Below are 276,643 nucleotides of genomic sequence, written 5' to 3' on the forward strand. Positions count from 1 at the left end.
GATGAAAACAAATGCCAAGGCACACAGGATGGAAAAGGAGAGGGAGGGGGGCAGGGGAGGGCAGGAGAGGGGGGAAACCTCACGACGGACTCACCAAAACACAGAGCAGTTGCTCACAGCCGCCATGACGCTACACCCAACACACCGACGGCCGATAGGTGGCGCCAGAGAGAGAGAGAGAGAGAGAGAGACTTGGACATGTAAGAGATGTGGGAAAGAATGATGGGAAAGGGAGGATGCATGAGGTGGACAAGATGGATACAAAAGCGAACTGTCAGGAAGAAAAACTGGAAATTTGGTAAGAGGTGGGCCTGGGGTGAGGAGGAGTTGGTTAATTGGGGTAGAAAAGATCATGTTTTTGGGTAGAGGATGATCTGAGATGGTGGTGAACAGCTGTCTGGAAGATATGGAGGGAAGAATGAGATTGAAGAGAATGCAGACATTGATTTCACAGATAGGGGAAAAGAGGAACGAATGAATGTAGGTGAGAAGGGATTTTCGGAGTTTCACCATATAGTCAGGTTCACTATGTCAATAAATTATATTTCGTTCAAAATCATGGTAGATTAGCAAACCTATACATTTTTGGATAGGTTATAGCATAAGGAAACTAAAAATCAATGTTTACATTTGGAGAGATACCTGTATGGCGGCCATTTTGGATTTTCAAAATGGCCACTGTAAAATACATATTTTGTTCTATTTCTGCCTCTAATTACCCTAAAAACTTTTTAAATATATACTAAACCTATATTTTCAGGGACAAGGAATCCAATGAAAGTATCAAATTAGTGCTATGGGGAATGGTAAGACACGAATCAAAGGTTTTGAATTGCAAAATACTGTCTTTATATTCGCGATAAGTTGCATAATCAAATACATGTTATCATTTTGTACAGGCAGTTAATAACATCAAAATGTGTCACAATAATTCATATCACCAAACATACACAGGCAGTCAGCAAAATCATATATACACATGCAGTCAGTATAACTTCACATCTACACAGGCAGTCAATGACAAAATATACACAGGCAGTCAATGGCATCAAACGTACACGATTACAGAATATGCCATTTAGAGTTCGTCATCACTGTCCTGTGTGTCGTATCCGACAATATAGTCCGCATCGTTTTCACAGTCCGTTCCACACAAGCAAAGGTCGGTCAAATTGATTGGCAAATCGAATTGGTCGAATGGTCGATCGAATCGAATTCGATGAATCGAATCGAATCGAATCGATCGAATTGGTCGAATGGTCGATCGAAGCGATTGGTCGAATGGTCGAATGGTCGAATTGGTCGAATGGAATTGGTCGAATTGGTCGAATCGAATTGGTCGGAATTGGCAAGTGTAAACATTGATTTTCAGATTTTCCATGTAATAACGTTTCCAAAAATGTATAGGTTTGCTAATCTACCATGATTTTGAACGAAAAAACATAGTGAACCTGACTAATAATGAGGTTGCTTGTTTCTGCACCTAACAGAAAATTGGAGGTAACAAAATACAGAAAGAGCAGAGGGAGCAAGACCAGAAAGGAGGTAGTAGGAGACAAAGACCTCTGTCTGCGATGGGAGAGTGATAGGCCCATACACTCAGCTTCATTGTGGGAGATTCGAATACTCTTAAAGTCCTTGGTTTCCCCGAGCAAGGCGTGTGGCAGTGATGCCAGCCCAGAGGGGGAGAGCAGGACTCGATTAAGCTTCGGATGAAGGCCTTGTAGGCTGCAGATGAAGGCCTTGTAAGCTGCAGATGAAGGCCTTGTAAGCTGCCGATGAAGGCCTTGTAGCCTGCAGATGAAGGCCTTGTAGGCTGCAGATGAAGACCTTGTTAAGCTGCAGATGAAGGCCTTGTAGGCTGCAGATGAAGGCCTTTTAGGCTGCAGATGAAGGCCTTGTAAGCTGCAGATGAAGGCCTTGTAAGCTGCAGATGAAGGCCTTGTAAGCTAAAGATGAAGGCCTTGTAGGCTGCAGATGAAGGCCTTGTAGGCTGCAGATGAAGGCCTTGTAGGTTGCAGATGAAGGCCTTGTAGGCTGCAGATGAAGGCCTTGTAAGCTGCAGATGAAGGCCTTGTAAGCTGCAGATGAAGGCCTTGTAAGCTGCAGATGAAGGCCTTGTAAGCTGCAGATGAAGGCCTTGTAAGCTAAAGATGAAGGCCTTGTAAGCTGCAGATGAAGGCCTTGTAAGCTGTAGATGAAGGCCTTGTAGGCTGCAGATGAAGGCCTTGTAGGTTGCAGATGAAGGCCTTGTAGGCTGCAGATGAAGGCCTTGTAGGCTGCAGATGAAGGCCTTGTAGGCTGCAGATGAAAGCCTCGTAGGCTGCAGATGAAAGCCTTGTAGGCTGCAGATGAAGGCCTTGTAGGCTGCAGATGAAGGCCTTGTAAGCTGCAGATGAAAGCCTTGTAAGCTGCAGATGAAGGCCTTGTAAGCTGCAGATGAAAGCCTTGTAGGCTGCAGATGAAGGCCTTGTAAGCTGCAGATGCAAGCCTTGTAAGCTGCAGATGAAGGCCTTGTAAGCTGCAGATGAAAGCCTTGTAGGCTGCAGATGAAGGCCTTGTAGGTTGCAGATGAAGGCCTTGTAGGCTGCAGATGAAGGCCTTGTAGATTGCAGATGAAAGCCTTGTAAGCTGCAGATGAAGGCCTTGTAGGCTGCAGATGAAGGCCTTGTAGGCTGCAGATGAAGACCTTGTAAGCTGCAGATGAAGGCCTTGTAAGCTGCAGATGAAAGCCTTGTAGGCTGCAGATGAAGGCCTTGTAAGCTGCAGATGAAAGCCTTGTAGGCTGCAGATGAAGGCCTTGTAAGCTGCAGATGAAAGCCTTGTAGGCTGCAGATGAAGGCCTTGTAGGTTGCATATGAAGGCCTTGTAGGCTGCAGATGAAGGCCTTGTAGGCTGCAGATGAAGGCCTTGTAGGCTGCAGATGAAAGCCTTGTAAGCTGCAGATGAAGGCCTTGTAGGCTGCAGATGAAGGCCTTGCAGGCTGCAGATGAAGGCCTTGTAGGCTGCAGATGAAGGCCTTGTAAGCTGCAGATGAAGGCCTTGTAGGCTGTAGATGAAGGCCTTGTAGGCTGCAGATGAAGGCCTTGTGGGCTGCAGATGAAAGCCTTGTAAGCTGCAGATGAAGGCCTTGTAGGCTGCAGATGAAGGCCTTGTAGGCTGCAGATGAAGGCCTTGTAGGCTGCAGATGAAGGCCTTGTAAGCTGCAGATGAAGGCCTTGTAAGCTGCAGATGAAGGCCTTGCAGATGGTACCATGCCTTGTCAATGCTCCAAATGAAAAGGCGTTTTTGATGTTTGATCCTTTTTATTTCTCGATAAACATAAATGTCCAGTATACTTTACAAAAGCAAGCTGATCTGTGGCCATTCTCATGATTAAAGCTCTTTTTAAAGAAAGAATTCTGGTTCATAAAATAGTTAGAATACAACAAAAGTTCCATTAAACAAAAGAGCGATACAACTGAACTTGAATTGACAATAAATTAAATTATTCCAACATGTCTCCAGCTCCCAACTAGTTTTTCCAAGTCTGAAGTGAGACTGGTTCATAGTTTTCAAGCATCACTACTTGAACTTTTTTCCAGACCAAAAATATGTAAGATGGCTACCAATCTCCAGGTACTTATCCTAATTCCAATAAGCGATTGAAAATACCAACGAGGACATCACTCTGCTAGTTTTGCTGCATCTTTTGCATGTCCGAAGTTTTCTTTTTTCCCTTTGTTATGAAAATTACGAGATTTTCGATCTTCGATCACCACAAACCTTTACAGCCAAACACGCTTACTCGCATTGAGGGACAGCGGTTTGTGCAATTCAATTTGCGGTTATTGAAAGATATGGGAAGCTGCATTACTTTCTGTGCAAGGAGTTTGTCTGCATGTCGGATGTTGTGAACAATCACTACAAATCGGCACATTAAAGTCAGAAATGGAAGCGCAATTTTCATCTGTACAAATTTCCTCCTGGATCTGAATTGTGGAAATCAAATAGCTTCTTGATAGAAGGAAAGCTTCTTTACAACAGACATTTCAGGGCTGAAGGAATATCTGACAGTTTCTCAAATTGAGACTTTGTCCAGTTCCAAAATCTGCTAGCTTTTGGCTCATGAAAAATAATCATTCTCTGAAAGAGATTTCATAAAGCGTTGCCTTGTTGCTGGAATGGACACTCGGACACTCTGCTCCAGAATAACCCCAAAAAAATTAAGAAAGCTTCAACTTGTTGTCAAAGAATTACAGCTGAACCCAGCACCTGCCAGATGCATAATTAAGGTGCTGTCACCAGATGTTGCAAGAAATCTCAAGACAGAACTACATGACTGCTTGGCTGTTTATTTTGCGGTCAATTTGATTACCGGTTTTTTTTGTTTTTGTTTTTTTGTATACAAGATCGAGGCTCGTGTGAGAGCTAACATTAATGACAGGAAAAAAAACGAAAAAAAACAAACGGACACATAAGACGAACTAAAGGGATCAGGAGACAATATGGGGAGAGAGGGGGAAACACACAAGTACAACTATGAGAGCAGGGACATCGGGAGATCTGTGGGAGGGAAAGGGCTTGGAGGGAGGAGGCGTGGGAAGGGGGGGGGGGGCGGGAGGGGTTGAAGAAGTTAAAAAAAAACACATGGACACTGCTAGGACTTCCAGGAAAGAAGTCGGTATCTCAGAAAAGTGGATCTGGGGTAAAAATCTGGGTGGTTATTCATTTAAAAAACATATTTCTTCATTAAATATTGCTACGGTTTTGAGATTGGCACATATTGATCATTAAAGGTTAAAGGGTTGCCCCCCATAGTTAGTCCACGAGCAACACGTAGGCCACCTTGTAGTATTAGTTATGTCATAGTATGTGTAAGTATAGGCCATTTCCCCTAGTAATATCTGCGTTGTGTAAAGACATGAGTTTAGGTCCCTTTCATTTTTGCGTCTACCCTCCAAGTTCCACCTCCATGGGCATAATTGATCCCGCGCCCCATTTGGCTGATCCCTCAGTTTGTTACGCTTTGGCTACCCGCAGCATTTATTACGCTTTGGCTGCCAGCAGCGTTTGCTGCCATTTGCTCGCTCACTAGTCGAGTAACATGAGGTAGGCCTAAGAGGGAGGAGCGCGGGGTCGGGGTGGGGCGGCATCAAGGCAGCATGTCAGAGGCGATGACGGTAAGGGCCACCAGCCAACCAGGGCTCTAACTGCATGGCGTGACAGGGCGTGGTAAGGCGCGTTTGGTAAGTGCTAGAAGGTTCGCGGGGCATGCCTATAAAAGTCACTGCACGAAGGACTCGGTCAGGACTCGCAAAGAGAGGACTTGTTACAAGGAGCATGAGAGAGAGCTCGAGTGAGTGGTGAACAGGACTCGACTGAAGCAGCGCTCGCTTTGGGGGCATTGCGCTATATCTCAGTATTACGTATGCGCCGAAGGAAAGGCAGCCAGATGCGCCGGTGGCGAATATCACCTATTCAGCCATGCGAGTGAACGCGGCAAAAGCCGCCAGTGTTAACCACCAACCACCAGAGCCCAGACCCTACTGTTCGGCCCGTATTATCCCGTGTGCGCCAAACGACATGCGGAGAGCTCCTGCCCCTCTACTTACCATCTGCCCGGGACGAACCGGAGGCTGGAGGGAGCTGCATGAGAGCCATCCCTGGACGTGGTGAACATCATCCCGCAGCTGCAAGCCCCGTGTGAGTGTGTCTCTGTGTGAGACGGGCCCGTTTGTCCTGGGGATTAAGTTGACTGTTTTTAAGGCTGCACGGTGTCCTCTTTTCTGGAATCATTGTAAATAGTGTAAATAAATCCTGTTATTACTTTCTTCCCAATTCGATCGCCTGTGTGATTTCTCCATTGGCTAGGTGTGGTACGAGTAAGATCGCTAGAACCAGGTTCACCAACTAAACGGCAGAGATCGCGTGTACGCACCGCTCGGCGTCTCAACATGCGTGATACGTGCGGGGCTTATTTCCTCGTTTCTGGGCAGCGCGAGTAATTCGGTAATAGTGATTCTAGTCCTACGACCCTATTTCACGCTGTCCGGGAAGGACGTCATAGGTCCCGGGTCCCGTCGGCCAGTCAAAGACAAGGGGACTAATCCCCCCTTGGTAAGGGGAGAAGGCCGGCGGCGAGATCCACAACAATATGTATTCAATAATGTGGGCTTTAATTTGCAAGAAAATCAGATATTTGCTGGCAGATTTACCGAGTTGTAAACTTGAAGGGGGCTTTTGGTTTCCACTTTGACCTTTCAACTATGCTGGATTTGTCAAAAGTTTTGGTTATTGATCGTGACACTATTTAGATGCAACTTATCTAAGTGAAAGCTGCTCAAGAAAGCCATTCTTACTTTGATAGGAGTGTTAACCTCGCAGAAAGGTGGCAGAAAATCTCATTTGGTGATTGAAAGACATGCTCAGATTTCCCAATGGATTTATTTCCCATCTTTTGTGTTTTTTTCTCAAAATCTCCACCTTAGTTGTATTATTGTTCGAAGATTGGAAGGAAATTACAAGTTTGATGAATGTAGATGTTGCATGTGTAATAATTTCCCTTTAACTTAAAGAAAGTAAAACCGTTGCTTCTTTTTATTGCTTTAGTTACCCTTTCCTGGCGTAAAGATCATCAGCATATTGGTGGCATAGTTCTACACTGGTGTAAATTTTTCATTTTGATCTGAAATTATTAATAGTCGTGCCATTATTTGATTCTCAAATGGCACAACTGCAGCAAATCGAGGCCTAGAAAGGGAGAAAAAAGCCACTCGATTATTCCCAACAACAAGCCGAGGTAGTTGGAGCGGTGAAGGGAGGTATTTCACTGCCTGTCTGTGGTTTGATTGGTAAATCCCAATAACCAAGGTATTCCATGTTGTTGTTGTACCTGTCGGTTTTCCTTCAAATACTCATGTCTGTCTCACAGAGAACCAAATGGTCAGTTAATATGGTGAGTTCTGTTTCAGCAAAGGTAGAAATAACTTTTGGGAGAAAAAAAGACTTTTACTATTTTTCACTATTAGGGATAGTGCCTTATCTCCCTTTCAAATTTTGTGTTAGAACAATGGAGTATAAATTGAAGGACATTTGCCTATTTTAGTATAATTGAATTTACAAATCTTAACAAAGCGTGTTCTGGTAGGGGCATCCATAATACAAATTGATTTCCCATCCTCAATACAACAACATGCATTTTAAGGCCATTTTCCCTGCTATAGCGGGGGTTAGCCTTGCGGTCCCCATGACAATCTTCTCCATTTTGCCCTATTTTCTGCATCTCTCCTTGTTAACCCCCTTGCCCGCATTTCTTCTTCCACCATCTTTAGCCAAGTCTTTCTCGGTCTTCCCCGTCCTCTACTTCCTTCTACATTCATTTCCATCACTCTTCTCAACCAGTCACTTTCATCCTTCCTCAACTCATGCCCAAACCATCTCAACCTGTTCCTCTTCACAGCATCAATCACAGGCTCTATTCCCATCATCTTTGCAATTCATCATTTGTCTTCCTCTCTCTCAACGATACTCCGCACATCCACCGAACCATTCGCATTTCCACCCTTTCCAGCCTTCGTTGCTGCTCTGCGTTCATTACCCGTGTCGCCCTCCCATAAATCATAACACTTCTCACACCTGCAGCATACACCTTTCCCTTCAGCTTCAACGACACTCCCCTCCTCATCAGCATGCCACTCAGTTCCCGAAACTTCTTCCATGCACATCTCACTCGAGCAACCGTTGCCGAGTCTGATCCACCTTCTCCATTCAGCATGTCTCCTAGGTAACAAAATGTTTTCACACCTTCCAGCTTCACGCCGTCTCCAAGATCCAACTCAACATTTCCTCCATCTGTGCACACCTTACACTTGAATGTAGCTTCCACACTGGTTAATGACCCTCTCAAACCACTACATTTTTGATGAACCCACTCAGCGCACATTGTACATTGAATGGAGTTCACTCCGACACCCTTCCTGCACACAGCACATGGCCACTTCCCAGTTCTTTCCACCTCACCACATGCTTTACCACTTGCCATCACCTTCGTTTTTCCGATATTCACCTTCAGACCTTTTGTCTCCATACATTCCTTCCACTTGTTCATCTTTTCCTTCAGTCCATCCATACTCTCTGCAATCAACACCAGATCATCTGCATACAGCAACTCCCACGGTAAACCCTCCTTTATGGTCTGAGCCAGCACCTCCATCACAGCTACAAATAGTAGTGGACTTAGTACCGACCCCTGATGCACTCCCACCTTCACCTCAAACTCACCACTGTTCCCGTCCTTCATCCTTACAGCTGTGCGCGCTCTTTTTTACATTGCCATCACTACTCTGATCAACCATTCCTCCGCTCCTAACTTCCTCAATGCCCATGTCACTACTTCACGTGGAACCCTATCGAATGCTTTCCATTTCCCATCGAACCCATCCTCAATACAGTCGTATAATCAAATAATGGATACCTATGTGATTTGTTACTTGGTAGAAACATACACAAAACAATACTGTGGACAGTGAATACTATATGCAAATCACTTTTTTCAACATGTTTGGATTATGACCTATAAAGTAGATTTCGCACGTAATTCTCCTACTGCTTGCAGTTTGCACAGGTACAATTTTTTCTTTTCATTTTTTTGCCAATTGTGGACTGAGGTTTTGGATTAACCCCAGTTTGTTTGTTTTTCTGTGAGCAGGATATCTCAAAAAGTTATGGATGGATTCGGAATAAACCTGGTGGACAGGTTTGCAGGACAGGTCGAGGACAGGTCGAGCACGTGACAAGGGCAGATTGCTTAGATTATGGTGAAGATCCTTATTCAGATACTATAATTTTAAAGTGATTCTTCACCATTGAGAGATTGAGCCAAACACGATATACAGTGCCTTCAGAAAGTATTCACACCCCTACCCTCGGTTTTTTTCACTTTTTGTTGTTACAGCCTGAATTGTAAATGGAATAAATTTAGATTTTTTAAAAATTGATATACACATAATAACCCATAATGTCAAAGTGGAATTTTTATTTAGAAATTTTCACAAAATATCCCAAAGACCAATAAGACCCTGAAGACCGTTTATAACCCTAAAGCCTATTAGACCCCAAAGATCAGTAATACCGCTTACATAAATAAGACCATTAAGACCCTGAAAACAGTTAAGACCCTATAGACCCTGTATAACCCTTTAATATGCTTAAGACTCCAAAGACCCCTTAAGACCCCCAATAATGTTAGAGTCCTTCGACCGTTTAGTCTCCTTAGACTATTTTAAACCTCTCAAACCCTTTAGAACCTTCAAAATAAAACCCGAAGACCCTGAAAACCCCATAAATGATGCTTCACCATTGAGTGATAAGGCCAAAAATGATATATGGCATGATGTTTCAAAACGTTGTGGATGACTTTTGACAAAACTTGGTGGATGAGTTGGTTAAGCACCAAGAACAAGCAGATTAGATTTTGGTTCAGGTCCATATCTGCCCTATCAGTGTGATATAAACCGTAAATTGTTCAGCCTGGCGGAGATATGCACTCGGTGTTCCATATACACTTGGTGTAAGTACAAGGTGTTCCAAAAAGACCTGGACAAATTTGCTTGTTAATATATTTAGAACCACAAATGATACAATGATACCCTTTGGTTTATATGATACAGAAAATCAAACTTTTCAATACACTTCAATGTGAGCTCCATTTGTCACCCACAGGACGTCAAGGTGGTACACAATTTATTTCCATGTTTGGTTCAGCATGTTTCCATCCATCAGCCCACCAGCAAGCAGCTGTGATCGGAGAACAAAGATCCTGCAGGTTTGCCACCTTGGTGTTGTAAACAACATATTTGACAAACCTCCATGAAAAAATAAAGGAGGGTTTTGTCTGTTGATCATGGGGGCCAGGCAGTTGGTCTGTCTCGGCTAATCTAGTGACCTAGAAAATGTTCATTCAGGGCAGCTCGAACAACTAGGCCCAATGAGGGGGAGCCTTAAGTTTTTTATGCAAAAATTCTGTGTACAGTGGTGGTTGGTAGACCCAGTTCTCTGGATGAACATCGGATTGATTTTCTGGGACTTTGTTGAAATGATTCACGCACTCGTTCAACATCTGCTGCACTTGTGCTTGGTCGACTGGTACTTTTCTGTTTCTGACAACTTCCAGTCTCCTTAAACCTCTTGTACCACTCTCTGATACTAGTCTGCGATGGTGGATTCCTTCCATACCTTGTATGGAAATTACGCTGAACTTGCGTGTCGGATCTCGTCTCCATGAACCATTCGATGCAATGAGCTTTATCCTGTGGAATCGGCATTTTATTTTACATTAAACCACCAGACCTAAAAATAATAAAACTTTATGAGTTTCTGTAACATATACTACAAAGGGTATCGTTGTATCATTTTTGGTACTAAATATATTTAAACAAGTACAAAAAGTTTTAATTAAAACAAAAGCTGCGTCGATGTTACACAATGCCTAGATGCAGCTGTGCCTATAACGTCGATGTTATAGGCACAGGACATTCCTATTGATTCGATTACTTGATGTTATTTTTGTGCAAAGTGAAAATATATCTCGGCAATTTCCCGTGTGTGGCGACACGTGAACGAAGCTATGCTCCTCTCTCCACATTATTGTGACGACGTATAAATTAAATATTTCATCGTGACGATTGTCATCAAATGGACGAATTTTTAATATATCTCGGCATTTTCCCGTCTGTTATTTCAGGCGGTGTATGACTGACCATGCCGCGATTTAAAAAAAATATATCTCGGCAATTTCCCGTGTGTGGCGACACGTGAACGAAGCTATGCTCCTCTCTACACATTATTGTGACGACGTATAAATTAAATATTTCATCGTGACGATTGTCATCAAATGGACGAATTTTAAATATATCTCGGCATTTTCCCGTCTGTTATTTCGGGCGGTGTATGACTGACCATGCCGCTATTTAAACAAAATATATATATATCTCGGCATTTTCCCGTCTCTTATTTCGGGCGGTGTATGACTGACCATGCCGCGATTTAAAAAAAAAATATCTCAATGGACTTGAAGTTACAGGCCTTTGAGAATTCATTTCGTTCTATAAAGGGCAACTTTCATCGGATTTTCTTCCCGTTTTTTTTCAACCGAGTCTAAAACTATGTTAGCGACTGTGAAAAATGAAATGATATATCGAATTTTATTTGAAATAAAACTGTGTGAGAGAGGAAGACACCACGGGCCTACAAAACAGGCCTCAAAGCTATGCGAGTTAATAAAATGGTGGATATTTGTTTATATGAAGCCTCTCCCACAATGGGTGGAGCTATGGTTCCCAGAATGGGTGGAACTTTGAGGTTTTGTCTTCTCTGCAAGAACAAGAAGAAGAACAAGAAGAAGAACAACAACAATAACAGCAGAGGGCACACTATGACCAGCGTCTTGCGACGTGGCTAAAAACCAAAGTTGTTGAGGTATTTTTGGAAAACCCTGTATGAGCAACTAACATTGAACCTTTTAACATGATATGGTATTCTGAGGTTAATTTTAAAGTTTAAATTGTAAATGACAAAGCTGCAAAAGTAAAAAAGGAATAATTTAAGTACCCTCAATAAAAATGTACTTTCAATTATTTTAAGATGATTCAATAGTAAGAGCCACCATGAAAGGCTTTTACCCTCTAGGGTCTAGGGTCTAGTTTAGAATAGAGATAATTGTTTCAACTTTTCATCAGGAAATTGAAAAGGCAGAAGTAACTCATGCATGTGTATCCCGTCAAACGCATACTAGTTGCATAGGTATGCAGTAGGTAGAATACAATAAAAGAATCCCACATTTATATTAGATTTTGAAAAAGAATGAGGGGTGGGGGGGTTAGGGAGTTATCCTATCCATGTGAATCTTTGGTACCGAGTAATGACTCGACTTTCTTCTGAAAAGTGGAAGGGGAAGAGAGGGGCTCAAGACCGCCGGCCATCCCTTTCTCCACACCCTATTCCACAGGTAAAGTTATGAAGTATATAATATTTAGGAACTTATGAAAGCTGTTGCGTTCATAGTACTTACCTTCCAAATGGATGCGATTATTCTCACATCCCTGTTACTTTTATATGAGCCTGGTGTTGGCTTAGCGGTTAGGATGCCGGCTTGGGATCCTCGGATCCTGGATTCGAAATCCCAGTCAATCGCTGAATTAACACCAGGAGGATTGATTCAGGCTATCATCCCTCCAAGGTTGGCAACTTGAGTACCTGCTCACTGGTAATTCCCTGTGTGTCGCAAGAGGTGACTAACAGGGTTGGCTGCAGGAAGGGCATCCGGCTGCAAAGTATTGCTTCAAGAAGGGGACTTCGGTGCCCAAAAAAGGCCAACCCCTGCTCTGCAGGGAAAACTTGCCTCTAAAGGTGGTTCCCTGTTACTTTTATATGTCTTTGGTGGTGCATGATTTTCAGAAGGGTCCAGAATGTTCTTGTGCTTTGTGAATAATAATTCACATCAGCACTTTCACTTTGCAGGTTGATATAATTCACAGTAAACAAATCTAACAAGTGATGTGGCTTGTTGGAAGTGCTACTGTTGGTCACAAAGTGGCAATCAAACATCATAGTGTGTGTGCGCAGCCAAGACATTGCAAATACATGGAGAGATGCTTATATTGAGTGAGCAATACTTGCAAATGCAAACGTAAGAGGTAACTGAGTGGGCTGAAATCAGTAAAGTGAGGACCTCCAGAATAGATAGTCTGGTATTGAGAAACATTGAAAGGCATGCATGACGGACAAGCCCGTGGGCGACCATTTTATCATATTTACACGGAGGCTTGTGTCATTACCACTATCACAATCCAATAATCCCGTGGCCTGGCAGCGCCCTCATAAATCAAAGCGCCCACTCGGCGTGAAAAATTACGTTAATATCGAGAAATTCCCCGTGGGAAACTCAACCGATACTTAAATAAACTAGGAACGGTTTGTCCGCCTTCCGCTTAGGGCAAAAGCATGGATTTACCGACGCCCAACATATTTCATGGCTTTCATGGTTTTCACTTACTCTGGGCCTTTTGACATGAAACCATGTCAAGGCGAGAGTATTTTTTAATATTTCCTACCTGTGAACAAATGTTGCCCATCTGAAAAGTGTCCATTCTTGCTCACAGAGCCTGCGATAATATTACAAGGCTCTCTCATGAACTGTCCAAGACGACGGCAAGATAAAGTGCGGAATGTCTACATTCAATATTAATGATTCATTTGTTTTGAAAAGAACTTCCTAATGATTCAGGAAGAGCGAAGAGGGCATTAATCAAAATGAGAACCTAGGTCCCCACTCTTCTGGTCGTTGTTGGCCAAGTTTGGGGAATATAATTGAGGACATGTGATTAATTGTTCTGAATTGATATCCACACATCACTCCGGTTTAATAATGCTTTTCCAACTCTCTAACAACATCCCCCGAGACCATGCATACTATATACAGTATATATATATATATATATATATATATATACACACACATATTCTGCTTCTGATGTACCTCATTCACCACTCACAGAGCCTCGGTGCTGCCGAAGCAGTTTCTTGACGAGGGCTGTACTGCGTTGTTTGCCATTGCCTTCCTGTAGTTAGGGCAGGTATTTGGTATTTGGAGCTGTAGTTCGGGCAGGTATTTGGTATTTGGAGCTGTAGTTAGGGCAGGTATTTGGAATTTGTACAGGGTGCCGGCGAGAGCTCCCCTACTCTTCACAAAGGACACCATGAGGTCTTTGGTGTCCACAAACTAATGCTAGAAGATGGGGCGCCCATTCTAACGTCTATCCAAGGGATGCCACGCACATTGATGAATCACCCTGATTGTGATAAACGAGGATGGCAGTTTATAACTCGGTAAGGAGCCTATTATATATATATATATATATATATATATATATATATATACATACATAGCATGGATCGGCTCACTACGCTTGCCTCACCACACGTCTCTGCAGAGGAACGGGCTTGTTTTAACTGAGGATAATGACCTGACTGAATTTGAGTTACTGTGTTGTCATGATTTACACCAATCATAATACAAACATTTTGTTGTACAAATTTATTTGTAATGTTGGTGATATTATTTATTTGTAATCTAAAAAGGTCCAAGTGGTCTAAAGCTCAATGGTCCAAGCTGGTCTTATGGGGCAAAATAAACTTATGCTGGCTCTTTGGGATCTTAATGGTCTTTGTGATCCTAAATTGTCTTTGGGGTCTTTGTGTCTTTTGGTCTTCGGTGTCTTTCGGGACTTTTGGGTCCTCTGGATTTTTTGAGTCTTTTGGATCTTTAGGGTCTTTCAGGGTATTTGGCTATTCTAAATCCTCGAGGTCTTTTGGGTCTTTAAGGGTCTACAAGATGTTCAGGGTCTTTTGGGGCTTCACGGACCGTGTTTTTCGGTTTTATATATTTTTGAAGAAGAAGATGTTATGTTCCCAAATATAAATACATCCATACATAACCATAGAGTTTGCCCCATTATAATAAGACATACAATCATATACATGTCAAAAGATCAAAGCACGATGAAAGAAAATGTCATGGTCCTGTTACATTTTTCTCTCTGGGCTTTTGCACCAAAATAAATGTTCAAGTTTGGCTGTTGGTTTCAAACCTCCAGGACTAATTAAACGACATCATGGGTAGTAGTTGCAACGTGCTTAGGTGGTGGTTTTTTTCCAATTACAACACCATGCTTAAGAAATAATGGGCAAACTGGTCCCACTGACTGAGGCTATGAAAGTAATGCACAATGCACACTTTTGCACAGGTGACGTTTTTTCCCCCCAATCGTAAACGTTTTAAACGATGAAGGTGTTGCATTTAATGATTTGACATGATTCTGATGATATCCTGCTTCCCAATAATTGACAAGTATTGCTATCACTGTTCAATGAAATTGCCCCATCACCGGAAGTCTCTGATATATAGAACCACCTTTAGAGGCCATTTTTTTCCTGCAGAGTCGGGCACGGTGGTCCCCTTTTTGAAGCAATGTTTTATGGCTGGATGCCCTTCCTGCCACCAACCCTGTTAGTCACCTCTTGCGACACACAGGGAATTACCAGTGAACTGGTACTCAATTTGCCAACCTGGGAAGGATGACAGGCTGAGTCAACCCCCCTGGCATTAATTCAGCGATTTGACCGGGATTCAAACCCAGGATCCTATGATCCCAAGCCGGCACCCTAACCGCTAAGCCAACACGAGGCCAAGTCTCTGATATACAGTCACGTGAAAAAGTAAGTACACCCCATGTAAAGTTTTGACTTTTTCAACATATTTCAACATACAGCAATTTGATCTTCATTTCAACAATATTGATAGATAAAGGTGATATAATATAACAAATATCATGAAACATTTACATTTTGTAGTCCATTGTATAATTTAAATAAACATAAATGCAAATTTCGCATGTGGAAAAAGTAAGTACACCCCTACATTTATCACTACTTCAAATACCTAAAATTAGAATCAGGTGCACCAGCTCAGGTGCAAATGATTAGAACATCGTTAGAGAGGATCTTGGAGGAACCTGTGTTATTTAAACCTCCAACATTTAGTTTGGTTTGCTCTTTGTTGTTGAAGTGTGCGGCGTCACCATGCCGAGATCAAAAGAGCTCTCTGAGGCCTTCAGAAAGAAGGTTATAGATGCCTACGAGTCTGGGAAGGGATTTAAAAAGATCTCCAAACAATTTGAAATCAATCATTCGACTGTCCAGAAGATCATCTACAAGTGGAGAAGATTCCAAACAACTGCCAACTTGTTCAGGCCAGGCTGCCCCAGCAAGTTCAGTCCGAAAGCAGACTGCAAGATGCTGAAATAAGTCTCTAAGAACCCCAGAATGTCATCACAGGACCTACAGGTAGCTCTTGCCACTGTTGATGTCAAAGTGCACGAGTCTACCATTAGAAAGAGGCTGCACAAATTTGATCTACATGGGAGGTGTGCCAGGAGGAAACCTTTGCTGTCCAGAAAGAACATCAGGCAAGACTAAAGTTTGCCAATGAACACCGAGGCAAAGACCAGCACTTCTGGAACAATGTGCTCTGGACAGATGAGTCAAAGGTGGAGCTATTTGGCCACAGAACCAGAAGACATGTTTGGCAAAAACCAAAGACAGCATTTCACCACAAGAACCTGATACCAACTGTAAAGCATGGTGGTGGAAATATTATGGTTTGGGGCAGCTTTGCTGCATCAGGGCCTGGGCAGCTCACCATCATAGAATCCACAATGAATTCTTCATTGTACCAGAGGGTGCTTGAGGATAATGTGAGACCATCTGTCGGAAAGTTGAAGCTCAACCGAAGGTGGACCTTGCAACTTGACAATGACCCTAAACATACTGGTAAATCCACCAAGGAATGGCTGAAAAGAAAGAAATGGAGGGTTCTGCAATGGCCAAGTCAAAGCCCGGATCTAAATCCCATCAAGATGTTGTGGGGGGATTTAAAACGAGCTGTGCATGCAAGAAACCCCTCAAACATCGCACAGCTGAAATAATTCTGCATGGAGGAGTGGGCAAAATTTCTCCCAGTCGATGCGAGAGACTGGTAGAGAGTTATAAGAAACGCCTACTTGAGGTTGTTTCTGCCAAAGGGGGCAATACCACCTATTAGAGCCAAGGGTGTACTTAGTTTTTCCACATGCGAAATTTGCATTTATGTTTATTTAAATTATACAATGGACTACAAAATGTAAATATTTCATGATATTTGTTATATTATATCACCTTTATCTGTCAATATTGTCGAAATGAAGATCAAATAGCTGTATGTTGATATATGTTGAAAAAGTCAAAACTTTACATGGGGTGTACTTACTTTTTCACGTGACTGTATACGGTATGTCTAAAATATTATCTTGATGAATAAAGTTATCAATGCAATCTTTACGACATAGTCTTTAGGACAGCGTTTGCCTGTCCATATGTCCCCACGAACATACACCAATCAGAGCTGAGGATCTGGTCACATGACAGGGGGACGCTTTTAGTAACCATTAAAGTTTCATATTTTACAAAAATGAAAAATAATAACCTTCTGTGGAACGTTTTGGGGTCCCAGCGGGTGTCGTAAAGTAGGTAGGAGGTTTCAGGAATTCCTCAATACAATTGTGATTTTGAAATGCGATCGACACGGACTTTGCTTCCGAATGCGGAAGTGAACAGATGATAACGGTTTGCAGGTTTGATAATATATCAATACAATCATGAGTTAACATTATATTTTGATATATCAATACCCGAGTGTTAATTTGTGATTGGAATGATGAATAATTTTGTTTGGAATGAAAATATGGAGTACGTGCTGTCATTGCCTGACGTTCGACTGAAGGTGACACAGTAATGTGGAATTTATTACCTTCGCAAAAGCGGAAGGTTATGTTTTGATCGCTGTGTATTTATTTGTATGTCTGTGTGTGTGTGTGTGTATGTTATTCGCATAACTCAAAAAGTATTCAACCGAATTGCATGAAATTTGGTGGGATGATTGGTTATTATACGGGACACATTTGATTAGATTTTGGGAGCAATCGGGTCAAAGGTCAAGGTCAAGGTCACGAAAAGGTCAAAATCGTATTTTTGTTGTTCTGTTCCCTACACTCCCATGCCAAGTACAGAACAGTAGCTGCGGCGAAGGTATGCGCTCTACCGAGTGCCCGTTCTAGTTGGTTCATAGTTTGCCAATCGCCAGTTTTTTTTTACCCAAGTCATTCACGAACCGGCAGTCCATGCCTGAAGTCAACAAATTTTAATACTTACATTATTTGCTAACTGGTATCCCCACCCAGGTATGAAACAAGCCTGGATACGCTGTTGTTGGAGTGCACAGTGGGAACACCAAGAGCACCATTGGATATTTTCCACTAATATTCCTAGAGGAAAGCGAGTGTCCCTCCCCCTACACCCCCTCTATTGTATCTTCGATCATCTTATTATGACATTTCTGTACAGGTCATTTATTCCCATCGAAATCAACCCTTTCTTAACAAATATGTATGACACCTCCACAAGTTTTGAAGCGCAACATCCATTATTTCCTATTTAGTTGAATTTTTAAATGATGTTGATCGACTCGTTCTGCATTCTCAAAGCAAAAAGCAACATGGATCTCACATTATCCCAATTCAATTACAATAGCACATAAAAGGTGTCATGGATACAAGGTACGGTGTGCCAGCACCACCCAGGAGAAACTCTGCCGCCCCCGTGTGCATCTTATCACAGCAGCCAGACAAAAAAAAAAGTTTTCCAAGGCAGATGAAGACCGAACCTCAAGTCCAAATGGCGACCGTTTTTATTTCCCAAGTTGATTCCACATCTTCGTACCGTGCCAGTAAAATTCGCACGTCGCCATTTTGGGCCGAGTCGCGGAGTGATGGATAACCTACCCAAGGCAACGCGCCGAGCCGAGCACACCATGCACGGCTCGAGGTGGAACGCAATGTGCAATGTACGAAAAGGCGAGAGGGAATGTTTAATCATGAATCCTATGAGGGATAAATTTGCACTAGTGCAGTCAACGGCAATCCCTTTACCTACAGCAAGGAATGTCTCGTTATACAATGGCTGTCATGAGGTCATTCATTTCCACTTTTTGTCCATTATCGCGGCCTGCCTCTCTGCCTGCGTGCTGCTGGGTTCGCTTGTGTTGATAAAGGGGGCCAACGCAATAAAGGAGGGCACCTGGATGACAAAGTTGTGTGTTGCTGGGCTTAGGTGATCCAGTTTGGGGACGAATGGTGGGCCTGGGGTCGACTCGTGCACACATGGGACTCGATCTCTCTCAGACTGACTATTCCTTCTGTATTATGAAGGACTAATCTGGTGCCGCTGCACTACTCCCTGCTCAAGATCTCTCCTCTTTTTCTCTACAAAAATCTTTTATTTCCATTATCTTATTCATATATTTTTTCTGAAAAGATTTTTTTCTTGCATTATTAGAAGAAATAAGATAACAACTAAAACTCTAAAATTTAATAATAATGTAATAATAATAATAATAATAATAATAATATTAATAACTACAACTGCTGCTTATAACTAAGAGCAGTTGTGCTGGGTACCAAACGACGCCCATACCAATGATGATGCCATCCTATGGGTTGTGACAACGCCATCCCATGCCACCAATTCCAATAACGATGCCATCATATAATGATGCCATCCCATGCCACCCATTCCAATAACGATGCCATCATATAATGATGCCACCCATTCCAATAACGATGCCATCATATAATGATGCCATCCTATGCTACCCATTCCATTGACGATGCCATCCTATGACAATGCCATCCAACACCATCCACTACAATGATGATTCCATCGCACGCCGTCCATTCCATTGATGATTTATCTTATGACAGTGCCATCCCACGCCGTTCATTCCAATTTTTTCGTGTTTTTTTTTTTGTATACAAGATCGAGGCTCGTGTAAGAGCTAACATTGATCACAAAAAGACAAACTGACACATAAAACATGATAAAGGGAGCGGGAAAAAAAGATGGAGAGAGAGAGGGAAGCACACACGCACAACATTTGAGAGCAGGGACATCTGGAGATCTAAGGGAGGGAGAGGGCTTGGGGGGAGGAGGCACGGGAAGGGGGGGGGGGGGGAGTGGGAGTGGTAAGAAACACATGGACATTGCTAGGACTTCCAGAAAAGAAGTTTGTATTTCAAAAAAGTGGATCTGGTGGTGAATTAACGGGGGTAGAAAAGATCAAGGTTTTGGATAAGAGATGGTGGTGAACAGCTGTTTTAAAGACCTGGAGGGTGGAGTGGGATTGAACGGAGTGAGGGAGTTTGTTCCAGAGGCGGGAGAAAAGATGAATGAAAGAGTGAAGGTGAATAGAGAGTCTTGATTTTGGCAGTTTAACCATAAGAAGGTTGCTGGCAGATCTTGTGCGACCTGTAGGAATATTTGGGGGACAGAGCCCAGAGAGAGCTGGGGGGGGGGGGGCAAGGCCAGAGAGGAGTCGGTAGAAGACGGAATGACCACCAACCTGCCTGGGGTGAGTGAGTGAAAGGCCCTCGGAGGTAGCTTCATCGTGGTAGATTTCAATGATTCTGAAAGTTTTGGTTTCAACAGCGTGAAGCCGAGCTAGGTGTGAGGAAGGAGCACCAGCCCAGAGGGGGGAACAGTATTCCATTGAGCTGCGGATGAAAGCCTTGTATGTGCTGAGGAGCTCAGGTGTGCCAAGGAAGGACTTCGCACGATGGAGGATGCCCAGTCGGCGACTGGCTTTGGAGGCCAGATTTGAAATGTGGTTTTCCCAGGAAAGCTCTCTTCCAATGACGATGCCATCCTATTACATCATTTGTGTCAAACTATATTTCTCATGGATAGTCAATCCCAAGAATAACTGCGAGCATTGATGCTAGGGATCACGCCAACCATTCCAATGACAATGCCACTCTGTGACGATGCCATCCCACTCCACCCATTCCAATGACAATGCCAGTCTGTGACGATGCCATCCCACTCAACCCATTCCAATGACAATGCCAGTCTGTGACGATGCCATCCCACTCCACCCATTCCAATGACAATGCCAGTCTGTGACGATGCCATCCCACTCCACCCATTCCAATGACAATGCCAGTCTGTGACGATGCCATCCCACTCCACCCATTCCAATGACAATGCCAGTCTGTGACGATGCCATCCCACTCCACCCATTCCAATGACAATGCCAGTCTGTGACGATGCCATCCCATGGCATCCTTTCTGATGACAATGCCATCCTCTGACACCATTTTTATGAAACTATATTTCTCATGGCTGGAAATTGCCAAGGACTGCCAATTATACTTGTGAGCAGTGATTCTACATTTACAAAACTGCAAACCATGAGGAATAAGGTTTTATAAGTATGACAACTATGACATTGTTGTTCACATGGTTTTAATAAGTTTGACGCCGCCATATTCGTATTAAAGATTTTAAATGATTTTTCTCTGAAAACACTTTACCTATTGATGCAAAACTTCCAATATATCATGCACAACACATGGGGAAGAGGTTTGATAACAATGACGTCATAAGTCACATGGTTTAGCAGCCATGTTAGATCAAAGGAAAAAACCTTTAAAGAAATCTTCTTCTTTGAAACCGCTTAACTGATGAAGTTTTAGTTATCCAAATTTTATTCCCATGGGTACTCGATTATATATTTTTGAGTTTTGCATTAATTAGTTTAGCAGTTTGACAGAAGATGTTTTTAAATGTTTAGTTTAAATGCAATATGACTGCCAGACCACGTGACCTATGACATTTTAGTTACCAAGCAGACCACGTGACCGATGACATTTTAGTTATCAAGCAGACCACGTGACCTATGCCATTTTAGTTATCAAGCTTTATTTAGCATGGGTAATTGAACATATCATATATATATATATATATATATATATATATATATATATATATATATATATATTGTTGTGGATCCGCTGCCGGCCTTCTCCCCTTACCAAGGGGGGATTAGTCCCCTTGTCTTGACTGACCTGGCGTGACCCGGGACCTATTACGTCCCTTCCGGACAGCGCTAAATAGGGTTTCAGGACCAAATTCGCTGTTACCTAAGTACTAGCGCTGCCCTGGAAGCGAGGAAATAAGCCCCGCATGAACCACGTGTGATGATGATATGCCGAGCGGTTTGTGTACACGTGATCCGCGCTATTATTACTTACTAGACCCGATTGGAGGGATCTTATTTGTACCACGCTTAGCCAATGGAGAAATCACAAAGGCGACCGAATTGGAAAGGAAAGGAAGAACAAAGATGTTTAATTAATATTGCACGTATTTACAGCCAGGACGAAGAGACACAGGGAAATCCTTAAACAGTCTTATACTTAATACCCCTGGACAAATGGGCCCGTCTCACACACACACTCACACGGGGATTGCTGATCGGCAGGATGATGTTCACCAGCTCCACGGTGGTCGTACAGGATCGGTTCCGTGCAGCTCTGTCCGGTCCCTGGCACGTCCTGTGGAGATGGAGGCAGGAGAAGGCAGGAGCTCATAGCGTGTCGCCTGAACAATCGGGTTATTTCGGGGCGCACGGTAGAGGGCGGACTTTGGCGCGACTGGCGGTTATTCACTCGCGGTTATGGCCGCGTTCACTCGCTTGGCCGAAATGCGCTAGATTCGTTACCGGTGCATCTGGCTGCGCCCGCGTACATGTACAGACAATGCCTCTTCCTCTATCCCTGGTGCGCACGTACTATTGCGAGGGTCAAAGTTCAACAACGATGAGTGATGCAAATTCTCTGGCACAGTCCTCTCGCGCCACTGGTGCAAGTCAAGTCCTCTTATCAAGATCCTTCTCTGCAAGTCCTGTTCAAGTCCTGCTTGTAAGTCCTTTCAAGGGCTTTTCGTATGGGCTTATATAGACCCACCCCGCGAACCTTCTGGAACTCACCAGACTCTCTTCACCACGCCCTCTCACGCCATGCCGCTCGAGCTCTGATTGGCTGGTGGCTCTTACCGTCCCCCCACGCCGCTCACCCCGACCCCGCTCCCCTCCTTCACCTTCCGAGGCCTACCTCATGTTACTCAACTGGTGGACAGCCAAATGGGGCGCGGGATGGATTGCGCCCATAGAGGTAGAATGGAGGTTGGAGCAAAATGAATGTATGGCCTATTCTCCTGTCTTTACACAACGCAGGTACTAAGAGGGGAAATGGCCTATTCTTATACATGCTAAGACATAACTATACTACAAATGGGCCTATATGTTGCCTGTGTGACTAACTATGGGGGGCAAACCTTTAACCTTTCATGACTTCAATGTGCCAATCTCAAAACCGCAGCAATATATATATACTAGCCGAAACCCGTGGAACATCCACGGAAGGGAGGATGTGGTGTATGGATAGAGTGTACCATTATGGATGGCATAGGGGATTTGCTTGTCCGAGTAAGAGTTAGGAAGAAAGATGAGAATGAAGAGTGCGTATATGAACAACGTATTTATTGCAATCTACTTAAATGACAACGCTACGATATACTTTTGAAAAATGAATGGATTCGTAATAGGAATCGGCATAGCACCACTCTGCATTGTCCACTCAGTGGACGGCTTGCTGTCGCCTTTGACTGTCCAATCAGCGGACGGCTTGCTTCGCCTTCGCCCAGCAGACGCCAATACGATGGCGTCGTAAGATGGCATCGTATCGGCAGTTAATCGGATGCTTTTGGGCCCCAACGTTGGCTAATTCAGATTTTTCGAGTATGGCTGTACATGATAAACAAAGAGTGTGGTTCGTAGATCGTAAATCCATTAGTGCCATGGGCATAGGGTCACTGGGTGCGGCGTAAAATGGATAACAACGTCGAGTCCTTACGCTATTATTATATAGATATATACACTCAACCCTCTGCTATCGCGCCTAATTGGTGCCGCTATCGGTGCGCATTAGCCGAAATCGCGATAGCCGAACTGAAGAATGTATGGTAATAATTCTAACTAGCCGAAACCCATGGAACATCAACGGAAGGGAGGATGTGGTGTATGGATAGAGTGTACCATTATGGATGGCAGAGGGGATTTGCTTGTCCGAGTTAGAGTTAGGAAGAAAGATGAGAATGAAGAGTGCGTATATGAACAACGATCGCCGACACCGGCACAAATGCATGCTCTGGATTGTCCACTCAGTGGACGGCTTGCTTCGCCTTCACCCAGCAGACGCCAATACGATGGCGTCGTAAGATGGCGTCATATCGGCAGTTAATCGGATGCTTTTGGGCCCCAACGTCGGCTAATTCAGATTTTTCGAGTATGGCTGTACGTGATAAACAAAGAGCGCGGTTCGTAGATCGTAAATCCATTAGTGCCGTAGGCATCGGGTCACTGGGTGCGGCGTAAAAGGGATAACAAAGTCGAGTCCTTACGCTATTATTATATAGACTAGCCGAAACCCGTGGAACATCCACGGAAGGGAGGATGTGGTGTATGGATAGAGTGTACCATTATGGATGGCATAGGGGATTTGCTTGTCCGAGTAAGAGTTAGGAAGAAAAATCAATTTTCACTTGTGCAAAAATGCTACTCACAATTACATCGCCTGTGCGTCGGCCTGTGATTGAGCCAGAGAGTTGGCCTGTGAGTCAACTTCCTTTCCAATGTCTGTGTCGGGGAAGTGTGTGAGACTCAAGACTCCAATGATGTCACAGGTTTACAAAAGATCACAACTTTATTAACTGGTTGTTCACTTCATTCCAATACCAAATAACTACCGTTTAACTCAATGGACCAGGTAACTCTATCCGCATAGTCTCTCTTTCGTGGCTGCAGCGCCGTACTCGTGGTACGTGTTCATTCCGTCGGGCAGGGCTTCTGAGGATGAGTGCTCCTGAGTCAAGGAGATGTTCACTCTTTTATGGGCACCGCAGTATTAATCCTTCCTCCGCTAATCCTAATCCGTTCTCCACAAACGTTACTCGGTCGCCTCACTGGCACCAGCTCGCTCCCCTCCTGCTGCGAGTTCCATTTACCAAACAATAGGGGGGTGCTCCAGCCTGGGGCTGTGACCAGGTGGACAAGAGATTACCATGTTCGTGCACATTCCTGACATTCATTTACGAAATCGTCTATCTGCTTCGTTACCAGTCCCAATCAATGAGTTACCAGTCCCAATCAATGAGTTACATTTCCACAATTCCCTCATCTTTTTGTTTTTGTTTATATTAACCATTAATCTAAACATCAATATAAGTAAACAATCAATCACTGCAAGTAAACATCAATACAAGTATAAGTAAATAATCAATCACTGCAAGTAAACATCATTACAAGTATAAGTAAATAATCAATATCTACAAGTAAATATCAATACAAGTATTCAAACCATAACTTTGGTAATCAAATTCCCTTAGGCATACACCGTCATCCTGCAAGAATCACAAAACATTTCGTTGGTCATTGACTCCTTCCATATTGTTCAATCTATTGCATTTGCATCACAAATATCTTTTCAAAACAACACTTCACCATCACCAAGATACAACAATTTCACTTCATTTTCAAGTTTTGTAAAGCATCTGCACCATCTGGCAAAAACGTTTGCCTCCACACAAATGTTGACTTTGTTTGAAAGGAAGGGCTGATCACTTGTGTTTGAATCCAGGTATGAAACATTTTCTCCTAATGTCTTCATAGCACCTGCACTACTTCGTGTAGGATTTCGCTGTTGTGGTAACATTGCGGAGTCATAGACTGACCCTGCTCTCCATGTAGCATTGTTGCCACTTTTTGCTGTAAACCATAGTAATTCCTGAACAAGGCCTTCACCCAGTTGTAGTCGACTTGCCTCCTCCCTCATTGTGAGTGGGCAGCAAGTATTGGTGTGACGTTGATTGGCCAGCAAGATGTGGAACAGGGATGCCGGATGCATCCACAATGATGTTGGGACCATGGTGTTCAGGTCATCCATGGTCCATACCAGGAGTGGCCCGCAGAATCGTGCACAGCTGTTGTGAAAAGGCACAGCCATTGGTTTGCAGCTCCATGCTGGCTCCCCGGAAGTTGGTGAAGTAATAACATATGTCCCCGCATTTCACAGAGGTTGCAGGTAAGGTGTCGTTGTCCTGCAACTTCTGATGTGATGAATGTTCCAAGCCTTCAAACAAGAGTAAGTGATCGCCTTTCTTTCATATGTTGCAGTGTGATCCAGGCAAATGGTCACATAAATTTCCTTGGTGAAGGTAAGCATCCATCTCCAAGTTACACGGGAGAATGTCTTCATCATTCTTTGAGAAAGAGGGTGTATGCCACGTTTAACTTCATTTTTTTTTAGCCACAAATTTTCTTTCTCGAACTTCTTCCCAATTCCGTTAGCACCCCTTTCAAATGTGATCTCGTCTTATCCTTATGCTCAGTCACATCTGAATCTGCTTTCCACACACACTGAATCAGATAGGGTACATCTTACCATGAAATCAGCATAATCATGTATATCTTCCGACAGTTTCACATTCAACAATTTGTTGTTTTTCCTTAACACAAAAAAAGTTATATTCATTTATATGCGTCACACAAATAATATTCAATCAGGTATGTATTTTACTACTAAACTAAGAATAGCATCCACAATTGCTTTCAGGTTAATATAGTTCAAAAATTAACTCATGCAGGTATTTTAGCACTACTCTAAGAAAATAAATTGTATATGATTACAATCACAAACGGGAATATCTAATTCCCAACAACAATTTTCCCAAACCAACAAATTAAGCATAATGTATTATTACCATAATTCCTCTCCACTTTTTCTTTTCCCTTTTTTTTTTTCCTAACAGTGTGTCACTCGTGGTGATATGAGTTCACTGATATTGTAATTGACACAACTCATAACATTGTCGTTATGCCATTATCTTAATTCTACTGTATTCATTTGCAACATCACTTGATTTAATCTTTTAATCTCAGTATTTATGTCGCCATAAAAGTCTTCCTTTTCTGGTTCCACATTTCTTTCCTCATTTGTCACTTCATGCGTTATCATCGTGTTGTTGGTTACCTTATTCAAACACACCGTCACTAAGGCTTTCAAGCAAGCCACCACTAAAACAATTGCCAATATAACTACTAAACCCACAAACAAGTCTGCTACTCCTTGTATATATTCATACCTATGACATAATTATATGTCGACGACATTCAACATTATATACCAAACTAACAAGCTTCCTAAAAGGTAAATAAAGAAAATCCCTTAATATGTAACATAAATCAGATTATTTGTCTTACCCTGATCCCCCTATCTCCCGGGGTCGAACTAAATCCCCTAATCATGAGTGTAGTTGTGATACATTATCCCTCATGTTGTGCTAATATCAGTAGATAATGGTTTGTCATGTAGGCAAATAAATGTCACTATCTTCCCTAATTCAAGTAGGAATATTAAATGTTGAAAATGTAATGTTTATCAATGCAAGGGGTGTTAAAATGTAATTCAAATGAATGTAAATCACGATTATCATTTATCCGCCACTGAATGTTCTGCTGGGCTGCTAGGTGCAGCCTCATTTTCTGTGGGATCGTCCATCTTAGCCCCATGTGCTTGCTTGCAATGAGAGGCATTAATCCAACTTTCTATTTTGGGTCCATATTTGTTCCTATTCTTATCAATCTCCTATGGTTTATCAATTTGTTCCAAAATACCGCAACCAAAGGTTTTAACCAAAGTTCTACCAAACTATTTCCAATGTGAACAAAAAATGCCAGTGAAACAATGATTCGAAGTGAAACAAAAAATGCCAGTGAAACAATGATTCAAAGAATTAACTTCAAGGGGTCAATAAATTTATTCTATAACCAGATCTAATTTTCCCATCCAATAGTTTGCCTTGCCACATGTCATATTATAACACTTTAATAAACCTTCGAAAAATGTTTCCCATCTCAACAAATTTCCTTTTTACAAATAGCCATGCGTAACTTACGTATTTAACTACAATTTCCTCTCAATTTGTTTGGCCTAACTGGCCGCAAAAGTGGCTGCCAGCATGCAGTACCGTTTTTTATCTACCAAGGAAGTGCTCGTCCACACAAGACCTCTACCAAAATGTTGTTTGTAAAAACAAATCTGGGATTTCCGATTACATGGGTGCACTCTCAGGACATTTTCAGGCTGCTGTTAACAATCCACTATGATAAATTAATTCCTTTACCCACAATCAAATAATTAGTACAAATTGAGGATATTATCCCTCTGACATTCATTTATAGATTCATTATGTTGGATCTAATATATATATATATATTTTTTCCCAATAATTTCGCACTGCTGTAAGGAAGAACAATAGCTCTCATAAGTCTTAGTAATATCGTACTTAATTTACCCAGCATCGAAGAATTTATTTACTATCCATTCTCATCTGTTAACCAGTGACTTTGTCGGAACTCCAGAACTCAAAACTCACAATAGTTCAAACCAGCAAAATTTCCTTTACTATTTTCCCATATCATCTATGCCTTATACACATCCATACATACAGCCCAATTTATATTCTGATAAAATTCAAGTTTATATATATATAAAATCCGTGAGCAGAGTACTCTGGGAAGTCAGTGTAAGACCTCTCCAAAATTTGGCTAATTTTGTACTCCCACATTTTAATGAAGCTCATATCCATAAATAGCATTGATTCTCATATAAATTCTATCACAATGGAATCCCAAGATTACTTCCAATTTTTACTATTAATGAATAGCTGCTCATAACTCAGCAAATCAAATCTTTATTCTCCATCTCCCTTGACAAAAGTGATAATTTTCATAATCAAATTATATTTCTATTTTTATTTTATGAATTCTCTCGATATGCGATCCCATCCCCATGGAACTATCTATTTTCAGACAAGGCACACTGTCGGTGTCAACAATCTTGTAAGATTGATACACAAAAACAAAAACACTGACACACAAAATACCCACACACACATGCATTATGCGTATTTGTTTGCGTTGGAACCCTTATTTACAGATCCGGATGGGTGTCAACTTTATTTCAATTTCTCAAAATTTGTCCTTCAATTTTATAAGCGCTAATACACAAATGGACCAAAAAGTTTATTCTTAGAAAACCCCTATGACGTCACATTGACATTACCCTTTCAGTTCCCACAATAATTTATCCAAATTTGACTACCCACCCATTTGTATGTCAGTCGACCACTGACCTATCAATCATGCGGAACAATAGTCCGAAATTCCCACCTGATCATGATGTGACTCTTGTCACTTGGTTTGCCAAAAAAATTGCAAAGCAATTGTTCCAAACTTTGTAAATTTAAAATTTTGTGCCCAACATAAAAGATCCAATTTCGGCATTTCATCAATTAATTATCAATTTGCTTACAAGCAAAAGAAAAAATGAATAATTCTTGCTCCGAAAACTTTTCAGACCCAAGAATCATCGACAGTTATTCATGTTTGTCCAGTAATCTAATTTGTTGAGGCCAATCGTCATTTGGGATTTGTCGCAATGAAGGCCTAATCATTGTCTGAGGTATCGGTCAGCACTGGTACCCTTGATCTTGGTTTACCCTATGAACTTGTCTTCCTTTTGGTATACGGACATCCTCTTTTCCAATGTCCCATCCGTCCACACTTGAAACACCGGTTTCTGTCGTTGCCTGGTCTGTGCACCTGTGCACTTGTATTGCTGGGCTGCATCTCTACATCCCTGAGTTGCCACTGCAATCTCTCGTTATCTCCTGAAACACGAAAAAATTCTCTGTACCATCCTTTTTGGGGAGACAACTGGAAATCAGATGGGACAACTGTCACTTTCATTCCTAATTTCGAGGGCAGTTGTGCATTTGTCTCCTCCACTGTATCCTGTATCCTTTTTATTTTAAGTTCTAGATCCGTTATCCGTTCTTGCTGTTCCCATTGTCTGGATTCACCATCCCAAAGATGGAATGCAAGCCAGTCTACCGTTAGATTCTGTCTCTTCCTGGCTTTCAATCTTTGTTCCAATCTTTCCAATCGACTTCGCTCAAATGTCCCATCTCTTGGAAACTCCTCATCATGTCCCTTTGTCCACAAATACCAATTCTCGACCTGCCTTATAGCTTCGGCACCATAACGGTCGTACATATGATGTGTACAAGTACATTTTTGTGGAATCTCTGGTTGTCCTTGTGTATTCTTTCCAAGCTCCATTTCCCATTCTGCCTTTTATCAAAGTAGCGTTGGATGTGTTGTAGCTTGTTCCTCTAAAGCTTCACTCGTACCTCCAGGAAGGATCTCTCCACCTGTTCAAACGGTGATTTCCAGAGAATCTCTCTCACCTGTGGCTTTTGCACAATCCAATCTCACAGATCAGTATTTGCAGATGAGCCAGAGGGTCAGTATGAAATGGGTGAATCCTCAGGTGTCCGCTCTGTTGAAGGGGAAATCACACAATGGTAACCGCACATATATATCTATATATAAACTCACCACCTTGCTCAATTTTCCAAGGTTGTCTTCACATTGATAATATCTCACAAAGATATCAAAGCTTCTTTCTTGAGACCGCATTTTCATCAATCAAACAATCAATATATTCAATTCAATTTATTCAGTTCAATTTATTCAGTTAAATTTATTCAATTAAACTTATTCAGTTCAATTCAATTATTCAATTTCAATTAATTTATCAATATTCATCAATAAATCAAATTAATCATTTTGGATGACTCCTTGCATAAGCCCTTTCCCCAATGATGTCAGGACAGGTCCATCTATTGACTGAGATCGAAGCTCATCAGTCGTCACCTCTGGTTCATACCTCATGTCAATTGACGAATCACTGTTCTGTCCTAGGGTCATATCTGACCTATTTTTCCATTTTGCCTGGTCTCCACAAATTTTCTTTGCAACCACTAAAGGCAACTCATCCTTCATTCGTGAGACCGCCAAAATGGATGGCAGATATTAAAGTTCTTTGGGAAAAATATCTCATCATTTTTCTTTTAATAGTACCCAAATCTCTTGGCAATATAAATTTCGTAAAACTCCTGAAATAAGACTGTAAAATTCCTTCAATCATGCCAAATTTTGAAACGCCATCGCTTGTAATACCCAATTTATCCAATAGGGCTTGAAAGTTCTTTTCCAAGTTCGTGCAATCATTCTGCATTTGAACCCTATGATATCATTCATAATAATCATCATGATTTTATAGTCATGGTCCTATCATAATCATCTATTTAAAACGAACATTTCCTTTATCACCACAGCTATGTGGTATAATCAACAATAGAATAAAACTGTACATAGCAACAGGCTACCTCATGGCCACTTAGTATACCTATTGACAATAAGTCATAACAATATCGAATAATCATTGAACAATTCAAAAATCGCTTCCACTGCTCCAGCCGCAGCATTCGTCATTTTGTCTGCTCATCCGCGTGACCAAAACGAAATAAAGGGAGCTCAACCATTACACAGCGCTTTTAATGGCGCATGCCATAGGAACTCAACGCAATTTCGACTCGGCCAGAAAAACGAGCAAATTTTGCAGGATGTTAACTGGAATTAGCCGTGAAAATATATACAAAATACACAAAAATACACACCCACAAAAATAAACAACAAAACCCAAACAAACCCAAGGTCGACCATCTTACACAGTAAATTACATCATTTCAGCATCGTATTGATTGCTGAAATATTCCAGGGTTTATACACACCTTAAAAGAGGTATGCGTGGTGTTGCCCCCTCCCACGTTTATTCCAGGGTTTATCCACACCTTAAAAGAGGTATGCGTGGTGTTGCCCCCTCCCACTTTTAATTCCTCATTAAATTCCTCATTAAATTACTCATTAAATTACTCATTAAATTCCTCATTAAATTACTCATTAAATTACTCATTAAATTACTCATTAAATTACTCATTAAATTACTCATTAAATTAACTTACATAGTTTCAGCATTGTATTGATTGCTGAAATATTCCAGGGTTTATACACACCTTAAAAGAGGTATGCGTGGTGTTGCCCCCTCCCACGTTTATTCCAGGGTTTATACACACCTTAAAAGAGGTATGCGTGGTGTTGCCCCCTCCCACTTTTAATTAAATTACATCGTTTCAATTAAAAACATCGCTTCTACTGCTCCAGCCGCAGCATTCGTCACTTTGTCTGCTCATCCGCATGACCAAAACGAAATAAAGGGAGCTCAACCATTACACAGCGCTTTTAATGGCGCATGCCATAGGAACTCAACGCAATTTCGACTCGGCCAGAAAAACGAGCAAATTTTGCAGAATGTTAACTGGAATTAGCCGTGAAAATATATACAAAATACACAAAAATACACACCCACACAAATAAACAACATTTATTCCGTTCAACAGAACAAACATTTCCTATATCATGACATGCATGTCTTCAAAATTATATGACCAAGAGAAAAAGTAAAACTAATTAAAACTGCGGGCAGTGATGATCCGGGGACCATACCGCTCCATCCTGCTTGGACGGGTGCATGCTAGAGTCGTTAACAACGACAGTCCAGATCCAATTGTTCAAAATTTCAACTCAATCGATCGAAAAATGAACGCAGGGATGCATTTTAAAGGTGCAGTGGCACTAACTGAGTTGCCACGAATATGGCCACGAAATTGCCAATATGGCCATCACAAAATATTTTCCTTAATCAATTGGCTCATAGCATAACCAATCTGCAAGTATTTCATCCGAAGATGTATCTCTGAGGAATTTTAATTAAATAAGTCATTTATAAATCAACGAGTTAATTTATTAAATGATTAATCAATAAATCAAAATTTTCCTTGACAGCCACATCACTTGGTCAGTGTCATGTCCAAATATCAGCTTCATTACTCAAAAGGTGCCTGAGTTAATATAATGTAATTACTGTAATAAGATTACTGTAATTACTGTAATGATTACTGTAATTACTGTAATTACCGGAACTGTAATTACTGTAATTACCTCAGGTAATTACTGTAATGTAATTACTGTAATGTAATAACAAATGTAATTAATTAAATAAGTACTTCATTAATCGCTAATAATTAAATAACTCGTGAATTCTTATCCGATTTACTTAACATTTGAGTGTTCCCAAAACGTTGGAGCAAAACGTTGCAACAACGAAAGTGAAACGTTGTGGCGATGTTGTGGAAACGTCAGTAAAACCCAACATTTGAATGTTTCCAAAACGTTTACTCTTTCTTTCTGTCTCTCTTTCTGTCTCTCTGTCTGTTTGTCTCTCTCTGTCTATCTGTCTGTCTGTCTCTCTGTTTCTCTCTCTCTCTGTCTGTCTCTTTCTATGTCTCTCTCTCTCTTTCTTTCTGTCTCTCTTTCTCTGTCTGTCTCTCTCTATGTCTCTCTCTCTCTGTCTATCTGTCTGTCTGTCTCTCTGTTTATCTCTCTCTCTCTCTGTCTGTCTGAATATCATCTTTATCTCTGTCTGTCTCTATGTCTCTCTCTCTCTTTCTTTCTGTCTCTCTTTCTGTCTCTCTGTCTGTTTGTCTCTCTCTGTCTATCTGTCTGTCTCTATGTCACTCTCTCTGTCTATCTCTCTCTGTCTGTCTGACTCTCTGTCTGTCTCTCTCTGTCTGTCTGAATATAATCTTTATCTCTGTCTGTCTCTCTCTATGTCTTTCTCTCTCTGTCTGTCTGAATATCATCTTTATCTCTGTCTGTCTCTATGTCTCTCTCTCTCTTTCTTTCTGTCTCTCTTTCTGTCTCTCTGTCTGTTTGTCTCTCTCTGTCTATCTGTCTGTCTCTATGTCTCTCTCTGTCTATCTCTCTCTCTGTCTGTCTGACTCTCTGTCTGTCTCTCTCTGTCTGTCTGAATATCATCTTTATCTCTGTCTGTCTCTATGTCTCTCTCTCTCTTTCTGTCTCTCTTTCTGTCTCTCTGTCTGTTTGTCTCTCTCTGTCTATCTGTCTGTCTGTCTCTCTGTTTAACTCTCTCTCTGTCTGTCTCTCTCTATGTCTCTCTCTCTCTCTTTCTTTCTGTCTCTCTTTCTCTGTCTGTCTCTCTCTATGTCTCTCTCTCTCTGTCTATCTGTCTGTCTGTCTCTCTGTTTCTCTCTCTCTCTGTCTGTCTGTCTCTCTCTATGTCTCTCTCTCTCTGTCTGTCTGAATATCATCTTTATCTCTGTCTGTCTCTCTCTATGTCTTTCTCTCTCTGTCTGTCTGAATATCATCTTTATCTCTGTCTGTCTCTATGTCTCTCTCTCTTTCTTTCTGTCTCTCTTTCTGTCTCTCTGTCTGTTTGTCTCTCTCTGTCTATCTGTCTGTCTGTCTCTCTGTTTCTCTCTCTCTCTGTCTGTCTCTTTCTATGTCTCTCTCTCTCTGTCTGTCTGAATATCATCTTTATCTCTGTCTGTCTCTCTCTATGTCTTTCTCTCTCTGTCTGTCTGAATATCATCTTTATCTCTGTCTGTCTCTATGTCTCTCTCTCTTTCTTTCTGTCTCTCTTTCTGTCTCTCTGTCTGTTTGTCTCTCTCTGTCTATCTGTCTGTCTGTCTCTCTGTTTCTCTCTCTCTCTGTCTGTCTCTTTCTATGTCTCTCTCTCTTTCTCTGTCTGTCTCTCTCTATGTCTCTCTCTCTCTGTCTATCTGTCTGTCTGTCTCTCTGTTTATCTCTCTCTCTCTCTCTGTCTGTCTGAATATCATCTTTATCTCTGTCTGTCTCTATGTCTCTCTCTCTCTTTCTTTCTGTCTCTCTTTCTGTCTCTCTGTCTGTTTGTCTCTCTCTGTCTATCTGTCTGTCTCTCTCTGTCTATCTGTCTGTCTCTATGTCTCTCTCTCTGTCTATCTCTCTCTGTCTGTCTGACTCTCTGTCTGTCTCTCTCTGTCTGTCTGAATATCATCTTTATCTCTGTCTGTCTCTATGTCTCTCTCTCTCTCTTTCTTTCTGTCTCTCTTTCTGTCTCTCTGTCTGTTTGTCTCTCTCTGTCTATCTGTCTGTCTGTCTCTCTGTTTATCTCTCTCTCTGTCTGTCTCTCTCTATGTCTCTCTCTCTCTGTCTGTCTGAATATCATCTTTATCTCTGTCTGTCTCTCTCTATGTCTTTCTCTCTCTGTCTGTCTGAATATCATCTTTATCTCTGTCTGTCTCTATGTCTCTCTCTCTCTTTCTTTCTGTCTCTCTTTCTCTGTCTGTCTCTCTCTATGTCTCTCTCTCTCTGTCTATCTGTCTGTCTGTCTCTCTGTTTATCTCTCTCTCTCTGTCTCTCTCTATGTCTCTCTCTCTCTGTCTGTCTGAATATCATCTTTATCTCTGTCTGTCTCTCTCTATGTCTTTCTCTCTCTGTCTATCTGAATATCATCTTTATCTCTGTCTGTCTCTATGTCTCTCTCTCTCTTTCTTTCTGTCTCTCTGTCTGTTTGTTTCTCTCTGTCTATCTGTCTGTCTGTCTCTCTGTTTCTCTCTCTCTCTGTCTGTCTCTCTCTATGTCTCTCTCTCTCTGTCTGTCTGAATATCATATTTATCTCTGTCTGTCTCTCTCTATGTCTTTCTCTCTCTGTCTGTCTGAATATCATCTTTATCTCTGTCTGTCTCTATGTCTCTCTCTCTTTCTTTCTGTCTCTCTTTCTGTCTCTCTGTCTGTTTGTCTCTCTCTGTCTATCTGACTCTCTCTATGTCTCTCTCTCTCTGTCTGTCTGAATATCATCTTTATCTCTGTCTGTCTCTATGTCTCTCTCTCTCTTTCTTTCTGTCTCTCTTTCTGTCTCTCTGTCTGTTTGTCTCTCTCTGTCTATCTGTCTGTCTGTCTCTCTCTATGTCTTTCTCTCTCTGTCTGTCCAGCTTGTTCATTTTAATTTTATTTAAATCCCCCTAGCCGTTCCAAAATATAAGCACATTGCAATGGGGGAAAATATAAAAGTGCATTTTTTCCATCCAATTTGACTGAGAAAAAATATCTGTATATAATAATTTCTTTGTCCGCCGCCTTAATCGCACACCTTGAGCGGGCAGCTCAGGGGTACGTCTTCAAGTGCTAAACACATGTACCAGCCTTGTACATTCCACGAATCCTGCACCAAATTTTCTCATACTCACTCAAATTAGATCCATTGCACATATCTGTTCATGAAATTTCACAAATGATCACATATAATTAATATTGCAATGACCTCTAAACATTCCTAAATCATTCCACTTGTTCAAAGAACGTTCATTTCGCAAGAAAGAGCGGGGGCAAGAGACAGGTAGCCGAAATGGAAATGAGGGACAATGAGGGACAGTGAGGGAGTGTCGGTATGCAATTTTCATCCAATCGCCATCTTTCACAATAATTCTGGACCGGCATGAGATGGCGTTGTCTGTCATTAATTTATATGTTAATCAAACGAGTTTTAGAAATGGCGGGAAAACTGAAAAAAATTATTTATTTATTTAAAACGGGTGTACACGATTGTACACGTGTACGGACCTTACCGAACCTTACCGAACCGGCAAACAAATCGCCTCATGGTGCACTTCATGAGCCGATTTGCCTGCAGACCAGAGTAAGGCTCTTAACACCCAGCGTATAACGTACGCATCCTCGCAAGCACACGAATAATAGAATCATTTAAAACGTTCCATCCGTGACTTTTACCTCGGACGGTCGTGACAAAAATATGTTTACACTTTGGATTGTCGTTATGTTACCTATATCGCGGCAAGCCCCACACACACATCCTCCACCATGTTCAGAATTAAACACAGGTTCGTATTTCATAATGGACCATCCCCAAGACGCCATGCTTACCTTGGCGACGTCCACTCGAAATCCAGCGGTGCCTCCAGATTGTCGGGGAAGTGTGTGAGACTCAAGACTCCAATGATGTCACAGGTTTACAAAAGATCACAACTTTATTAACTGGTTGTTCACTTCATTCCAATACCAAATAACTACCGTTTAACTCAATGGACCAGGTAACTCTATCCGCATAGTCCCTCTTTCGTGGCTGCAGTGCCATACTCGTGGTACGCGTTCATTCCGTTGGGCAGGGCTTCTGAGGATGAGTGCTCCTGAGTCAAGGAGATGTTCACTCTTTTATGGGCACCGCAGTATTAATCCTTCCTTCGCTAATCCTAATCCGTTCTCCGCAAACGTTACTCGGTCGCCTCACTGGCACCAGCTCGCTCCCCTCCTGCTGCGAGTTCCATTTACCAAACAATAGGGGGGTGCTCCAGCCTGGGGCTGTGACCAGGTGGACAAGAGATTACCATGTTCGTGCACATTCCTGACATTCATTTATGAAATCGTCTATCTGCTTCGTTACCAGTCCCAATCAATGAGTTACATTTCCACATCTGCAAGAATTGAAATACTGATTGTGAATGTGTAAAATTATATGAAAGAAGAACATGCATATCAATAGACGATGCCATCGAAAAGGAGAGCAGCTGTCAATAGAAAAGGATGTCTGACATCAATTTGACATTATTTTGCACAGGAAATGACAAACAAAGAAACAGTTCATTTCCATCGGGTAATATTACGATGAGAGATCAGCCGATACCTTTATTATGTCCATCAGCATCCATGGCACTTCGAAAAAAACGCAGCATCAGCCAGCCGCAGCCAACTATCACGTACCGTCTCGAAGTCAATGCCATCCTTTTATCTCTTTGTATACAAGTACAACTCACTGATCGCAACGTCACTCCATTTAACTTTATTAAAATGACGATAAAGACGTTTCCTTATATAATATCCTAATTTCAAATGTTCAAGGGAATAAAAAAGCTTCCTTACGTCTCGCCACCTGCTACACCTCTCTGGGTTATGAGGATTTATGCAACGCACCCCGAGTATCGCAACGTCACTCCATTTAACTTTATTAAAATGACGATAAAGACGTTTCCTTATATATCCTAATTTCAAATGTTCAAGGGAATTAAAAGACCATTTGGTTCACACCACCCATCACACCACTCGACTGTCCAATCAGCGGACGGCTCGCATCGCCTTCGCCCAGCAGACGCCAATACGATGGTGTCGTAAGATGGCGTCGTATCGGCCGATAATCGGATGCTTTTGGGTCCCAAAGTCGGCGAATTCAGATTTTTCGAGTATGGCTGTACGTGATAAACAAAGAGCGCGGTTCGTAGATGGAAAATGCATTAGTGCCGTGGGCATCGGGTCACTGGGTGCGGCGTAAAAGGGATAACAAAGTCGAGTCCTTACGGCATTATTATATAAATTGGTGCCAGGACCCCCAAGTTGACCACATATTTAACCTATTTTTGCCACTTTTTTTACCATATAAAGTGTTTCTACCATATAAAGAAACATTAACATATAACGAAACATTAAAACAAGAATCACAATATGTAAATAAAAATAAAATGGTAAAAAAAGTACTTTTTTACCATTTTATTTACCTTTTTGGGAACGATGAGGGGCTTAGGTGGTTGGGTAGGTTCCGAGGCTTGGGTGGAGTCTTATTGACCACCCCTACGTGCCTCTAACTCGTCCAGGATTGCATCATCTGAAGCACCAGAGAAGCGCTCAACGTCAGAGGGCTCGTCAAAGACAGAGGGCTGTGCCTCATTGCGACGCCGTAAGCAGGGTCGGTGTCATGGGGGGGGGGGCATTCGTGGGCCATGCCCACCTAAATGAGTTAATTGAGTTATTGTTCCCCCCCCCCCCCCCCCCCACACCCACCCGCATGCCAGGCCTTTGGCGCCAAACTTGCACGTCGGCTATATTTTGTGCAGTGTGTGTGTGTGTGTGTGTGTGTGTGTGTGTGTGTGTGTGTGTGTGTGTGTGTGTGTTTGTGTGAAAGAGAGAGACTTTGCAGCATGTTTTAAAATTGGAACTGGGTTGGTGTGTTGGTTGTTGACGGCAAACTCTTATTATCAAGCATTTACATCATAGATTGAGGTCTCGAACGGCAGTTTGTGCCCCCCCCCCCCCTCGCGGTTACCCTAATGTCCCCCGATTAGACTTGTTCTGACGCCGAATCTGGCCGTAAGATTTCGGTGATCTGGCGTTGGCGGAGGGAGTTGACGTGGGCATGATACTGCTCCTCGTAACCTGCCAGTGCCGTATTAATAAAGCAGCACCTTGCTTCACTGTTGAATGTTAAATCTTATCTACGTTTCTACGATAATCACGGTTTTGGTAAATACCTCGCACTGTTGACTCATTTATCCCAAGTTTCTTTCCAACACTTCGCTTTGTTTCACCATTGTCTATCACCTGCACAATTTCGAATTTCTGAGCGTAAGTTAAGTTCTTCCTCTTCTTGATTGCCCTTGATTTCTCTTTCCCCACGCTCGGTGATGACGTAGCACCCTTTCCACCATTTCCGGTGCGCTATAGCGCGTATTTGGGGCGCGATAGTCGTGTGTTGTGCAGTTTTTTAGGTAGCCGCGATAGCAAAGAAACGCGATAGCCGAGTTCGCGATCGCCGAGGGTTGAGTGTATATATTTTTCACATCAATCTGTGAAGTGGTTTCAGAGAAGAAGATTTTAAAAGGATTTTATTTTAAATCTAATATGGTTGCCCAAGCACGTGACCTACAAAATCATGAATATAAAATCCGACTCAAATTGGCTAATCAATCACAAATATAAAGTTCTCCATTGATCAGATAAGGTTCGTTTTTCTATCCAATATGGCTGTCACACCGCTTCACCGATGACGTCATCATTATCACCCTATATGTTCCAAGGGTAGTCGATCGTATGTGTAACGTATCACATCAATCGGTTAAGCGGTTTCAGAGAAGTAATTTTAAAAACATTTTCCTTAAATCCAATATGACTGCCAGATCACATGACCAATTACTTTTTAGTTATCAAACTTTCATCCCCATGTTTCGTTGATGACACCCTTACAGTTTTGTTATGATTGGTAGGGCAGTTGTTTCCACATCACCGTATAGGTAGTCGATCATACATGTAACATTTCACATCGATCTGTTTAGGCATTTCAGAGAAGATTGTAAAAAAACAATTTTCAAAAATAAATGGCTGCCAGACTATATCACCAATGACATCATCAATTTAATCCTCTCGACAAATTTCTCAACAGATCACACGCTAACATTTTCATATTAATCGGATAAGGAATTCAATCATGTCCAATGATGTCCTATTGTGACATCATTATGGCACTGATGACGTCATCATTATCAAATGTTATTCCGCATGGTGAGTTCCTGATCTGTGCCAAGTTTAAATTTTTTTGTTGAGCGGTTTCAGAGATGTCCAAATTTCTTCCTTTAATCCAACATGGCTGCCATACCACATCATCTATGACATCATAGTTGTCATTAAAAAGTTATTCATGGGTAGGCATTCCACTCAAGAGGTTGTGGAGAAAACAAATTGAAAAGCTAATAAGGGGGGAAGAAAAAATAGGTAAGGGAGGAAGAAAAAAAATCCGTACAAAAATAATTAGGTACCCTTCGGTACCATAATGAAAGTTATTGAAACAATTATTATTATCATCATTAGTGCCACTTAACGCATCGCAGAATAACTACATTGAAAAAAACTAGAAAGCATTGAAAATGCAATGCCCACCCACATCCACTTTGTATTCAGATGTGTTCTTCTTCTTCCCCATTCTAAACACGACAAAAACAGCTAAAAATATACAAAATTAAAATTGGAGATTTTATGCAGCCTTGACCTTTGACCTTTTGATCGAAAAAAAAAACCAACCGATCAGCTTCTAACGTTTCATTCGAGAACCAATTCAGTGACCCAATATGCAGATTCTTAAAACATTAGGTCAATCGGATGAAAATTGACGATTTTATGCAACATTGATCTTTGACTTTTTGATCTAAAAAAAAAAAACAATCGGCTTTTAGCTTTTTATTGGTGAACCAATTCAGTGACCCAATATGCAATTTCTTAAAAATTTAGGTCAAGCAGATGAAAATTGACGATTTTATGTGATGCTGACCTTTGTCCTTTTGATCAATTTATTAATTCGTCTTCTCCATATTCTCATTATAAAGCTTTGTTGAAATTTTGATGACAAAACTCAAATGGTAAATTGAGATTTTAGGTCAATTGGATGAAAATGTATTGTCTATGTGGCACTGACCTTTGACCTTTTGACGAAATTATTAATTTGTCTTCTCCATTTTCTCATAATAAAACTGTTGTAAATTTAATGACAAAAGTTCAAATGGTAAAAAAAAAGTTCTCATAATAAAACAGACACAGACAGACAGACAGACAGATACACAGATTCCAGAACACCATCTCCCACTGTGCGGGGGACAGGCTCATGAATTAAAGTGTGAAAGCTGATCTGTTAAGCTATATAAAAACGCCATTAAATGTCCCACCATAAAGGTAGTGAGTGGCCCACATTGAGGAAGTGCAGAAGTCGAAGAGAGTCTTTATAACAATCATAATAGTTGTGTGTATGGAAGGCGTGTTGTATGTTATGCAGACCATACATTTGCTGAGGAATTTAGAAAAGAGCATAACATGATTGAATTTGGTCTTTTCTGCAAAGAAGTGATGAAGCGGCTAGAAAAATTAAGGGATGATAAAGCTCCAGGGAACCTGCAGAGGTTACATCTGCCTGCAATCAGTTGCGTGCATTGTAGAGGGAACAGCACCTTAAAAACAAAGAAGAGAGAGGCCATTCACCCTCACAAAAATCCCAAAATTCCTGCCCTGCCGAATATCAGGAAGGGGAATAGCAAAGTACTGAACATACATGACAAAGTACTCTGCAACAGAGGATAGATGAAACTCAAGCACTCCCAAATACATCAATTTAACCAGTAACGACTATTTCTAATTCGTTCAATTAATCTCTTCCATGCTCATCATCTAGCATTTCTAATTCGTTCAATCAAACATCGATAAGATGTTACAAGATCACTGATTCCACAACCCTAAAGTAGAAACATTACAACTTTAATGCTAATTTACTGATTTTAATAAATTTTGTAAACTGCATGAAAGATGTTTGAACATTCAGAATCCTCATTTGGGGCCCGTTCCTCCTATAGACCAAATATCATATATAATATGTCATGACCGAGGAACACGTGGTGTTCAGCAGAGCAAACGCAAATATCATATAGTTCTAGGAAAGGTGTGCCAGCAAATATGTCTGCGTCCAAATCTTCCACAACCGATTCCCTTTAAGCATGAATTACCTGGAGTCACACACAAGCGTAAAAGGACAACTTTGAGTGCGGAGGAACCGTCAGCTTGATGTGCAGATTGGGAGCTTTTATTGAGATGGACACCTAAGTGTACATGGCGGCAGACGAATGCATCATGTTCCTGTCGCTCCACTCTCAATGGTAATGCAAGCGGTGTTGTGGCCGTAAAACACATTCCGGAATGAAGACTGACAAATTTGGACTCTAAGCACCGTGGCAAGTGTGTCTTGGTCAGCAGTTTCCTTAACAGTGATGTCTGTATAATCTGATGACTCCTGGAAGATTCGCCAACTATCCTTGGAGGGTGATACCCTCCTCACCGCATTGTTTTTCATTCATTCATGGAACATCACCTGGTCCAGGTGCTCGATACAGAGCGTCAATTCTGCCAAAGCACTTTATTCTTAGGCTAGGGGTTACAGTCCTGGATACTCTACCAAGGGTACAGGAATTTGGCCAGGGTGCCAGCTCGCCTACTCTTCAAGAAGGACACAGTTGGGATCTAGTTTTAACGTCCCGGGACGCCAGTCTAAAATCTATCTGCAAGACATCAGGAAGACAGTTTATCGCTGGGGTGAGATTCAAAACCAGGAAATATACCTTTAGGACATCCTGCCAGCCCTCTTCCCTCAACACCCTCTTTTTTGATTAAAAACACTCAATTACCCGTGATTTTTGTTGAAACGATCGCTCTCCCCAATTCTTTAGGGTAGCACGGATAGCCAAATGAGCTTTACTCCGAGGCACTCGTTTCAAAATGTGGCGGCCTTAATACAGGTGGGGGGGGGGGGGGGGGGGGTGACGGGGGAGGAGGAGGAGAATGCTGAAGAGCACCTAACTGAACGGATCCCACCAGCATTCCTGAAACCTGCAAAAAAAAACTCAACCGCAAACGGATTTGAAGTTGCCAAAAATACCGGCTTTAATAAAAGGAATGCCGGTAATACAAAATAAAACACGGTCAAATAAATTCCTAAATAGGGACGTCCCCACAACAGACACAAACACAGACGAAGGATTAATTCAAGTCAAGAATCCATGTAGCTCATTATAACATTTTCCAACATTGCTCAAAACCCAATTGTTTTGGAAAAAAAACCCCATGCCAAATACAAGTAAATATCTTTCTGGTTTAAAAACATACAAACTCAAATGTCATGAAGTTGGCACACTCGACGTATGAACAACAATAATAAAAACAAAGATTGTGAAAATATTGCTTACGATTCACTTCTGGGATAATTTGTTGGCTTATCATGAAATTGGTTTTTAGTGTCTTTGAGGTACAGGATCTTTACTACAAATAAATGTGGTGCAGGATCTTTACTACAAATAAACGTGGTACAGGATCTTTACTACAAATAAATGTGGTACAGGATCTCGGATGCAATTTACAGCACATTGACACGACAGTATTGGAATGCACAATGCCCCACATCCCCTTCACTCATTATTGGCACAGTAATATGATTTCCACATTCCTTCCAGTTTTAATCTGGACCATTGTTGGTTGGTTAGGGTTATAGTTAAAATGATGGTGAGAGTTAGAGGTGGGTGGGTCATTGGTCAGGGAGCAGGTTGGGGTGAGAATGACTGATTTTGACAGGAAGTCAGGGTTCAGGGGTTAAAGGTCAAGGGATCTGGGAGATTTTGTGGGCAGTTCCTTGGTGAAACGATTGAGACTCAGAATCTTGGGGTTGGTGGTCGCAGGAGACTCAATGTGGAATGAAGAACTAGTCTAGCTGGTGAAGGCTAGTGTCGATTAAGCCATATTTGTTCACTTTAGAATGTGTTGCAAATTTCCTGGGAACATTTTGCACAAGTCCATTCATCACACACATCTCCTATGTGTTACATAATCCTATCCTACCTTTGCCTCAAATTGACTGTAAAGAATATGTTACGCATGTTGTAGTCTCTCACCACCCTCGTTTATGAATCTCTTGCGTGGTGCATTGATCTTCTCAAACGTGGAAATTTAACGTAGTTTTCCACCAAATTTAACTTCCAACTTGGAATTAGTACGCTTTGAATGCTTTTAACTTTGATTTTGGATTTCATCTTCAGCATTGGTCTTCAGACATGGAAGGTCAGGTGTATCCCTTTAAGGTCTGCACAACGTCAACCACTTCTCCCTGCCTTTTGAATGTGCTTTCTAGAAAATGCTTTTCATCTTGCCTTAGTGCTGTTCATTGAACAGTCTCTCATCCTCTCAAGTCCACTTCATTGCATGAGTTTGAATAATAACAGGACAAGTACATGGAGTGCAATTACGGTACCTTTTAATGTGAAGCACTATCACGTTTATCACTGTAGCTTGATATGCAAATTGTGATTTTGATTAACCCTTTCTTGATGCAGCTCGTGTTGTTGTGCTAAAAGTACTGTACAACATAATGTTATGTTTGTAGGGGGTAGGCAGTGATTACCTGAGAACCATGTAGATTTGTAAAAATTAGTGTGCTCCGATTGTCGTGAGGAAGAAGAACCACCATGTAATAAGTAGGGATCCGGTAGACCATGTGTTCGGATTAAGGTGTATCTTTGTCCCCATTATGAGGAGTGGGGTATGTTAACTAGCACAGGGATTATGAATAAATTATCCCTTGTATGTCGTTACCTCTGTATTCATTCCTTTGTTCCTTTTGACAATACACCACACGTAGGGCAAGAATCCCACATTTAAACGCCCTAATAAAAACATCCCGGAAGCCAGGATATTGAGCCCTACCGCTGACAACCCCGACTTGGGAGGCACACATGGGTCGGGCAGGTCGAGGCCACGCACCGAGGAGCTGTGATTTGTCAGGGTTTTGATTGACAGGAAGGACTGGTAGAGAGCAACTCGCTGATTGGCGAAGCACGACCGATGACATGAGAGAGCGGCGTGTAAAATAGTTGGAGCAGCAGACATTTTCTCTTCTCGTTCTGGATGTTAAAGCGAACGGTTGTGCTTGCTCTCTGCATGGGAGGCTTCATCATAAACGCCCGCGTTCCGAGACTTTTATGGTGGTCGTGAAGAGGTGGAAGAGCCGCGGACCGAGGACTGCAGTTTCACACCAAGGACGACCAAGACAGGCACGGCTGGAAGAATGACGAGTTGCGCGACAACTCCTGTTCGTTTCGTGCGTGAGGCCCGGAGTGAAGAGACGTACAGTGAGGCCTGTTTCGCGCCAACGCCCCAGACGATTTTTACGACCCCTGACGAGACCCCACCAGCAATCAGAGCTAAGTGCACTACATAACCACACACCTTTATTTTATCCAACATTATTTAATCCTTCATCTGTGTTTGTGTCTGTTGTGGGGACGTCCCAATTTAGGAATTTATTTGACTGTGTTTTATTTTGTATTACCGGCATTCCTTTTATTAAAGCCGGTATTTTTGGACACTTCAAATCCGTTTTCGGTTGAGTTATTTTTTTGGCAGGTTTGAGGACTGCCGGTGGGATCCGTTCATATAAATGCTCTTCAGCATCCTCCTCCTCCTCCTCCTCCTCCCGTTTCTCCCTCCCTCCCTCCCTCCCACCCCCCCCCCCCCCACCCCCATGTGTATTAACTCCGCCAAATTTTGAACCGAGTGCCTCGGAGTAAAGCTCGTTTGGCTATCCGTGCTACCCGAAGGTGATCACCAAGGGTAGTCACACGACAATAATATGGACTTGCTACAAACAGTACAATACTCGAATGGTTATATGATGCAGTGTTTCATATGGCCATACTACTACAGCGTTTGTAACACAACACAATTACATTTCAGTATCAGCAGATGGAGCATATAACTATAAGCTAAGCTCCATCTGCTGATACTGCAGGGGTTTGGAGAAGATGGGAGGAGGAGGTCCTACTTCTAATTAGAATCTTACTATTCTAATTTTCGCCAATTTGAATTGTCTCTGGAATGCATCCATTCAAATTATTGAAAGTTCATTACATGCCCTGGGCTGACAGGATGGCCTAGATGTACACACCTTGAAGCTGTCTAGCCTGGGTATGAATCCCAACCCAGCTATAAACTGTCATCACGGTGTTTCACAACCAGGGTGATTAATCAATGTGTGTGCCGCCCTCTGGATGGATGTTAAACTGGCATCGCGTCTGGAGGCGTTCGTTGATGGACATTAAAAATCCCACGGTGTCCTTCACAAAGAGTAGGCGAGCCATCGCCGGTACCCTAAACAAATTCAAAATTCCTGCCCTAGTCAGTAGAGGGCATTGCATCTGCAACTGAATCTTGAGGTGAGGCAGTTGCCCTGAAACAACTTGCCTTTGCCTCTTGAAAGGCAAATCCAACTGAAGGAAATCTCAGTTCCTTCCACCAAGTTCGGAACAAGTGTGTGGCTACCCTCAGGAGTGCCAGGAAGCACTATCTCTCCACACTCAAGAATGAACTCTCAAACCTGTCTCCTTCCTCCAAATCCTGGTGGCATCTGGTCAAATCCGTTTCTGGTGTTTGTTCCTCTCCATCCCCTCCCTCACCTCAAATGGCTACACCATTGACACCGCACGTGACAAAGCCGAATGCCGAAACTCTGTGTTTGCCTCAAAATCTTGTGTCCCAAACCCACCTCTCTCTGTTCCCACCTTACCAAGTCGAACTCAACTGCTCCTGGACTCTGTGTCCTTCTCTCCTGACAAGGTGTAGAAGTTTTTGTCAAACCTCGACTCTGATTTTGCAACTGGACCAGACGGCATCAGCCCACGGGTCCTAAAATCCTGCTCTGCCGCTCTATCTCACCATCTCTCTGTTCTTTTCACCCTCTCTTTTGCTCAAGGTCATCTGCCAGCATCTTGGAAATCAGCAAACATTACCGCTTTTCACAAAAAATGTACAAAAACAGATCCTTGCAACTACACACCAATCAGCCTTCTCCCAATTATCAGCAAAGTCATGGAATCCATCATTGCTTCGGATATCAAATCCTTCCTCTTCTCCAATGGCTTGATCTCCGATCATCAATTTGCATTCAGACCAGGTCATTCTACTCTGGACATGCTGCTTCTGTTGTCACAATAATGGATGGAGGTCCTCAATGCCAAACAGGAAATCAGAGCTGTCTCCCTCGACATATCACGTGCCTTCGATACGGTCTGGCACCCAGCTCTGCTCACCAAACTCTCCTCCTATGGTATCCATGGAAATCTCCACGCTTGGCTTGTGGACTTCCTCTCTGGTCGTAGTGAATGTGTGGCTCTGAATGGATTTCTCTCATCGCCCCTTCCTGTTCTGGCTGGAGTTCTCCAAGGTAGTGTTCTGGACCCTGTGCTTTTTCTGGTCTTCATCAATGATCTCTCCGACTCTCTGGAAAATCCTCTCTATCTCTTTGCTGATGACTCCACTCTCTGCCGCTCCATTCCTCATCCCTGAGATCGGCAGCCTGCAGCCTCCTCACTCTCTGCAGACCTGGACAAAATCACAGACTGGTCAAACAAGTGGAACATGTCTTTCAATCCTGACAAATCTCACACTCTTACGATGTCTCTCCGAAAAGACCACTGTAAAACCCTCCCATCTACTTTCTCAACAATCCTCTCCAAGAAATTCTGTCGCTCAAGATTTTGGGTCTCACTATCTGCCATTTATCTTTCTTGGGAAAACCACATTTCCAAGCTGGCCTCCAAAGCTAGTCGCGGACTGGGCATCCTCCATTATGCGAAGTCCCTCCTTGGCACACCTGAGCTCCTCACCACATACAAGGCTTTCATCCGCAACTCAATGGAATACTGTTCCCCCTTCTGGGCCGGTGCTCCTGCCTCACACCTAGCTCGGCGCCACGCTGTTGGAGCCAAAGCTTTCAGAATCATTGGAATCTCCTGCGATGAAGCTAACTCCGAGGGCCTTTCACTCACTCACCGGAGGCAGGTTGGTGGTCTTTCTGTCTTCTACCGACTCCTCTCCGGCCTTGCTCCCCCAGCTCTCTCTGTGCTCTGTCCCCCAAATATTCCTACAGGTCGCACAAGATCTGCCAGCAACCCTCTTATGGTTAAACTGCCAAAATCTAGGCTCTCTGCTTACCTTCACTCCTTCATTCCCCTTTTCTCCCGCCTCTGGAACAAACTCCCCCACTCCCTTCAATCAAACTCCTCCCTCCAGGTCTTTAAAACAGCTGTTCGCCACCATCTCTTATCTTCCCCCATCCAAAACCTTGATCTTTTCTACCCCTGCTAATTTACCCCAGATACAATTTTTCGAAATTCCAATTTCTTTACTGGAAGTCCTTGCAGTGTCCATATGTTTTATACCTTTCCCACCTCCCCCCAAGCCCTCTCCCTCCCACAGTTCTCTCGATGTCCCTGCTCTCAAATATTGTGTTTGTGTCTTTCCCCCTCTCTCCCCATCTTGTCAACCGCTCCCCTTATTTTGTGTTTTATGTGTCGGTTTGAATTTTTGTGTGATTAATGTAAGCTCTTTCACGAGCCTCGATCTTGTATACAAAAAAAAAACACAGCCTCATGCTGCATACAAACGAAGCAGAACTATACATATATATATATATATATATATATATATATATATATATATATATATATATATATATATATATATATATATATATATATATATAAAATTATATATATGTATATATATATATATATATATATGTCACGTGAAAAAGTAAGTACACCCCATGTAAAGTTTTGACTTTTTCAACATATTTCAACATACAACTATTTCATCTTCATTTCAACAATATTGAGAGATAAAGGTGTTATAATATAACAAATATCATGAAACATTTACATTTTGTCGTCCATTGTATCATTTAAATAAACATAAATGCAAATTTCGCATGTGTAAAAAGTAAGTACACCCCTACATTTATCACTACTTCAAAGACCTAAAATTAGAATCAGGTGCACCAGCTCAGGGGGCAAATGATTAGAACATCGTTGGAGAGGATCTTGGAGGAACCTGGCTTATTTAAACCTCAGACATTTAGTTTGGTTTGCTCTTCGTTGTTGAAGTGTGCGGCGTCACCATGCCTAGATCAAAAGAGCTCTCTGAGGCCTTCAGAAAGAAGGTTATAGATGCCTACGAGTCTGGGAAGGGATTTAAAAAGATCTCCAAACAATTTGAAATCAATCATTCGACTGTCTGGAAGATCATCTACAAGTGGAGAAGCTTCCAAACAACTGCCAACTTGTTCAGGCCAGGCCGCCCCAGCAAGTTCAGCCCGAGAGCAGACCGCAAGATGCTGAAAAAGTCTCTAAGAACCCCAGAATGTCATTACGGGACATACAGGTAGCTCTTGCCACTGTTGATGTCAAAGTGCACGAGTCTACCATTAGAAAGAGGCTGCACAAATTTGATCTACATGGGAGGTGTGGTGTGCCAGGAGGAAACCTTTGCTGTCCAGAAAGAACTTCAGGGCAAGACTAAAGTTTGCCAATGAACACCTAGGCAAAGACCAGCACTTCTGGAACAATGTGCACTGGACAGATGAGTCAAAGGTAGAGCTATTTGGCCACAGAACCAGAAGACATGTTTGGCGAAAACCAAAGACAGCATTTGACCACAAGAACCTGATACCAACTGTAAAGCATGGTGGTGGAAATATTATGGTTTGGGGCAGCTTTGCTGCATCAGGGCCTTGGTAGCTCACCATCATACAATCCACTGTAAATTCTTCATTGTACCAGAGGGTGCTTGAGGATAATGTGCGGCCATCTGTCAGAAAGTTGAAGCTCAACCGAAGGTGGACCTTGCAACATGACAATGACCCGAAACATAGCAGTAAATCCACCAAGGAATGGCTGAAAAGAAAGAAATGGAGGGTTCTGGAATGGCCAAGTCAAAGCCCGGATCTAATTCCCATTGCGATGTTGTGGGGGGATTTGAAACGAGCTGTGCATGCAAGAAAGCCCTCAAACATCGCACAGCTGAAAGAGTTCTGCTTGGAGGAGTGGGCAAAAATTTCTCCCAGTTGATGTCAGAGACTGGTAGACAGTTATAAGAAACGCCTACTTGAGGTTGTTTCTGCCAAAGGGGGCAATACCACCTATAAGAGCCAAGGGTGTACTTACTTTTTCCACATGAGAAATTTGCATTTATGTTTATTTAAATTATACAATGGACTACAAAATGTAAATGTTTCATGATATTTGTTGTATTATATCACCTTTATCTTTCAATATTATTGAAATGAAGATCAAATAGCTGTATGTTGAAATATGTTGAAAAAGTCAAAACTTTACATGGGGTGTACTTCATTTTCACGTCACTGTATATACATATTTATATATATATAAATATATATATATATATATATATATATATATATATATATATTTACAGACTTGGCATTTAATATGGAATATTTTTTTTTTCTTGACTTGGGTTTACTTTCTTAACTCAGTATATCAATCTGGTGAGTTTCTTTTACACTTTGGTGATTTATTTGTGAAAAGAACCATGTCACTGATTGTCTGTCGCAGCAAGAAGTCAACAACAGGATTATATCACAGGTGGCGTGGCAAAATGTACGGACAGGTGCATTTGATGATTGGCTTCACAATCAGGTATACAAGGGTTGTTGCGTTCTGTATTAGTGGAAAACAACTACTGCACGTCTCCAAAAGTTATTGCCGCTTCCTCTGGAGATGGTCCGTCAACTCGACAATGTTGTTTGTCATGGAGTGGTGGCTTTACGAAATTACGGCATGAAACAGCGTGCTATTGCTCGGCAGTATGGCATCACTCAAGGTCAGGTGTCGAAGATCCTGAAACGAAATGCTCAGAGGGGTGTCCCTACTCCAATACCGAGGCCAGGACGTCCCCGCAGAACCACAAGGAGGGATGAGCGCCAGCTGCACCGGTTATTCCGCAATGGCCGTACCAATTCAGCTAATCGGCTTAGGGCTGAGTGGCAGCGACTGACAAATGTGCCTGTATCCAGAAGGCTAGTCAACCAACGACTGGTTCAAGCAGGCTATCGTGCCAGGCATCCCCTGAGAGCACGCCTGACCAGACAACACCGCCAGCGCCGATTGCAGTGGGCCAGAGAGCACCGTCAATGGCAGCCAGGACACTGGAATCATGTGATCTTCAGTGACGAGTCTAGATTTCTGGTCTATCATCAAGATGGCCACGTCCGAGTGCGCAGACAAGTGCATGAAGCCGACAACAAAGATTGTATAGTGCCAAGAGTCCAAGCTGGAGGTGGTGGGGTGACCGTTTGGGCTGCTTTTCATGCAGGGGGCAAAACTGACCTGGATGTTCTGAATGGAAACCTGAACCAGTTCAAGTACAGGGCCATTCTGGAAGACATTGCTTCCATTTGCTAGTGCAGCCTTTCGAGGAAACTTTGTCTTCCAAGATGACAATGCACGGCCTCATCGTGCTCGCATGATCCAACACTTTCTTGCTGACCGTGGTGTAGAGCATATGGAGTGGCCTGCCATGTCCCCCGATATGAATCCAATAGAGAACTTGTGGGCAGAATTAACGCTTCAAATCGACCACTTGGACCAGTAGCCGACCTCTGTGCGTGAATTGCAGCAGGCTATTGTCACTGCATGGCAAGCGCTTCCTGGCCAAACCTTGGCAAATCTCGTGAACAGCATGCCTCAACGTGTACGTACTCTCCTGAATGCTCGTGGGGGTTACACGAAGTACTGAACTGTAATTTTACTGTCCGTAATCCCAGTCGTAATTTAACTTTTGTTTTTGTTAAAAAAAAATTTGGCTAATGTGCAAAAGAAAGAGATACTTCTGGAAAACGTACAGAAGTTTAACACAGTACTGTCCATGAATTGAGTTCGATATCAGTTTACATCACTTTCAAGGATCAATTTATTTGTTTCGAAATGTCAAATGTGGTTTTTGTTTCTTTTAAAGGTCACATTAACAAAATCTAGAATAATTTCAACATAATTCCAATGAACTTTTGGTTCTAAGACATCTTGAAAAGTAAGTTCACCCCCACCAAAAAAAATTCCATATTAAATGCCAAGTCTGTATATATATATATATATATATATATATATATATATATATATATTGTTACGGATACGGGGGACGGCTCTCCCGTTAGCAAGGGGGGATTAGCCCCTTGTCCTGTTAAGCTGGCCGTCTCCCCGGTCCTGGTACTTGTAACGCTATCCCGCAGGATGTAACGGATCAGGGTTATGGGCCCAGGGTCTATCCCGAATACCTTTATCCGTCCCTCCGCAGACAAGGGAGACAAGTACCGCTCGAACCCCGGTTTGGATGGTCTAGTTAGTTGCCGAGCGGTTTTTAGCAACCCGACGTTCGAGCCATTACCAATCACTAAACCGATCCTGAACTTTGGCCGAATCGTGCCACGTACACTCAATATTGAAACCACTAAAGCGACCGAACGAGAATGAAGAAGAAGAAGTACGGAGGAATAACAGGATTTATTAATTATTTACACAAGCCAAAGCAAAGAGAGCAGTCAAGGTTATATACAGAAAATGGAAGGAGCAGGAAACACAGTGAAATCATTGGCTTACCTATACAAGCTTAATTAATAAACCCCAGGACAACGTTAAAGACAGACGGACGATCACACCTACACGGGGAAATGCAGGCAGGAATGAATGGCTTGGAGATGGGTGGCTTTGAGAGGCAAGGAAGGTTCAGCGGGTACTGGGCACGGTCGGGCCAGAAGGCACCGCCATCAAGAAGTCGAGCCGCGGTCATTGGTCCCAAACTGCGCGGGCGAAGTTCCTTTCTCCGTACTGCTGCCTCGCGCTCTCCTTGCGTTGCCTCGGTCCGTTTTTCCTGCAGCGCGGCACGTCTCACGGCGGCTTGGTCACACCTGCTCATCTCCAGCGCATCTCCTGGACTCAGAACTCATATCTCCTCTCAGCTCATCTCCGTGGGGAGCGTCCCGTGGCGTGTTATATAGGCCCCGCCCTTCACCATTTGCAAACCTCCCCCAAGCGTTCTCTCTCCGCCCTCTCAAGCCAAACCCCTTGTTCTGGGTTGGATAAGCGGGGCCGACTTACTCCTCCCCTCTATGACGAGGTGGAGACCCGCCTTTCTTCTTCGTCGTTACCTCGTGCGTAATGGAGTCAAATGCAGCAAAGTGGACGGCAGATGAAAATGCAGCAAAGTGCCTAAAGAGTCAATTGCAGCAAACCTGGCAAACCTGGCACTTGGAAGCTGCCATGAGGCGTCGGAGGGGCCTACTCTTATTTAATTCGGTGCAATGAAGAGTCAACCTATTGGGAAACACATCCTTAGCCTACATAGAATAAGGGACTAACTATTTAAAAGGATATATGGTGTCCTGTGTGTAGGTTTATGGAATTAACTAAGAGGACGAGCTTCGACCTTTCTTTACATTACGAGGGTCAGTTACACACAACAAAACCATAATTCTCACATTCGTTACACTTTCTCAAATTCGTTACACTTCTCAAATTCGTTACACTGCACCCTCCTTCCTTCAGGCCCGGGCTCGGGCCTATAAAACTTTAACACTAGTGTGACACGTAGGTGTAATTCCCTCTACAATTAACCTGACCCTGAGTGTGACAATTTTAAAACACAAATAAATATGTCCCCCTGCTGCATTGCACCCTGCCTAACAGATTTGCGCCCACAGGATAACCGAATTGCGGAATTGTTTTCAAGCTATACATTTACGGTGGGGAGCATTATTTACAGTGACGTTATTTCTTATTTACAACGCAACCCAGGACCTGTGTTTTTTTTTTCTTTTTAGGGAAACAAAGAGAAGGAAATTCCTGTTGGGAGGGAGGAGACAGCACGCATTGCATCGATGCACCAGTACCCATAACACCAAAACACCCAAAAGCACCCAAAAGCACCAACCAGTGCACAGTCATTACTGTTTGTAATAAACACAAAAAAAACAACTGGTGGTGGTCTTCTCCTTCTCTGCTGGGCTGATGTTCTTCCCGATGTCTTCTTGCTTCATGCGGCCTATTTGGAAATAAAAAGCACAAAGTGTCCATTTTTATTTAGGGCCACAGGGGCCAACTAAGGGTGGTCCACCTGTTTGGCATAGGTGCCACCTTACCGAGGTCCGCAAGCAAGATTCCCTGGCCACTATGGCCGGTCTCCAACAGAGGTGCCCTGCCCCAGAACCTGGGGTCCATCAAGTGGTACTTGGCCGCAGAACAGCGGTCCATAAAGTGGTACATCAATGCAATGCATGCTGGTTGCGAGGGTCCTGGCACAGAAGACGACCTCCGCATGCTCCCCTCAACGCCCAGTGGCGCACAGTCCTCGGGTGGGAGACAAAGGGGGGAAAAGACAGGTGAGCGAGGGGTAAAGTCACAAGGGTACACATCAAACAAGGCAATGCAAGGCGAAGTGCGTACGGAGAGCGAAGTGAGAAAAGCTCGTCCCTACCGTACGTCACCCCCCTGTCACCTACTCTACCCTTGCCCTTACCCCATATTTACAACAACCTACACCTTTACAAATTCGTCACTACTGTCACGTCTTCCCCATATTTCCCCGATACCAAATTCGTCTCCACAATCCCTCTAACCAAAATTTGCCATCACCAATTCATCATCAATCCTCATAAGGAGGGAGAGATGGAACAACAAAGCACAATGTCACACCCACGTCATGATGCGTCTCACAATCCAAACATTTGCATCAAAATAATAAAATAACAAAACATCCATGGCATGGTGTGGAGTAGCGTCACCTCAGGGGAGTGGATGTAGATGGTGCGAGGAGATTCTTAATCCTAACTATCCTCTAAATGATTTTAACACACTTTACACTACCCGGGGTCTTCCCCTGCCAATCCATTGGCCAACTTACACTATGGGTTCTAAAAACCAATTCCCATTGCCCAAACTGTGGTGCTTCTCAATTTGGGGTCTCACTCCCCCGATTCATCTCCCTGTGCCCTTGCACAATTTCCGGGCTGAGTCATGTAGCTCTCCCAGCAGGTCTACCCACCTGCACACCTCCACCACTGTAGTTGCCACCCGAGCTTACCTAGCTCCTCACCCTAACCTAACTAACTGGGGAAGGCCCCTCCTGGCTCTGTCACCCCTTGGTGCCCTCTGGCACTGGGCTACCCGGGTCCGTCCTCCGGATCCTCGGGCCCCATCCACAACAACTCTACCGGCTCCCAGAGCCCACCTGCGGCCTCACCTGGCCGACATCCTCACAGTGGTGGAGTGCTCAACCAACTACACACACTAACAGGCTACACGCCCAGCCATTTCCACAACACTAATGCACCCATTCAACCATCATTCTTCCACCACGCACCACAGATGCCAATATCCAACCACAATTTACCTGTACCCTCTACCTAACTCTTACACTACCCTCCCCAGGTATTCGTGATGGGGTCCATCCTCCTTTCCCCCATCCACACCTTCGCACCATCCACTCCACTCCACAGTTTCCACCATACTCACTCCACGACCATCCATTCCAATACTCCATATATTCCACACTCCATGTCTTCCACACAACCATTCTCCATACACCTGTCGTTGCACACTTGTGCAATCACACCTGGTGCCACCTGCACCCTCCTTCCTTCCTGGACCATTTGGTCAGCACAACTCACATCACTATCACTCACTCAAACACTGCTCCATACACCTGTCCAGTTGCACACCTGTGCAATCACACCTGTTAACCACCCACACGGCATCATCTGAACTACCTGTTGCCCTGCTAACTTAGTGCACCCCGTCTTCCCTTTAAACTTAGCACATACCACGTCATTATCATCCAAACTAATCTACCTGCATCCCCACTACAGGTATCATTGTCACTACCTAATCTTACCGTTACCTAAGGTCATCTTCTCTAGGTCCCTACACACTATATCTTAACCCTCCCGGGCTAGTTTTCACTGCCAAACCCCATAAGACTCGTGCTCCTTTGCCCCCGTTGTGAGAGATGGCAGAGTTGCCATCCCACCACATCGGGTATCTCTCACTACCAATTTTGCACACCAAATTCCAGCTAATTAAAAATTTGCCAATCACTACCAGTACTAATCATCTACCAATCATCACTCTGCCAATCCTTTGCCAATCATCAAATTTTGTTTTTCTAATTTCGGGTCCAAAACACTATCCTCATCACACGTCTACTCACTTGAGCCTCTCGGTGCGCCAATTCACTTCTACAGCCCGGCTTCGCACAGCCAAGCAATGAATGCGGGTTGCTTGGTGCCGGCGGTTGGATATGTCCGGCATTCGGTGCAGGGACGGGGACTTACCCGGGCCGAGATCCCACGCACCATCTCGGCACGGAGCCGTCCAATGGCCCGATTTCGACCTGCCGGAACGCCTCAACAAAAAGGGGTCGCCATGACGACCCTTCCTACCGGGCCGCCCGCTCCGCCTAGTGGAGCACGGACGCGGCCGTTCAAAGCGCGGCCCGGCGTGGATCCCGCACGGCGGTTCTTTCGAAACCGCCACGGATCCCCGCGGCACACAAAGCTGCCCGGCGCGCACCGAGGGCCCGATTCGGCTATACGTCGCTCTAACCGCTAACCCGGTTAGCGTCGATGCTCCACTTGCATGCTCACACCCCACAGCCCGTTCCTTGCTCATACATCCAGCCGTTCCCATGCTATTTGTCATTGCACCTTCTCTTACACACCCAGGTACACTCATTCCGCTTACAGACTTTGTCACACACCTGACCACCGCACACCTTTGCACACACTCGTCGTTCGCACACCTCACCAACACACCTCTTCGCGCCCCCTCCTCGGTCACCTCCTCTGTGACAACCACAGGTGTGCTCTCACTTGCACACCCAACCACGTGCCTCACTACCAACTCCAGCGTGCATTCCCATATGCGCTCTACCATTCCAGGTGCGCATCCTTCCATTCCAGGTGTACATCCTCTCTCACCTGCCACAACCAACTCACGCTCCGTGTCACTCTCACTACTTTTACCACCACACTCGGTCGCGCATTCTCCCTTACTCTTGCCAGCACACTCTTTCCTCATGCACCTGTCCGTTACACACCTTTCTCACGCATCCTCTTGTGCACACTCTCCCGTTACACCCTCCGTAACACTCACCACAGGTGTGCACTCTTTTGTTACATCCTCTGTAACACTCACCACAGGTGTGCACTCTTTCGTTACATCCTCTGTAACACTCACCACAGGTGTGCACTCTTTCGTTACATCCTCTGTAACACTCACCACAGGTGTGCACTCTTTCGTTACATCCTCTGTAACACTCCCCACTATGCGCTTCCATGTGCTCCCTCGCACACGCGCTACGACCAACTCACTCTCGACAGCACACTCACTCCTTGGCGCGCACTTTTTCCTCACACACCCCAGAGTCGGACATTCTCGCACACCTCCTCTGTCCATACACTCCGTTCCTGTCGCACACTTCACCAACGGCCTCTCACGAACACCCGGATCCACACCAACCCCCAAGCCGACTGAAGCTCCCCTCACATCATATACATTTCCACGTATATCGCCACTCACCTCGGCACCTCGTCTCCACAACTCCTTCACCACCTGCAAACTCTTTATTTGGTTAGCGAGCACACCATCACGATTTGAGCACCAACCTTGTACATATTCCATCACCTCCTCCTTTATCTCCCTCTTAGTTTCCCTCTGTCTCTTCTTAATTTCACTTACCCCCTCTTCCACTTCCTCTAACTTTTGCTTCACCTCTTTTATTTCCCGGTGCGTCTCCTCAATTTCGTCCTCTAACGCCACCTTAACCGTTTCTATGTGCGTCCTCACCTCCCGGTCCTTTGTCTCCATTGCTTCTGTCACCTCGTCCAACCTCGTTGTCAGTCCCTCACGTACCATCTGACATTCCCTTTTCGTCGCTATCAAGTCGTCTTTTAGTTCCTTTTGTGTCGCCTTTAACCCTCCTAGTACCGCAGTGTTCCTTTGTACCTGCTCCACTAACTCCGTCTGTCCCACCGTCAGCTGTTCCACCTCCTGCGTCAGGTCCTCTATGCCCCCTTGTAACCTAGCCATATTATTCCTCACCTCTTTCTCCATACGCTTCTCACCTTGCTTTACCTCTTCGCGTACCCCCGAGACCTGCTCGCTTACACCTCGTCTTATTTCCTCTCCCATTTCTCCAATCTCTTTGGTAGATGCCACCCTCATCTGTTCCAATTCATCCCTCTGAGCATCCAATTTCCCTTCTAACCCGATTTTCACCTCCTCTATCTGGTTCCCCATCCGTTTGATTTCCCGGGCGGATTGCTCCCCTATCTCCCGCAATTTGGCTTCCATCCTATCTTCTAGCCCCGTTAACCCATTCTTCACCTCTTTTATCCCATTGTCTAACCCCTCAAATTTATTGTCCAACCCCTTTAAATTATTGTCTAACCCCTTTAAATTATTGTCTAACCGTTCACCGGTACCCCTCGCTTCGTCCCTCATTGCTCCCATTTGGCCCCTCAATCGCTCACTATCAGTCCTCGCTTCGTCCCTCATTCGCTCACTATCAGCCCTCGCTTCGTCCCTCATTCGCTCACCCATTTTTTCCATATACCCCATCATCTGCGCCGCGAAGAGGTCCAATTTCCCCAGCGCTGCGGTCTCGGCTGCCGCAGCGCCGCCATTTTGTGCCTCTTCAACCACGTGCGCGAGGGCACCATTTTGTGCTCCTGATACTCCCTCAACCACCTCCTCATTGCTCTCCTCCATTTCTTCCCTGTGGTCCTGGGTTACCCCTAACCCCTCTTCTAGCTCACCCACCTGCATCCGATCACCTTGATTGTCCATGGCACGACTCAATTTGGGATGTTAAACAAAATTTCGGCCGCTCGTAATTTCGACCAAATTTTTTTTTTTAATGTTATAGAAAATTTGGTTCGGGCCTCGAATCTCACTCCCAGACACCAATTGTTACGGCCAATAGTACAATTGGTGTCCCAAAAATTTGGGCTAAATAAATTTTAGTCCCAGGTTCGAATCCCACTCCTGACACCAATTGTTACGGATACGGGGGACGGCTCTCCCATTAGCAAGGGGGGATTAGCCCCTTGTCCTGTTAAGCTGGCCGTCTCCCCGGTCCCTGGTACTTGTAATGCTATCCCGCGGGATGGAACGGATCAGGGTTTATGGCCCAGGGTCTATCCCGAATACCTTTATCCGTCCCTCCGCAGACTAGGGAGACAAGTACCGCTCGAACCCCAGTTTGGATGGTCCTAGTTAGTTTGCCGAGCGGTTTTTAGCAACCCGACGTTTGAGCCATTACCAATCACTAACCCGATCCTGAACGTGTCCGAATCGTGCCACGTACACTCAATATTGAAACCACTAAAGCGACCGAATGAGAATGAAGAAGAAGAAGAAGAAGTACGGAGGAATAACAGGATTTATTAATTATTTACACAAGCCAAAGCAAAGAGAGCAGTCAAGGTTATATACAGAAAATGGAAGGAGCAGGAAACACAGTGAAATCATTAGCTTACCTATACAAGCTTAATTAATAAACCCCAGGACAACGTTAAAGACAGACGGACGATCACACTTACACGGGGAAATGCAGGCAGGAATGAATGGCTTGGAGATGGGTGGCTTTGAGAGGCAAGGAAGGTTCAGCGGGTACTGGGCACGGTCGGGCCAGCAGGCACCGCCGTCAAGAAGCCGAGCCACGGTCGTTGGTCCCAAACTGCGCGGGCGAAGTTCCTTTCTCCGTACTGCTGCCTCGCGTGCTCCTTGCGTTGCTTCGGTCCGTTTTTCCTGCAGCGCAGCACGTCTCACGGCGGCTTGGTCACACCTGCTCATCTCCAGCGCATCTCCTGGACTCAGAACTCATATCTCCTCTCAGCTCATCTCCGTGGGGAGCGTCCCGCGGCGGGTTATATAGGCCTCGCCCTTCACCCTTTGCGAACCTCCCCCAAGCGTTCTCTCTCCGCCCTCTCAAGCCAAACCCCTCGTTCTGGGTTGGATGAGCGGGGCCGACTTACTCCTCCCCTCTATGACGAGGTGGAGACCCGCCTTTCTTCTTCGTCGTTACCTCGTGCGTAATGGAGTCAAATGCAGCAAAGTGGACGGCAGATGAAAATGCAGCAAAGTGCCTAAAGAGTCAATTGCAGCAAACCTGGCAAACCTGGCACTTGGAAGTTGCCATGGGGCGTTGGAGGGGCCTACTCTTATTTAATTCGGTGCAATGAAGAGTCAACCTATTGGGAAACACATCCTTAGCCTACATAGAATAAGGGACTAACTATTTAAAAGGACATATGGTGTCCTGTGTGTAGGTTTATGGAATTAACTAAGAGGACGAGCTTCGACCTTTCTTTACATTACGAGGGTCAGTTACACACAACAAAACCATAATTCTCACATTCGTTACACTTTCTCAAATTCGTTACACTATACAGTATATATATATGTATGTATGTATGTATATATATATATATAAATAATGTTACGGTACGCAGTTAAGGATGTTGTTTGCCGAGCGAAGGCTCCGCGACCGTACAGTTGTTCCCCGACTAAACCCGATTTACCCAAACGTTGGCCGTATCGCGCCAACGCTATTCAATGAGGGAAAAGACTAAGACGACGGATGTGAAGAAAAGGAAGACGAAGGCAAAGAAAGGTTTGAAATACGATTACTATTTATTACTATTTACAGGCTCAAAGTAACCAAGGAGAAGGAAAGATAATAAAATAATATACAGAAGCTTTTAGAGACACAGGGAAAATACTAGCTTATCTAACAGGCTTAATTAATACCCAGGACAGAACAAACGAAGACACAGACTCACGCGGGGAATTGCAGAGTGGATTGGCTGGAAGGAGGAATGTTCAGTTTGTTCGGCAGCACGAATCGGCGCGTTCGGCAGCCGCCGTCCCTTCGCGGCCCTGCTCCAAACTGCCATCCAGGCCCCAAACGGCTGTCGAGTCTTGTTGCTGCTGTAGACGCTGCTGCTGGCGAGCAAGGTGACGAATAGCAGGCTTTGTGCTTCCCTGGATGATCTTCTGCTTTTGGCCCTCACGACTCAGCCCTGCTTTGACGACCCAGCTCTTGCCTGTCCACCTCACCACGCAGCTCAGCTCAGCCTTTCAGATCATCTCCTGGACTCATCTGCTTGTCTTTTGGGGAGCGTCCCCACCGCGGGTTATATAGGCCCCGCCCTTCGCCCTTTGCGAACCTCCCCCAAGCATTCTCTCTCCGCCCTCTCAAGCCAAACCCCTCGTTCTGGGTTGGATGAGCGGGGCCGACTTACTCCTCCCCTCTATGACGAGGTGGAGACCCGCCTTTCTTCCCCAACCCTGCCTCGTGGTCAATGGCGGCTTTGGAGGGGATGTAATTGCCAAATTGAGGCTTGGCCATTACGAAAGGGGAAATGGAGGTGTTTGGGAATGGGAATGAAGGGAATCTATCTCTTTTACTCGGTGCAATGGAGTGTCATGTTAATGGACGACAAGGCCTTACCCTAAAACACATAATAAGGATATAAACTGCTGAACAAGGGTTTTATCGGGTCCTGCAATGTGGTGTTTCATGGAATAACTACCGGGATGCCCTTTTTACTTTTACACAACACTGGAGGCAGGAGGCGCAGAATAAATAATAATAATAATAAAGCACACAATAAAAAAAATACAGTCCTCATATCCGCAACAATATATATATATATATACGTATATATACGTATATATACGTATATATATATATATATATATATATATATATATATATATATATATATATAGATATATGTAATAAAACAGAGACTGTTCCTACCTATATCACTAATTTCATATTTTAGAAGCATATCTATCAAGTCTCATATGCATACAAACGTATAACATCCAATCAAACCCATGCGATCTGAATGATCACCTCGAGGCGAGAACCCCAAATCAAAATTGAGATTAACAGCATGAAGCTATGATCTGTAACATTTATCATTTGTTATTTACAACTTTTCATCAACATATTGAAGATGGTTTCGCTGGTCCCAATATTACAAATGGGCATGTGCAAAATTTTGCTGCCAACAACATCGTCTGGTCCTCTCATCAAAATTACGAACTTCGTTCTGATCATTGGATTAGTCGATAATGAACTGTTTTGGCATTTTATCACTGGCTGAGTAACTTCAGGCATGATGCTCTGCTTCCTCTTATTCTTCGTATACATCTAGATCATTTGTTTCTTAACAAGATTGAGGCTCATGGAAGAGCATAATGACAGAGGGTATACATTGAGAGTATAGGGCAGAGGGGAAACATTTGGACATAATAAGCATGAGAAAGAGCAAACAGGAAAATAGAAGAGAGAGGAGGAGAGGAAAACTTCCAATCTGTAATTAAGAGGGTTGGGAGATGAAGGGTTCATGTGTTTTAGAATGGAAGGTGATATGAGATGATGGTGCACTGTCTGCTCTAACTCCTGCGGGGAAGAGTGGGAGAGAACCTCTGGTGGCTTCTGTCACCAGAACCTCTGGAACCCCTGGTAACACCTCTGTAAGGTGTTTTCACATATGGGAGAAGTTATTGAGGAACAAAAAAAGTTGAGGTGTGCAGTCAGCCTGGAATTTGGATTTTGGAAATATAACCAGGAGTGGGTTACTGGAAGAATGCGTACATTTTGGAGTTGGAGGGGAGGGTGTCATGGCTGAAAGAGCAAAGGCAGCTTAATTCATCTACATTTGAACTGCAGTGTTGTCTTACAGTCCAGAAGCATGATGGGCACAAGTTCTGTGAAATGTTCCACGATATTTGCATGAACAATGTCACAGTTCTGTTTCTTTCTTTGTGTTTGGCATTGTCCATTTGAAGCTTTATTTTGATGTAAATTCCCTAACACATATGTATTGCTGCTGCTCCCATCATGTTCTCCTTCCGATTAGAAATGACTTCTGGTTAGCACATACATTCTGATAAAATATTTCAAATCACATTGCAGTGACATCAGATAGCCGTATCCTGGTAGAAAATGGGCATCAGTTTCCTTCCCCTGGGGAGGAATCAATAAAGCTGTTTTTAAAATCGGAAAAGATAAATCCATGAGAGTGCACTGCATGCCCCTGAGACCTTGATAAATGTGGAAAACCACAAGTTTCACAGGCGATCCATGAGAGTTGACATGATTATGTATAATATAAGCAACTCAGGCATGTAAATTTGCTAATTCATGAGTGATCTGCTTTTGTTCAGTTCAACTGTCATGTAACTATGTAAAACTTTGTTTACTCTACCAAAAGTAAAAAAAAATTGATCTCAGGTATTGACAAAGCAAATTAGACCAATTGATACAAGGGGCTGATACTCTAGGTACCCCACCTTTTGGTCCATGGTATGAGGAATAGAGGTGTAACCTTTGCTGTGAAACCTATTGTAAATGTTGAACGGTTTTTGAAACATTACATACACAAGCCAAGTTACCGAGATGGTTGCCATGGCAGCAGAATTCAGCCAATCACAGCCATGATCTAATCAGGTTGAGATAATGTCATGAGTCATAGATATCTGCAATATGAAAGCTAAATAATCCGTTTTTTTTGAAATATTGCGTACACAAAAGTATATGGACGGATTATCAGTCGGTCAGATGGAGCTCATTTTAATGTCTCCCATCTCCGACCTTGTCGTAGAGGCGGCGGACAGCACCTCGTAAGGCTTTGCGATGTTAGACATTCTAGACATAGAAATAACTGGATACAAATGGCCCTACATCTATTAGCTTACTTCTTTATTTTGTATACATAGTCTAAGCTCATAGAGTCATCGTCAGAGCTATTATCTAGTTCAAGGACATACATAGTTGAGGCTATTTTCGAGTACACTGACCGGATCAGAAGGTAACAGGGCAAAAGTAACCGTAGAAAGAGAGGGGGGACACCAACAACAGAGTTGAAGGCCAATATCGAGGGGGACTTCGACAAACAATGGGTGTGGATGGAAATGGGAGTCAGGAAAGGACACGATGGATACAGAAGGAAACTCACAGGAGAGGGAAAAATGGAAATTTGGAAGGAGGAGGGCTCGGGGTGTGGTGAGGGGTTAATGAGGGTAGAAATAAAGGTCATGGTTTTGGATCAGAGATGAACAGCTGTCTTCACTGAGAAGATTGACTGGGAAGAATGAGATTGAAGAGAATGTCGAAATTGGTTCCACAGGTGGGGGAAAAGAGGAACACACGAGTGGAGAAGAGCAGTGATCCTGGATTTAGGTAGTTTCACCAGAAGGAGGTCGATAGTGGACCGTGTGTGCCCTGCAGAAACCTGGAGACAAAGCACAGAAAGAACAGAGGGTGCAAGACCAGAGAGGAGGTGGTAGAAGACAGATAGACCACCGACATGTTTGCGATGGTGAAGTGATAGACCTAGATAGACTCTGAGATCGACTCAGCTTCAGCGAAGGGTATTCCAATAGTCTTGAAGGTCTTAGTTTCCATGGCGTCAGGTTGAGCAAGATGCGAGGCAGGAGAGCCAGCCCAGAGGGGAGAGCAGTACTCCATCAAAGTGCTGATGAAGGCTTTGTAGGTAGATAGAAGTTCAGGCGTGTGAAGAACGACTTTCTGAATGAATGAAAACAATATATTTGCACCAAAATTATATACCAAGACCCTATCAAAACTTAGTGGCAATATATACACAAAGAATTAAGTTAAGCACCCCCCCCGTTTTTTTACAACCTCGCACATTACAAGTTTGTTGTCGTCAAAACAGTGTAATATACCCATGATATTGCTATATTTTCTGGAGAAGTGATATTATGGTCACATAAAAACATAACAATCATGCCGTTTTCAATATTTTATTCTGAATAATTTAAGGTGAAATTTTTTGGGAATTTTAGGCATATTTTCACCTCAATTTAAGTATGGAGCTATAGGTCCATCACGGACAGTGTGGATGACGTTTATGTTTTCTAACGTACAGTCATTGTTCTGAGAAGACCTCTAGCGATCTTTGCGTCAATAACGTGTGTAGGACCCACGTGATCGGATCACTGACTCAACCAATCACTTTTTTTCACTTTGATCACTCAATTTCATCAATGGATAATTGCTAATGTCATACCAATCATTATTTGATCTCACATACCTTAGAATATATGCCAATGTATACATATACACAAAGAATATATATTAGGGGGTGCTTACCTTAATTCGTTGTGTAGGGGTGCTTAACTTAATTCTTTGTGTATATAAAGATTCTGAAGTAAAACATACTTGATAAATAAGTGCTTTATTACAAAATAAATCAACAAGGTCTATTTCAATCGTCATTAATATTTATCACATAATATAAATCTACAGTCCAGAGAATGAGGGATGAATTTAATAATTTTTTTTAACATAAAGGAAACAATTTAAAAGTGATGTAGGATAGTGGACATGAACCTTTGGAGAATCAATAAATGAAACCAGTAGACCTTTTGGGGCATTCATGTATTACGTGTGCCATGGGGCGGACGAAGGAAAACTTGAGAAAAAAATAAATAAATACAAGGAGGGAGGATAAGAGAGAAAGGAGGGTAGGATAATTTGCAAATACACTGTGGATAGAAGAGAAAGGTGGTTGGGAAAAGATGGGAGTAAGCGATAAAATCTGTTAAAAATAGCAAAATCAATTGATGATGTTTAAAGTTTTCGAAATTTGCCTTAATTCAGAGTCCTATTCAAGCATATTTGGCCCCAGGATTCAAAGGCATGACATCTAAGATGCCAGGCTTAACGAGTTCCCATTATTTCACAACTCCACTCCAAGCACCTTCCAGTTGTGGAGAAGGCCTTTGGCAGTAGATAGCTTGATTGACCCAGGAATAAATTGGACCTGCCTACGAATCTAGTACACATCTCAGGCTTCATATAGAACTGTAAGATAGTGATAATGATCAGACAAGGTCACCCTTTAATTCTGAGAGAAGGCAGCTTTACTAAAGTTGAGAATTCCATTGAGTCTGGTGCAAAAATTGCTTTTTTCATCTTCGTTAAAGATCTCTTGTACTCTGACATGCATCAGCTGCATCTCCACGTTCACAGATGACCTAGTGCTTTGAGCCACAGCTTTGCCTCCCAAGGATGCAGCTGCTAAGATCCAGAAAGGTACAGGCACCCTTGAGACCTGGGCATCCCTCCAGCATGCGAAAAACAATCTGACCAAGATGAAATGTTTTCTCATTCGTCTCCATGCTCTCGACAGCAACAAACACATCTGCTAACCTGAAAACAATGGACCCAATTTTAAAGAAGTTTATTTGGTCATCTCTCAAGAAAGTCATGATACCCCAATAAACTATGATCAGGTTGAAAAATCGAGATTGGGTTTTTGTCACGAGTGCATTCGTGTTAAATATAACTAGAACAAGCAGGCCCAAACTCAGAGGAAGATAAACTGAATTGCTAATGAGACTTTCAACGGCTGATCACAAAAGATAATGAATGTCACATTGTTGTCCCAAATTGTTTGGTCAAAATACCTTATTGGCCAAACTCAATCTGCATAATTATACTTATATCAGTAATCAATAAACATAGTGTAATTTATCACATACATTTAATAAGGATGTTGACAAAACAGTGGTATTTTATGCAGGTATTCATTATTTTCTCATGCCAGTTTTATAAAGATCTTCCCAACAAAGTCAGTAATCACTTAAAACCTGCTATTCGCTCAATATGAAGCATGACAACAGTATATGCAATTAAATAAAGTTTATCACAAAATATACCAAAAAAAATCGAATCAAAATCGAATCGACCAAAATCGACCAAAATCAAAATCGAATAAAGTTTATCACACCCAACCTGTCCACCAAGTTTCATCAGAATCTGTCCTTAACTTTTTGAGATATCATGCTATATATCAGTTTTAGCCCTATCACTCAATGGTGAAGAATTACTTTAAAAATTATAGTATTCCGATCAGGATCTTCACCAAAATTGAATAGATTATTCCTTGTCACATTCCCAACCTGTCAAAAAACAAGTTCCGTACGAATCCGTCCAAAACTTTTTGAGATATCCTGCTATACTGTATATCGACATAACCCAACCATTCAATGGTGAAGAATCACGTTAAAAATTATATTATCCGGATCCGGATCTTCACCAAAATTGAATGAATTATTACTTGTCACATAGAGCCCGGTGTTGGTTTAGCGGTTAGGGTGCCGGCTTGGGATTCTAGGATCTTGGGTTTGAATCCCGGTCGATCGCTGAATTGACGCGCCAGGCGGGTTGACTCAGCCTGTCATCCCTCCGAGGTCGGCAAATTGAGTTACGGCTTGCTGGTAATTCCCTGTGTGTCGCAAAAGGCGACTAACAGGGTTGGTGGCAGGAAGGGCATCCAGCCATAAAAAATTGCTTCAAAAAGGGGACCACAGTGCCCAAAAAAGGCCCAACCCCTGCGATGCGGAGAAAAATTGCCTCTAAAGGTGGTTCATTCCTTGTCACATACCCATCCTGTCAAAAAATAAGTTCTGTGCAAATCCGTCCAGAACTTTTTTAGATTTTTTTTTTGTATACAGGGTCGAGGCTCGTGTAAGAGCAAACATCAATCACAAAAAAACAACAAACGGACACACAAAACATACAAAAAAGGGAGCGGGAGACAAGGTGGGGAGAGAGAGAGCGAAGCACACTAGTACAACAGCAGAACGGGGACAACGGAAGATCTGTGGGAGGGAGAGGGCTTGGGGGGAGGGGGGGTGGGAGGCATGGGAAGGAGGTGGGAGGAGGGGTGAAAAAGTATAAAACACATGGACACTGCTGGAACTTCCAGGAAAGAAAAAAGTGGGTATTTGAAAAAAAAAAAAGTGGATTTGGCATGAATTTACGGGGGTAGAAGAGATCAAGGTTTTGGACGGGGGAAGATAAGAGATGGTGGTGAACAGCTGTTTTAAAGACCTGGAGGGAGGAGTGGGATTCCAGAGGCGGGAGTAAAGAGGAATGAATATCCTGCTATATATCGATATTACCCAACCATTCAATGGTGAAGAATCACTTTTAAAATCCTAGCATCCGGATCCGGATCTTCACCAAAATCGAATCATTTTGTCCTTGTCACACGAACAACATCTCCTCCAAATTCCATCCGAATCCATCCACAACTTGTTGACATATCCTGTTCACAGACAGACAGACAAACAGACAGTTCAAACAGGAGCGAAATCAGATGTGTCCTTGAACTAAATGGATGAAGTCAAATTTGTACTTCCTCCCTGAAAAATGCAGGACAAAAGATATTTTCTTTCTTGGAGACAGATTTAAAGTTTCCATAGGATTATTTTGGCTAGTCTTATAAATCAATAGGGATACAACTGTGACCCTATGCAAATAAAAATGCTCCATACTCATTGCCGAATGGCAGACGTAATCTGCTGGGAGTGCTGATGTATCTTCTTGAACTTCAAGTGACAATTAATCACAACAATCCATATTTTGCCAAAAAGTGGTTCCTAAAATGTAGGAAAATGACCTTCATGATATCCTCTTAGATTGTAATCTACAACCAGACCTTTGCAGAAACATAACCCTCAGGAAAAATAACGTTTAGTAGCAGCTTTACACTGCAAAATCTTCGCATGTAAAATTTTCCTTAACAATCTGTATCTCACAAACAAGAAGTCTTTTATCTTCTTCTTCATCATGTACTTTAATGGTCACCGTTATCCCACCTTTATTGTGGGGCCGGCGAGAGGATGCTTGGCCCGAAACTCGCCGGCCAGGCCTGACGTTCGACTAGTTAGGACAGGAATTTGGAATCTGGCCATGGTGACGGTGAAAGCTCACCGACTCTTCTCGAAGAACACCTCGGGATCTTTAACGTCCACCGTCGAATGCTGGCAGACAGGATATCTGTTTATCGTCCATCCGGTTATTTCAGTAACCCTCCATAATTACTCCCGCCAGGGAGTAATGCAATCGCTCGTGTCCGTGTGTGTGTGTGTGTGTGTGTGTGTGTGTGTGTGTATGTTTGTGTGTTTGTGAACAAGATATCTGGAAAAGTTCTGAACGGATTTGGATGTAAGTTGGTGGGATGATTGCCCTTGGGATAAGGAAGAATTGATTCGTTTTTGGTGAAGCTCAGGATATTATTCCGGATGCAGGAATTTTTTGAAGGATTGTTTACCATTGGAAGATAGGGCTCATTTTTTTTTAACATTATCTTTTATATATTCTATATTTAACATTGTGATATGAAAATAGTTTTCATATTTGTTGTAAATGTCGTTTAAACTCGTGGTTATGCATTAGAGCGGTTTATTTTTTTTAGCAGCGTCATCTTCAATGTTCATTTTTAAAAAACATTACCTTCTATATATTCTATATTTAACATTGTGATATGAAAATAGTTTTCATATTTGTTGTAAATGTAGTTTAAACTCGTGGTTATGCGTTAGAGTGGTGTATTTTTTTTAGCAGCGTCATCTTCAATGTTCATTTTTTTTAAACATTATCTTCTATATATTCTATATTTAACATTGTGATATGAAAATAGTTTTCATATTTGTTGTAAATGTAGTTTAAACTCGTGGTTATGCGGTAGAGTGGTGTATTTTTTTTAGCAGCGTCGTCGTCAATGTTCTTTTTTTTTTTCTAATAAAGACATGTTCTGTCATTTTAAAACCACCAAAGTGTGTATTAGGTTTCCCCGTTTCATAAAATGTATCGCTTGATACGTATAATGCTTTAAAACTGTTTTTTGGGGGTTTCTTTTGTACCTCAGAAGAGATATCAACATTTACCTCAGCGAATGTCAATCGCGGTGTCAGTATTTGATGAACTTATAAAGACTTAGGTGACTTATAAGGGTGACAAGCATGTGCACGGGATTCTTCCCAGAAGAATGAGTGGTCGCATTAGCTTGTACGACTTAAAATGAGCGAGTTTTGTTTTGACGTTTGGGCCAGTTTTACATGTTGTATCCCTAAGGAATGAAACGAACGTTTTCCTGGCTTACAATGTTATTTGAAGTCACACATGCCTCAAAATACACTCACTTATATAGAATTGAACGCTGAATCCGAAAATGTAAGTGAAATTGCCTTGTTTTTTTAAACATTATCTTCTATATATTATAAATATAATATATCTGTGCAGTGTCTGTTTTGTGTTGTCTTGTCTTGTGTTATCACTGAACTACTCCCTCAAACTTTCGTGAAATCGTACTATTCCAACTTGACCCACGGCGGGAGTATGCGCTCTACTGAGTGGCGTTCTAGTTTGAAAACATAAATACTTTGGGATTTGGGTTTTTTAAATTTAATTATTCACACTTGAGGAATATTCCTGGCACTGTTCATTCATCTGTATGAAAGCAACATTCCAAGGATGTGCAGGCCTCTTGAGGCAATGGTGTTTTGCTACTTTTTATATACGTACATATATAAGTAAATAATGTTTTGTGTATCTTTATCTATATATATAAAACATAGTGTGTGTGTGTGTGTGTGTGTGTGTGTGTGTGTGTGTGTAATGTTACCGATAGACTCCTAAACGGAGAGGCTCACGTACTTGATATTTGGCACAGACATGGCCATTGAGCCTGGGAAGAACATGGCCGACCTAAAAATTTATTTCATAATATTTTTTTACCATATTTTTACCTCAGCGCATTTCAGCGAGGAATATTATGCACGGAATCTGACCGGTGGCAGAGCAGCGCACTGATTCGCTCAGAGCGATCACGTGATGTTCCTTGCCGCCATTAACTCAGTTACGCGTTCGCACATATTTCAGAGCGAAAAGCGATTGCGTTTTTTCACATTTCAGCGAGGAACATTGCCATTCACACCACATAGGTTTTTTTTTCTTTCATCTTTAGATCCATATTTACATACACGGAATCTGAATCGGTGGCAGAGCAGCGCGCTGATTCGCTCATTCGCGCTACGATCACGATCACGTGATGACGTGATCACGAATGATGTTCGTGACGCGATCATGTGATGTTCCTTGCCGCCAGAAACTCACAGCAAGTAGCATAGATTTTAGCATGATTAGCATTTAGCATGATTTAGTATGATTTAGCATAGATAGTAGCATGTTTCACATAGATTTTTTTTCAGCGAGGAATATTATACACGGATTCTGACCGGTGGCAGAGCAGCGCGCTGATTCGCTCAGAGTGATCACATGATGTTCCTTGCCGCGCGATTGCGTTTTTTCACATTTCAGCGAGGAACATTGCCATTCACAGCACATAGGTTTTTTTTCTTTCATCTTTAGATCCATATTTTTTGCCATAACGTAGCGCATTATGGCTCTCTCGAGCTCGAGTTAGCCAATCACTTGGGAGCATGAGGCCACGTTGGCCACGCCCATGACACGACGCAGAGTGGCAATCGTGCGTTTGCGTCGTTTCTTACCACGTGTAAACGTGGTATTTTGTCTACGAGGATTTTGAATTTGGTATTTTGAATTTGTCTACGAGTGAGTGACTGGAAGACTGACTGTGATAAAGGCAATGGCACCGAAGAAAAGAAATTTGTCACGTTCAACCTCCCGAGCAAGGAAAATCGCTGATCGGAGACTCCATGAAGCCGATGAAGATACTTTTCACCATTGACAAGCCAATCAAGAACGTGTCTCTAGATTCAGACAGCGAGAGACAGAAGATGAGACAGAGGCACGTCTAAACGCCAATCAACAACGTCTGGCGAGAGCCAGACAGCGAGAGACAGAAGATGAGACAGGCACGTCTAAACGCCAATCAACAAAGTGTAGCTAGGGCCAGACAGCAGGAGACAGAAGAACAGCGCCAAAAACGACTCAACAACTGGCAACCATCAGGCAGACGGCAGCCGGCCATTGCATGGGAGAAGGCTGCATTCAGTTACAATCCGAACACTGACTATTCCTCAAACGTTGATATTGGCTCCATGTCGTTCACCTGTCAGTTTTGCCATGCCTTGAAATGGAAGGGAGAAACACCAGGAATGTGTTGCAGGGGAGGCAATGTCCTTTCGCCTTCTCTCCAATCTCCACCGGAACATTTGAAAGAACGACTTCAATCAACTACGACTCAATCCAGACACCTCCTGAAGGAAATCCGTAATTACAACTCTTCGTTCCAAATGACTTCGTTTGGAGCAGATCGCGTCATCACTGAGCAAGGATTCATGCCTACATTCAAGGTGCAAGGCCAGGTATACCACCTCATTGGCTCTATCCACCCTCAACCAGGTGAGCAACCGAAATTTTTACAAATCTATTTTATGGGTGACCACCGAGAACTCCCCCTCCCCGTCCCCTCCCCCCTCCCCCTCCCCTTCACCCTCCCCCTCCCCCTCCCACCCCTCCCTCCCCCCTCCCCTCCCACCCCTCTCCCATCCCTCCCCCTCCCCCCCTCCCCCCTCCCCCACCCCTCCCCCTTCTTCTCCCTCACGTTTATACACGGAATGCCAGGTACTTCCCTCCCCCTCCCCCCTGCCCCTCCCCCCACCCCTCCCCCCTCCCCTTCCCCCTCCGCCTCCCCCTCCCACCCCTCCCCCCTCTCCTCCCCTCCTCCCCCCCTCCCCCTCCCCCTTCTTCTCCCTCACGTTTATACACGGAATGCCGGGTACTTCCCCCCTCTCCTCCCCTCCCCCCCTCTCCTCCCCTCTCCTCCCCTCCCCCCGCGTTCCCCTCCCCTCCTCTTCCCCCTCCCCTCCCCTCCCCCGGCCCGGCAATGCCGGGTACTTCTGCTAGTCACATCATAATGAAATAATCTCTGCTCTAATTCAACACAACAAATCTAAATGGATTCAAACAAAGCTACACATACCTTAAGTTTGAATTTAGGTTTTTCAGCTTTAATAATGGCACGCTTTCTAGCAATGCCTTATTAAATATTGGACACCAAATTCCAGTGCCAGGAGACGAAGGGGTCAAAAATTCTACAATATTTACCTGTGCGCTATTCATTTGTTTGTTGTTCTTTACTTACATACTTGATCGTTGGTCTTCTATCAAAGTTAATATAAATTTTCTTCAATTAAAAATGTGGTGTATTGCTGGTTGGTTACTTGTCATTACACTTTTACCTCCTACCCCAAATAAAAGGAAAGGTAAGAGCACTGACCAGAAATGCACAGTATGACAGCAAAAATGCATGCGATTTGATATCCTCCCTCTGGGAGTTCTGTCACTCAAGCTTTTGGGTCCTCACTATCTGCCATGATCTTTCCTGGGAAAACCACATTTCCAAGCTGGCCTCCAAAGCCAGTCGCCGACTGGGCATCCCCCGTCATGCGAAGTCCTTTCTGGGTACTTCTGAGCTCTTAAACACTCAAAAAGCTTTCATCCTTTCTCGTCTTCATGCTGTTGAATCCAAAGCTTTCAGAATCATTGGAATCTCCCGCGATGAAGCTAACTCCGAGGGCCTTTCACTCACTCACCGCAAGCAGGTTGGTGGTCTTTCTGTCTTCTACCGACTGCTGTCCGTCCTATCTCCCACAGCTCTCTGTGCTCTGTCCCCCAAATATTCATGCAAGACACACAAGATCTGCCAGCAACCCTCTTCTGGTGAAACTACCAAATCTAGACTCTCTGCTCATCTTCACTCTTTCATTCCTCTTTTTTTCCCCGCTTCTGGAACAAACTCCCTCACTCTCTTCAATCCCTCTCCTCCCTTCAGGTCTTTAAAAACAGCTGTTCACCACCATCTCTTATCTTCCCCCATCCAAAACCTTGATCTTTTCTACCCCCGTTAAATCATCCCAAATCCACCTCTTTCAATCTCAGACTTCATTGCTGAAATTCCTAGTAGTGTTCATTTACTTTATACCGTGTACCCCTCCCCCTCCCCCCAGCCCTCTCCCTTCCACAGATCTACCGACGTCCCTGGTCTCTACTGTTGTTGTGCTTGTGTGCTTCCCTCTCTCTCCCCCTCTGTCTCCCGCTCCCTTAATTGTGTTTTTATGTGTCTGTGCATGTTTTCATGTTTAATGTGTTAGCTCTTATACGAGCCTTGACACTGCATCCACAAAAAAAATTTAAAAAATTGTGACGTCATCGCAGCATGCACCGTGTTGCAGGTATACACATGAGACTTCAAAGTGGAACTCATTCATTAAAGAGAAAATTATAGGATGTGAGGATAGGGCACCGAATATGGAAACAAGGATGGATGATATCTTCGTGAAACAAAATAGTCCACGGTCACACAATGGTGGTCGGTTGTTTTGTGCTATTTGCCTGATCAGACCACACCTGTTGCTGAGCGAGCCTTTAATCTCTCCCTATACCTTCGCCTCCATGAGCAGCATGGACTGGTGCACGTCGGGCACAAAGAAATAACAAAAAGTGCTAAAATAACTACCCTATCATTCTTTGTGCCTCCGAGAAGGCAAGTGACATTCACTGTGATTGTGTCCCCTTTATAGGAACATTCGTGCAAAATTTCCAGTTCGTAGCCCAAGAGAGCATGGAGAAGCCACTCTTGCCCGGGTGGCATGCCGAACTGATGGCACCATTAACACGTACTGTCTAATTGACATTAACGAACGTGCGCAAGACCGTGTAAGATCAGCGGCCCGCGCATTAATAAGTAAGTACTTGATGCTCCATAAGTTAGTGTTTATGAAGGGCCGAGCATTCATGTGTTGCAAGTAGTTAGCAATTGCATTTATAACCTTAATACTGATGCTGCCGTCCGTAGCTGCTCGTGCAACAATATAAAGAGAGAGAGGTCCGTGGCTCATGCGTGGCTCATGCTTGGCGAGCATACATTTAGCACTCCTTTAAAAAGCGTTATTAATGCGTTCACTTGTGCATTAATTATACATGAACGTGTAACCGCATCAGCATGACTACCTTGCACAAGGAAAATGAACATAACTGTAAACATGTCTGTTTGAGACATTGAGGCCACAAGATAGATAAATACGAGAGATGGGGAGAGAGGAGGAGAGGGACAGAGAGGGAGGGAGAGAGAGGGGAGAGTGTGAGAGAGAGGAGGAGAGAGGGGAGAGAGGGGAGAGTGAGAGAGAGTGGGAGAGAGAGGGAGAGAGAGAGGGAGAGAGAGAGGGGGGAGAGAGGGGGAGAGAGAGGGGAGAGAGGAAGAGAGAGAGAGAGAGAGAGAGGAAAGAGAGAGTGGGAGAGTGGGACAGAGAGGAAGAGAGAGAGAGGGGGGAGAGTGGGAGAGAGAGGAGGAGAGAGGGAGAGAAAGAGAAAGAGTGGACAGAGCAGTTGGGGAAGGGGATAGGCGAGTAGGAGAGAGAGGAGGAGAGGGGGAGAGAGAGTGAGAGAGAGTGGGAGAGAGAGGGAGAGAGAGAGGGGGAGAGAGAGGGAGAGAGAGAGGGGGGAGAGAGAGGGAGAGAGAGGGGAGAGAGGAAGAGAGAGAGAGAGAGAGAGGAAAGAGAGAGAGAGAGTGGGAGAGTGGGACAGAGAGGAAGAGAGAGAGAGGGGGGAGAGTGGGAGAGAGAGGAAGAGAGAGCGAGAGAAAGAGAAAGAGTGGACAGAGCAGTTGGGGAAGGGGATAGGCGAGTAGGAGAGAGAGGAGGAGAGAGGGGAGAGAGAGTGAGAGAGAGTGGGAGAGAGAGGGAGAGAGGAGAGGGAGAGAGAGGGAGAGAGAGAGGGGGGAGAGAGAGGGAGATGAGAGGGAGAGAGGAAGAGAGAGAGAGAGAGAGAGAGAGAGGAAAGAGAGAGAGAGAGAGTGGGAGAGTGGGACAGAGAGGAAGAGAGAGAGAGGGGGAGAGTGGGAGAGAGAGGAAGAGAGAGCGAGAGAAAGAGAAAGAGTGGACAGAGCAGTTGGGGGAAGGGGATAGGCGAGTAGGAAAGAGAGGAGGGGTGTAGGAGCAATAAGAGGGTTAGGGCGAATGAGGAGAAAAGGGGAGAGAGTGTGGAGAGGCAGGAGGTAGGGACGCGAGGAATGGCGGTGGAGTGAGGAGGGGCGAGGAAGGAGGAGAGTGAGAATGGGAGGGTGGGTAGCAAGAGAAAGAAAGAGTGAGAGAAAAAGAGCGACATAGAGGGAGAGGGAGAGAGAGGGGCTGAAGAATGAGATGGAGAGAGGGAGAGAGAAAGAGAGAGGCTGATAGAGGGAGAGGATGGGAGGAGAGAGGCCAGGAAGAGAGAGGCAGGAAGAGAGAGAGAAAGAGAGGATGAGAGAGGGAGAGAGAAAAAGAGAGGATGAGAGAGGGAGAGAGAGAGAAAGAGAGGATGAGAGAGGGGGAGAGAGAGAAAGAGAGGATGAGAGAGAGGGAGAGAGAGAGAAAGATGAGGATAGAGAGAGGGGGAGAGAAAAAGAGAGGATGAGAGAGGGGGGGAGAGAGAAAGAGAGGATGAGAGAGGGGGGGAGAGAGAAAGAGAGGATGAGAGAGGGGGAGAGAAAAGAGAGGATGAGAGAGAGGGAGAGAGAGAAAGAGAGGATGAGAGAGGGGGAGAGAGAAAGGGAGGATGAGAGAGGGGGAGAGAGAGAAAGGGAGGATGAGAGAGGGGAGAGAGAGAAAGAGAGGATGAGAGAGGGGGAGAGAGAGAAAGAGAGGGGAGAGAGGGGGATAGAGAGAAAGGGAGATGAGAGAGGGGGAGAGAGAGAAAGAGAGGATGAGAGAGGGGGAGAGAGAGAAAGAGAGGATGAGAGAGGGGAGAGAGAGAAAGAGAGGATGAGAGAGGGGGGGGAGAGAGAAAGAGAGGATGAGAGAGGGGGAGAGAGAGAAGAGAGGATGAGAGAGAGGGAGAGAGAGAAAGAGAGGATGAGATGAGGTGGAGAGAAAAAGAGAGGATGAGAGAGAGGGGGGGGAAGAGAGAAAGAGGATGAGAGAGGAAGGGGAGAGAGGAAGAGAGGATGAGAGAGGGGGAGAGAAAAAGAGAGGATGAGAGAGGGGGAGAGAGAGAAAGAGAGGATGAGAGAGGGGAGGAGAGAGAAAGAGAGGATGAGAGAGGGGGGGGGAGAGAGAAAGATGAGATGAGAGAGTGGGAGAGAGAAAGAGAGGATGAGAGAGGGGAGAGAGAGAAAGAGAGGATGAGAGAGGGGGAGGAGAGAAGAGAGGTGAGATGGGGGGAGAGAGAGAGAAAGAGAGGATGAGAGAGGGGAGAGAGAGAAAGAGAGGATGAGAGAGGGGGGGAGAGAAGATGAGGATGAGAGAGGGGGGGGAGAGAGAGAAAGAGAGGATGAGAGAGGGGGAGAGAGAAAGAGAGATGAGAGAGGGGAGAGAGAAAGGAGATGAGAGAGGGGGGGGGGAGAGAAAGAGAGGATGAGAGAGGGGGGAGAGAGAAAGGAGGAGAGAGAGGGGGAGAGAGAAGAGAGGATGAGAGTGGGGGAGAGAGAGAAAGAGAGGATGAGAGAGGGGGAGGAGAGAAAGAGAGGATGAGAGAGGGGTGAGAGAGGAAAGAGAGGATGAGAGAGGGGAGAGAGAGAAAGAGAGGATGAGAGAGGGGAGAGAGAGAAAGAGAGGATGAGTGAGGGGGAGAGAGGAAGAGAGGATGAGAGAGGGGGAGAGAGAGGAAGAGAGGATGAGAGAGGGGAGAGAGAGAAAGAGAGGATGAGAGAGGGGGAGAGAGAGAAAGAGAGGATGAGAGAGGGGGAGAGAGAGAAGAGAGGATGAGAGAGGGGGAGAGAGAAAGAGAGGATGAGAGAGGGGGAGAGAGAGAAAGAGAGGATGAGAGAGGGGAGGAGAGAGAAGAGAGGATGAGAGGGGGAGAGAGAGAAAGAGAGGATGAGAGAGGGGGAGAGAGAGAGAAAGAGAGGATGAGAGAGGGGGAGAGAGAGAAAGAAGGATGAGAGAGGGGGAGAGAGAGAAAGAGAGGATGAGAGAGGGAGAGAGAGAAAGAGAGGATGAGAGAGGGGGAGAGAGAAAGAGAGGATGAGAGAGGCGGGGGAGAGAGAGAAAGAGAGGATGAGAGAGGGGGAGAGAGAGAAGAGAGGATGAGAGAGGGGGAGAGAGAGAAAGAGAGGATGAGAGAGGGGGAGAGAGAAAGAGAGGATGAGAGAGGGGGGGGGGAGAGAGAGAAAGAGAGGATGAGAGAGAGGGGAGAGAGAGAAAGAGAGGATGAGAGAGGGGGAGAGAGAGAAAGAGAGGATGAGAGAGGGGGAGAGAGAAAGAGAGGATGAGAGAGGGGGAGAGAGAAAGAGAGGATGAGAGAGGGGGGGGGAGAGAGAGAAAGAGAGGATGAGAGAGGGGGAGAGAGAGAAAGAGAGGATGAGAGAGGGGGGGAGAGAGAAAGAGAGGATGAGAGAGGGGGAGAGAGAAAGAGAGGATGAGAGAGGGGGGGGAGAGAAAGAGAGGATGAGAGAGGGGGGGGGAGAGAGAGAAAGAGAGGATGAGAGAGGGGGAGAGAGAAAGAGAGGATGAGAGAGGGGGAGAGAGAAAGAGAGGATGAGAGAGGGGGGGGGAGAGAAAGAGAGGATGAGAGAGGGGGGGGGGGGGAGAGAGAGAAAGAGAGGATGAGAGAGGGTGAGAGAGAAAGAGAGGATGAGAGAGGGGGAGAGAGAAAGAGAGGATGAGAGAGGGGGGGGGGGGGGAGAGAGAGAAAGAGAGGATGAGAGAGGGGGAGAGAGAAAGAGAGGATGAGAGAGGGGGAGAGAGAGAAAGAGAGGATGAGAGAGGGGGAGAGAGAAAGAGAGGATGAGAGAGGGGGAGAGAGAAAGAGAGGATGAGAGAGGGGGGGGGGGGGGAGAGAGAGAAAGACACCTATAATGCGTGCTGAAAAATACGACAACGCTTCGTGCAGCATCTTATTTCAAATTACGAGCGCGCGACCGAGGGTAGGATTCCCACCACGTCATTTGATGAACGAAGAGAAGGGATTGAGAGCTGATATGCTCACACAAGAAATTAATGTCTTTCATATTGAAATTTCACAAAGTAGCACCTCAAAGCGACAGAGATAAAGTGTCATTGGCAACCGTAAAGTACTCTGCTGGCTTTCTGCTTCTCGAACATGCCTTTTAGTCATAATGAAATTCACTAGACTGACAGAAATGTGTACGTGAAAAACTGTCCTTAAAAACCATAAAACATCCCCCAGGTGTAATTCACCATCACTCAACAAAGATATTAACACGTGAAAGATGATATGAAGAAAATTGATGCCTGCCATTACGTGTAAATATAGAGCATCGTATGTTAGGGGCATGACAATGGCCTATAAGAGAATTACTCGATTTAAGTATACTATTGACTGCAATGCTTTAACGTCAAGTGTAAAATTTAGACAAAGTAAAAGTATTCCCCCCCCCCCCCCCCACCCCCCCCCCCCCCCCCCTTCCAACATGCGTATCAAATATCCCTTGGATGTCGTGCTTCAAGCACTCATAAAACATGATACCACAAATAAAGGCCACATTGAGATACAAAGACAATCCTGTATTCATATCTGTTGTTCAGGAGGAAATTGTTGAAAAAAGCCTCCGCAAAAGGAGAATACGAACATAATGCCCACTCAAACAGACAGGTTGATCAAAGGGCCACATTATTGTTTTATCCCACTACTGCCTGTGCATTGCTAGGGGGAGGAGGTGGTGATGACTATAGGATTATGAAGAGATAAAATATGACCTGCCTTTGGCATCATTTAAACCTGATTTGGTAAGTACCAATATAAAAAGGGAGAGATGTGTTGCCAAAGCGGTTGGTGGACCAAAAACAGCTCTGTGGTTTTTGTCTTTTGCTTCGCGGAAGAGCTTTGATGAATTTATTTGTTACGGTACGTCCGCAAGCCAACCGGAGGTGGACGGACGAAGGTTATGTTTTCACACCTGTCTGTTTGTCCGTTTGTCTTTTTGTGTCTGTTTGTCTGTGAGCAGGATATCTCAAGAAGTTGTGGACTAATTTGGACAAAACAAGGACGAATTGATTAGGTTTTGGTGAAGATCCAGACCCTAGAATTTTAAAAATGTTTGAATTGATTCTTCACCATTGAAAGATGGGTCCAAAAACGATATATAGCATGAAGAAAGAAAGAAAGAACCACCTTTGGAGGCCATTTTGTCCGCGCAGAATGGGTCCAAAAACGATATATAGCATGAAGAAAGAAAGAAAGAACCACCTTTGGAGGCCATTTTGTCCGCGCAGAGCAGGTGTTGGCCTTTTTCGGGCACCGTGGTCCCCTTTTTTGAAGCAATGTTTTATGGCCGGATGCCCTTCCTGCCACCAACCCTGTTATTCGCTTCTTGCGACACAGGGAATTACCAGTGAACTGGTACTCAATTTGCCGACCTCGGAAGGATGACAGGCTGAGTCAACCCCCCTGGTGTTAATTCAGTGATCGACCGGGATTCAGAACCCAAGCTCCTAGGATCCCAAGCCGGCACCCTAACCGCGAAGCCAACACCGGGATATACAGCATGATATTTCAAAAAGTTGTGGACGAGTTATGACAAAGCTGGGTTGTTGAGAGATTACTCGGTTAGGTGACAAGATCAAGCCGATTAGATTTTGGTTCAGATCAGGATCAAGATCTGGCCTATCAGTGGAATACAAAACATAAACTGTTCAGACTGGCAGACCTATGCGCGCTACCGAATGCCATTGTAGGCTTTGTAGCTACCTCCACCACCGAAGGTTATGTCTGTTGGACGGATTCGGATATCTCAAAAAGTATTGGGCGGATTCGGACAAAATTTGGTGGAGAAGTTGTGTATGGGACAAGTACGAAATTATAAGATTTTGGTAAATATCCGCATACGATAATTTTTTTTAATGATTCTTCACCATTGAGTGATGGGGCCAAAAACGATATATAGGAAGATATTTCAAAAAGCCGTGGAGGGATTACAACAAACAGGTGGTTGAGTGGCTTCGGTGACAAGAACAAGCGATTTCATTTTGGTTGAGGTCCGAATCCAGGTGCGGCTGTTCAGCCTGGCAGAGGTATGCGCTCTACCAGGTGTCGTTATAGTTTTACAAAGTTTTACAATGTTTCAGCATCCAATAACATAAAATTTTGAAAAGGCATTGTGGTTTCTTTTTTACTTCAACAATCTGATTTGTTAGTAGATAAGGAGTAAGTCACATTTGCTCTATGGCTAGGATACGGCGGCCGTACCCCCCATAAATTGACAGAAACGTGCGGCGGCCGCAGAGTTTCTGAGGTGGCCTCAGGGTGGCCCTAGGGCGTATGGCTATATTTTACAGGCCGTAGGGGTCGCCGTGGAATGATAGCGCGGAGTTATAACTTTTTTCATTTCTAGGGTGGCCGTAGCAATTCGACAAGCCGTAGCCATGACAACTGTAAGTGTTGTTGTACATATGAAAAAGAACTGGTATATATACCCACTCGTTACCGTCCGTCTGGCCGCACGTTCGCCCTAGGGCTCCCCTGCGGTCACCTTGCGGGCACCTTGAGGCTACCTTGCGTCTGCCTTGAAAATTCTATGGCCGCCGCAGGGACGCCCTAAGGTCACCATGCGACATCAAATCAAAGATCGTACGGCACCCCCACGTTTTCGGTCTCCACAATTTATACATACCCCGTGCGGCTACCCGAAAAATAAAAACATATGTGACTGCTACATTGTGTGACCGTGGAAATACTGCGGCCGCCCTAGAATTGCTAGTGGCCGTAGATTTTTTAGACCCTACGGCCGCCGAGCCAAATGTGACTGAAGCATAACCCTCTGAAAACAAAATCCACTCTCAAAGCCTTATTTATCTGAGATCCACTATTTGGGATTGTCAGGGAATTGTCAGGGTGCCACCCACAACATACCAAACCCCCCTCCACCATTTCGTTTTCTTTCCTAAAAGTCACATTACACTCCCCCACGTTTTATTGTAAAATCACAAAATTATCCCCCCTCTATCTTGTTGTGAAATGATAGTGAGCACCACAACCCCCGCCACTTTCTCGAGAAAGGTCATGATTCCATGCAGCCAAAGGCCATCCACGGCATCAAGAAGGACCAAAATGTTTGGAGATTTAAAAAATCCCAATACTGCTTCATCCAAAATATACATTTTCAGATTCCAAATAATGATGAATGTTAAAAATGGCAAAAAAAATCTAGTGAATGTTATGAGAGATTATATGATTATGGAGTTCGTTCTTTGTTTGTTCGCTAAGAATTCATCACGGCAGATCAGGTGCGCACACAACAAACTGCATTGATATCCACAATTTTTACTTATTAGTAGCAGTAGCAGGAGTACCCGACGTCGCTCGGGGGAGGGGGGGGGGGGGGAGTTGAGAAGGGAAGGGAAGGGGTGGGGAGGGGTGGGGGAGGTAGGAAAGTAGGTGGGCCAGGGGGATGGGGGGATAGGAAAAAAAAGAAGTGCAAAAGACAGTTGTTCTCCACTACCGTAGGTGTTACATCCCTTCAACCATACCTTCATTCATACTTATGATTTCTTCCATCTAAATAATCCCATTCCCAGGCACTCCCTTTTTCCAGGTTATTGTGAGTTCCCTTCGCTCTCCCTCACCTATTTCCATTTGTTCATTGGCGGTTTGTTCCGCTCCTTTCCCTATTCCATTTACGTCATCACTGGGCACCGGAGGGGGTCCGGAGATGACGCATGCTGAAAGGTAGTACTTGGTTTTCACTCCGTTTGTTTGTTTGTCTGGGTGATATCTCAGCCATCATTTGAGCTAGGAATCTGAAATTTAGGCACAATAGTGAGCACGTGCTTTGGCAAAAACAGTATTTTTTATTTTTTAATTAATCCATTAATTTATTAATTGCTTTACTATTATCGATTTATTAAGTACTTTTTTTTTTTTTTCTTATCTGTGGAATATCTCAGAAACCTTTTGAGCTCGGAAGCTGATATTTGGACACGACAATGACCAAGTGATTTGGCCATAAAGGATATCTTTGATTTATTGATCAATCAATGAATCGATTAATTATTTATTGATTAATCAAATAATCGATTATTTATTTATTTATTTATTTAATTACTTTTCAAAAAGTTACAGCTTCAATTGAAACACTGGTGGTTTAGGTATGCCATTAGCCAATTGATCAAGAAATTAATTATTTTACGATTATTGTTTTGTTTATTTTAATTACACAATTAATAAATCAACACGTCAGGAGATGACGATGGTTCACGAGCGAGCGGTATTCAATGAAAAAGGACGGACTATAACCGAAAAAGGCCCGGACAGGCCAGGCCCGGGAATGTCAAAACAAAGGTTACTGACCTTGAAATGAGATAGAAAATAATGTATAATCAGTTATGAGGTTTGTTAGATACACAATACCGAAAATTCGGTGAAAAATGAAATGAAAATAAAAATGAAAATGAAAAATCGAGCTCTGTGGGGCTAAACACATAACACTGGCCTAACCAAATATCGAAACCCCTGTCAGATTCCACCAAACCCCTCGGAGAAGATGTAGCTTGAACTCGATTACCCCCTAAAAAGACATCTTTTCCGGGCTTCGCTCCGCCCACAATGGACGCAATACGCCCACTCGAGGCAGGACACAACTAGATCATGATATCAACCTCTCACCCAAGTTTCATCAAGATCGGATGACATCATCGGGTAGTTATGCTGCGGACAGACAGACACACAGACACACACACAGACAGACGCACACACATGACGAATATAGTGGTCACTTGATAACTCGCGAACCAATTATTGTACACCTCTCACTCCCAATACCATCTCTATGTGCTGCACGGCGACTCTATGTGTTGCTCTGCTGTTGGTGTTTCCCCCTCTCCATTTTGTTCCTTTGCATTCTGCTTTGGCTTTCCCACAAGCATCAATCATGTATACAAAAAAAAATGGTTACTGAACATTTGAGCAGCTAAGACTAGAAACCCTTGTTGGTTTAAACCAAAAGTAAAAGGTTTCAAAATATTGTCTATGCTTTACCTTTCAGAAAAACTCAACCAAACGCCTCAACAAACGGTTTAGCATAAAAGTGGCCTTTAGTAACGTCGAGATGCATGTTTCTTACCAGGTATTCAAGATACATGATATGGAATTTTCAATTTTTTTGAAAATGGAAGTTTATCTATGGGTTTCCTGAAAAAAAATTCAGAATAGACTTGTACTCTGTTAGCCACCATTTCCCCCCTGTCGCAAACGTGTCATTGTCTGGTTCATAATGATCAAATTGGCCAAGTGGATCCATACCACGTGTGACAATGAACGTCCAAACAAAATGACGAAAGCCCCTCATTCTTGCTCCGTCACTCCTTGACCTAGGCATTCAAAATGGCCCATGATTCTTGCCGGTTCAGCTCCTCGCGAAGGTTTAAACATGATGTAAATGTGTGCGCACAGTTGACCCGGCAGGAACTATTTGCCGTTTAAGCACAATAAAATCAAACCTTATAATTCAATTCCCTGCTTATAGAGCACCAGGGCGCAGTTTGTGATCAACTCCTATTCTATCTGAAATAAGACACCAATTAAACAACTCATGAGTCAGTTATCAATCCTATTTAAGGATCAACAATGTTATAAGCCCACTTTGGAGTCTGAAATGGGGGCTAATGGATTGGGTCTCGTCCGTCCGTCCGCAACCATATCTCGGACATGTATCGACCAATTTTGTTCATGATGGTATACACATGGATCGCACTTTATTTTGTGATGCGATCAAAGATGGCCGACCGGCAACCATTTTAGTTGTAAAAACCCAATGTTGAACACGTCCTCAACCATTTCTTAGACTTGCATTTATAGATCTTGCTCAAACTTGGCACAAAGATAACGAATGATATCTTACATAGTCATGCCTTTTTCTTTAGAGATCAGATCCATGATGGCCGACTGGCGGCCATTTTGTTACTTAAACGTGTCCCCAACCATTTCTCAAACTTGCATTTACCGAACTTGTTCAAACTTTGCACAAGCACAGTACATGATGACATACACGTGCATCTCACTATATTTTGCGATCTGATCAAACTTGGCCAACTGGTAGAATGCGGCCATTTTATTTGTAAAAAACAACAACCTGGTATTGAACACGTCCTCAACCATTTCTCGGACATGCATTTACTGATCTCGGTCCAACTTGGCACACTGATAAGTGAATCATGGCTTACATATGCACGCCATCTCTTTTTCGAAATCAGATCCAAGATGGCCGACTATCGGCCATTTTGTTACTTAAAAGTGTGCTCAACCATTTGTCGACGTGCATGGACTGATTTTGTTCAAGCTTGGCACAAAGACATCACATGAGAGTATACACATGCACATCATTTTGTTTCGTGATGCTCCATACATGATGCTTGCTGTTTGGAGCCTTTAATTCCATACAGCAAGATTACTAAAATCATGGGGGCTATGACATTTATATAAAACGTTTATAAAAAAACAAAAAGATATAAAACCATTATTTTCGTAAATTATTCTGGAAATATTCTGAACACAAGTGTTTATCATTGGGACTTGTGTAAAGCGGACCATGGAATGAGGCTAGGTGTGCGCTACATCAATTGCTGGTCACAGTGTTTGCCTTGTGAGAGCATTTATAAGGTTAGATCTCAGGGCGATGTCCCACCTCTCAACACGCTTTGTAAACAGAGACAGGGCTATTGCTGCAAAGTGCTTCGTTGACGTGATGACCTGTGTACGTTAAAGTTTGTTTGAGTCGAGACGAAATGAAATAGGATTAAAAAAGAAAAAACGCAGTTCGTGTTATCGGCCTTTTCCCATCTCCCAAGGCGCCGCTGTCAGGAAAGCAAATGAAAAGAGGACATTGTTCACATTGTGAAAGTTGTTCAAACCACGGAGGAGACAAGCGACGGACAAGGCTGGCAGTACAAGGTTCGAGCAAACCTACGACCCAGTTTTTGAATGAGGGAGAGCTGGGGCAACTCGCTGCCACAAACAATGGCATTAGTCAAACTAACCCTATCCTGTCAACTCCCAATTCTGGGAGATGAATGCGGGATTGTGGTCTTTCATCACTGTCAGTGCCGTTTTGACTATAACTGATTGCTCTGTCGCCTCGTATTGTGTCAACGGCAGCAGCGGCACCAGAGGCTGCGGTCGCGCCCGGGACGCAAACCGAGCGGCCCGCGCCCCCTCGCCGGCGTCCTCACGGGGGGCTCCGCGCCCTGTAGCCAGCGCCATGTACAGCGTGTTCCTATAAAAGTCACTCGACCTCGAAACAAGTCTTTCATTGGTCGGGGGCCCTCTCAATTCCACGATAAACATTGCGTGGAACATTGCTCAGGCCTGAGGCCTACAAATCGTTGTCAAGTTTGCAAGTCATTTTCAACTCTGTTGCGCTCAAAACTTCTGAATTACAAAGTCTAAGTGTAAACCGAATGTATCTTACATCTTGCTTCAAAACAAATAATTTCCACATGCTAGATCTTATTGTAAAGTCGTATATTGTAAATCCTATTGCAAAATAAGTATAGACCCTTAGGCCTGGTGTTGGCTTAGCGGTTAGGGTGCCGGCTTGGGATCCTAGGACCCCGGATTTGAATCCCGGTCGATCGCTGAATGAACACCAGGGGTTTGACTCAGCCTGTCATCCTTCTGAGGTCGGCAAATTAAGTACCAGTTCACTAGTAATTCCCTGTGTGTTGCAAAAGGTGACCAACTACGGAAGGGCATCCGGCCATAAAACATTACTTTAAAAAGTGGACCAAAAAGGCCAACAAAAAGGTTAAAAAGGTGCCCGAAAGAGGCCAACCCCTGCTCTGCGGGGAAAAATGGCCTCTAACGGTGGTTCTATAAGTATAGACCCTTGCAAACAAATTGATGTGATATCTCAAATTCAGTTGTATACGTGTGCTTAAAGAGAAGACAAACTTAGTTTAGGTTGCCGGAGAAGGAGTAAAGACTTCATAATTAATGACAATTTGCTATTTGTGTGGAGAGCTTGTGGATTTTATGGCTATAAAATGTTTTTATGGGAGGGGTCAATTAGTCAAACAGCATCGCATGGGAGGAGTCAATTTGTTTATATAATCCCAGCCACCTGGAGAAATTGATTAGGTGAGGGCTGATTGGTTATTCTCTCCATTCACGTGAGAGATGTGGGTGGGTATTTAATTTTAGCTCATCTGGAACGTAGTTCCGGGGAGCTTATGCGATGGCGCGTCGTCCGTCCGTCCGTCCGGTCAGTCCGTAAACACTTGCAACTTCTTCTCCGAAACCGCTGATGGGATTGTGACCAAACTTGGCACAAATGATATTTGGTATATTGCAACTCGTGTTTGTTCACGGCATTAAAATGAATCGGGGTCTAAGTGGGTCTACCCGTGGTCAAAGTGGGTCCAAGTTTGACCCCCAAAATAGGAATTTGATTTATTCTCAGAAACTACACATACAATTCCGATTAAACTTGACCACAACATTCCGTTCATCATACATGATGTACCAACGTTTGGTCACGGCATTAAAAATTCGGGGTCTAAAGGGGTTAATGGGGTTGCCCCAAAGTAGGTATTTATTTCTTTGTTCAAGTCTTATGATTACGTTAGTATGATTCTACATGCTGCCCTGTCTTCTAGCAACCACTGAAATTGGATTAAAATACCGTGATACTGTTTAACCATGACTCGGGTCCAATGGACGGACCCAGCTGCCCATAGAATGCCTTTGAGCCATGCATCCTAGGGTTGAAGTACCTTTAGCCGGTGTAATATACTGCTTTATTTTACCAGGTGAGCATATAGGGATATTGCCCTTATTACTTGCAAAATCGAAGATTTTTCAAGTATATTGGTCGGTTGCATTTGTGGTTCTGTCTGTTTGTTTGTTTGTCACCAGCCTACACATCACAATTCTAAACCGATCGTCACGAAATTTCACCAAGTTGTATAGGTCGTCGCATTTGAGAAGCCTATTGTTTTGGGGGTTAAAAGGTCAAAAGGTCAACATAGGTCACCAACTTTGCCAAATTTCTAAAATCCTCAATTTTCATCCGATTGACTTGAAATTTGAAGAGGACTTGCATATCTGGTCACGGAATTCAACCACAAACTATTTTTGAGGTCAACATAGGCCAAGTTTTTAAAATTCTCAATTTTCATCCGATTGACTTGAAAATTGAACAGCATTTGCACATCGAGTCACTAAATAGGGAAACTAACTATTTTAGAGGTCAAAAGGTCAACTCAAGGTCAACCTTACAAAATCATCATTTTTCATCTGAAAAATCGTCACTTTTCTTCCTGTTGACCCGAGCTTTGATCAAGATTGTCAATTTAAATCTTGATGAAATGTACAATTTGCTGTACAACTGGAATTTTTTTTCTTGGGGATGGGGGCGGATTTTGCATGTATCGTGCTCCGCATGACATCTTCTTGATTATTTATTTGTTTACAACTCGACGTTTTCACGTAGCACATGCTTGGGAACCTCGATGCTACGTATTTCTGTCTATGCTGTCACTGATAACTCGCCAATAAGCGATGAAATCGGTCCAGCAGCTGAGGGGTGATAGCATTGGGTTTCTATTGTGTGCATTATGTGTAAATGTCGTTACAGCTGTGAAGGGACTCTGGGAAGAGTTTGAAACAGCAAAAGGCTTACTTTGTGTAGACTTCATCGATTGGCTAGAACGTCATCGCAAAGGCCGGCTTGAGCGGAGACTGACATCGGCAGAGTTGAAAAGGATGATCAGTGTCAGATGGTGAACGAATAATTCTAGGAATAGAAAGGAAATATCCTGCACACTCACCACCTATTAACCACACTTCAAGAATATGATCAATCTCCTTAGTTAAGGGATAATTCGTTGATCCGTTACAGTGGCCATTGTGAGGATTGAGATTTTGCAACAGCATGATGGGAGTGTTGACCTTCAGTGACATCTCATGTGGTGGCAGACCTGAAAGATTGATAGATAAAGGGATTGATCGGCCAATGAATCAGCACTTTTGATGGTGAAAGTTTCACTGGGCAGGCGGGAAATAATCTTGCTGTTGAGATCAACCATGTTATTTGTCGTGGATAAAATTGCAGATAAAGCCAACCACTCCAAATTAGTATGAACTCGAGTGTTGTGCGGCCCTGCTGCTCTACCCGATCCTAAAGGTCGCAAGCAAAGTCATTTTCGGCTTTTTTCATTTTCGATTTGTAGAGGCTGCCCCAATAGTCCATATTGCTGTCTATGATACGGATGTCTTCAAAAATATCATCAAGATATTTGTTGTACAGCTTCAGGGGTTCTGTCAGTTTACAGAAAAGTAAGATTGTTATGAACAGGTCTCTTAAGCACGATGGCGACTGGGTACCTGCAGCTTCGGCTAAACACTCAATCCATTAGTTGTCGTCCTCAGGTAAATTTAGCAACTGGCAAGTGTGCTTGAAGGTCTCGCGGACTTGTCCGTTGATTGTCCGCCATCCCTCGAAGTTCATATCACCGGCTTCCTGATGAAGAACACACAAGTAGAAAAGTTATCTTTGGCTAGGGTGGACAATATAAACTCTACCTAATGACTGTGGCGTTGTTCCTACAGAAGCTACTCATCACTGCCAACATTTGAGATCTTTCTGCCAGGTGTCATGTCAGCCAGTAGTTGAGTAACTTCATTTTGAAGACTTGCAGTCAAATCAGGTCGATCAGAAGCTGTTTGCCCATTTTCCAGCTCACCGACGATTTCATGTCGATTCGCATTGGAGGTGAATATGATGAACAGAGTTGGTTTGCTGAATTTTTAGACATTTACCATAGCATTTTGATAATGCTTCAGCATAAAACGTGGGCTACCTGTGAATGTAGATGGAAGAATCAGATGACGACCGGCCCGTTCAGCATCACCTGCAAGAATAGCATCCTGTAGACCGTTGCAGAGATTGGCGCAAAGTTGATCTCAATTGAAGTGCAGATAACGCAGATGACATCTCAGTTTTGGCCTACATATCGACACAGTACTGCTGAAAAAGGCGAATGCAGTGGTGAAAGATATGAAAGTTACCCTGATGTTTCATCAGCCGGTAAGAGTAGAATTGTTTAGCTGTAACATCACGTTAACAATTACCACAACCTTCTGCTGCAATATGTGGAGATGGAAACCATCAGTGCCATATGAAAAATAATTGGATAACAAAGAGGATCGTAGCTTCAATGATCATCATTGAAGTGCTGCAGGCGGACATTTCCGTTCCCCTAACCCTAATAACAACAACTCAGTTATGGTCGGAAGATTTTAGCATTGAGACTGCTCACCTTTAGGTCTTCTGTCAGCATGAAGTCCAATTGAAATGTCAGGGGGGACGTTTCCATCTTCAATCTGTTCCTGGACACTGAAGAAAGACAAAATGTAGTTGCTTGGAGCATCAATAAGTATTCCTGCAAGAGATCGGTGGATATTTTCCTCTACCTCACGTTTACCTTGGTCCAAAGGAAGCCGCTGCACACAAATTTGAACTTCATCGTCATGTAAATACAGAGTTAAGTCTGCAGGCATGCGGGCTCTTGTCCGGCAGCATTCCTCGGATGACCCATCAAGCGATACACCACACCATTAATGTGGAAGTTTGTACACCCTCCAGCAATCCTCACATTCGTAGTTTTCATTTTGGTCATTGACAATCCTGAGGTCGATCAAAAGTAATTATTGGCGCTGAGGAAGCGCCTTTAGCGATTGACTTCCAGCCAGTGTAACGCTAATTCCTGTCACAGGAATTCGGAGATCATATAAGTGGGCGTGGCAGTTCCTGATTGGTTCGTGTTGGGGAACGCCTTCTCGCTGCCGACGTGACGTAAATTCGCGCACGCGCACTGGTGAAGCTTACTCGATCTTACTCGATCCCATATTACATGTACTTTCATTGCATACAAATTATACTTCCTCCTAGAAATTCCAAGCCCGAACCTCAGCGCAATCCAAGAGGATTCACTTGTTTGTAGAGTCATCGGCAGTAAGACGATGACAAAGTCGACGTGATGGATTCGGAATTTTTGGAATGCAAATCTTTCCAGATGGACAATGCATACCGAATTGTGGTTGGCTGATGGTTCGTCCAACACTCTAGTCTTTCCACACCAATAAATTTCAATGACCAGACAATAATAATTGATTCATTCACCAGTAGGTGTGTGGTCAACATGAGATATTTTGTCAAGATCATATTGCCGTGCGACACGATGAGATTGAGCACGTTGGCGTTGTTATATCACCGCACAATTGACAACTTTTCTCTTGATACCTTTTGATATCGTTTTTTTCATTCCGTTTGAACCACTGAACCACAGTGTGAAGAAAACATTCGGGCTTCTTCTTCACCTTCTTCATCTTCAAACTCTGAAAACATTACGGAGAAACTCAGCGACTGATGAGATGAAACTCAGCTACTGAAACATCAAAATAAATGATCATTTTATTATTCCCTGCGTTTTTTGACGAAATACATCACCCAGGGACAGTGGATTTGGCGAAATGCGCTTTCTGCTTTCTTCTTCTTCTTCTTCGGAACGTGGGGAACGAAAGAAACAAAAATCAAGGAATTTTTCTTTCAAAGCAAATTGATTATCAGCTTTGCAATTATTTCCAGCAAGTAAATCGACGATTACATGATTACCTTTTCAACGGTACTGTGGCGGACACAAAAGCCCACTGGCGTGGTGACATCATTCCGCGCACCAAGTGGGCGGTGGCCACGCACCAGGGGTAGGCGTGGCCTCATGATATACACCGGGCGCCCAGCCCGGGACAGTACAGTGTTACAGTGTAGTCTTACAATAAAGACGTTTATATGTTACCGCTTGTCCGCTTCCTCCTTGCTCACAAGCAGCGCGCGTAACGCCGCGCTTTACTGGTGACCCTCGACGTTGGATCTGCTGGAGCGATCCTTCCACACGCGACGCCATCGCCATGGCCGACTTCGTCAAACTTCCGGAATTTTGGGAGGCTCAGGCCGAAGTCTGGTTCGTCCAGGCCGAAGCCCAATTTCAGCTTCGGCGCCTCACCGGCGATGACACGCGCTATTGCCACGTCGTCGCCTCCCTCGGGCCCGGCACGGCCGCTCGAGTTGTGTCCGTCCTTCGCCACCCACCGAACGGCCACAAGTACGAGGCACTCAAGCGGCTACTCCTAGCCACGTTCGGCCTTACGGACGACGCACGGGCCGACCGCCTCCTGGATCTCCCCGAGCTCGGTGAGACGCGCCCGTCGGTCCGAATGGACCATATGCTGTCACTGTTGGGCGACGAAGCCCCCGGTTCGCTATTCCGGGCGCTTTTCCGGCGCCAACTTCCAGCGCAGGTCCGCCTCGCGTTGGCCGGGACCGAGCTAACGGAACCCCGAGCATTGGCGGCCGAGGCGGACAGGTACTTCGCCGCTTCGGACATGCGGGCGAGCGTCGGCGTGGCCGTCACGGCCCTCGACGCTGATGTTCAGCAGCATGTTCCACAGCATCAGCTTCTACAGCACGCTGATGTTCAGCAGCATGCTGATATGCACCTCGTGAACGCCGCCACGCCCCGCCCACCGCCGCGGCGAAAACCGCCACCGCGGGGAAACCCGCCAACTCCACCGGCCTGGCGGAGCCAGCCGCGCTCCTCCAGCTCCACCACCTGGTGCTGGTTCCACGCCAAGTTCGGCCACGAAGCTCGGCGGTGTCATCCGCCGTGCTCCTTCAACGGGTCGGGAAACGCCCGGGCCGGCGCTCAATAGTGGCGATGAGCGCCGGCCATTCGAACAGCCTGCTGTTCATAACGGACACCTTCTCCAGGCGCCGTTACCTGTGCGACACGGGAGCGCAGGTGAGTGTCATTCCCGCCGGCACGTCAGACAAGCACGCCGCGGGTGGGGGCCCCGCGCTGCTTGCCGCGAACGGGACGCCCATCCGTACGTACGGAAAACGCTGCCTCTCTCTGCGGTTTGGAGGGCAGGTTTTCCGATGGACGTTCGTCACCGCCGACGTGCCCATGGCACTGCTTGGCGCGGACTTCCTGTGCGCTAATGGGCTCCTGGTCGACGTCAAGCGCAGACGGCTTGTCCAGGCCGAGACGTTCAGCTCGCTCGCTTGTGCGTTGCCCAGCTCAACGAGCGGCTTGCCAAGCGGCTTGCCGAACGATTCGGTTCCGGCCACGTTGGTCTGTACGCTTCCGGCAGCGGACGCATTCACCCGCCTCCTCGCCGGCTTCCCGGCCCTCACGCGGCCCACCTTCTCGGCGGGGGCCGTCAAGCACGGGGTGGCCCATCACATCCCCACCGTCGGGCCACCGGTCTACGCCCGGGCACGCCGCCTCGAGCCGACGAAGCTGGCGGTGGCAAAAGCGGAGTTCGCTACCCTGGAGCGACTCGGCATCGTTCGGCGCTCAGAGAGCGCTTGGGCGTCGCCGCTGCACATCGTGCCGAAGCCCGGCGGGGGATGGCGACCGTGCGGGGACTATCGCCGTCTCAATGACGCCACGACTCCCGACCGCTACCCCGTCCCCCACATTCAGGACTTTTCCGCCCGTTTGGCGGGCAGGTCCTTCTTCTCGAAGGTGGACCTCATACGCGGCTACCATCAGGTCCCCGTCAGGCCGGAGGACGTCCCGAAGACGGCGGTCATCACGCCATTCGGACTCTTCGAGTTCTTGCGCATGCCCTTCGGTCTGAAGAATGCGGCTCAGGCGTTCCAACGACTGATGGACAGCGTCCTGCGCGACTTGGATTTTGTCTACGTTTACCTGGACGATATCCTCGTCGCCAGCGCGTCCCGCGAAGAGCACCTACGCCACCTCCGCACGCTCTTCGAACACCTGGGCCAGCATGGCCTGATTGTGAACCCCGCAAAGTGCCGGTTCGGCGCCGCCACAATCGATTTTCTGGGGCACCGTGTCACCAGGCACGGAGCCGTCCCCCTACCGGCCAAGGTGGAGGCGGTGAAGGGGTTTCCGCGCCCCCGCACGATCAGAGGGCTGCAGGAGTTCCTGGGCATGGTGAACTTTTACCATCGGTTCCTGCCCCGTATCGCCCAGCTCCTGCGCCCCCTGCACGAAGCTCTCCGAGGTAAGCCGGGCAAAGGCGACGTTACCTGGACCGAGCAGATGGACACGGCGTTCACGGGCGCGAAGCTCGCCTTGGCTAACGCCACCATGCTCGCGCACCCGGCGCCCGATGCACCGATCGCCCTCACCACCGATGCCTCGGACTACGCGGTGGGCGCAGTGCATGAGCAATGGGTGCGTGGAGCTTGGCAACCGCTGGCGTTCTTTAGCCGGCAGCTTCGCCCGCCCGAACGCCGTTACAGTACCTTCGACCGCGAGTTGCTCGGACTTCACTTGGCGGTCAGGCACTTCCGCCATCTGCTCGAGGGCCGGGCGTTCACTGCCTTCGTCGACCACAAGCCGCTGATCTTTGCGATGGGCAAAGTCACCGAGCCGTGGTCGGCCCGGCAGCAGCGTCACCTCTCGGCCGTGTCCGAGTACACGACGGACATCCAGCACGTCGCGGGGAAGGACAACCCGGTGGCGGATTGCCTTTCCCGGGCCGTCGCCCACGCAGTCCACCTCGGCATCGACTATGCCCGGATGGCAGCGGACCAGGCCGCTGACCCCGACGTCCAGGCCTTGCGGACCGCCGTCACGGGCCTCCGCATCACCGAGGTGCCGTTTGACGGCGCGGGCGCGGCCCTCTTGTGCGACGTCTCCCTCGGGCGTCCTCGCCCCATCGTGCCCGCGGGCTGGCAGCGCCAGGTGTTTGACGCCATCCACGGCCTGTCCCACCCGGGTGCGAGGGCCTCCCAAAGGCTGATCGCCGACAAGTTCGTCTGGCATGGCCTCCGGAAGGCCGTCCGCGGCTTGGCCAGGACGTGCCTCGCGTGCCAGCGCGCCAAGGTGCACCGGCACACCCAGGCCCCGTTGGCCCCGTTCACGGTGCCGGAACGCCGGTTTGACCACGTCCACGTGGACCTGGTGGGACCTCTGCCCCCCTCGCGGGGTTTCACCTACGTCCTCACCATGGTGGACCGCACCACCCGGTGGCCGGAGGCCGTGCCCTTGGCGTCGACAACGGCGGCCGATGTCGCGCAGGCTTTCATCGCCACCTGGGTCGCCCGGTTCGGCGCCCCCTCAGACATCTCATCCGACCGCGGCCCCCAGTTCACCTCGGAGCTCTGGGGGGCGGTTGCGCAGGGGCTCGGGGTCCGGCTGCACCGAACCACGGCCTACCATCCCCAGGCTAACGGCCTGTGTGAGCGATTTCACCGCTCATTGAAGGCCGCGCTCCGGGCCACCCTCCGCGACGGCGGCTGGGTCGACAGGCTCCCCTGGGTCCTGCTGGGCCTCCGGACGGCGCCCAAGGAGGACCTGCGCGCATCCACGGCGGAATTGGTCTTCGGGCAACCGCTGCGGGTGCCGGGCGAGTTCCTCCCCGACTCCACGGCACCATGGTCCGCGGCACAGCAGCGCTCCGCTCTACAAGAGACCGCCCAGAGGTTCGCCCCGGTGCCAACGGCATGCCACGGGCACCCACCGACGCACGTCGCCCCGGAGCTTCGCACGGCGGAGTACGTCTTCATCCGCCACGATGCCCATCGGACACCACTGCGGCCCCCGTACGACGGGCCTTTCCGCGTGCTGGAGACCGGGGCGAAGCACTTCACCCTGGACATCGGCGGTACTCCTGACCGCGTTTCGGTAGACCGCCTCAAGCCGGCCCACCTCGATGTGGACCATCCACCGCCAGTGGCCCGACCCCCACGTCGGGGCCGCCCTCCTGCGGGCGGACCCCCGGCACCGCCCAGCCCCGCCGCCACGCCGCCCCCCGGTCCTGCACCCATCCCAGGGGCAGCCAGGGGCATCCCACCTGGCATCCCTGCACCCCGGACGCCGCCGATCGCCAGGGGGCGCTTCGGCCGGGTCATTCGTCTGCCCCGCAAACTGGCCCTCCAGGTGCGCGGGAATTCTGGGGGGGCGCGTGTGGCGGACACAAAAGCCCACTGGCGTGGTGACATCATTCCGCGCACCAAGTGGGCGGTGGCCACGCACCAGGGGTAGGCGTGGCCTCATGATATACACCGGGCGCCCAGCCCGGGACAGTACAGTGTTACAGTGTAGTCTTACAATAAAGACGTTTATATGTTACCGCTTGTCCGCTTCCTCCTTGCTCACAAGCAGCGCGCGTAACGCCGCGCTTTAGTACCATTTTTACAAGACAGCAGGAACCCTTTACAATAACGTGTGACGGAAGTACTCGGCTCCTTTTATATTGAGAAGATAAATGCCTCCTGCTTCTCCTTAATAGTACTCCTTATCTCGCTGCTCAACCACGCTGACCTTTTTCGGCCTCTAGTTTTACACGTCACTGGAATATACTGTTGTGGTGAGTGAAAGGCTAGGGTGGCTAGGGCCGCCCATGAGCTAGAACACCAACAAATTGCAGTAGAGTGGGGTGGGACTAATTGTGTCATGGCTGAGGGTGGTGGCAGAGACTTTAAAAGAGTGTGGTGCAAACCAGTGGTGGTAGAGACTCCTAGGGTGTTCTCCATGGTGTGACACGCATCAGACCACAACCTTCTGACATGACCACACCGCAAACTGTGCCCACTTTCCCCTCATTTAGGCCTGTGTCTAAGTTATGAACCGTCTTCCTTCTGGGAATATCTCCACTTGGGACTATGTTGCGCCCCTTGTGGTATCTTTAGTTATGTCAATTTATTGTGGTCTTTTCGTCTGTGGTATGCTTCAGGCCATATGGGTTAAATAGATAAGGAAGTGCTGATCGTTGGTTTACTCAGGGGTGCGCACGGGGTTTATTATCGTGCTTTAGGAGTCGCGGAAGGCGAGAGAACGAGGCCATTCGTAGGGTTCGAAGATGGTTTATTGTAACAGCAAGATCCAGCACACTAAACTCGAACGGAAGTCAGCATGCTTATACAAAGCCAAAAGCCCTCTTCGGAGGGCGTGGCTCCGGCAACGGCGCGTGCGTCACGTCCGCACAACCACAAGTCCAACAGGCCCGTGCACGTGTATTATGCCCAAATAAGGTAATCACATAAGGTAACCGCCACATGCGGTTACCTGCACATAAGGTAACCGCCACAGTACAAACAATTGTATTCCTGCCCTTTGTTTGTTTTAATACACATTGCAAATCCACTTTGTATTCGAGTTGCTCTAATAGTTAACCCACGTATGCGAAGAAAAAAGCGTGGTTAAGCAATGGGTTCACTTTTGTCTTGATGTCTATCTATCTGTCCACAAACATCAGTTCCTTATTGAGGAACAACGCAATTTCAATTGAATGTTATATTTTGAACACGAATTGGAACATGAATCAGAAAATTAACCTGTAGTTTAATAGTACCTTGACTCTGAATTAATCCTGATTGTACATGTGCAGAGAGGAGTGAGATAATTTTTTATTCTGTCTGTGTGCCTGGCAGTCAAACAAAATTGAAAATCATTCCAAACAGGAAGCTTACTGTTTTTAAGGACGTCATGCAGGAGAAACAACAGACATGAATAACTAATGTAAGGTGTTAAACAAGGTGGTGTAAAAGATGCTGCATCAATGGCGGTAAACTTCTGGGAGAAATACATCTCCCGACTGGCTCGGACGTTCCACTTGAGCACGGCAACATGGCAAACCAGCCTGGGAACCTGCTCAGAGCACCCAAATCAGTTGGCCGGCATGACCACTTTTACTGTTTGTTGGGATTCAGACCCGGCAACTGGAACGAGCCTGGTGAATACAAAAATATACATACTCTGCACCCTACAAATTTGCTCCTATTAAGCAAATGAATAAAATAACTTGGACAAAAGTGTGACATTTTTGAAAAGGTAAACATGTCCAGCCATTTCACACTTGCCAGAAAGCTGCATGGAAGAAGCACCTGTGAGTGCTTACTCTCTCGTCATGACATTAACAATGGCGCATCTCAACGTGTTATCAAATAGTTTTTAGAAGGCAGTCAGGTAAAGTGGGGAGATACATTCACCATCTTCCCACTCACGTGAAACGAGTTGGCATCTTCCCACTCAAGGAGGAAGGAAACACCAAGATTGAAACAGGTTTATAGATTTTATTTGCACAATATGCCATGCACTGATTACTCTAGTAGCTCATGGTGGTTGAGTATGCACTTTATTGTACAGACCTAAACTCTTCAGGAATCCACTAATTGAAGGTCCAGGAACAATATTTGGTTGGTAACACATTTGCCACTGACGGCGAAATAGCTGAAATGGCCATACCCCTTTTTGGGCCACGCCCCCTTTTTGCCGTGACTGTATCTACAGAACCGTTGGACCTAGGAGGTTGCCCGACCACTCAAAATTTGCGCAATGGCCACATTATGGGGGGTCAGTAATACATTTTCATATCCAAAAGTCAATGGTTTTTAAGATAATTGCCAAAAACCGATTTCAACATGTTACGAACTACAATTGTATGATACCACCAAGGCCACAACATTATATGACACTTATACCTTTTGCATCATCCTATTTTGGAATTTACTTATTTGGATTTCTACACTTTTCGCCTTTACTACAGCCACAAAACGTGACACATTTAATGTTCCTGTCTCTGCAAGTGCACGTTTTGGTACTCATACATGCTCTTGGGCATTTGCATGGAGGAGGCAGGTCATCGGGCCTGCACGATACTGGCAGTATCACTGGTGTTATGCCAACGTCCGTTGCTTCATACCCATACTGGAGTGGATCTGGTTTGGTGACGGCAGGAGTTGGGGCTTGCAACCACATCTTACACTGAAGAAATGCTCGCTTTATGTGTTCTCGTAGCGTTGATGAACAGCACACAAGCTGGTTGAAGTCCAGTTCTTTCTTGGAGTTGTGGTACTGCTCCCATCGATATTCATCGAAAGTGGAACAGTCGGTCTTCTTTAATCCAGACACAAGGAACTTTTCAGCATTGCTTGTTATCTGTGGTGACAGTTCTTCTACACCAAACCCTTCCAGTAGGGAGAGATCGATGGATGCTTTCAGGCCAGATAGCTTTGGACCCACCTTGCTGGTACTGTCGCAACCGCTGAGAGCATGAATGGCTGGGAGACACGACACCAAACCGTTGTCCAGTTGATCAACCAACATGTGGACTGGTACAGTTTTCTTTGTTTTCCGGTTACCAAGCTTCACGTACAGCTTTTGTAGTTGCCAGGTTGTGTTGAAGTGGAAGATGAGGTTGACAAAGACATCTGTGTCAGGCGAGTCGACCAAGACTGATTGAACCCCGTGTTTCACAACACCATCATTAATATGGAACATGATTCTGTCGTCGGCTTCTTCTTGGTTGCTTGAGAGCTCTGCGATCTGTGTTTCAGTGCCAGCTAACAGTTTCCTGCATTCACCCCCATATACTCCTCCAAAGAATATTTCCTTGTCCGACTCGACATTCTGCAGCATCCACTTGAAGACATACTCCTGCAACCGAACTTTGTTCAACATTGAGCTCCAGAACATATCAAGATCGACAGGGAGTTTCTGATTGTCAGACCCAATGGTGATTGTGATTTGTTCTGAGGAACTTCGCTGTGCCCGTTCCATTTGCTTGATTGATGATTTTTGATAAACATCAAAAATAATGTCTATTCTTGTGGACACGGAGCCTGTAGCAAGAATCCTGTTGGAAAGACTCTCAGCCAATTCCCCGAATGTGTGAAGGCCCATCTTTTTCATCGGTAGTTTACGCACAAGTGCCATGAAGTCCACTATTGTCATCTGAGCGTCACACTTTACATTCCTCGTCTCCTGTGGAAGGCGACTGACAAGTTCCCTGGCTAAGGAGGCTTTATCGGGCTTCTTCAATTTGATGCCATCTTTACATTCAGTGGTGAGGAACTGGGATGTGCTGGTCAATTCATACTTCAGGAGTTCTAGCATGCTGTACCCTCTTTCTCTAGCATAGTCAATGTACCTAACCGTTTCCGCTGCATCCTTTTTCGCCATCGATTTCTTCGCTGTGAACGGAGTAGAAGTACGTTTCACGAAAACAGTCTTGCGGTTGGTAGGGATTGTATCATGTAGGTGCTTCTCCTTATCCTGAAATCTGGTCTCAACAAACTCTTCATAACTCTTCTCACCAATTTCCAGGCATTCAAGTAATCCGTCGACAACCTCCTGGGGAATGTCAGCTCCAGTAGAGATGTTCTGAAGTCTGATTCCAGCGTCGAACGGATTGTTGATGGATTTTATGTAATCCAGAAGGGCCTTTGCACGAACATGGCCAATCTTCGTAGAACTTGGATTGAACTCATGGTGTAGGCTCAGCTCACTGTCATCTTTGTCTCCCAAGTTGCACCATTCCAGCAGCTGTGCCACATGAAGATCTTTCTCATGCTTTAGGAGATTCCATAAGGCTACTGCTTCTTTCTGTCTGGTCATCCCAATGATACCTCCAGCAACCTTGGCGGGTTTATTGTAACACTTCTCGAGTGCCATGTCAAATCCTACTGCACTGCCTTGTCGGGTAGTGTGGTACATCACCCATCCACCATCTGTAAAGCATCTGTAGATACCCGGGAACTTCCTTTGTAGGTCCAGGCAATCTTCAAGGAACAGCGTACCCCATCTGCTATAGTTTGTCCGGCCAAACCCGAAGAACAAAGGCATGCACCTCCGCACAGCTGAAACGACAAAACACCCATGACCGGAATTTCTAGCCATGTCTAGACTCTAGTCTAGACTCTAGACTAAATTCTAGTCTAGACTCTAGTCTAGACTCTAGTCTTGACTCTAGTCTAGACTCTAGTCTAGTCTAGACTCTTCAGGAATCAAGTAATTGAACAATAGGAACAGGAACAGGAACAATTACGAATAATATTGTAGTTCGTAACATGTTGAAATCGGTTTTTGGCAATTATCTTAAAAACCATTGACTTTTGGATATGAAAATGTATTACTGACCCCCCATAATGTGGCCATTGCGCAAATTTTGAGTGGTCGGGCAACCTCCTAGGTCCAACGGTTCTGTAGATACAGTCACGGCAAAAAGGGGGCGTGGCCCAAAAAGGGGTGTGGCCATTTCAGCTATTTCGCCGTCAGTGGCAAATGTGTTACCAACCAAATATTGTTCCTGGACCTTCAATTAGTGGATTCCTGAAGAGTTTAGGTCTGTACAATAAAGTGCATACTCAACCACCATGAGCTACTCTAGTAGATGAACTTATCAAAAGCAGGCTTTACATTTTGATATCTGCCAAATACCCGTTTTATCCTTTTTGTGTTACAGTCTAGACATCATTGGTATAAGATGTATAAATGTACAAACACATTTTAATATTGTCCATACAAAAACCTTTTGTCCGCCACTTAATGAATAACCTTTCTTTCATCTTCGAATCATGATGTAGGACGAGTTTTCATCTGAGAATCCTTGATTTGCAAAATCCAACACACCTCTTCGAACTGACATCTTGAATGTGCTACAAAATCCTTACGTGTGTGTGTGTGTGTGTGTGTGTGTGTGTGTGTGTGTGTGTGTGTGTGTGTGTGTGTGTGTGTGTGTGTGTGTGTGTGCATGCGCGCACTCATCAAGTTGTAGTCAATTTGCATGAAATTGACAATTTAGGCAAAATTATTTGAGATGTATACCCAGTCTGAGCATATGCTACATATATATAAACCACCTTTAGAGGCCATTTTTCCCCGCAAAGCGGGGGTTGGCCTTTTTCGGGAACCGTGGTTGTTGTTGTTTTTTGGTCCCCTTTTTGAAGCAATGTTTTACGGCCGGATGCCCTTCCTGACGCCAACCCTTTTTGCCGCCTTTAACGACAAACAGGGAATTACCAGTGAACTGGTACTCAATTAGCCGACCTCGGAAGGATGAACAGGCGGAGTCAACCCCCCTGGCGTTAATTCAGCGATCGACCGGGATTCGAACCCAGGATCCTAAGCCGGCACCCTAGCCGCTAGCTCAACACCAGGGCTACATCTTGGAGCAAAAAGGGAATTCTCCCTCATGATCGCAAACGACTGTCAAGTCCTGATTTCAAAATGCCTTTGTGGAGCGCATGTCAAGCGAGAGGCGTTCCTTTTCTGCTTACAATAAAGGTTGCACTTGTTCTCGCTTTCGTGCCTGTTGTTCTCACACTTGGCACAAATAATTATTTTCAAGGTAATGCTAATCACTGATTAGGGTTAGCGTTGTTAGGGTTAGGGTTAGGGTTAGGGTTAGTTGTTAGGGTTAGCGTTAGGGTTAGGGTTAATAAAAATATTGGTAAATGGTTTCTTCACAAGAAAAGTTTACGAGGTAACTCACAATCTGCTCAACTTGTAGAATAACCTGCAATGTCAGTTTTTTCTATTTTAACGCCACTCTTAGCCAATGAAATTGAAGTAAATCATTAAAGATCATTCCACTACGTATAGAGTAATGATGTCTGATCCAAGGTACTTATTATATAGAATGAAGAAGAAGTTTTGTTCGTGAAGGCTCGTATCATTCTGCGTTGGCAGACAAGTAGAACAACAACAGGCATTTTAAGGCCATTTTCCCTGCAAGAGCGGGGGTTAGCCTTGCGGCCCCCATGCCAATGGTAAACATCCTTAGATGGGTGGAAATCAAGCTCATACGATGTACGACATACGACAAGTAGAACGATGGGTGGAAATCGAGAAGACATTGATTGAAGTATGCCAATCCATCATTTTCAAACAAAACACCCCCAAATGTTTAACTATTTTAAATTACAAATTGATGTCCTGTGATACTTGATGAAAAGCAATGAAGTTTTATTGTGAGAAATATTGTGCTCACATTTTCTCCCTACATTTGCAGCGGTGTGTACCCCGGTTTAGAATAGGTACACCGTTTCCCTGCGCATCGTAAGAGGCGACGAAGGGTTGGTGTCAGGAAGGGCATCCGGCCATAAAAACATTGCCTCAAAAAGGGAACCATGATTGTCATGGGGCACGCAAGGCCCACCCCCACTCTAGTGGGGAAAACGGCCTTAAAACGATCATTCATTTGCAGCCATTGTGGCTCCTCAAAAAATCAGGATAAAGGCGCTCGGCCACCTAGAACACTGATATGCAATCGAGTCTCGATTTGGAAGACACGGTCATAATGAATGAGTCATGGATATAAAGGAAGCCTACTTTGAGTTACCAGTATTTTAATATAATGACTAATTACCGAAGAGCAAAAAAATGAATTGAAAAAATCCATCAAGTTATCACGAAGTTAAACAAGAGGGAGAATTGCTTTGAAATACATGTCTCAATGAATGTTCTTGTTCCAAGAATGTTCTTAAGGCCTAATACCTTTGTCTTTTTTTTTCATTTTTTTTTTAAATCGTGAGCTTTCTTTTACTTCCTCAAAACCTCTGACTATTCTCTCTTTCGTCACTTTTCTATCAATGCAGCTCTTTTATTTAAGGCCTGGTCTCGCTGAGGACTATAGTCTGCAACTGGAGCCTTCAACATAAAGAAAATGCAGGAGGACAAATTGTTTTAGGTATGCAAAGCTCCAGAATAAGTTGTAGTTTCTGTAACTTATCATAATAAAGCCATGTACCAAGTTCCAGTTCAATATGTTAAAGGGTAGGGGGAAAAGGTCTGGAAAGCCGCATGTGGGATGGACAGACGGAGAGCAAGATGGAGAGCAAGCCGAGAGTCCCCCTACAGATGGAATCGACATAGGGGACAAATAAATCCATGTACCAAGTTTCAGTTGAATATGTTATAGGGTATGGGAAAAAAGTCTGGAAAACCACAGGTGAGATGGACAGATGGATGGACAGATGCAGAGCAACCTCATAATCCCCTCCGGTGAAACCGGTAGATGACTAAGAATTACATACCAATTGAAGAGGGGAGAGGAGAGGGGAGGGATGCATTAATTTCCAGGCCTCAGGATTTTTTTGTGAGGTTACTTAGCTTTAGTAACAATTCTTCTACTTCCGGGCAGCATAAGCAAGTCATTTGTGCATACATATTAAGCAACGGTCGCATATGCAAAACACCTGCACTTCTTCACCTCGATGAATATGCTTTTACTTCGCACACACAAACCTCGATAGTCGTCATGTATAAAGTCTGATATGTTTTGCAATCTGTGCATTGCACTCTGTGTTTTGCAATTCCTGCTTTGATTTATGAGCATGAGTTCCAAATCAAGGGAGGAGAAGCACAGCGGTAAAGTTGGATTTTGGAGAAGCAGCAGCATTGGCTTGGATGAAAGCCACAGCAACCATCACTCAAATTATTGTATCAGGCCTCGCCAGCATCTACACGTGGGAGAATTGGGAAAATGAGATGCTCCAAGGGCAAGCTATCATGAGGGGGCAATAGAAGCACGAACAGCTTCCATCATGCCAAACCTATTAAATCGTGGAACAAGTGACCAATTTCAAGACCCTGATGTGCCTAATGCTTTTAGAATTTATTAATTCCGCTTTTCCTAGTGTTACGGATTCGGCCCTTCCGTGGTTGTGGTTTTCATCCACTTGAAACATTTCTGGTTATGTATTATTATTCTTATTGGGGTTTGAAGGAAACGGCGGTTATTGTTGGTAAAAGGTAAGGTTATTGTTGTTAAAAGGCAAAAAGGGTTAATATTTTAAATGAAACAGGAAACCGGATCGAGAACCGGAAGACGATGAGAGAAAAAAGAAGAGGAAGAGGCGTGGCGAAAAAGTCAGAGAAGTCGCGTGTCTTGAAGCTCCGGAGTGAGCGTGATCGAACGAACGTCGCGAGTGACCTTTGAGTTTCCTTGAAAGGAATTTCCTGCGATGGGTGTTATCGCTGGAGGATTGAGAAACCTGTGTAGTCAGGTATAGGCGTTGAGGGTCCGAAGAACCCCCCGCCAGGTCGCTTCGACTCAAGTAAGAGCCGTCGGCCATTTTGAACCTCGCGCATCGTTCACTGGAAAAGGTTTTGCTCCGCGTCAGCTTGTCTCACCCTCTGGTCGTTTGCCGGGGATGTGTGTGTGCAAAAGCGGTGTTTGAAGATTACGTTGCGGTTCGCTGATGGAACTGTGAACGTGCACGTCTGGATCGCGCCTTTGGGATTTCCCTTTTCGCCGCCAGTTTGCTGTAGGTTTGGACCACGGGACTGTCCACGCTTTGCCTACACCTCATTACTCGCCTCATCGCCTCTTCGCCGGGATCACCTTTGAGTTATAGAGACATTGAGGAGTGTACTTTTCCATTCACTGGGAGCGCAGTGAGTTACCTTACTTTAGCAGATGGTACCATCTTAAGGTATATTGAGTGCACTTTGATTGCTATTGGTTGTACCGTTATTCTTGTGTGTGATTTTTAATACAACATCTGTTCGTTTATAATCCTTGGTGTGGTTTCACTATTGATTACTGACACAGAATAACATATTTTTCTGCCGTGGCTCCTCTCGGGGTTCAGAGGTATACCGAGACCAGGAGGTCAGGGAGGAACACGTAACACTAGCTCGTCATAAAATCATGAAAAAAATGTTTTGTATTGATATTCACCGCTGAAATACTCCATCAGACATGTATCAATGGCCATCTCAATCTCGAAGAGATGACCTTTTCAAATGGGTGGCGATGTCCAAACGCCCATCCGTATGATCATCTGTTTTTATATAGGGATCAAAGCTCATGGAAGAATTGAATGACAAAGGGATGACATTGATAGAGTGACTGATGGAGCAGACAGGCTTCACAAAAGGGGGTATTTGGATAGAGAGAAAGGGGAAGGAAGAAGCACAGAGACAGCATGATAAATACAAGCAGAACCCAGGAACCGAGTCGGCTAAGTAACCAAGGAACAGGTATGCACACAGGGAAAGCTGACGATCAGGGTAAATATGAACGAGTGTGCGAAGACAGGAAAAGAGAATCATCGAGAATTAAAAAAATTGGGAATAGGAAGAGGGGACAACACAAGATGGTGATGGCTCACTATAATAAAGCTGTGCAGAGAACAACATGATTGGACACTCAAAGGTGATTTCACAGTTAATAAAAGAATGGGACAAAGGAGTGGAAGTCAGCAGTTCCACCAAAATTTAATGAGGGTACAAGAAGGTTGCCAGCTTGAGTTGCTAGCTGAGCGAGTGCGGCCTAGTCGGACTCTTGAGGGACACATAGCTGATAGGACATGTCGCGTGAGACCAAAAGTTAGGCAATCAAAACTCGGCCACCAACTCGTCTGTGTTCGTTATACGATCCATGTATATATATTTTTTCCCCATCCTCCCCATAAAATGTGTCGACTTGACAACTTACCCTCTTTTAGCCCTCACTCTCCTCTCCATATTTCTCTATTTCAGACCTCAAAGGATGCATCGCTATTGTTTTTCCTTGCACTTTCGCAGGACAAACCTTGGAATTAGATAATCCTTAGTGCGGACAGCACACAAAAAAGGAAATAATGTTTAGAAATTTATGATTGAGATTAAATACAATTTCTATTTTGCAAATAGCTCGCAAATTTCTTCACTAAACTTGGTCATACAGTACATCCTCAAAAGGTCACTATAAACACCAGTACTGGAGAGTGTTGTCTCTGCCTCATGGCTTCATCCGCAGGACAGAGTGGTTAAAATGAGACTTATGAAAAGTCTCTGGACTTAAAACTAAAAGGACACTATGAATGAAGGGGTTTCACCAAAAACAAAAACAACAAGAAAAAGTATTTATCAATGCAGAGCCGAAGCCTGGTGTTGGCTTAACAATTAAGGTGGCTGGCTTAAGATCCGAGGGTCTTGAGTTTGAGCCCCTGACCGGGTGGGTCGACTCAGCATGCCATCCTTCTGAGGTTGGCAAAATGATTACCAGCTTACTGGAAGCAGAGGGCACTGCATCAGCTGCACAACTGTGCTCCCAGCAATGATGCGACCAGCAGCCACAGGCTGCATATTCGAAATAGTAATAACAAGAGCGAGAATTGCTTTTCAATGCATGTCCCCTACGGATGTGATATTTTCCAAGTCCAAAAAGGGCATAACTTTAAAAATGACAAAACACACTGAAACTGGAACTTATCACCGTAAGGCCATTCACCAAATTTCAGTTGAATATGTAATACGGCATGGGGAAAAAGACTGAAAAACAACAGGTGTGACAGATGGACAGACAGATGGAGAGAAAACCTATAGCCCCCTCCAGTGAAACCGGTAGGGGACTAATAATGCAGAATCTCACCAGGGTTTATAGATTACAGTAGATTTGAGAATGAATGATTTATATTAAAGTAGATCTACATGCAGACACACATCGCCAGAATACAAAAGCCTTAGGGAGAGGTAAAACCCCCTTTACTAGCATCAAAATAAAGTAGCAAAAGTAGAGATAAAACAGTGGTACAAAAGTGAGAAAACGAGTAGAGGAAGAAGAAGAAAACGAAAATAAACAAGCTGAAAGAATACAGAGCAGCAAAGATAAACGTGCTTTCCAGAAAGTAACATTTGTGCTCAAAATTTAATCTACTTTCATCAAATACCCATATTTACCCCACACGCACGAAAAGTGGGATTAAGCAATTTGTTCACCTTGTCTGTCTCATTCCATCTACACACCTCGGTCCATGATTGAGGAACTATTTGATTTCAATTGAATTTTACATTTTGAACACAATAGAACATGAATCGGAACACGAACCGGAATACGAACGGGAACACAAACATGCAGTTTAGCAATGCTTTGTCTCGGAATTTGGCAAATTGTACATAGTCTCGTCCTGATCGCGCATGCGCACAGGAGGAGTAAGGTAATTGTTCCACTCTGTCTGCCTGTCTAGCAGTGAAACAAAATTAAAAATCTTTACAAACAGGAAACTTGCTGTTTCTAGGAACCTCATAAAGGACACAATCACCTGGCACAAATAATTAATTTAACGTCTTAGATAACGTGGTGTAAAAGTTGCTGCATCAACAGCGGTAAACTTCCGGAAAAAGTTTCCTGCAGCATTTAAAACCTTATTTTATGTCAATTGAAATATGTACTTGAACACGACAACACAAATCGCCTTTTTGTTAATTTCAAAAACATACAGTTGAGCAGTACTTGGACAATATATTTTGCCATTTTATGGCATCTCAGCCAATCAAATTTGCCACTCGCGCTCTCAGTGTTGGGGAATATCGAGATTCATACAAAATGGTGGTTCGCAGGAAATACAGACTGTGCTCTGAAACGCATTGCAAAGGGTGAAAAGACCATTCTCAAGTCCTTTTTCTCAAGAGTGCTGGGGTATGGTTCTATGAATCACAATCCGTTTTTGAAGAAAATTGGATCAAAATAAATGAACCCAGAATGAGAGAATCCTTGAAGCATCTGCATATTTAAAACTACCCTTCGATTAATCTATATATATATAAAACACAGTTTGTGTGTGTGTAATGTTACCGATAGACTCCTAAACGGAGAGGCTCACGTACTTGATATTTGGCACAGACATGGCCATTGAGCCTGGGAAGGACATGGCCGACCTAAAAATATTTGACGAGATCCATATTTTTTATTCATATTTACCTCAGCGCATTTCAGCGAGGAATATTATACACGGAATCTGAGCGGTGGCAGAGCAGCGCGCTGATTCGCTCAGAGCGATCAGGTGATGTTCCATCCCGCCGCCAGACCATCTATATATATAAAACACAGTTTGTGTGTGTGTAATGTTGTAATGTGTGTAATGTACGGGTCTCCCTTCCCCCGCCCGGCAACGCCGGTACTGGAGGGCGTCACAGGATCGGTGAGTCTCCAAAATCCGCTTCGTGCTGTTGCGAAGATGCAGGACGATGTCGCGATTGTTGTGCTGCTCTCCGACCATGAGAACTGCAATGTCATTGTTGACTGGCCCTCCCCTTCCCCCTCCGTCCTCCCCTCCCCCTCCCTTCCCCCGCCACCCTACCCCCTCCCCTTCTCCCCTCACCCTCTCTTTTCCCCCTCCCCCTCCCTTTTCCCCCTCTCCCTCCCTTTTCCCCCTCCCTTTTCCCCCTCCCCCTCCCTTTTCCCCCTCCCCCTACCCCTTCCCCCCTCCCCCTCCCCCTCCAACCCTCCCCCTCGCCCTCCTCCCCCTCGCCCCTCCCCCCTCTTCTCCCCTCCCCCCTCTCCACCCTCCCCCCCTCTCCTCCCCTCCCCCCCGTTCCCCTCCCCTCCCCTTCCCCCTCCCGTCCCCCGCCCGGCAATGCCGGGTACTTCTGCTAGTGTACAGATAAAAATATGTAAATGACAGATGGAACATCGAGATGAGGGATGGGTTTGTGCGGAGTTCACTTTGTGCGAAATTGTTCTTCGTATCTAAATGTATCAGAGAGTACGCTCGTACTCTCTATGTATGGATGGTGTGGAAAAAAATGTCGCTCCCATCTGCTACATACAAAACTAAAGTTGGATTATCTTCTTTAAAAACTTGCTTCGGCTACATATGAGAGCCTACCTGGTTTGTTCAGCAGATTGTCGAGGTAGGGATTGAAGGAGCTGCGCTCCAACGCGAGTCGAAAGAATTGACGCGACCAAAGACGGAATTCGTCCGAGTTGCTTTATTGAAACAAAACAGCTCAGGTATTCTGAAAAGCCCGTTTATCGGGCAGCAATATATATACACATTTATGCCGGGGCGTTTGCCCGGGAAAACCGAGACCGGGCATTCCCGGGTGTCAAGGGCGAGTCCTGGAAAGGCGAGTCTGGCCATGCCCGGGCGTCCTGGACGCGGCCTGGCAAGTCGAGGCTGGGCGTGCCCGGGCGCTCTGGGCGAGCCCTGGAAAGGCGAGAGCGGGCATGCCCGGGAAAGACGAGACTGGCGTGCCCGGGAGGTTCGGGCGTGCCCGGGAACAGCGAGTCCGGGCATGCCCAGGAGAGGCGCGTCTGGGCCCGTCCGGACGAGCCCGGCATGGCGATCGCGCCCTGGCCACGTCCTGGCAGGTGCAAGGCGATTGTGTACATTCAGCGGGGACCGCTACACACGCCCCTCCAGAATCGACCTGCACCGGCAGGGTCAATTTAAGGGGGGTCCGGATGACCCGGCCGAAGCGACCCCTGGAGGGTCGTGGGCAGGGGGGGGGGGGGTCCGATCCGGTGGTGGGTGGTCGAGTGGGGGGAACTGTAGACGGGGGCGGCATCGCCGCGGAGGAAGGGCCAACCGTGGTGGTCGGTCGACGTCTACGTGCGCCGGTTTGAGGCGGTCCACAGAGATCCGGTCCGACCGGCCGCCGACGTCGACGACGAAGGACTTATCGCCCCGTCGCAGGACCCGGAAGGTCCCGTCGTACGGTGGCCGGAGTGGCCCCCGGTGCACGTCATGACGCACAAAGACGTACTCCGCTGTGCGAAGCGCCGGGGGGACGTAGGACTGGGGGCCACCATGGCGGGACGTTGGCACGGGGGCAAATCGGCGGGCGGCCTCCTGGAGGTCCGAGCGCTGGTGTGCGGTGGACCAGGGACTGGTAGCGTCGGGCACGAACTCGCCCGGGACGCGGAGCGGCTGGCCGTAGACGAGCTCGGCGGCGGATGCCCGGAGGTCCTCCTTGGGGGCCGTGCGGAGGCCCAAAAGGACCCACGGCAGCCGGTCGGTCCAACCGTCGTCCTGAAGGCCGGCCATGAGTGCGGCCTTCATGGAGCGGTAAAACCGCTCGCACAACCCGTTGGCTTGGGGGTGGTAGGCCGTGGTGTGGTGCAGCGTGACCCCCAACGAGTGGGCGACCGCGCCCAAAAGTTCGGACGTGAACTGTGGGCCGCGGTCGGACGAGATGTCCGCCGGTGCGCCGAAGTGCGCGACCCAGGTGGCGATGAACGCCTGCGCCACGTCGGCGGTGGTGGTGGGGGTGAGGGGCACGCAGGCCGTGCCAGACGAAACACGCCGACACCAGCTTCTGAGAAGCTTTCCGGCCCGGGTGAGAAAGGCCGTGGATGGAGGCGAAGATGCGGCGCTGCCAGGAAACGGGCACGATGGGGCGAGGCTGGCCCTGGGAGACGTCGCAGAGCAGGACGGTGCCTGCGAAAGGGATGTCGGCCAGGCGGAGGCCCGTGTCCTTCAATCCCTACCTCGACAATCTGCGGGCCTGCACCGAGGTGTCGGTGGTCTGGTCGGCCGCCATGAGCGCGAAGTCCACGCCGAGGTGGACCGCGTTCGCGCTGGCCCGAGAAAGACAGTCGGCCACGGCGTTGTCTTTGCCGGCAACGTGCCGGATGTCCGTGGTGAATTCCGACATGGCGGAGAGGTGGCGCTGCTGGCAGGCCGACCACGGCTCCGTGACTTTGGCCATTGCGTAGACCAACGGCTTGTGGTCGATGAAAGCCGTGAACGGGCGGCCCTCCAGGAGGTGTCGGAAATGGCGAACGGCCAGGAATAGACCGAGCAGCTCGCGGTCGAACGTGCTGTATTTTAACTCGTTCGGCCGGAGCTGCCGGCTGAAAAAGGCGAGTGGCTGCCAAACCCCGTCCACCCATTGTTCATGGACGGCGCCCACTGCGTCGTTGGAGGCATCCGTAGTGAGGGCGATGGGCGCGTTGAGCACCGGGTGAGCCAGCAGCGTTGCGTCGGCGAGGGCCCGTTTTGCGCTCGCGAAGGCCGTGTCCATGGCCGCGGACCAAACGATGTCATGCTTGGCCGGCTTGCCCCGGAGGGCCTCGTAAAGGGGCCGCATGAGCTGAGCAGCGCGGGGCACGAATCGGTGATAAAAATTCACCATGCCGAGGAACCTTAGGGCTTTGATGGAACGGGGACGCGGGAACGTGGTGATGGCCTTGACCTTGGTCGGCAGCGGCACGGCCCCGGTCTTGGTGATGCGGTGGCCCAAAAAGTCAACGGTCGTCGTGCCGAAGTGGCATTTGGCCGGGTTCACAATTAAGCCGTGCTCGCTGAGGCGACCGAACAGTGTTCGGAGGTGGAGGAGGTGCTCGGCGTGGGACGTGCTGGCGACGAGGATGTCGTCCAGATAGACGAAAAGAAATGGCAGGTCACGCAGCACGCCGTCCTTTAAGCGCTGGAACGCCTGGGCCGCGTTCTTGAGGCCAAACGGCATCCTCAAAAATTCGAACAGGCCGAACGGCGTGATGACGGCCTTCTTCGGGACGTCGGCCGCCCGGACAGGTACCTGGTGGTATCCCTGTATCAGGTCAATTTTGGAAAATATGACCCGTCCCGCCAAACGGGCGGAAAAGTCCTGGATGTGCGGGATCGGGTACCTGTCGGGGGTGGTAGCGTCGTTGAGGCGGCGGCAGTCGCCACACGGGCGCCATCCGCCCCCCGGCTTTGGCACGATGTGCAGTGGTGAGGCCCACGCGCTATTGGAGCGCCGCACGATGCCGAGGTGCTCCAACGCGTCGAACTCGGCCTTTGCCATGGCGAGCTTGGCCGGGTCGAGGCGGCGGGCCCTGGCGTAGACCGGCGGGCCCGTGCTGGGTATGTGGTGCTCGATCCCATGCCGCACTGCGACGGCCGAAAACGTCGGCCGCATGAGGGCCGGGAATTCCGCGAACAGGCGAGCGAACTCGTTCGCCGTTGAGAGGGCACACGCCAGTTCGGTCGGCGCGGAGCTGCTCATCGTGCACGCCAGGGAGCTGAAGGTCTCGGCATTGACAAGGCGACGACGTTTGACGTCGACCAGCAGCCCGTGCGCGCAGAGGAAGTCGGCGCCCAGCAAAGCCATCGGGACGCAGGCGGTCACAAAGGTCCACTGAAAGCGCTGGCTGCTGAAGCAGAGGGTGACGTCGCGCGGGCCGAAAGTGCGTATGGCCGAGCCATTAGCAGCGACCAAAGAGGGGCCGCAAACGGCGTCCCGCCTGTCCTGCTCGGAGGCGGGTATGACGCTCAGTTGGGCGCCGGTGTCACAAAGGAAACTCCGCCCGGACGCTTTGTCCCGAATAAAAAGCAAGTTGCCCGAGTGGCCGGCGCTCATGGCTGGGAATGAACGCCGGCCCGGCCGTTTCCCGACTTGCCGAAAGTGCACGGGGGTCGGCACGTCCGAGCCTTGTGTCCGAACCTGGCGTGGTAATAACACCACGCCTGGTCAGGTGGAGGCCCCGGCCGTTGTGTCGGAAGCGGTCGGCGCGGCGTGGCGGCCGCCTGTTGCACCGGCAGTTCGGCCTCCAACCGCGCAGGGCGCTCGGGCGTCGTGGGCGTCGCCTCGGACGGCAGCAGGCTCCAGGTAGCCGCGCCGATGTGTTGGCCCGCCGAGGAGATCTTATCGGCTTCCCTGGCGAGGGCGCGGGGATCGGTGATCGACGTGCCAGCCAGGGCGAGGCATACCGGGTGAGGCAGCTGGCGAAGGAACAGCTTGCGGAACAGAAAATCCGGAGAGTGCTCAATGAGCAACGAGAGCATATAGTCCATGCGCTCGGACGGGCGCGTGTCGCCGAGCTCGGGCAGGTCGAGCAGGCGCCGTGCGCGTGCCGCCGGTGAGAGGGCGAAAGCGTCGAGGAGGAGCGTCTTCAGCGCGTCATACTTGTCAGCAGCCGGCGGGTGCTCGAGGAGGCTCAGGGCGCGGGCCACGGTGGTGGAACCGAGCGCTGCCACGACGTGGTGGAAGCGGGTGTCGTCCGCGGTGATGCCTCGCAGGGCGAACTGGGAGTCCGCCTGGGCGAACCAAACAGCCGCGTGAGCCTCCCAGAAGGTAGGCAGTTTAAGAGTCACTGCCGTGTCCATGTCGGTAGGTCACCAGTGAAGGAGCTGCGCTCCAACGTGAGTTGAAAGAATTGACGCGACCAAAGACGGAATTCGTCCGAGTTGCTTTATTGAAACAAAACAGCTCAGGTATTCTGAAAAGCCCGTTTATCGGGCAGCAATATATATACACATTTATGCCGGGGCGTTTGCCCGGGAAAACCGAGACCGGGCATGCCCGGGTGTCAAGGGCGAGTCCTGGAAAGGCGAGTCTGGACATGGCCGGGCGTCCTGGATGCGGCCTGGCAAGTCGAGGCTGGGCGTGCCCGAGCGCTCTGGGCGAGCCCTGGAAAGGCAAGAGCGGGCATGCCAGGACGCTCTGGGCGAGCCCTGGAAAGGCGAGTCTGGACATGCCCGGGCGTCCTGGACACGGCCTGGCAAGTCGAGGCTGGGCGTGCCCGGGTGCTCTGGGCGAGCCCTGGAAAGGCGAGAGCGGGCATGCCCGGGAAAGACGAGACCGGGCGTGCCCGGGAGGTTCGGGCGTGCCCGGGAACAGCGAGTCCGGGCATGCCCAGGAGAGGCGCGTCTGGGCCCGTCCGGACGAGCCCGGCATGGCAATCGCGCCCTGGCCGCGTCCTGGCAGGTGCAAGGCGATTGTGTACATTCAGCGGGGACCGCTACAGGATCACTTTTCGGTTCTCCAGACCATGGCAAAAGCAAAATAAAGCGAAAAAACGAGGTCGGTCAAACCCGGGAATTCATCTTCTTGTTCGAATAATCTATCTATAATTCCAGTAATCTGTGTGTGTGTGTGTGTATGTGTGTGTGTCTGTGTGTCTGTGACCGCTGTTTCTCGACAACCACGGGTCCGATATACTTGAAACTTGCCAGGTATATTGCTGGGGACCTGAGGATGTGCCTTTTCAAGGTTTCATATTAATCGGAGAAGTAGTTACCGAGCTATGTCCAAAAAAGATTCAACCAATCAGAGAGCAGCGAGCTATCACGTGTGCCGAACGTGGCGAACAGACTCTGCCTCGGACGGCACATTTGAGAGCGTATTCATTTATTTCACGTTGGCAAACTATGTTGGCGCTATGTTGCCGGTAAACTATGTTTTAAAACTAATTAAAACTAATTTGCGATTCATCGTAACTGCGATATGCGACCTTCCGGACAGTCAAATGAGGACGTCACTTCCGGACTTACGGATAGTCATAGTGACGACGTACTGATGCTGAACGTGGCGAGCAGACGCTGTAAGGTACGATCGATTGTAGTACACGTTTATAATAACTCTGCCGATACAGGCCCGATTAACTGCAGCGCCATCCGAGCTGCGGCGTCGGGACGATACATTCATTGTACGGTCACATCACTCACTTACGGGCACGCCCATGGAAGACATTTTTTTTTTTTTTTTGGCAAGGAACGGGCACCCACGTATGGGCACGTCCTAGTCTATCTATAATTCCAGTAATCTCTGTGTGTATGTGTGTGTGTATGTGTGTGTGTCGTTTGTCTGTGACCGCTGTTTCTCGACAACCACGGGTCCGATATACTTGAAACTTGCCAGGTATATTGCTGGGGACCTGAGGATGTGCCTTTTCAAGGTTTCATATTAATCGGAGAAGTAGTTACCGAGCTATGGCGATTTATTTACCCGTACTCGCAAGCCGTTCGCTTTGGCTTTGCGAATGGACCAAACCATTTCATGTAAATAGAGGGGGGGGGGGGTTCTACCGTACTCGCAAGCCGTTCGCTTTGGCTTTGTGAATGGACCAAACCATTTCATGTAAATAGAGGGGGGGGGGGGGGGTTCTGTGGTCGTTACTGCCACGTGGTTTCAAAGTTTTTTTTTGTTGTTGTTGTTTGCACGCATGTTTTTTTGCACCCACGTACGGGCACGCCCTAGTAATAATAATGATAATCTATCTATAATTCCAGTAATCTCTGTGTGTGTGTGTGTGTGTGTGTGTGTGTGTGTGTGTGTATGTGTGTATGTCTGTGTGTTTGTCTGTGACCGCTGTTTCTCGACGACCACGGGTCCGATATACTTGAAACTTGCCAGGTATATTGCTGGGGACCCGAGGATGTGCCTTTTCAAGGTTTTAAATTAATCGGAGAAGTAGTTACCGAGCTATGTCCAAAAAACGATTCAACCAATCAGAGAGCAGCGAGCTATCACGTGTGCCGAACGTGGCGAACAGACTCTGCCTCGGACGGCACATTTGAGAGCGTATTCATTTATTTCCCGTCGGCAAACTATGTTGGCGTTCAACTATGTTTTAAAACTAATTAAAACTAATTTGCGATTCATCATAACTGCGATATGCGACCTTCCGGACAGTGAAGACTGCACTTCCGGCAGCCAATCACAGAACGCGTTGTTGCGTAGGCGTGGCCGATGTGAGAGCGAGCCGAGCCGAGCGCGTGCGCCATTACGGTTCGTAATTCGATTTCTTCCGGAGAAAATAATAATTTCTCGATTTCTTATGCGCATTATTTCTCCCAATTCAGTCAGAGCGAAGGGCGGAAGCGAAGAGCGTTGTTTTTTTTGTTTACGGGCGTACGGGCGTACGGGCGGGGTAGAGCGTACGGGTAGCGTTTTTTTTTTTTTTTTGGCAAGGAACGGGCACCCACGTACGGGCATGCCCTAGTCTATCTATAATTCCAGTAATCTCTGTGTGTGTGTCTGTGTGTCTGTGACCGCTGTTTCTCGACAACCACGGGTCCGATATACTTGAAACTTGCCAGGTATATTGCTGGGGACCCGAGGATGTGCCTTTTCAAGGTTTGAAATTAATCGGACAAGTGGTTCCCAAGGTATGGTCACCGTACTCGCAAGCCGTTCGCTTTGGCTTTGCGAATGGACCAAACCATTTCATGTAAATAGAGGGGGGGGGGGGGGTTCTACCGTACTCGCAAGCCGTTCGCTTTGGCTCGCCTGTCCACAAGCTGTTCGCAAGTTGTTGTTGTTTGCACGCATGTTTTTTTGCACCCACGTACGGGCACGCCCTAGTATTAATAATAATAATAATCTTCAGATATCACAATTCCGAGCTGCCTTTTTCCGAGCATATCTTTCCTGATAATGTGGAATCAAATAATATCAGCAGAAATATCCTGCCTCAGGAAATGCCTTCTTTTTCATTGTTACATTTATGAAAATAAAATAATAGCAAGGTACCTGTGCTACACACCGCACACGGGACACGTGATCACTAACCCTCCCATCGCAGGTCAAGGCAAAAGCAAACCACGTGATCAATAAACCTTCTCGAGTCACGGTTTCTCAGCGCCAGATTCGCTACGTCGGCACATAACTGATGCCGTCGAATAAAACAGCCTGAACAAGGAATCCACGCGAATTGACTCGACTATAAATGTATGACGTGTGTGTGTGTGTGTGTGTGTGTGTGTGTGTGTGTGTGTGTGTGTGTGTGTGTGTGTGTGTGTGTGTGTGTGTGTGTGTGTGTGCGCGTGTGGGTGGGGGCGTGGGCGTATGCGTGTGTCATACTTTTTCACGTCTATTCATATGATTCCCTTTATATGATTCATATGTATACCTTTCAACCCTTTAGTTTAGACTGTTGAGACCCCTTAGACCTTTGAAGACCCTTTCACACTTGAGACCCAAAAGACCCCCGAGGACCCAAAAGACCGAGATGACCCAAAAATCCCCAAGGACCCAAATCACCCAAAAGTCCCCAAGGATCCAAATCACCCAAAAGTCCCTGATGACCCAAATCACCAAAAAGTCCCCAAGGACCCAAAAGTCCTTGATGACCCAAAAGACCCACATGACCCAAAAGTTCCCAAGGACCCAAAACACCTAGATGACCCAAAAGTCCTTGATGACCCAAACGACCCAGATCACCCAAAAGTCCACGAGGACCCAAAAGTCCCCAGGGACTCAAAAAGTCCTTGATGACCCAAAAGTCCCTGGGGACCCCAAAAAACCAGATGACCCAAAATTCCCGAGGACCAAAAATACCCAGATGACCCTGATGACTCAAAAAGTCCCTGAACACCCAAAAGTCCCCAAAGACCCAAAAGTCCCCAATTAAAATTTGGTCCAATGGACCAACGGGCCCCCTAGTTTAATCAATATTTGAACTGACATTTAGTGTTCCTTTCATCTTTGTTTTGACATACTGCATCGACTGGAGTGCTCAATGGTCAATTAATTGATATTTAAATATAAAGATCCTAGTTTCCTTATGTTTATGCCCTATTAGTATTACCTATGGCTAATGTGGTTGGGGATTTGGGAGAGGGAGGTGGAAGCAGGGGGTGGAGGGGGAACAATAATGATATTTTAAAAAAAATAAAAAGTCACGCCAGACACCCTCAGTACGCCACTGGTGAGCATGTCTATAAAGTTTGTACAACAACATTTGTAAATGAGTAGTGGAACATCATTTACTCAAATATTATAAAAATTATTCAGACGGTGTATTTCTGAGCTAGGCCTCTCTCAATGGCAATGACTGGAGTTTTAATTGGTGCAGAATCCTTTGCTATAATTTGTTTCTCCAGTTCATTTCTACAGTTAAATATTTACAGATACTCTCTGAGAGCCTTAGTAAGGGAAACATATGAAAATCTGTTAACTAAATTGTTACCAAAAAATTTCTTCACCAATATGTTTGTAAAGGTGTGTAATACCATGTGTTAAAATGTTGAAGGTCAACTCCCGTGGGAAACCCAGAAAAAAAGCTGTTGAATTCGGGTACCGAAAAATTATTTTCGAGAATTTTTATTTTTTTAAATCGGCCCTTAAGTAACTTGTGAGGGGTCAAATAAGGGTTTTTCATGATTCTGAGTTGATTGTTAACATTTATATTTCACCACAGACACTCCTTTGTGGAAAAATAATTTCTAAATATATCTCATTTTCCACTTTGCAGGACATGGAGTCTAGCAATATGGATGAAGACATTACTCCACCTGTGCTCAATTGCTTCATCTGTGCACGCTCGGATACACCAGCTGAAAGGCTCATACAGGCAACTCCAAAGGGATACTCAACTTTATTGAAACAAGCAGAAACTGTCGAAAATGTTACTGTTGTGGAACGTATGAAGGAGGCTCAAAAGGAAGGAAAACTGAGGTACCACCAGAAGTGTAAAAATGATCTGTACAACAACTTTGTTGCAACCACCAAGAAGTCAGCTCAAGCATCAAAGGCAGAGAAAGAGTCATCAAAGTTGAAGAGAAGACGCACTACTTGTGAGTTCAGTTCATCAACTGGCTGCAGTTCTAGAAGATCACAGTCAGTTGACCTCCTGTATAAGGATGTATGCATTCTTTGCAACCAACCAGCCCAGCTCTACAAAAATAATCCAGCACAAGCTAGAAAGAAATACAGAGTGCCAGATAATTTGACTGCAGATACACCGAAGGCAAGCTTGCTGAAGACAGCGCGGAGTCGCGGGGATGACTGGGGCACTGAAGTCACTGGACGCCTGGAAGGGATCAACGACTTGGTAGCAGAAGAAACACTGTACCATTTGCGATGCAAACTTATGTTTGCGAGAGGTGACAGTTTGTCCAAGACTGATGAGGAAGGAAAAAGGAAGAGAGGACAGAGGAGTATTGATGAGGAGCGAGAGGCAGTTTTTATTGAATTCTGCGAATGGTTAGACTCAGAATTAGAGCATGGGGTAATGAACATGGACCAAGTCCATGAAAAGCTGCAGGAGTTTGATCAGTCACCAGAGAAGAGCCTTTCTTATTCAAAGCATTGGCTAAAGATAAAACTTCTAGAGAAATACGAAGACACCTTGTATTTCACAACACAGGAAAGAAGGGCAGATGTACAGGAAAGAAGGGAAAGAAGGTGCCCGGGGACGGATTTCGCTGTCTAAACATGGTAGCGCTAGGCCAGTGGGACCGCCGGGACCCACGTGCACTCACAAGTTGTTCTGCGCGTGGGCGGCAGTATCAGACCGGGGCGCCCAAACGCTCCCCGGCTAAAGTTCATCCTGAAGCGCCCACATTGTGCGGACAAACCCCACCAAGTCGAGGGCCACGTGGTCAGGAGAACCTCGTCCCTTCTGGTCACACTGTGCCTATCGGCCGGCCTCGAAGACCGAAATTGTGTCGGTTACCGATCCTTCGGGTTCGGAACTATGCCACCGTGTCACTCCGTGCCTACCTGCAGACTCGGGACTGGATCCTTCTACAGAGCATGTCTCTGAACCCCAGTGACTATGGATAGACAATAGGTGTGCATGGGTATGAGCCAGTTCCAACACTGGAACCCACGGCTCCTGAGGAGCTATTGCAGTTCACGAGCTGTAATTGTCATGGAGATTGCAGCAACCGGCGATGCAGCTGCAAGAAGAATGGGGTCACGTGCATCTCGGCCTGTGGAGTCTGTAATGGCATTACATGCAGAAACTGCAGTCATGATGTTGTTGAGTCTGAAGAAGACATAGACAATGATTGTTGAAACTTCTGACATTGTGAATGAGAAATAACTCTTATTATATATGTATGTGAAATAATAGCTACTTTGTGTGTAAATGTAAAAGTGAAAATATAAATGTTAACAATCAACTCAGAATCATGAAAAACCCTTATTTGACCCCTCATAAGTTACTTAAGGGCCGATTAAAAAAAATAAAAATTCTCGAAAATAATTTTTCCGTACCTGAATTCAACAGCTTTTTTTCTGGGTTTCCCACGGGAGTTGAACTTCAACATTTTAACACATGTTATTACACACCTTTACAAACATATTGGTGAAGAAATTTTTTGGTAACAATTTAGTTAACAGATTTGTGAAATATCTCATAAAATGCCCTTACTACCTGTGCTCTCGTACTCAACCGACGCCATCGTAGTTTGGCAAGGCCATGCCCTTCCCTACGCTTACACAATCAACCTTGCACCTTGCTATGCGCATTGCGCATGCGCAGATAAGAAAGCGTGTCACGTGTACAGTGTGTTTGACTAATGTTTTTATGATGATATGGAGTGACTGTATTTTTGTCTGGCGAGAATCTACTCAAGTATTACCGAGGTCTTCTGATTTCTCAGAACCAGGATTTGGATACCACAGATAAGTACTTATATCTTTTCTTGATAAAGTTCTTCATTGAAGTTAATTTTACAAAACTATAATTATCAGAGAGTGTGCTGGCACTCTTGACTCCACGTACTAACGTCGTGAGGATGCGGATAAAAAATGTCGGCCCCACCCACTGATACAAAACAAAAGTTGGAGTATTTTTTTCATACTCTCGTAGTAGTTTATTAAGGACATTTGCATTTAGAGTGTATTTTTTATTTTTATTTTTTATTTTTATTTTTGTATACAAGATCGAGGCTCGTGAAAGAGCGAACATTAATCACACAGAAAAGACAAACAGACACACAAAACAAATAACATCGGGAGCGGTAGACAAGATGGGGAGAGAGGGGGAAGGACACAAACACAACATTTGAGAGCAGGGACCGAGAGACATGGAGACATCGAGAGAACTGTGGGAGGGAGAGGGCTTTGGGGGTAAGGCATGGGAAGGGGGGGGGGGGGGTGGGAGAGGTATAAAACATATGGACACTGCCAAGACTTCCAGGAAAGAAGTTGGAATTTCAAACAAGGTGGATCTGGGGTGAATTAGTGGGGGTAGAAAAGATCAAGGTTTTGGATGGGGGAAGATAAGAGATGGTGGTGAACAGCTGTTTTGAAGACCTGGAGGGAGGAGTGTGATTGAAGTGAGTGTGGGAGTTTGTTCCAGAGGCGGGAGAAAAGAGGAATGAAAGAGTGAAGGTGAGCAGAGAGCCGAGATTTCGGCAGTTTAACCATCAGAGGGTGGCTGGCAGATCTTGTGCGACCTGTAGGAATATTTGGGGGACAGAGCACAGAGAGAGCTGGGGGAGCAAGGCCGGAGAGGAGTCGGTAGAAGACAGAAAGACCACCTACCTGCCTGCGGTGAGTGAGTGAAAGGCCCTCAGAGATAGCTTCATCGCGGGAGATTCCAATGATTCGGAAAGCTTTGGATTCAACAGCGTGAAGCCGAGCCAGGTGTGAGGCAGGAGCACCAGCCCATAGGGGAGAACAGTATTCAATTGAGCTGCGGATGAAAGCCTTGTATGTGGTGAGGAGCTCAGGTGTGCCTAGGAAGGACTTCGCACGACGGAGGATGCCCAGTCGGCGACTGGCTTTGGAGGCCAGCTTGGAAATGTGGTTTTCCCAAGAAAGATCATGGCAGATGGTGAGACCCAAAAGCTTGAGCGACAGAACTTCTTGGAGAGGATTGTTGAGAAAGTAGATGGGAGGGTTGTCCAGTCGATCTTTTCGGAGAGACATAGTAAGAGTGTGAGATTTGTCAGGATTGAAAGACATGTTCCACATGTTTGACCAGTCTGTGATTTTGTCCAGGTCTTCAGAGAGTGAGGAGGCTGCAGACTGCCGATCTGAGGGAAGAGGAATGGAGCGGCAGAGAGTGGAGTCATCAGCAAAGAGATACAGAGGATTTTCCAGAGAGTCGGAGAGATCATTGATAAAGACCAGAAAAAGCACAGGGCCCAGCACACTGCCTTGGGGAACTCCAGCCTGAACGGGAAGGGGAGATGAGAGAAATCCATTCAGGGCCACATGTTGACTACGACCAGAGAGGAAGTCCGCAAGCCATGCATGGAGATTTCCATGGATACCATAGGAGGAGAGTTTGGTGAGCAGAGCTGGGTGCCAGACCGTATCGAAGGCACGTGATATGTCAAGGGAGACAGCTCTGATTTCCTGTTTGGCATTGAGGACCTCCATCCATTGTTGAGACAGCAGAAGCAGCATGTCCAGAGTAGAGTGACCTGGTCTGAAACCAAATTGATGATCAGAGATCAAGCCATTGGAGAAGAGGAAAGATTTCATATCCGAAGCAATGATGGATTCCATGACTTTGCTGATAATTGGGAGCAGGCTGATTGGTCTGTAGTTGCAAGGATCTGTTTTTGCACCTTTTTTGTGTAAAGCGGTAATGTTTGCTGATTTCCAGGATGCTGGCAGATGACCTTGAGCAAAAGATAGGGTGAAAAGAACAGAGAGAGGGTGAGATAGAGCGGCAGAGCAGGATTTTAGGACCCGTAGGCTGATGCCATCTGGTCCAGTTGCAGAATCAGAGTCGAGGTTTGACAAAAACTCCTCCACCTTGTCAGGAGAGAAGGTCACAGAGTCCAGGAGCAGTTTGGTTCGACTGGGAAAGGTGGGAACAGAGAGAGATGGGTTTGGGACTAAGGATTTTGAGGCAAACACAGAGTTGAGGCATTCGGCTTTGTCACGTGCGATGTCAACTGTGTGGCCATTTGAGGTAAGGGAGGGGATGGAGGGGGAACAAACACCAGAAACGGATTTGACCAGACGCCACCAGGATTTGGAGGAAGGGGACAGGTTTGAGAGTTCATTCTTGAGTGAGGAGAGATAGTGCTTCCTGGCACTCCTGAGGGTAGACACACACTTGTTCCGAGCTTGGTGGAAGGAACTGAGATTTCCTTCAGTTGGATTAGCCTTCCAAGAGGCAAAGGCAAGTTGTTTCAGGGCAACTGCCTCACCACAAGATTCAGTGTACCATGGACGGGAGGAAGGGTAAGACAACTGAAGGCGAGATGGGATAAATCTGTGCATGAGAGAGATCAGTTTGCTTTGGAAGAATTCCCAGGAAGAATTGATGTCAGAGGCAGTGGAGATGGGAGACCAATCCAGACGATTGATGGCTGCTTGAAGACCGTCCCAGTCGGCCTGAGTGAAATGCCAGACTCGTCGACGCTGAGGAGGCTCTCTGAGAATGGCCAGAGAGATGTCCACTTTGACAAGCACATGATCAGAAGAACCGATTGGAGCAGAAGAAGAGCAGCAGACATTAGCAGGGAAGTTAGTCATAACCAAGTCTAGAAGAGAAGATACTCCATTGGCTGAGATCCGGGTCAGGAAATTGACAGATTGTGTCAATCCCAGTGAGTCACAGAAGTCCTTTGCTGAGGTGCCATGACTGGTGAGAGAGGAACCCACACCCAACCAGGTGGCATGATGACAATTGAAGTCACCACATATGAGGAAGAGAGAGTTGGGATGAGTGGATAGAAGTTGGTCCATGTTGTCAGACAGTGAAATGTAGATGGGGTCATCACTGTTTGGGGGACGGTACAGAACACATATGAACAAAAGGTGGGAGCGGAGCGGAAGCCATAGCCAGAGGTACTCCTGGGGGTGAGGAAGAGAGAGAGGGCAGTGCAAGGAGAGTGAAGAAGAGAGTTTTTGATAAAGATAGCCACCCCACCACCAGGCCGAGGCTCAGGTCTAAGTTTTATTGACACTTCAAGTAAGCAAAATAGTAAAAAGCACGAGGGTGTCTTTGACGTCCGGCTGTGCATAAATACTTCTCGAGAGGCTCCGTCCCTCTCCTCTGTCTCCACCCTATTGGTTAGAGGGAAACCTTCAAACCACACCAGTGATTTTGGCATTTATAAGTGCAGGTCGTTGTGTGGCCTGAGGCTGGATGAACACATTGCTCTTTGAGAAATGAGCAATAAGACAGAGCTGCAAGATACAGTCAGGGTTACGTAAGACAATATAGGAACACATGTGCAGTGTTTGACTTTGCTGACGGAGATATCTTGGCACTTTTCCCCCAAGATTGGGTATCCTTTGAGTACCATTTACCATTGTTATTCCACATTGTAAAAAATTACAGAAACAAGTTAATAAAAATTTTAATGCTAAATTAAAAAGGCAATGTAGGGATGACAAACTACAGTCTAAAAGAGGTCCTAAACAAGATAGGGATGATGTTGGTTTCGAGAGTAGCTAACAGTATTGCCATCACATAACAATCCCTACATCACTGCCTGCCGACTATTGTCTAGGGCTAGGCTGAGCTAAAGTATTAGAGGCTTCAATATTTCATTTCTGCATAAGTATAAGAAGCTCCTATATAATTTCAGGGACTTCTTGCAGCTTCAGTTGTCTTTCCTACTTTTCTTTTTTATCAACTTAGAGTAACCAATCACAAATGGAGATAATTATTGAGAGCTGTTATTAGAGATGTCCATGCAGTTTGTAAGAAGTTGATGATCATCTACTGATATTATAATATTGTACTCAGGCTGCTAATTTGTAGTCTCATTATGTGGATACACAACAAGAGTAATCAAGTACTGTTGTAACCAGTGCAGTGTTTGTAGAAGCTTGAAGCAGTAAGTGATGAAGTGTAAATGAGGCAGTGATGAATGAATAAATGAATATCTATTTTGTTATGTCTGTGATGGCAATACTGTTAGCTACTCTCTAAACCAACATCATCCCTATCTTGTTTAGGACCTTTTTTAGACTGTAGTTTGTCATCCCTACATTGCCTTTTTAATTTAGCATGAATTTTTTTATTCACTTGTTGAATATCAATTACTCACAATTTTGGCCATGAAAATAACCATTACAAGTCATCCTTCCTTAGGAGACATTATATGTTGACTTTTTGTGTATTTTTTAGATGTTCCATTCGGAGACGAGGTGTTGCTTGTCAACTTGCATTTAAGGCCTTGATCGACATGATCACAACCGCCAAATCACTCCCTCCCACCCATGCACCCACTCTAACCACCGCCCCCTTCTTGTTGTGCTTTAGTGGATATTGGAAAGGCAGAAGTTGGAAATCTATCTTCTCATTACTTTTACAAAGACCCCATGCACCTTACAGTGCAAAAGTGTCGTCTATGCTTTACCAATGAGCTGAGATTATCGACAATTTGCACCTTGCAATATCGATAAATTAATAGAAACCATTCACACAAAGATCTCGGAGAAACGCGAATCCTGTGAAATGGACCTGTCACCATAACATCAAGGGCCGTGCGAGTCAGCAGGTATCCCCAGAGCTGCAAGCGCCTCATCCCCTCTACCTCCGCACAACGTTTGAGTACCCTGTCTGTGGAATAAGCTTTGAGGTTAAGACAGCTTTCTGGATGTACGAGTCGTGAAACCAGCAAGACATCGAGGGTGCACAGTTGGAACCTCAGGCATCTCGTCGGCACACCGAGAATAGTTACCGCATTAAAAAAAAAAAAATCCCAATTGGAATTTCGTTGAAATACATTTAGTTTAATGTTTAATGATGAGATGATGGACTGGGCAGCAGGAATTTTTGAATTAGAATGTCCAAGTCACAAGTTTAAACGTGTTTTCCGTTACAGTTCGTAGTCTCTTATGTCGGGATTGAAGGAAGATTAATAATGCAAGATGAGCTGGGGGTACGGGGGAGGAAGGGGGAGCGAGGGGGAGAAAGGGGGTGATGCGTGTGCATAGACTTCTAGCGGTTATCCACGAGGCCAGCACCCTAACTATTAGATGCAAAGCGGGCAACCCCGCGAAAATATGCAACATATTATTTCGCAATCCCTCGTCCGGCTCCAAGGCGTTGCTTCCTCATCGTTTAAACACACTTACTTTAGACCCACCTCTCCTCCTCCTCCTCCTCCTCCTCCCATAGCCAACTTGACATCACACACGTCGGAGCTCTCGAAGCATTCGGGTTCACGTGTTATACCTGCGTCAACTCGACAATCTGAGAGCACACCTGAGATGAAGATAAACAGTGCGGGAACAACATGATCAGAAAGACAGGTGCAGCCTCCTATATATATACACAAAGAATTAAGTTAAGCACCCCCCCGTTTTTTTACAACCTCGCACATTACAAGTTTGTTGTCGTCAAAACAGTGTAATATACCCATGATATTGCTATATTTTCTGGAGAAGTGATATTATGGTCACATAAAAACATAACAATCATGCCGTTTTCAATATTTTATTCTGAATAATTTAAGGTGAAATTTTTTGGGAATTTTAGGCATATTTTCACCTCAATTTAAGTATGGAGCTATAGGTCCATCACGGACAGTGTGGATGACGTTTATGTTTTCTAACGTACAGTCATTGTTCTGAGAAGACCTCTAGCGATCTTTGCGTCAATAACGTGTGTAGGACCCACGTGATCGGATCACTGACTCAACCCTACGTCTCATAGACCCTGTAAGCCGTCGTATGCGTTGCTGTGGCAGGTTGTTCCATTCCCGATGTAATGCACGTTCCAATTCATCCAGATTGGCTATTGGAGGGACCATCTTCGCAATTTGTCGTCCCAACATGTCCCAAACGTGCTCGAGGGGGTTCAGGTCAGGACTGTACGCAGGCCAGGGGATGGTTGTCACAGCACCTTGCTCCATCCGATCACGTGGGTCCTACACACGTTATTGATGCAAAGATCGCTAGAGGTCTTCTCAGAACAATGACTGTACGTTAGAAAACATAAACGTCATCCACACTGTCCGTGATGGACCTATAGCTCCATACTTAAATTGAGGTGAAAATATGCCTAAAATTCCCAAAAAATTTCACCTTAAATTATTCAGAATAAAATATTGAAAACGGCATGATTGTTATGTTTTTATGTGACCATAATATCACTTCTCCAGAAAATATAGCAATATCATGGGTATATTACACTGTTTTGACGACAACAAACTTGTAATGTGCGAGGTTGTAAAAAAACGGGGGGGTGCTTAACTTAATTCTTTGTGTATATATACAGACTTGGCATTTAATATGGAATTTTTTTTTTCTTCTTGACTTGGGTTTACTTTCTGAACTCAGTATATAAATCTGGTGAGTTTCTTTTACCCTTCGGTGATGTCTTTGTTGAAAGAACCATGTCACTGATTGTCTTTCGCAGCAAGAAGTCAATAACATGATTATATCACAGGTGGCGTGACAAAATGTAAGGACAGGTACATTTGACGATTGGCTTCACAATCGGGTATATAAGGGTTGGTGCGTTCTGTATTAGTGGAAAACAACTGCTGCCCTTCTACAAAAGTCATTGCCGCTTCCTCTGGAGATGGTCCGTCAACTTGACAATGCTGTTTGTCACGGAGTGGTGGCTTTACGAAATTCTGGCATGAAACAGCGTGCTATTGCTCGGCAGTGTGGCATCACTCAAGGTCAGGTGACAAAGATCCTGAAATGAAATGCTCAGAGGGGTGTCCCTACTCCAATACCGAGGCCAGGACGTCCACGCAGAACCACAAGGAGAGATGATCGCCAGCTGCACCGGTTAGTCTGCAATGGCCGTACCAAGTCAGCTAATCGGCTTAGGGCTGAGTGGCAGCAACTGACAAATGTGCCTGTATCCAGAAGGCTAGTCAACCAACGACTGGTTCAAGCAGGCTATCGTGCCAGGCGTCCCCTGAGAAAGCCACGCCTGACCAGACAGCACAGCCAGCGCCGATTGCAGTGGGCCAGAGAGCACCGTCAATGGCATCCAGGACACTGGAATCACGTGATCTTCAGTGACGAGTCTAGATTTCTGGTCTATCGTCAAGATGGCCGCGTCCGAGTGCACAGACAAGTGCATGAAGCCCACAACGAAAATTGTATAGTGCCAAGAGTCCAAGCTGGAGGTGGTGGGGTGACCGTTTGGGCTGCTTTTCATGCAGGGGGCAAAACTGACCTGGTTGTTCTGAATGGAAACCTGAACCAGTTCAAGTACAGGATCATTCTGGAAGAAACATTGCTTCCATTTGCTCGTGCAGCCTTTCGAGGAAACTTTGTCTTCCAAGATGACAATGCACGGCCTCATCATGCTCGCATGATCCAACACTTTCTTGCTGACCATGTTGTGGAGCATATGGAGTGGCCTGCCATGTCCCCAGATATGAATCCGATAGAGAACTTGTGGGCAGAATTAATGCGTCAAATCGACAACTTGGACCAGCAGCTGACCTCTGTGCGTGAATTGCAGCAGGCTATTGTCACTGCATGGCAAGAGATTCCTGTCCAAACCTTGGCAAATCTTGTGAACAGCATGCCTCAACGTGTACGTGCTCTCCTGAATGCTCGTGGGGGTTACACGAAGTACTGAACTGTAATTTTACTGTCCGTAATCGCAGTCATAATTTAGCTTTTGTTTTAGTTGAAATTTTTTTTGGCTAATGTGCAAAGCAAAGAGATACTTCTGGAAAACGTACAGAAGTTTAACACAGTACTGTCTGTGAATTGAGTTCGATATCAGTTTACATCACTTTCAAGGATCAATTTATTTGCTTCAAAATGTCATATGTGGTTTTTGTTTCTTTTAAAGGTCACATTAACAAAATCTAGAATAATTTCAACATAATTCCAATGAACTTTTGGTTCCAAGTCATCTTGAAAAGTAAGTTCACTCCCACAAAAAAAATATTCCATATTAAATGCCAAGTCTGTATTTCCGGGTTGAGTCAGAATTTTCCACACTAGCCCCACGCAGGAATTTAATTCCTGTTTATATTTAAAAAAAATTAATAATAATTATATATATATATATATATATATATATATATATATATATATATATATATATATATATATATATATATATTGCCTATAGAAAGTCTACACCCCCTTTCAAATTTTTCACCTTTTGTTGTCTTATCGCCTGGAATTAAAATGCTTTAAATCAGACTTTTTCCACCGATATTTACACATCGTAACACAAAACTTCCAAGTGAATAACAAATTCTACAAATTTCAGAAAATCAATTAAAAATACAAAACTCGAATATATTGGTTGGATAAGTCTCTCCCCCCCCCCCCCCCCCCCCAATAATGGCGATTACAAATTAGCTCGGTTGCAACCAATCACCATCAAAATCACACACCAAGTTAATTGGCCTCCACCTTTGTTAAATTGTGTTGATTCTCATTATTTCAGATTAAAATCAGCTTTTCCTGTTGGTTTCCTCTGCGGGGTAGTGCATTTCACAGTAACGACTCAAACATTAGCACCAATGAGCTTTCAAAAGATCTCTGGGATAAAGCTGTGGAAAGGGCCAGATCAGGAATGGGTTTAAAATATTTAGAAGCCCTTTAATATCCCTTGGAGCACAGTTAAGACAATCATTAAGAAGTGGAAGGCATATGGTATCACCAAGACCATGCCTAGACCAGTCCATCCCTCCAAAATTGATGACCAAGTAAGGAGGATACTGATAAGAGTGGCCACCAAGTGGCCAATGGCAACTTTGAAAGAGCTACAGGCCTTCATCTCAAAGACTGGTCACTGTGAGCATGTGACAACAATATCCCAAGCACTCCACAAGTCTGGCCTGCACAATAAGGTGGTGAGAAGAAAGCCATTACTCAAAAATAACACCTCTGATCCCCTTTGAGGTATGCGGAAAAAAAAACAATCCGGAGATTCTGAAGCCATGTGGCAAAAGGTTTTGTGGTCTGACAAAACCAAGATGGAACTTTTTGGCCAAAATGCAAAGTGTTACGTTTGGCAAAAACCCAACAAAGCGAATCACCCAAAGAACACCATCCCTACTATAAGGCATCCTGGTGGCAGCATCATGTTATAGGGATGTTTCTCATCAGCAGGGACTGGGGCACTTGTCAGGATAGAAGGGAAAATGAATGGAGCAAAATACAGAAAAATCCCAGAGGAAAACCTGCTGCCCGCTACAACAAAACTGAAATGTGGACGTAAGTTCACCTTTCAGCATGACAACGACCCAAAGCACACAGTCAAAGCTACACAGGAGTGGCTAAGGGACAAAAAGATAAATGTTCTTGAGTGGCCCAGTCAGAGAGAGCCCCGACCTCAATCCAATTGAAAATCTGTCACATGACTTGAAGATTGCTGTCCATCAATGCTCTTTACACAACTTGCCTGAGCTTGAACAGTTTTGAACAGAAGAATCGGCAAATATTGCCCAATCAAGGTGTGAAAGGTTGGAAGAGACCGATCCCAAAAGACTCACAGCTGTAATTGCTGTCAAAGGTGCTTCCACCAAGTAGTAACTCAGAGGGGTGGACACTTATCCAACCAAGATATTCTCGTGTTGTATTTAAAAAAAAATTTTTTTCCTGAAATTTGTAGAATTTGTTTTTCACTTGGAAGTTGGAGGTCACGATGTGTAAGGAAATGTGAAAAAAGTCTGATTTAATGCAATTTAATTCCAGGCTACAAGTTAACAAAAGGTGAAAATTTTGAAAGAAGATGTACACTTTCTAGATGTATATATATATATATATATATATATATATATATATATATATATATATATATATATATATATATATATATATATATATATATACAGTGGGGAGAACAAGTATTTGATACACTGCCGATGTTGCAGGTTTTCCCACTTACAAAGCACGTAAAGGTCTGTAATTTTTATCATAGGTACACTTCAACTGTGAAAGACGGAATCTAAAACAAAAATCCTGAAAATCACATTGTATGATTTTTAAGTAATTAATTTGCATTTTATTGCATGAAATAAGTATTTGATACATCAGAAAAACAGAACTTAATATTTGGTACAGAAACCATTGTTTGCAATTACAGAGATCAGACGTTTCCTGTAGTTCTTAACCAGGTTTGCACACACTGCAGCAGGGATTTTGGCCCACTCCTCCATACAGATCTTCACCAGATCCTTCAGGTTTCGGGGCTGTCGCTGCGCAACACAGACTTTCAGCTCCCTCCAAAGATTTTCTATTGGGTTCAGGTCTGGAGACTGGCTAGGCCACTCCAGGACCTTGAGATGCTTCTTACGGAGCCACTCCTTAGTTGCCCTGGCTGTGTGTTTCGGGTCGTTGTCATGCTGGAAGACCCAGCCACGCCCCATCTTCAATGCTCTTATTGAGGGCAGGAGATTGTTGGCCAAGATCTCGCGATACATGGCCCCATCCATCCTCCCCTCAATACGGTGCAGTCGTCCTGTCCCCTTTGCAGAAATGCATCCCCAAAGAATGATGTTTCCACCTCCATGCTTCACGGTTGGGATGGTGTTCTTGGGGTTGTACTCATCCTTCTCCTTCCTCCAAACACGGCGAGTGGAGTTTAAACCAAAAAGCTCTATTTTGGTCTCATCAGACCACATGACCTTCTCCCATTCCTCCTCTGGATCATCCAGATGGTCATTGGCAAACTTCAGACGGGCCTGGACATGCGCTGGCTTGAGCAGAGGGACCTTGCGTGCGCTGCAGGATTTTAATCCATGACGGCGTAGTGTGTTACTTATGGTTTTCTTTGATACTGTGGTCCCAGCTCTCTTCAGGTCATTGACCAGGTCCTGCCGTGTAGTGCTGGGCTGATCCCTCACCTTTCTCATGATCATTGAGGCTCCACGAGGTGAGATCTTGCATGGAGCCCCAGACCGAGGGAGATTGACTGTCATCCTGAACTTCTTCCATTTTCTAATAATTGCGCCAACAGTTGTTGCCTTCTCACCAAGCTGCTTGCCTATTGTCCTGTAGCCCATCCCAGCCTTGTGCAAGTCTACAAATTTGTCCCTGATGTCCTTAGACAGCTCTCTGGTCTTGCCCATTGTGGAGAGGTTGGAGTCTGATTGAGTGTGGACAGGTCTGGAGACGGCTTTGCGGTCGGTCTTTGCGGTCTTTGTGGTCGGAGACGGTCTGGAGACGTCTTTTATGCAGATAACGAGTTCAAACAGGTGCAGTTAATACAGGTAATGAGTGGAGAATGGGAGGGCTTCTTAAAGAAAAAACTAACAGGTCTGTGAGAGCCGGAATTCTTACTGGTTGGTAGGTGATCAAATACTTATTTCATGCAATAAAATGCAAATTAATTACTTTAAAATCATACAATGTGATTTTCAGGATTTTTGTTTTAGATTCCGTCTTTCACAGTTGAAGTGTACCTATGATCAAAATTACAGACCTTTACGTGCTTTGTAAGTGGGAAAACCTGCAACATCGGCAGTGTATCAAATACTTGTTCTCCCCACTGTATATATATTGTTACGGACCGCGGATAAGATGTTGTGTTTGCCGAGCGGATGGCACCGCGGCCGAACAGTTACCCCGACTAACCCGATTCCCGAACGTTGGCCAGATCGCGCCACAGATATTCAATATGGAAAAGACAAAAGCGACACGGATGTGAAGAAGAATAAGAAGACAAAAAGGTTGGCATTACTACTAAATTTATTCCTATGATATACACGCTCAAAGTAACCAAGGAAGAAGGAAAGATAAGAAAATAATTTACAGAAGATATTAGACACAGTGCAATGCTAGCTTACCTACAGTCTTAATTAACCCAGGGACAGAACACACAGAACAAACTCACGTACACAAAAGGATGGAAAGGCAGGAGGTGGATGGCTGGAGGGAGAGGAAGGTCCAATGGGTCCTGCAGCACGATCGGCGCGTTTCGCAGCCGCCGTTCCTTCGCGGCCCTGCTCAAAACTGCCGTCCAGGCCCCAAGCGGCTGTTGTTGCTGCTGTGGCTGCTGCTCCTGCTGCGGCTGTGTGGACGTCACGTGCTCTTTTTAGGACTCGTCTCTCTCGTCTTGTCAAAGCTCATCTGGTCCAACCCCTCAACTCAACAACTCTACAACCACAACCTTTTGGTCCAACCACTTGCACGTTTCCCTGTCCAACAACTCTTTCTCTCTTGGTCCAACAACTCTTTCTCTCTTGCGCGCGCGCTTTTTATAGCGCCTCCGGCGATCAAGCCGCCGGCCTTCAGGACCCACCCCCCGGTGAGCTCGCTTCGGCCCTGGTTGGTGGGCACAGGCCCTCTAACTCCACCCTTGATGACGATGGGGGGCACGCCCTTCTTCCCCGAGCTGAGCACATGCTTAATGGCGGCTTTGGGGCGAAATCAGCAACCCACCGCTGTAACAAACCTGGCAAACTGCCCAGTGCGGTTTGCAATGGAGACTTGGAGGGGATGTAGCTGGAAATGGAGATTTTGGGAATGGGAATTAAAGGGGATCTAGCTTGTTTCAATTGGTGCAATGGAGTGTCATCTTAATGGAAGACAAGGCCTTACCCTAATACACATAATAAAGATATAACTATCAACAAGGGGGAAATCTATGATTGGCTGACGTGATTGTTTATGACCTAATTATGGGACGCCCTTTGACCTTTATACAGAACTGGAGTAAGGAGGGTCCAGAATAAAGCACTAATAATAAAAAAACACAATAAAAAAAACACAATCCTCATATCCATAACAATATATATATATATATATATATATATATATATATATATATATATATATATATATATATATATATATATATATATATATATATATATATATATATATATATATATATTGTTGCGGATATGGGATTTGGCCTCCATCCATATCCGCTTGTAAATATTCCCCTATTTCCCCAATACTCCCCAACTATCCCCAATCCCCCATTCCCTAGTTCCATTGTCTGTAAACAACACTCTGTAGCCCCGACCTTCCCCTTTTTCCCCCATTAAATGTCGTGCCCAGGTTCACCGCATCTCACGTAGACAACTATAGGACATCTTGCTAGTTATTCTTAGTCTATGTCAGTTAAGGACTCGTTTCCATTAATTCTGACTCTTCGTTGCACCAGAATGTGATTGTATGGCACCATTAGTAAGTTTAGGACCTCCCAATACCTCCCCGCATCTCTTCCTCATGAAACAACAACACCAACAACAACAATAGCGGCGCGGGGAGTGCGCGTCCTCACTCCGGCTTGGTTAGCCGCCATTGACCATGTGCTCCGACGGGGTTACCACAAAGGGGCTCACTGTCAGCTCCTCGTCAAGGGCGGAGCCCGGTAACCCCCCGCACCCAATAAGAAGCGGCGGACTGATTCCATCTGGGGCGGAGCTAACGAGCCGAGGGCGTGTCACTCCCCGCGGGACATGCGCAGGAAGACGGAGGTGACGTCAGATGCGCCTCAGCTACGGAGAGAAACGGACGTCACCTCCAGCGCGACGATACCTCCCCGCATCTCTAGACCGGACCGGGTCGATTCTGCCCCTGAGCCAAGGTGCACCTTGAGCTATCGGCTGCCTGCCCTTCCTTGCCATCAATCCCTGTGTGAGTCAGTCTTGTCCCGTTTGTCTGTGGTCTGTCGGGAATAAGATAAGACCGTGTATAAGTGCCCATCTTACTGTGCTGTACCTCTTGTCGTGTAATCTAACCGTTCTGCATAACCAATATTATATCCTCCTCCGGAGGTCTTGAGAACTGTACCCCTTGTGTTGTTGCCTTCATCCCAGCCGTTGTGTCCTTTTCCTTCATTGATTTAGCATAGCGCGATTCGGCCAACGTTCGAGTGTAATCGGGTAACTTGTGCGAACACGGCGGCCATTCCGCTCGGCCCACCATAACATCTAAGTCGTGTCCGTAACAATTGGTTGTCAGGAGTTGGATTCGGACCTGGGACTAAATTTGTTAGGCCCAAATTTTGGAACACCAATTGTACTATTAGAGTAACAATTGGTGTCGAGGAGTGAGACTGGACCCGGAGCGCGTTTCACGCGCTCGAAATTATAACGGCGAAATTTGATTGTGTTTTACAAAAATAAAAACCCGAATTTTGAAAGTCGCGCTATGGCAGATCAAGACGGCTGGGTTCTGGTAGAGGAGAGCGAGGCAGGTTCGATCCAGGACCAAATTGAGGGACAAGAGGAGAGCGAAGCAGTGAGGGTGGCAGGTTCGCAAAATAGCGTCGTCGCGCACGAGGTTACGGGCGCGCAAAATGGCGCCTCGCACATGGCCACGGCGACCGCGCCCGCGACCGTAGTAGCGCCGCTGGTAGATTTGAACCTTTTTTTAATACAAATGAAGGCCCTTATGGCCCAGAATAGTGAGCAAATGAGGGCTGATAGTGAGCGATTGGGTGAGCGATTGGAGGGCCAAATGGGGGTAATGAGGGACGAAGCGAGGGCTCAGAGTGAGCAATTGGGGGTAATGAGGGACGAAGCGAGGGGTACCGGTGAGGGATTAAAACATGGGTTAATGGGGGTAGAAAACAGAATGGCCGCTCAAGAGAATCAAATGGAAGGGATGCAAAAGGGGTTAGAGGGGTTAGAAAACAGTATGGAAGGCAAATTGAGGGACATGAGGGACCAAGCGGAAAGGGAAGTTAAACAAATGGGGCAGCAGATAGAGGGGGTCAGAATGGGGGTAGAAACCAAACTGGATGCTCACAGGGAGGAAATGGAGCAGATGAGGGTGGCATCTGGGCAGGAGATGCAAGTGATGGGAGAAGAGATCAGAAGAGGTGTGAGTGAGGAGGTCGGAGGAGTGCGCGAGGAGGTGAGGCACTGTAAGGAGCGCATGGAGAAGGAGGTGAGAAAGGGGACTGTAAAATTGCAAGGTGGTATAGAGGAGTTGACGCTGGGAGTAGAACAACTGACAGTGGGACAAAAGGAGTTGGGGGACCAGGTAAAGAAGAACACAGCGGTAATAGAGGGTTTAAAATCGACACAGAAGGAGATGAAAAAGGACGTAGGGGTTTTTAAAAAAGAGTGTCAGACGGTACATGAGGACCTGACGAGGAAAATGAACAAGGTGGTAGAGGTGATGGAGGTTAAAGAGCGGGAGGTGCGGGAGCACATAGAAAAAAATAAAGTGGAGTTAGAGGAAGAACTTAAAGGGGCGCACGAGGAGATGAAGGTGGTGAAGCAGAAATTAGAAGAAGTGGAAGAAGGGGTGAGCGAAATTAAGAAGCGACGGAGAGAGGATAAGAAAGAGATAAAGGAGGAAGTAAAAGAATTGGTCCAAAGTCTGTGTTCGGATCGTGATGATGTGCTCATTAACCGGATGAGGGATTCGCAGGTGATGGAGGAGAAGCGAAGAGAAAGAGGACCCGGTGTAAGTGGTGACCAATATGGTCGTGCGTATGATGCGCCAGGTGATTTAATAAGCTTGGGGGTCGAGATAGACCCGGATGTTCGTGAGAGGACAAGAGTGAGGTGTATGGCTGGTCCGGAGGGTATGGAACGAGAGGTGCGAGGTGTGGGTGAGCAAGGTTGTGGTGGTATGGAATGGGTAGCGGGTAGCGGAAGTGTGACCCATGCATCGACACCAACAGGGGTAGTTTTTAGAGGGACAGGGGAGGCACGAGAGCCCCTTGGGGGTAATGTACTGTGGGGGCCCGGCCGGTTCGGCCCCGTGCTGACCCCGCAAGGGGCGACGCACGGGGTCCGGCAGGCGGGCAACGACTCGCATACGAGGTGGTCCCACAAGGTCCCACTCGCGCCGTATGACGGCAAGAGTGATCTACGCGCGTACCTGGCGCAGTTCGACTGTGTGTGTAAGGGCAACGGTTGGGGTGAGGACGAAGGTGGAGTACACCTGGTGGCCGCATTGCGCGGCGCGGCGGCGGAGGTGCTGACGGCATTACCAGCGGGTGCTCTCACCCTGCCAGCCCTCCGCGACGCACTAATTAATCGATTCGGCATTGAACAGCAGAGCGAGCATGTTAAAGCTCAGCTCGCGCTGCGAAAACGCAAGCCCCAGGAAGCCATCGGGGAACTTGCCCACGACATTCGCCGCGCAGTGGGGATCGCACATGCTAGCATGGCAGCGGATTCCCGGGAAAGCCTGGTGCTGGACCATTTTATCCAGGCCCTCCCGGATATTGAGCTCCGGCAACAGCTCGCCATGTGGCGCCCGCAGACTCTGAGCCAGGCGGCTGACGCTGCGGCCCGTTGGGAAGCAGCGAGGCCCGTGGCACGGGGGAGCGAGCATCACGCAATGGCGGTCCACCAGGTGGGACCTCCGATGGAGGGCGGACCCCTTATGGCTGGTCCGGAGGGTATGGAACGAGAGGTGCGAGGTGTGGGTGAGCAAGGTTGTGGTGGTATGGAATGGGTAGCGGGTTGCGGAAGTGTGACCCATGCATCGACACCAACAGGGGTAGTTTTTAGAGGGACAGGGGAGGCACGAGAGCCCCTTGGGGGTAATGTACTGTGGGGGCCCGGCCGGTTCGGCCCCGCGCTGACCCCGCAAGGGGCGACGCACGGGGTCCGGCAGGCGGGCAACGACTCGCATACGAGGTGGTCCCACAAGGTCCCACTCGCGCCGTATGACGGCAAGAGTGATCTACGCGCGTACCTGGCGCAGTTCGACTGTGTGTGTAAGGGCAACGGTTGGGGTGAGGACGAAGGTGGAGTACACCTGGTGGCCGCATTGCGCCGCGCGGCGGCGGAGGTGCTGACGGCATTACCAGCGGGTGCTCTCACCCTGCCAGCCCTCCGCGACGCACTAATTAATCGATTCGGCATTGAACAGCAGAGCGAGCTTGTTAAAGCTCAGCTTGCGCTGCGAAAACGCAAGCCCCAGGAAGCCATCGGGGAACTTGCCCACGACATTCGCCGCGCAGTGGGGATCGCACATGCTAGCATGGCAGCGGATTCCCGGGAAAGCCTGGCGCTGGACATTTTATCCAGGCCCTCCCGGATATTGAGCTCCGGCAACAGCTCGCCATGTGGCGCCCGCAGACTCTGAGCCAGGCGGCTGACGCTGCGGCCCGTTGGGAAGCAGCGAGGCCCCTGGCCCGGGGGAGCGAGCGTCACGCAATGGCGATCCGCCAGGTGGGACCTCCGATGGAGGGCGGACCCCTTATGGCTGGTCCGGAGGGTATGGAACGAGAGGTGCGAGGTGTGGGTGAGCAAGGTTGTGGTGGTATGGAATGGGTAGCGGGTTGCGGAAGTGTGACCCATGCATCGACACCAACAGGGGTAGTTTTTAGAGGGACAGGGGAGGCACGAGAGCCCCTTGGGGGTAATGTACTGTGGGGGCCCGGCCGGTTCGGCCCCACGCTGACCCCGCAAGGGGCGACGCACGGGGTCCGGCAGGCGGGCAACGACTCGCATACGAGGTGGTCCCACAAGGTCCCACTCGCGCCGTATGACGGCAAGAGTGATCTACGCGCGTACCTGGCGCAGTTCGACTGTGTGTGTAAGGGCAACGGTTGGGGTGAGGACGAAGGTGGAGTACACCTGGTGGCCGCATTGCGCGGCGTGGCGGCGGAGGTGCTGACGGCATTACCAGCGGGTGCTCTCACCCTGCCAGCCCTCCGCGACGCACTAATTAATCGATTCGGCATTGAACAGCAGAGCGAGCTTGTTAAAGCTCAGCTCGCGCTGCGAAAACGCAAGCCCCAGGAAGCCATCGGGGAACTTGCCCACGACATTCGCTGCGCAGTGGGGATCGCACATGCTAGCATGGCAGCGGATTCCCGGGAAAGCCTGGCGCTGGACCATTTTATCCAGGCCCTCCTGGATATTGAGCTCTGGCAACAGCTCGCCATGTGGCGCCCGCAAACTCTGAGCCAGGCGGCTGACGCTGCGGCCCGTTGGGAAGCAGCGAGGCCCCTGGCCCGAGGGAGCGAGCGTCACGCAATGGCGGTCCGCCAGGTGGGACCTCCGATGGAGGGCGGACCCCTTAGGGGGCCCGCCCCCGACGTGAGTCCTGACCTGGCGGGCATGGTCCGGAGGCTGGTGGACCAGCGCCTGGCGGGACCTGGACCATGGCAGGCGGCCCCGGAGGTGGCCCGCGGTGGACCACGAGCGGGTAATCCAATTCGGACCTACAGGGGGGGAAATTTGGAATTCCGGAGACAAGCACCTTATCAGGTGAGGTGCTATACTTGCAACCGTCTGGGTCACCTGGCGCGGCACTGTCGAGCCACGCGCCGGGATGATCCCGGGCGGTTGAGGTCCTCAACTCCGCCCAGGGGGGAGCGGGTTAGCCGACCCCAGACACCCCCCCGCCAGACCCCGGGAAACTAGAAGGTGTCGGGCACGTAGGGCGGTGTTCGGCAGAAGAGGATGGAGGAGAGCCCTCATTGACGCGACAGGTCATTTATTGTGGCCAGATTGGAACCGGTAGCCTGACAATCAGATGCAAAATTGCCGGCGTGGGGGTAGACGCCGTAGTGGACACAGGAGCTAGCGCCACGATCATCAGCCCTGTGGTCCTTGATTCGAGCGCAGGTGGCTGGGATAAGATCCAGCGCCTGCAAAATTATAGTTTGCAACTCGCTACCGGGGTAACGGCCCCGATCATAGGGCGTGGTTCTGTGACCCTCAAGTTAGGGTCGGTAAGGAGGGAGATAGATGTTTGGGTGGCGGAGGTGTGCGACCCATGTTTGATAGGGTTGGATTTGTTGACTGCCAGCGGTTGTAAAATCGACTTGTGCCGGGGGATCCTGCAGGTGGGAGTAGAAGAGCTGCCGTTAGGGGGAGTGAGCACGGCCGAGAGAGCGGAGCTGGAGGCTTCCGAGGCCGTGACCATTCCCCCAAGGGCCGAGGCGATAGTGCCGGCCCGGTGGGCAGCTCGCCCAACATGGCAGGAGTCCTGCGGCCTGGTCGAACCGGTGGCAGCGCAGTCCATACCGGGTTTAATCGTGGGCCGCACCCTTGTAAAAACGGACGGACCGGTAGTGGCCGTCCGAGTAATAAATATAAGTACAGAACCACGCACTATAGTAAGGGGCACGAGGGTAGCTGGCTGCACCCCAGTTGAGGAAGTCGCGACAGTGAGGGGCGAGAACGTCCAGCCGAGCCGGCCCCGGGGGGAGCCTTCAATAAGAAGTAGGAATTGGCCCGATCCCATTTGCGAGATGGTAAATCGTAGTAGCGTAGAGTTGGGAGGTACCCAGAGGGAGGCCTTACACAAACTGGTTGGGTCCCATTTGGACCTCTTCTCCCTGTCCACCGAGGATATTGGATGTACGGGCCTGGTGAAACATCAGATCCACACCGGTGAGGCCCGGCCTATTCGTCAGGCCGCCCGACGGCTCCCTTGGAGCAAGAGGGCGGAAGCTGACGAGCAGGTTGAAAAAATGCTCGACGCAGGCGTGATCGAGCCCTCGGGAAGTCCTTGGATGTCACCTGTTGTGCTGGTCAAAAAGGATGGGACCACGCGGTTCTGCGTGGACTATCGCCAGCTAAACAACGTGACACTCAAGGACTCATATCCCCTGCCAAGGATTGATGACACCCTCGATGCCGTTGCAGGCTCAAATTGGTTCTCAACTTTGGACCTCAAGAGTGGGTATTGGCAGGTGGAGATGGATAGGGCAGGGAAGGAGAAAACGGCATTCTCCACAGGTAAGGGACTGTATCAGTTTACTGTGATGCCGTTTGGTTTGTGTAACGCCCCCGCCACCTTTGAAAGATTGATGGAACATGTACTAGGCGGCATGCCATGGCAATCATGCCTGGTGTACCTGGATGACGTCCTAGTACATGCCAAAACGTTCCCCCAGGCAGTAGCTAATTTGGACCAGGTGTTCGGGTGCCTCAGACAGGCAGGGTTGAAGCTGAACCCGAGTAAGTGCACCTTGTTTTCCAAGGAGGTGGCCTATTTAGGCCACGTCATCGGTTGCGAGGGGGTAAAAACGGACCCAGACAAAATTAAAGCGGTAGAGGAGTGGCCCGCACCACGTACCATCAAAGAGGTGCGGGGATTTTTGGGACTCTGCTCCTACTACCGGCGCTTTGTGGCAAAATTTGCGGAGTTGGCCCGTCCCCTCCACCGGCTTACGGAGAAGGGGACGCGATTTAATTGGACGCGGGAGTGCCACGAGGCCTTCCAAAAATTGAAGGGGTGTCTAACATCCGCACCCCTTCTAGCTTACCCCACTAGCAACGGGGCATTTACCCTGGACACGGATGCGAGCCAGGAAGGATTGGGCGCAGTTTTGTCTCAGACACAGGAGGGCGTGGAGAGAGTGATTGGTTACTATAGTCGGGCCTTAAGTAGGCCCGAGCGAAATTATTGCGTCACTCGCAAAGAGTTATTGGCTATGCTGGCTGCCATGAACCATTTCCACCCGTACTTGTACGGGCAGAAATTTTTGGTTAGAACTGGCCATTCCTCCTTGCAATGGCTCCTTCGGTTCAAGGAACCAGAGGGCCAAATTGCAAGGTGGTTGGAAAAGTTGCAGCAGTACGATTTTGATGTGGCCCATAGGGCCGGGAAGGCCCATGGTAATGCGGACGCACTCTCTCGGCGTCCTTGTCTGGGGGAAAACTGCAAATTTTGTGCGAGACACGAGGAGAGGGAACAATTGGACGATTCGGACCCGACCCTCGTTGTCCGGGCAACCCGGGTGAGAGGGCCAATTTTGCCACTAACCGCAGATGAGGAATTCGGAACTTTGGCTTGGAGCGCGGCCCAGCGGGAGGACCCCGTACTGGGGCCGGTGCACGAATGGGTGAGATTGGGGCAAAGACCTAATGGGGAAGAGGTCACCCCCCTTGGGGCACAGACCAAGGCGTATTGGGCTCAGTGGAAAACCCTGGAATTGAAGGATAACATCTTGTATCGCAAGTGGGTGGAGGTTCCCTCTCATAAAACTTCCTGGCTGGTGGTAGTCCCAAATAAATTTAAGACCGATATATTGCAACAGGTGCATGGTACCCGCCCCGGCGGCCATTTGGGCAGGACAAAGACGACATCGCAGGTACGCCGGAGGTTTTATTGGGTGAATATGGGGCGCGACATACAGGACTGGTGTCGGAGATGCGACGCCTGTACTGCCAAAAAGGGACCAGCACGGAGGATGAGGGCCCCCCTTCAATTACACCAGGTGGGGGCCCCCCTAGAGCGGGTGGCCATGGATATCCTAGGCCCACTACCCCGCACCCGCCTAGGTAATAAGTACATCCTCGTTGTGATGGACTACTTCACCAAGTGGCCGGAGGCCTACGCCCTCCCCAACCAAGAAGCAGGGGTGGTAGCGCAGGCCTTCGTGGAAGGATTTGTTTGCCGGCATGGGATTCCACAGGAGTTGCACACCGACCAGGGACGAAATTTTGAGAGCAAATTGCTAAAAGATGTGTGCAGTCTCCTGTCAATTCGGAAAACCAGAACAACGCCTTTAAGACCTCAATCTGACGGGATGGTGGAAAGATTCAACCGAACTTTAATCCAACAACTGGCACTGTTCACCGCCACCCGTCAGGATGACTGGGACGAACATCTCCCTTATTTGCTCATGGCCTACCGAACCAGCCAGCACGGGGCCACCGCATGCAGTCCAGCGTTGCTTATGTATGGGCGGGAGTTACGGGCTCCCGCCGACTTGCTATGCGGTCCCGTGCCAGACACAGTGGTTAACCCGCCGAGGGAGGGGTACGCACGTCACCTAGAGGAAGGCATGGAGCTAGTCCATGCCTTAGCCCGCCGCCAACTCCATCTGGCGGGGGAAAAGATGAAGCGCAGGTACGACCACTGGAGCCAGGGGAGTCAGTACACTCCGGGGATGAAGATTTGGTTCTTCAATCCCCGGAGGAGGAAGGGTAGGTGCCCGAAACTCACCTCTCCCTGGCAAGGCCCGGGGGTCGTCCTGTCGCAAGTCTGTGACGTGGTAGTAAAGATCAAAATGGGGCCACGAGCCCTCCCTCGGATCGTCCACGCCGACCGGATAAGGCCTTACACCGGCGAGCAGGCGCCCCCGTGGATTGCCTCGGCTTTAGATGCCGAGGCGGGACCCAGTACCTCTGAATAAGGGGGGCTTATTAGTGCCAGAGGACTGGGGGATTGATGAGCGATGGGCCCGGTGGGTAAGGGTGGCATCCCTGCCACCCTTCCCATGGTGGGGCAAATGCGCAATAGATTATGGGGTTGATGGCAGTGAAAACTAGCCCGGGTGGGTTAGGATATTGATAGGGCCCTAGAAGATGACATTAGGTGACGATAAGGTTAGGTAGTGACTGATACCTGTAGTGGGGTCGCAGGTAGTTTAGTGTGGATAATAATGACGAGGGAGCGCAATAGTTTAAAGGGACGACTGGGAAGCGCAAGTTTCAGAGGAGAGTAGTTAGATGAGATGATGCTGTGTGAGAACTGGACAGGTGTGTGGAGCAGTGGATGAGTAGTGAGTGTTGTGGATCAGCGCGAATGCGCTTGGGGAGAGAAGGGTGCAGGTGGCTCCAGGTGTGAGAGCACAGGTGTGCAAGTACAGGTGTGTGGAATACATGGAGCAGAGAATGAGTGGTGTGGAGAGAGTTGGAGTAAGTGGTACGGAGTGGTGTGCATGGTGCGAAGGTGTGGATGGGGGAAGAGTGGACCCCTTTCACGAGTACCCGGGGCGGGTAGTGTAAGTGTTAGGTAGAGGGTATAGGTAAATTGTGGTTGGATATTGGCATTTGTGGTGCGGTTGCAGAATGGTATTGTGGATGGGTGCATTAGTGTTGTGGAAATGGCTGGGCGTGTAGCCTGTTAGTGTGTGTAGTTGGTTGGGCACTCCACCACTGTGAGGATGTCGGCCAGGTGAGGCCACAGGTGGGCTCTGGGAGCCGTTAGTGTCAGTGGGGCCCGAGGATCCGGAGGACGGACCCGGGTAGCCCAGTGCCAGAGAGGGCACCGAGTGGGGAGAGCGCCAGAGGGCCTTCCCCAGGTAGTTAGGTTAGGGTAAGGAGCAGGTAAGCTCGGAGGCAACTGCAGTGGTGGAGGTGTGCAGGTGGGTAGACCTGCTGGGAGAGCTACACGTCGCAGCCCAGAAATTGTGCGAGGCACCGGGAGATGAATCTGGGGAGTGAGACCCCAAATTGAGAAGCACCACAGTTTGGTCAATGGGAATTGGTTTTTAGAACCCATAGTGTAAGTTGGCCAATGGATTGGCAGGGAAAGACCCCGGGTAATGTAAAGTTGTTAAAGTCATTTAGGAAATAGTTAGGATTGATGAACCTGTCGCACCATACGCAGCCACTTACCTGTGGTGATGATGATGACTCCACACCTGTGTTTTCTTTGTTCTGTGTGCAGGAAATGAGAATTGCTGTGTGGATTGGTGAGACGCATCACGACGTGGATGAGACATTGGGGTGATTCCATATCTCCCTCCCTAGGAGGGACTGATGATGAATTGGTGATGGCAAATTTTGATGTTGAATTGGAGATGGCAAATTTTGATGAGAGTTGGAAATGGCAAATTTGATTGGTTAGGAGGGAGAGAAGACGAATTTGGTTTATGGGAGGAACGGGGAAGACAGTAGGGACGTTTGTTGATTTGTAAAGTAGATGTTTATGGGTAGTGTTGTGTTTTGTGGATACAGTAAGGGGTAAGGGAGGGGCAATGTAGGTTACCTGGTGGGGGGGGGGGGGGCGTACGGTAGGAACGTACCTGTCTCACCTGGTTCCCATGTGCCCCCAGTGTGCATTACCTTATATTGCGTGCACTTTTGCGCCCTTACCACCTTACTCACTTGTCTGCTTCTTTTGTCTCCCACCTCCGAGGATCTGGCTTTGGGGCAGAGAGAGAGGAGAGAGAGGTGCTGGCTCCGCAGTTGTGGGCCTGTACTTTCGCTGCTTGCTGCCTGGATCGATACACCATATGGACCGCAATTTTTGTGGCCACCCACCATGGACCGCAGTTCTTTTGCGGGCAAGCACCACCCGTGGTTGGACCTCTGGGTCAACGTGGCACCTATGCCATACAGGTGAACCACTTTTAGTTGGCCCCCCTGACGGCCACAATTTAGAAATGGATGCGGTTGGCGCCTTTCTTTATCTTTAAAGAAGCCAGAAGGCCAAGTACACCACATGAAGGCAAGACCAGCGGCAGAACATCGGCCGGCTGCGACACCACCGGTGACGTTGAACATTTTATTGGTGCACCGGATGGTGCTGACTGTGTTATGGGGTGGTGCTTTTGGTGCTTGAACGGGGTGCTCTGCACATTATTAAAGGCCGTAGGTCCACAGAGCACTCGTGGGTTGGTGTATCGATGCTGGCATGCGTGCTCTCTCTATGCATAACATCTGCATGTGTTCCTCCAAAAACAGGTCCTGGATCGTAGTGTAAATATCAGTGTAGTCTTGTGTAGATAATGCTCCCTACCGGCTGTATGTTTAGTTTGAGGATTCTTTCCGCGATTCGGTTATCCTGTGGGTGTGTTTCGGTGAGGAGAAGGGTGCAACGTCGCAGGGGGACATATTTACTCATTTGTGAACATCTGTAAAACTGGCGCACTCAGGGTTGAGTTAATAGTAGAGGGAACTACATCTGAGTGCCACACTAACGTAGGTAAAAATTTATCGGGTCGGGACGCCCCGAGGTAGAGAAGGGTGCAATGTTGTGGATATGGGATTTGGCCCATTCCCTAGTCCCATTGTCTGTAAACAACACTCTGTAGCCCCGACCTTCCCCTTTTTCCCCCATTAAATGTCGTGCCCAGGTTCACCGCATCTCACGTAGACAACTATAGGACATCTTGCTAGTTATTCTTAGTCTATGTCAGTTAAGGACTCGTTTCCATTAATTCTGACTCTTCGTTGCACCAGAATGTGATTGTATGGCACCATTAGTAAGTTTAGGACCTCCCAATACCTCCCCGCATCTCTTCCTCATGAAACAACAACACCAACAACAACAACAGCGGCGCGGGGAGTGCGCGTCCTCACTCCGGCTTGGTTAGCCGCCATTGACCATGTGCTCCGACGGGGTTACCACAAAGGGGCTCACTGTCAGCTCCTCGTCAAGGGCGGAGCCCGGTAACCCCCCGCACCCAATAAGAAGCGGCGGACCGATTCCATCTGGGGCGGAGCTAACGAGCCGAGGGCATGTCACTCCCCGCGGGACATGCGCAGGAAGACGGAGGTGACGTCAGATGCGCCTCAGCTACGGAGAGAAACGGACGTCACCTCCAGCGCGACGATACCTCCCCGCATCTCTAGACCGGACCGGGTCGATTCTGCCCCTGAGCCAAGGTGCACCTTGAGCTATCGACTGCCTGCCCTTCCTTGCCATCAATCCCTGTGTGAGTCAGTCTTGTCCCGTTTGTCTGTGGTCTGTCGGGAATAAGATAAGACCGTGTATAAGTGCCCATCTTACTGTGCTGTACCTCTTGTCGTGTAATCTAACCGTTCTGCATAACCAATATTATATCCTCCTCCGCAGGTCTTGAGAACTGTACCCCTTGTGTCGTTGCCTTCATCCCAGCCGTTGTGTCCTTTTCCTTCATTGATTTAGCATAGCGCGATTCGGCCAATGTTCGAGTGTAATCGGGTAACTTGTGCGAACACGGCGGCCATTCCGCTCGGCCCACCATAACATCTAAGTCGTGTCCGTAACAATATATATATGTGGGGAACAAACTCCTTGACCGTAACAGAAGTTCACCAACAGATTGAGAATGACGAACTTTATTAAATACCAATTAATACAGATCTGGAGGAAACGGAGACGTCTACAGCACGAATGACCGTCATGCCATGTCCACCTTCCTGAAAACACATTGATTCACAGTTCAGTTATATAGGGACACGCTTTATCAGGGAATCTCCGAGAGGACAAAGGAACTGGCAAAGGTTCCTCCCACCGTCATCCCCAGTGGGCCGAGCCCCCACCGTCATCCGTCCTTTCGTCTTGGGGGAGTGAAGCACGTACCGTCAGGATCCGGACCAGATGTGGTTTCAAGGCTCCGAGGTGACAGAAAATATAACTCACCGAAGGGGGATTGCATTCTTGGTCCTGATAAGACCATAAAGTGTATGAGGGCGTTCTGATGAGTTCCAGGTGTTGAATGTACCTTCCAGTTCACATTTCTCATTTAAACTTAAATGCAGAGCATATTTATCGTAACTCAAGCGTCACTGTGATTATACGAAATATAGTTAATGTTTTAACAGTTTATCAAAAGGTTTATGTCTACGATCCAAGCATCCTACGTAAAGTTTCACATTCCACACGCATATAATCCGTTTTCCTGCCCGCGGCTCGAGGCGCCGTCTGCGGAGAAGGGAGAGAGTTTACAACTAGGCTTATCTAGCCTTCAAAGGGCGCACGTATACAACGAGGCCATCTGTTCAGCACAGATGAAGCGAGTATTTTCTCATTTTAAACTATAGCAAAGTGAAAACCTTTTATTAACTTATGAAATAGTATTTTTAAACAGCATTTATAACATAGCTTAAGCAGTAACATATCAGTCAAACGACATCTATAACAGAGCATTAAGCAGTAACAAATCTGCGACCTGACATTCCTTCCTCTTGTCTCGTCGAGACAAAGTATCTCAAGAGACAACATGCCGCATCGGGCTTTATTGAAGGACAATCGTGTAATGCGGGTATCTCCCAAGGGCATACCGTGCGCCCATAGCGCCTCGCCCGTGCATTTGGGGAACGTGTCGTGTGGTGCGTGCTTGGAACCTGAGGGCTCAGAACATGAAAGTCCATTAACGTTTCGGATCCACAACGAAGGCGTCTGGTCCAGATGAGGTTCTGCCCCGCCAGGGGGCCAACTACCTCCCCTGCGGAACTTGCTCCCCCCACCCTTTGCAGACGCGGTCCTTGCAGATCTTCGAAGTTAATCAACGATCATGCCCATGAGCTCTCTCACGTGCTGCTGTTCTGGGGAATACATAATGTTGTCAGTATCTTGTGTCTCATGTTCCTGGTCAGGGTACAGAGCGTTAAAATCCGAATCACTTGAAGCATTTGAACTTAAAACTTTTGAAGCAAAGAGAGGGACTTCCTTTATGTCAAAGTCTCCCATGGACGCCTGGTCGGCTTGCGGGTCTAGGATATCCACGTCGGGTCCCTCGACTGCCAGACCCAGCGTCGCAATCAGATCCATAGTTGGGTCGGAAGGGGGTGTACAGCTGTGAGCTTGTAATACATAAGAGGCGTTAGCCAGTACACGCAAGGGGTTTACAGCACAAGTATCACAGTCATCACAAACATCAATACAGGCAGCAGCCAGTTCCCACATGGGATTTTCAACACAAGTATCACAGTCATCACAAAAATCAATACAATTTTCTGGAGCGCCGGTCACATCTGCCTTGGTGAAGGACCCATTCAGGTCGACGGCCTCTGTGGTCAGAACCATTGTCGTTGTCGGCGGCTTCTTCACTTTCCATCCTGTAAAGTACTTTCTCATACAGAGGAGGACTAAAGATTTCATTAGTGCCCCCCAAATTACTACCCCGATTATCACGGCCAGTGCGGTCAATAACCACTTCACTATGGTGCCCGTCCATCCCCGGAACCAGTCAGTGAGCCAGCTAAATTTATAAGAGTTCTCGCGCGCGATCCGATCGATCGTCAGGGCGTGGCTAGTTTCCCTTAGTCTCACTATTGCGGCTGACACTCCTTCGGGTGGATCAGGTATGTAAGTGCAACATTTTCCCTCTATTATTCCGCATACCCCTCCTTTCTCTGCCAGGAGCATGTCCAAAGCCACCCGATTCTGCATCACCATTGTACGCATGTGAACTACCGTGTCCAATAGTATGTCATGAGCCTTAGCGGTGTCGTTTGCCACCTTTTCTAGGGCCAAAGCCAATTTATCTATCCGGAAGCTGTTCATGGCTGTGCCCGCACCTGGGAAGAAGAAACCTAACACCTTTTCCCATAGGCTCCCGTGTAGTTTAGTGGTTCCATCTTCGTTCATGACTGACCTCTTATGTCGCCTGTCCAAGCACTTTGGGTCTAGCTCATCCAGTATCTCAACGTCAGGAAGGACTGAACCAAGATAACATGTGCCCCCCCAATTATTTGGTAAATAGGGGTAAGCCTTGTCGCCGCATATAAACATTGTCCCATGGGGTGGGACCAGGTGGGTGGATAAGCACTGGAGTCCCTTTATCACCCCATTAATCCTACTAACCCCCGTAGAGAATGTTATAGCCGTTATGTTGTGGTTGTGTTTATCTTGCAGTACTATTCGTAATGTAATCCCCGAGCTCCCTTGTCCCAGCTTCCCGGGGAGAGTGTAGGCGCATTCTGATTCTCCCATACGCAAGTGGCCGGAACCCTGGAGGCAGACCATCCCTTTCTGTGGTTTGACCCAGACGGGGGCAGGCCTCTCGGCCACATGGGCAATCATTGACGGGCGATAATTAAATTGTCGATTGCAACTCTTGCCGTTGCCAACCCCTTCTCTTTCCAGCGTGGTGACTAAACATGGGGAATCGATAGGTTGTGAGCAAAGGTCATTGAGGGACAGAGGTAGCACTATCATGTGTATTCCTGTGGTGCCTGCTTGGGGAAAGTGCATGCACGACCAGCAGTGTGTCCTATTTTGAATTGTTGCCACCTCCCTTGCCACTTTCCAATATGTGTTTTCACCCTTCTTTGGGGCCTTATCCTGGGGTTGCGGCGTGAGTATGTATTCGATGCATGGTGTGTATTTAGTTTCGCCACTGGCCGTGCCAGGGGTCCAGACGCTGCACCGGACCTGCATAGTCATGCCTTTCTCTAGGCGTGTGCGTGTTTGTAGCTTAAAATCAGGGGTTCCCCATTTGTATCCTGGTTGGGCCAAGGTCTTAATACTAGCTTGCCCGTTTTCCCGGAACTCTCGTTGCTTTCGTAGTACAATGCCAACGTGTCCAGGCCCTGCCGACAGTGCTAGCCATCTTACGCTTACACAATTTGTGTGCAGGGCTTTCTGTTCGAAACATGGTAGTGATACTCTTTGTCCCCATGTTACGGTGAGGTGTCGGGTTCCGTTTTCGCATCTATTGGAATCGGAGCTTCCCCTAGCTGCTGTCGCTATCAATAGTATCGTACCTATTATTAGGCCCATCCTTACTGTGGTTGCTGTGGTGTAGTGTCTGGTGCTTGTATGGCCAACTTACAGTGCGTGGCGTGGATCCACGAGGTCTTGCCCTCGCAAAAGACAGCCGTTGGTGTAGTCAGCAATACCTGGACTGGTCCCTTCCACCTTGGTTCCAAGGCGTTCTTGCGGGTGAAGTATTTTACGAGCACGTAATCGCCGGTCTGGAAGTCGTGGATGGCGTGGCTTGTTGGTTCAGGCAACGCCTCTCGTACCCGGGCGTGGATGCTGCGTGCCACATTGGACAATCCTCTGCAAAACTTTAAAAGCATGTCATCCATCACAGGCAAATCAAGTTTGGACATGTCCATCGGGGCCGAAACAGGCAAACTCATAGGTCGTCCCATTAATATCTCGTGGGGGGAAAGGCCCGTGGTGCGGCCCGGGGTGGACCGAATACTCATTAACGCCAGCGGGAGTGCTTCCGGCCACTTCAAACCTGTGTCTGCACAGATCTTGGCTACCTTGAGTTTCAGAGTCCCGTTGGTGCGTTCCACAAGTCCCGCTGATTGTGGGTGATAAGCGCAATGGAAAGATTGTTTCACACCCAGTGCCTTTAGGATACCCTTAATCACCTCTCCCGTGAAGTGGCCCCCTTTGTCTGACGAAATTTTCTGAGGGATGCCGAATCTGCACATGAAATCCCGCACGAGGCGCTTGGCTACTGTCGGGGCGTCTGACTTAACGCATGGATAGGCCTCGACCCATTTTGTGAACATGTCCACGATTACCAGGACATAGCGGAACGACATACTCGGTTCCATGTTTATAAAATCGAACTGGACATGACAGAAGGGCCCGATTGGTCGGGGATGGCCCGCATTATGTGGGTGCCTTGGTGGTGCCCCCCTGTTGTGTTGTTGGCAAACCACGCATGACCGGCACACCTCTGATGCGATTCGCGACAGTCCCGGTGCCGCCCAGGTATAGTTTATCTGTTCCATCACCCCCCTCTGGCACACATGGCCATTTTGATGTCCCATACGTGCCAGCCAAGGCAGTAGTTCCTTGGGTGCTATTGGTTTTCCGTGAAGGGTCCACATCGCATTTGGTCCGGGGCGTGTGGCCCCTCGTTTTACCCAGTCATCGTGTTCGGCTGCCGTTGCTGCGTTTTGAAGTTTTATAACGTCCTCATTAGTCGGTGAGGCGGTGATGATGGTGCACCCATTTTGCGAGGAGGGGGTTGGTCCTGAGGTCGGTACGTTGGCAGTTTGCGTGTGTGCCCCCTTTGCTCGCGTTACCATCGGCATGTTCCGTCCTATTTGTTGGTTGGCCGCTTTTCCTGCCTCTGCGTCCGCTCTGGCGTTGCCTCGGGTGACGTCAGAGTCTGTCTTTTGGTGGCCGCGACATTTAATTACCGCGACCGCGCGGGGAAGCAAGATGCTTCGGAGTAGCCCTTCAACCAGTTCGCCGTTCTTTATGACCGAACCCGCAGATGTGAGAAAGCCTCGCATCTTCCAGATTGCCCCTTTGTCATGAACTACCCCGTGCGCGTATGCTGAATCTGTATAAATGTTGACGGCAAGGTCTGCCGCCAAGCTGCATGCTCTAGTCAAGGCGCACAGCTCCGCCTGCTGGGCGGAAAATGTGGGCGGAAGGCGCCCGCTTTCTACCGTCTCATTATCTGAACACACCGCGTATCCGGATAGCAAAGAGCCGTCCCATCCACGTTTAGCTGATCCGTCGACGTAGTACACACGATCGGGGTTGTCGAGGGGAACGTCCTTCAAGTCCGGACGTACCGTGGAGACTTGCTGTACTACATCGACACATACGTGGGGTTCGCCCTCCTCTGGGGTGGGCATCAGTGAGGCCGGGTTGAGTGTAGTGCAACGTTTAATGGTGACGTTGGCGGCCGTAATCAGTGCTGTTTCGTATTGCATTAATCTAGTGGTAGACAAGTGTTGTGTTGTCCGCTGTAGTAACAGTGAAGTGACGCAGTGTGGTACCTGTAGCGTTACCGGGTGCCCCATCACAATGTCCGCTGTCCTTTCCACTGCGTACCTAGCCGCTGCCACGGCTTGCAGGCACACCGGAAACCCTTGCTCGACCGGTTCTAGCTTTTTTGCTAAAGTAGGCTACCGGTCGTTCCTTATCTCCATGAGTCTGTGTCAAAACGGACTGAGCAAAACCCCTTACTGCATGAGTGTAAAGGGTGAATGGTTTCGCATAATCGGGGAGTCCTAAAGTCGGTGCCGTTACCAATGCCTTTTTCAGCCCCTCGAAACAGCGCATCAATTCGTCCGTCCAAACCAAGTAGTTAGGTTCTCCTATTCTGGTGGCTTCGTACAGCGGTTTAGCAAGTAGCGCGTAGTCAATTATCCAAGAGCGGCAGTAACCCGTCATACCTAGGAAGCGCAACATCTGTCGTTGCGTGCTTGGCCGTGGCGATTCCATGATGGCGGTCACCCGTCCAGCATGCAGTTCTCGCTTCCCGTGTGAAATGGCATGACCCAAATAGGTTACTACCTTCCGTACAAATTGGAGCTTTCTCCGTCCCACCTTGTGGCCCTTGGCCGCCAAGGCTCTTAGCAGGGCCATGGAGTCCCCTTCACAGGCTTCCTTGGAAGGGGAACAAATCAACAAGTCGTCAATGTATTGCAACAACACCGAACCCCCTTTTAGTTCCACGTCTGCCAAATCGCGGTGCAACGCTCGGGAGAACAGGGTGGGGCTGTCGGAGAACCCTTGGGGTAACACCGTCCAGGTGAACTGGCGCCCTCTAAAGGTGAAGGCGAACAAGTATTGCGACTCAGGTGCAATAGGTACGGAGAAAAAGGCAGAGCATAGGTCAATAACGGTAAAATGTGTTGCGTCCGGTGGGATAGATGTCATAAGGCCTTCCGCATTTGGTACCACTGGGTGTATGCCTTGTATGACTTTGTTCACTTCCCTCAAATCCTGCACGAACCTCCATTTATCCTGCATTGGTTTCTTCACGGGCAAAATTGGTGTGTTGCATTGGCTGTTAGTTTCCACAATTATTTTCTGTTTCACCAAAGATTGAATCACTGGCTCTATGCCCGCATCGGCCTCGTGCCGCAATTTATATTGTCTCACGTTTGGGAGGGGCATTCCTGGTTGGACCGGTATTACCAGAGGTTTGGCATCGCGAATTCGCCCGACATCGTTGTCGTGTTGGGACCACAAATCGGCCGGAACCTCCTCCAAAAGGTCATCGGACTCGCCCGGGCTCTGAGACACCGTTCGTACAATGTGGGTGCCCTTTGGGGGCAGGTCTGTCTCTTCAAATTTTCCTTCTATACTCTGCTCCTCAAGGGTGATCAAATACCCCTCGTCCTTGTCGAGCATCGTCACTGTCCAGTGGTCCACTTCATAAATGGCGCTGCACGGAATTTCTCGCAAGCGCCCCACCATCCAGCCTACACTTTCCGCCGGCCACCCTTTGGCGGTGGTGAGGGTAACATGGGCGTCCACCCCTGCGGGATACTGAGACAACGCCCGCTGCTCCGCAGTTAGGGTTACCTTGACGCCTATTCCCTCCCGTCCAACCCATATATTTGACAATAGTAGGTCCGAATTCTTACCTATTGACCCCTTTATCTTTTCTCGGTACTCGTCGTCATCGCCCCTGGCATCGTAGTAAGCCGTGCAGTGGGGAGGGTTGTCCTTTACGTCTGTTGTAATTTGGTGTACGCGCAGCCAATCTCGCAACCCGTCGTTCCGGGAGCACACTGTGTCTAGGACGTGTGCCCAAGTGGCCAAAGCCCCCTTGTCCAGGCTCCACCAGTAAGCGGTGGGGCCGGGCCGAGACAATGCCGTCATTAACAGATCGCGTTTGGATTCCGCGACATCTACAAAAACTCCCTGCTCCGTGCATGAAATTTGGCAGCCTAAACGGCAAAGTAGATCCCGTCCCAACAAGTTAGTCGGGGTGGTGGTAGTCATCAAAAAAGCGTGTCTAGCCTCTAGTGGGCCGCACACCACTCTTACCTCTTCTGAAATAGGGAGCGCTTGGGGCAAGCCTGAAACTCCCACTATCTGAACGTCCCTATCTGTGGGGCGCAAGGATGGTAGCTGCCCTTCGTGAATAGTACTGCGAGTCGCACCCGTATCGACGAGAAAGTCTACCTGTTGCCCATCCACGTCTAGTGTCAGGGTCGGCTCCTCGGTTGGTGTCATAGTCAAGAGGGGGCATTCTACGGGCGGCCCGCCGGCGTCCCGTCAATAGGCTACTTGATTTCTCGGTGGCGGGTATCCCTGGCGGGGCCCCCGGCAATCACGTTTCCAATGTCCCATCCGTCCGCAGCGGAAGCACGCCCCTTGTGGAGCGGTGGATGCGGGGTACCCGTTGTTATTGCGCGGACCCTGTTGCGTCGGACGCCTCGCAGGCTGTTGGTTCCGCTGTCCCCATTGCGGCGGCCCATTCCCGTTTGCTCCGCTTGGGGCCCAATAACTTGGGGGAGGCCCATCGTTTTGGGGAGGGGGTCCCTGTGGATACCCATTCTGGGGAGGGGGCGTTTGTACTGCCCAGGTCTGTGGAGGGGGTGTTTGCACGGCCCAGCTCTGCGGCTGTGGAGGGGGCCCCTGCATGTTCCAGTTTTGGGGAGGGGGCCCTTGTGGGTTCCAATTTTGGGGAGGGGGCCCTTGTGGGTTCCAATTTTGGGGAGGGGCCCTTGTGGGTTCCAATTTTGGGGAGGGGGCCCTTGTGTCCGCATGTCAACTCGTCCACTGTCGTTGTCGTCGGCGTCATTTTCGTTTTCGTCATCGCGGCCCCACTCTTCGTTGGGCTCTATCCTGGTGTTCCGATTCTGGGCCCGTACTTGGCCTCGATTTCCCTTCTTATTTTGGTTGAGTTGGGCCCGTTTTTCCTGGACAAGCATTTGCAACATGTCGTCCTTTACATCGGCCTTCTTATCGTCGCCGTCGCCACATTGCTCGGCCGCTTCAACTAGTTGGTCGGTTGGGGTGTTTCTCCATCCTATCTTAGCCGTTTGAATGCGCTTCCTAACTGCCGGTCTCATCGTTTCTACCAAAAAATTGTTCACTACAGCTTGGGGGAGATCTTGTGCCCGCACCTGGCCCAGTCCTCCCCACTTTAACACTACTCTTTCTACCCTCTCTCTCCAATCGATGGCTGCTTCGCCATGTTTCTGTTTTAGGCCGTATATTTTATTCCAATCTGGCCCCGCGGCTGGCATCAGTGCGGTGTATACCCCGGCCAACAATAGGTCGACAAGGGCATTCCAATTGGCGAGGGTCTGGGCCACGGTTTGGGCCGGGGTTGGTGCTACATTTGGCCAGCGTGCGTGTATTTTGGCCTGGTCCCACACCCGCGCGGGCAATACAGCCTTCCCCATGTGGCAGACGTCCCGCCAATCTGCGCCTGTATTTTGTATCCACAAACGCATAAATTCCGGTATCTGACCGGGCTGTTCAGCCAGCAAGGTTCTCACCCGCTCCTGCATAGACGCCAAATCTGATTCTCTCCAGGGTACCCTGATGTTAATGGGTGCCCCCCTGTTCAGTCCTATGGTTTTTAAGGGACACATCACGATTGTAGGCTGTGGGTTCTCCGATTCCGTGAACCCTTCCAATGAGGGGTACAGTTCTCCTAGCCCTTCTGGAGGCGCGAACCCGCTGTCCGCCCCACTAACTTCTTGTCCTCTAAATGGATTTCCCGGGCTAAGGTGAACCTGAGGGGCGGCTGGTCTAGTTTTCTGGGGGTCTAACCCCTGGGGAAACAGGGGCGGGGGTGGGAGAGGTGGCGCCTGTGGCCCGGGGACAGGGCTCAGGGCTTGGGGGGGTAGAGGCATGGTAGCTACCTCCCCTACCGCGGGGTCTTGGTCCGGATTTTGGATGAGCGGCATTAGCCGCTGATTTGCTTGCTTAACTACCTCCCTAATTGTTTTGTCCTGAACCTTGTCTGCTTGTTTCTTTTGGCCCTGAAGCTTCAGTACTTCCCCTGCCAAGCTAGCCTGTCTTGAGGCCGCCAGTCGCTTCATCCCTTCCTTTTCCCACCACCCATACACCTTCCAATAATCGGTTGGGAAGTGTTTCCTTTCCTTTTCTAGCGTATCCAAAGCTCCGTACAGCACTTCCAATTTGTCAAGTGCAAACGATCCCTCCTCTGGCCAGGGATTACTTAAATCTTTAGTTAAAACAGCCCAGTCCTTTCCTGGTCTTACCGTGGCAAAATGATGCCTCTTAAACATGAAAGATGCCGGGGTTCCCTTGAGGGGTTCCCCTTCTTTCGTTAGCTTGCTTCCCATCTTATTGCTCTGGGCTGATCCTTCCTGGAAAGTTCTTGGCCACCGGCGCAGCTTTATGGCTGTCCGACCTCACATTTCCCCCTCCTCCTTGTTAACTGTAACGTTATCATTACTGATATCCTGCGCAAATTCTACCCTTAGCGTTACCCGTTACCCTCTTAACGTTATCCTGGTGAATTTAACAAAGGCTCGTCATTCTAAGGCTGGTAATTAGCCTTTACTTACAATTTTTGTTCGGAGAGCAGGCAGTGCAGATGACAAGGAAACGGACTGAGCCCGCTCGAGGGAGGGAGGTTCGAATTTGGAAAAGTAGCCCTTTAATATAAGACCATGCTCACCTTAAAACAAATCAGCGTGCCGGCGCCGGCCTCAGGCAGCCTCCCTCCTGTCGTTCAGGTTCCGCTTCTCCTGTCCTCTGTCTGCTGCAATCCGAGTCACGGCACCATAAAAATGTGGGGAACAAACTCCTTGACCGTAACAGAAGTTCACCAACAGATTGAGAATGACGAACTTTATTAAATACCAATTAATACAGATCTGGAGGAAACGGAGACGTCTACAGCACGAATGACCGTCATGCCATGTCCACCTTCCTGAAAACACATTGATTCACAGTTCAGTTATATAGGGACACGCTTTATCAGGGAATCTCCGAGAGGACAAAGGAACTGGCAAAGGTTCCTCCCACCGTCATCCCCAGTGGGCCGAGCCCCCACCGTCATCCGTCCTTTCGTCTTGGGGGAGTGAAGCACGCACCGTCAGGATCCGGACCAGATGTGGTTTCAAGGCTCCGAGGTGACAGAAAATATAACTCACCGAAGGGGGATTGCATTCTTGGTCCTGATAAGACCATAAAGTGTATGAGGGCGTTCTGATGAGTTCCAGGTGTTGAATGTACCTTCCAGTTCACATTTCTCATTTAAACTTAAATTCAGAGCATATTTATCGTAACTCAAGCGTCACTGTGATTATACGAAATATAGTTAATGTTTTAACAGTTTATCAAAAGGTTTATGTCTACGATCCAAGCATCCTACGTAAAGTTTCACATTCCACACGCATATAATCCGTTTTCCTGCCCGCAGCTCGAGGCGCCGTCTGCGGAGAAGGGAGAGAGTTTACAACTAGGCTTATCTAGCCTTCAAAGGGCGCACGTATACAACGAGGCCATCTGTTCAGCACAGATGAAGCGAGTATTTTCTCATTTTAAACTATAGCAAAGTGAAAACCTTTTATTAACTTATGAAATAGTATTTTTAAACAGCATTTATAACATAGCTTAAGCAGTAACATATCAGTCAAACGACATCTATAACAGAGCATTAAGCAGTAACAAATCTGCGACCTGACATATATATATATATATATATATATATATATATATATATATATATATATATATATATATATATATATATATATATATATATATATATATATATATACATATATATATCTATATATATATATATATATATATATATATATATATATATATATATATATATATATATACATATATACATATATACATATATATATATATATATATATATATATATATATATATATATATATATATATATATATATATAGAGTTTGATATCAGTTTACATCACTTTCAAGGATCAATTTATTTGCTTCGAAATGTCATATGTGGTTTTTGTTTCTTTTAAAGGTCACATTAACAAAATCTAGAATAATTTCAACATAATTCCAATGAACTTTTGGTTCCAAGTCATCTTGAACTAGGCAATGTGTAGATATATATATATATATATATATATATATATATATATATATATATATATATATATATATATATATATATATATATATATATATATACTGTATATGTATATATATTGTATATGTATATATATATATATGTATATATATACATATATATATGTATATATATACACACACAAGTTCAAAACATACCTGGTCACAAGTGTGCCGCACTGACCGGGTCCTCAGTCGAGGTCCTCGGCATCATTCAGTTTCGGCCCTTCAACCTCGATACGGTCAGCTAAGGTGGGCCATCAGGGGCACATACACATTCACATGCAGCAACTACACCTGGATGCGTACATACCCCCACCCCCAGCCAGTGCGAACGCAGACTACAACAACAACACCTCTTTTATGGCCGAGGCCTTTTTTATTATAAAAAAAGGTTAAAAAAAACACGCTCAAAAGTCATTCAATAAACCCATCACCATCACCACCACACAAGAACCCAGGAAAATCAAAAGCCAAGAAATCAAAAGCCAAGAAACAAGATATCAAACAAGTACACATACATTCAAAGTACACCGCCCCATGCCAAATAATTAAATATGCTGCAGCGCGGCATTGCCGGGGCGCCTCCGGCGCCCGGCAATACCGCAGTGCAGCTCATTGAGGCTGCATTGGGAGGGAGAGGTGTACACTAATTCATTGATTAATTGTATAATTAAAATCAATAAAAGATTATCACAAAATATTTTCTTAATCAATTGGCTAATAGCATACCTAAAGCACTAGTGCTTCATCCGAAGATGTATCTTTTAGAAATTTAATTAAATAAGTCATTTATAAAAAATTAAATAATTAATTGATTACTCAATAAATAATTAATCGATTAATCAATAAATACTTAATAGATGAAATGATTAATCAATAAATCAAAAATATCCTTGATAGCCACATCACTTGGTCACTCATGTCCAAATATTAGCTTCCCAGCTCAAAAGGTGCCTGAGATATTGGCCAAATGAGAAAGAAAATAAATAAATGATTAATAATGAAAATAAATAAATAATAATCATAAAAAAATTAAATTATTAATCAATTTGGTCAGAGAACACATAAACTACCACTATTTCATCAGAATCTGTAACTTAAAAAAAAAAAATTTTTTTGTCATTAATCGAATAATTAAATAATTAATCGATTAATTGATTAATTAATAAATCAAAAATATCCTTTGCAGCCAAATCACCTGGTCATTGGCATGTCCAAATATCAGCTTCCTAACTCAAAAGGTGCCTGAGTTAATAATGGTCAGAAGATAAATGAAATTTAATTAATTAAATAAGTACTTAATTAAACGCTAATAATTAAATAACTCCTCAATTAATTGATTATTCAAAAAACAAAAAATACCGTATTTGACAAAGGACTTGCTCACTACTGTGCCGAAATTTCAGCTTCCTAGCTCAAAGGATGGCTGAGATATCGTCCGGACAACCAAGAAAGAAAACAAACAAACAAGAAAACAAACAAGTACACATACATTCAAAGTACACCGCCCCATGCCAAATAATTCAATATGCTGCAGCGCGGCATTGCCGGGGCGCCTCAGGCGCCCGGCAATGCCGCAGTGCAGCTCATTGAGGCTGCATTGGGAGGGAGAGGTGTACACTAATTGATTGATTAATTGTTTAATTAAAATCAATAAAAGATTATCACAAAATATTTTCATAATCAATTGGCTAATCGCATAACTAAACCAGTAGTGCTTCATCCAAAGATGTATCTTTTAGAAATTTAATTAAATAAGTCATTTATAAAAAATTAAATAATTAATTGATTACTCAATAAATAATTAATCGATTAATCAATAAATACTTAATAGATGAAATGATTAATCAATAAATAAAAAATATCCTTGATAGCCACATCACTTGGTCACTCATGTCCAAATATTAGCTTCCCAGCTCAAAAGGTGCCTGAGATATTGGCCAAATGAGAAAGAAAATAAATAAATGATTAATAATGAAAATAAATAAATAATAATCATAAAAAAATTAAATTATTAACCAATTTGGTCAGAGAACACATAAACTACCACTATTTCATCAGAATCTGTAACTTAAAAAAAAAATTTTTTTTGTCATTAATCGAATAATTAAATAATTAATCGATTAATTGATTAATTAATAAATCAAAAATATCCTTTGCAGCCAAATCACCTGGTCATTGGCATGTCCAAATATCAGCTTCCTAACTCAAAAGGTGCCTGAGTTAATAATGGTCAGAAGAGAAATGAAATTTAATTAATTAAATAAGTACTTAATTAAACGCTAATAATTAAATAACTCCTCAATTAATTGATTATTCAAAAAACAAAAAATACCGTATTTGACAAAGGACTTGCTCACTACTGTGCCGAAATTTCAGCTTCCTAGCTCAAAGGATGGCTGAGATATCGCCCGGACAAACAAACAAGAAAACAAACAAACAAGAAAGAAACCAGAGTGAAAACTGAGTACTCTCTTTCAGCGTGCGTCACTGCCGAGCCCCCTTTGGTGCCCGTCAATGACGATTTGTAATGCCTGGAGATGGCATAGGAAAGGAGCGGTGTACAACAAGTACACATACATTCAAAGTACACCGCCCCATGCCAAATAATTAAATATGCTGCAGCGCGGCATTGCCGGGGCGCCTCCGGCGCCCGGCAATACCGCAGTGCAGCTCATTAAGGCTGCATTGGGAGGGAGAGGTGTACACTAATTGATTGATTAATTGTATAATTAAAATCAATAAAAGATTATCACAAAATATTTTCATAATCAATTGGCTAATCGCATAACTAAACCACTAGTGCTTCATCCGAAGATGTATCTTTTAGAAATTTAATTAAATAAGTCATTTATAAAAAATTAAATAATTAATTGATTACTCAATAAATAATTAATCGATTAATCAATAAATAATTAATAGATGAAATGATTAATCAATAAATCAAAAATATCCTTGATAGCCACATCACTTGGTCACTTATGTCCAAATATTAGCTTCCCAGCTCAAAAGGTGCCTGAGATATTGGCCAAATGAGAAAGAAAATAAATAAATGATTAATAATGAAAATAAATAAATAACAAGTACAAATACATTCAAAGTACACCGCCCCATGCCAAATAATTAAATATGCTGCAGCGCGGCATTGCCGGGGCGCCTCCGGCGCCCGACAATACCGCAGTGCAGCTCATTGAGGCTGCATTGGGAGGGAGAGGTGTACACTAATTGATTGATTAATTGTATAATTAAAATCAATAAAAGATTATCACAAAATATTTTCATAATCAATTGGCTAATCGCATAACTAAACCACTAGTGCTTCATCCGAAGATGTATCTTTTAGAAATTTAATTAAATAAGTCATTTATAAAAAATTAAATAATTAATTGATTACTCAATAAATAATTAATCGATTAATCAATAAATAATTAATAGATGAAATGATTAATCAATAAATCAAAAATATCCTTGATAGCCACATCACTTGGTCACTCATGTCCAAATATTAGCTTCCCAGCTCAAAAGGTGCCTGAGATATTGGCCAAATGAGAAAGAAAATAAATAAATGATTAATAATGAAAATAAATAAATAATAATCATAAAAAAATTAAATTATTAATCAATTTGGTCAGAGAACACATAAACTACCACTATTTCATCAGAATCTGTAACTTTAAAAAAAAATTTTTTTTTGTCATTAATCGAATAATTAAATAATTAATCGATTAATTGATTAATTAATAAATCAAAAATATCCTTTGCAGCCAAATCACCTGGTCATTGGCATGTCCAAATATCAGCTTCCTAACTCAAAAGGTGCCTGAGTTAATAATGGTCAGAAGAGAAATGAAATTTAATCAATTAAATAAGTACTTAATTAAACGCTAATAATTAAATAACTCCTCAATTAATTGATTATTCAAAAAACAAAAAATACCGTATTTGACAAAGGACTTGCTCACTACTGTGCCGAAATTTCAGCTTCCTAGCTCAAAGGATGGCTGAGATATCGCCCGGACAACCAAGAAAACAAGAAAGTAAACAAACAAGAAAACAAGTACAGATACATTCAAAGTACACCGCCCCATGCCAAATAATTAAATATGCTGCAGCGCGGCATTGCCAGGGCGCCTCGGGCGCCCGGCAATACCGCAGTGCAGCTCATTGAGGCTGCATTGGGAGGGAGAGGTGTACACTAATTGATTGATTAATTGTATAATTAAAATCAATAAAAGATTATCACAAAATATTTTCATAATCAATTGGCTAATCGCATAACTAAACCAGTAGTGCTTCATCCGAAGATGTATCTTTTAGAAATTTAATTAAATAAGTCATTTATAAAAAATTAAATAATTAATTGATTACTCAATAAATAATTAATCGATTAATCAATAAATACTTAATAGATGAAATGATTAATCAATGAATCAAAAATATCCTTGATAGCCACATCACTTGGTCACTGTCATGTCCAAATATTAGCTTCCCAGCTCAAAAGGTGCCTGAGATATTGGCCAAATGAGAAAGAAAATAAATAAATGATTAATAATGAAAATAAATAAATAATAATCATAAAAAAATTAAATTATTAATCAATTTGGTCAGAGAACACATAAACTACCACTATTTCATCAGAATCTGTAACTTAAAAAAAAAAATTTTTTTTGTCATTAATCGAATAATTAAATAATTAATCGATTAATTGATTAATTAATAAATCAAAAATATCCTTTGCAGCCAAATCACCTGGTCATTGGCATGTCCAAATATCAGCTTCCTAACTCAAAAGGTGCCTGAGTTAATAATGGTCAGAAGATAAATGAAATTTAATTAATTAAATAAGTACTTAATTAAACGCTAATAATTAAATAACTCCTCAATTAATTGATTATTCAAAAAACAAAAAATACCGTATTTGACAAAGGACTTGCTCACTACTGTGCCGAAATTTCAGCTTCCTAGCTCAAAGGATGGCTGAGATATCGTCCGGACAACCAAGAAAGAAAACAAGAAACCAGAGTGAAAACTGAGTACTCTCTTTCAGCGTGCGTCACTGCCGAGCCCCCTTTGGTGCCCGGCAATGACGATTTGCAATGCCTGGAGATGGCATAGGAAAGGAGCGGTGTACAACAACCAGAGTGAAAACTGAGTACTCTCTTTCAGCGTGCGTCACTGCCGAGCCCCCTTTGGTGCCCGGCAATGACGATTTGCAATGCCTGGAGATGGCATAGGAAAGGAGCGGTGTACAACAATAAATAGGAAATCAAAGAGAGAAAGCAAACCTAAGATCAAGAAACGAAAGAAAACAAGGTTCAAAGACCAAGATGAAAATCAAATCAAACTCAATAAACCATGAATCATAAAAACCAAAGTCCATCATCCCTATCCCAAACCCCCAAAAAACCCTCTCCCACCCCAGGCAGCAGACACCTAACTCTAACTAACCAAAGGGGAGGGAGAAAGGAAAGAAGACCCTATCCCCCCTCCCACCCCCCCAAAAACAACCAAAGAAGGGACACCTTAAAACAATAAGGATCAAGGGGCCTTTTTTCCTTTGCATACCGAAATCAACAACCGGCTGCTAACTGCAGCCGGGAACATGCAGCCGCAAACACGTTGAGGGCTCGACCCACCGCTGGAAATAATAATGAAAGAAAATAAAAATCAAACCAAGGCAAAATCAAGATCAAACAAAAGGAAACCCAACTGCCCCCACCCTCCCCAGGCCGCGCCCGGGAGGGCCCACCCGGAAGATGCACCACAAGGAAGGCCCCGGCTCCCTGAGCTGCCCACGAGGCATGAGTGTCCCAATGAGAATCACCGCCCGACAGGGCCCGCAAGCACACCTGCCGGAGCACCCCCAACCTTTCCAAGCCCGGGCGGCAAGCTCGGTCAGGGACTACGGCTGCACATGAATGTCGCCCGCACATTTGGAAGTAACCTCCTGCGGGACCCCCCCCCCCCCCTTCACCACGGAAAAGCCCGGCCGTATTCTCCACTCCAGGGAGGGCTTTACGACACACGTGACGCATCGTTGCGGCCAGCACCCCGCCCCGTCGCCCGCAGGCTGTCGCCAAGCCTGTACCTTTGGAGGCAGGATTGGGCCATGCCCCATATCTGCCCAGGATCCAACCATACCCTGGTGTGGAAACCTCTGGTTCTCGCTCACCACAAGACGGTCTTGATTATACAGACCGTTCTCCAGGCCTGCCTCCATTTGCGGACAGGCACTGGTTGTGGTCGGAGCCCGCTAAACGCAAAGACGTCCCGTCTGACCATCACCAGCCAAGGCACATAGCATTCGAGGAGGCCAGCCGCAAGCGACCAGACCCCCTCGGCGACAGGGCAGTCCCAAAGGACATGCCTGACGGTTTCGTCCCCTGTGCATCAGGGTCGGGGACACTGGACCGACACGTTCAGGTCCCTCTGGAACTGAAACACCCGGACCGGAAGACACTCATGGGCGGCTTGCCACGCGACGTCCTTCTGGTCGTTGGCGAGACAGCGAGCCGAAACGTTCTCCCAAACCTTTCTCGCCGTACGTTCTGCGAGAGGCCTTCCGCGAAGGATACGCACCTCCCGCAGCACCTCCCTTGGGCGCAAGTGATCCAGGACCTGCGACAACTGCCAACCGATGGGCCGACAGGTCAACAGGCCCTGCTCCCGGGCGAACCCCTCAAACATCCGGAAATGCCCCGGACATGACCCAGAAAAAGGCCGAGACAGCGGGAGGGACCGCCCTTCCAACCGCGCGACGGACGGCCCCAGAAAAAAGAACAAAAAATCCCGCGCCAGCAGGCGACCCGGGTCATCAGACACAAATAACTCCATGAGAGTACATGCAAACGCAGACATACATACAAACACCGGGCAGGGGACACCCTTCCCACCCAAGGACGGGCTCATCTTTACAACCCTCCTACTCCTGCGCTCTGCTCGGGTACCCCAGAAGAAAGTAAAGATTAATCTCTCCAGAGCCCGTCCCACCGCAGGAGGAGGTGGGGAGATTCTCGCCAAATACAACAACCTACCAATCAAAACATTCTTGATCACTAAATTTCGCCCCTCCATGGTTAGACGACGAGACCGCCAAGAAGCGACCTCCAATTCCAATCCCCCAATGACCGTTCGCCAGTTCTCAGCGGCCACGCCGCCTGGGTCAAAGCAGACCCCGAGGATCTTTAATCGATCTCTCCGCTCCGTGTACGGGCAAGGGGGGCCGGAGCCCGTCCTGTGCCGACCAAAGTGCATGACCTCACTCTTCTGAGGATTGATTTTAGAAGAGGAGGCCAACCCAAAACGCTCGCAGAGACCCACCAGTCTGCACATGGCGACTGCATCGGTGACAAACACCGACACGTCGTCCATGTACAGACTCACCTTTAGGCGCTCCCCATGGGTTCCGGGAATCCACAACCCAGGGAAGGATGGGTCCGCTCGCAGTGCACAAGCAAACGGTTCAATACAAAGGACAAAAAGGACTGGTGACATTGGGCAGCCCTGCCTGACCCCAGAAGCGACTGGGAAGGCTCCCGAGAGGTGTCCGTTGACCAAAACACGGGCTTCAACGTCCATATACATCAGGTCCACCCAATGCATCAAATTTGGCCCAAAGCCAAAACGGTCCAAAACGGCCATCATGTATTCATGTGACACTCTGTCGAAAGCCTTCTCCTGGTCCAAACTGACTATGCTCAGTGGGAGGCCTCTCTCCTCCGCTAGCTGGATCGCCTCTCGAACCAGGCCCAGGCTGTCGGACACTCTGCGTCCCGGAACAGCACAAGTCTGGTCCGGGTGCACGAGGTCCACCATGACACCGTGCACCCTCTTAGACAGCACCTTTGTTAGTATCTTGTAGTCGACATTCAACAAAGTGATCGGGCGCCAGTTGGACAGATCCTCCCGATCACCCTTCTTGTGCACGAGGTTTACGACGCCCCGGCGCATCGAATCTGGAAGCCTCGCAGAGGTGGCTAGCTCCCTCACTACCTGCAGATAGTCCCCGCCAAGGACGTGCCAAAGGCGGCGATAAAACTTCCATGGGCAGGCCGTCGTCACCCGGGGTTTTATTCGCGGCCAAATCCCTAACAGCGGAGGTCAATTCCTCCAGGCTCACCGGCTCCTCCAACCGCTCCCGCTGTTCGGGGCTCAAACGATTCCTCAGATGGCCGAGAACGTCGGCCATCTGGATTTGGTCAACCGGTCGTTTTTTAAAAAGCCTGGAGTAATAGTCCTCCACTGCTTCAGTAATTTGGTCCGGATCCGAAACACGGCCTCCCCCCACATTAACCTGGGCCAAACCGCCCCTCCGCCTGGCACATCGTTGAAAGAAGAATCTGGTACACCTTTCGTTCCACTCCAATGCCTGCAACTTGCTCCGGAAGATGACGGCCCTCGCCCTGGCTTCGAGGAGGCTAAAAATCCTCCCCTTCACCGGCGGATTTTCTCTGACACGTCCCTCCCTTCACAAAGTTTCTTATGCAGGCGCTGGAGGTACGCCTGCATGCGCTTCAAACGCTCTCGTTTCCCCGCGGCCCTCATTCGCCCAGCCGTTCGGAAAAACCCTATGGTCCTACGTTTCACCTCCTCCCACCAGGCTGCCGAGGTAGGGAAGAGGCACCTGACCGTTTCCCACTCCCTATACTTCCGAACGTAGGCATGCACTAAACTGTCATCCTGCAAAAGGTGACAGTTAAGCTTCCAGAGTCCAGAACACCGGGGACGCACCCCATTTAATTCAATACCCAGAGACAAACGACAGTGATCTGACAATGCCACCGCGTGAAGTACCAGGTCCGGGTCGCCAAAATTTGGTGTCAAAAGAATGTAATCAATCCTAGCCCGACTGGTACCAGCCGCATCGGTCCGGGTGACCTCATTCCTTTCCGCACCCATGTCCCTCAACCTAAAATCCTGAACAAGCCCTTTAAGGGCCCGCGCCGATGACTCCAGGGGCAACCTGTCCAAACTTATATTAAAATCTCCCCCGACGATCACGGGGCCAGAGGTGGAGAGGAGGGGCCCCAACTGGTGCAGGAGCTCCACTCTTTCTCCCACCGTCGTAGGAGCGTACACATTGACCAAGGTCAGTGGGGTCGAGGACACCACCACCCTGAGCACGGCCAATCGCCCCGGGATAATTTCTTCTAAACTAAGGACCTCGACATTCGGGCTCTTAATAAGGAACCCTAATCCTGCCGCCCTGTTAGTGTAGCTGCCGGACCAATACGACTCTCCGTACCGCCAATTTGCACGGAGGTATCCATACTCACCGTGCGGAATATGGCATTCCTGCAACAGGCAGACATCCCATTCAAAGTTGCGCAGTTCTTCAAAAATAGCGATCCTCCGGACCGTGGTACGGACTCCCCGTACATTTAAACTCGTTAGTTTAAAGCTCATAGGTGTTAGTGTATTAATCACCAACACTAGTGCAAACCACGAAAGGGGAGTCATAGGACTTAAGAAGCTCCTCCCTCCTTGCCAAGACACGACGAGCTACCATTCTTCCTCCCCCTGCGGTTCTTCCCGCAGCCGGGAGCCACGAGGGTGCCCGGGAGTCAGTCCCCATCTATGCAGACATTCTCCCCGGGTAGCAGGGAGAGGTCCTCCTCCTCGGGGGTCAAATAAATTACCCCCCCTCGCCCGCCACCCGGGGAAGAAAGCCACCAGTCCTCCGCGAGCAAACCCTCCTTGAGGCCCATGGCCACAGCTGCCCCCGGAGGAGGGGTAAGGTCAACGGGTGGGGAACGGCTCACGGGGGAACGGGAACGTGAGCGTTCAGGGGAAGACGGCATTCGGGCCCTCCCCCGGAGACCTGCTGCGGCCAACCCCGACTGCGCCCCACCCCTACCACGAGCAGGCGATCCCCCAGGCCTGGATGGGTCGCTTGATGCACGGGGGGCTCTACGCCCCACAGGGGTTTTCTTCTTTGACGTTCTTGTGTTCTTTCCCTGTGGGGCTTTGCCCAGAGGAGCTTTCCCTTTGTCCTGGCCCCTCCTCCGACGCTTCTTCTCGATCCATTGTCCAGGGTCACTTTGCTCATAGCCGGAGGAGGAGCCATCACTTCCAGCCTCTGGCAGCGGGGTTTCTGGCACCGAGGATGTTTCTTCTGACCCCGCCACCGGAGCCACCATTCCTCGTGCCTCCTCCCCTCCCACCGCAGTGGGCCCGACACCCGGCGAAGCCACATCCAGGTCCTGATCTAACCCTCCCTCCTCCATGTCCTCCTTTACTTCCACCTCCCTCCCTTTACTTTCTCCGGGGCGGGGGGCTGACACACACACAAACACATTAGTCCCCCCCCCCCTGACCCCAGATGCAATACCCTCCCCTGTCCCTTGGGCAAACCCCTCCCCCACCCCTTGGGCAACCCCCCTCCCCCACCCCTTGGGCAACCCCCTCCCCCACCCCTTGGGCAACCCCCTCCCCCACCCCTTGGGCAACCCCCTCCCCCACCCATTGGGCAACCCCCTCCCCAGCCCCTTGGACAACCCCCTCCCCAACCCCTTGGGCAACCCCCTCCCCCACCCCTTGGGCAACCCCCTCCCCCACCCCTTGGGCAACCCCCTCCCCCACCCCTTGGGCAACCCCCTCCCCCACCCCTTGGGCAACCCCTTCCCCTATCCCTTGGGCAACCCCCTCCCCAGCCCCTTGGGCAACCCCCTCCCCAGCCCCTTGGGCAACCCCCTCCCCCACCCCTTGGGCAACCCCCTCCCCCACCCCTTGGGCAACCCCCTCCCCCACCCCTTGGGCAACCCCCTCCCCCACCCCTTGGGCAACCCCCTCCCCCACCCCTTGGGCAACCCCCTCCCCAGCCCCTTGGACAACCCCCTCCCCAGCCCCTTGGGCAACCCCCTCCCCCACCCCTTGGGCAACCCCCTCCCCCACCCCTTGGGCAACCCCCTCCCCCACCTTGGACCTTGGCCACAGGGCACCGATGCCCCACAGGTGAACCACACGTAGTCGGCCCTGTGGGCCATAAATAAAATAAATAAAATGGACACGTTTGGGCAAGCTTTATTGCAAATAGGCCGCCAGTAAGAAAATGAAAGAAAGACAACAACTGGAAGACAATAATAATAACCAGCAGAGGGAGCCGAAGAGCAAGAGATCACCTGCAGGGTTAGGGGTTGTTGATTTATTTTTTATTGTTGAACATTCTTGAACAATGGTGACTGCACCGATTGGTGCTTGAGGGTGCTTGTATTGGTGCGTTTTTAGGTGCTTTCATGGTGCATTGATGCAGAGCAGACTGTCTCCCCCCCAGAAAGAACAATTACAGGTCCTGGGTTAGTTTTGTAAATAAAAATAGCGTCATTGTAAATAATGCTCCCCACCGTCAGTGTATAGTTTGAAGACAATTCCGCAATTCGGTTAACTGTGGGCGTAAGTCTGTTAGGCAGGGTGCAATGGAGCAGCGGGACACATTTATTTATGTTTTAAAACTGTCGCACTCAGGGTCAGGTTAAAAGTAGAGGGAACTACACCTACGTGTCACACTAAATAAAAAAGTTGTAGGCCCGGGACGTGCCTAAGAGGAGGAGGGTGCAGTGTTGCGGATATGAGGACTGTATATTTTTTTGATTGTGTGAATTATTATTATTGGTTATTCTGCGCCTCCTGCCTCCGGAGCTGTGTAAAGGTCAAAGGGCATCCCATAATTAGTCCATAAAGCATCCACACCACAGCCAATCATAGAACACCCCTGTTCAATAGTTATATCTTATTCTGTGTTTTAGGGTAAGGCTGTGTCTCCCATTAATAGAAGTACTCCATTGCACCAAGTGAAAGAGATAGATTCCCTTCATTCCCATTCCCAAAACCTCCATTCCCCCTTTTCGTCGATTAGAAACTACCTCCGCTCCAATTACCGCCATTGACCACGAGGCAGGGTCGGAGAAGAAAGGCGTGTCTCCACCTCGTCATAGAGGGGAGGAGTGAGCCAGCCCCACTCGACCAACCATGAGCCAGGGGTTTGGCTAGAGAGGGCGGAGGAAGAGCGATCGGGGAGGTTCGCAAAGGTTGAGGGCGGGGCCTATATAACCCAAGGCATGGCGGGTCCAAAGGAGATGAGCTTTTACCGGCAGAGAAAAGGGAGCCCAAGCCGTTGAGAAGAGAGAGGGTCCAAGAAGCAGAGCTGAGTTGTGTGGTTGTGGTGGTCAGTGGTTGCGTTGGTTGCGTTGAGTTGTCGGTGGTGAGGAGTGATTGGACCAAGAGAACATAGAGAACACCCAAGGAGAGGACATCCCAGAAAGCACAAAGCCTGTTGTAATCCTGGAAAAGCACGCGACGTCCGCAGCAGCAGCAGCAGCGGTGGCCACAGCAGCAACAACACCCAACAGCCGCTTGGGGCCTGGACGGCGGTTTTGAGCAGGGCCGCGAAGGAACGGCGGCTGCTAAACGCGCCGATCGTGCTGCACAATACAACTCCAAGCCATCCTCTCCTTCCAGCCAATTCCTGTCATCATTCCCCGTGTGAGTCTGTCTTTTGTTTGTTCTGTCCCTGGGTTAATTAAGACTGTAGGTAAGCTAGCGTTGCACTGTGTATCTAATCTCGTCTGTAAATAAACGTGACTGCTTTCTTTTTGCTTGTGTGTATAATAAATCCAATTACTCTTCTGTCCGTCTTCTCGTCTTATTCCTTTTCCTCTTTGCATTCGGTCGTTTTAGAGTTTTCCAGATTGGGCAGCTGCGGTGCGATACGGCCAAAGTTTGGGGTGAATCGGGTGAGTTGGGGAAGAATCGGGGGAACTGTTAGGTCGCGGTCATACCAACCGCTCGGTCAAAAATAACATCTTAACCGCGACAGTAACAATATATATATACAAGCAGAAGTACCCGGCATTGCCGGGCGGGGGAGGATGAGGGGAGGGGGAAGAGGAGGGGAGTGGAACGGGGGGTAGGGGGGAGGGGAACAGGGGGGAGGGGAAGGGGGGAGGGGGAAGGGGGGAGGGGAGGGTGTGGGGGTGCCCGGGGGAAGAAGGGCCCCTCCCCTCCCCCCTTCACCTCCCCCCTCCCCCCCTTCCCCCTCCCTCTCCCCCCCCTTCCCCTTCCCCCCCCTCCTCTCCCCCGTTCCCCTCCCCTCCTCTTCTCCATCCCCTCCTCCTCCCCCTTAACACCAGGGGGGTTGACTCAGCCTGTCATCCTACCGAGGTCGGCAAATTGAGTACCAGTTCACTGGTAATTCCCTGTGTGCCGCAAGAGGCGCCTAACAGGGTTGGCGGCACGAACCCGGAAGTCGGAACTCATTGTCAAATAAATGTAGCATGTATGTTTCACTCTCTGTCACATGCCGTTGGTCCCATGTCAATCGGATGAAGTTGAAAAATTAACATTACGAAGTTTCTCTGGGACGTACTGATTCCGAATAATGAAGTTGAAAAATTAACGTTCCGAAATACGCTAATTACGCTAACAGAAGCGCTGGCTTCCAGAGGTATGAGGATGTTGTTGTTGTTGCGGATGTTGTTGCGGATGTTGCGGATGTTGCGCTGGTTGTTGCGGTTGTTGTTGCGTTGCGGTTGATGCGTTGTTGCGGTTGTTGCGGATGTTGCGCTGGCTTCCAGAGGTATGAGGATGTTGTTGTTGTTGCGGATGTTGTTGCGGATGTTGTTGCGGATATGAGGATTGCATTTTTTTGATTGTGTGTATTGTAGTGGTAAATTGTTGTGTAACCTTGGTTGGATATGGCCCCTCCTGCCTCCAGAGTTGTGTAAAGGTAAAAAGGGCGTCTCGGTAGTTATTCCATGAAACACCACATTGAAGGACACGATAAAACCCTTGTTCAGTAGCTTATATCTTATTATGTGTTTTAGAGTAAGGCCTTGTCTTCCATTAAAAGAATACTCCATTGCACCGAATCAATTAAGAATAGCTCCCCTTCAATAATTCCATTTCACAGCCAAACTCTCCATCTGTGGGTAAAGCAGTTCACAAGCGTGGGGTGCACGCCCTCTCATTTCGCTGCGATAGTGAATATGTGCTCCGTGCTCTGTTTGAACAGGAGGGGCGGGGGGCGCCAGGGAGAGGCAAGCCCAGGGCGCGCCACGAAGGGCGGGGCTGTTCAGCCCCATGCCCAAATAAGGAAACAAGCCCGTGGCTCGCCATGAGGGGCGTGCCGTCGGCGCCATGCCCAAATAAGGAGACAAGCCGGTGGGATTACCATCACGAAACAGAGCACGGGGGGGGGGGGGGGGGGGGGGGGAGGGCGGTACGGAAACCGAAAGAGGGCGTGTCAGACCCGCGCTAAAGGTTTGGAGAGAAGGGTGCGACGATCGCTGGGACAAGCTACACGAGGGATACGGCAGATGAGTCCAGGTGCGTAAGAGGGTTGGCAGTCCACCGGGAGAGAGTTCAGAGTTGCACCGGAGTTGCGTGAGAGATACGAAAAGCCTTTGACAAAGAGCCGCTTCAACCAGCCCCGTTTCAACCAGCCGCGTGAAGCCCTGACGGGGGCAACGAGTGACCCTGCCGGCGTGCGCTGTAAAGCCGAATACAAGGAGCTGCCGGCGTGCACTGTAAAGCCGAATACAAGGAGCTGCCGGCTCCTCGCTTCCCGCCCGGAGTGAACCTGCTCGCTGTGCCCTGTGATCCCACCTGCTCATCCCTCCAAACGATTCCTACCCTTCCATCCATTTGCGTACGTGAGTTTGTTTTGTTTGTTCTGTACATGGGTATTTAATTAAGCTTGTATAAGGAATTCACTGTGTCTCTAAAAAGCTTCTGTATATTATTTTCTTATCTTTCCTTCTCCTTGGTTATTTTGAGCCTGTAAATAGTAATAAATAGTAATCGTATTTCCAAACCTTTCTTTGCCTTCGTCTTCCTTTTCTTCACATCCGTCGTCTTTGTCTTTTCCCTATTGAGTAGCTGTGGCGCGATACGGCCAACGTCTGGGTGAATCGGGTGAATCGGGGAAACTGTTAGGTCACGGAGCCTCCGCTCGGCAAACATACCATCCTTAACCGCGTACCGTAACAATATATATATATATATATATATATACAAGCAGAAGTACCCGGCATTGCCGGGCGGGGGGAGGAGGGGAGGAGGGGAAGAGGAGGGGAGGGGAACTGGGGGGAGGGGGGAGGGGGGGGAGGGGAACAGGGGGGGAGGGGGAGCGGGAAGGGGGGGGGAGGGGAGGGGTGTGGGGGTGCCCGGGGGAAGAAGGGCCCCTCCCCCCTCCCCCCTGCACCTCCCACTCCCCCCCTCCCCCCCCTTCTCCTTCCCCCTCCCCCCCCTCCCCCCTCTCCCCCATTCCCCTCCCCTCCTCTTCCCTCCCCTCCCCTCTCCTCCTCCCCCTTAAACACCAGGGGGGGTTGACTCAGCCTGTCATCCTACCGAGGTCGGCAAATTGAGTACCAGTTCACTGGTAATTCCCTGTGTGCCGCAAGAGGCGCCTAACAGGGTTGGCGGCACGAACCCGGAAGTCGGAACTCATTGTCGTCAAATAAATGTAGCATGTATGTTTCACTCTCTGTCACATGCCGTTGGTCCCATGTCAATCGGATGAAGTTGAAAAATTAACATTACGAAGTTTCTCTGGGACGTACTGATTCCGAATAATGAAGTTGAAAAATTAACGTTCCGAAATATGCTAATTACGCTAACAGAAGCGCTGGCGCTGCGAAGCGCTAGAGGGAGCACTGCGCTCCCTCCCTTCGATTCCGTCCCTCTTCTGCTAGCGCTTCTGCGCTAATACGCTAATTTTAAAACCCGAAGTTTTTTTAAAATTGAAGGTGTGCTGTAGTTGCTCTGAGACGTACTGATTCCGAATATGCCTTTGGTTTTTCTCTGCGATGAGTAGTTCTCGAGTTATAAGAGGACAAACAAACATACTTTACTGCTTTATATATATATATATATACACAAAGAATTAAGTTAAGCACCCCCCCCCGTTTTTTTACAACCTCGCACATTACAAGTTTGTTGTCGTCAAAACAGTGTAATATACCCATGATATTGCTATATTTTTCTGGAGAAGTGATATTATGGTCACATAAAAACATAACAATCATGCCGTTTTCAATATTTTATTCTGAATAATTTAAGGTGAAATTTTTTTGGGAATTTTAGGCATATTTTCACCTCAATTTAAGTATGGAGCTATAGGTCCATCACGGACAGTGTGGATGACGTTTATGTTTTCTAACGTACAGTCATTGTTCTGAGAAGACCTCTAGCGATCTTTGCGTCAATAACGTGTGTAGGACCCACGTGATCGGATCACTGACTCAACCCTACGTCTCATAGACCCTGTAAGCCGTCGTATGCGTTGCTGTGGCAGGTTGTTCCATTCCCGATGTAATGCACGTTCCAATTCATCCAGATTGGCTATTGGAGGGACCATCTTCGCAATTTGTCGTCCCAACATGTCCCAAACGTGCTCGAGGGGGTTCAACCTGCCACAGCAACGCATACGACGGCTTACAGGGTCTATGAGACGTAGGGTTGAGTCAGTGATCCGATCACGTGGGTCCTACACACGTTATTGACGCAAAGATCGCTAGAGGTCTTCTCAGAACAATGACTGTACGTTAGAAAACATAAACGTCATCCACACTGTCCGTGATGGACCTATAGCTCCATACTTAAATTGAGGTGAAAATATGCCTAAAATTCCCAAAAAATTTCACCTTAAATTATTCAGAATAAAATATTGAAAACGGCATGATTGTTATGTTTTTATGTGACCATAATATCACTTCTCCAGAAAATATAGCAATATCATGGGTATATTACACTGTTTTGACGACAACAAACTTGTAATGTGCGAGGTTGTAAAAAAACGGGGGGGGGGGGGGGGGGGTGCTTAACTTAATTCTTTGTGTATATATATATCTATATATATATATCTATATATATATATACAGTGGAACCTTGACTTACGAGTTTAATTCGTTCCATGACCGAGCTCGTAACTCAAATTGCTCGTATCTCAAATCAAATTTCCCCATTGAAATGCATTGAAATGCTATTAATCCATTCCAGCCCCCAAAAAAACCACACCAATTTTTTTTTGTTACGTGTTTTTAAATAAGAAAAATGTACTTTATAAATAACAAATAATGTATAAACAAGCACGACCTCGTATATACTGTACATAATAAAAGACAATGTAAAGAAATAAACTGGTTTTATTAAGTGTATTTACCTTGAAGATCAGACGAAGATGCTGGCGGAGGTGGAGGGGATAACTTTTGCCTTTTTCGCCACACTTTCCTCGCTTTCACTTGCAGGGCGTTTAAAGAAAAACCTGTCCAACGAGGTTTGTTTCTTCCTCCCTTTCAAAATGTTTCGAAAATGAGTGAGGCAAGTGTCGTTACACAGCGCCAACGCCAAAATAACCGAAATGCGAAAACTAAAATGCAGCGCTATACGATAGAGATACTGTACGTGCACGGCAGGCAAGATAACCACGTGACCAGAACCCACCTGGCGGCAAAACTCAAAATAACCGAAATGCGAAAACTAAAATGCAGCGCTATACGATAGAGATACTGTACGTGCACGGCAGGCAAGATAACCACGTGACCAGAACCCACCTGGCGGCAAAACTCAAAATAACCGAAATGCGAAAACTAAAATGCAGCGCTATACGATAGAGATACTGTACGTGCACGGCAGGCAAGATAACCACGTGACCAGAACCCACCTGGCGGCAAAACTCAAAATAACCGAAATGCGAAAACTAAAATGCAGCGCTATACGATAGAGATACTGTACGTGCACGGCAGGCAAGATAACCACGTGACCAGAACCCACCTGGCGGCAAAACTCAAAATAACCGAAATGCGAAAACTAAAATGCAGCGCTATACGATAGAGATACTGTACGTGCACGGCAGGCAAGATAACCACGTGACCAGAACCCACCTGGCGGCAAAACTCAAAATAAACCGAAATGCGAAAACTAAAATGCAGCGCTATACGATAGAGATACTGTACGTGCACAGCAAGATAACCACGTGACCGGAACCCACCTGGCGGCGTAAACTCAAAATAACCGAAATGTGAAAACTAAAATGCAGCGCTATACGACAAAGATACTGTACTTGAACGGCAAGATAACCACGTGACCGGGTGGCGAAAGCTCGTAACTCGGATCTCGGCTCGCATCTCAAAGCAATAAACCGCCGGAGCGACGGCTCGTATCTCGAAAAAACTCGTAAGTTGGGGCACTCGTAAGTCAAGGTTCCACTGTATATATATATATATATATATATATATATATACGTATATATATATATATATATATATATATATATATATATAATATATATATATATATATATATATATATATATATATATATATATGTCAGGTAGCAGATTTGTTACTGCATAAGCTCTGTTATAAATGTCGTTTGACTGATGTGTTACTGCATAAGCTATGTTATAAATGCTGTTCGAAAATGTTATTTCATAGTTAATAAAAAGGTTTTCGCTTTGCCATAGTTTAAAATGAGAAAATACTCGCTTCATCTGTGCAGAACAGATGGCTTCGTTGTATACGTGTGTTCCTTATAGGCTAGATAGCCTAGTCGTAAACTCTCTCCTTGATCCACAGACGGCGCCTCGAGCCGCGGGCAGGAAAGCGGCTTATATGCGTGTGGAATGTGAAACTTACGTAGGATGCGTGAATTGTAGACATAGAGACTGTTAATACATTAACTAAATACTTCGTATAATCAAAGTGACGCTTGAGTTACAATAAATATGCTCTGGATTTAAGTTTAAATGAGAAAGTGAGCTGGAAGGTACATTCAACACCTGGAACTCATCAGAACGCCCTCATACATTTTATGGCCTTATCAGAACCAGGAATGCAATCCCCCTTCAGTGAGTTATATTTTCTGTCACCTCGGAGCCTTGAAACCACATCTGGTCCGGATCCTAACGGTGCGTGCTTCACTCCTCCAAGACGAAAGGACGGATGACGGTGGGAGCTTGGCCCACTGGGGATGACGGTGGCAGGAACCTTTGCCAGTTCCTTTGTCCTCTCGGAGATTCTCTGATAAAGCGTGTCCCTATATAAATGAACTGTGAATCGACGTGTTTTTAGGAAGGTTGACATGGCATGAGGGTCATTCGTGCTGTAGACGTCTCCGTTTTCCTCCAGATCTGTATAATTGGTATTTAATAAAGTTCGTCATTCTCAATCTGTTGGTGGACTTCTGTTACGATCAAGGAGTTTTCCCCACATTTTTATGGTGCCATGACTCGGATTGCAGCAGACAGAGGACAAGAGAAGCGGACCCTGAACGACAGGAGGGAGGCTGCCTGAGGCCGGCGCCGGCACTCTGATTTGTTTTAAGGTGAGCATTGTCTTGTATTAAAGGGCTACTTTTCCAAATTCGAACCTCCCTCCCTCGAGCGGGCTCAGTCCGTTTCCTTGTCATCTGCACTGCCTGCTCTCCGAACGAAAATTGTAAGTAAAGGCTAATTACCAGCCTCAGAATGACGAGCCTTTGTTAAATTCACCAGGATAACATTACAAGGGCCCCCTCCCCAAAATTGGAACCCACAAGGGCCCCCTCCCCAAAACTGGAACATGCAGGGGCCCCCTCCACAGCCGCAGAGCTGGGCCGTGCAAACACCCCCTCCACAGACCTGGGCAGTACAAACGCCCCCTCCCCAGAACGGGTATCCACAGGGACCCCCTCCCCAAAACGATGGGGAGGGGGTCCCTGTGGATATTGGGCCCCAAGCCCCTCCCCCAAGTTATTGGGCCCCAAGCGGAGCAAACGGGAATGGGCCGCCACAATGGGGACAGCGGAACCAACAGCCTGCGAGGCGTCCGACGCAACAGGGTCCGCGCAATAACAACGGGTACCCCGCATCCACCGCTCCACAAGGGGCGTGCTTCCGCTGCGGACGGATGGGACATTGGAAACGTGATTGCCGGGAGCCCCGCCAGGGATACCCGCCACCGAGAAATCAAGTAGCCTATTGACGGGACGCCGGCGGGCTGCCCGTAGAATGCCCCCTCTTGACTATGACACCAACCGAGGAGCCGACCTTGACACTAGACGTGGATGGGCAACAGGTAGACTTTCTCGTCGATACGGGTGCGACTCGCAGTACTATTAACGAAGGGCAGCTACCATCCTTGCGCCCCACAGATAGGGACGTTCAGATAGTGGGAGTTTCAGGCTTGCCCCAAGCGCTCCCTATTTCAGAAGAGGTAAGAGTGGTGTGCGGCCCACTAGAGGCTAGACACGCTTTTTTGACCACCGCCCCGACTAACTTGTTGGGACGGGATCTACTTTGCCGTTTAGGCTGCCAAATTTCATGCACGGAGCAGGGAGTTTTTGTAGATGTCGCGGAATCCAAACGCGATCTGTTAATGATGGCATTGTCTCGGCCCGGCCCCACCGCTTACTGGTGGAGCCTGGACAAGGGGGCTTTGGCCACTTGGACACACGTCCTAGACACAGTGTGCTCCCGGAGCGACGGGTTGCGAGATTGGCTGCGCGTACACCAAATTACAACAGACGTAAAGGACAACCCTCCCCACTGCACGGCTTACTATGATGCCAGGGGCGATGACGACGAGTACCGAGAAAAGATAGAGGGGTCAATAGGTAAGAATTCGGACCTACTATTGTCAAATATATGGGTGGGACGGGAGGGAATAGGCGTCGAGGTAACCCTAACTGCGGAGCAGCGGGCGTTGTCTCAGTATCCCGCAGGGGTGGACGCCCATGTTACCCTCACCACCGCCAAAGGGTGGCCGGCGGAAAGTGTAGGCTGGATGGTGGGGCGCTTGCGAGAAATTCCGTGCAGCGCCATTTATGAAGTGGACCACTGGACAGTGACGATGCTCGACAATGACAAGGGGTATTTGATCACCCTTGAGGAGCAGAGTATAGAAGGAAAATTTGAAGAGACAGACCTGCCCCCAAAGGGCACCCACGTTGTACGAACGGTGTCTCAGAGCCCGGGCGAGTCCGATGACCTTTTGGAGGAGGTTCCGGCCGATTTGTGGTCCCAACACGACAACGATGTCGGGCGAATTCGCGATGCCAAACCTCTGGTAATACCGGTCCAACCAGGAATGCCCCTCCCAAACGTGAGACAATATAAATTGCGGCACGAGGCCGATGCGGGCATAGAGCCAGTGATTCAATCTTTGGTGAAACAGAAAATAATTGTGGAAACTAACAGCCAATGCAACACACCAATTTTGCCCGTGAAGAAACCAATGCAGGATAAATGGAGGTTCGTGCAGGATTTCAGGGAAGTGAACAAAGTCATACAAGGCATACACCCAGTGGTACCAAATGCGGAAGGCCTTATGACATCTATCCCACCGGACGCAACACATTTTACCGTTATTGACCTATGCTCTGCCTTTTCTCCGTACCTATTGCACCTGAGTCACAATACTTGTTCGCCTTCACCTTTAGAGGGCGCCAGTTCACCTGGACGGTGTTACCCCAAGGGTTCTCCGACAGCCCCACCCGGTTCTACTGAGCGTTGCACCGCGATTTGGCAGACGTGGAACTAGAGGGGGGATCGGTGTTGTTGCAATACATTGACGACTTGTTGATTTGTTCCCCTTCCAAGGAAGCCTGTGAAGGGGACTCCATGGCCCTGCTAAGAGCCTTGGCGGCCAAGGGCCACAAGGTGGGACGGAGAAAGCTCCAATTTGTACGGAAGGTAGTAACCTATTTGGGTCATGCCATTTCACACGGGAAGCGAGAACTGCATGTTGGACGGGTGACCGCCATCATGGAATCACCACGGCCAAGCACGCAACGACAGATGTTGCGCTTCCTAGGTATGACGGGTTACTGCCGCTCTTGGATAATTGACTACGCGCTACTTGCTAAACCGCTGTATGAAGCCACCAGAATAGGAGAACCAAACTACTTGGTTTGGACGGACGAATTGATGCGCTGTTTCGAGGGGCTGAAAAAGGCATTGGTAACGGCACCGACTTTAGGACTCCCCGATTATGCAAAACCATTCACCCTTTACACTCATGCAGTAAGGGGTTTTGCTCAGTCCGTTTTGACACAGACTCATGGAGATAAGGAACGACCGGTAGCCTACTTTAGCAAAAAGCTAGAACCGGTCGAGCAAGGGTTTCCGGTGTGCCTGCAAGCCGTGGCAGCGGCTAGGTACGCAGTGGAAAGGACAGCAGACATTGTGATGGGGCACCCGGTAACGCTACAGGTGCCACACTGCGTCACTTCACTGTTACTACAGCGGACAACACAACACTTGTCTACCACTAGATTAATGCAATACGAAACAGCACTGATTACGGCCGCCAACGTCACCATTAAACGTTGCACTACACTCAACCCGGCCTCACTGATGCCCACCCCAGAGGAGGGCGAACCCCACGTATGTGTCGATGTAGTACAGCAAGTCTCCACGGTACGTCCGGACTTGAAGGACGTTCCCCTCGACAACCCCGATCGTGTGTACTACGTCGACGGATCAGCTAAACGCGGATGGGACGGCTCTTTGCTATCCGGATACGCGGTGTGTTCAGATAATGAGACGGTAGAAAGCGGGCACCTTCCGCCCACATTTTCCGCCCAGCAGGCGGAGCTGTGCGCCTTGACTAGAGCATGCAGCTTGGCGGCAGACCTTGCCGTCAAAATTTATACAGATTCAGCCTACGCGCACGGGGTAGTTCACGACAAAGGGGCAATCTGGAAGATGCGAGGCTTTCTCTGCGGGTTCGGTCATAAAGAACGGCGAACTGGTTGAAGGGCTACTCCGAAGCATCTTGCTTCCCCGCGCTGTCGCGGTAATTAAATGTCGCGGCCACCAAAAGACAGACTCTGACGTCACCCGAGGCAACGCCAGAGCGGACGCAGCGGCAGGAAAAGCGGCCAACCAACAAATAGGACGGAACATGCCGATGGTAACGCGAGCAAAGGGGGCACACACGCAGACTGCCAACGTACCGACCTCAGGACCAACCCCCTCCTCGCAAAATGGGTGCACCATCATCACCGCCTCACCGACTAATGAGGACGTTATAAAACTTCAAAATGCAGCAACAGCAGCCGAACACGATGACTGGGTAAAACGAGGGGCCACACGCCCCGGACCAAATGCGATGTGGACCCTTCACGGAAAACCAATAGCACCCAAGGAACTACTGCCTTGGCTGGCACGTATGGGACATCAAAATGGCCATGTGTGCCAGAGGGGGGTGATGGAACAGATAAACTATACCTGGGCGGCACCGGGACTGTCGCGAATCGCATCAGAGGTGTGCCGGTCATGCGTGGTTTGCCAACAACACAACAGGGGGGCACCACCAAGGCACCCACATAATGCGGGCCATCCCCGACCAATCGGGCCCTTCTGTCATGTCCAGTTCGATTTTATAAACATGGAACCGAGTATGTCGTTCCGCTATGTCCTGGTAATCGTGGACATGTTCACAAAATGGGTCGAGGCCTATCCATGCGTTAAGTCAGACGCCCCGACAGTAGCCAAGCGCCTCGTGCGGGATTTCATGTGCAGATTCGGCATCCCTCAGAAAATTTCGTCAGACAAAGGGGGCCACTTCACGGGAGAGGTGATTAAGGGTATCCTAAAGGCACTGGGCGTGAAACAATCTTTCCATTGTGCTTATCACCCACAATCAGCGGGACTTGTGGAACGCACCAACGGGACTCTGAAACTCAAGGTAGCCAAGATCTGTGCAGACACAGGTTTGAAGTGGCCGGAAGCACTCCCGCTGGCGTTAATGAGTATTCGGTCCACCCCGGGCCGCACCACGGGCCTTTCCCCCCACGAGATATTAATGGGACGACCTATGAGTTTGCCTGTTTCGGCCCCGATGGACATGTCCAAATTTGATTTGCCTGTGATGGATGACATGCTTTTAAAGTTTTGCAGAGGATTGTCCAATGTGGCGCGCAGCATCCACGCCCGGGTACGAGAGGCGTTGCCTGAACCAACAAGCCACGCCATCCACGACTTCCAGACCGGCGATTACGTGCTCGTAAAACACTTCACCCGCAAGAACGCCTTGGAACCAAGGTGGAAGGGACCAGTCCAGGTATTGCTGACTACACCAACGGCTGTCTTTTGCGAGGGCAAGACCTCGTGGATCCACGCCACGCACTGTAAGTTGGCCATACAAGCACCAGACACTACACCACAGCAACCACAGTAAGGATGGGCCTAATCATAGGTACGATACTATTGATAGCGACAGCAGCTAGGGGAAGCTCCGATTCCAATAGATGCGAAAACGAAACCCGACACCTCACCGTAACATGGGGACAAAGAGTATCACTACCATGTTTCAAACAGAAAGCCCTGCACACAAATTGGGTAAGCGTAAGATGGCTAGGACTGTCGGCAGGGCCTGGACGCGTTGGCATTGTACTACGAAAGCAACGACAGTTCCGGGAAAACGGGCAAGCTAGCATTAAGACCTTGGCCCAACCAGGATACAAATGGGGAACCCCTGATTTTAAGCTACAAACACGCACACGCCTAGAGAAAGGCATGACTATGCAGGTCCGGTGCAGCGTCTGGACCCCTGGCACGGCCAGTGGCGAAACTAAATACACACCATGCATCGAATACATACTCACGCCGCAACCCCAGGATAAGGCCCCAAAGAAGGGTGAAAACACATATTGGAAAGTGGCAAGGGAGGTGGCGACAATTCAAAATAGGACACACTGCTGGTCGTGCATGCACTTTCCCCAAGCAGGCACCACAGGAATACACATGATAGTGCTACCTCTGTCCCTCAATGACCTTTGCTCACAACCTATCGATTCCCCATGTTTAGTCACCACGCTGGAAAGAGAAGGGGTTGGCAACGGCAAGAGTTGCAATCGACAATTTAATTATCGCCCGTCAATGATTGCCCATGTGGCCGAGAGGCCTGCCCCCGTCTGGGTCAAACCACAGAAAGGGATGGTCTGCCTCCAGGGTTCCGGCCACTTGCGTATGGGAGAATCAGAATGCGCCTACACTCTCCCCGGGAAGCTGGGACAAGGGAGCTCGGGGATTACATTACGAATAGTACTGCAAGATAAACACAACCACAACATAACGGCTATAACATTCTCTAGGGGGGTTAGTAGGATTAATGGGGTGATAAAGGGACTCCAGTTTATCCACCCACCTGGTCCCACCCCATGGGACAATGTTTATATGCGGCGACAAGGCTTACCCCTATTTACCAAATAATTGGGGGGGCACATGTTATCTTGGTTCAGTCCTTCCTGACGTTGAGATACTGGATGAGCTAGACCCAAAGTGCTTGGACAGGCGACATAAGAGGTCAGTCATGAACGAAGATGGAACCACTAAACTACACGGGAGCCTATGGGAAAAGGTGTTAGGTTTCTTCTTCCCAGGTGCGGGCACAGCCATGAACAGCTTCCGGATAGATAAATTGGCTTTGGCCCTAGAAAAGGTGGCAAACGACACCGCTACGGCTCATGACATACTATTGGACACAGTAGTTCACATGCGTACAATGGTGATGCAGAATCGGGTGGCTTTGGACATGCTCCTGGCAGAGAAAGGAGGGGTATGCGGAATAATAGAGGGAAAATGTTGCACTTACATACCTGATCCATCCGAAGGAGTGTCAGCCGCAATAGTGAGACTAAGGGAAACTAGCCACGCCCTGACGATCGATCGGATCGCGCGCGAGAACTCTTATAAATTTAGCTGGCTCACTGACTGGTTCCGGGGATGGACGGGCACCATAGTGAAGTGGTTATTGACCGCACTGGCCGTGATAATCGGGGTAGTAATTTGGGGGGCACTAATGAAATCTTTAGTCCTCCTCTGTATGAGAAAGTACTTTACAGGATGGAAAGTGAAGAAGCCGCCGACAACGACTATGGTTCTGACCACAGAGGCCGTCGACCTGAATGGGTCCTTCAACAAGGCAGATGTGACCGGCGCTTCAGAAAATTGTATTGATTTTTGTGATGACTGTGATACTTGTGTTGAAAATCCCTTGTGGGAACTGGCTGCTGCTTGTATTGATGTTTGTGATGACTGTGATACTTGTGTTGTAAACCCCTTGCGTGTACTGGCTAACGCCTCTTATGTATCACAAGCTCACAGCTGTACACCCCCTTCCGACCCAACTATGGATCTGATTGCGACGCTGGGTCTGGCAGTCGAGGGACCCGACGTGGATATCCTAGACCCGCAAGCCGACCAGGCGTCCATGGGAGACTTTGACATAAAGGAAGTCCCTCTCTTTGCTTCAAATGTTTCGGATCTCTTTGCTTCAAGTGATTCGGATTTTAACGCTCTGTACCCTGACCAGGAACATGAGACACAAGATACTGACAACATTATGTATTCCCCAGAACAGCAGCACGTGAGAGATCTCATGGGCATGATCGTTGATTAACTTCGAAGATCTGCAAGGACCGCGTCTGCAAAGGGTGGGGGGAGCAAGTTCCGCAGGGGAGGTGACGGGCCCCCTGGCGGGGCAGAACCTCATCTGGACCAGACGCCTTCGTTGTGGATCCGAAACGTTCATGGACTTTCATGTTCTGAGCCCTCAGGTTCCAAGCACGCACCACACGACACGTTCCCCAAATGCACGGGCGAGGCGCTATGGGCGCACGGTATGCCCTTGGGAGATACCCGCATTACACGATTGTCTTTCAATAAAGCCCGATGCGGCATGTTGTCTCTTGAGATACTTTGTCTCGACGAGACAAGAGGAAGGGATGTCAGGTAGCAGATTTGTTACTGCATAAGCTCTGTTATAAATGTCGTTTGACTGATGTGTTACTGCATAAGCTATGTTATAAATGCTGTTCGAAAATGTTATTTCATAGTTAATAAAAAGGTTTTCGCTTTGCCATAGTTTAAAATGAGAAAATACTCGCTTCATCTGTGCAGAACAGATGGCTTCGTTGTATACGTGTGTTCCTTATAGGCTAGATAGCCTAGTCGTAAACTCTCTCCTTGATCCGCAGACGGCGCCTCGAGCCGCGGGCAGGAAAGCGGCTTATATGCGTGTGGAATGTGAAACTTACGTAGGATGCGTGAATTGTAGACATAGAGACTGTTAAAACATTAACTAAATACTTCATATAATCAAAGTGACGCTTGAGTTACAATAAATATGCTCTGGATTTAAGTTTAAATGAGAAAGTGAGCTGGAAGGTACATTCAACACCTGGAACTCATCAGAACGCCCTCATACATTTTATGGCCTTATCAGAACCAGGAATGCAATCCCCCTTCAGTGAGTTATATTTTCTGTCACCTCGGAGCCTTGAAACCACATCTGGTCCGGATCCTAACGGTGCGTGCTTCACTCCTCCAAGACGAAAGGACGGATGACGGTGGGGGCTTGGCCCACTGGGGATGATGGTGGGAGGAACCTTTGCCAGTTCCTTTGTCCTCTCGGAGATTCTCTGATAAAGCGTGTCCCTATATAAATGAACTGTGAATCGACGTGTTTTTAGGAAGGTTGACATGGCATGAGGGTCATTCGTGCTGTAGACGTCTCCGTTTTCCTCCAGATCTGTATAATTGGTATTTAATAAAGTTCGTCATTCTCAATCTGTTGGTGGACTTCTGTTACGATCAAGGAGTTTTCCCCACACATATATATATATATATATATATATATATATATATATATATATATATATATATATATATATATATATATATATATATATATTGTTACGGACGTGGTTTAGATGTTACTTTGGGCCGAGCGGATGGTCCACCGCGACCGTTACAGGATCCCCGATTGGCCCGACTCCCCCAACGTTGACCAGATCGCACCACAGATATTCAATTTGGAAACCTCTAAAGCGACCGAAAGAGAAGGAAGAGAGAAGAAGACAGAGTACGGAGGAATAACAGGATTTATTATACACACAAGCAAAAAGAAGGAGCGATCAAAATTATTTACAAGCAATGGATGGAAGAAGCAGTCACACAGTGCATCGTTAGCTTATACTAGTCAATTTACTTAACCCCAGGACAACGATTAGGACAGACGACGTTCACACTTACACGGGGGATATTGCAGGCAGGTATGGCTTGAGGATGGATGGTTGTTTTGGGAGGCAATGGAGGGTCCAGCGTGGATTGCTGCCTGGCGCGTCCTTTTCGTGGCCTGCGGCCCCTTAGCTGCCCGCTTAGCTGCAGCGCAGCTGGTCGCACGATGGCTCGCACACACCTGCTCGTTCGGGCGTCTTCCTTCTCCCCAGCAACAACGAGCGACAGCAAGCAAGAGGACGGGGTCAGAGCAAGAGGACGGGGGCAGAGCAAGAGGACGGGGGCAGAGCAAGAGGGTGGAGTGCGTCCCGCGGCGGCTTATCTTGGTTTCCTCCCCGAACCTTCGCACACTTTCTCGGGGGTTCCCGCTCCGCCCTCTCTTAGCCAAACCCCTTGTTCTGGGTTGGATGAGCGGGGCCGACTTACTCCTCCCCCCTATGACGAGGGGGGCGACCCGTCTTCTCTAGCCACTCCCCTTGTTCGTAATGGCCGCAAATGGCGAAAACCGGTCAGCAGCTGCAATACTGCGTCGTCACGTTGCACAGCAGTTCAGTACTGCAATAAACGTTTGCTATGAAAGCTCAAGTGGGGGAATCCTTGGCACTTGTGCTGCCATGGATCATCGGAGGGGCCTACGCTTTATTTCGTTTGATGCAATGCAGAGTCAATCTAGTGGGAAACACATATTTAGCCTACATAGAATAAGGAAATAAACTATTTTAAAAGATATATCGTGGCCTGTGTGTAAGTTTCATGGAATTAACTAGGAGGACGGCTGCGACCATTATTTACATTACGAGGGTGTTACACACAACAAAACCATACTTTTCACATTCGTTACACTTTCTCCAAAATTGTTACACTTCTCAAAACCGTTACACTTCTCAAATTCGTTACACTGCACCCTCCTTTCTTCAGGCCCGTGCTCGGGCCTACAAAACTTTAACTTAGTGTGACACGTAGGTGTAATTCCCTCTACAATTAACCTGACCCTGAGTGTGACGATTTTAAAAGACAAATAAGTATGTCCCCCTATTGCATTGCACCCTGTCTAACAGACTCAAGCCCACAGCTAACCGAATTACGGATTTGTTCTCAACTATACATTTACGGTGGGGAGCATTATTTACAGTGACGTTATTTCTTATTTACAACGCAACCGAGGACCTGTGTTTTTTTTTTTCTTTTTAGGGAACAAGAAAAAGAAATTCCTGTTGGGAGGGAGGAGACAACACGCATTGCATCGATGCACCAGTACCAATACCACCAAAGCACCCAAAAGCACCACCAAGCACCAAAAGCACCACTCGATGCACAGTCACCACTGTTCATAATAAACACAACAAAACAACTGGTGGTGGTCTTCTCTTTCTCTGCTGGGCCGATGTTCTTCCCGACGTCTTCTGGCTTCATGCGGCCTACTTGGAAATAATAAAAAGCACAACTTGTGTTCATTTTTATTTAGGGCCGCAGGGGCCAACTAAGGGTGGTCCACCTGTTTGGCATAGGTGCCGCCTTACCGAGGTCCGCAAGCAAGATTCCCTGGCCACTATGGCCGGTCTCCAACAGAGGTGCCCTGCCCCAGAACCTGGGGTCCACCAAGTGGTACTTGGCCGCAGAACAGCGGTCCATAAAGTGGTACATCAACGCAATGCATGCTGGTTCTGAGAATCTCGTGCGCACAATGGCCATCTCACGCACGCTCCCCTCGGCGCCCAATGGCGCACAGGTCCTCAAGTGGGAGACAAAAGGGGGGAAGACAAATGAGCGAGGGGTAAGGTCACAAGGGTACACGTCAATAAAGGCAATGCAGGGTGAAGTGCGTACGGAGAGCGAAGTGAGAAAAACTCGTCCCTACCGTACGTCACCCCCCCTGTCACCTACACTACCCTTGCCCTTACCCCATATTTACAACAATTTACACCTTTACAAATCCGTCGCTACTGTCATGTCTTCCCCTTATTTCCCCTACCAAATTCGTCTCCACAATCCCACTATCCCAAAATTTGCCATCACCCAATTCGTCATCAATCCTCATAAGGAGGAAGAGATGGAACATCAAGGCACAATGTCACACCCACGTCATGATGCGTCTCACAATCCAAACATTTGCATCAAAAATAATAAAACAACCTGGCATGGTGTGGAGTACCTGTCACCTCAGGTGAGTGGATGCAGATGGTGCGAGGAGATCCTTCATCCAAACTATCCTCTAAATGATTTTAACACACTTTACACTACCCGGGGTCTTTCCCTGCCAATCCATTGGCCACTTACACTATGGGTTCTAAAAACCAATTCCCATTGACCAAACTGTGGTGCTTCTCAATTTGGGGTCTCACTCCCCCGATTCATCTCCCGGTGCCCTCGCACAATTTCTGGGCTGTGACGTGTAGCTCTCCCAGCAGGTCTACCCACCTGCACACCTCCACCACTGTAGTTGCCACCCGAGCTTACCTAGCTCCTCACCCTAACCTAACTAACTGGGGAAGACCCCTCCTGGCTCTGTCACCCCTTGGTGCCCTCTGGCACTGGGCTACCCGGGTCCGTCCTCCGGATCCTCGGGCCCCATCCACAACCACCGGCTCCCAGAGCCCACCTGCGGCCTCACCTGGCCGACATCCTCACAGTGGTGGAGTGCCCAAACCAACTACACACACTAACAGGCTACACGCCCAGCCATTTCCACAACACTAATGCACCCATCCAAACATCATTCTTCCACTCGCACCACAGATGCCAATATCCAACCACAATTTACCTATACCCTCTACCTAACACTTACACTACCCGCCCCGGGTATTCGTGATGGGGGTCCATCCTTCCCCCATTCACACCTTCGCACCATCCACTCCACTCCATAGTTTCCATCCTACTCACTCCACGACCATCCATTCCACTACTCCATATATTCCACACTCCATGTCTTCCACACAACCATTTATTCCATACACCTGTTGGTGCACACCTGTGCACTCACACCTGGTGCCACCTGCACCCTCCTTTCTTCCTGGACCATTTGGTCAACACAACACGCAATCACCACTACTCCCTCATACACTGCTCCATACACCTGTTCAGTTGCACACCTGTGCAATCACACCTGTTCAATCACACCTGTTCAATCCTCAAACACACGGCATCATCTCAGCTAACTACTCCCCTCTGAAACTTGCGCTTCCCAGTCGTCCCTTTAATCTATTGCGCTCCCTCGTCATTATCATCCACTCTAATCTACCTGCGTCCCCACTACAGGTATCCTTGTCACTAACTAACCTTAACGTTACCTAATGTCATCTTCTAGGTCCCTACACACGATATCCTAACCCACCCGCGCTAGTTTTCACTGCCATACACCCCATAAGCTAGTGCTCCTTTGCCCCCCTTCTGTGAGGGATGACAGAGTTGCCATCCCACCACATCGGGGAGGTCCTACTATCAATTTGGCACACCAAATTTCAGCCAATCAAAAATTTTGCCAATCATCTGCCGTTCACCGTACCAATCATCAAATTTTGCCTTTTTCTAATTTTGGGTCCAAAACACCAACCTCATCACTCGTATACTTATTAGATCCTCTCGGTGCGCCAATTCCCTTCTAAAGCTCGGCTTCGTACAGCCGAGCAATGAATGCGGGTTGTTTTGTGCCAGCGGCTGGATACGTCCCGCATTCGGGGCAGGGACGGGGGCTTACCCGGGCCGAGATCCCACGCACCACCTCGGCGTGGAGCCATCCAATGTCCCGATCTCGACCTGCCGGCACGTCTCAACAAAAAGTGGTGGCCATGACGACTCTTCCTATCGAGCTGCCCGCTCCGCCTAGTTGAGCACGGACGCGGCCGTTCCAAGCGAGGCCCAGCGTGGATCGCGTACGGCGGTCCTTTCGAACCCGCCGTGGCTCAGATCCCCGCTGGTTCTCGCGGCACGCGAAGCCCGGCACGCACCGAGGGCCCGATTCGGCTAAAAGTCGCTCTAACCGCTAACCCGGTTACCGTCGATGCCTCACCTGCATGCTTACACGCATACGCTACCCCTTTCTTGCTCATACCTCCAGCTGTTCCCATGCTCCTCGTACCTTTCCTTACACACCTCGGTACACTCATTCCGCTCACAGACTTGGTCACACACCTGACCACCGAACACCTTGGCACACATTCGTCGCTCGCACACCTTACCAACATACCTCTTCGCGCCCCCTCCTCGGTCACCTCTTCTGTGACAATCACAGGTGTGCTCTTACTCGCACACCCAACCACGTGCCTCACGACCAACTCAAGTGTGCATTCCCACACACGCTCTACCATTCCAGGTGTGCATCCTTCCATTCCAGGTGTACATCCTCGCTCACCTGTCACAACCAACTCACGCTCCGTGTCACTCTCACTACTTTCACCTCCACTCTCGGTCGCGCACTCACCCTTACTCTCGACAGCACACTCTTTCCTCATGCACCTGTCCGTTACACACCTTTCTCGCGCACCCTCTTGCGCACACTCTTTCGTTACATCCTCTAACTCTCGCCACACCGCGCTTCCATGTGCTCCCTCGCACACGCGCTACGACCGACTCACTCTCGACAGCACACTCACTGGTCGGCGCGCACTTTTTCCTCACACACCCCATGGTCGGACATTCTCGCACACCTCTTTTTTTGCACACCAGACCTGTAGCACACTTCACCAACGGCCTCTCACGAACACCCGGGTCCACAACAACCCCCAAGCCGACTGAAGCTTTCCTCACATCATATACATTGCCGAATATTTCGCCACTCACCTTGGCACCTCATCTCCGCACCTCTTTTGCCACCTGCAAACTCTTTATTTGGTTAGTGAGCAAAACATCATGAGTTGAGCACCGACCTTGTACCAATGCCATTACCTCCTCCTTTATTTCTCTCTTAGTTTCTGTCCGTCTCTTCTTAATTTCACTCACCTCTTCTTCCACTTCCTCTAATTTTTGCTTCACCTCTTTTATTTCCCGGTGCGTCTCCTCAAGTTCGTCCTCTAAGGCTACCGTGACCGTCTCTATGTGCATCCTCACCTGCCGGTCCTTTGTCTCCATTACTTCTGTCACCTCATCCACCCTCATTGTCAGTCCCTCACGTACCATCTGACATTGCCTCTGTGTCGCTATTAAGTCATTTTTAATTTCTTTTTGTGTCGCCTTTAACCCTCCGAGTACTGCAGTGTTCCTTTGAACCTGCTCCACTAACTCCGTCTGTCCCTCCGTCAGCTGTTCCACCTCCTCCGTCAGACCCTCTATGCCCCCCTGTAACCTAGCCGTATTATTCCTCACCTCTTTCTACATACGCTTCTCACCTCGCTTTACCTCCTCGCATAGCCCCGAAACCTCCTCACTTACACCTCGTCGTATCCCCTCTTTCATCTCCTCCATCTCTTTTGTAGATGCCACCCTCATCTGTCCCAATTCATCCCTCTGAGCATCCAGTTTACTTTCTAACCCGATTTGCACCTCCTCTATCTGGTTCCCCATTCGTTTGATTTCCCTGGCAGATTGTTCCCCTATTTCCCGCAATTTGTCCTCCATCCTATTTTCTAACCCCATTAACCCATTTTTCACCTCTTTTATCCCGTTGTCTAACCCCTCAAAATTATTGTCTAACTTCCCAAATTTCTTGTCTAACCCCTCAACGGTACCCCTCGCTTCGTCCCTCATTATCCCCATTTGGCCCTCCAATCGCTCACCCTGAGCATCCATCCCTTTGAAATTATCGTCTGTTTTTACCATAAAGGCCATCATCTGTTTCATAAACAGGTTCCAATTCATTGGCATCTCGGGTTCGGCTACCGCGACCATGGGCGCGGCTAAATTTGGTGCCGCAACAACCATGTGCGCGAGGACGCCATCTTGTGCGCCCGAAACCTCGTGCGCGAGAGCGCCATTTTGTGCGTCTGATACCCCCTCAACCACATCCTCCATATACATTTCCCCGAGGTCCTGGGTTACCCCTAACCCGTCTATCTCCCCCACCGACATCCGATCGCCTTGATTGTCCATGGCGCGATCTCAAAATTCGGGTTTTATAAAACAAAATTTCGGCAGCACGTAATTTTAAGCAAAATTTTTTTTCCTACACGTTTTTAAAAATTTGGTTCGGGCCTCGAATCCCACTCCTGACACCAATTGTTACGGACGCGGTTTAGATGTTACTTTGGGCCGAGCGGATGGTCCACCGCGACCGTTACAGGATCCCCGATTGGCCCGACTCCCCCAACGTTGACCAGATCGCACCACAGATATTCAATTTGGAAACCTCTAAAGCGACCGAAAGAGAAGGAAGAGAGAAGAAGACAGAGTACGGAGGAATAACAGGATTTATTATACACACAAGCAAAAATAAGGAGCGATCAAAATTATTTACAAGCAATGGATGGAAGAAGCAGTCACACAGTGCATCGTTAGCTTATACTAGTCAATTTACTTAACCCCAGGACAACGATTAGGACAGACGACGTTCACACTTACACGGGGGATATTGCAGGCAGGTATGGCTTGAGGATGGATGGTTGTTTTGGGAGGCAATGGAGGGTCCAGCGTGGATTGCTGCCTGGCGCGTCCTTTTCGTGGCCTGCGGCCCCTTAGCTGCCCGCTTAGCTGCAGCGCAGCTGGTCGCACGATGGCTCGCACACACCTGCTCGTTCAGGCGTCTTCCTTCTCCCCAGCAACAACGAGCAACAGCAAGCAAGAGGACGGGGTCAGAGGAAGAGGACGGGGGCAGAGCAAGAGGACGGGGGCAGAGCAAGAGGGTGGAGTGCGTCCCGCGGCGGCTTATCTTGGTTTCCTCCCCGAACCTTCGCGCACTTTCTCGGGGGTTCCCGCTCCGCCCTCTCTTAGCCAAACCCCTTGTTCTGGGTTGGATGAGCGGGGCCGACTTACTCCTCCCCCCTATGACGAGGGGGGCGACCCGTCTTCTCTAGCCACTCCCCTTGTTCGTAATGGCCGCAAATGGCGAAAACCGGTCAGCAGCTGCAGGTACTGCGCCGTCACGTTGCACAGCAGTTCAGTACTGCAATAAACGTTTGCTGTGAAAGCTCAAGTGGGGGAATCCCTGGCACTTGAGCTGCCATGGATCATCGGAGGGGCCTACGCTTTATTTCGTTTGATGCAATGCAGAGTCAATCTAGTGGGAAACACATATTTAGCCTACATAGAATAAGGAAATAAACTATTTAAAAAGATATATCGTGGCCTGTGTGTAAGTTTCATGGAATTAACTAGGAGGACGGCTGCGACCATTATTTACATTACGAGGGTGTTACACACAACAAAACCATACTTTTCACATTCGTAACACTTTCTCCAAAATTGTTACACTTCTCAAAACCGTTACACTTCTCAAATTCGTTACAATATATATATATATATGTATGTATGTATGTATATATATATATATATATATATATATATATATATATATATATATATATATATATATATATATATATATATATATATATATATATATATATATATATATATATATATATATATATATATATATACTGTATGTATATATACTAGGGCGTGCCCGTACGTGGGTGCAAAAAAACATGCGTGCAAACAACAACAACAAAAAAAAACTTTGAAACCACGTGGCAGTAACGACCACAGAACCCCCCCCTCTATTTACATGAAATGGTTTGGTCCATTCGCAAAGCCAAAGTGAACGGCTTGCGAGTACGGTAGAACCCCCCCCTCTATTTACATGAAATGGTTTGGTCCATTCGCAAAGCCAAAGCGAACGGCTTGCGAGTACGGTGACCATACCTTGGGAACCACTTGTCCGATTAATTTCAAACCTTGAAAAGGCACATCCTCGGGTCCCCAGCAATATACCTGGCAAGTTTCAAGTATATCGGACCCGTGGTTGTCGAGAAACAGCGGTCACAGACACACAGACATACACACAGAGATTACTGGAATTATAGATAGATATATATATATATATATATGTATATATATATATTGTTACGGACACGCGGATTAAGATGTTATGATGGGCCGAGCGGAATGGCCGCCGTGTTCGCACAGTTTACCCGATTCCACCCGACGTTGACCAAATCGCGCTATGCTAAATCAATAAAGGAAAGGACACAACGGCTGGGATAAATGAAACGACACAAGGGGTACAGTTCTCAAGACCTCCGGAGGAGGATATAATTGGTGATGCAGAAAAGGGGTAGATTACAAGGTAAGAGGTAAAGCACAGAAAAGATGGGCACTTAGTTACAGTCTTATCTTATCCCTGACAGACCACAGACAAACGGGACAAGACTGACTTACACAGGGATTGATGGCAGGGAAGGACAGGCAGTCGATAGCACAAGGTGCACCTTGGCTCAGGGACAGGATACAGCTCGGTCCAGTCCAGAGATGCGGGGAGGTATTGCAGCGCTCGGAGGTGGCGTCTCTCTTCCTTCAAGTCCAGCGCGCATCTGACGTCACCTCCCTCTTCCTGCGCATGCTCAGCGGGGAGTGACACACCCTCGGCTCGTTGGCCCCGCCCCAGATGGGATCGGTCCGCCGCTTCTATTGGGTGCGGGGGGTTACCGGGCTCCGCCCTTGACGAAGAGCTGACAGCGAGCCCCTACGTGGTAACCCCGTCGAGCACATGTTCGATGGCGGCTAACCAAGCCGGAGTGAGGACGCGCACTCCCCGCGCCGCCGCCGTTGTTGTTGCTGTTGTTGTTGCTGAACCGTGAGGAAAAGCTGCGGGGAGGTATTGGGAGGTCCTAAACTTCCTAACGGTGCCATACAATCACATTCTGGTGCAACGAAGAGTCAGAATTAATGGAAACGAGTCCTTAACTGACATAGACTAAGAATAACTAGCAAGATGTCCTATAGTTGTCTACGTGAGATGCGGTTTTTTTTTTTTTTTTTTTTTTTTGTATACAAGATCGAGGCTCGTGAAAGAGCAAACATTAATCACACAAAAAGACAAACCGACACACAAAACACAAAAAACAAGGGGAGCGGCAGACAAGATGGGGAGAGAGGGGGGAGGACACAAAAGAGAGGGGGAAGAAGGGGAAGGACACAAACACAACATTTGAGAGCAGGGACATCGGGAGGACTTGGGGGGAGGTGGGAGAGGATTAAAACATATGAACACTGCAAGGACTCTGGGGTGAATTACCGGGGGTAGAAAAGATCAAGGTTTCCGATGGGGGAAGATAAGAGATGGTGGTGAACAGCTGCTTTAAAGACCTGGAGGGAGGAGTGGGATTGAAGGGAGTGGGGGAGTTTGTTCCAGAGGCGGGAGAAAAGGGGAATGAAAGAGTGAAGGTGAGCAGAGAGCCTAGACTTTGGCAGTTTAACCATAAGAGGGTTGCAGGCAGATCTTGTGCGACCTGAAGGAATATTGGGGGGACAGAGCACAGAGAGAGCTGGGGGAGCAAGGCCAGAGAGGAGTCGGTAGAAGACAGAAAGACCACCAACCTGCCTGCGGTGAGTGAGTGAAAGGCCCTCGGCGTTGACTACATCGCAGGAGATTCCAATGATTCTGAAAGCTTTGGCCTCAACAACGTGAAGCCGAGCAAGGTGTGAGGCAGGAGCACCAGCCCAGAGGGGGGAACAGTATTCCATTGAGCTGCGGATGAAAGCCTTGTATGTGGTGAGGAGCTCAGGTGTGCCAAGGAAGGACTTCGCACGACGGAGGATGCCCAGTCGGCGACTGGCTTTGGAGGCCAGCTTGGAAATGTGGTTTTCCCAAGAAAGATCATGGCAGATAGTGAGACCCAAAAGCTTGAGCGACAGAACTTCTTGGAGAGGATTGTTGAGAAAGTAGATGGGAGGGTTGTCCAGTCGGTCCTTTCGGAGAGACATTGTAAGAGTGTGAGATTTGTCAGGATTGAAAGACATGTTCCACTTGTTTGACCAGTCTGTGATTTTGTCCAGGTCTGCAGAGAGTGAGGAGGCTGCAGACTGCCGATCTGAGGGATGAGGAATGGAGCGACAGAGAGTAGAGTCGTCAGCAAAGAGATAGAGAGGATTTTCAAGAGAGTCAGAGAGATCATTGATGAAGACCAGAAAAAGCACAGGGCCCAGAACACTACCTTGGGGAACTCCAGCCTGAACAGGAAGAGGAGATGAGAGAAACCCATTCAGGGCCACACGTTGACTACGACCAGAGAGGAAGTCCGCCAGCCATGCGTGGAGATTTCCATGGATACCAAAGGAGGAGAGTTTGGAGAGCAGAGCAGGGTGCCAGACCGTATCGAAGGCATGTGAAATGTCAAGGGAGACAGCTCTAATTTCCTGCTTGGCATTGAGGACCTCCATCCATTGTTGAGAAAGCAGAAGCAGCATGTCCAGAGTAGAGTGACCAGGTCTGAAACCAAATTGATGATCAGAGATCAAGCCATTGGAGAAGAGGAAAGATTTAATATCTGAAGCAATGATGGATTCCATGACTTTGCTGATAATTGGGAGAAGGCTGATTGGTCTGTAGTTGCTGGGATCTGTTTTTGCACCTTTTTTGTGCAAAGCGGTGATGTTGGCTGATTTCCAAGCAGATGGCAGATGACCTTGAGCAAAAGAGAGGGTGAAGAGAACAGAAAGAGGGAGTGAAAGAGCAGAAGAACATGATTTTAGGACCCGTGGGCTGATGCCGTCAGGACCAGTTGCAGAATCAGAGTCGAGGGTTGACAGAAACTTTTCTACCTTGTCAGGAGGAAAGGACACAGAGTCCAGGAGCAGCTGGGTACGACTGGGTACGGTGGGTACAGAGAGGGATGGGTTTGGGACACAAGATTTAGAGGCAAACACAGAGTTGAGGCATTCAGCTTTTTCACGTGCGGAGTCAGCCGTTAAGCCGTTTGAGGTGAGGGAGGGGATGGAGGGGGAACAAACACCAGAAACAGATTTGACCAGACGCCACCAGGATTTGGAAGAGGGAGACAGGTAAGAGAGTTCGGTCTTGAGAATGGTGAGATATTGTTTCCTGGCTCTCCTGAGGGTGGACACACACTTGTTTCGGGCTTTGTGAAAGGAAATGAGATTTCCTTCCGTTGGATTTGCTTTCCAGGAGACGAAAGCAAGTTGTTTCAGGGCAACAGCCTCACCACAAGATTCCGTGTACCATGGACGGGAGGAAGGGTATGACAACTGAAGACGAGATGGTATAAATCTGTGCATGAGAGAGAGCAATTTACTTTGAAAGAATTCCCAGGATAGGTTGATGTCAGAGGCGGTAGAGATGGGAGACCAGTCCAGATGATTGATGGCTGCTTGAAGACCGTGCCAGTTGGCCTGAGTGAAATGCCAGACTCGTCGACGCTGAGGAGGCTCTCTGAGAATGGTCAGAGAGATGTCCACTTTGACAAGCACATGATCAGATGAGCCGATTGGAGCAGAAGAAGAGCAGCAGACATTTTCAGGGAAGTTTGTCATAACCAAATCCAGAAGAGAAGATGCTCCGTTGACTGAGATCCGGGTCGGGAAATTGACAGATTGTGTCAGTCCCAGTGAGTCGCAGAAGTCCTTTGCTGAAGAGCCATGGCTGGTGAGAGAGGTACCCACACCCAGCCAACTGGCATGGTGACAATTGAAATCACCACATATGAGGAAGAGAGAGTTGGGATGGGTAGATAGAAGTTGGTCCATATTATCAGACAGTGAGATGTAGATGGAGTCATCGCTGATTGGTGGACGGTACAACACACATATGAACAAAAGGTGGGAGCGAAGGGGAAGCCGTAGCCAAAGGTATTCCTGGGGGTGAGGTGGAGAGAGGGCAGTGGAGGGCGAGTGAGGAAGAGAGTTTTTTATAAAGATAGCAACCCCACCTCCAGGACGAGGCTCAGGTCTATCATACCGGAGGAGGGAGTAACCTGGGAGAGATACCAACGCATCAGAGACATCATGAAGGAGGAAAGTTTCTGTTAAGCAGATCACATCTAGTTTGTCAGAAGCAACCTGCATGGAGAGGTCAGTCAAGTTTGAGCGAAGGCCCCGGATGTTTGAGGTCCATACCGTTAATGAAGAGGAAGGGGGAGCATCGGGTCCAGAACAGGGGGGGGAGGGGTAGGGTAAGATGTGGAAGAGGAGGAAGAGGTAGGGAGAGCTGTTGAAGGTGTGTCAGAGATTTCAGAATAGCTTGGAGAAAGGGAAGAATGGGGCAGACAAAAGGTTTGATGGAGATTGGGTGAGGCACAGTGAGGTGTTATTTGAGGAGGGGGAAGAGCAAGGCAGGAGGTTTGGGGAGACGAAGGTGAAAGTTGGAAGGAGGAAGAAGCAGGGAGGATGCTTTGAGGAGGAGGGGTGAGAGGGGAGTCTAGGAGGTGAGGAGCGAGGGAGAGTCTCGGAGGGGAGGGGTGTGGGGGGAGTTTAGGAGGGAGGGGAGGGAAGGGGCAAGGGGGGAGATTTGAAAGGGATGGGTGATGGGGAGGATTTGGAGGGGAGGGGTGAGATTGGATTTTGAAAAGTGTACGATTCATGGGAAACGAACATTTTTTGCAAAATGAGTTTGAGACCTTCGAGTCAAAAATACGTTTGAGGACACTGGAGGAGGGATGGAGTTCTGGATAGTTTATGGAATGTAGAAAGGAGGAACTGTAAGAGATGGTATTATATATATTTTTTGGAATGAATAGATTTGGTGAGCAAGACGCAAGCATCCTTTTGTAGGAAAAGAAGAAAAGGGTGTTATAATATATGAGAGAAAATAGTTGTTCAGGGGAGAGATTATACATTTCTAACCGCGTGATCGCGAACGAAGAACGAACGAACAAAAAGAACAACAAATAAACGAATAAGACCTGGGAAGGAAATATTTTTTGGGGTTTTATTTTTTTTTTTCTGTGAGTACAGATATTAAACAAGGAGGTACGGGGTGAACGACTGGTATGAAACAGAGAACGAAAATAATTTCAGCGCATTCGACGAATCGCTGAGAGAAAAACAAACCACAAGGTCTGAGACGGTACGGTAGTCTAAGCCTACGAGTACTAGGCCGCAGAATACTCGATACCATTAACCGACGATTGTGTATACATGAACGAAAAATTAGCACCGAAAATTTTCCAAAAGATACGCTGTAGGTACATACACCGAAAGATAGATACAGTCTCGACAAAAACACAATTGAGAAATATCACTTAGCTTCAAAAGCGTGAGCGCATGGAGCAGCTTCGAAAAGACGTGACCTCGCCGTGATCTCGCGAGATCTCCGGTGGACCTGGATGCGACATTTAATGGGGAAAATAGGGGAAGGTCGGGTCTACAGAGTGTTGTTTACAGAAAATGGGACTAGGGAATGGGGAATTGGGGATAGTTGCGAAGTACTGAGGAAATAGGGGAATATTTACAAGCGGATATGGATGGATGCCAATCTCATACCGCAACATTGCACCCTTCTCTACCTCGGGGCGTCCCGACCCGATAAATTTTTACCCTACGTTAGTGTGGCACTCAGATGTAGTTCCCTCTGCTATTAACTCAACCCTGAGTGCGACAGTTTTACAGATGTTCACAAATGAGTAAATATGTCCCCCTGCGATGTTGCACCCTTCTCCTCACAGAAACACACCCACAGGATAACCGAATCGCGGAAAGAATCCTCAAACTAAACATACAGCCGGTAGGGAGCATTATTTATACAAGACTGATATTTACACTACGACCCAGGACCTGTTCTTTGAGGAACACATGCAGATGTTATGCATAGAGAGAGCACGCATGCCAGCATCGATACACCAACCCACGAGTGCCCTGTGGCCCTACGGCCTTTAATAATGTGCAGAGCACCCCATCCAAGCACCAAAAGCACCACCCCATACACACAGTCAGCACCATCTGGTGCACCAATAAAGTGTTCATAGTCACCGGTGGTGTCGCAGCCGGCCGATGTTCTGCCGCTGGTCTTGCCTTCCTGGAGTGCACTTGGCCTTCTGGCTTCTTTAGAAATAAAGAAAGGCGCCAACCGCGTCCATTTCTGAATTGTGGCCGTCAGGGGGCCAACTAAAAGTGGTTCACCTGTATGGCATAGGTGCCACGTTGACCCAGGTCCATCAACAGGTGGTGCTTGCCCGCAAAAGAACTGCAGTCCATTGTGGGCGGCCACCAAAATTGCGGTCCATATGGTGTATCGATCCAGGCAGCAAGCAGCGAAAGTACAGGCCCACAACTGCGGAGCCAGCACCTCTCTCTCCTCTCTCTCTGCCCCAAAGCCAGATCCTCGGAGGTGGGAGACAAAAGAAACAAGTGAGTAAGGTGGTAAGGGCGCAAAAGTGCACGCAATACAAGGTAATGCACACTGGGGGCACATGGGAACCAGGTGAGACAGGTACGTTCCTACCGTACGCCCCCCCCCCCACCAGGTAACCTACATTGCCCCTCCCTTACCCCTTACTGTATCCACACAACACAACACTACCCATAAACATCTACTTTACACACCAACAAACGTCCCTACTGTCTTCCCCGTTCCTCCCATAAACCAAATTCGTCTTCTCTCCCTCCTAACCAATCAAATTTGCCATCACCAATTCATCATCAGTCCCTCCTAAGGAGGGAGAGATGGAATCACCCCAATGTCTCATCCACGTCGTGATGTGTCTCACAAATCCAACAGCAATTCTCACTTCCTGCAACACAAAACAAAGAAAACACAGGTGTGGAGTCATCATCCTCACCTCAGGCAAGTGGCTGCGTATGGTGCGACAGGTTCATCAATCCTAACTATTTCCTAAATGACTTTAACAACTTTACATTACCCGGGGTCTTTCCCTGCCAATCCATTGGCCAACTTACACTATGGGTTCTAAAAACCAATTCCCATTGACCAAACTGTGGTGCTTCTCAATTTGGGGTCTCACTCCCCCGATTCATCTCCCGGTGCCCTCGCACAATTTCTGGGCTGTGACGTGTAGCTCTCCCAGCAGGTCTACCCACCTGCACACCTCCACCACTGTAGTTGCCACCCGAGCTTACCTGCTCCTCACCCTAACCTAACTAACTGGGGAAGGCCCTCTCGCACTCTCACCCCCTCAGTGCCCTCTCTGGCACGGGCTGCCCGATCCACACCCGGGATCCTCAGGCACCCACTGACACTAACGGCTCCCAGAGCCCACCTGCGGCCTCACCTGGCCGACATCCTCACAGTGGTGGAGTGCCCAAACCAACTACACACACTAACAGGCTACACGCCCAGCCATTTCCACAACACTAATGCACCCATCCACAATACCATTCTGCAACCGCACCACAAATGCCAATATCCAACCACAATTTACCTATACCCTCTACCTAACACTTACACTACCCGCCCCGGGTATCCGTGATGGGGGTCCACTCTTCCCCCATTCACACCTTCGCACCATCCACTCCGTACCACTTACTCCAACTCTCTCCACACCACTCATTCCAATACTCCATGTATTCCACACACCTGTACTTGCACACCTGTGCTGTCATACTTTGTGCCGCCTGCACCCTTCTCTCCCCCAAGCGCATTCGCGCTGATCCACAACATTCACTACTCATACACTGCTCCACACACCTGTCCAGTTCTCACACAGCATCATCTCATCTAACTACTCCCCTCTGAAACTTGCGCTTCCCAGTCGTCCCTTTAAACTATTGCGCTCCCTCGTCATTATCATCCACTCTAAGCTACTACGTCCCCACTACAGGTATCAGTCACTATCTCAACCTTAACGTCACCTAATGTCATCTTCGCTAGATCCCTATCAATATAACCTAACCCACCCGGGCTAGTTTTCACTGCCATACACCCCATAATCTATAGCGCATTTGCCCCCCACTTATGGGAAGGGTGGCAGGGATGCCACCCTTACCCACCGTCATACGGCGCGAGTGGGACCTTGTGGGACCACCTCGTATGCGAGTCGTTGCCCGCCTGCCGGACCCCTTGCGTCGCCCCTTGCGGGGTCAGCGCGGGGCCGAACTGGCCGGGCCCCCACAGTACATTACCCCCAAGGGGCTCCCGTGCCTCCCCTGTCCCTCTAAAAACTACCCCTGTTGGTGTCGATGCATGGGTCACACTTCCGCAACCCGCTACCCATTCCATACCACCACAACCTTGCTCACCCACACCTCGCACCTCTCCCATCACCGGACCCTCTCGCTCGCACCCTCGTTCCATACCCTCCGGACCAGCCATACACCTCACTCTTGGCCTCTCACGAACATCCGGGTCTATCTCGACCCCCAAGCTTATTAAATCACCTGGCGCATCATACACACGACCATATTGGTCACCACTTACACCGGGTCCTCTTTCTCTTCGCTTCTCCTCCATCACCTGCGAATCCCTCATCCGGTTAATGAGCACATCATCACGATCCGAACACAGACTTTGGACCAATTCTTTTACTTCCTCCTTTATCTCTTTCTTATCCTCTCTCCGTCGCTTCTTAATTTCGCTCACCCCTTCTTCCACTTCTTCTAATTTCTGCTTCACCTCCTTCATCTCCTCGTGCGCCCCCTTAAGTTCTTCCTCCAACTCCACCTTATTTTTTTCTATGTGCTCCCGCACCTCCCGCTCTTTAACCTCCATTACCTCTACCACCTTGTTCATTTTCCTCGCCAGGTCCTCATGTACCGTCTGACACTCTTTTTTAATTACCCCTACGTCCTTTTTCATCTCCTTCTGTGTCGATTTTAAACCCTCTATTACCGCTGTGTTCTTCTTTACCTGGTCCCCCAACTCCTTTTGTCCCACTGTCAGTTGTTCTACTCCCAGCGTCAACTCCTCTATACCACCTTGCAATTTTACAGTCCCCTTTCTCACCTCTTTCTCCATGCGCTCCTTACAGTGCCTCACCTCCTCGCGCACTCCTCCGACCTCCTCACTCACACCTCTTCTGATCTCTTCTCCCATCACTTGCATCTCCTGCCCAGATGCCACCCTCATCTGCTCCATTTTCTCCCTGTGAGCATCCAATTTAGTTTCTACCCCCATTCTGACCCCCTCTATCTGCTGCCCCATTTTTTAAACTTCCCTTTCCGCTTGGTCCCTCATGTCCCTCAATTTGCCTTCCATACTGTTTTCTAACCCCTCTAACCCCCTTTGCATCCCTTCCATTTGATTCTCTTGAGCGGCCATTCTGTTTTCTACCCCCATTAACCCATTTTTCACCTCTTTTATCCCGTTGTCTAACCCCTCAAAATTATTGTCTAACTTCTCACCGGTACCCCTCGCTTCGTCCCTCATTACCCCCATTTGGCCCTCCAATCGCTCACCCTGAGCATCCATCCGGTTCCCCATTACCCCCATTTGGTCCTCCAATCGCTCACCCTGTAGGTTGAGGGACGCCTGCATTTGCGCCATAAATTGCTCCATGAGGGCCTGCATTTGGGCCATCCCTCCCACTTGTGCAGCGGGTGCGGCCGCCGTAGCTATGTGCGAGGCGCCATTTTGCGAACCTGCCGCCCTCACTGCTTCGCTCTCCTCATGTCCCTCAATTTGGTCCTGGATCGACCCTGCCTCACTCTCCTCTACCGGAACCCAGCCGTCTTGATCTGCCATAGCGCGACTTTCAAAATTCGGGTTTTTATTTTTGTAAAACAAAATCAAATTTCGCCGTTAATAATTTCGAGGGCGTGAAGCGCGCTTCGGGTCCAATCCCACTTCCCGACACCAATTGTTACGGACACGCGGATTAAGATGTTATGATGGGCCGAGCGGAATGGCCGCCGTGTTCGCACAGTTTACCCGATTCCACCCGACGTTGACCAAATCGCGCTATGCTAAATCAATAAAGGAAAGGACACAACGGCTGGGATAAATGAAACGACACAAGGGGTACAGTTCTCAAGACCTCCGGAGGAGGATATAATTGGTGATGCAGAAAAGGGGTAGATTACAAGGTAAGAGGTAAAGCACAGAAAAGATGGGCACTTAGTTACAGTCTTATCTTATCCCCGACAGACCACAGACAAACGGGACAAGACTGACTTACACAGGGATTGATGGCAGGGAAGGACAGGCAGTCGATAGCACAAGGTGCACCTTGGCTCAGGGACAGGATACAGCTCGGTCCAGTCCAGAGATGCGGGGAGGTATTGCAGCGCTCGGAGGTGGCGTCTCTCTTCCTTCAAGTCCAGCGCGCATCTGACGTCACCTCCCTCTTCCTGCGCATGCTCAGCGGGGAGTGACACGCCCTCGGCTCGTTGGCCCCGCCCCAGATGGGATCGGTCTGCCGCTTCTATTGGGTGCGGGGGGTTACCGGGCTCCGCCCTTGACGAGGAGCTGACAGCGAGCCCCTACGTGGTAACCCCGTCGAGCACATGTTCGATGGCGGCTAACCAAGCCGGAGTGAGGACGCGCACTCCCCGCGCCGCCGCCGTTGTTGTTGCTGTTGTTGTTGTTGTTGTTGCTGAACCGTGAGGAAAAGCTGCGGGGAGGTATTGGGAGGTCCTAAACTTCCTAACGGTGCCATACAATCACATTCTGGTGCAACGAAGAGTCAGAATTAATGGAAACGAGTCCTTAACTGACATAGACTAAGAATAACTAGCAAGATGTCCTATAGTTGTCTACGTGAGATGCGGTGGACCTGGATGCGACATTTAATGGGGAAAATAGGGGAAGGTCGGGTCTACAGAGTGTTGTTTACAGAAAATGGGACTAGGGAATGGGGAATTGGGGATAGTTGGGAAGTACTGAGGAAATAGGGGAATATTTACAAGCGGATATGGATGGATGCCAATCTCATATCCGCAACAATATATATATATATATATATATATATATATATATATATATATATATATATATATATATATGCAGTCATGGCCAATAATATTGGCACCCTTGCACTTTTTTCTTATTATGCACCATTTCTTCCAGAAAATTGTTGAAATTAAAAAGTCTTTTGGCATCCACATCTGCATTTCTTTGGTTTGCAGTGGAACAAAACAAAAAAAGCTTTAAAAATTACTCAATCGTGGCTTATTCCACAAATAAATCCTAAAATGGTTCAGAAAATATTATTGGCACCTTTTAGAAGTTTTACAAATCATTTGATTTCAAGTAGGTGATTCTCCTTTACTTTGGAATTGAACTCACCTTTGGTGATTTGCATATGTCTGCAATATAAAAATCACTCATTCAACCAGTTTGAATAGAGAAAAGGAGTCATTCTGCTGTTTTGTGTCACTGTGTGTACCTCTATGAGAATGGAGAAAAGAAAGTAAACCAGAGTATTGTCTGAGGAGGTCAGACACAATACTGTAGCAAAGCATGGACATTCTCAATGCTAGAGGTCCGTCTGCAGAGACCTTGATGTTCCTGTGTCCACCGTATGCAATGTTATCAGGAAGTTTAAGGCCCATGGCACTGTAGCCAACCTCCCTGGTTGTGGCCGCAAGAGAAAAGATGATTGAATATTGCAGCGAAGGATTGTTCAAATGGTGGAGAAAGCACCTCAATCAACTGCCAAACAGATTGAAGATGACCCTCACACACAAAGTACGACAGTTTCAACTTGCACCATCCGTTGCCAACTCAATGGAAGGGGGGTTCTTTGGTGGGAGACCCAGGAGGACCCCATTGCTGAGAGAGAAACATCAGAAATACCGACTGGAGTTTTCCAAAACAAACCTGAACAAGCCAAAATCCTTCTGGGAGAATGTCCTGTGGACAGATGAGACCAAATTAGAGCTTTTTGGTAAAGCACATCATCTCTATGTTTACAGAAATCAAAATGAAGCCTTCAAAGAAAAGAACACCTTCTCTACAGTCAAACATGGAGGAGGTTCAGTGATGTTTTGGGGTTGCTGTGGTGCCTCTGGCACTGGGTACCTTGAATGTGTGCATGGCATCATGAAATCAGGAGATTACCAAGGCGTTTTCGAGTGCAATGTTCAACCCGGTGTCAGAAAGCTGGTTCTCCGTGGAAGACCATGGGTCTTGCAGCAGGACAATGACCGCAAACATCCTTTAAAAAGCACCCAGGAATGGTTCAAGACAAAACGCTGGACTGTTCTGAAGTGGCCAGCAATTAGTCCAGATCTAAATCCCATTGAACACCTGTGTGGAGATCTGAAAACAGCAGTTGGGAGAAGGCACCCTTCAAATCTGGGAGAACTGGAGAAGTTTGCACAAGAAAAGTGGGCCAACCTGTCAGTAGAGAGGTTTAGGAAGCACAGTCATGGCTATTAGAAACGCTTGACTGCAGTTATTTTGTCCAAATGCCGTGTGTTATTTTGCTACCAAATATTAGGTCGAGACTGTCAATAATTTTGTCAATGCCATTTCTTTTTATTTTCTGATTTAAAAGAATATATTAAGTTCTGAATCATAAACAAAGGTTCTGTAATATTAACAGTGCAATACAGAATTGTGGAGACCAAATACTTGTTAATTTCAACTTATTTTTTAGAGAAAATTGTGAGTTGTTTCAAAAAAGACCAAGGGTGCCAATATTTTTGGCCAGGACTGTATATATACATATATATAAATATATATGTGTATTTATATATATATATATGTACATATACATACATACACACATGATATATACATATTAGCAATTTTTTTTATTATAAAAAAAGAAAATCACCAAAAGCGTGAAATGAAGCAAATGAAATAGCTGCGATGAAGCGCTCGACACGGGCTCTCGCGCATGCATCATGTGATGTTCGTGGCAGGATCGCGTATACAGCGCATTCACCTTGTTACTCCATTTAACCATGTAATTAAACACCGCTGCACTCATTACTGCATCTTAATTATCTCCCCTTTAATTACTTGCCAGCCATAAACGGCTTGATAATTAAACACAGAACCGCTGGTTCCGTCGCTTGGCCGCCTGCCAGATGCTGAAGAAGCAACGTTGCACGTGTTTAATACGCGCCGGTGTTTGACGATGTAGTAAATTAACCAACAAGGTGATGGATGCAATCTCTGCGCGGCGACGGTAAATGCCGTTTTCTTTCGTCGCGGTGGCGTCACTTACGGGAATTAATGGCGCCGAGGAAAGCTTTTTCGGCTTGTATTCCTCCGGACGTGGCTTTCATCACGTTCTCCGTTTCTCTCCTTCATTTCCACGTGGAAAAGCTCCGATAAACTTATACACCTTGTTCACCTGTTGTGCAAAAGGCAAGGTTCTTTTTTTCGTTGTATTTTCCGTGACGCTCTCACTTTATCCGCAAATGTTGCGATAAGTCCTTCTGCGTTTGTATTTCAGGTTTGGCGGCCATTTTGAGTGTGTTGCATTGCTCGTTGTTTGGAGGGATTCATTGTATGAATCGTTACTTTGCAAGCTCCAGGTATACACGGTACAAGGCTGCCCTCACGTGGTGTAAGGGGTTAACTATGGGTACACGTCGCACGTTGCTGTGGCTCGTTCCGAAGGGATCGTTTCCCAGGGGGCGCCACACCATCTCACCATTGGTCCACCTTAACCTAATCAACATATTTAATGTCCTCATATTTACCTGATACGTCTTGGTATGACACAGCACACAGTCACATTAATTGCTTTCTTGCGCATTATAAACTTGGATGACAAGATTTATTTTGGAATGAAAAAAACAAGCACGGTGCATCTATTACGTATGCAAACCTATTACGTTTTTTTTCTTCCTTTTTAACCTGCAGAAACAAAGCGAAAAGTGGGGTTAAGCAATTGTTTCGTGTCTGTCCGTCTGTAAACATTGGTTTATGATCGGGGAACAACTTATTTAAATTGAGTTATCATTTGAGCGTGAATTAGGAAGACAAATCTGCTGTTGAACAGTACTTTTTTTTTGTCTCTGAGTTTGTCCTGATTGTACATGGGCAGAGAGGAGTGAGATAATATTTTTTTAACCTCGCCACCAAAGGTAGAGAGAGGTTATGTTTTCACCCTTGTCCGTTTATTTGTGAACACGATATCTCAAAACGTTGTGGACGGATTCGGACGAAACTTTGTGGACAGGTTGTGTGTATGAAAAGGGAAAATCGATTAAATTTTGGTAAAGATATGAATATGGATTCGGATATGAGAATTATTTAATTTTTAAAAAGTGATTCTTCACCATTGAGTGATCGGGCTAAAACCAATATATAGCAGGATATCTCAAAAAGTTATGGACGGAATTGGACGAAAGTTGGTGGACAGGTTGGGTGTATGAAAAGGGAGAATCGATTAAATTTTGGTGAAGATATGAATATGGATTCGGATATGAGAGTTATTTAATTTTTTAAAAGTGATTCTTCACCATTGAGTGATCGGGCTAAAACCAATATATAGCAGGATATCTCAAAAAGTTATGGACGGAATTGGACGAAAGTTGGTGGACAGGTTGGGTGTGTGACAAGGTAGATCGATTCAATGTTGGTGAAGATCCGGGTCCGGATCCAGATAGTGTAAAGGTTATCCAGATATCCGTTAAATGATTCTAAACGATACATCGCAGGATATCTCAAAAAGTTGTGGATGGATGATTTTGATTCAATGTGATTCTGTATTGTGATTTTTCTGGTCTACTCTGGGATGCAAAACGTAAACTGTTCACCTGGTGGAGGTATGCTCTCCACTGAGTGCCGTTCTAGTTTTTACTCTGTCTTCCTGTCTGGCAGTCAAACCAAATTGAAAATCATTCAAAACAGGAAACCTGCTGTTTTTAAGGATGTCATAAAGGACACATATAATAGACATGAATAACTAATGTAACATGTTTGATAGAGTGGTGTAACAGACACTGCATCAACGGCGGTAAAACCCGATATTAATTTATTTTACGACTTTTACGATCATTATTTCATTTTAATTGAATTATATAGTTGAAGACTGTAGAACACAAATCGCCTTCTTGTCACTTGCAAAAGCCTTCCGTTTAGCAGTACTTTGATATGTTATATAGGTGGTGTATAAACCTGCTTCAATAAAACTAAACTTCCAGAATTTTAAAATCATTATCTTATTTGAATTGAAGTACATGTATATACTTGAACACTTCACAGAGTAACTTGCTCTATGAACTGCCTAGTTTTATTTTGTTTCATCAGTCCCCTGCTTCCTCCTTGCTAACCCTTTATTCACATACATCAAATAGACCTCCCCCCACCCCCCTTGTCTGTTTCCAGTTCAAAGTTCAAAATCCAACTTCTGTTGTTATCTATTACTAAAAGGAGAAGCGACCATCCATCCCTCATTATTCTGAAGGGATCCTGCTGTTTTACAATATTAATGAATGGCACCGACTGGACTGACGGTCATCTCATGAGGTTGTATTTCAGATCTCCACTGATTTTGGGGGAAGCCCAGCCCCCCCACCCCCCCGATCCGAAATCAAAAACATCAAAGACTGAGCCATCCTGCAGACCTTGGAGTAAAAGGGCTCTATTGGGTTTCAGAGCAATCCATTGGTAAGTAAGGGACGAGCAGGGATTTGGAGATTTTAAGGGAGGCAGATGGGGGAGGGGCGAGGGAGCGAGTGGTGGGAGTGGAAGGGGGAGGGGAGAGGGAGGTGAGAGGAAAGGGAAGGGAAAGATATACTACATATACATCTTTGGGGTGGGGGGGGGGAGTGGGTTTGACAGGCCCCTCCGTTTTGGGGGAAGAGGGAAGGGAAGAGAAGGAGGAAAAAATTACCCATGCAAAGAGTGTTTTAACCTCAGTGTTGACCAGGTAAAAAAGGAAATTGTAATACTCTCTGCCACCATCACCAGATGACGCTGCACTTTACACATTTGCATAGATAAATGGACGACCCTCCCCCGGCCCCCCAAAGCTCTGCATGAGGCCCCTGGCACATAGCCTATGTTACCCCCACACAAAGTTGTATTTGTATTTGTATCCCGAGTAAAGTATATAAGAGTTTATAGCTGGAGTACCCGACGTTGCTCAAGAGAAAAAGAAACATTAACATTTTTGAAATGAGGGAAAATATAATGGAAAAGTAATTACATCCAAATCAGAATCTATCACAAATGTAAAATCATCATTTTACCTTTTCTTGAATATATGCTGCTGAATGTGCCGTTGATCACATTTCTGAGTTAAGTTTGATGACGTTCAGGAAGAAGAAGAAGACCAAACAAAAATCCACCTTTTGCCGTGTGGTTAAAAACTGTAAATAATAATAAATACTATAAATAGTCTCCTGCTATTTTTACATTCTCTGTGTGGTAAATATTGTACTGGTCTCACCTTAGAAGATGAATTAAATACTTTTCATTGAATATATGCTGGTGAATGTGCTGTTGGTCATGTTTCTGAGTTAAGTTGGATGACTTTCAAGAAGAAGAAGAAGACCTACCACCAACTTCGACCCCTTCCGGAATTGTTTGATGGAATCTGAATTGTTTGATTATTTGTTTCCAAATGTCTGGTAATTGTTTTGTATGTATGCGTATGCCGTATGTGTACTTGCATATAACTTTCATTAATGAAAAAGGCTTAGGCACTATAGATCGATTTTTTTTTAATCCCCCCCAAAATCGACCCTTTTTTCAAATATTTCAATTTCTTTGGTCGAAAACACTCCCTGGTACTCACTGACAACCCCCTGAAAGTTTGACGAAGATCGGTTCAGCCATCTCTGAGGAAAAATGGCGACACACACACACACACACACGGTTCTCTTATAGCATAGATTAACCCATCCTGTCCCAACTCTCTCTAATCCTTTTTTCCTGTTTTTATTCCATTGCTTGATGTGTCTAGGAGTTGCTCTCCTACCTTTTTTAGGCTCTCCTACCTCTCCTATGTTGACCTAAAAAAATAATTGGTTTTCGATGTACACTCGATATGCTCTGTATCAAATTGTCATGCACCATGTGGTAAAGTTTCAATTTCCTCCGTTGAACGGTTTTTGATGAATGTTATTAACACAATGCAGACACATACATACGTAAGTTCATGCACAACCAATTGCTTAATAATCCCTTAACTAACGATTTACATGGAGAAAACAAATCCCTTGGTGGTCGGGCTTGAAACACCACTCACCGGAATGAGAAAGCCGTGAAGTCACCCAACATGTTGAATGCTTTGACAAAAGTCTACTTTCGAATGAGCCGAGCAAAACAAGATTTGGAAGTAAATTCAGATGACATAAGCAGAATTGTAAGACATTGTTAAGCAAGTCTGCAACGTTTGGTGAAAATGAGTAAAGAAACGAGAGGAGAGAGAAACCAGACAGACAAAAGGTGTAAGGTGGGTGAAGGTAAAACACTTCGATATCAAAACCACTTCATAAAACACTTTCCCAAATGTGAGTCATTTCAAATTTTCACTTCATCAAAAACCCCTAATTCCTCCTCTTTCCCCATCACTGGTGTGTACTTCATTCACAACTTACACACTGCTACTCCCAGCAAAGGACAGTGTTCAGTGCAATATTAGAAACATCTGGAATGTTTGGCCTTGCAGTGACGTCACTTCACAAAGGACTTTCCAAATTTCAGCACTTCTTCCTCATTTCCCTTTATATGGGGTGAGGCCTAATGGTACCAAGCTCCCGCTGCTCCACCTTTTATGCAACACTCCTCCACTACCCTCTATCCTCAACCAACTCTCTCCACTCTCCCGCCACCTCAATCTTCATTTTGGCACAATCACTCCCAAAAACCTTCAGCGATCTGTTCTTCTTTTATGATTATCTCGAACAAAAGTGCGGGTTAACATTGAAATAATGGATTTTATCAACTGAAAGCCGATAAGAGCATGTTAACCACCGTGGGAAGAGAGATGTCACTTGACGTTTTGAGTGTCACTGACTTTAGAGAAAAAGAAGGTAAAAGCCCAAAACATCAGCAACACTTATCAATCGCATTCCATTTGCAATGGCAGTTAACATACTCTCTTGGGCTTTCAGCTGATAAAATTCAGTTTAACTCGCCCACCGATTCAGCCCAATATTCCATCATAACAACTAGCAACGGTACCCACCCTATGGGTGGGGCTTCAATTGGGAAGCGCAAATGAAAAGGCAAAATATCAGAAATTGAAGGCTTTTCTTATTTTAAACGATTTATATAAACATCCGTTAAATCATATAACACGCAAATCATCAAAATCTAAACAGTATTTGTAGAATTTCAATAAAAGCCACATCACTGTTCATATCGGTAAATATTATTCCATCGTGTTTGGAGAAACTGGAAAATTGCAAGAACAATCTAGCCTATTTTACTCCTGGGGGTCCCAGGATTACCCACCCAAAATTTCGTTGCGATCGGTTCAGCCGTTTTTGCGGTACCTGGGAACAGACGGACAGACGGACATTCGGTGAATTATAGTAAGATGAAGCATCCTTGTAATTTTATTCTTGAAATTCGAGTCGATTTCAGTTTAACCAAAATATGCCATTCTGGTTGAGGGGATGCTGCCTCGAACGAAGCATGTGCTCATTTGGTTGTAAAGCTGGCTGTCTGAATTTGGGCGATGGTGTAAAACATCCTCCTGCATTCCAAGCAAAGAATACAGGAGAAGGTTTAACATCATAATTACAATTCAGAGATCCTGTTTTAGCACCATCTGCAATTGGTGAAATGTGATGTGAATATGGCACAGGCATGTAGGGCCAAGCGGCCTTCTTCTGTTCCTCATTTAGTCATAATTTACAAAACAAAAACAATATATAATGCAAAGATAGGTGTCAAGGCTCATAGGATAGCTGTGCCATGTGTGAAGGCTGAGAAACCAAAAGCAATGCTCTGGGGAACAGATGGACAAAGGAACTCTTCATCTGAAGTCGGCATGTGAGAAAGTGTGCTGGATAATGATGTGAAAATGAATGCCATTCTGGAAAAAAAATGAAGAAAATGTGATGGAAAGGCTAAGGCAGTGAGAAAATTGTAAAGGTATGGAAGATGTCGGGAAGAAAGAGGCCCTGGGGATTAATGACCAGAAAGGTTCATTGTTAGGGATGGGAGAGGAAATTAGGTGGCAATGGACTGTCATCTTTGGAGAGGGTTGCAGATGACAAGACAGACTCAGGAAAGCAATTCCATAGAATGGGAAAAAGGATCATAGGTGAGTTAAAAGCTAAGAAAAGTGAAGGTACAAAGGTTTTTGGAGGAATACGTGCAGCCTCGAGGCAGAGGGGCGGAGAACGGAGCAGGCCAAAAGAGCACCACGAGAAGAAGATTGTGAGGACACTGGTTCTGCCTCACGAAATACCTACTAGTCCATAACTTTTTAGATATTGTTTTATGTATCGTTTTGGCCAATCGCTCAATGGTTCAGTATCACTTAAAAAATTATAGTATCCGGATCCGTATCCGGATCTTCACAAAAATCTAATCAATTCAGCCTCGTCACACACCCAACCTTTCCACCAATATATTTGGCCAAATCCGTCCACAACTTTTTGAGTCATCCTGCTCACAGACAGACAAACATATAAACATGGGTCAAAAACATAACCTCCATCCACCTCTGGTGGCGAAGGTTAAAAAAAACGACCGACTTAAATTCATCAGGAAAACATGATTATTCTGCTTTATTTTTTGCATAAAAAAGTGTCTTTTGTGCATGTACAAATTTATGGTTTAAATTACAAAATTTCTCCACAATGGACGGTGGGACACCCCATCTCAAACGTCCCTCCCAACTCTCGTCGCTCAGTCGGATCCTCCCTCACACCACGGATCCTTTCCATCCTACCGCTTTTTCTTCTCTCAATGTTGCCAACTATGGGAATGGACATGTTTGATCAGACAAGGATTAAGACTCCATTTGCCAAGGAGCCAAATGATGGATGAAAAACAAGACTGAGGGTAACAGCTGTAGAGCGGAGGAAGAAGTACAAGGAAGGTTTAATAAATAATTAATACAGGAGATGCCAGTTAGAAATGCAATGCGGTTAGAAGTGTGAACCCAAAGAAAAAGTTAATTTGGATAATCTGCCTGGTTAGTGTCCGAGTCTGCGAACTACAAGACACAAGACGTCCCATTTCACACAAGTAAAAGTAGATAGAGAAAGCAGATTACCGTGCTGGGTGTACAGGCAAAGTAAGTGTGGATTACAACTTGATATTAACTGAACTATATTACCAGCGATCACAAGATGATACATTTCATACCTGACTCACTCACCCTGAACACTATAAGATTCCCTGCCCCACAGGTACACCTGACTTAGAGGACAAGATGATCCTGATGGTTCTCGTTAGGCGGAATGCTGAAAATGATGAGAATTTTTTTTATCGTTTAAGGAGACTAATAGGTTTATGACTAAACGGCGCCCTCTCGTGCACAAGGATGACATTAAAAAAAAAATCAAATCCATATTCTGTAAGCAGCAGCAGCTTACAAAACAAAACCACTCAACCACCAATAAATTGTTTTGTATTCCATTCACTTTTCCTGAATACCATCTGAATTGTGTGTTCCAACCAATAACTACATTTGGTCTCCAGAATCACCAAGGTGACTTAATCGAACATATTATTATTGTTATATCAATATTAATTTATACTTGTTCTTAAGTTACGAGGACTAAGTTTCAATTCCACAGTGGATGTTGCATCTTGCAAAACTTAGGACTGCTGCTTAGTTAGTATGTGGCCTAACAGATGTAGAGGCTAAAATAAGGTGATTCATAACTTGAAGTTTTGTAAGAGAATGATGAAATAAAACAGATTTTTCTACAGGGATTGCGATTCGTGCAAATGAGGTCGTGCAATGTGCATATATTACGTGCAGACCGAGGTGAGGATGCAAAACATTTGAGATTATTAAAAAAATGAACGACAAAGAAAAATTAGGAGAGAAGATAAAATTCTATGTAATGGATGAGATTTGATCCTGGGGTCATGGCATCATCAGGAAAAACAGCAGAATATATTTTTTTTAACACCAAAATGACTGATTCCCCCAAGCACAATGAAAAATAACGGCAGCTCAATTGCCAATAAATTGTTTATAAAACTTCACAATATTAGTTGTGTATATTTATTATCGAATTAAGAAGTGTAGCTGTGAACAAAATTACAAATGCATTGCGATTTCACACGAGTGACTGTTCTCAGATACAAGCTTGACTTGACGACTTGAGGTCACACTATTTATTCCACAGCAGGATGAAGGCCTCTCTTCCTTGCTGTTCCAATCAATACAAAACAATTTGAGGCCATTGTACTCATGTAAACTTTTCTAATTTAATCTCTGCATTTGATCTTTGGTCTCTGTACAGTGGCCACAAATATATACGGGAGGCCTAGATAATTGAAATCTCCCGTGATGAAGCGGAGTCTATGGGCCTATCACAATCCCATCACAGACAGGTCAGTGGTGTCTATTTTTGTAAACAGCAGGGGTCACGAACCTGGGTCTGGGAACCCCTGCTGTATACAAAAAAAAAAATCGTTCTCCATATCAACTTTCATTCAAGGGATGTTGCACTCATTGCACTGAGCTGTATATATAACTGGAGCCGTGGTGATAAGTAGGCAGTAAGTGGCACCAACGACAGCCATCTTGGAATACCCCATGGAGATTCTGGTCACTGATTGCACTTATAAATTCAGCTCACTGGTTGCACTTATAAAAAATAGTGTTCTGCTGTGCTATCTGCTGCAATCACAGCCATTCCCACAAGTTGAAAGTTATTAAAAGCATTACTTTTCAAAAGTAAGGGAACTTTTTTTTATATTAAACTAGTACACCCTCTCAACGGGAGTGGCGGAGTGTCATGTTATTGGTTCACGAGTTATCAAGTGACCACTATATTCGTAATGTGTGTGCGTCTGTCTGTGTGTTTGTCTGTCCGCAGCATAACTACCTGATGATATCATCCGGTCTTGATGAAACTTGGGTGGGAGGTTGATATCATGATCCAGTTGTGTCCTGCCTAGAGTGGGCGTATTGCGTCCATTGTGGGTGGAGCCACGCCCGAAAAAGATGTCTTTTTTAGGGGGTAATCGAGTTCAACCTACATCTTCTCCCAGGGGTTTGGTGGAATCTGACAGGGGTTTCGATATTTGGTTAGGCCAATGTCATGTGTCTAGCGCCACGGAGCTCGATTTTTCATATTATTATTATTATTATTTTTCCCATTTCATTTTTCACCGAATTTTCGGTATTGTGGAGCTAACTAACCTCATAACTGATTATACATTATGTTCTATCTCATTTCAAGGTCAGTAACCTTCGTTTTGACATTTCCGGGCCTGGCCTGTCCGGGCCTGTTTCGGTTATAGTCCGTCCTTTGTCATTGAATACCGCTCGCTCGTGAACCATCGTCGTCTCCTGACTTGTTATCCTTATTATTATTGCCAATTATTATCACTATTACTTATGTTAGATCAGGTCATTGAAAAGATCAGACCCATGCTTCACGATTTCAAATAATACAATTAATTTACTTCCATGAGGGTGTGCGGGGGAGGTAGAAGGGGAGGGGGTGGGGGGAAGGCAATATTGCAAGTCATAAACCCCTTGAAGAGTGGGGATATTGTTTCATAATGTCATTAATATTATGCTATTATCAAAAGTGTTGTTACTACTTTTGTATTGTGAAGCGGCTTTGGAAAAACGCCGTGAAAAACGCCTTGGAAGAACTCCGCATTAGCGGTAGGAAGAGGCATGTTACATCATTATTATTTTGTGGGGTATATAGACTACAGTAGATCTTCGATCAGGTGTGATCGTCGACGTGATAGGCATAGACTGATGTCCGAATTCCTTCAAATTTGTTTCAGGTTTGTGTTAAAAAGCAGTCACGACTGTTTAAAAAGGAAATCATATGTGTTTGTGGTTTATAATATTTTATTTCTGGTAGAAATACTCCCACGAAAACACCATGATAAGTTATTTATACACATTAACACGGCATTTGTTCAAGGAGGAAACGCCCCTTGGGGAGGTGGGATATTATTCGTATTAATACTGTTTTGTAATAACATTAACATTATGCTTTTGTTATTGGAAGCTTCCTTGGAAAAACGCCATGATAAAGCTATCATAACACGGATATACACCTCAACACGCAACTTTCTGAATACTCTCTGAAGGCATTGTATATATATATATATATATATACATATGTATATATATAAACACACCCACATATTAAGGTGGCGGCATTTTTTTGTCTATCTGTTTCTCTCTTTCCACCCATTGGTTGGACAACTCGCCTGACGACACCCAGAAATACGTCATTAGTGGGAAGACTGACTCTGCCCACCGGCATTTTGATTGCCATGCAGTCAGGATGAACACATCATGGAACCTGTCATATTCACAATTGCCATGCCCTACTTTTACATTGCTACAACATAAACTTCTGGAGCATGCAAGGTAATGCTTCATTCCCTATACATCACACAAAAAGGGGTGTGGGAGGGAGAGAAAGGAGTGAGGAAGTGAGAGAGAGAGAGGTGGGGGAAAGAAAGGGGGTCGGAGTGAGACAGAGGGGTGGGGGAGAGACAGGGAGGGGGTTTAATTCGTACTTTAACCCCCTCCCCCACTCTGATTCCATTTTATTGGGGGCACTGAAACTAAATTGTTCTCAGACCAACTCAATCTGATACTTCTGACTTACTAACATCAGACTCCCAGTTTTGTCAAGTCACCTTCATAGCTATATAACAAGGCTTCAAAGGAAAACAAACAAAAGAGGAAAACAAATATGAATCAATCTGTAAACGGAACCCGATAACGTAAAGCGCTTATCACGCTCTCAGCTCTGCCTGTACCTCTCGCATTATAGCGAGGGGTAGATATGCCAACGTGGTGGCAACTCCATGAAGGCATGCTGCAGGCACAGCTCCAGTTTATAGACAGCTCAGTGACTCATTGATGCAATGCCTCTGCCTACAAAACACCAAAGTGACAGTTTATAGTTGAGTCAAGAATTTAACAGACTAAGTAACTCCAAGGCAAGTGCACCACCACTGAACTGTCCTGCCATCCCACAACTTACATTTAAAGGAGTATACCATGATAAATTATTGTAATGTGTTTATTAATAAGTAAGCACTTGTTTTCATATTTACTTTTTTGCTCAACTTTGAAATTTACAGAGGCCAAGGCTTGTGTTGGACGTACACAATGCAAGAGGTCAATTCACCGATAACAGAGCAGAGACAAAGGCCCACAAAAATGGCAAGCAAACAGGCAATGCAACAAAGGAAGTGATAAAACAGCAGACAGACAGCACAATGATAGGTGGGTGAGGATGTAAGACAAAGGTCAAAGAAAATCGAGAAGATGAATATGCAAAACAGAGAACACAAGATGGCAGTGGGTTAACAGCTGAAAGGGTTTCGAGGAAGGCACAAGACTGAATGGACATGGGAGACTATCCCCTAAAAGGTTAAAAAAAGAAGGAAAAAAAAGGGGAGTAAGAGGGAGGAGTAATGGTTTGTGGAAAGACTACATTTTGTAAGGGTAAAAATGTTGATGGATGAGCATTGCAACCATATGGCGATGGAGCATGCAGAATGAGAGTGGGAAGGGCAAAACCACACGAGATGTCGGAAAGGACCACAACGTCAACGACTTGTCAGCTATGAGAGTGAAGCAGTCTCTGTGCCTCAGTGTCCTGTCAATAAATATTAATTTCAGGTCCTGCATGGGTGACATTTGACAAGCAGAAGCACCAACCCATATCACTGTAGACGAGTGCAGCTATAAACAAAATTACAAAGGCATTGCGACTCCATGTATTGTAAGGAGTTGATCACACCCAAAATACTTAGCTCTGAATAACCACAATGTGCTTTCCATCCTCGGGTGCCGCACTGAAGATGTGATCAGGCCAAGATAAATTATGGAATTGTAAAACCAAGAAGTTTAAATGGCTGCACCTTAACCAGAGGTTAACCACAATAGTGCAGTTGAAGGAGCTGCGCTCCAACGCGAGTCGAAAGAATTGACGCGACCAAAGACGGAATTCGTCCGAGTTGCTTTATTGAAACAAAACATCTCAGGTATTCTGACAAGCCCGTTTATCGGGCAGCAATATATATACACATTTATGCCCGGGCGTTTGCCCGGGAAAACCGAGGCCGGGCATGCCCGGGTGTCAAGGGCGAGTCCTGGAAAGGCGAGTCTGGACATGCCCGGGCGTCCTGGACGCGGCCTGGCAAGTCGAGGCTGGGCGTACCCGAGCGCTCTGGGCGAGCCCTGGAAAGGCGAGAGCGGGCATGCCCGGACGCTCTGGGCGAGCCCTGGAAAGGCGAGTCTGGACATGCTCGGGCGTCCTGGACGCGGCCTGGCAAGTCGAGGCTGGGCGTGCCCGGGCGCTCTGGAAAGGCGAGAGCGGGCATGCCCGGGAAAGACGAGACCGGGCGTGCCTGGGAGGTTCGGGCGTGCCCGGGAACAGCGAGTCCGGGCATGCCCAGGAGAGGCGCGTCTGGGCCCGTCCGGACGAGCCCGGCATGGCGATCGCGCCCTGGCCGCGTCCTGGCAGGTGCAAGGCGATTGTGTACATTCAGCGGGAACTGCTACACAGTGAAGGATTAGCTAAGTGATCTCTGTTTGGAGTTAACGTCTTTGGTATGACTCGGATGGGGTTCAATCCGCCAAGCTCCCAGATTCAGAGTGGATGTTGTAATCATTACGTCACTGAGTCTAGTTAATGCAGCAGATAAGTTCTGCCTTTCATTGGGGTGAGGTACATTCCCAACACAGGGTGTAACTAGAACGGGCACTCGGTAGAGCGCATACCTTCGCCGCAGCTACTGTTCTGTACTTGGCATGGGAGTGTAGGGAACAGAACAGTGAACAGTTTGGTGCTGATTTCATGCAAATCGGATAAGAATTGACCGAGTTATGACAAAAAACGCACATTTTGCAAGGTCGTGACCCCCCTGACCTTTGACCCGATTGCTCCCAAAATCTAATCAAATGTGTCCCGTATAATAACCAATCATCCCACCAAATTTCATGCAATTCGGTTGAATACTTTTTGAGTTATGCGAATAACATACACACACACACACACACACAGACATACAAATAAATACACAGCGATCAAAACATAACCTTCCGCTTTTGCGAAGGTAAATAAATACACAGCGATCAAAACATAACCTTCTGCTTTTGCGAAGGTAATAATCTGTGAAGTGGTGTAAATTATTTTTCAAAGTCAGAAATCTCATGAATGTACAGCAAAAATAGGAGAGCATCAAGAGCTCAATTTGCACTGACACACAAAAAGCAACATTAAATAAAGATAAAGCAACAATCTGAAGGACATAACAGCTTCCCGTGGAAAGCATGAATAATGTGCCCAAGGGTAACATGGAGGAAATCCTTCCGGCAGTGAAGAAGAGGACCCTGGATGATATTGGTAGACTTAGCAGATGAGTCAAATATTGTGACATAACCAGAGAGGCATCTTTTTCCAGATAGTTTAACATTTGAATGTAGTATGTTAGTGTTAGGAGTATGTTAGTTACATTGTAACATGGAACACTAGAACGGCACTCCGTAGAGAGCATACCTCCGCCAGGAGGAACAGTTTACGTTTTGTATTCCACTGATAGGCCGGAGCTGATTCCGGACCTGAACCAAAATCTAATCGGCTTGTTCTCGTCACCAAACCAACTCATCCCCCAAGTAAACAAGTTTAGTCATAACTCGTCCATAACTTTTAAAAACATCATGTTATATATTGTTACGTTTGTGAGGGGGTAGGCAATGAAATACCTTAGGACCAGGTAGGATTGTATAGGGTAGTGTGCTCCGAATGTCGCGACGAAGAAGAAGAACCCCCCATGTTTCCAAGTAGGGATCCGTTAGACCGGATGTCGTGTAAGGTCGTATCTTTGACCCCATGACGAGGGGTGGGGCTATGTTAATTAGGTATGGGTTAAGGGTAAATCCCCTGTATGTAAGTTGCCTCTATGACCTTTTACTTTGTTCCTTATGACACCACACCACACACACTTCCAGCCAAGAAATCGGCACGCACTAAAAACACTAAATAAAGTAATCGGAACCAAGACATTGAACACTACTGCTGATTCTGCCAGCCAAGCAATCACAAGGGCGCAGGAGGCCAAGCCCCATGGGGTGGTGATTGGTCCGGTACCATGGGGCTAGGAGATGGACTCGCTGATTGGAGCACGTGCAGACGTCATCGGATAGAATGGCATCCCGGCATTTTCTCTCTCTTGGGTCCTGGCTTTAGTGACGAGCGGATGCATTTTCTTTCGCTGGCTCGTTGGTGCTGACTGTGCGGCGGCTGGGTGCGCCTGAGAGACTGTTGGTGCTGTGTGGAGGAGACGACGAGGACGGAGCTCAGCCTGCTCGCTTCGCGCTTGCGTCGACGTGGCGGTGAACGCGGCTTGGCACCAAGGCGGTGTTTTCCCGCGAACGAACTCAGGAACAGCAGACGGGATTTGAGGGCTGCTCAGAGATGAGTACACGCAAATCCACATGCATTATTTTCGATTGATTTTTCCCTTTGTGTTGTATGCAATTCTGTTGGAGAGTCCCTCAATTTAGGAATTTAGTGTTACCTTTTCATTGTCCTGCATTTATTTTCATTAAACCCGGTTTTGTTGCATTTAAATTCTTCGCCCTGTCCCGTTTATCTGTCGGTGATTCGGAAAACTACCCGTGCCACATACGCTGTGCAGATAAGCCTCGTCACTCTCCCCCACTCCTCGCGCGTAAAAAGAAGGTCGGCCATAGTTTACTAAAACTGAGGTACCACCAGAAGTGTAAAAATGATCTGTACAACAACTTTGTTGCAACCACCAAGAAGTCAGCTCAAGCATCAAAGGCAGAGAAAGAGTCATCAAAGTTGAAGAGAAGACGCACTACTTGTGAGTTCAGTTCATCAACTGACTGCAGTTCTAGAAGATCACAGTCAGTTGACCTCCTGTATAAGGATGTATGCATTCTTTGCAACCAACCAGCCCAGCTCTACAAAAATAATCCAGCACAAGCTAGAAAGAAATACAGAGTGCCAGATAATTTGACTGCAGATACACTGAAGGCAAGCTTGCTGAAGACAGCACGGAGTCGCGGGGATGACTGGGGCACTGAGGTCACTGGACGCCTGGAAGGGATCAACGACTTGGTAGCAGAAGAAACACTGTACCATTTGCGATGCAAACTTATGTTTGCGAGAGGTGACAGTTTGTCCAAGACTGATGAGGAAGGAAAAAGGAAGAGAGGACAGAGGAGTATTGATGAGGAGCGAGAGGCAGTTTTTATTGAATTCTGCGAATGGTTAGACTCAGAATTAGAGCATGGGGTAATGAACATGGACCAAGTCCATGAAAAGCTGCAGGAGTTTGATCAGTCACCAGAGAAGAGCCTTTCTTATTCAAAGCATTGGCTAAAGATAAAACTTCTAGAGAAATACGAAGACACCTTGTATTTCACAACACAGGAAAGAAGGGCAGATGTACTCTGTCTCAAAGATGGCACCGACAATATTCTGCAAGAGCATCATGCTAATCTTGACCATGGAGATGAGAAGACTCAGATCATAAAGACAGCACTCAAGTTCATATCCAATGATATTGCCTTGATTGATTTAGGTCCAAAGTCATACCCCACCACACACAGTATGACTGACATCGATAGTCAGCTGACACTTGTTCCTGCAAGCCTTCAGATGTTCTTGAGACCGATTGTCAAGACAGACGAAAGAGTTGCCGTTTGGGGGCAGAATTTTATTAAGGCCTGTCGACCTCGGTCTGGAGTATTGCCACACCAAATGGGGCTTGCCATACAACTTGATCATAGATTTGGGTCAAAATGGATGCTCAACAAGTTCCACCGGCTGGGATACACTGAGTCTTACACGGAGACACAAAACTACAAATACTGCTTCCTTAATAGTAGGAGTGGAGATGATGTTCCAGATACTTCTGGCACTCTTGACACCATTGTGGAGGAAACCGATGAACAGATCAATGATGAGGTTGCGGTTGATGCTGCGCTTGAGGATCAATCAGTGATGACTGGTACTGCGATTTTCAAGTACATTTACCATGGACGAGATACTACATTCGGTGAAATTCGGTACAACATGTTCTCAAGGAAGGCAGTGGCAGGAGTGATCAAACCAGAGACTCTACCTCCAACAGAGGGTGCAGCTGCACAACATTCACTCCGTGCCTACCTGCAGACCCGGGACTGGATCCTTCTACAGAGCATGTCTCTGAACCCCAGTGACTATGGATGGACAATAGGTGTGTATGGGTATGAGCCAGTTCCAACACTGGACCCCACGGCTCCTGAGGAGCTATTGCAGTTCACGAGCTGTAATTGTCATGGAGATTGCAGCAACCGGCGATGCAGCTGCAAGAAGAATGGGGTCACGTGCATCTCGGCCTGTGGAGTCTGTAATGGCATTACATGCAGAAACTGCAGTCATGATGTTGTTGAGTCTGAAGAAGACATAGACAATGACTGTTGAAACTTCTGACATTGTGAATGAGAAATAACTCTTGAGTATTATATATGTATGTGAAATAAAAGCTACTTTGTGTGTAAATGTAAAAGTGAAAATATAAATGTTAACAATCAACTCAGAATCATGAAAAACCCTTATTTGACCCCTCATAAGTTACTTAAGGGCCGATTAAAAAAAATAAAAATTCTCGAAAATAATTTTTCGGTACATAAGTTACTTAAGGGCCGAATTCAACAGCTTTTTTTCTGGGTTTCCCACGGAAGTTGAACTTCAACATTTTAACACATGTTATTACACACCTTTACAAACAAATTGGGGAAGAAATTTTTGGGTAACAATTTAGTTAACAGATTTGTGAAATATCTCATAAAATGCCCTTACTATTACATCCATTCACAGTATGCTGATCTCATGACCAATAACATCCCATCCATGCCCTTGGGGAGAAGGAATCACTGGGCAACGCTGCAAGCACCTGCTCCAAATGTCAGCTTGGAAGTTAGCATGTCTGAGATGTTTCTCAGCTATATTTTGACATGGCAGAAGTCTGCTGGGGTCAGTTGTCTGACATCCAAACATGGCATGTCGGACATCATTGACATGGGTCTGTCGCTTATCGCCATACAGTCTACAGATGGCGCCTTCACCTGCCGTGAGCTGTTGAGAGGTCATATCAAAAGTACTACCTAAATCCATCATAGTGCTTCTGAAGGTGGCATCGTCCTTGAGGGGTTTGAACCCAACAGCCTTTCCTCTTCCAACGAAGGCACTTGTCGAGTCGCATCCGCTGAATGCATGGTACCCTGGAAGAGCTTTGCATATATCTGGTCCTAGCTTCTTGCCGATAGCAGTCAGGTCGATGTATCGCGTGCGCTGTTGTGTACCGGTGCGAAACATCAGCTGTGCTTGGATTGTGAAACTTGCATAAAGCGCAATCACGACTACATCAGTGTCTGGGGATTTGATTGCGATTGACTGTGCCCCCTGTTCCGATGCGTGAGCAGCATGTAGGAGCATCCTAGTATCCACTTCTTCATGGGAAGACTCCAAGGTGCTGATTTCTGATTTCACTACGCTGCTGTTATCTTCGCTGACTTTAAGTTGGAAGCATTTGTCTTCTGCTGTGACAAGAACTGTGCGTTGTTTCCTGAGGTTCACATATTGTGGGTTGGACCACTCCTGTAGTAGAAATTGGGTTAATTATCTCTTGAATGAAACACTTTGCAAAGATATGTTGAACTGCTTATCAACCTTTTGCAAACCACAACGAATCTTTGTTTCTAATGTGCCTGAGGTATTTCTTCGATCATGATCTACATCTTTGATGGACACATCAGGATATGTATCCACAACCCAGTCAGTCCTGCAATTAGGTGATGTTCCCCTGATGATGATGTCGAATATGTGCATCGCCAGCTGTACATACGTCAGATTCACAGCTACCTTCACCGAATGCAGAAAAGCCATAGCATCCACGATCCAGGTGCTTGCAGGGGGAATATTCGTCAGTGGAGTAGACTCATTTTCCAATGCTGTCAGTAGTATTGACTTGACAGTTTTGACCGGCCTTCCATCAGGTGTAGCAATAGAAAGAGGAAGAGAGCCAAGAAGATACTGTAGAAGATTTTTCATTGGAATATTACGACTCTGGCCAATGACAAGTAGGTGCTCAAACATATTTCTGGTCGACTTTAGTTCATCCATCTTGGCTGAGGCTGTCTGGAACAGTAGATGAGGTCCTGAGCTATCGAGAGGATGCGATTCTTCACAGACTTTGGTGCCTCCACTGGAACATTAAGAGATACATTTGATGCATCGTTGATTCCTACACCACCAGTAATAACCCAGGCAAGGAAATTAAAGAGGCATGGTGGTGTTGAAGCTATCACAGCCTCAGGTGAAATATGTTGAGGTGTAGGTGGCCACTCCATGTCCTTCACTTTCAGTATGGCCTGGTGCAGAAACGGTGAGTCATGAAAGGCTTCCATGTGGGATCAGCTACTGGTTCCTGTGAGCTATGTACATCTTCGACTTCTTCGACGTGTTCTTCTTGGAGCTTAGACTTAGCAGCCATATCAGCTTCCACAATGATGCCGGGGGGAACAACTTCAGAAAATATCACTTCAGATCCCCGGCGATATTTGGGATGCCAGAAAGATATTTGATTTGAAAATTTATTTTCTAAACGTTTATGCTTTTCACTGCGGTACTCAGGACGCTGCACACCACACTCAGCCAGCAACTGCACCATTTGCTGTAATAAGTCACTCATTTGTAAGACTTCTAAGTTATCTATGACTCGAGCCTGCACATCATCAGCGACCATATCGAATGCTCTATCATAGTGATCTTGCTCTGCAAGGTTCATTTGATGTGTTCGTTCAGCAGATATAGTCAAAGTATTCAGGCGTCTTTTATGTGTATAGAAACTCTGACATGATCAATGAATCAAGATGTCTCCCGCTATCGGATCGGCAGCACCATGGGCACCACCCCGTAACTCCATCAGTACTCGGTCATCTTTCCATATCTCTGCAGCATGGATGAGATTTTCAACTGCTGGTGCAAGTGTCAGGAAATGAACTGGCTCTTTTCGTCTTCGATCTGAAGCGAGCTGTTTGTCGCCTTTTTTTTTTTTTTTTTTTTTGTATACTGAATCGAGGCTCGTGAAAAAGCTAACATTTACTTCACAAACAAATCAACCAGACAAACAAAATATATATAAAGAGGGAGCGGAAAACAAGATGGGGAGAGAAGGGGAAGCACACAAACACAACATTTGAGAGCAGGGAGATGTGTGGAAGGGAGAGGGCTTGGGGGGAGGAGGCGTGGGGAAGGGGGGGGGGGGGAGAGAAGTATAAAACACAAGGACACCAAGGACTTCCAGGACAGAAGTTGGTATTTCAAAAAAGTGGAATTGGGGTGAAATTAGCGGGGGTAGAAAATATCAAGGTTTTGGATGGGGGAAGATAAGAGATGGTGGTGAACAGCTGTTTTAAAGACCTGGAGGGTGGAGTGGGATTGAAGAGAGTGAGGGAGTTTGTTCCAGAGGCAGGAGAAAAGAGGAATGAAGGAGTGAAGGTGAGCAGAGAGTCTTGATTTAGGCAGTTTGACCATAAGAGGGATGCAGGCAGATCTTGTGCGACCTGTAGGAATATTTGCGGGACAGAGCCCAGAGAGAGCTGGGGGGGCAAGGCCAGAGAGGAGTCGGTAGAAGACGGAAAGACCACCAAACCTGCCTGCGGTGAGTGAGTGAGAGGCCCTTGGAGTTAGCTTCATCGTGGGAGATTCCAATGATTCTGAATGCTTTGGTTTCAACAGCGTGAAGACGAGCTAGGTGTGAGGCAGGAGCACCAGCCCAGAGGGGAGAGCAGTATTCCATTGAGCTGCAGATGAAAGCCTTGTATGTGATGAGGAGCTCAGGTGTGCCAAGGAAGGACTTCGCATGACGGAGTATGCCCAGTCGGCGACTGGCTTTGGAGGCCAGATTTGAAATGTGGTTTTCCCAGGAAAGATCATGGCAGATAGTGAGACCCAAAAGCTTGAGTGACAGAACTTCTTGGAGAGGATTATTCAGAAAGTGGATGGGAGGGTTGTCCAGTCGGTCTTTTCGGAGAGACATCGTAAGAGTGTGAGATTTGTCAGGATTGAAAGACATGTTCCACTTGTTTGCCCAGTCTGTGATTTTGTCCAGGTCTGCAGAGAGTGAGGAGGCTGCAGACTGCTGATCTGAGGGATGAAGAATGGAGCGACAGAGAGTAGAGTCATCAGCAAAGAGATACAGACGATTTTCAAGAGAGTCAGAGAGATCATTGATGAAGACCAGAAAAAGCACAGGGCCCAGAACACTGCCTTGAGGAACTCCAGCCTAAACAGGAAGAGGAGATGAGAGAAACCCATTCAGGGCCACACGTTGACTACGACTAGAGAGGAAGTCCGCCAGCCATGCATGGAGATTTCCATGGATACCAAAAGAGGAGAGTTTGGTGAGCAGAGCGGGGTGCCAGACCGTATCGAAGGCACGTGATATGTCAAGGGAGACTGCTCTAATTTCCTGTTTGGCATTGAGGACCTCCATCCATTGTTGAGAAAGCAGAAGCAGCATGTCCAGAGTAGAGTGACCTGGTCTGAAACCAAATTGATGATCAGAGATCAAGCCATTGGAGAAGAGGAAAGATTTCATATCTGAAGCAATGATGGATTCCATGACTTTGCTGATAATTGGGAGAAGGCTGATTGGTCTGTAGTTGCTGGGATCTGTTTTTGCACCTTTTTTGTGCAAAGCGGTGATGTTGGCAGATTTCCAAGCAGATGGAAGATGACCTTGAGCAAAAGAGAGGGTGAAGAGAACAGAGAGAGGGAGTGAAAGAGCGGAAGAACAGGATTTTAGGACCCGTGGGCTGATGCCGTCAGGTCCAGTTGCAGAATCCGAGTCGAGGGTTGACAGAAACTTTTCCACCTTGTCAGGAGGAAAGGACACAGAGTCCAGGAGCAGCTGGGTACGACTGGGTACGGTGGGTACAGAGAGGGATGGGTTTGGGACACAAGATTTAGAGGCAAACACAGAGTTGAGGCATTCAGCTTTTTCACGTGCGGAGTCAGCCGTGTGGCCATTTGAGGTGAGGGAGGGGATGGAGGGGGAACAAACACCAGAAACAGATTTGACCAGACGCCACCAGGATTTGGAAGAGGGAGACAGATAAGAGAGTTCGGTCCTGAGAACGGAGAGATATTGTTTCCTGGCTCTCCTGAGGGTGGACACACACTTGTTTCGGGCTTTGTGAAAGGAAATGAGATTTCCTTCCGTTGGATTTGCTTTCCAGGAGACGAAAGCAAGTTGTTTCTGGGCAATAGCCTCACCATAAGATTCCGTGTATCATGGACGGGAGGAAGGGTATGACAAAACAGAAGACGAGATGGGATAAATCTGTGCATGAGAGAGAGCAGTTTGCTTTGGAAGAATTCCCAGGAAGAATTTATGTCAGAGGCAGTAGAGATGGGAGACCAGTCCAGATGATTGATGGCTGCTTGAAGACTGTGGCAGTTGGCCTGAGTGAAATGCCAGACTCGTCGACGCTGAGGAGGCTCTCTGAGAATGGTCAGAGAGATGTCCACTTTAACAAGCACATGATCAGAAGAGCCGATTGCAGCAGAAGAAGAGCAGCAGACATTTTCAGGGAAGTTAGTCATAACCAAGTCCAGAAGAGAAGATGCTCCGTTGACTGAAATCCGGGTCGGGAAATTGACAGATTGCGTCAGTCCCAGTGAGTCACAGAAGTCCTTTGCTGAAGAGCCATGGCTGATGAAAGAGGTACCCACACCCAGCCAACTGGCATGGTGACAGTTGAAATGACCACATATGAGGAAGAGAGAGAGTTGGGATGGGTAGATAGAAGTTGGTCCATATTCTCAGACAGCGAGATGTAGATGGAGTCATCACTGTTTGGTGGACGGTACAACACACATATGAACAAAAGGTGGGAGCGAAGGGGAAGCCGTAGCCAAAGGTATTCCTGGGGGTGAGGTGGAGAGAGGGCAGTGCAGGGCGAGTGAGGAAGAGAGTTTTTTATAAAGATAGCAACCCCACCTCCAGGACGAGTGTCAGGTCTATCATACCGGAGGAGGGAGTAACCTGGGGGAGATACCAAGGAATCAGAGACATCATGAAGGAGGAAAGTTTCTGTTAAGCAGATCACGTCTGGTTTGTCAGAAGCAACCTGTATGGAGAGATCAGACAAGTTTGAGCGAAGGCCCCGGATGTTTGAGGTCCATACTGTTAAGGAAGAGGAAGGGGGAGCATCGGATACAGAACAGGGGGGGGGGGAGCGTTCGGGTAAGATGTGGAAGAGGAGGAAGAGGTAGGGAGAGCTGTTGAAGGTGTGTCGGAGATTACAGAATAGCTTGGAGAAAGGGAAGAATGAGGCAGACAAAAGGTTTGATGGTGATTGGGAGAGGCGCAGTGAGGTGTTATTTGACGAGGGGGAAGAGCGAGGTAGAAGGTTGAGGGAGATGAAGGTGAAAGTTGGAAGGGGGAAGAAGCGGGGAGGACGCTTTGAGGAGGAGGGGTGAGAGGGGAGTCTAGGAGGGGAGGAGGGGAGGAGCGAGGGAGAGTCTCGGAGGGGAGGGGTGTGGGGGGAGATTTGAAAGGAATGGGTGATTGGGAAGATTTGGAGGGGAGGGGCAAGGGGGAAGATTTGAAAGAGATGGGTGATGGGAAATGGGATTTTGGGGTGATGTGATTTTGAAAAGTGTACGATTAATGGGAAACGAACATTTATTGCAAAATGAGTTTCTTGAGACATTCGAGTCAAAAATACGTTTGAGGACGCTGGAGGGAGGATGGAGTGCTGGATAGTTTAGGGAATGAATGAAAGATGCACTATAAGAGATGGATTTTTTTTTTGGAATGAATAGATTTGGTGAGCAAGTCGAAAGCATCCTTTTATAGAAGAAGAAGAAAAAGGTGTTATAGAATATGACAGAATACAGGTCTTCAGGGGTCAGATGACACTTTTTAACAACGTGATCACGTGATCACAAACAACGTGGTCGAAGAACGAACGAACAAATAAGAACGAATAAACGAATAAGAACAGAAGGAAATGTTTTTTTTTTTTTTGTTTTTTTTGAGATTTTAAAACAAGGAAGTATGGGATGAAAAGACCGTGAAAAACAGAGACCGGAAAGTAATTGCAGCGCGATCGGAGAACCGCTGAGACAAAAACAAAGCCTCAAGCCAAGGTCGGACACGGTAGCCTAGTACTACACTTAGGCCTCAGAATACGCGATACGAAAGACCGACGATTCTGTACACAGGTATGAAAAACCAACGCCAAGAATACTATTAAAGACACCCCAATAGGTACATACACCGAGAGAAAGATACAGTTTCGACAAAAACACAATTGTGAAAAGTTACTTAACTTCGAAAGCGAGCGCGCATGGACAGCTTTGAAGAGACGAGACCTCCAATCTTGCGCATGCGCAAAGATCATGCCTTGTCATATAATGCACTGCGATTGTTGAAGATGTGGTATGGTTGATTGGGTCTGTCGATGGCTGCTGCTTGGTTGGTCCTCGGAATTATCCCTGATCCTGCCACTTCCTTCTCGAGCTCTCTCGAACCTCTGGATGGACTTTTCCAGAATATAGCCAGCATAACAATTGTGGTGCTTGACCAGCTCAGTGACATCTTTTGGTAGGGGGGTTGTTCCATTGATATATTCTTTAAGAATACCATACGTACTGTCTTGTCTTCGTTGAGCTGCACGGCAAAAAAATTCCCACGACTTTGCTGTAAATTTTTCGAGACGACCAACACTGGTGGAGGAACCATGACACAAACAGCTGGCCCAGTTAATTGTCACTCTTGCTCGCTTCTCCTCTGGTGGATCCGCTGATGTATCGAACGTGAACACAGCTGGCACTTTCACATTTCGTGATTGTTTATTAGAGTCTTGTTCAGCCATGTCAAGTATATCGCTGTCTCATCTCGTTAGTTGCTCCATACACGACTGCAACATATATATATATATATAATAGCGCTGAGTTAGATAAGACATGCAAGTTTACACATAATAAGCACATCACCCTTAACTAATACATAAAGCTCATCACCGTAGCTATTAAGCATGGCACATACAGCAGCCTGCAAAAAGATATAAAATATTATCGAGTTATGCACCATATACATATTTGCATACACAGGAAAAAACGCACTTTAACTGCACATACAACATCCTACAATAGATATATATAGCATCGAGTTAGGTAAAGCAACCATGCATAGATGAATCACAGCAATCAACTAAACATGAAACATCCAGTAGCATGAAGTGCTCAGAATTTAGTAGCATACAATACAAGCAGTTGCGACTATGTTTACGCGTACCAGAATTGCATTTGGCGTTTACGTCATAGGACAATATTGTAAGTCCTTAGATAGTATCTAAACTATGAGTGAGCCAGATGAGAAATGTTGTGTTTGGATAATGAGAATAACATTGCTAATATTAGACAATAGTATTGGAATATGTCCGTGCTATGTACATTTAAGTCCGATATCATGCACGTTCATCTTCACTGACTTCTCATTCTCGTCTTGCCTGTTGGAGTCATGCGTATGGTATCGGTTTGTACTCGGAATATTTCAGTGGTATATACATACAATACCTTAAGTATGTTTATATGTTCGTTTGTAATAATACATTTATGTTAAATTAATTAGTGTGACATAATTTTTTCCAAACAAAAACAACCCTTTTCAATGTATCGCGAGAAAATGCCTTCTTTTCGGTAACTCACAATATGTTGCACATGTACTCAAATATATCTGGAGACTTTAGTTATTGTCAATTATAGTTATATAATACACCAATGGAGAGATCAATACATCACCATTCTATTGATATATTCAAATGTGATGTTATGTGTATATCAATAAAGTTATAGACCATAATATGACCACACACCCTTAATCATGGTGGACCAAAAATGGCGCATGAAACGACCGGACCCCTGGTGTCTAAAGTTATCCGATTAAGGTCGTTTGGACACTTTCCCAGAGGGGTAATGTTTTAAAATTATCATCTTATATATCAAGGAACATTTTTTAAAATCATGAAACGTAAGATGCCAGGGGGGTGCAGCAAATTTGTGAAATAATGCCTTGTCAGATATCAGCCCCAGGTCTAGTGGATGTGTCACCTTTCCTGTCTCTTTGGACGTTCTCATACTTGATGTCAGGGTGTATCCATGTCCTTGCTCGTTAATCAGGTTGCTCAGTCGGTCCAGGGACAAGCAAAACGGGAGGGGAAAAAGGTTGTCTCCCTGGAAGATTCCTCGATGCATCTTCATTCCTGGTATTTAAATCTTTATTTCCGAGTGCAGTAATATCAACGTGGTAAAGCAAAGCTCCATTGCTTTCTCAACAAGTATAATTATTTGGGGGTTGTTCTTGTACAATGGCATGCAGTGTGTGTGTGTGTGTGTGTGTGTGTGTGTGTGTGCTCCTATCGTGGCAACACACTAGAATGTCAAATAGTGAAATTGAAGATTAGAAAGCTCAACATCCAGCATCTATTCTCAAAGCTGAGTTACCCTGCTGCTCAAATCAGCTTCTTCATTTCCACCGAATGATTGATAGTGTAGCAGCATAGCAAACCTGTTGTGCATTTTGTGATACAAGCACCAAATTTGGCACAAATGTACATTAATATGTTGCGAACATTTTCAGATATTGGGCCACTTGAAATTCCGTAATTTTTTTTTTCAAATTTTTTCAAATTTCGTAATTTCAAATTTTTCGGGTGACACCGTCACAATTTCGGTCTTCGAGGCCGGCCGATATAGTGGGGCGGCTTAGCCCAAATATTCAAAAGAATTGTGCATTTTGTGATACAAGCACCAAATTTGGCACAAATGTACATTAATATGTTGCGAACATTGTGTGGTCAGCAATGAAGACGAGAGTCTGAATTACATGTATGCAAAAGACCTTGTGAACCAGTGAAGCAAATACACGGGTAAGCATGAATTAAATCTAGGGCATGATATAATTTCCATGATGTTTACCTCTACACTCAATGGTGGAAGGAGGTAATGTTTTGATCCCAGCTTGTCTGTATGTCTGTTTGTCTGTTAGTCCACAAAATTCCAGACAAAGCTTGTAGTAGTGGTAGTTGTAGTGGTAGTGGTGATAACAGAAATTGTTATATAGAACTGAACTTATATTATTATTATATGCAGAAAATAACTTCATTTCTATATGCCCTGCAGTGGACAGGTTAATTGGTTTATGCACTGAAGGGGTCACCCTGGTGTGCACTGCTGTGTTCTGCCTCACTGAGTTGTTCAGGTATGATGTACTCAGCACAAGCTTCCGGTCGGCCCGGAGGTGGGGGTGCGGGGCCTGTCACGGAACGTCAAAACAAACGGCCTGCCGGGGCCGCCCAAAAGTCGGGCGTGAGGGGCGCGTCCACTAATGGAACGCCTCTCGCTTCCCAGATCGAGGGCCACGTGGTCAGGAGAACCTCGTCCCTTCCGGTCACACTTTGCCTATCGGCCGGCCTCGAAGACCGAAATTGTGACGGTGTCACCCGAAAAATTTGAAATTACGAAATTTGAAAAAATTTGAAAAAAAAAATTACGGAATTTCAAGTGGCCCAATATCTGAAAATGTTCGCAACATATTAATGTACATTTGTGCCAAATTTCGTGCTTGTATCACAAAATGCACAATTCTTTTGAATATTTGGGCTAAGCCGCCCCACTATGACTTGAGGCTTTAAATATGTTTGTATATATCGGAATTACTGTGGTTGCATTCTCCTCATTCTGAGCAAATTTTTGAAGGTTCAACTTAACTTGTATGACCTAAGAAAATTAACCCTTTCATCAAGGAAACAAATCTTTTCAATGAAAATTTTCGCATGATTTAAGTTTTGTTTCATCAAACAAATTAGGTTTTTTCTTTTTTATGCCTCCGCCGACAAAGTCGCCGGTGGCATTATGTTTTCGGGTTGTCCGTCCGTCCTTACGTCTGTCCGTCCATACGGACTAAACCTCGTTTTCCTCAGCAACCACAAGTCCGATTGAGACGAAACTTTCAGGGTAGAAGTGACACTCAGGCAGAATGTTTCCATGATAATTGTGATGTCATAGGTCACGTGGTATGGCAGCCACCTTGGATTAAAATTAAATAATTAAAAATGCTCCCGTGGGCTTAAAAAAATATTTCTTGGAACCGGCGAATGGAAAAATTTGAAACTTGGCACATTGGCAAGTACTCCCAATGGGGAACAAAAGTATGATAATTATGACATCATAGGTGAGGTGATATATCAGGCAAAAATGTTTTAATCGAATTCCTTATCCTAAAAATCAGAAATTGCATGCACATGACTTATGACCCATTTGTATTGAAATATTAAATTTATGACATCATAGGTCACATGGTTTGGCAGCCATATTGGATTGAAGGAAAATATTAAATAATTATAGCTCTGAAACCGCTCACCCTATTGATGCGAAATTTTACAAATATCATCAAACAGCATTTTTGCATATAGTTTGAAAATAATGATGTGGTAGGTCACATGGTTTAGCAGCCATCTTGGATAGAACAACAAACCTTATCCGATCAACACGAAACTTCACAAACGTGATCCACTATCCATGCATATGCATAGTGTACATGTTTAAAGGTCATGTGTGATGTGGTATGGCAGCCATATTAGCTTGAAAGCTGATATTTTAAAAAAATCCCTTCTCTGAAACTGCTTCACCGAACGATGTGAAACCTGTCATGTCCGCTAAAAATGTGATACTTCAGAACAGCTGAAGGCATTTAAATCAAACTTGTTTATGTTTAGTACAGTGAACGATGGCATCTACCCATTGTGGGACTATGCATAGGCATATTGGCGACACAGTCGCATTGTTCAAGTTTTTGTATACAGAATCGAGGCTCAGGTAAGAGCTAACACATTGAACATGAAAACATGCACAGACACATAAAACATACAATGAAGAGAGCAGGAGACAAGAGGGGGAGAGAGAGGGAAGCACACAAGCACAACAACAGTAAATATCAGGGACTTCGGTAGATCTGTGGAAGGGAGAGGGCTTGGGGGGGTGGGGAGGTACACGGTATAAAGCAAATGAACACGACTAGGAATTTCAGGAAAGAAGTTTGGGATTGAAAGAGGTGGATTTGGGGTGTTTTAACGGGAGTAGAAAAGATGAAGGTTTTGGATTTTTTTTTTTTTTTTGTATACAAGATCGAGGCTCGTGAAAGAGCTAACATTAATCACACAGAAAGACAAACCGACACATACAACTTATAACATGGGGAGCGGTAGACAAGATGGGGGGAGAGGGGGAAGGACACAAACACAACATTTGAGAGCAGGGACATGTTTTGTAAGCAAAAATCTATTGTGAAAATCTATATTGATATTTAGAGCTATATTGCTATTGATATTTACATCTATATTGTTACTTGTTCCTTCATATTAAAAGTTGTTTGTGCAATCTGGGTGCTTGTTTTTTCAAAAGTCGTTACACAAATATCAGCGGAACTATAATAATAATCCTAACAAGAACAATAGGGCCTGTTGGCTTTGAAGTCTAATAATAACAACGAAATATAATCGTTATGGAATTATTTTTGGTACTTCCATCAATTAGCTCAAAATTGTACTTTTTGACTGTTTGAGGTTCATTTGACATCATGAAATTTAAAGACTACATCTTGCCCTCACTCTGCACGGGGATTGCTTTCTCAGAAACCACAGTGCAGAGCAAATCTGTGCTCCGCGAAGTATTAATTCATCGGGAAAAGGGGGGTTACGTTCTAGACCCTTCTGGAACCAATATCAACATCCAAGAAGCTCCAAATTTCACCAATAAAGACAGAAAATTTGTACAAACCAGCTTCATTATATCATTAAAGCCACCAGTTTTTACCCAAATGTGAAGACAATGGGCTCGTTTAGACATTATTTATAAACATGTTTACATATCAGTGTCACTTTACATGTTTGCAAAGAGAGTGGAGTGCACCGAGTGAGCCACGAGTGTCAAACACTTGCCTCACTCCCCGAGTCACTTTCTGAGTGTCATGTGGATTTGCATTTGGTGTGTAGGCCGTGCAGACCTGCAGCGCGACCCACACAACATCGAACCACGCACCATATAGAGCGCCATTTTGGTATAAAAAAAATAACTGCAGCTGTGAAACCGTGCATAGAGAACTAGTGCAGAATGAAGGGAGCATGTAATTCGATTTATCAGGTTTTACCATAATTGCACAAGTCTTGCTGTTTCTCTTTATTTTGAAAATTTGAGATGTCAAATTAACATTGCTTGCATTCATCCTTCTGACATTTAGGAATGATAAAAGGTTACTACAATCAGATTAACATTGTTGATTGAGGTTAATGTGGTCTGTAATTTTGACAATTCTATGACGGACAGTCATTCCATCCAATGCACCTTACCCTTAAATGAATAATAATAATAATAATAATAATAATAATTCATTTATTTTGTATAGCGCTTTTCAAGAAGCCCAAAGGCGCTTTGACAGAGTGCAAAACATATGCATAACAATACATGAAAACAACAATTGCAAAAAGACAAGAATCAATAGGGAAATATTTAAAGCAAAAGGAGGGAGAAGGAGAAGTGATAGTCAGGGGTTAAATGCTGTGGGTTGAATGTTGAATGCAGTGTTGAACAGGTGGGTCTTTAGTGATGTTTTGAATGTGGTGAGTGAGGAGGAGTCTCTGATGGTGTGAGGTAGTGAGTTCCAGAGGGTGGGAGCAGCGATGGAGAAGGCCCTGTCCCCCCAGGATCTGAATTTGGTCCGGATGGGGGGGGGGGGGGGGGGGGGGGGTCAGGAGGTTGGTACCAGCAGAGCGGAGGTTGCGGGTGGGAGTGTGTCTGGAGAGGAGGTCAGTCAGGTAGGATGGGGCCAGGTTATGGAGGGCTTTGTATGTCAAGAGGATTTTGTACTGGATTCTCTGCAGTGGAGCTGTTCATTGCAGTTCACTGCAGTGGAGTGAATAGTGGAGGATGCCAAAGCAGCGGTCATTGAAGCAAGGAATTCATTGGGTGGCTTGTCACTACCGCCTCAGCAGGATCAGGATTCGCAGTCACAAAATGAGAACAAAGAAATTCAGCTCATTGAGCCAACTCAGAACACATAATAATTTGATATTTTGCTGTACAAACTGTCAAGGTTGGGAGTGAGGGCATAGAAACAAAAATATGATAAGAAAGAAACAAAATATTGTGCTTGTAAAGAGGGAATATATCATCTGGAAATGTTGAAGAAAAATGGAATTCACTTTTACATGAGCAGCATGCTGGACTCTCACTTCCGGGACAGGGAAAAATTATAAAACAGGTGGTGGTGGCTCACATGCACAGATTGAAAACATGCTCAAGTAAGGATAATTTTCTGTTGATGGCCTAAAGAGCTTCCCACCATAATCACTTATGGAAGAGAGAATGAAAGGTTTCATCATCACCATCAGTGTACCATGTTCATAACAGAATGTTGGTGCTGCCCAATCAGTCTCTTGGCAAGTATTTGGCCGGATGGTTTGCTGTTGCCTTCCCAGATGGAATGTTTAGGTGGAAAAGAAGGAGTGCTTTTTAACAGATGCTTGTTGATCTCGAGTGCTTCGGAATCCTTCTCATTGCCATATGCGCTTTTCAGCAATCATATTTTCCTGCTAACAGGTTTGTTTTCCTACAATTATTTCTTTTTAGATCTTCCCGTATAGTTTTTAATCTGCGATTTTTTAAAGTTCCTAAATGTTGCTTACGTTTGGCACATACAATTCAAACAAAACAGGGAAATTTCATTAATATCCCTTTTTAATCAACGAAGGATGAGGGAATAATATAAGGATTACTAATGGAGTGTCCAATTCAATGACAAACTAACAACTCATAGTGCATCAGATAAACACAAAAATTGTGCATTTTATGAGAAAAGCATCAAATTTTTAACATAGTTAGTGCATACCATAAGGTTTATCCTCAGATGTGGAGGGAAGTCAGACTTGACCTCTGAGAACCGTGAGAGCCCAAATCCAAAATGGCCGCCAGTCCACCGATGGGGATGGGGGAAGATAAGAGATGGTGGTGAACAGCTGTTTTGAAAACCTGGAGAGAGAGGAGAGGGATTGAAGAGGATGTGGGAGATCGATCCAGAGGCAGGAAAAAGAGGAATTAAAGAGCGAAGGTGGGCAGAGAGTCTCGATTTTGGCAGTTTCACCAGAAGAGGGTTGCTGGCAGATCTTGTGCGTCATGCAGGAATATTTGGGGGGAAGGACACAGACAGAGCAGGGGGAGCAAGGCCGGACAGGAGTCGGTAGAAGACAGAAAGACCACCAACCTGCCTGCGGTGAGTGACTGAAAGGCCCTCACAATCGGCTTCATCGTGGGAGATTCCAATGATTCTGAAAGCTTTGGTTTCAACAGTGTGAAGTCGAGCGAGGTGTGAGGCAGGAGCACCAGCCCAGAGGGGAGAGCAGTATTCCATTGAGCTGCAGATGAATGCCTTGTATGTGGTGAGGAGCTCAGGTGTGCCAAGGAAGGACTTCGCACGACGGAGAATGCCCAGTCGGCGACTGGCTTTGGAGGCTAGCTTGGAAATATGTTTTTCCCAGGAAAGATCATGGCGGATTGTGAGACCCAAGAGATTTAGTGACAGAACTTCTTGGAGAGGATTGTTGAGAAAGTAGATGGGAGGGTTGTCCAGACGGTCTTTTCGAAGAGACATAGTGAGAGTGTGAGATTGTTCAGGATTGAAAGACATGTTCCACTTGTTTGACCAGTCTGTGATTTTGACCAGGTCTGCAGAGAGTGAGGAGGCGACTGCCAATCTGAGGGATGAGATATGGAGCGGCAGAGAGTGAAGTCATCAGCAAAGAGATAGAGAGGATTTTCCAGAGAGTCGGAGAGATCATTGATGAAGACCAGAAAAAGCACAGGGCCCAGAACACTGCCTTGGGGAACTCCAGCCTGAACAGGAAGGGGAGATGAGAGAAATCCATTCAGGGCCACACGTTGACTACGACCAAAGAGGAAGTCCACAAGCCATGCGTGGAGATTTCCATGGATACCATAGGAGGAGAGTTTGGTGAGCAGAGCTGGGTGCCAGACCGTATCGAAGGCACGTGATATGTCAAGGGAGACAGCTCTGATTTCCTGTTTGGCTTTGAGGACCTCCATCCATTGTTGAGACAGCAGAAGCAACATGTCCAGAGTAGAATGACCTGGTCTGAATCCAAATTGATGATCTGAGATCAGGCCAATGGAGAAGAGGAAGGATTTGATGTCAGAAGCGATGATCGATTCCATGACCTTGCTGATTATTGGGAGCAGGCTGATTGGTCTGTAGTTGCAAGGATCTGTTTTTGCACCTTTTTGTGTTAAGCAGTAATGTTGGTTGATTTCCAAGCTGATTGCAGATGACCTTGAGCAAAAGGGAGGACGAAGAGAACAGAGAGAGGGTGAGATAGAATGGCAGGGCAGGATTTTAGGACCCGTGGGCTGATGTCGTCTGGTCCAGTTGCAGAATCAGAGTCGAGGATTGACAGAAACTTCTCCACCTTGTCAGAAGAAAAGGACACAGCATCCAGGAGCAGCTGGGTTTGACTGGGTAAGGTGTGTAGAGAGAGATGGGTTTGGGACACAATATTTTGAGGAAAACACAGAGTTGAGGCATTCGGCTTTGTCATGTGCGATGTCAGCTGTGTAGCCGTTTGAGGTAAGGGAGGGGATGGGGGGGAACAAAGACCAGAAAGATTTTACCAGATGCCACCAGGAATTGGAGGAGGGAGACAGGTTTGAGGGTTTGGTCTTGAGAGTAGAGAGATAGTGTTTCCTGGCTTTCCTGAGGACACACTTGTTCGAGTGTTGTGAAAGCAATGGAGATTGCCTTCAGTTGGATTACCCTTCCAAGAGGTGAAAGCCAGTTATTTCCGGGCTACTGACTCACCACAAGAGACAGTGTACCATGGACGGGAGGAAGGGTATGACAACTGAAGACGAGATGAGATAAATCTGTGCATGAGAGAGAGCAGCTTACTTTGGAAGAATTCCCAGGAAGAGTTGATGTCAGAGGCAGTAGAGATGGGAGACCAGTCCAGATGATTGATGGCTGCTTGAGGACCGTGCCAGTCGGCCTGAGTGAAATGCCAGACTCGTCGACGCTATGGAGGCTCTCTGAGAATGACCAGAGAGATATCCACTTTAACAAGCAAATGATCAGATGAACTGATTGGAGCAGTAGAAGAGCATCAAACATTTGCAGGGAAGTTTGTCATAACCAAGTCTTGAAGAAAAAATGCTCCGTTGAGTGAGATCCGGGTCGGGAAATTGACAGATTGGGTCATTCCCAATGAGTCTCAGAAGTCCTTTGCTGAGGAGCCATGGCTGGTGAGAGAGGGACCCACACCCAGCCAGCTGGCATGATGACAGTTGACATCACCACATATGAGGAAGAGAGAGTTGGGATGAGTTGATAGAAGTTGGTCCGTGTTATCAGACAGCGAGATGTAAATGGAGTCATCACTGTTTGGAGGACGGTACAGAACATATATAAACAAAAGGTGGGAGTGGAGGGGAAGCCATAGCCAGAGGTACTCCTGGGTGTGTGGTGGAGAGAGGGCAGTGTAAGGAGAGTGAGGAGGAGAGTGAGGAAGAGAGTTTTTGATAAAGATAGCAACCACACCACCAGGACGAGGCTCAGGTCTATCATACCGTAGGAGGGAGTAACCAGGAAGAGATATTAAGGAATCAGAGACATCTTGAAGGAGGAAAGTTTATGTTAAGCAGATTAAGTCTGGTTTGACAGAGCCAACCTGTATGGAGAGATCAATCAGGTTTCAGCGAAGGCCCCGGATGTTTGAGGTCCATACCGTTGAGGAAGAGCATCGGGTGCAGGACAGGGGAGGGATAGGGTAAGATGAGGGGTGAGAGGGGGAGGGGTAGGGAGAGCTGTTGGTAGTGTGTTAGAAATTGCAGGAGAAAGGGAAAGAGAAAGAGCGAGGAGAAAGGGAAGGATGAGGAGGACAAAAGGTTTGATGGTGATGGGATGAGGCACAGTGAGGCGTTGTTTGAAGGGGGCAGATAAAAGTAGAAGATTGGTGGAGGTGGAAGTATGAGATGGAAGGGAGAGGAAGTGGGGAGGAGGCATCTTTGAGGAGGAGGGGGGAGAGGGGTGACATGGAGAAAGATGGTAGGGGGAAAGATTAGAAGGGGAGGGGTGGTGGGGGAGTTTTAAAGGGGAGGGGTGAGGGGGCAGTTTTGAAGGGGAGGGGTGAGAGGGGAATTTTGAAGGGGAGGAGTGATGGGGGCGATTTGAAGAGGAGGGTTGAGGGGGGAGATTTGAAGGGGAGGGGGGAGGGGAGAGATTAGGAGTGGAGGGGTGAGGGGGAAAAATTGAAAACGAGGAGTGAGGGGGGAGTTTACAAGTGGAGGGGCGAGGGGGAAGTTTAGAAAGTGGACGATTAATGACAAAGAAGCATTTATTATAAACTGGGTTTATTGTGATTTTCAAGTCAGAGATTCGTTTGAAAATGATAGAGCAGGGGTGGAATGAAGGTGAGTTCAGTGAATGTAGAAAGGAAGAACTGTAAGAGATTGCTTTTTTTTGAAATGGAATGATTTGATGAGGAAATTGAAAAAGCCTTTTAATTAGGAAGAAAAACAGCATGTTGTAATATACCACTGAATAAAACACTGCTGGGGAAAGTTTAAACATATAAAAATAATATTTAGGCAAAACCGTGAAAAACAATCTGGAAAAAGTCCCTGAAGTGAGGGCGTGGATCTGAGAAATAAGGAGAAAGGGTTGAATGAGTAAGGTGGAAACTAGAATTAGAAAGGTGAGTATCAGCTGGAGCGGTAAAAGAAAAAGGAGATAAAGGTGGCTGGGCGAGACAACACACATGTGGTCGTGGGCGGGGACCATGAGGAGAGAAGGACATAATAAATATTTCTTTATATTTTTTGTATTTTAAACGTTAGACAAATGGTAAGATGTTTGGGGGAGGTAGGGGAAGAAAAGAAAATCAAAGAAAAAAAAGCAATACAGCGAAGGAAAGAACTTAAGTTTCCAAAATACCGACGGGGAGAGGGAAGCCTCAAGGGACCAGGCCGTGCACGCGGTGCGAACAAAAAACGACTGATTACACACAAGTTTGCACAAATTACAAAACCGAGACCTAACTAGAAACACACAGTAACACATACACAGTAAAATAACCAGTGGATATTTGACAAAGCCATGAATGTGAAAATACTTAACTTTGATGACGTGGAGAGCTCGAAGGACGCTTCCTTGCAGAAGGAACCAGAAGTGGAAGTTCAACCGGAAGCGTGGGGTGCGGTTGTATATCAAACAGTCGCTCTTGCACAAAAATCTATTTAAAATGCTGATAGAGTGAAGTCTCAATACAAGGAACAGACAGACAAGCTATGGACTTGTACAAAAATTCTCCAAACCAGAACTTCCCGCAACAGCCTCCCATATCTCAAAAAAATATAATGGGGGCAGTGGGATGCGGAGTCTTGTCATGTTCAGGGTGAGCGAGTGCAAAATACAACTGTGGCAATAACCACAGCATGGGGACAACCAGTACAGGACCTTTCCCAGCACAAAATCTCACAAAGCATACACAGAACAAGTTGAAAACACGTGTAGGTGGCAACGGGTTCAGGTTAAATAAAAGCTCTGCCACTTTACAGGGAGAAAATAAATCAAATGCACAATAGAATATATATATATAACAGGTCACTGACCCTGCCCAATAACCTTGAAGAGAACATGTACTGCATGTGGAGATTGACAGAGAACAGCCTGTGAACAGGGAAGAGATTGCACAAAGCCATTAGCACACTGCCAGCTGTGATTTTTTTGTCGAGTTAAGATGTTTTCACAAAGCTTGCAAATAAGTTAATCCACAATAGTTAATCCTTTGCTAATGCACAATTATTTGGATGAATTTTTGAAGAGGGTTAATTTTTGTTTCAGTGTGAAAAGTCGATTAAAGAACTCAAGGGTTTTTTGCAAGCTTAATGCAATAGCATATCAAATTCCAACAAAATAGTGCAGAACTATATGGTCCATATAATCTTTCCAGAGCTGAAGTCATGGGATCTCAATTTGTCAAATGAACACAAGATGTTTTGCTGGGTTCCTGTCATGTCAAAGCGATTGTTTACAAATGCCAGAACAGTGATTGGCAATGCCAATCGTCCCACAGGAGACGAAAAAGATTGATGAGATAATGACGGCTGAACTATACTCTATACCGAGCTTTCGTGCTGCTGAAGCAGTTTCTTGACACAGGTTATGCTAGGTGGTTTGCCATTGCCTTCCCAGCAGTCAGTCAGTGCAGGAACTCGGAATTTGGCCAGGGTGCACACTATAGATAGTTCATCCGAAGGAGGGCACACACATCGATGCTCGCCCTGCCTGAAAAACACCAGGCTAGACAGCTCAGAGGTGAGTGTGCATACCTCTTGGCTATTCATCCAAAGAGATTACAGTTGTTTTAATGCAATATTTTATAACGCTCGTTGAATTTCAAAACAAAAACCTCATTAGTTTGCTTATTTTACCAATTTTGACTTTAAAATCGGATTTGTTCATGTTAATGTGAATCACTATTTTTCTCATTTTACACTTTTACCTCCGCCACCAAAAGTTGTTGTTTTCACCCGTCTGTCTGTTTGTCTGTCTGTTTGTGAACAGGATATCCCCAAAAGTTGTCGGCGGATTTGGCCGAAAGTTGATGGAGATAGTGTGTGTGAGACATGGAAGAAATGATTCGATTTTGGTTGAAAATCCAGATCCACATGTGGATCTGATAACCAAGTGTTTCTTCAGGGGGGAGATATAAATTGAGAGATATAATAGGGCAAAAAACGATATATAGCACGATGTCTCAATAAATAATTGTGAACGAATTATGACAAAATTTGCTGGATGACTTGGGTAAGTGATACGAAGCCGATTAGATTTTGGCTGAGGTTGGCCTACCAGGATTTTGACCTATCAGTGGATATACAAAACGTAAACTGTTCAGCCTGGCAGAGGTACAGTCATGTGAAAAAGTAAGTACACCCCATGTAAAGTTTTGACTTTTCCAACATATTTCAACACACAGCTATTTGATCTTCATTTCAACAATATTGACAGACAAAAGTGATATAAAATAACAAATATCATGAAACATTGACATTTTGTAGTCCATTGTATAATTTAAATAAACATAAATGCAAATTTCGCATGTGGAAAAAGTATGTACACCCTTGGCTCTAATAGGTGGTATTGCCCCCTTTGGCAGAAACAACCTTAAGTAGGCGTTTCTTATAACTGTCTAACAGTCTCTGACATCGACTCGGAGAAATTTTTGCCCACTCCTCCATGCAGAATTCTTTCAGCTGTGCGATGTTTGAGGGGTTTCTTGCATGCACAGCTCGTTTCAAATCCCCCCACAACATCTCGATGGGATTTTGATCCGGGCTTTGACTTGGCCATTCCAGAACCCTCCATTTCTTTCTTTTCAGCCATTCCTTGGTGGATTTACTGGTATGTTTAGGGCCATTGTAATGTTTAAAGGTCCACCTTCGGTTGAGCTTCAACTTCCGACAGATGGCCTCACATTATCCTCAAGCACCCTCTGGTACAATGAAGAATTCATCGTGGATTCTGTGATGGTGAGCTGCCCAGGCCCTGATGCAGCAAAGCTGCCCCAAACCATAATATTTCCACCACCATGCTTTACAGTTCGTATCAGGTTCTTGTGGTCAAATGCTGTCTTTGGTTTTCGCCAAACATGTCTTCTGGTACTGTGGCCAAATAGCTCTACCTTTGACTCGTCTGTCCAGAGCACATTGTTCCAGAAGTGCTGGTCTTTGCCTATGTGTTCATTGGTAAACTTTAGTCTTGCCCTGGTGTTCTTTCTGGACAGCAAAGGTTTCCTCCTGGCACACCTCCCATGTAGATCAAATTCGTGCAGTCTCTTTCTCATGGTAGACTCGTGCACTTTGACATCAACAGTGTCAAGAGCTACCTGTAGGTCCCGTGATGACATTCTGAGGTTCTTAGAGACTTCTTTCAGCATCTTGCGGTCTGCTCTCGGGCTGAACTTGCTGGGGCGGCCTGGCCTGAACAAGTTGGCAGTTGTTTGGAATCTTCTCCACTTGTAGATGATCTTCCGGACAGTCGAATGATTGATTTCAAACTGTTTGGAGATCTTTTTAAATCCCTTCCCAGACTCGTAGGCACCTATAGCCTTCTCTCTGAAGGCCTCAGAGAGCTCTTTTGATCTAGGCATGGTGACGCCACACACTTCAACAACAAAGAGCAAACCAAACGAAATGTCTGAGGTTTAAATAAGACAGGTTCCTCCAAGATCCTCTCTAGATGTTCTGATCATTTGCACTTGAGCTGGTGCACCTGATTCTAATTTTAGATATTTGAAGTAGTGATAAATGTAGGGGTGTACTTACTTTTTCCACATGCGAAATTTGCATTTATGTTTATTTAAATTATACAATGGACTACAAAATGTAAATGTTTCATGATATTTGTTATATTATATCACCTTTATCTATCAATATTGTTGAAATGAAGATCAAATAGCTGTATGTTGAAATATGTTGAAAAAGTCAAAACTTTACATGGGGTGTACTTACTTTTTCACGCGACTGTATATGCACTATACTGAGTGCCGTTCTAGTCACCCTTTTCCCAAATAAATGTGCATTTCTTCCTTTAATTCTGGCCCCTTCTCTCCTTAGACACCTATTTAAAAGAGGTCAAAAGCCGTCAATGAGGTTGCATGTTGAGGTGTATATCAATGTTAAATTAGCTTTACCGTGGCGTTTTTCCAAAGAAGATTTATCGTGGCGTTTTTCCAAAGACGCTTTTAATCATCATCATAATCCGAAAATACACCATTTAGTGTCTGTCTGTCTGTCGAATTTTTGACGCCAATACATTCCATGGTTACTTATCTAATCTCAACCAAACGTGACAGGATGACGAAGGGTTGTTGTTGTTGAAGTGTTGAGGCATGTTAAGGTGTATATCAATGTTAAATTAGCTTTATCGTGGCGTTTATCCAAAGAAGAAGATTTGTTACAGCATTTTTCCAAAGACACTTTTAATAACAAAATTAATGATAATTTCATATTACTAATGTTATGACAAAACAATAATAATACTAATAATGTCCCACTTCCCCAAGACGTTTTTCCTGCAGTGATAACTGTGTATAAATAGCTTGTAGTTATAATGGCGTTTATGTGGGAGCAACGGCTTCTACAGGAAGTAAAAATATTATAAACCACAAACACGTATGATTTGCTTTTTAAACAGTCGCTAATGCTGTTTATAACACTAAATGAAGAAATTTGGAGGAATCCCGACATCCGTGAAGTGAGGTTTACTTGCAGAACTGAGCGAAGATCTACTGTACTCTATACAACCCACAAATGTTGGGTTTATAACATGGCCCTTTCTGCCGCTACCGCGGCATTTTTCGTCGCGAACTTTTGAAACTCGCTCCCGCTGTTTGATACGAAACTGAAAGGGAGGAAGACCGGGATGTGCTCATTTATCAAGCAGCTAGCTAGCGCTTGCCAAGCCAGCCGTTCCTTATGGTTTTGAATGGAGTGCTTGCTCGAATGCTAAAAAAAACTTGGTGATCTCTCCACAAGAAACTTGGTAAATGAACACACACCCAATGTTCTTGAGAACCGACCATAGATCGACTGTCATCTATATACCCCAAAGAGGAATGACCTTTCTTGCCACTCCCGTAGTGAGCGGGTGTACTAGTGAACCAAATACAAGTTGTTACCGGTATCCGAAGAGTACGATCATCTGTACGTGCCGACAAAATCAGAAAAGGCACAAACCTGAACAAACGACTTGTGAAGAGGAAGATTCCATCACAAACGATGTCGTTCTTCCTGCTCGTCATGACGTGGGAACCAAATGGTGGAAAATGGCGTCTTCACATACATGCCAACAAGCAACAGAAAAGAGCTCGTAGTTTGCTGAACAGAAAGATCATCAGAGGATGAACTGGGAAGTAAAAGCATGGCCGTGCGAGCTGTGGTGAAACAACTGAAACGGGACGTGAACAATCATGTGAAATACAAACTCACCTGCAGTGAATTACAGGTACACCTGTTGATACGACTTGGACGGAAGGACCAGATTATGTTTGCTAGCTTTTGCAAATGTATCTTGTTTATTTAGTCAACCGATAATTTGAAAGAGTTGTTGTTATTGTTGTTTTTCTTTTCTGTTTGCGTGCTTCCTTTGGTGCAAATGTTTACCTCATGCATTGTACTTAGTAATTCACAATAATTCATTATTAAATCATATTTCACTTACAGAATAAACTTATTCTCACTTATTGTTTTTACATGAGATGTAAAAAGTTTTTCCTACATTTAAAAATAAAAAAATTAAAGTTTTTTTTTTTTTAACTTGCTGAGGGTCTTGAGGGGAAGGGTCTAAAGTGTCTAAAACATCTTGAGGGTCTAATGAGGTCTTAAATGTCTGGAGGGTATTAATAAGAGTGGGCTATAAATGGGTCATTTTTTGTTTTGCTAGGTGACAGTTTTTTTGTATTCCATTTGACCTATCTCAACATGAAATGACAAAATGTTCGGCCTGGGGTCCAAGAAAACAGTGTGCAGGGCAAAAATCCAAAATGGCCGCCGTTTTCCCTGAAAAATCACATTTTTAGCCATAACTTTGTCATTTCTGGGTCTTTTTACTTGGTTGTGGTGTCTAACCCGATGTTTATGGGGTCAGGCAATCTATTTACGCAATTAGAAGTATTGTCAAACCTTCAGATGTTGAGTTAAGACATATTTTTGCTGTATGTTTTGAGTTAAGACATATTTTTGATGTTTTCGATGTTGAGTAATCATATTTTTATTAAGACATAAGTTATATTGTCTATTTTTATATCACATTGTCTATTTTTGACACTACAATTTTTGCCCTGTACACTTTTTTCTTGGACCCCAGGCCGAACATTTTGTCATTTCATGTTGAGATAGGTCAAATGGAATACAAAAAAACTGTCACCTAAGAAGAATAACAATAAAAGTATTTTTGACCCCCGTATAGCCCACTCTTAGCATTAAGGGATTTTATGGTCAAAAGTAAAAACTCAGAGGTCTAGGGTTTTAAGGGCCTGAATCTCTGAAGGGTCTGAAGTCAAAGGTTTGTAAAGGTCGAAGAGGTCTAGAGGGTCCAAGGGGTCTAAAATCAAAGGCCTGTATGGGTCTAAAAGGTTTAAAAGGCCTAACGGTCTCAAAGGTATGTTTCAATAACATGTAATTAATGCTCCACCATACGTGAACCGTTGGGTGACAACATGGCACTTATTGTTAAGTTCGCTGAACTCTAGTATTCTATGCTCTGCTGCAAACTTCTTCCCTTCCTCCGGACTCCCACCATCCCCTCCCTCCTCCAATCCCACCCTTCCCTGCTCCCACTCCTTCCCCTGCCTCCTCCCACCCCACCACTCCAGACTCCCATCCCTTCTCCAAGACAGGAGGTGGCACATGTGGTTATAAGTTATGAATTCTGAGAAAATGGCTATATAAAACCCCGTGGTAAAAAAAATCGTGATCCCACAATGTTTGGTCGTGATTAACCTTGGGAGGAGTCGCATCACAAACAAACAAACGTCTCATTCACTTTTATAGGAAAGGCGGGGAGAAGGGTTCTCAAATTGCGTTTAGTAGTGAGACTTGAGGGGAACGGGGGGGATTTTGACTTGAAAAGCGGCTGCCACCCTGTATAGTGGGTACCCGCTCTGTTGGTGGAACTCTCCCAGGCGAGGATTTCATTTGAAACTTTTGTTAAATTTAACTAAGACGACATAACACACATTCATATATGTACTTCGTTTACCTAATCACCTTAATATTGTGCTGAATATCAATTTGTAATTTTATTTTCATTTGTAAACCTTCTGTTAAGGAAAGTCTGGCTTGGTTTTGTAGGTACAGCGATTTGTAGGTATGAAGATCTGCAATCAGAGATGTATACAGTGATTTGTAGGTTTGAAGCTCCATCGCACAGAAACCTTTGGACCTGTTCCAAGGCAAGGCATTTTTTTAATTAGGCCCAAACAAAATGGTGGATTGAGAACTCTGTGAGGTGAAGGCGGGCTGACCAAGGGTAAGCCTGTTTTTGCTTTTAATTTAATAAGCCCGTTAATTATCTTAAAAAAAAAAAAATTTTGTATACTGAATCGAGGCTCGTGAAAGAGCTAACATTTATTTCACAAACAAATCAACCAGACAAACAAAATATACAAAAAGAGGGAGCAGAAGACAAGATGGGGAGAGAAGGGGAAGCACACAACCACAACATTTGAGAGCAGGGAGAAGTGTGGGAGGGAGAGGGCTTGGGGGCAGGAGGCGTGGAAAGGGGAGGGGGGGGGGGGGGGAGAGAGGTATAAAACACAAGGGGACCGAAATTAGCGGGGGTAGAAAAGATCAAGGTTTTGGATGGGGGTGAACAGCTGTTTTAAAGACCTGGAGGGTGGAGTGGGATTGAAGAGAGTGAGGGAGTTTGTTCCAGAGGTGGGAGAAAAGAGGAATGAAGGAGTGAAGGTGAGCAGAAAGTCTTGATTTTGGCAGTTTAACCATAAAAGGGTTGCAGGCAGATCTTGTGCGACCTGTAGGAATATTTGGGGGACAGAGCCCAGAGAGGGCTGGGGGGGGCAAGGCCAGAGAGGAGTCGGTAGAAAACATCCCATCTTCAAAAGGGATGTTTACCTTCACGCAAACACAGCGTTTTCATTCATGCTCTCCCAAGCAGGTCCCTTAGTATGCCTCCAAAGTTTCGGGCAGTGAGGTTTAATGGTTTTGGAGTTATGGAGGAGACACTGACACACACTCTTTTGTTATTATAGTAAGATGCACACACGCACAATGTTTTCAGGAAATTATGTTGAATAAAGACATCTCAAGAAACATTAATGTCTGGGGCTGGATACTTAATAATAGCTTTCTGTTTGGCTCAAGAAAACTTGAATTTGGATACACATTTTCAGACCAAATTAGCCAAGTTGCTCATATATATATCTTTGTCCAGCTTAAACGCTGTGTCTCTTCTGCTATTATTTTGAATCTAAAGCTCTTAACATTATTAGCATCTCCTATGATGAGGGTGAAGCATAAGGCATGTTTCACTCACAACATAAACTGGTCATTGGAATCTGTTCTTTACCACCTGTCATGCAGTCTAGCCCCCTCTGCTGTCTCAGCCTTTCACCTCTCCAAAGCTTCCCCAGAATGCACATGGTTTTCCAATAACCCCTCCTCATAACTCCCAAAATCCAGGCTGACTGGATACCTCTCTCTTTTTCCTCTTTTTCCCGTTTGTGGAGCTGCCTTCCAATAGTCAGGTTCACTATGTCAATAAATTATATTTGTTCAAAATCATGGTAGATTAGCAAACCTATACATTTTTGGAAAGGTTATAGCATAAGGAAACTAAAAATCAATGTTTACATTTGGAGAGATACCTGTATGGCGGCCATTTTGGATTTTCAAAATGGCCACTGTAAAATACATATTTTGTTCTATTTCTGCCTCTAATTACCCTAAAAACTTTAAAATATATATTAAACCTATATTTTCAGGGACAAGGAATCCAATGAAAGTATCAAATTAGAGCTATGGGGAATGGTAAGACACGAATCAAAGGTTTTGAATTGCAAAATACTGTCTTTATATTCGCGACAAGTTGCATAATCAAATACATGTTATCATTTTGTACAGGCAGTTAATAACATCAAAATGTGTCACAATAATTCATATCATCAAACATACACAGGCAGTCAGCAAAATCATATATACACATGCAGTCAGTAGAACTTCACATCGACACAGGCAGTCAATGACAAAATATACACAGGCAGTCAATGGCATCAAACGTACACGATTACAGAATATGCCATTTAGAGTTCGTCATCGCTGTCCTGGGTGTCGTATCCGACAATATAGTCCGCATCGTTTTCACAGTCCGTTCCACACAAGCAAAGGTCGGTCAAATTGATTGGCAAATCGAATTGGTCGAATGGTCAATCGAATCGAATTGGTCGAATGGTCGATCGAAGCGATTGGTCGAATGGTCGAATTGGTCGAATGGAATTGGTCGATTGGTCGAATTGGTCGAATCGAATTGGTCGGAATTGGCAAATGTAAACATTGATTTTCAGATTTTCCATGTAATAACGTTTCCAAAAATGTATAGGTTTGCTAATCTACCATGATTTTGAACGAAAAAACATAGTGAACCTGACTACAATAGTTTTTCAATTCCGCTCTTCTCTTCTGTTTAGCAGATGGTACACTACCATTTCATGCCCTCACCCACCTCTACCTACCACCGTTAGCTCTATACATAACCCAACCCAATGACTATCAGGTGGGCACATTTCCTCTCTTATCTTCAATCATCTCCAAGCTTGTGTCAACCTGTGGTGCCACTGCAAGTTCGTTGCCTTTTGACCATATGTCACCTCGTTCTTCCATGAGCCTCCATCCTGTATACACGAAAATGTATATTAACTACTCGAGTCACAGATTATGGAAAGTTTTAAAATTATGGCGACCAAAAGGTTTGTCGGTATTTTGCATAAGTACCTGTGGGAAATGTATTAAATACTTTAAGATTCTCCCCCACGCTATGAAAAACAAATAAATCTCAACATAATTTGAATATAGAGGGGAATTACGAAGAAAAATGTTAACTGAAATTAATGAGTTTTTTTCGGCCGAGGAGTCAAACTTTTTTATCCAATTCCTTAAACCCGAGGCTTAATCTAGTCATTTTGAGTCATTCAAAATTAGATTATACATGTTACATAACATCTCACGAGAAAGGGGGTAGAGGTCAAAGTAAATAAGAAAGTGGAAACAAGAATTGGCATAAGTGAAAACCAGTGAAGCAGGGTGACACTGTCCGGTCATTGCACGAAAATTAAGAACTGTGACTTGAGAATTAGCTCCAAACCCCACCTTTGAGACTCAGAACTCGACCCTTGAGAACTGTCTCAACATTTGGAATTTATTAACAAAAGGAGTTGTGATAAACAACAAAGCAACAGGAGGACGCCAAATTGTAACCAGACCGTTCTTTCCTTGATCAGCCCAATAAAAATTGTGTGATAGTGCATTGTGATAACCTTTTCTGCTCCATTAAAAAAAAAAAAATTTAACAAGTACAGATACCTTCGAAGTACACAGCCCCCATGCCAAATAAATAAATAACATATCCTCCAGCGCGCAGCATTGGTGGAGTGCCATCGGAGTCCGGCAATGCCGCTGTGCAGCACATATAGATGGTATTGAGAGGGAGAGGTGTACAATAATTGATTGATTAATTGCGTGATAAAAAGAAATAATCGTAAAATAATTATTTTTAATCAATTGGCTAATAGCATACTTAAACCACCATTGTTTCATCCGAAGCTGTAACTTTTTGAAAATAAATTAAATAATTAATCAATCGGAAAAAAACCCCAATAATCGATGAATTGATTAATGAATAAATAATTAATCGATTAATTGATGAATTAATAAATCAAAAATATCCTTTATAGCCAAATCACTTGGTCACTGTCGTGTCCAAATATCAGCTTCCTAGCTCAAAAGGTGCCTGAGATATTGCCCAAATGAGAAAGAAAATAAATAAGTGATGAATAATTAAAATAAATAAATAATAATCGCAAATTTTTTTATTTCGTAATCAATTGGCTAATAGCATACCTAAACCACCATCGTTTCATCCAAATCTGTAACTTTTTGAAAATTAATTAATTAAGTAATTAATCAGATAAATTGATTAACCAATAAGTCAATAAATAAAAAATGCCTTTACAGCCAAATCACTTGGTCATTGTTGTGTCCAAATATCAGCTTTCTAGCTCAAAAAGTGCCTGAGATATTGCCCAAATGAGAATGGAAATAAATAGGTACTTAATTAATCGATAATAATTAATTAATTAATTGATTTTAAAAAAAAATACAGTTTTTGCCACAGAATGTGCCCACTCACTATTGTGCCAAAATTTCAGCTTCCTAGCTCAAAGGCTGGCTGACACAAATGGCCCAGACAAACAAACAAGAAGGAAAACAAACAAGAAAGAAAACAAACAAGAAAGAAAACAAACAAGAAAGAAAACAAACAAGAAAGAAAACAAACAAGAAAGAAAATAACAAGAAAGAAAAAAACAAGAAAGAAAATAAACAAGTAAGAAAACAAACAAGAAAACAAGAAAACAAACAGTGACAAATGAGTACTCCCTTTCACCGCGCGTCATCGCCGGGCCACCTTTGGTGCCCGGCGATGACATCATGTAGCGCCTTGAGATGGGATAGGAAAGGAGCGGTGTACAGAAACACTGGTAAGGTTGAAGCAAAATATAATACGTAGACTGTTAAAGTGGAAGGACATATATGTAGAGCCTCACTCATCTGCTAGGATCTCCAAAGCAAAATTTGTTGAAGCACTTTGCTTTCACATTTGACCGACCATGTGTTCTGTCGAATGTACTTTACTACCAGAACAAAATCAGATCTATGCAAAGAATGACAGTAGTACGGTGGATAAGCTCTCATATTATAACAATTGTGCATTTTATGAGAAAAGCATGAAATTTCTAACATAGTTAGTGCATACCATAAGGTTTATTTTCAGATGTGGAGGGAAGTCAGATTTGATCTCTGAGAACCGTGTGAGGTCAAATCCAAAATGGCCGCCAGTCCACCGGGTCTAATGCTCAAACGCGCTTATAGGTGTCATTTCCAACTAAATTGGGGATGCCCATTCATTTGGTGATACTTTTGAGATCGCCAGAACTCAAGGACATGCATTTAGGTCACGGTCAAGGTCAAATTACGTTAAATATCTATTTTTATGATACTGCAGTTGGAACTGCTATTGGAAAAAGTTCATTTGAACTTTTAAAACTTTATTTTTTCAGGTACAGGGATAGGTACAGAACACCCAAAGACCAGAAATGATGAAAAAAAAAGTGTTTACACTGCAAGGAATGATGCAATAACCTCTGAAAAAATAACTGTAGTTAACCAAGTATGTCCACCAAAGCTTACATTAAATCAAGTGCAATGATGAAAATTGGTAATGATCTAAATCTAACAGTCTCCAGAACAGAAGCACAGTGCAGTGCACTTGAATGCAGCTTTGGCACACTTGCAGTGTCCAGTGCACCCTTTCTTGTAGCCACAGTCGATCAATTCATGGCACGATTTTGATGCTTCAGGAAGAGTGGTCCAAAGAGGCTGCCACCCAGTTGTCTCCTTTGTCCAGCCCCAGTCAGGTGGGTCTGGCATCTCTGGATCCATGACCAATGCCTGGTTACAACAGTTGGCCTGGTAGCAAGTGTGCTTGATGTGCTGCTTGAGTGTTGCCTGGGTTGGAGGAATGTTCTCTAGAGTTCTACACTTCTGTGTGAAGAGCTGTTTCCTGGCATCATTCACTTCCGTGCTCTCACTGGTTCTATCGTACATCAGCACCACAAATCGCTCTAGCAGTAACATTGAGCCTTCACTGACCTCACTTGGCATGCCTAGGAGTTCATTGAAAGCATCATTCACCTCTGGGCATACCCAATTTAGTTGGAAATGACACCTATAATGTTTTTCTACACTATTTGATTCCAAAATTAAGTGCGTTGAACATTAGACTCGGTGGACTGGCGGCCATTTTGGATTTGACCTCTCACGGTTCTCAGAGATCAAATCTGACTTCCCTCCACATCTGAAAAGAAACCTTATGGTATGCACTAACTATGTTAGAAATTTCATGCTTTTCTCATAAAATGCACAATTGTTGTTGTTATCCGCTGTACTACAGCAGATTTCTACAAATGAACAAGTACTCAGAACATTAATGTTTCCAGTGTTTCCATACCGTAAGCTATTCCAGTGGCTTCCAGCTGATAGGCTTGCTCAGTAATAATGCTGTCTGGTCGGAGCACAAGACATCCTATTGTCTTCCTAGATGTATGATACACCACTTCTTGCCCTGACCTGAGGGTCAGAAATATTACATTTTTCATCTTAACTGGAGGGAGAAAAATCTCACTCGGAGCCAGGCCTATCCTGCTTTGGCTAAATAATTGGAGAAAGTCCAGAAATGTTCCTTGCAGCACCGGTGGCATATTTGATCTCTGCGTTGGTTTGATGGATCTGGTTTTTAACCACGGTTGGACTTAGTCTGAAACGGGGGCTTATCGCTTATGGATTGGGTCTCAACCATCCATCCGTGCATCCACGTGTCTGTGCGTCCATGTGTCCACAACCATATCTTGGAGATGTATTGACCGATTTTGTCCATATTTGTCAAAAAGACAATACGTGATGGTATACATATGCGTGTAGCGGTTACCGGAAGCATGACAATTACCGTGCACCGGCCGATGACGCAACCGGCGAGCGGTCACGTGTCCGGACTCGCCCGGACGTGTCCAGACTTGCCCTTCTCGGGCGAACACTTGCCTTGCATACCACGCCCCGTCGGGAGGCGTGACTTACCTATTTTGCATACCACGGCCCGCCTGAGAGGCGTGGCTTTTGTGTGTTCAGTTTGCGATATAAATTGCCACCCGTTCGAGGGGCGGATTCAGTGTGCTTTTGAGTTCTTTGGTTTTGAGCTAAATAAATAGCTCGGTGAAACTTCGTTCCTGTGTCGTCCAATTTGTCTGGCTTTATCGTGCGAGCACAGCTCCCACAATTGGTGACCCCTTTCTAAGAACACGGCGATGGAGTCAGCTGCAGCTTTGAAGCTCCCGGGCTTCTGGGAGTCGCACGCGGCCGTTTGGTTTGCCCAAGCGGCTTCTCAATTCGCCCTGCGAAAGATTACGAAGGACACGACGCGCTACCACCATGTGGTCTCTGCGCTCACCGCCTCCTCCGCTGCCCGGGTCCTGAGCTTCCTCCAGCACCCGACGAACGCCGACAAATATGGCGCGCTCAAAGGCCTACTCCTCGGTGCGTTTGGACTCACGGAGACTGAACGCGCACGACAATGACTACACCTCCCGGAGCTGGGCGAGGCCCGTCCATCCGAAAGCATGGACCATATGCTTGCTCTTCTCGGTGACCACAGCCCGGACTTCCTCTTCCGCTAGCTGTTCCTCCAGCGGCTACCCCGGCAGGTACGGTTAGCTTTGGCTAATTCGCCCATCACGGACCCTCGCGCCCTGGCCAAGGAGGCCGATAAATTTTTCTCGGCCGGGCGACATGTCGGAGCGGCCGCCTGGGACCCTGGGCCGACCGAGGCAATGCCTGCGCCACGACCGGCGCCTCCACCGGCCGAGTCCGCGCCACTGACGGCAGCTAACGTCAGTGGCGCCACCGCGCCACTTTTTTGTGTGACACCGGTGCTCAGCTGAGCGTGACACCCGCCTCGGTGCAGGACAAACAGGCCGTGCTTTGCGGCCCCGCCTTGGTCGCCGCAAACGGCTCCTCCATCCGCACCTTCGGTTCGCGCTGCGTCGCACTCTGCTTCGGGGGCCAGCGCTTCAGGTGGGACTTCATCACGGCGAACGTGCCCATGGCCTTGCTGGGTGCAGATTTTCTTTGTGCGCATGGGCTTTTGGTCGACGTCAAACGGCGTCGGCTCATCAACCCGGAGACCTTCAGCTTGCTCATTGAGCGGCTCCGCTCCGACCAAGCTAGCCTGCGCGCTCCCGGCCGTGGACGATTTCACCTGCCTACTCGCCGAGTTTCCCGCCCTCACGCAGCCGACGTTTTCGGCCGTCGCCGTCAAGCACGGCGTCGAACACCACATCCCGACCACAGGTCCACCGGTCTACGCCACGGCTCGCCGCCTCGACCTGGCCAAACTCGCCGTGGTGAAGGCGGAATTCGACGTGCTGGAGCGATTGGGCATTGTGCGACGCTCAAATAGCGCATGGGCCTCGCCCCTGCACATCGTGCCCAAACCGGGTGGCGGATGGCGACCATGCGGCGATTACCGCCGCCTCAACGACGCCACCACCCCCGACCGGTACCCGATACCACACATACAGGACTTTTCCGCCCATTTGGCAGGGCGGGTGATCTTCTCCAAGGTCGACCTTATTCGGGGCTACCACCAGGTACCTGTCCGGCCGGCGGATGTTCCGAAGACGGCTGTAATTACACCTTTTGGCCTCTTCGAGTTCCTCCGAATGCCATTCGGCCTTAAGAACGCGGCCCAGGCCTTCCAGCGGCTGATGGACAGTGTGCTGCGCGATCTCACCTTTCTGTTCGTCTACCTGGATGACATTGTCATCGCCAGCACTTCCCGGGCGGAGCACCTCGTCCACCTGCGCACGCTTTTCGAGCGCCTCGGCCAGCATGGCCTCATCATCAACCTGGCGAAATGCCAGTTTGGCGTAACGGTCGTCGACTTTCTGGGGCACCGCATCACGAAGCGCGGGGCCGTCCCGCTGCCTACCAAGGTGGAGGCAGTCACAAGTTTCCCGCGCCCCCGCTCCATCAAGGCCCTACAGGAATTTTTGGGGATGGTAAATTTCTACCACCGGTTCGTGCCTCGCGCCGCCCAACTCATGCGCCCCCTGTACAAAGCCCTCCGGGGCAAGCCGGCCAAGCACGACGTCGCCTGGACCACAGAGATGGACGCGGCGTTCACGGGCGCTAAGCTGGCCCTCACCAACGCGACCATGCTGGTGCACCCGGCGCTCGACGCACCCATCGCCATCACCACGGACGCTTCCGACTACGCGGTGGGTGCCGTGCATGAACAGTGGGTGAACGGGCCTTGGCAACCGCTGGCCTTCTTCAGCCGGCAGCTTCGCCCTAACGAGCGCAAGTATAGCGCTTTCGACCACGAGCTCCTCGGCCTTTACCTGGCTGTTCGCCATTTCCACCATCTTTTGGAGGGCCGCCCTTTCACGGCGTTTGTGGACCACAAACCCCTGGTCTTCGCTATGGCCAAGGTTACGGAGCCGTGGTCGGCCCGCCAGCAGCGCCACCTCTCCGCCGTGTCCGAATTTATGACTGACATCCGGCACGTCGCGGGCAAGGACAACGCTGTGGCCGATTGCCTCTCCCGGTCCGGCGCGAACGCCGTCCACCTGGGTGTGGACTTCGCCCGCATGGCGGCCGACCAGACCGCCGACCCCGCGGTGCAAGCCCTCCGGACAGCGGACACAGGCCTGCGGTTGCCCGACGTCCCCTTCGAGGACACAGGCACAGTTCTCCTGTGCGACGTTTCCCTGGGCCAACCTCGCCCCATCGTTCCCACCGGATGGCAGGGGCACATTTTTGACGCCCTCCACGGCCTTTCCCACCCGGGCCGGAAAGCATCACAGAAGCTCATGGCAGCAAAGTTCGTCTGGCACGGGCTCCATAAGGACGTCCGCGACTGGGCCAATGCCTGTGTCGCCTGCCAGCGCGCGAAGGTCCACCGGCACACCCAGGCCTCGTTGGCACCATTCGACGTGCCCGCACGGCGCTTCGACCACGTCAATGTGGACCTGGTGGGACCCCTTCCCTCCTCGCGGGGCTTCACCCACCTCCTCACGATGGTGAACAGGACCACCAGGTGGCCGGAGGCCGTCCCGCTGGCATCAACAACATCCGCCGACGTGGCGCAGGCCTTCATTGGCACTTGGATTGCCCGTTTCGGCATGCCCTCGGACATCTCCTCCGACAGACGCCCGCAAATCACCTCCGAGCTATGGGGTGCGGTCGCCCAGGCCTTGGGGGTCAAGCTTCACCGCACCACGGCCTACCACCCCCAAGCCAACGGCTCCTGCAAGCGGTTCCACCGCTCAATGAAGGCCGCTCTCAGAGCCAGCCTCCAGGACGATGGTTGGGCCGACAGGCTCCCGTGGGTCCTATTGGGCCTCCGAACGGCCCCTAAAGAGAACCTCCAGGCTTCCACCGCCGAGCTGGTCTACGGCCAGCCACTGCGCATGCTGGGCGAATTCATCCCTGATGCCACCGGCCCCTGCTCCGCGGCTCGCCAACGCTCGGACCTCCAGGAGGCCGCCAGGAGATTTGCCCCCGTGCCCACGTCCCACCACGGCTGCCCCCAACCTCACGTCCCCCCAGCACTTCGCACTGCGGAGTACGTTTTTATCCGGCACGACGCACACCGGGGACCGCTCCAGCCGCCGTACGATGGACCTTTCCGGGTCCTGCAGAGGGACGACAAGTCATTCATCGTCGACATCGGCGGCAAGCCGGACCGCCTCTCCGTGGACCGCCTCAAGCCGGCCCATTTGGACCTCTACCAACCTCCACGGTTGGCCCTTCCTCCACGACAGGTCCGTCCCCCGTCAACCAAGCCCCCCGCCCGACCATCCACCGCCACGCCGCCTACCACCCCCACGCGAATCACCAGGGGTCGTTTCGGCCGGGTCATCAGGACCCCCCTTAAACTGACTCTCCCGGTGCAGGTTAATTCTGGGGGGGCGCATGTAGCGGTTCCCGGAAGCATGACACAATTACCATGCACCAGCCGATGACGCAACCGGCGAGCGGTCACGTGTCCGGACTCGCCCGGGCGTGTCCACACTTGCCCTTCTCGGGCGAACACTTGCCTTGCATACCACGCCCTGTCGGGAGGCGTGACTTACCTATTTTGCATACCACGCCCCGCCTGAGAGGCGTGGCTTTTGCGTGTTCAGTTTGCGATATAAATTTCCGCCCGTTCGAGGGGCGGATTCAGTGTGCTTTTGAGTTCTTTGGTTTTGAGCTAAATAAATAGCTCGGTGAAACTTCGTTCCTGTGTCGTCCATTTTGTCTGGCTTTATCGTGCGAGCACAGCTCCCACATGCGCATCATTTTCTTTCAAGATCAGATCCAAGATGGCCCACTGGCGGCCATTTTGTTACTAAAATGTGTCCCCAACCATTTCTTGAACATGCATGATTCGATTTTGTTCAAACTTGGCACAATCACAGTTCATGGTGGCATACACGTGTACTTCCCTTTATTTTGCGATCTGATCAAAGATGGTGGACTAGGAGACTGGCGGCCATTTTACATTTGAAAAACCCGATATTGAATGCGTCCTCAACCATTTCTTGAGATGCATTTAACGATCTTCTCCAAACTTGGCACACAGATAATGAATGATTGGTTACAGACGCACACCTTTTTTCTGGAGATCAGATCCAAGATGGCCGAGTGGTCGCCATTTTGTTACATAAACGTGTCCTCAGCCATTTATTGAGCATGCATGGCCTGATTTTGTTCATAATTGGCACAAAGACAATACATGAGAGTATACATATGCTGAAGATTCTGTTTTGTAATCCGACCAAAGATGGCTGACTGACGGCCTTTAACTCCGAAAAGCAAAATTACTAACACCACGGGGGCTCTGACATTTTATGTCTTTTTCTTCTTGTTTCATTCTATCATTTTGCTGTTTTTTGGGTCATCATAGTGTTACTTGGTGTTACATGATCATGACGTTGCAACTGGTCACTATAATTGTTGTATGTTGTACCAAATTAGTTGTACTATGTACAACATACGAGATGCATTAGAACGTCACTCCACCATGCATATTGCTGCATCATTGTTCTACGAATGCCAAGAGCATTCCACTATTCAGGTGCGATTGGTTATCGATAATATCATAGATACCTGCATTGCTAATTCGGTAAGAGGTGTGTTTGATCCTTCCAACTTGCTATCTGCCAAGAAGATTGTTTCGCAAGGCTTTATCAAAATTGCAAAACCTAATCATATCGAGTGTACAGGGTGGTTCACATACGACGTACTATTTTGTTTTTGAATAACTCTGTGTTGCGTGAAACGATTTACTTGTAATTTGCAGCACTTATAGACAAATGTTCCCCATTTATTATGTGAAAATTTCATTTAAAAATAATTGATACAAATTTAGTTATTGGTCTCGATATGGCGGCCGTCATTTTTGATGATGGGAAACAGCCTGACCTCTTGCCATGACATGACATGTCGATTAACATGTCGATTAAATTGCTCTTAAACGTTGATAATTATGGAACCGGTCTTAGAGTCAGCATCAGACTTTTTAGCAGCATAATGTAAAGAAAAAATCAGCAAGAATGGCAAGTTACAACAGTCAGGAGCGTGCAAAAGCTGCAACCTGGTATGAGGTCACAAAAAGCTTCATCGAAGTGAAACGACGTCTTCGAACGGAGTTTGGTCGAAGCTGGGTGCTGCCAAGCAATGCATCAATTCTGCGATGGCGCACAAGTCTGATGGAAAGGGGCGATGTTCATGATTCCTTCTGGGAGATCACTGATGAAATGCGGCAGAAAACCATGCTCGAATACAAGCAGAGACTGTTCTGAGTGATCGAAAATGACGGCCGCCATATCGAGACCAATAACTAAATTTGTATCAATTATTTTTTAATGAAATTTTCACATATTAAATCGGGAACATTTGTCTATAAGTGCTGCAAATTACAAGTAAATCGGTTCACGCAACGCAGATTTATTCAAAAACAAAATAGTACGTCGTATGTGAATCACCCTGTATATCTCTATGATTAGTTTAAACATCCATAAATTTAATATTTTTCAGTGTGTCAGGAGTAACTCCAAGAATATTATGAATTATATCACAGTGCTCTGAGTTACATTGTAGAAGGTACAGAACCCGTTCAATGCTAGGCCATTGTGTGTTGTCAAATAAGTTTGAATGAGGTTTACAAGGCGTAATATCCACATTTCAGTTGAATTCCACCCTGTGATTGGCTGAAAAAATCTTAGAATCCAAGAAAAAGATGCAGAGAATTATATGACCAAACATGACAGCACACATCTATCTTTTAAAGAAGTTTTCAAATAGCATTAAGTTTTGCAAAGCCAAAATACCAGCACTTGGCCAAAACAGAATATACTAGGAAACCCACACTGGCAAGAGATCCCATCACATCAATGACACATCCACATGTCATCTTGTCAACTTAAATATTGTGTTCACGTTTCATTATAACTACACATATGTATGGACTTAATTAAATATGTTCTTCTAAACCCAAAGTCAGATTACAACCAATTAAATTGTCTTCATTCTGATACAAGGACCACCTGAGGCACAACAACAACAACAACATGCATTTTAAGGTCATTTTCCCTGCTAGAGCGGGGGTTAGCCTTGCTAGAGCGGTCCCCATGACAATCTTCTCCGTTTTGCCCTATTTTCTGCATCTCTCCTTGTTAACCCCCTTGCCCGCATTTCTTCTTCCACCATCTTTAGCCAAGTCTTTCTCGGTCTTCCCCGTCCTCTACTTCCTTCTACATTCATTTCGATCACTCTTCTCAACCAGTCACTTTAATCCTTCCTCAACACATGACCAAACCATCTCAACCTGTTCCTCTTCACAGCATTAATCACAGGCTCTATTCCCATCATCTTTCGCAATTCATCATTTATCTTCCTCTCTCTCAACGATACTCTGCACATCCACCGAACCATTTGCATTTCCACCCTTTCCAGCCTTCGTTGCTGCTCTACGTTCATTACCCATGTCTCGATCCCATAAATCATAACACTTCTCACACATGCAGCATACACTTTTCCCTTCAGCTTCAACGACACTCCCCTCCTCATCAGCACGCCACTCAGTTCCCGAAACTTCTTCCATGCACATCTCACTCGAGCAACCGTTGCCGAGTCTGATCCACCTTCTCCATTCAGCATGTCTCCTAGGTAGCAAAATGTTTTCACACCTTCCAGCCTCACGCCGTCTCCAAGATCCAACTCAACATTTCCTCCATCTGCAGCTCCCTCTGTGCACACCTTACATTTGAATATAGTTGCCACACTGGCACAAGCACAAGCAAAAAGGAAATATTTCACATCATTAATGACACGGTATCCTGGTGTTGGGCTAGCGGCTAGGGTGCCGGCTTAGGATCCTAGGATCCTGGGTTCGAATCCCAGTAGATCGCTGAATTAACGCCAGGGGGGTTGACTCAGCCTGTCATCCTTCCGAGGTCGGCTAATTGAGTACCAGTTCACTGGTAATTCCCTGGTTGTCGTTAAAGGCGGCAAAAAGGGTTGGCGTCAGGAAGGGCATCCGGCCGTAAAACATTGCTTCAAAAAGGGGATGGAAAAACAACAACAACCACGGTTCCCGAAAAAGGCCAACCCCTGCTTTGCGGGGAAAAAATGGCCTCTAAAGGTGGTTATTAATGACACGGTACCTGGGCCTGCTTTCCCTCTCAAGTACTCCTTCAACCTTCCTCACCATGACAGGTATATGAAAAAGTAGTGTTCTGGACACCAAAGTGCAGAGAGCTTCATCGTATCTATAATCATAACAAAACATATTTCAACAACTGAGAACCTCTATGAAATATATGATGCTTCACAGCCAATCAAGGAGCTACAAACACTCGACATAGCTATCACAAGAGATTAATGGTAAACCCTTGGAAAAGGTAATTGAAGTTTGGTTGTTCGGGTTATAGCAATTTATCCGGTCAAATGTTGGTCTCGAATTACATTTCCAAAAGTTATGCCACTGAGTATTCAATGTAGAGTTCTTGCAAGTAACGCAAAACAGGTTTACAAAGGTAACTCTACATTCAGTGCTTTGATATAATGATGTTGCCTGGGATTGGTATCATTTGGAAATTGATTTGGTTTCAAAAAAGCTACCAGAGATCTGTGCAAACTACTTGGCTGTCAAATAGTAAATCGACATCTATACTATAAAAGGAGCCGTGTGTGCAAGTTCAACCCATTGGCTAGACAGTTCGCCTGACTCCACCCACAATTTATATACTAAGATCGCCAATTTAGGAACCCTTTAGTTACCATTTAGAATAATTTCCCTCAAGCAGCGCTTTTACTGCGGAGGTTATGCAGGTTTTCTATTATTATTTTATTTAAATTTTCTATTATTAATTTAATTAAGGAATTGCCAATATACACTCTACACCCCACCTCAGGATGCACCACTCAAACAAAAACACATTCATGCAAAACCACACCCACCCCTGCAACACACACACACACACACACACACACAAACACACACACACACACACACACACACACACACACACACACACACACACACACACACACCTCCATTTCTCTTCCGCGCTCAGTCACTACCCCTTTAGGCTGAAATGAACCACCACCCACAACCTCAACCTACACCGTTCCACGTGCCTCCATAAACTTCCTCCATATCCAAAGTGAGCCTCTCAAGGCAACCTGGGCCACTTTTTCACACATCCTCCTTCTTTCTGTTCCACACACTCCAAGCTGAGCAAGAAATGCAGAAAAGGAATTGCCAATATACCCTCTACACCCCACCTCAAATGGCTGACAAGAAACTCGCCAACCCTTCTCCCGGCACTCTGCCTCCGAATATTTTCTCTTAAAATTGTGATGAGTTTCTGTGAATTCGGTGATAGCATGACAGAGAAGCAGAAGGCGTAACATATTCTTCTGTTTTGACTTGGGAATGCCCGTTTGATTTCATGAGCGGGAGGAGGGTGAGAATATAGATAGGACAGCTTTGCAAAAGGGGAGGTGGGGAGGGGGGGGGGGTTAAAACTGTCGATGGGGGGTGGGCATAGGGGTCTGAAGGCATAGGGGGTCTGAAAGGCTTAAGTGTGGGGAGGGGATCGATGCCTTAGGGTTGGAAGGGGAAGGGTGAGGACTTGGGGTTGGAGAGGGCAAAGATGGGACAAAGTTGGGAGGAGAAGCTGACACTTTTTTGTTGAGTTGTCAGCATTGCATGTGCAAGTGTACTGACAGTAAAAATGTGTGTGTCACTGTCAGGAGTGGTGACACAATCATCCTATTGCCGTGAGGAATCATGGAATCCAGGCGTACATTGCCAGGATCATCACGTCCTCATTGGCAAAGCTTCATGACTCCAGCTTATAGAGTTTAGCAACAATTGCGCCACTATACTGTATGTCAAGCCACGCTATTGTGAGTTATTTCTTCTTCTTCTTCAGTACGGTTGGTTGAAATCAGCAAGTAAATCAGGAAATCCTCAGCCATGCCTGAGCCTGCGTGATGAGCCATTGCAGTGTTACGGCCTCCATCACGGCGGTGGATTGGGCACTCCTCCATCAAGTGATCGGCCATCTTTATCTTGCCGCAGTCACAGGTTGCTGGTTCCAAGAGTGCATGCTGTCTGGTTCCAAGAGTGCATGCTGTCTGGTTCCAAGAGTGCAAGCTGTCTGGTTCCAAGAGTGCAAGCTGTCTGGTTCCAAGAGTGCATGCTGTCTGGTTCCAAGAGTGCATGCTGTCTGGTTCCAAGAGTGCAAGCTGTCTGGTTCCAAGAGTGCAAGCTGTCTGGTTCCAAGAGTGCAAGCTGTCTGGTTCCAAGAGTGCAAGCTGTCTGGTTCCAAGAGTGCAAGCTGTCTGGTTCCAAGAGTGCAAGCTGTCTGGTTCCAAGAGTGCAAGCTGTCTGGTTCCAAGAGTGCATGCTGTCTGGTTCCAAGAGTGCATGCTGTCTGGTTCCAAGAGTGCATGCTGTCTGGTTCCAAGAGTGCAAGCTGTCTGGTTCCAAGAGTGCCAGCTGTCTGGTTCCAAGAGTGCATTCTGTCTGGTTCCAAGAGTGCATGCTGTCTGGTTCCAAGAGTGCATGCTGTCTGGTTCCAAGAGTGCAAGCTGTCTCGTTCTAAGAGTGCAAGCTGTCTGGTTCCAAGAGTGCAAGCTGTCTGGTTCCAAGAGTGCATGCTGTCTGGTTCCAATAGTGCAAGCTGTCTGGTTCCAAGAGTGCAAGCTGTCTGGTTCCAAGAGTGCATGCTGTCTGGTTCCAAGAGTGCATGCTGTCTGGTTCCAAGAGTGCATGCTGTCTGGTTCCAAGTGTGCATGCTGTCTGGTTCCAAGTGTGCATGCTGTCTGGTTCCATGAGTGCAAGCTGTCTGGTTCCAAGAGAGCAAGCTGTCTGGTTCCAAGAGTGAAAGCTGTCTGGTTCCAAGAGTGCAAGCTGTCTGGTTCCAAGAGTGCAAGCTGTCTGGTTCCAAGAGTGCATGCTGTCTAGTTCCAAGAGTGCATGCTGTCTGGTTCCAAGAGTGCATGCTGTCTGGTTCCAAGAGTGCATGCTGTCTGGTTCCAAGAGTGCATGCTGTCGGCTTCCAAGAGTGCAAGCTGCCGGCTTCCAAGAGTGCAAGCTGTCTGGTTCCAAGAGTGCAAGCTGTCTGGTTCTAAGAGTGCAAGCTGTCTGGTTCCAAGAGTGCATGCTGTCTGGTTCCAAGAGTGCAGGCTGTCTGGTTCCAAGAGTGCATGCTGTCTGGTTCCAAGAGTGCATGCTGTCTGGTTCCAAGAGTGCATGCTGTCTGGTTCCAAGAGTGCATGCTGTCTGGTTCCAAGAGTGCAAGCTGTCTGGTTCCAAGAGTGCATGCTGTCTGGTTCCAAGAGTGCATGCTGTCTGGTTCCAAGAGTGCAAGCTGTCTGGTTCCAAGAGTGCAAGCTGTCTGGTTCCAAGAGTGCATGCTGTCTGGTTCCAAGAGTGCATGCTGTCTGGTTCCAAGAGTGCATGCTGTCGGCTTCCAAGAGTGCATGCTGTCTGGTTCCAAGAGTGCATGCTGTCTGGTTCCAAGAGTGCATGCTGTCTGGTTCCAAGAGTGCATGCTGTCTGGTTCCAAGAGTGCATGCTGTCGGCTTCCAAGAGTGCAAGCTGCCGGCTTCCAAGAGTGCAAGCTGTCTGGTTCCAAGAGTGCAAGCTGTCTGGTTCCAAGAGTGCAAGCTGTCTGGTTCCAAGAATGCAGGCTGTCTGGTTCCAAGAGTGCATGCTGTCTGGTTCCAAGAGTGCATGCTGTCTGGTTCCAAGTGTGCATGCTGTCTGGTTCCATGAGTGCATGCTGTCTGGTTCCAAGTGTGCATGCTGTCTGGTTCCAAGAGTGCATGCTGTCTGGTTCCAAGTGTGCATGCTGTCTGGTTCCATGAGTGCATGCTGTCTGGTTCCAAGAGTGCATGCTGTCTGCTTCCAAGAGTGCAAGCTGTCTGGTTCCAAGAGTGCAAGCTGTCTGGTTCCAAGAGTGCAAGCTGTCTGGTTCCAAGAGTGCAAGCTGTCTGGTTCCAAGAGTGCATGCTGTCTGGTTCCATGAGTGCATGCTGTCTGGTTCCAAGAGTGCATGCTGTCTGGTTCCAAGAGTGCAAGCTGTCTGCTTCCAAGAGTGCAAGCTGTCTGGTTCCAAGAGTGCATGCTGTCTGGTTCCAAGAGTGCAAGCTGTCTGGTTCCAAGAGTGCAAGCTTCCAAGAGCTTCTGTCTGCTTCTGTCTGTCTGGTTCCAAGAGTCTTTTTCCAAGAGGTTCCAAGGTTCCAAGAGGTTTCCAATGAGGTTCCAAGGTTCTGTCTGGCTCCAAGAGCTTCTGTCTTGTTCCAAGAGTGCAAGCTGGTTCCAAGAGTGCAAGCTGTCTTATCTACTCAATGAGTAGCCACTGTTGTCTGATCTGCCTATTGGTTACTGATTGAGCGACATGGTTATTTTTGTTGATGAGGACACAGTTGCAAGAGCCGATCACGTGTGAAATCAGACAATTCCGTTTGCTAATCTGACTAGCTGTACAACAGCAAAACACTATCCTTACTATCTCAGTATCTGTCAAGGTTTCAGGTCAGGTCAGTCTTTTGGGACTGCTACTGGTAACATGTAACCCAGTGCTACCTGCCGCATGTTCGGGTTGTCGGCGACTAAACCAACACCCCACACTGGCTTTGCTAGTGGGGAGGGGGAATGTGACACCCTGCATGACTAATAACAGCACGTGACAAAGGGCGGATGAGCCAACGGCCATCCAGTAAGGAGAAGGTTTCTCCTAAAAAAACACCTATCCGGTTTGGGCCGGTTCAAGTCATACCAAAGACTTTAAAAATGGTACGTGCTGCTTCCTTGCTTGAAAAGGATAGAGCACGGACAAAATCCCCATTGGTTGGCATCCATGGGGAGGAGGAAATACCGCTTGAGGAAATGCGTCACTTGTGCCATTGTTACTTTTGAAACTTGTGTGCCATTGTTACGTCACTTGTGAAAAGTGGCGCCATTGTTATGACGTCACTGGTATCCAGAGTATCCTGGGTTGAGATGGAAGTGATGGCACTTCCCCCAAGCTCAGTGGCTGTATTAAGGTGTGTGTGTGTGTGTGTGTGTGTGTGTGTGTGTGTGTGTGTGTGTGTGTGTGTGTGTGTGTGTGTGTGTGTGTGTGTGTGTGTGTGTGTGTGTCAGCTCTTATTCCATGTATTAAAAAAGTCCATGTATCTTAGTCCATGCAAAAGCTGTGCTGAAAAAATAAAGATTTGCACTCAAGAGAAATTTTCATTTCGGAAATTATTTTGTAACTTTCTCAACATATTGAATTTCAAAAACATGTAGATTGCATTAAGGGTCGTTTTCCCTGCCGTTAACCCTTTAACTGCCACGTGAAACCATGGAAACAATGGGCACTGCATTGTGGTGAGAAAAACACAATCCGTCAGAGAGGATGTTAAACTCGATGTCTCGTGTTCTTGTATTTGACTGTGGGAGTAAAATACATTCCAGTATCATTCATTAAAAGGTGCCTTTGAACCGGTAACACGTCCAAATGGTTTATGAGTTAACTGCGAAGTTGATTCCCTAGTCAATTAGGATGCTTTCAAGTCTAGAAATCGCCAAGACAACCCTAAAATGCCCCATTAATTCTCTGCCTCCTGTGGGAGAGTAGATCACATCTATTTATATTTCCAGCTGTTTTCACTGTAACAAATTTTATAAAGCATTTCCCAGTCAGTGAAAAACTGAGTTGTGATTCGACTTTGCTTCGCATGACTTTGACTGTTAGTTTACACATTAGGGTGGCCCTTATTTTTGAAAGTTTGAAATGTTAAGCTCTCACCCTCTACTACTGGTCCATTTGCCCAAAAACAAACCAGGCCAAATGTCAGCTAAATTCATAAATATTTAGAGGTAGTCCAGCACCCTTGAACATTTCCCCCTATAGGCCATGTGATTGAGGTCAACAACAACATGCATTTTAAAGGCCATTTTCCCTGCTAGAGCGGGGGTTAGCCTTGCGGTCCCCATGACAATCTTCTCCATTTTGCCCTATTTTCTGCATCTCCCCTTGTTAACCCCCTTGCCCGCATTTCTTCTTCCACCATCTTTAGCCAAGTCTTTCTCGGTCTTCCCCGTCTTCTACTTCCTTCTACATTCATTTCCATCACTCTTCTCAACCAGTCACTTTCATCCTTCCTCAACACATGACCAAACCATCTCAACCTGGTCCTCTTCACAGCATCAATCACAGGCTCTATTCCCATCATCTTTCGCAATTCATCATTTGTCTTCCTCTCTCTCAACGATACTCCGCACATCCGTCGAACCATTCGCATTTCCACCCTTTCCAACCTTCGTTGCTGCTCTACGTTCATTACCCATGTCTCGCTCCCATAAATCATAACACTTCTCACACATGCAGCATACACCTTTCCCTTCAGCTTCAACGACACTCCCCTCATCATCAGCACGCCACATCATCATCATGATTGAGGTCAGGTAACACTAAAAACACATATCACAGATAATACAGTATGTATCACAGAAATAAATAAACACCGTTTGATAAAACATGCTTTTGAATAATTATCACATCTATGGACCAGAAATATAAATAAATAAATAAATAAATAAATAAAAAATATATAAATATATATATATAAAATCTTGATTCTTGAAGGTGCCTGGACTACCTCTAAATATAAACAGACTTGTATGAAGTTTTGACTGCAGTGTATCTATCCCAAATGGATCACAATTAGGCCATGAGAACATTCAGGTTAACATTTTTAAATTTTCACCCCGTTTAAGGGCCACCCTATTACACATTCAGGTGAATTTTCCTCACTTTCTACCAACCTCCACTCTCATCATCCCCAGAACCGTATTTTCTATCTCATGTTGTTATTTGACAAAGGGTTAACACCCAAAACTTTACCTTCTCCTTGCTTCCCAAAATGGTTTGCAGAACTCAATTAATGTCCTGTTGATTTCATCCTTTACCTGTTAACCTAACTGCCTGAGTTATCTTAATAATGGGTATTTTTACCTCCGCCACCAAAGGTGGATGGAGGTTATGTTTTCACCCCTGTCTGTTTGTTTTTTTGTGAACAAAATATCTCGAAAAGTTGTCGACGGATTCGGACGAAATTTGGCAAAGGTGTAGCGATTGTGACGAGGACGAAATGATTCGATTTGTGGGAAGATCTGGATTCGGATCCGGCTACTAGAATTTTAAAGTGATTCTTCACCATTGGGAGATGGGGCCAAAAACGATACACAGCGGAATATCTCAAAAAGTTGTGGACGGATTTTGACGAATCTTGGTGGACAGGTTGGGTGTCTGACAAGGACAAATGGATTCGATTTTGGTGAAGATCTGAATATGGATTCGGATATGAGAATTATTTTATTATATTTATTATATAAATAAATAAAATTTTATTATATTATTATATTCTATTTTATTATATAATTATTTTAGCCTGGTGTTGGCTTAGCGGTTAGGGTGCCGGCTTGGGATCCTAGGATCCTGGGTTTGAATCCCGGTCGATCGCTGAATTAACGCCAGGGGGGTTCACTCAGCCTGTCATCCTTCTGAGGTCGGCAAATTGAGTACCAGCTTGCTGGGATGAATGATCCCGGTGTGTACCCCGGCTTAGAATAGGTACAGGTACACCGTATCCCTGCGCATCGTAAGAGGCGACTAAGGGTTGGCGCCAGGAAGGGCATCCGACCGTAAAAACATTGCCTCAAACAGGGAACCATGATTGTCATGGGGTCCGCAAGGCTAACCCCTGCTCTAGCAGGGAAAATGGCCTTAAAACGATCATTCATTCATATGATAATTATTTTACTTTTAAGTGATTCTTCACCATTGGTAGATGGGGCCAAAAACTATACATTGCAGGATATCTGAAAACGTTATGGGTGGATTTGGACGAAATGTGGTGGAGAGGTTGTGTGTGTGACAAGGAAGAATCGTTTCGATTTTGGTGGAGATCTGAATGTGGATTCAGATATGATAATTATTTTACTTTTAAGTGATTCTTCACTATTGGTAGATGGGGCCAAAAACAATACATTGCGGGATATCTCAAAAAGTTATGGATGCATTTGGACGAAACTTGGTGGACAGGTTGTGTGTGCGACAAGGAAGAATCGATTAGATTTTGGTGGAGATCTGAATATGGATTCGGATGAGAATTATTTAATTTTAAGTGATTCTTCACCATTGAGTGATATCGCCAACCAGGCGGAGGTAGGTGTGCTCTCTACCGAGTGCTGTCCTAGTTGCTCAGGAGATCAGAGGCGATTGCAAATTTCCTCCCTGGTGTATCGACTGTGCATTAGATCAAATGAGGGGTTAAACTAGCTGGCCTGTCCAAATTTCCTGAATGATGAACCCATGATGTCCTTCAAACTAAAAAAAATGACATCTTGGATAAATTTCACCTTACAAGATCTTTTCAGGAACCTGGCCTACACTCACCTTCTAAGTATATCTTTAACCTATCCTTTTGCAGAACCCAAATCTCAAAATGGAAGATTATATTGTCAGATGAAATTTAACTAGTCCTTTAACTAACTCACCAATGCTAGAAGGACTGGTTAACTAGGCAGTTCAAACCTTTCCGACTGCAACTCAATAAAATAGGAACAAATGTGCTTAGTTTTCCCATTCTGACCAAATTTTGAGCTTATTTATTGGTCTCTAGATTCTTCTTAGCGACAATGACTGGAGTCAAGATCACAGCACAAAATAAACAGAAGCAGATTACTGCGGAAGGCCTTAACAGAGGAAAGATTGCTTATCGACCTGCGTTTTAGAATTCATCCGACTCCAAGGGCGAGATGGACTGTTGCTGTCATTTGACAATGAGATTGTCACATGCCCATAAGATATCCTCACCAGAAAGCGATCACTCTCAAAACATGCTGTGCCCCAAAAGAACCACCTTCTCACAAATTATTCAGTTTCCATCGCTGTTTGCTTTATAAGGTCTCAAAGTAAAAAAAAAACAAAAAAAAACATATATATATATATATTGCGACAGGTCTGACACTGCATCTTGGGGCCAAATGTTTCACTTTAAGGGGTATTTGAAATTGTCAAAAAACATTCAATTGATTCCTCACTGTATCACTGTTGCTGAATTGAGCATGATGTATGGCCAAGCTTCTGGGCGCTGAATCATCCAGAGCAGGTAATAAATGTTTAATTTCTCCATTTGCTGTTTATTGCATTCAAGATTAATCGTCTCTCTCTGACAGGCTATTACAAGCTTGGTTTTCATTGATCTGGGGTAAGGGGGGGTGGTGGGCAGAGGGGGTAGGTGGTGGGAAAGCACACTTCACCAACAATTTGTTTCCTGTTATTGGTTTGTGTAAAAGTCTCGACAGTATTGCTGACGTAACAAATGAAAAGACCTGCCAGCCAGGCAAGCTTCAGAACACACTATGACGAAGAACAAAATACAGATTTTGATGAACTTGTCTGTTTCCTATCTCATAAAATAGTTCTCTGAATAGACCATGTGCCATATTTCACAGCAGATTTTTGTGAAACAAATAAAATTTCAAGAAACATCTGACAGTTGAAAGGAGAAAGGTTTACAAGTTAATTTTTATATTATCCTGGTACGACGTCTGTTATAAGATCAGTACACAACCCCATAGTTTGAAGGGGATTTTGTCGGTGAGACCATTTTAGTTTTGCAAAAGTTTCACAAGGAATCTCAAACAAATAACAGCTCTCTAAAGAGGTAGTTATGTATTTGATTTAACCTCGGTAACTTATTTTACAATCCCTTCTACTTTACGTGCCGATTCAGAAGTGGCAAATAATATACAAATATCAGGTTGAATAATTCAGTTAAAGCTTCTTTCATTTACTTTTAAGGTAGTGAATCCTTGAACCACAAGGACACTTCGGGAAAGACTAAGGCCAAACTTCTCCCGGACAACTCCACAAGAAGGTGGGAATAATTGTGGCCAGTAAAAAAGAAGAGATGATAAAATGAGGCTGAAATCGATAATTGCTAAGCAGTTTTTAATCGAAAAGAAAACCTCTCCACAGTCATTAGTGGAACCAAAAACTCTAAGAGCAGTCCATAACTTGGCATTAATTGTCCAATAATGGATTAGATTCCAGGTAGAATCAAATCAGGGTAAAATTACTGCTCAAGTGCTAGAAGAACAGGGTTCTTCTGTGTTGTAGAACACGATCCTTTGCAGGGGCGTCAAGCAAACTCTCCTGAATGATTACGCCGAGGTCCAACTGCATCTTTTGAAGAAAATAAAAGCTTCTAGGTCAGTAACAATGCCAATAAATATATATATGTACATATACACAAAGAATTAAGTTAAGCACCCCTACACAACGAATTAAGGTAAGCACCCCCTAATATATATTCTTTGTGTATATGTATACATTGGCATATATTCTAAGGTATGTGAGATCAAATAATGATTGGTATGACATTAGCAATTATCCATTGATGAAATTGAGTGATCAAAGTGAAAAAAAGTGATTGGTTGAGTCAGTGATCCGATCACGTGGGTCCTACACACGTTATTGACGCAAAGATCGCTAGAGGTCTTCTCAGAACAATGACTGTACGTTAGAAAACATAAACGTCATCCACACTGTCCGTGATGGACCTATAGCTCCATACTTAAATTGAGGTGAAAATATGCCTAAAATTCCCAAAAAATTTCACCTTAAATTATTCAGAATAAAATATTGAAAACGGCATGATTGTTATGTTTTTATGTGACCATAATATCACTTCTCCAGAAAATATAGCAATATCATGGGTATATTACACTGTTTTGACGACAACAAACTTGTAATGTGCGAGGTTGTAAAAAAACGGGGGGGGGGGTGCTTAACTTAATTCTTTGTGTATATATATATATATATATATATATATATATATATATATATATATATATATATATATATATACATATATATATATATACATATATATATATATATATATATATATATATATATATATATTGTTGCGGTTTTGAGTTTTGGTAACAGTCAGTATAATAAAGGTTAAATTTCCCCCTCATAGTTAGTCACACAAGCAACATGTAGCCTCGCGATAGTGTAGTTATTTCTCAGTGTTTGTGAGCTTAGTCCTTTTCCTATGTTAGTTTGCGTTGAGTAGAGTAAGGAGAATAGGTCCTACTTCTACTTCCATTGACTATCCCGCCTCCCTAGCCTCATGCCTCTTTGTACTGTCTTTTGTTCATTTTGGCGTGAATTGACACGAGGCAGGCCTAGGAGGGTCGGGGCGGGACCGAGTGAGGGCGGCAGGGGAGCTGACGGTAAGCACGAGCCGCCAATCAGGGCTCAGAGGGTGTGGCGGCAGCACTGCGTCACAGGGCGTGGTTGGAAGGTTCGAGACGGTTCGAGAAGGTTCGGGGCGTATCAATATAAGCCGTTATATTGATATAAGCCGTTATATAAGCCGTAGACGCTCTCCACCAGCAGTGGAGAGCGTCAAAGGACTCGAGAGTTGAAAGAGCGCGTGAGCAGTTGGCACCGAGGACTCGCGAGCAGCTGGATTGAAGAGAGCGGTACGAGGACTGAGTTGGAATTGAGTGAAGAAAGACGCGCATGAACCAGGATACGCGCTCATATATAAAGCGACATTCGGTTGAGCTTGAAGCCGAGCCGCGTACAGTGCATTAAGTTACGTGAGTGATAACGCGCTGTGTAACCGCCAGCCGCGCTGAGAGACACGTATTTTCCTTTCTACCTCATCGGCTGCCTTTTGTTCGGGAGACGCGCTACGAGGATCCTTCCACCACCTGCTTGCCTTCCTCGCGGGACGTGCTGGGACCGTGGAGAGCCGGACGGGGCCGTTCTTGGACGACCACGTCGACGCGGTTGGCCTGAACATCAACCTGCCTGCAATCCCCTGTGTGAGTGTGACGGGCCCAAGTTTGGGAGTTTAGGAAAAATACTGGTTAAGTGCTGCTCTGTGTCTCTGCGTACCGATCATTGTACATACGTGTGGGAATAATAATTAAACCTGTGTTCTTCCTTTCCATTTGATCGTTCTCATGATTTCCTCATTGGCTAAGCGTGGTACGAATAGAACCGCTCGAATCGGGTTCCACTACCTAAACTGCACGGACCATGTGGTACTCAATCCACTCGGTATACCCAAACCACACGTGGCTCGTGCGAGGCTTGCTTCCTCGCTTCCGTGGCGGCGCAGGAATTTAGGTTCGAGCGAGGATTGTCCCGAAACCCTACCTTGCGTTTGTCCGGGAGGGGCGTTGCAAGTCTCTCGGTTCCGCCAAGCCCAGAAAGAACAAGGGGCTTAATCCCCCCTTGGTAAGGGTAAGTAGGGATCTCCCGAAGCCCATCCCGTTACAAAGGGGGGATTAAACACCCTTCCCCCCCCCCCCTGGGTCTTCGGGTCCGCGAGACCGAATCGCCACTTCCGGGCAAACGTGAAAAAGGGTATCGGGACAAATTCGCACGTACCTTTAGTACCCACGCTGCCACGAAAGCGGGGATCGAGCCTCGCACAAGCCACGCTTAATCGAGTATGCCAGAGCGGTATGCGTATCACGTGACTCGTGCTGTTACTTTTATTGGAACCCAATTCGAGCGGTTTTATTCGTACCATGCAAAGCCAATGGATGGAAGGGACAGGACGGTCAAATCAGAGGAAGAACATGATTTATTTAAACTATTATGTGCAATGATAATGATGAAGGAAAGGGGGACACAGAGCAGAAGCTTAACCAGTTTAACTTATCCCCAGACAAATGGGCCCACTCACACACACGGGGAGATGGAGGAAGAGAAGTTCGCGCGCCAAGCGCGCTTTGCCGTCGGTCGCCCCGGGGCAGCTCGCCCGACGTGGCTCTCCGATGTTCACGGCACGTATCCAGGCGAAGGCAGGCAGGAGGAAATCGCGCGTCTGTGGCCCAGCGCGGGTGGTCCTCTCGAGCGCGCTATTACTACAGCGCAGAGCGCAGGGCACGGGGGAAAGTTTGTGTACAATCGGCAATTCAATTCCTCATTCTGCAGCTCCACTCACCTTCTCGTCTGCCTTCTGCGTTCTGCCTTCTGACTCACGCGTGTCCTGCTGCTGTTCTCTTTCGTCCTCCGTTGGGCTCGGGGGGGCTTATTGGGCTCGGGGCAGGACGTTATATGGCACCTCCCCAATCTTACCCAAATGTTCCAAGCCCCGCCTCCTGCCGCAGTGGTAAGCCACTCCCCTTGAGCCCTGATTGGGGCTCGATGCTTACCGGCCACTCCCCCTGCAGCTCGTGCCTTCGGCCTCGGCAGACTTGCCCAGGCCTGCCGCGTGGCATCCCAGCGCCAAACCAAAAGCACCAAAGAACACCGAAGCTCACTGGTCTACTCAACGCAAAACTAAACACAGGAAAGGACTACGCTTACATTCACAAAGAAATAACTGAACTATCGCGAGGCTTCATGTTGTGGTGTAACTAACTAAGAGGGGGAATTAACCTTTATTTCAAAACCGCAACTATATGTGTATGTATGTAAGTATGTATGTATGTATGCATATATATATATATATATATATATATATATATATATACATACATACATACAATGTCAATTGCCACACCATCAGATGAATATGGCTGGCAAAGTAGTTTCTTGACTATTGGGCACAATCTTCCAGGCCAGCAAGCACCCTAACCCATATATATATATACAGTGTATATATATATATATATATATATATATATATATATATATATATATATACAGTGGTACCTCGGCTTACGAGTGCCCCAACGTACGAGTTTTTCGGGATACGAGCCGTCGCTCGGGCGGTTTGTTGCTTTGGGATACGAGCCGAGATCCGATGTACGAGCTCAAAAAATTTATTTTTTTGAATTTTCCGGTTGTGGCTTCCGGTTCCGGTCACGCGGTTATCTTGCCGTGAAAGCATCTCTGCTTGGATATAAAACACGCAATCGTCGAAATACATGAGCGAGGAATCTCCTTGCTCCAGCCGGTGACGTCATCGGCGGGGATCCCCGCCTCCAGAGTGGCTGGTCACGTGACCGCCAAAGCGTGTCGCGCGTGCGGGTATAATGAGCTACACCTGTGGATCACGTGACCACGGAAGCACGCCTCGCTTGAGAGGCATGGCTTTCGGTTTGCGTTTTGCTTTATAAGGCGCGATAAATGGGCTTTTGAGTGTTAGCGGTTCATGGCGTTGACGGTTCATGGCGGTTCATGGCGGTTGACGGTTCATGACGGTTCATGACGGTTCATGGCGTTGACGGTCAAAAACCCATTACATCAATTTTACCAGGCACTGTACAGTAAGTACAGTGGACACCAAATGCACGGTGGAAGGCTAGAAGTAGAAGATCGTCCAAGACAAGTGAGAATAAGCCATACTTTGGAGGAGATGACGTCATTCGCTGGTCCGATAACCAAAGATGTGGTAT

General features: G+C 46.3%; 1 long non-coding RNA gene across 1 annotated transcript; it reads right to left on the reverse strand.

The window, feature by feature from the left end:
* Positions 1 to 96,713: 96,713 nt before the first annotated feature.
* Positions 96,714 to 237,208, reverse strand: LOC144892499 (uncharacterized). Its single transcript, XR_013623705.1, has 2 exons — positions 237,125 to 237,208; positions 96,714 to 97,054 (listed from the first exon to the last, which is right to left on the reverse strand). It is a non-coding gene; the product is annotated as an uncharacterized LOC144892499 (long non-coding RNA).
* Between the last annotated feature and the right edge of the window lie 39,435 nt (positions 237,209 to 276,643).

Source organism: Myxine glutinosa, chromosome 6 (assembly GCF_964187855.1).
Source record: "Myxine glutinosa chromosome 6, kmMyxGlut1.1, whole genome shotgun sequence".
Taxonomy (NCBI): domain Eukaryota; kingdom Metazoa; phylum Chordata; class Myxini; order Myxiniformes; family Myxinidae; genus Myxine; species Myxine glutinosa.